The sequence below is a fragment of the Budorcas taxicolor genome, chromosome 22 (assembly GCF_023091745.1).
Source record: "Budorcas taxicolor isolate Tak-1 chromosome 22, Takin1.1, whole genome shotgun sequence".
NCBI lineage: Eukaryota > Metazoa > Chordata > Mammalia > Artiodactyla > Bovidae > Budorcas > Budorcas taxicolor.
The window spans coordinates 22,482,984-22,726,776 of record NC_068931.1 but is presented as its reverse complement, the minus strand read 5'-3'; the positions used below and the strand labels follow the sequence as shown (position 1 = coordinate 22,726,776).

The 243,793-nt window shown below is 43.2% G+C and overlaps 2 protein-coding genes across 4 annotated transcripts; both read left to right on the top strand.

Moving 5' to 3' along the window:
* Positions 1–234: 234 nt before the first annotated feature.
* MAPRE2 (microtubule associated protein RP/EB family member 2) lies at positions 235–187,917 on the top strand. Of its 3 annotated transcripts, none has more exons than XM_052660419.1 (8): positions 235–274; positions 32,514–32,575; positions 106,053–106,180; positions 140,520–140,665; positions 143,377–143,590; positions 168,672–168,811; positions 176,867–177,025; positions 184,908–187,917. In XM_052660419.1, exons 3-8 carry the CDS (start codon positions 106,060–106,062, stop codon positions 184,980–184,982), a joined length of 855 nt encoding a protein of 284 aa, XP_052516379.1. In that variant the 5' UTR covers positions 235–274; positions 32,514–32,575; positions 106,053–106,059; the 3' UTR covers positions 184,983–187,917. The 3 variants fall into 3 exon arrangements, with proteins under 3 accessions (XP_052516379.1, XP_052516378.1, XP_052516377.1); XM_052660418.1 differs by lacking the exon at positions 235–274 and adding an exon at positions 1,598–1,767; XM_052660417.1 differs by lacking the exons at positions 235–274; positions 32,514–32,575 and adding an exon at positions 71,649–71,897.
* A 35,467-nt stretch (positions 187,918–223,384) lies between these two features.
* LOC128067485 (poly [ADP-ribose] polymerase 2-like) lies at positions 223,385–225,134 on the top strand. The gene has a single exon (XM_052660519.1). The coding sequence runs from the start codon at positions 223,385–223,387 to the stop codon at positions 225,077–225,079; it is 1,695 nt and encodes a 564-aa protein (XP_052516479.1). The 3' UTR covers positions 225,080–225,134.
* Positions 225,135–243,793: the final 18,659 nt, after the last annotated feature.

Genomic DNA, 243,793 nt, shown 5'->3' with positions numbered 1-243,793 from the left:
AACTCACCCTGGCCCTAACCCGCGTGCCACCTTCCAACTGACAAACCGGCGGGTGGTCTCCGACCTGCCCGGGGCCTCTCGGGGACGGTGGTCCCCAACTGCACTCCGGGAAGGGGTGGCCCAGGCGGGGTGCCCCGGGTGGCCCCGCAGGCGGCCGCAGTGGCAGACGGCGAGTCACGTGTGGCGGTGGGGGCGGAGCGCGGCCGCCTGGGTGGGTGGAGAAAACAAAGCCCCCAGCTGTCAGTAGAGGAAGGAGGCGACAGCGCCGGAGCAGGTGAGTCAAGTGCATTTAAAGCGGTACCGCCCTGGCGCACCCCGACACCCCCAGTCCTGGCTCAGTCCTTTCCAGGCCGGGTGCTGGCCGCGCATCCTCCCGCCTCCGGGGGGCTGCAGTCCGCCTGTCGCGCAGCCTGCGGGACCCGGGGTCTCTGAGCCCGGCAAGAAGTTGTGCCGGGGTCGGCGTCGCGCCCCCTAAGTGTGCACCCGCCGCTCTCCCGCGGGCCACATCCCTGCTTCGGGGCCCCAGAGCCGCTCACCCCGGGAAAGGGGGGTGAATCAGGGCTGCCACGCTGGCAGAGGCAAAGTGGACCAGCTCGAGGCTGAGGGCCGGGCTGGCTAGGACAGGGACACTTGGCGCTGGTGAAGGAGGGTGTCTTGGGACTGCCCCCCCGGAGCGCGCAGACCTCCAGGAGCCAGAGCTGGGGAGCAGGGACCGAGAACTAGGGGCGCTGGCAGGGACTGCGCGCTACGGGGCAGACGTGGAAGTGGAGCGCGCGGAGTCCCGCCCGCTGGGACCAAACACTGGACCCCCGGCCCAGCTGCCGCCGCCACCCCCACCCCGGGGCTTCTCCCGCGGAGACCAGCCCCATCTCTCTCCACTCCCACTTCGGCTCCCGCTGGGGTTCCCGGGCCCCCAGGATGCGGGAACTGGATGGATGCGAAAGAGAGCGGGCTATTATGACCCCAAGAGGTTTTCTGCAAGGAGCACCCTGAGCGCAAGGCGGGGGCTGCTCAGCGACTTCTCGCTCTGTTTGCTTAAGAAATTCTTCAGTTCACTCATCTCACAAAGGGCGGGCAGGGTGGGATGGCACAGAAAGACCCTTCCCTCTGAAGCCGGAGCGCTCGGTCACGCAGACTTTCAGACACCGAAAGGGCCAGTGGACTCGGTCACCCCCTTGAGTCACTTTGCCAGTCCTGTGCCCAAGAGCGGCCCAGTGCCGAGAGAAGGCAGAGCTGTAACCTCGGAGGCAGGAGAGCTGCAGCCGTTTGATCAGGAGGAGTCTTTGTCTTAACCCCCGGTCCCCTTCTGCTAGTCCTTGCCGGGTCAGCAGCGCGTAGAGTAATTAATATTCCGAGCATTAGCCGTCCCTTCACCCGGGCGCCAGCCAACGCTGCTGTCCCCTCCCTGCGGGCTTTCTCCACCACTTGCGCGCGTCTTCTCCTTTTCCAAAAACATGGAACGTGGTCCAGACCCGCCAGGCAAGAGGCGGTCACTAAACGCACTATAGCGCAGTCACGTAAGACCAAGGGTTAAGTGTTCAAACCTGCCACCCGCCCGCCCGCGAGGAGACGGAAGAACTTTCTTGATTAGCATAGTATCTGCCCTGCGGCCTCACTGCAAGGCGGCCGGTCCCTGCGAGGTGAAGCGTGCAGTCGCGTCTCTATTGAGGTTTGACTCAGCAGTACCAGCTTCTAATCCGAAGGACCCGAGCCTTCCAGCTTTGCCGAACAAGACTCTGTGGAATGAAACAGAACAGAGATCAAAAGGTAACAGAAAGAACAACAGCGTTTGAGGTACTTCAGGGAAGCGCCAAATGTAGCTTAGGTTTTTAGCAAGGAAAGGAGCCGGGAAGGGGTCGTCTAGCCAGCGTCCCTTCTGAAAATGCTCCTTGGTTTGCCAGCCTTCTTTGCTGCCAAATTGAGATACCGGTTAGGGGCTGTTAGTAGATCACCAAGACAGGAAGTTGGGGAGCACAGCCGGTGGTTGTTAGGTAAGTCTAACTGACAGGTTTCACTGTCATAGGGAAGAGCAAGGCTCCCAAAATTTGCACTTGAGGAGCTCTGAAAAATCCTCATGTAAGTATCTCATCCTAACCCACTTGAATTAGGCAAGTTTGGAGATGACAGAAAGGCATCGGTTTGGGGTTTGTTGATGTGGAGGGTGTGTGTGTCCGTGTCCACGTGTGTTTATCTCCAAGTGATTCCATTTTGCAGCCAAACCTGAGAACCAGTGAGGCAAGGGCAGAGTTCAGTGACCGGCAGCTGGCAGCTGCCAGACAAGATACCAGTTTAACCACCTGGGTGGGTGGGAGAAACCAAGCTGAAACTAGGGGGCTACTGACAAGGAGGAGGGCAGTCTGTCATCTGGCAGCTTGGCTAGCGTTGGTACCTGCCACATCAGTTTTCACCCTTTAGCCCAGAGTCTGGTTCTTACTGGAAAGATTGAAGTTCACTGTCGGTGCCTGGTTTGTGCCCGGTTGTTAAGGATACGGTAGAAACTTCATTCCAGCGTGATTCACGTGTAGCAGGCAGTGGGAAAACCCAGCAGAAACCAACTCGGAGCAGCTTCGTGAGTCAGCAGGCTGTACTCCAAGGCGGAGCCCAGAGTAGGAAATAGTTACATCCAGTAGCTTATTGACACGCACTATTCCACTCCTTCGAAATCTTATTTGAATGTCTGATCAGGATCTGTCTGCTTGTACCAGGCTCTTGCTTTTCCACCACCTTATTCCACCTGCTTCCTATAATGCTGTCTTTTGTTAGAAGAGGAAACATATAGCCAACTAGATAGACATCTTGTAATTTCCTTGGTGGGAGGCATAAAAAAAAATTGGCAAAGTGGTTTGTGTTATTTCAATTATGAAAAACAGAGAGGATGAATTTGCAGTACATACATTTTGAATACAAAAAAAATCAAATAACTGATGACACATTCAGGGATAAATTAAAGGGTCTGTTTAAATAGAAACGATTACATCTAACATTTTATGTCATGTTAGATTATGTTAGATTTTATGTTACTATCCAAAAGTTTGTTTTAAAAAAATCATCCTCAAGGCATGATCCTGGTAAGATAGCCTATTTAAAGGTGTACACAGTTTATGAAATACTTATTTTTATTACTATTAACTTCAATTTTTATACCTCTCTTTTCCTCATTATTCTTTATATCATATCATCATAACTCTCTTGCCTAAATGCTTTCTTCCGCATTCTCAGTTTCTTTATGGGGGAACAACCATGTCTAGTATGTAGCAGGCATTCAATATCATCAGCTATTGAACTTTTTTTGACCCTTTGTACCCTGCTTGGTATTCTATTAACTGGAAGGGGCCTTTAATGTCTACAACTCCTATAGCACAGAACACAGACCTTTTGTAAATATTCATACTGAACATTATCAGAATCTGCAGAAGATATTTTTAAGCAAAGCATCCTGAGTACATTCATTTTTATTTTTCTAAGACATATTCTGGATATGTAGGAGCCAAAGTTCTGTTACAGTTCTTAAGAACCATAAGATGGTAGCGCTTTGTTCACTTACATCTTTACATAAAGCAACTTCACATCAGGACTTCCCTAGTGGTCCAGTGGTTAAGACTGTGCTTCCACTACAGGGGCGTGAGTTTGATCCCTGGTCAGGGAACTAAGCTCCCTCATGCCCCATGGTGTGGCCAGAAACTGAAAAAAAATTAGCGTCCTGAGTGTAACTAATTGTCCTGTTACTTAACTATACTCTCATGGATCAAAGATTCACTTCACAAAAATTTCACTCTCTACCACTTATTATCAGAAACACACACACACAGACACACACAGACACACACACATATTTAACCATGTGGATGCCAAAAGGAACTAATTAAGTTAGGAGAGTTATTTCAGAGTAGGATAAATGGTAGGTTAATAGTTAGCTTTAACAAACCCTTCTAGGCTTCCACCTACATTAAAAATAGCACGAAAACATCTATATAGCCAGAATATTTAAAAGTGGAAATTTGGGTGTATTCCTTGCTGGATGCCAGCAAAATAAATGTTAATAAGAATTTCCAAAGGTCAGATGACATAAATGCACCCATTCTCATTCCAGCGTAGTGGAGAAAAGTCACTGAGAATACACTTCTGTTATTCCCCCAGTTCCTTTGGGGGAAGCTGTACGATACTGAAAGGCCGAAATAAAATCTAGAAAAATGAAACTAATCCAGATTAATCAGAAACTGTTCATCAGAGGATGCTAAAAACCTAGCTCTGTGATAGTCACAATCAGGCCAAAGAGGATGAGGTGCAAAGAAAGGGTGTCACTTCAGCTTTAGAAGCTCTGAAGTTTTTGAGAACAGATGAGAACCACCCAGTCTTATTATCTTCAATATACACACCCCATTGATCTTATTAACCTAAACACATTCGGGTAGATAGTTTTCCCATGTGCCAAATAGCACAGGTTGTTAAATGATCTGGCAAAGTGGGGAGAAACCTGGAATCCTGACTTCTTTCCAAGGGTCTATTCTATCACCCTGCTGTTTCTTGACTAGGGATTTTTGTTTTGTTTTGCTTTAATATTTATTTATTTGGCTGCACCAGGTCTTAGTTGCAGCACACAAGATCTTTAGTTGTGGCTTGCAAACTCTTAATTGAGGCTTGTGGGATCTAGTTCCCTGACCAGGGATTGAACCTGGACACCCCGCATTGGAAGCACAGAGTCTTCCACTGTACCACCGGGAAGTCCCTTGACTAGGTTTTGATGTAATCTTGCCTGGAGGTTCTGGGTAGGCAAGCTCAATTCTAATTATCTCCTTCCTCCTAGAAAAAGGAGAGACTCTCACATATATCACGCTCTCATTTATTCTCAAATTATCCACCTTTGGCCTAGGCCAACCTGAAACAGTTGGAGCCATCGTTAGCTTCTTATCCAGATAAGCAAAGTAAGAATTTTTAACTAGTATGGTGATGGTTGGGCTTCCCTGGTGGCTCAGATGGTAAAGCGTCTGCCTGCAATGCAGGAGACCCAGGTTTGATTCCTGGGTCGGGAAGATTCCCCTGGAGAAGGAAATGGCACCCCACTCCAGCACTCTTGCCTGGAAAATCCCATGGACGGAGGAGCCTGGTAGGTTACGTCTGTGGGGTCGCAAAGAGTCGGACACGACTGAGCGACTTCACTTTCACTTTCATGGTGATGGTGGTGGTTTAGTTGCTAAATTGTGTCCAGCTCTTTGCCACCCCATGGACTGTAGCCATCCAGGCTCTTCTGTCCATGGGATTTTCCAGGCAAGAATATGAGTGGGTTGCCATTTCCTTCTCTATTTAACGTGTATAAGGGCCCTTAAATGTTAGTCACATCAAGTGTTAAATGCACTGGGACTTCCCTGGTGGTCCAGTGGCTCCAAAATCACTGGTGGATGGTGATAACAGCCAGGAAATTAAAAGACACTTGCTCCTTGGAAGGAAAGCTATGACAGACCTAGAGAGCATATTGAAAAGCAGAGACATCGCTTTGCTGACAAAGGTCCATGTAGTCAAAGCTATGGTTTTTCCAGTAGTCATGTACAGATGTGAGAGCGAGACCATAAAGAAGGCAGAGTGCCAAGGAACTGATGCTTTTGAATGGTGATGCTGGAGAAGACTCTTGAGAGTTTCTTGGGCTGCCAGGAGATCAAAGCAGTCAATCCTAAAGGAAATCAACCCTGAATATTCTTTGGAAGGACTGTTGCTGAAGCTGAAGCTCCAGCTCCAATACTTTAACCACCTGACTTGAAAGCCTTCTCATTGGAAAAGCCCCTGATGCTGGAAAAGATTGAAGGCAAAAGGAGAAGAGGTGAAAAGAGATGAGATGATCAGATGGAATCACCAACTCAATGGACGTGAATTTAAGCAAACTCTGGGAGATAATGGAGGACAGAGGAGGCTAGAAGACAGAGGATCCCATCCATGGGGTCACAAAGAGTCAGACATGACTTACTGACTGACCAATGAACAGTTCCCCTATTGAGAGTATTTTCAGAAGCAGGAAACATTTTTAAAAAGGAATTTTAGTGACGTGGTAAACCATAAAACTTCTGAACCTAAACCGTCCAAACAGTGAAATGCTTATACTGAGCTGTCACTGTTTCCGGAGGTCTAGAAAATGCAGACATACACCCTTGACAGCAAGTCCATGACCACACTTGCTTCAGCTCTCTTTAGCCGCAGAAACTTTGTTATGCCACCCTATGAGGGCATTTCCAGTCTTACTTGTTTTAGCATATGAATGCGTAATTTGAGGATCTATTCAGATTTTGACACTTTTCATTGGCTGTCACGTCACACGCTTAAAGCTTGATGCGGAAACTTGCTTCTTTGGGAAATTGCACCACTCTTCTAAAGTATACATTTAAGATATTGATAAATTGCTTGCTACTTACCAAGGCAATGGTCATTAGATAATAAGCCAATATACATATAATCAGGCTTCCCTGGTGGCTCAGACAGTAAAGAATCTGCCAGCAACGCAGAAGATGCAGGTTCGATCCCTGGGTCAGGAAGACCCCCTAGAGAAGAGAACGGCTACTCCCTCCAGTACTCTTGCCTGGAGAATACCAGGGACAGAGAAGCCTGGTGGGCTACAATCCATGAGGTTGCAAAGACTGAGGGACACTTCAGTTCCACTTCATACATATAATCACTTATATCACTTAAGACTGACAGTGTGCTGGGAACAATGTAGTTTGAAATTTCCAAATTGAAAAATAGGTCAGATTAGGATCCAGAAATTCAAATTATATGCCTTCTTCTCAAAGTTGAATAGATTACTCCTGAGTCCAGAAGAATTATTTGAAAGGACAGCTACGTTGATAGGAACTTACTGTAATTTTTTACTGGAAATGTTGCCTCTCATAAAATTTCCTTCAGTTAAGAGAACTTCCTCTTTCTAATGACTTGTTCTTCCCACAGACCATTTCCAAGTGAGTTTCACTTAGATTACTGGAACAACTTTAAAGGTTATGTATAATAACTCGTGTCCTCTTCATCTCTTCCAGAATCAGTACACCTGAAAGTTAGAAATAAAAAATCAAACACTGCACTATAATGTGTACTTTGAAGTATCTGAAATCAGCTAAATCTTTTCTAAAAACGAAAACAAATTGTAAATGTATTTAATCCCATCCTAGGACTGGGTAGTAATGGCTTGTTGATAACTAACTTCCAAGATAACTTAACCCACTAGTGTTCCTGATGGAATAATTGGGAAAGAGGAGGAGGGGACAATGGAAGATATTAATAGATTGTATAACTCCTATGCTGACTGGATGAAGAACTAGTTCAAGTGAAATTAGCTTTCCTACCTTATCATAATTTAGCTTTCACTAATTTTTTTTTACTAAATACATTTTGTTTGATAAGTGTCTGCCATATGTATATATATAAGGGCTTCCCAGGTGGCGCTAGCGGTGAAGAACCCACCTGCCAATGCAGGAGACATTGGAGATTCAGGTTCGATCCCTGGGTTGGGAAGATCCCCTGGAGGAGGGCACGGCAACCCACTCAAGTATTCTTGCCTGGAGAATCCCTTGGATAGAGGAGACTGGCAGGCTGCAGTCCATGGGGTCACACAGAGTTGACTACGACTGAAGCGACTTAGCATGCATACATTTATCACTAGTAGTTCTCTCCATAGTAATTCCTAAAATTAGGAATTAATTGGGTTTACTGTATTTTTACCAGAATAGGGAATTCATAATTGTCAAATGCTTAAGCTGGGACAAAACTGATACCTTGCCAGGGCCCTGTGGGGCTCCTGAGCCCAAGGCCTTTCTGTGTCCCCCATCTCTTTGATTATAGGAAGCAACTTTCATTCAGCTTCCATAACCTTCCCTGAGTTCAATGGGTGAATTCAAGTAATTGTTAATTAGGGAAGGGAGGGGATGTGAGACCAAGGAGAAATAGTCAAGGGCAGCCTTGGGGCAAGATCCTGTTTCCCCATCAATGGATACACACAATATGTTTGAGCTGTTTTGCAGAGACTGAAACCCCTCCAGGTGGAGAAGTTAACAATTAACGATGGTATGCTGCTCACAAGCTGTAGACCCCAGACCAGTTGGACCTGAAGTTTGCCAACTTACCTCACCACCAACCCATTAGAAGAATGTCTACAAGCTGATCACACCCTCTTTGAGCAATTACTATAAAACCTCCCACTATCTTACCCAAGTTGGGACACATAGTTTTGAAGACATTAGCTCTCCATGGCCCCCTTTGCCTGACAAAGCAATAGAGCTATTCTTCTCTACTTCACTGAAACCTGTCTCCAAGATTCAGTTTGTCACCAGTGTACAGAGAAGCTGAGCTTTCAGCATCAAAACACTCAAAAATATTCTGGTGATGGGCAGACCTTGGTTCTGACTTAGAGTTGATTATAAACATCATGACAGGGATGACTGTTGGTATTTGAAGTCAGTAGAAGGGAAAATAAGCAAGAAAAGGCAACTGGAAAATGAGGCAATTCCTGGATTTTTTGCTAAAATTTTTGAGACTTTTTATTGACTCGCATACATAAAAGTAAAATCAGAAGACTAAATTGCCCTCTTTAAAAGCTAGTCAAGTCAGCTTTCAGCAACCAATAAGCAAGAATGGCGAGAGTGCCTGCAACCACCTTACACCTCCTTCCTTCAAAGATAACCTTAAATCCAATCAACCTGCCAAAATGTGGTGTATTAAGAATCACCTCTCATGAGTCTAAGGAACCACTATTTTCACTTTCCCACTGAACATCTCCAGAAGAAGAAAAGACAGGGAACTAGAAGAAAAACCTTCCTGCTTTGTGCCACCTCGTTCTTCTCCAGAAAGGAAGCTCTCCTGTTAGCTTTACTTCCAACTTACCCTATATCATAATTTTTTTTAAAGGGTGGTCTTCGGGGCACAAATCTCCCAAAAGAAGTTTCCATAAATCAAGGCAGTAATAGCCAAGTGCTCCATCTGGTACTGGCAAGTCCAGAAAGCAATTTCCCTGTGCAGCTGGGATGTTTAAACAACACTGTCAGTGGGTCGGTTAATTCTCCACCCTAGCATCTGCTCTCCTAGCACTTACATGTTAAGTTAGAATCTAGGGTATGTTTTTAGCAATGGTTGCCAGAGAAAATACAGGAACCCCAGTTAGGTCTGACGTTCAGATGAACAAGGTTGTTTTTTGTTTTTAACCTAAGTATATATATTGCATGGGATATACTCATACTGAGAACATTAATCTTTTATGTAAAATTCAGATTTAACTTGGTATCCCATCTGTTTGATGGTGGTGGATTGAAGTTTTGTTTCTTTTCTTTTTTTTGCTAAATCTTACAATCCTACTTTTATCCCATAATCTCAATATGATTAGCTTTCCTGGTCTGTAAAATATGTGATCTGCAACTATATTTCTGAGGATAATAAAATATCTGAGTTGCCTTCACCTACTAAAGAGAAAAATCAAGCCACTATCAGAAGTTTTGTGCACATTTTGCTTACTGAAGAAGGGAAATAAAAAATAAAGCCAGATCTAGAAAAGTAGAAACTTTTTAACAAGTTTATTCATTATTTTAATTTTTGGCTGCGCTGGCTCTTCACTGCAGTGCCCGGGCTTCTCCTTGTGGCGGCTTCCCTTGCTGCAGTGCCCCAGCTCTCGGTGCTTGGGCTTTAGCGGTTGCAGCATCTGGGGTAGAACGCAGGTTCGGTAGTTGTGGCTCCTGGGCTTCGTTGCTCCTTGGCTTGTGGGATCTTCCCAGACCAGGAATCCAACCAGTGTCCCCAACGTTAGTAGGTGGACTCCTATTCACTTTGCCACCAGGAAAGTCAGCAACATTCTTATTTGTAAAATATCTTACAGTACGTTCTATTCTTTCACAAACCTCTTAATAGGTACTTTAATAGGTACATGGGGTAAGGTGGAAAAACCCATCAACCACGTCCACAGGACACTGCTGGTCAAAGTTCACCCTCAGGTGATTCCAATGACACCCTGCTAAAGTGAGGTCCCAGGTCCTACTTCATCAGCATCACCTGGGATATCCTGAAAGGCAGAGTTTTGGGCTCCACCCCAGACCTTCTCAATCAGAATCTTCACTTTAACAAGAGCCATAAGTGATTCATATACATATTAAAGTTTGAGAAGTCCTGAACTAAAGGATCCACTCTTTCACCATAAATTGGTCTTTATGTTTAATATCATGTTGCAGTAATCCTTAACAAGCTGTCTCTTTTAACACATTAGGAATAGTTTCCTTTGATCCAGTATCTTCAAGATAGGGAACTACTGTATTTCTATTTTATTCATATGAAAATCCTAAATGACCATTTCTAATATTGTTTTATAATGAGCATATGTAACAAAATAAGATAAATTTAAGGCAATGGCAACCCACTCCAGTACTCTTGCCTGGCAAATCCCATGGACGGAGGAGCCTGGTAGGCTGCAATCCATGGGGTCACTAGGAGTCAGACACGACTGAGCGATTTCACTTTCATGCATTGGAGAAGGAAATGGCAACCCACTCAAGTGTTCTTGCCTGGAGAATCCCAGGGACGGCAGAGCCTGGTGGGCTGCCGTCTATGGGGTTGCACAGAGTCGGACACAACTGAAGCGACTTAGCAGCAACAGCAAGTTTAAAAAGTCTCTCACTAAAACTAATTCAACAACCTATTATAACATTCTGGGTTGTCCTTAAGAACCTACACATCACCAGCAAATCTTTTTGTGCCTTTTTACTTCATATACTACAACTTACATAAGAATATTTCAGTTCAGTTTGGTGCTCTGTGATGAACTAGGGGGGTGAAATGGGGATAAGGCGGGAGGCAGGCTCGAGAGAGAGGGGATATATGTATACATATTGCTGATTCACTTTCACTTTAGTGAAACTAACAACAGTATAAAACATACTGCAATTAAAAAAAATTTTAAGAATATTTATATGCCAACAGCATACATTCATAGTATACCTTAGGTTCCTCTAAAACTGAACAAAGGACATGCAGTTTGGGCCTATGGCAAATTCCAACCTACTCTTATGAAAATCTAAGTTTTAAAAAGTAATTTAAAAGGTTTCATAGATCTTAATGCCTCTTGAGTTCAAAAACCTCCCTTTATAGTTGCCTGCTTGTTTTTTAGAAGTTACAGGGTTGTATGCTAGAAAGAATTCTGGAATTGGGGTGAGAACATCAGAAGGCCTGGTGTGTACAGTTCTGCAGCTGACCCACTAGGTGATTCGGGAGACTTCGTCACCATCCCTGAAATTGAGTTTTCTCAGCTGTCAGATAGAGTGGAGTCTGAAATTGTCTCACAAGATTCTTATAAGAATCTTGAAAGGTATCTTATTTGTAAGATATCTTAATATACTTTCTATTCTTTCACAAACCTTTCAATAAAATAGATGCTTTAACAGATAAATTGTTAGCTCAAGTATAGTAACGGGAGAAACCCATCATCCATGTCCACAGGACACTGATGGTTGAAATTCAATCTCAGGTGGTTCCAGTGATGCCTTGTTGGTCAAGTGAGGGCCAAGACCTGTAGCATTAGCGTCACCTGGGATGTGTGTTTACCCCAGATAATATGTGGGGGGAGGGTCTCTGTGATTGTGCTGTGTATGGTGATGTGGTCTTAAGATTTGTTTTGTGTCCTGCTTCAGCAAGGGCTGGCAGTAGACTGAAGATCACATGATGTGGTTTCCCACAACATGCCTGGTTTGGAATAAAGTGAAAGTTGCTCAGTCATGTCCGACTCTTTGCGACCCCATGGATTATGCACTATGTGGACTTTTCCAGGCCAGCATACTGGAGTGGGTAGCCGTTCTCTTCTCCAGGGGATCTTCCCAACCTAGGGATCAAACCCAGGTCTCCCGCATTGCAGGCAGATTTACCCGCTGAGCCACAAGGGAAGCCCATTTGACTTGGAACAAAGATGACGGTAATTTTAACAGTCCTGTCTATGGAGCCATTGCACACGCACCTCATAGACATGCACCCTGAGGCTCTGTGACCTCGACAACCATAACTCTGCCCTCTGCATCAGAAACTGAAAGCTTTCCTCCTGACTGGGGTCAGCAATGTGTCCTGGGGGCACCGAACAATGAATTCCTCATCAGGTTACCACTCAACAGCTCTGTGAAATCAAATGATCCGAGGCGTTTTCCTGCCTGAATTCTATACAATTCTCTTGCACTTTTTCCCAGGAAAAATTTATTAATGGGTTATAAAAGACATGCTTTAATATTTTTAGTTTTTTAAATAAAATATTATTCCTTCAAAAACATGTTTTTATGTCACTATTAGCACATCCATTCTATATGTGAAGAAGTGAAGTAGTGAAGTCACTCAGTCGTTTCCAGCTCTTTGCGACCCCATGGACTGTAGCCCTCCAGGCTCCTCCATCCATGGGATTCTCCAGGCAAGAGTACTGGAGTGGGTTGCCATTTCCTTCTCCAGGGGATCTTCCCGACCCAGGGATCGAACCCAGGTCTCCCTCATTGTAGGCAGACACTACCATCTGAGCCACCAGCGAAATCCTTAATTCTATATGTGGTTATCAGCTATTAAGTAGCTTTGTATCTGAAGCAATCACATAATCCCAGATAGAAGGAAGCTTCACGGTCATTTTATTAAGGCACCCCAGGGCAGAGTTCTCCCCTCTACCCAGCCCATGGAGGAGAAATTCAGTTGTTTTGCTGTTTTAATAAATTCATTGTTGAGAGTCTGAAAAAGATGAAGGAGGGGTGTGAGGGGAAACACTCCTCACCTAACCACCTTCATGCAACTGTCACAAATCTATTTGTATGTTTGTGTGGAGCTCTTATTGTCTGTATTTGCATTCAACAATATTTCACATAAAAATTTCCCTTTGCATATTGAATGCCACTTCCCACATTCAGCGGTGTTTCTAGCTTTAGTATCTTCGCACTGCCTTCTGACTAGGATGGCAGTTATTTATGCTTAGCCTTTGTCTTAGCTCAGCTGTTAATCCTTTTAGGGCCCCACCCCTGCGAGTGTGCTCCACAGACCAGTGAAACATCTTATAAGTGCCCAAGCTCAGGCTCCACCCCGGACGTTCTCCAGAATCTGTCCTTTAATGAGATCCACAGGTGTCGGTTGTTATGAGTGAGCATTGTTCAGGAAGGCCTTTCCTAATCTCCTAACCACCCCTTCCCACCACCTCCCACTGGCCCACCCATCCAGGATAAGATAGGATAGGTGGATCCTTGTGATTGCCTTTTCGTTCCCCCCACACCCCACCCCGTCTCTGGTTGGAGATGGTGGTGGACTTGTAGTCATCTCCAGTCCCTGGGTCCTCAAGCAGCTCTTGATACGTAGGAGCTTTCTATTTGGAATTTTCATCATTTTCCAGCTCCCCTACTTTCATAGATGAAGAAATGCAGAAGACAAGTTTTCTTCCTGCTGGGAAACGGGGTGCTCAGGTAGGACTCTCTCGTTCATTGGTTCAGGGGTTCCCATTCTGTTCAGTTTTTTGTTTGTTTCTGTTGCAAATTTTTATGACAGAAAATTCATGGGGCAGGTGATGCTTCTCTGCAAGTACTTTCTAAAAGTCTACTGCTGGAACTTCATTTCTTTTGCCTAAGATATTGATATCTTTTAAACACCAACATCTCTGAGAGGAATCGTGCTTTACACTCGGTGTGAAGGTGGAGCAGCGAGCAGGTTTGGGTCAGTGTTTACTGAGAGACAGGAATGGTGATTATCCGCTGGAAGGAGATACAAAACACGGGTAGGTGATGTGCTGTGTGTGTGTGTGAGCTAAGTCACTTCAGTCATGCTTGACTCTGTGTAACCCTGTGGACCATAGCCCACCAGGCTCCTCTGTCCATGGGATTTTCTAGCAAGAATACTAGAGTGAGTTGCCATTTCCTTCTCCAGGGGACCTTCCCAACCCTGGGATCGAACCCGTATCTCTTGTGTCTCCTGCATTGGCAAGCATGTTCTTTACCACTAGCGCCATCTGGGAAGCCTGCAGTAGGTGATAGAAAAGACAAATAGTGGAACGCTGCAAAGCTGCTTCTGGTTCTGACTGGTGTTACAATAGTTTTGTCTTGACTCATACCATGGGTCATTTTTCCATTTAGAAAACATTCACATTTTTTTGGGACCTGTAAGAATCTCAGGATGGGGCGTCCCTGGTGGCCCAGTGGTTAAGACTCTACGTTTCCACTGCAGGGGCGGGGGTTCTATCCCTGGTCAGGGAACTAGTTATGCATATTGCAAGGTGTGGCCAAAAAAAAAACTCAGGATGGACTTTTCTCCCCAGTCTTGCATCTCATCTGTGACAAATTTCATCCACCTGCTACTGACTTTTCTTTCAAATACGTGTTTTTAAATTGTAGACAAAGTGCAGGTACATCAATACTGATGTTTTTAAACTCACCTTAAAACTAAGCAACATCTGAACCACCGGGAACTTTCACTGTATTCATGAACTACCAAGTCTTTTCAGTGTGGAAGGAGTGTTTTGTGAATTTGGGGACAATCTGCTGGAGGGAGGCTGAGCCCTGGAGGCTGCTGTTTTGAAGTTGTGGGAGACTGATTCAGGCTTTGGAATCAGATTGTACCCAGAAACAAGAAACATCTGTCCTGCAGGGCTATTGTTCCTCATATCTGAAAAGAACAAGAGGCTCCTGGTACTGCTTACCAACAGCTCCTACAATTAGCTACACAGATCACAAGAGTATAATTATATTCAAGAGCGTGTGGCTCCCCAGCCCCGGGAGTCTACCACTATACTTCCCCGTCACCATGGACACCAACTCCAGAGGAATCCTAAGTCTAAGTCAGGTCTATCCCTTCGGGAAGCGTGTACAAGGCTGTCTGTCCTAAACTGCTTATCTGAGTGTCTGTGATACGATTCTTGGTAGTTTGCCCAGACTTTGGACCTTGGGTGGAGTTTGCAAGACATTTGACGCCTTCAGAGTGTACCCTGTTGAGCAACCTGACGCAGGTGAGCCGTGCAGGATGACAAGAACGATTGTGTGTTCTACATGCTGTGACATCAAGCTTAAGTCCATTTGAGTCATACTTTCCCTTGGGGTTGTGGCCCATCCCAGTGAAAGAGATTTTTAACAATATATTCTTGGGAGGCTTAGGGGTGTTCTAAGAGTTGCTCTTAGAATCTGAAAGCATTTTTCTGGTTTGTTTTTCACATTTGGGGTGTTTGTTTTTTTAAAAAAAAAACAAAACCTTGTTACTAGCCTTGGACATTTTTTTTTCTACCATATTAATAATTTTGTAGGAATTTGGTTGAGTTTTACGCCTTGATTTCTCCATCGGGAAGAACTACGCAGATGTTTGTTACTAATGCTCATGAGAAGAGGTTCTAGAGACGAAAACGTTAAAACCGTTAATTATTCCAGATGTGAAGAGTTGGAGAGATGATAAAGAGTCTGCAGCAACATCTCCCAAAACATTCAAAAGAAAAGTAAATGAGTTAAGACAAAAAAAAAAGTGAAAGTGTTAGTTGCTCAGTCATGTCCAACTCTTTGCGACCCCATGGACTGTACCCCACCAGGATCCTCTGTCCATGGGATTCTCCAGGCAAGAATACGGGAGTGGGTAACCATTCCTTTCTCTAGGGGACATTCCTGACTCAGGGATCAAAGCCGGGTCTTATGCATTGCAGGCAGATTCTTTACCATTACAGGCAAAAAAAATAATAATAATAAAAGGTTGTCTCTAATTAGCCTCCTATTCAAATAAGGATCTTCTCTTAAAACTTTACAAGTTAGGCATAACTTCATCCTTATTGTTTTTATTAATAAAAAGTCATTTTATTTACTTTTAAATTTTCATTTATCTACTTCTGGGCAAGCATTGGGTCTTCGTTGCTGCGTGCAGGCTCTCTAGTTTCAGTGAGCAGGAGTTGGAGTTACTCTCTAGTTGGGGCGCTCAGCCTTCTCTTGTTGTGGAGCACGGGCTCTGGGCACATGGGCTTGTTACTGTGGCTCCCGGGCTTAGTTGCCCTGTGGCATCCTCCCAAATCAGAAATTGAACCTGTGTCCCCTGCATTAGCAGGCAAACACCCAACTAATGGACCACCAGAGAAGTCCCAATGGTCAGTCATCTGAAATATTATCCAGGGAGCCGGTTCTCATCCCAGTTCTGCTCAAAGAGCGATTGAAATGGTTCCACTCACCTGTGGCCCCTATTCATCAATAAAGAAGGGATTTTTATTATTAACTTATCCTTTTCCCACAGGACATCCTAGTGTGCTGAAAAGTGGTTGTTAATCCAGCTTTCTCAGAATAAAGTACAATAGAAAATGCACTGAGAACTGTATTTCTCCTCCTCTGGAGAATTCACACATTCTTTAAAACATGAGGAAAATATATAGTTTTGATAACCCACTTGCGCATCAAATTAATTGAGTTAGATTGTAACAGACAGAAGCAGCGGTAAGATTCACACTTCCACTTAATACGTGGAGAATGCCATTGCAGCTAGTCAAAATGGGAAGGCAGAGGGATCTCTAGCAGAGCAGATGCGTTTTATAAAGGGTGCACTCAGAAACCCTTCTCTGCTCACTGTCCCCTGTGCCTGAGGTTGGCGCTGAGTCATCTCGCCACCAATCAGCTTGGGCTGAGATGCAGAGATGTCATATACTGCGTCCTGTTAGAAGTGAAGACACGGGAAAAGCAGAACCTCTGACCCAGTCCAGCAGTGAGCTGTACTGTGCTGCCGACACATACAGTTCAGGCAAGACAAGAAAGCCTGCATCCCATGGTGCAAAGGGCATTCCCTTTTACAAGACTAGCTGAGTGATAGAAAACGCGAAAAGGCCAAACATCAACACTTGTGACCAGGGCTAAGAATCACTGCAGTTTTTCTCATGAGGCCCTGGTACCATCATTAATGCCAGATGATGCTTCGGTAGGGGCTTATGATAAACAGAAGCTTCCCCTAACTGGGCCGTAGTGTCACTGCTTCTGAACTCTGGAGACACGCCCCTGGGATGCCTTCCCGCTCCTGGTGGGAGCAAACACAGTTCAGTTCAGTCGCTCAGTCGTGTCTGACTCTTTGCGACCCCATGAATCGCACCACGCCAGGCCTCCCTCTCCATCACCATCTCCCGGAGTTCACTCAGACTCACGTCCATCGAGGCCGTGATGCCATCCAGCCATCTCATCCTCAGTCGTCCCTTTTTCCTCCTGCCCTCAATCCCTCCCAGCATCAGAGTCTTTTCCAATGAGTCAACTCTTCTCATGAGGTGGCCAAAGTATTGGAGCTTCAGCTTTAGCATCATTCCTTCCAAAGAAATCCCAGGGTTGATCTCCTGCAGAATGGACTCGTTGGATCTCCTTGCAGTCCAAGGGACTCTCAAGAGTCTTCTCCAACACCACAGTTCAAAAGCATCAATTCTTCGGCACTCAGCCTTCTTCACAGTTCAACTCTCACATCCATACATGACCACTGGAAAAACCATAGCCTTGACTAGACGGACCTTAGTCGGCAAAGTAACGTCTCTGTTTTTGAATATGCTATCTAGGTTGGTTATAACTTTTCTTCCAAGGAGTAAGCGTCTTTTAATTTCATGACTGCAGTCACCATCTGCGGTGATTTTGGAGCCCCCAAAAATAAAGTCTGACACTGTTTCTACTGTTTCCCCATCTATTTCCCATGAAGTGATGGGACCAGATGCCATGATCTTCGTTTTCTGAATGTTGAGCTTTAAGCCAACTTTTTCGCTCTCCTCTTTCACTTTCATCAAGAGGCTTTTTAGCTCCTCTTCACATTCTGCCATAAGGGTGGTGTCATCTGCATATCTGAGGTGATTGATATTTCTCCTGGAAATCTTGATTCCAGCTTGTGTTTCTTCCAGTCCAGTGTTTCTCATAATGTACTCTGGATATAAGTTAAATAAGCAGGGTGACAGTATACAGCCTTGACTTACTCCTTTTCCTATTTGGAACCAGTCTGTTGTTCCATGCCCAGTTCTAACTGTTGCTTCCTGACCTGCATACAGATTTCTCAAGAGGCAGGTTAGGTGGTCTAGTATTCACATCTCTTTCAGAATTTTCCACAGTTTATTGTGATCCACACAGTCAAAGGCTTTGTCATAGTCAATGAAGCAGAAATAGATGTTTTTCTGGAACTCTCTTGCTTTTTCCATGATCCAGCGAATGTTGGCAATTTGATCTCTGGTTCCTCTGCCTTTTCTAAAACCAGCTTGAACATCAGGGAGTTCATGGTTCACATATTACTGAAGCCTGGCTTGGAGAATTTTGAGCATTACTTTACTAGCATGTGAGATGAGTGCAATTGTGTGGTAATTTGAGCATTCTTTGGCATTGCCTTTCTTTGGGATTGGAATGAAAACTGACCTTTTCCAGTCCTGTGGCCACTGCTGAGTTTTCCAAATTTGCTGGCATATTGAGTGCAGCACTTTCACAGCATCATCTTTCAGGATTTGAAACAGCTCCACTGGAATTCCATCACCTCCACTAGTTTTCTTCGTAGTGATGCTTTCTAAGGCCCACTTGACTTCACATTCCAAGATGTCTGGCTCTAGATTAGTGATCATATCATCATGATTATCTGGGTCATGAAGATCTTTTTTGTAGAGTTCTCCCGTGTATTCTTGCCACCTCTTCTTAATATCTTCTGCCTCTGTTAGGTCCAGACCATTTCTGTCCTTTATTGAGCCCATCTTTTCATGAAATGTTCCCTTGGTATCTCTAATTTTCTTGAAGAGATCTCTAGTTTTTCCCATTCTGTTGTTTTCCTCTATTTCTTTGCATTGATGGCTGAAGAAGGCTTTCTTATCTCTTCTTGCTATTCTTTGGAACTCTGCATTCAGATGCTTATATCTTTCATTTTCTCCTTTGCTTTTCACCTCTCTTCTTTTCACAGCTATTTGTAAGGCCTCCCCAGACAGCCATTTTGCTTTTTTGCATTTCTTTTCCATGGGGATGGTCTTGATCCCTGTCTCCTGTACAATGTCACTAACCTCATTCCATAGCTCATCAGGCACTCTATCTATCAGAACTAGGCCCTTAAATCTATTTCTCACTTCCACTGTATAATCATAAGGGATTTGATTTAGGTCATACCTGAATGGTCTAGTGGTTTTCCCTACTTTCTTCAATTTGAGTCTGAATTTGGTAATAAGGAGTTCATGATCTTAGCCACAGTCAGCTCCTGGTCTTGTTTTTGTTGACTGTATAGAGCTTCTCCATCTTTGGCTGCAAAGAATGTAATCAATCTGATTTCGGTGTTGACCATCTGGTGATGTCCATGTGTAGAGTCTTCTCTTGTGTTGTTGGAAGAGGATATTTGCTATGACCAGTGCATTTTCTTGGCAAAACTCTATTATTCTTTGCCCTGCTTCATTCTGCATTCCAAGGCCAAATTTGCCTGTTACTCCAGGTGTTTCTTGACTTCCTACTTTTGCATTCCAGTCCTCTATAATGAAAAGGACATCTTTTTTGGGTGTTAGTTCTAAAAGGTGTGTTCTACACATCTTTCAGTCTGGCGTCATCAGTGTGTTCTAGCAAAGATCGTCTCACAAAATCAGTGCCTGACTCACTGTATGGTTTTCTTTATGCCAAGCAGTATCATGGTGCCATTGATCCTCGATCAATGTAGGTTTGAACTATACGGGCCCACTTGCACATGCAGATTTTTGAATAGTAAATACTACAGTACTCTATGGACCCTGGTTGGTTGAATCCTTGAATGCAGAAGAACCTTGGATGTGGAGGGCCAACTGTAAATTATACTTGGATTAACCCCCACCTTGTTCAAGGGTCAACTGTGTTTTTAAAGCAGCATGTAGCCTTGGAGGTCATCTCATTGAATCCCATTTTTTCTAGATGAAAAACTGAGGCCTGGAATCTTTTCCTACTAAAAACTTAGTAATTTTAGAGTCCTAAAGTGTTTTTTTTTCAGCTCATTGTTTGCATTTGGCAGTGCTTGTTGGGTCATCTAAGCAGCCTGCTGGTTTTCAAGCACACGGTGCTCCTCCTGCGTGCTCAGCTGACAGCTCAACCTTGGCTGTCCCCTTGAGGAGCAGGAGGAAGGACTTTGTGGCATGGGGAAGAACAAGAAGGCAGAAAAGTAAGCGTCTCTAGGGCTCAAACAACTTGAAAGACTTCAGACTGTTAAACACTGCATTAAATGAAGTGATATCTACAAAGCCTGAAATCCCTCCAGCAGTCCTATGACATGTGAGGGTTCTACTGTAGCTAGCAGGAAAAGTTCTACTTGTGGTCAAAAGATTAAGATTATTTTTTGCTTTTTTTCCCCTTGGCTGCCAACTTTAGGTGGTGGTCAAAATGTGGGGTTTCTTGAGATTACAGACTACAGCCCGTCCCCTAAAAGGCAGTGAAATAGTTTCAGAAGGGCCACCAAGTGTCCTGCTCAAAGAATTCCTTTGCATCCCTTTCATGGAGACCACATCGACAAAATCCCTTTCATTCAGTCATGCTCCTCCATTCCATTTAAGCTATTGAGTTTCCCTAGAGTTGATTGTATTTTGATAATTCCTGGCTATCTAATTAATCCTCAGACCTAGCTGATGAGGGATATGTGTTCAAATTCAGTTATTTAATAATGATAATGATAAACATAAGTATTTTCCATTTACCTAGAAATTTACAGGAGGTAAAGAATTTTTACACATAGCAGCCACACTCCAAGTAGCTGCAGTTTACAGAAAACTGTAAAATTAGGGCCCAGAGTTTAAATGGCATGCCCAAAGCCACTCTACCGGGAAAACTTCAAGCTCAGAAGTGGAGAGACCGCCTGCCTTGCAACTCGAAGCATGGTCCCCGGATTGGCAGCTTCAGCATCGCCTAGTGTGTGTGTGTTTGTTTTGGCTGTGCTGGGTCTCCGTCGCTGCCCGTGGGATTGCTCTAGTTGCAGTGAGTGCGGGCTGTTCTTTGCTGCAGTGCATGGGCTTCTCGTTGCAAGTGGGTTCTCACTGTGGAGCACGGGCGCTAGGGTGCAGGCTTCAGTAGTCGCAGCATGCAGGCTCAGAAGATGCGGCACACGGGCTTCGTTGCTCCCCCGCCTGTGGACTCTTCCTGGACCTGGGATCGAATCCTGCATTGGCCGGAGGATTCGTATGCACTGAACCACCCGGGAAGACCATCTAGAAGTTTCAGAAAGATAGACTCTCAGACCTTACCCAAGATCTATCAAAGCATAGTCTGAATTTTAACAAGATTCCCAGGTGACTTTGAAAAACTCTTTCAAACTCTACATAGTATCCAAGAGGACAGCAGTCATAAGATTTTCCCTTTTGGATTCACAGCTCTATGATATAATTAATTTGCATGTCTGTAAGCAGGGGGCTGTACTGTGTTTTAGAGCCCCCCTGATGCCTGGGAATAAATAGATGTACAGTGGCACTCAAGAGGTCCAGCTTTGAAGTCTAAACATCTGAATTTGAACTCCAGCCCTGCCCAAACCTCAGTTCATGTACCTATAAGATAGGAATAAAAATAGCCCTCCTCATTGGGTTATTGGGAGTAAATGACCTGATACATGTAATAAACATGTCCCAGCACCTGATGCCTTAGCTGCATGTAAGTGGTAGATGTTAGGTGCTCAATAAATGTTGAGCAAATGAATGAATAGAAACTTTAAAAAAACCTTTTACAAGTGTCAAAACTTGGTGCCCTATTGCTCCAAATATATGAAAATGAATTTTAAAATAATATGCAGAGGAAGCCTGACATAAGAGGAGAAAAAGGTAGAATGGGTCATAATGGATCCGCAGGAAAGCATACAACTCAGAATCAGGAGACTAGAGTTTGGATACCAGCTCTGTCCTTTGCTACCTGTGCGTTAGCACAGGAGCCTATAACATACAAGCTCCTAAGCCTCAGTTTCTTCACCTGGAGAATGGGATCAATGATCCTTTTTTTTTTTCCTCAAGTTCTGAAAAAAAAAAAAAAAAGGTTTTGTAACTGACAGAGTATCCCTACCACTTAGCACAGCCCTGGCACCTAGGAGATACTCCATGATGGATGTTTCCTCAATTGAAGTAGAGTGTGCCATGTCAACAGGATGAAAACTGGATGTTAGAATGGTCTGTGGCCCTCCAATACACAACCGCAACAAAATCCTGTTCCTTAGTATTTCATTTGACATCATTTTGCTGATGAAGGTCCGTATAGTCAAAGCTATGGTTTTTCCAGTAGTCATGTACGGTTGTGAGAGCTGGACCGTAAAGAAGACTGGGCGCCAAGGAATTGACGCTTTCGAATTGTGGTGCTATAGAAGACTGTTGAGAGTCCCTTGGACTTCAAGGAGATCAAACCAGTCAATCCTAAAGGAAATCAACCCTGAATATTCATTGGAAGGACTGATGCTAAAGCTGAAGCTCCAATCCTTTGGCCACCTAATGAGAAGAGCTGATTCATTAGATAAGACCCTGATCCTGGGAAAGATTGAGGGCAGAAGGAGAAGAGGGTGACAGAGGATGAGATGATTGGATGGCATCATTGACTCAATGGACATGAGTTTGAGCAAACTCTGGGAGACAGTGAAGGACAGGGAAGCCTGGCGTGCTGCAGTCCATGGGGCTGCAAAGAGTCAGACACAACCTAGTGACTGAACAACAAGTATTTAGTTTCTTGGGGGTAGGAAACGTCTTTCAAAGCTGCCTGTGGGCAGGTGTTGAGGGAGGGAGGTGACCATGAAAAAACTGAATTAGAAGTTTGGCTCTGCAACTCAGCACCAGGTGGGAGTACCAGGGAAGGTATAAAGGAGAGAAAGGCAGCTAGCCAAAAGGCAAGCAGAGAGAACCTCTAGTTGTAACAGAACTATGATCTAGGTGTGATGTCATATGTGAAAGAACATTACAGAATTAAGAGCTGTAGACACATATAATTATGGAAAGAAAAAACTCTAAGGAACAGTCCTCTAGATCAAATTCATTCCACAGATCATTGGATCCGTGGATGCCGAACTCTACGATACAGAAGGCTGATTGTGCCATTTTATGAGGGACTTGAGCACCTGTGGATTTTTTGGTACCCATGGATGGTCCTGGAACTGTGTGGTAAATATTTTCAAGCTGGATATTTTACCTGGATTTATTTCCCATAATAGATTGATTAGGGGGAAAAAACAATTATGAAGAAAATTAGCTCCTTCTCTAGAATTTCGCTAGGTTATTTTCCAGGTGAGTGGAATTCAGCATGAATTTCTCCATCAAGGAATCTCTTTACTAATACAACCCCGAAACTTTTTGTAAGTAGACCCCTTGGTAAATCATACCCCACGAGCAGTGTTGGTTGGTGCCACATCACGTTCTAGGGTCCACATGACCCCAACAGAAAACTTACAGGCAGAGGCCATACAAACACACCTGCACTTTTTTTTTTTTTTCAGAAATCTAGTTTATTTTCCCCACCTCTTTCAGAAATATTCCTCTTACATCAAAAGCAGTGCAGTGATTTAAGAAGTACTCATGGGGTTTGGAGTCAAAGAGAACTACATTCAAATCCTACCTCCCTTGCTTATTAACCATGTGACTCAGAGTAACAGTGTTACTGAGTGTCTGTTTTCTCACTTGTAAAATGGGGGGGGGGGGGTGGGGATCTGATAACAAAACTGGATCGTTGTAAAACTGAAGATAATGCTTACAAGGTGCTTAATCTATTGGCTGGTTCAGTTCAGTTGCTCAGTCATGTCCGACTCTTTGCAACCCCATGGACTGCAGCACGCCAGACCTCCCTGCCCATACCCTCACATTTTAAAAAGTTCTGTCCACTTACCAACACTTCTCACAGAGTCTGCTGGAAATGTCAGAGTTTGACAAGATTTCCACACAGCGCAAGTTGGACAATGGTTATTCATCTTTTGAGAGAGATCATAGCAACCCTCTTGCTATTGCCAAAGTCTTAGATTTCACATCATCTTTCTTACACTGTTAATATGTTAGTGGGTTCCTTCTTTGGGTGGTCGAAGGAATGACAAGCTATAGATAGGATACATGTAAAGCAAGGTTCTAGTTTTCACTATGATCTGAGCCATAAATGTGAACCCTGGACTGTAAGTGAACCTGACGCTGTTCTCTGTGCTTTTCTGCTTTGCAAACATTCTGCTACAGTTCCTTATCAATCATACTTACGAGCAAAGAAGCTGTTCTATTCCAACCCCTCTATTTAAAGTGGATAAAAGGTTGAGTGAAGAATAATTATTAAGAATATTTCACAGAAATACAGTCAATGTGGTATTTCTCATACTTAGTTTGTCTCATCATTTTTACAGATTTCTTGTATACGCTAGTGGTTTAGTCGCTAAGTCATATCCAATTCTTGTGACCCCTTGGACTGTAGCCCACCAGGCTCCTCTGTCCATGGGATATTTTGGGCAAGAATACTGGAGTGGGTAGCTGATCCCTCCTCCAGGGAATCTTCCCAACCCAGGAATTAAACCCAAGTCTCCTGCATTATAGGCAGATTCTTTACAGACTGAGCTACAAGGGAAGCCCCTTTTATATATTGGCACATGAATATTCTACAATAAAAAGGTCAATCTGTCTACTTCTAGGGCTAGTAGCAGATGGATAAAGGAGGATTCTAGAAGAGGGGATCAGCCTCAGTTTGTATAAAAGAACTGAATTTTTTATTTAATTATAAAATGGTCTCTTCAGATTATCTTTTATTTTTACAGCAACCCAGATCACAAGACCATAAGAAGTTTATAGCATCATTACCACGCTTAATCCCTCCCACTCAAATCCCTTTATCAACCAGCTACAATTTTTCAAAAGCCTTCTAATATGCAATATGGGATATTTGCGGTCTGCTTTTCTTAAGGAGAAGAATGCATTGTACCATACTCAATACCAAAAATTCAGTGTAATTTGACTCTCTTGCCAGATAACCTCATTTGGGTTTGGTTTCCCTGGTGCGAGCTCAGCTCTCTGCTTCCCGGCAGTCATGCCTCTGGTCCCCTGAGAGAGCTGAATTGGGCAGTCTCTGGGCTTCTTTCTGGTGCCCTGGGAGGGCCCTGAGCCCAACCGGAGGCCACTAACTGAGGCAGTGGTCAGTGGAGGCACGGCGCTCAGGAAGGCTGACATCAAGGAGGCTCTGAGGATCTGTGACCTTTCGCTCATGCTTACAAACTGCATGATTCCTAGAAAGCCATGGGCCTCCCACACTAAAGAGTGTGATCTACAACCGCCGTATCTCCAAGCAGCTTCAGGGAATTTGGAATTCAGGATACAGCTCATTCTGAAGCTGCAGATAGCTGAGTCAAGTCCTGGGAAGAAAACCTAGGTTCAGGTCCCAGCAGTGTTCCCTTCTCGGAAAAGCTGGGAGCAGCTGGGGAGGCAGGAATAACTGCTTATTTGTAGGAGGAGGCTGCTTTAACTTTGCCTTGAGCAGAAGCCTCACCGGCTAGATATGTATTGTGTATGTAGTCACTTCAGTCATATCTGATTCTGCGACTCTGTGGACTGTAGCCCGCCAGACTCCTCTGTTCATGGGATTCTCCAGGCAAGAATACTGGAGTGGGTTGCCATGCCCTCCTCCAAGGAATCTTCCTGACCTAGGGTTTGAACCCAGTCACTTATGTCCCCTGCCTCACCCTAGGGGTTAGGTGGGCAGGTGGGTTCTTTACTGCTGAGCCACCAGGAAAGCCCCCACTGGTATGGGTAGCCGTTCCCTTCTCCCGGGATCTTCCCGACTCAGAGATTGGGCACATACCTCTGTGTCTCCTGCATTGGTAGGCAGGTTCTTTACCGCTAACACCACCTGAGAAGCCACAGGTATATTGGGTTAGCCAAAAAGTTCATTGGATTTTCCCATAACATCCTACGAAAAACTTGAAGTTTTTGGCCAACCCAATAGCACTGAAAAAAAAAACCTCTTCCTTTCAATATGGCACAATTGGCAATATTTTTACAACCCTTTTTTCATTCTGACATATCACTTATGTACCTGTGGTTTTATGGCTAAACAAGGAAGCAGTGTTTTGGACAGATTTGGAACAAGGATGGAAGTTGTGCTGTGCCCTACCCATGAGATGCCAGAATTCCTAGTTTGTTCAAAGAAAGATTTGAAATTTCCAGAGGTTGGGGGAAAACAAAATGTGCTTTGTTAAAAGACTTTGACCGTGTCATGACTCTCTTCCGAACAAAGACATTTGGTCTTTTCAAGTAAAACAAATCCAACAGTCAGACCAGGAGAAAGTAACTGGTTTACGGCCACTCGTTTCTGGGGTGGCGGACTAGTGCTCAAAATGAGAAGAGTCAACAGGGTCTCTCCTAAGGTGAAGAGAAAGCCCACCAGCTCCTCTCTGTGGGGTGATTACATGTGTGTGTGCTAAGTCACTTCAGTCATGTCCTACTGTTTGCGACCCTGTGGACTGTAGCCCTCCAGGCTCCTCTGCCCATGAGATTCTCCAGGCAATAATACTGGAGTGGGTTGCCATGCCCTCCTCCAAGGGATCTTCCCAACCCAGGGATCGAACCCGCATCTCTTATGTCTCCTGCTTTGGCAGGCATGCTCTTTACCACTAGTGCCATCTGGGAAGCCCAGGGTAATTACAGTTAGATCCTTATTTAGTGTGTGGTGCAGGTTAGAATATAGAACACCTGCCTTGTCATCAACAAACAAAGGATGAAATTCTATTCCTGTGCAAAGATGTGGGAAGTTTGGAACTTTATGGAAAGCATGAACTCGAAAGTATGAGAGATCATTTCTAAAATGCAGAGTGTATCACACTGCCATTTAGAAATCATTGGTTTTATACATCAACTTCCCATTAGCTATCTATTTTACATATAGTAATGTATGATGTTTCAATGCTACTCTCTCAACTCCTCCCAACACAGAGGGGTGGGCTGGGGTGGAGGGTGGGAGGGAGGTCAAGAGGGAGGGGACATATGTAAACTTATGGTTGACTCACGTAGTTGTATGGCAGAAATCAGTACATCATAAAGCAATTATCCTCCAATTAAAAATACATTTAAAAAAGTCATTTCTGGTTTGTGGTGTGTGTATTTGTGTCAGCATTTTGGCTGGGAAGGTAAATGTAAGAGAAAGAGGAGATAACAGCAGAGAAAATTCCAAGACAGGCAAGATTGGACAGCGAATGTTTGGCAGTGGGTTCTGAATGCTAAAACCGTGGGTGAAGATTATTTTTCTTGGATCTCTGCAACATGGAGCAAATTCCTGACCCCATCTGGCCCGCTGCCTCAGGGCTTTTGTTCTTCTCTGAAAAGGTGGGGGGGGGGGGGGGGGGAAGAGCTATCTTGCTCAATTCTAGTTGCTGTCCAAGCTCCTGATTTTTTTTTAAGTTAAACTTTATTTTGAGACAATTGTACATTAACATGTAGCTGTAACAATATAGAGAGATCTGCTCAGTTTCCCCATCAGTGGTAACATCTTGCAGCTCTGTGTACAAGGTTACAACCAGGTTATGGACATTGATACATGTTTAAGGTACATAATGTTTCTGTTCCCACAAAGGTACCTAGTTTTGCCCTTTTATAATCATACCCTCTTCCCTCCAGCCCTCACTTTCTCCTCAACCCCTGGCAACGGCTAACCTGTGCTCTCTTTTTGTAGTCTTCTAATTTTAAAAATGTTAGATAAATGCAATCATCCAGTATCTAACTTATGGATTGACTTCTTTCACTCGGCATAATTCTCTGTAGATCCAACCAGGTTTTGCAGTCTTTTTTTTTTTCTTGATGTGTAGGAGAAGGCAATGGCAACCCACTCCAGTACTCTTGCCTGGAAAATCCCATGGGCAGAGGAGCCTGGTAGGCTGCCGTCCATTGGGTCGCTAAGAGTCGGACATGACTGAGCGATTTCACTTTCACTTTTCACTTTCATGCATTGGAGAAGGAAATGGCACCCCACTCCAGTGTTCTTGCCTAGAGAATCCCAGGGATGGGGAAGCCTGGTGGGCTGCCGTCTATGGGGTCGCACAGAGTCGGACACGACTGAAGTGACTTAGCAGCAGCAGTATTCTATGGAATGAGTATATCAGTTTGTTTAACTGTTAACCTGTCAAAGGAATCTGGGTTGCCTTGATTTTGGCTACTATGAATAAATCCACTAATAAAAAGTTTTAACTTTCCTGGGAAAATGCCAGGAGTACCTTGGGTGGGTTGTGTGACAGCTGCATGTTTCATTTTTGGTTTGGTTTCGTTTCTTATGACAGTCAAATATTTTCTAGAGTAGCGAGCCATTTTACATTCTCACAGGCAATATATGAATGATCTAGTTTCTTCTCATCTTCATCAGAATTTCAGTCATTTCAGTCACTCATTCGTTTCTCTCTGTGACCCCATGGACTGTACCATGCCAGGTTTCTCTGCTGCTAAGTTGCTTCAGTCATGTCCAACTCTGTGTGACCCCAGAGACGGCAGCCCACCAGGCTCACCTGTCCCTGGGATTCTCCAGGCAAGAACACTGGAGTGGGTTGCCATTTCCTTCTCCAATGCATGAAAGTGAAAAGTGAAAGTGAAGTCGCTCAGTCGTATCCGACTCTTAGCGACCCCGTGGACTGCAGCCTACCAGGCTCCTCCGTCCATGGGATTTTCCAGCAAGAGTAGTGGAGTGGGTTGCCATTGCCTTCTCCGAAGGTTTCTGTATCTATCACCAATTCCTGCTCAAACTCATGTCCATCGAGTTGGAGATGCCATCCAACCATCTCATCTTCTGTCGTCCCCTTCTCTTCCTGCCTTCAATCTTTCCCAGCATCAGGGTCTTTTCCAGTGAGTCAGTTCTTCACGTCACGTGGCCAAAGTATTGGAGCTTCAGCATCAATTCTTTCTAATGAACTTTCAGGACTGATTTCCTTTAGGATTGACTGGTTTGATCTCCTTGAAGCCCAAGGCAAGTTCAGTTCAGCTCAAGTCACTCAGTCATGTCCGACTCTTTGTGACCCCATGGACTACAGCACACTAGGCTTCCCTGTCTATCACCAACTCCTGCTGCAGCTGCTAAGTCGCTTCAGTCGTGTCCAACTCTGTGCGACCCCAGAGACAGCAGCCCACCAGGCTTCCCCGTCCCTGGAATTCTCCAGGCAAGAGCACTGGAGTGGGTTGCCATTTCCTTCTCCAATGCATGAAAGTGAAAGTGAAGTCACTCAGTCTTCTCTGACTCCTAGTGACCCCATGGGCTGCAGCACACCAGGCTTCCCTGTCCATCACCAACTCCTGGAGCTTGCTAAAACTCATGTCTGTCAAATCAGTGGTGCCATCCAACCATCTCATCCTCTGTTGTCCCCTTCTCCTCCTGCTTTCAATCTTTCCCTGGGAAATATTGAAGTCAAAGGCAAACCACTTTAGTATTCTTGCCTTGAGAACCCCATGAACAGTATCAGAATTTCAGATTGTTACTATTGCTTATTCTGGTCATTCTGATAAGTGTCTAGTGATATCGAATTACAGTTTGTTTGTTTGTTTGTTTTCACTAACCTAGTGGCTAATATGGAGAAGGCAATGGCAACCCACTCCAGTACTCTTGCCTGGAAAATCCCATGGACAGAGGAGCCTGGTGGGCTGCAGTCCATGGAGTCGCTAAGAGTCGGACATGACTGAGTGACTTCACTTTCACTTTTCACTTTCATGCATTGGAGAAGGAAATGGCAACCCACTCCAGTATTCTTGCCTGGAGAATCCCAGGGACAGGTGAGCCTGGTGGGCTGCCATCTCTGGGGTCGCACAGAGTCGGACACGACTGAAGCGGCTTAGCAGCAGCAGCAGCAGCAGTGGCTAATAATGTTGACTGTCATTTCATGTGCTCATCTGTATATCCTCCTTAGTGAAATGTCTGTCAGTGTCTTTCGCCCTTTTTCTAATTGTTTTCTAACTGAGTTTTGAGAGTTCTTATTCTAGATACATGTCCTCTGTCAGATGTGGGGTCTGAAAATATTTTCTCCTGGTTTATACCTTATATTTTTATCTGCTTCACATGAGCAACAGTTCTTAATTTTGGTGAAGTCCAATTTGTCAGTTTTCCCCTTGTGTGGATCGTGTTTTCCGTTGTCAAAAACATAAAACTCTTTGTCAGGCCCTAGATCCCAAAGCTTTTTTCTTATTTTAGAATTTGTCTGAAAGTTTGATAGTTCTGCATTTCACATTTACACAGTGATCTATTTTGAGATCATCTTTTTTAAAATGTGAAATCTATAGGCAATAACTTGTCTACATGTGCCAGACAGCCCAGAGAAAAACGTTCACCTGACCAGCCACGCCCACTTAGATCTCCACCCTCACAAGGCCATACCTCACTGAGCATCTTCTATATCCCAGGAGTGTACCACACACTCTCCAGGAGTTTCAAATCAATGGCAAAGGCTGGCTTTTACAATGATGCCGTGTGGACTTAACAGCAGAGTCTGTCAGACTCAATTAGGACTTGCTTCTCTAGTTGCGTCATACTGAGAGACTGCTCCGCTGCTCCTAGCCTCAGTCTTTTCATTTTAATAAGATGGATTTCAGGTTTGAATTAGATAAAATATGTCAAATGACTTGTGCAGGGGTATTCAATAAATGGTCTCATTCTTCCCCAAACTGATCCATTGCAGCTGTTGAAAAATTCGCAATAGGCTGTTGTAGTCAAAACAGAAAAAGGCCAATTGTGTACAGCTGACCTTGACTTTTCTAAGGGCTAATTATCTGGTTTATAGAAAAACTAGGAATCTTACACTCTTGCTTCCTAGCTTCATAGCCAGCATTTTGCCTAGTAACATAGCCACTGGTACTAGCTAAATAAAGACAGCAACTGAAAATTTTTTTCTGATTCAGTTAAAATATCTCAAAGATGGGAGGACTTAGGAAAAGGAACTGATGTGGATAGGAACAGATTTTTTTTTAAACCAGACTTTTTTAGCTTTATTAACTCTTGTTAAATTATGGGAAAGATATGAAACACTCATAAAATTAAATTCTATGAAGTATGTAAGGAATTTCTATTAAGGGGGAAAAAATTAGCTTACCTGATGTCAGTTCTTGAAACCATTCACGTTAAATTTTCTGATTTTTATACAAGCCAAATTATATAAATGACTTTTGAACTCTCTTACTGAATGGTATAACACTGACAATTCAGCTGTTGCCATTGCTTGTCATCTCAGCACCTACCATTTTGTTGTTTGCTTTATTTTTTTCCTTTTCACCATCTACTCTTTCCCTTATTAAAAAAAAAATTGTAAACTGCCAAATGCCTCTCTTTAAAAAAATTTTTTTTGATTATTTATTTTTGGCTGTGCTGGGTCTCCATTGCTACAGATGGACTCTCTCTAGTTACAGTGAGTGTGGGCTACTCTCTAATTCCAGTATGCGGGCTTCTCAGGATGGTGGCTTCTCTTGCTGTAGAGCTCAGGTTCGAAGGTGCACAGGCTTCAGTAGTTGTGGCTCATGGGCTCAGTAGCTGTGGTGCCCAGGCTTAGTTGCTCTGCGGCATGTGGAATCTTCCTGGACGAGAGATCGAACCCATGTCCCTTGCTTCTGCAGGCACATGCCCAACCACTGGCCACCAGGGAAGTCCCTCTTTTCTCTTGCTTAAAATCTTTCTCCCAGGGACATCCGCAGAACTATGTCTGGGATTAATCACACTGTGTTGGATCTGTCATAAATATTTTATTTTTGTACAGTTGATTTTAAACTAAACAAGCACCAAAGGCTTTTCTGAAATGGCCACATACAGAAAACATAGACAAGCAATGTGCGGGGCAAAGGCTTAGGTGGCAGGTGGAGAGGGGTGATTTCTAATCGGGGGTGGTGGGAAGACCCCTGTGGCTCCCATGAATCTGCACCTCGGGTTCTTTTTAGTAGCATCTGCTTAAGCCACAAGCAGCCGCCCCAGGTCTCATTCACCCCCAAACTGGGACCCCCCAAAACCCAGAGCTCACAAGCATTTCTCAGCCTCTGGAATCGGATCTATCCTTCATTGATTTACTTTTTCATTTAGTCAAAGCATGATTTGAATATAAATAGCAAAATTCATATTAAAAAAAGTAATTCCTTGGTGGTGTGTATATACGTGTGTGTGTGTGTATACATATATATACATACATAGAAGTTTGATCCTGGCATTGTTTATAATGCTTATCCTGTTAAAATTAAACACATCTTTTAACTAGAAGAATAAGCCTATGGTGATACTAGATATAAAATCTGCAAATTAACCCAACTTTGGGAAAGTCAGTACTTTAATTGATGTTGGCATTTGATACCTCACTGGGGGCCCTGGTTCCCCAGATTATATACTAACACATAATTCCCATCACACCAGGCTATCAGGGTGGGGGAAGGTAAAAAAATTCCCTTTATAGGACTGTTATTATATAAATACTCTCAAACTATAATTGATCAACCCAAGGATTGATAGAATGTAGCTGAGAAACCTAGTGTTTGGCTGACTTTCTCTCATATGATACAGTCAGTTGAGTGTGGATAGTTTGTGCCTTTTTTGATTTTCTCTTCCACTGCTGGCCACACCCAATGAACTAAATTATAACTCTCTGCTCCTATGTTTTCATCACATTAAATGCTTTTTTTTTTCTTTTTTTCATTTGTTCTATGCCAGTATCCCGTTTCTCAGAGGAACATTTCATCTCGACAGCCAGGGAGAGAGCCTGGATGCTCAAGGTAAGGTTTAAACATAAATTATGTTGCACGACTCCCTGTTTACAGATTAAACTGGAGTGCGTATTATTGATGCCTTTGTAACAAATTTATTTTCAAAATTCCGTTATACAGTTAAAGCGAGTATTCCAGTAAACATGCTTCACTCAAACATTATTTTTCAAACAACATTCCATTTCCTATGTGTACCAAGAGCTGATTAGCTGTTATCAGCAATTCCTCTAAAAATGCTCAAGCCAGCTAAAGTTTAATTTTGGAGATTTTCCTGGTGAGAAGTGAAGTGAGGAAATACCAAGATACCTCAGGATATTTCTAATTATGAGGAAGGGATTATTTGTTAAAAATCCAGGCCACTGCGCCATTGACTTTAAAGTAGAGATGGGTGTCTTAAAGCAGATGAAAGCTCAGAAAGCGTCATTTTTTTTTTTCCCCCCAGTTTGGGATTTGTGTTTGAGACACAATCATTTGACCTTCTGTTATTTCCCACTAGTGCTCTATCTAATATTCCAGGAGCGCACTAGAACAAAGGAACAATTAACTGAAATTCCACCAGATGGCAATATTTGGAAAGCCATTCTGAGAGATTTCAAAGCTGTTCACACAGGGAATAGTCTCACCAAGTGTAACATCCTGGGTTTCATTCGAGGTGCTCTAAAGATCTTTGGTTTTATTTTTTTTGCCCATAGCATTGAAACTTTTACAGGGGTAGGGGACAGATGTGTGTGCTTGAGGGTGGGAGGGGTGGAATATGTGCTGTTTTATTTTGTATCATTCTGAAAGGACAAAATTAGTAACTTCATTCTTCAATAATTTTCCAAACAGTATTGGTGAGTATTAAAAGCTCAAATCAATGGGTAATATACCGTGTTTGTCTTGGGATCTCTTTGGGATAAAATGCTATGGTTGATGGTCATTTTAAAATAAATTATTTGATTAGAGAAACTGAAAATTCTTAAGAGTAGAATTTTAAGGAGTTGCCTAGATATTAAACCAAGTGATTACAGGTACAAAATTCTTACTTGCAATGATTTGAAATGATTAAGCTTTATTTAAATAGGATGAGTAAATTTGCCCCTTTTACTCTAATGAAAGTAGAGATGCTGTGTGTACCCTGAGTGGTGCCCAAACAGCTAGACTCTTCAAGAACCAGAGCTGAACCTAGGACAGAGCTCTGAGACACAGGGAAGGAAGTAGAAAGGCATCTGAGAGCAACTGAAATAGAAAAACCACTAAGAGGAGCCACCTGTGCTTTCTGTATGCACGTAAAAGCAGCCCCTAACACAACCCTTCTCTAGTGTTGGTGGGAATGTAAGTGGCTACACTATGGAAAACAGTAGGAAGGTTTCTCAGGAAACTAAAAATAGAATTACCATATGATCCAGCAATTCCATTTCTGGCATATATCCAGACAAAACTATAATTCAAAAAGATATATGCACCCCTGTGTTCGTAGCAGCACTGTTGACCATAGCCAAGACATGGAAGCCACCTAAGTGACCATCAGCAGAGAAATGGATAAAGATGATGGGGTAGTCAACGGAATAATACTCAGCCATGAAAAGAATGAAATAATGCCATTTGCAGTAACATGGATGCAACTAGAGATTACCAAACTAAGTGAAATAAGTCATAAAGAGAAAGACAAATACCATGTGATATCACTTCTGTGTGGAATCTGAAATATGGCACAAATGAACATATCTGTGAAACGGAAACAGGCTGGTGGATATAGAGAGCAGACCCATGGATGCCAAGGAGGAGGCGGGTGACGAGGACTGGAACGAGAGGCTGGGGTCAGCAGACGGAAGCTATTATACAGAGAATGGAGAAAAGTGCTGCTGGCTAGCACAAGGGACTACATCCAATACCCTATGACAAACCATAATCGAGAATAATACTTTTTAAAGAACATATAGATAGGTGGAAAGCTGAATCACTTTGCTGTACAGCATTATAAATCAACTATCAGTTCAATTCAGGCACTCAGTTGTGCCCAACTCTTTGTGACCCCATGGTCTGTAGCACGCCAGGCTTCCCTGTCCATCATCAACTCCCAGAGCTTGCTCAAACTCATGTCCATCGAATCGGTGATGCCAACCGTTTCATCCTCTGTCATCCCCTTCTGCACCTGCCTTCAATCTTTCCCAGCATCAGGGTCATTTCCAAAGAGTCAGTTCTTCCCATCAGGTGGCCAAAGTACTGGAGTTTCAGCTTTAGCATCAGTCCTTCCAGTGAATATTCAGGGCTGATTTCCTCTAGGATGGACTGGTTGGATCTCCTTGCAGTCCAAGGGACTCTCGAGTCTTCTCCAACTTTATAGTTCAAAAGCACTAGTTCTTCAGCACTCAGCTTTCTTTATGGTCCAGCTCTCACATCCATACATGACTACTGGAAAAACCATAGCTTTGACTAGATGGACTTCTGTTGGCAAAGTAAATGTCTCTGCTTTTTAATATGCTGTCTAGGTGGGTCATAGCTTTTCTTCCAAGGAGCAAGCGTCTTTTTAATTTCATGGGTGCAGTCACCACCTGCAGTGACTTTGGAGCCCCCCAAAATAAAGTCTGTCACTGTTGCCATTGTTTCCCCATCTATTTGCCATGAAGTGATGGGACCAGATGCCATGATCTTAGTTTTTTGAATGTTGAGTTTTAAGCCAGCTTTTTCACTCTGCTCTTTCACTTTCATCAAGAGGCTCTTCAGTTCCTCTTCACTTTCTGCCATAAGGGTGGTATCATCTGCATATCTGAGGTTATTGAGATTTCTCCCAGCAATCTTGATTCCAGCTTGTGCTTCATCCAGTCTGCATTTCGCATGATGTATTCCAAATATAAGTTAAGTAAGGGTGACAGTATACAGCCTTGATGTACTCCTTTCCCAGCTTGGAACCAGTCTGTTATTCCACATCCAGTTCTAACTGTTGTTTCTTGACCTACATACAGATTTCTAAGGAGGCAGGTAAGGTGGTCTGGCTATACTTCATTCAAAAAAAGAAAAGTAGTCTCTGGACAGGCATTGAATACCTTTTGAAACCTGCTCCTGGCTCAGTGGGTAAAGAATCCACCTGCAGTGCAGGAGGCATGGAGACTTGGGTTCAACCCCTGCATCAGGAAGATTCCCTGGAGGAAGAAAATGGCAACTCACTCCAGTAATTTGCTGGGAAAATCCCATGGACAGAGGAACCTGGCAGGCTATAGTCCAAAGTGTCACAAAAGAGTCAGATGACTAAGCACCTAAGCACACACATACACTTAGGCCCCGGGAGGGTGCCCATAGATCTGGTGTCCAGGACTGTCCTACGTAACTTCTGTTGTCCTGGAATAGTATCTACTTAGCACTCCCTTTCACCCTCAAAATTCTGCTTGGTAAATAAGGTGATTGTATAATTTATCTTCTATGCTGGCATGTTTGAAGAAAAAAATAATAGAAAATTGACCCTAAACTGGGCATCTGTGTATAAATCTCCTTATATAACAAATTATTTTTCTGTAAAGAGCTACATTGTAAATACTTTCCTGCTTTGTGGGTTGATCGTACAGTCTCTGTCACAAGTATCCAACTCGTCGTAGAATGAAAACATAATGAACATAAGTGAATGGACCTGGTTGCTGCTGCTGCTGCTGCTGCTGCTGCTGCTGCTGCTGCTGCTGCTGCTGCTAAATCGCTTCAGTCGTGTCCGACTCTTTGCAACCCCATGGACTGCAGCCCACCAGGCTCCTCCATCCATGGGAGTTTCCAGGCGAGGGTACTGGAGTGGGGTGCCATCGCCTTCTCCGGGACCTAGTTGGGTTCCAATAGAATTTTGTTGGCAAATACAGGCAGCCAGTGGCATTAGGCTGGCAGGTTTACAGCTTTAATGTGCGATAATACATGGTCAGGGGACAGGAGATGGTAGTGATTCAAGCAGACAGCCATCCTTCACTCCTCTGCCTTCTCTTCGTACCCCTGGCTGGGTGGCAGCCTCCTCATTTAACCCCATCAAAAACCAGTATGAATAGTTTCCTTCAGTGAGTGATCTCGTCCTCATTTGTGTGGTTGCTGAGATTCCCTTAATGGATCTAATTTCTTGCTTCTCATCCAAACTTGTTTCTGTATCTGCACACCATGCCTGTGCTTTGTATTCATGACACAGAATAGCACCCTTAGTCAGTACCACTTGAGTGCTCAAGTTAAATATGGGAGTGACAGCTATTAGCAGACATTTTAATTTACGCTTGATGATGTCTGCTCATTCGCTCGGTCACGCTCTAGTCTTTGAGACCCCACGGACTGTAGCCTGCCAGTCTCCACTGTGCATGGAATTCTCCCGGCAATAATACTGGAGTGCCTTGCCACTTTGACCCTCACTAAATAGCTGTCTATGGGAAATATAGCCACATTAGAGATGGGTTAATGTTGACTCTACCAAATTTTTTTTATTATAAAAACAATAAATTTAAGGGAAACTTTGAGGAAAAAATATAACTACCAACACCATTCTAAAATAATTATTTTTCTTTTTTGTGCATATTTGCTATTCCCATAAGTATTTCTGTTTTTCTAGAGTGGGTAGCAGTGGATGTGAACTCTGTGTTTTATTTAGCATTAGTCACAAGAATCTTTCATGAGTAATCAGAAAGATCATTGGGACAAAATAGTATTATATGGCTTCAATGTCCCATAATAGTTGCTAATTTTTCACTAAAAAATGCTGTACTAACTTTTTTTTTGTACATTTTGTTATTGTTTTGGTTGGTTTGGTTTGTTTTTTGTCTTAGGACAATATCCCAGAAGTAATATTATCCAAGGATGTGACCAGTTTTATGACTTTTAGTCTAGTTTACCATATCTTTTCTTAAGAAGTTTGGAGTATTCTACAAGTGTTTGCAATTTGAGGATATTAGCCTTACCACCACTTTATAAGAAATAGTACTTAATTTAATAGTAATTAATGTCTCCTATATTTAAAGAACTGGGACAGTTACTTTGTGTATGTGAATGTATGCTTGTATGTGTATAGATGACATTCTACTTCCACAAGTATTTATTGAGCGCCTACTATGAACTATCACTGGGAAAGACTGAAGGCAGCTGGATGGCATCACTGATACACTGGACATGAAATGAGGCAAACTCCAGGAGATGGTGAGGGACAGGGAGGCCTGGCATGTGGCAGTCCATGGGGTCGCTAAGAGTCAGACATAACTAGGCAACTGAAGAACAGCAAGTACGAACTATGTATAATAGGGTTTTAATGGTGAGCAGAGGATAGCGTCTGTGTGACTTTGCTCTTACTAGGGAGTTAAGATATGCACATAAATAACTGTAATAAAATTTAGATGAGACGCATCATGGAAGAAACACAGTAACAATATGATGGGCATTTGGGAGGGATGAGGGGAAATAGAGATGGTGTCTGAGCTGAACTTTGAACATAAGTTGCATTGGGATGCTTGGAGGTGGTAAGATTTGCCTTTCATTCCATAAGCATGTCTTGATTGCCAACTACATGCCAAGTCCCCTGCTACAAGCTAGGAATATAAAGGGGAAAAGACAGAGCTCTTAAAGTTTACTCTTTAGTGGGATAAACAGCCTTAAAAAAAAAAAAAGTTGTATGCTCAGGGGGCATGGAGGGGTGGGATGAATTAGGAGATGGAATTGACATATATACACTATTGATGCTGTGTATAAAATACATATATATGCGTGTATATATATAAAATAGATACCTAAGGAGAACCCACTGTGAGCACAGGGAACTCTACTCAGTGCTCTGTGGTGACCTAAATGAGAAGGAAATCCAAAAAAGAGGGCATGTATGAAAACATGTAGCCAACTTTGCTGTATAGCAGAAACTAACATAACATTGTAAAGCAAGAATACTTCAATAAAAATGAATAAAAATTACATAAAATTTTCTGTACCCCCCACCCCCAAAGGTATAAGTGTAATCAGTGGGATGGCTCAACTAGCAGAGGGTGCAAGTGGTAGGGATGAAACTAGGGCTTTTTTTGAGCAGGGACTTTTCCCTGGCTCCTCTTCTGGCACCGTCTTCATCTGCAGTCATCATGTTAGAATCTGTGGGAGACATGCTTCTGGAAGTCTGAAGTTGTTCTGCCTGTACTGACCAACATTCCAGTTGACACCGGCCTCCATTTACAGTTCATTGCCCCAGGGAGCACATTCACTGGTGCACAAAACCTGGGGCTGGGATCAGGAAGACCTCCATCCAACCCTTGCCAGCTGATGACTGAGGCAAAGCACTAAGAAGCACAGAGTTTCCTGTGTGTTTTGTTTTGTAACAGCTGGAAGGAACCTCAGTAATCATCCAGCTCGTTTGACAGGTGAACGTTGTTGGGTGCAGAGAGCTGGGTGACTAGCCTAGTGTCAGACATTTGGTGACAAAGCCAGGGCACCAGGTCCCTGGCTTCTGATCTCACGTGCTGCTCTTTCTGTATACACCGTTGTCACTTTCTCTGCCTCATCTATACCACGAAGGGGCGTGTATGTGTGTGCGCTCAGTCACAGCCAACTCTCTGCAACTGCATAAATGGTAGCCTGCCCGGCTCCTCTGTCCAGGGGATTTTCCAGGCAAGAATACTGGAGTAGCTTGCCATTTCCTCCTCCAGGGGATCTTCCTGACCCAGGAATCAAACCCGTGTCTCCTATGTCTCCTGTATGAGGGCAGATACTTTACCACTGAGCCACCTGGGAAGCCCACTATACCACAGGGCTAGAAAGAACTAAAAAGTTAGCCTAGGCATTCCTTGTGCCTGTAGAAGCAAGAATATGTGTTTTAGTCACCTTCAGTTCAGTTCAGTTCCATCACTCAGTCGTGTCCGACTCTTTGCGACCCCATGAATCACAGCATGCCAGGCCTCCCTGTCCATCACCAACTCCTGGAGTTCACTCAGAGTCACGTCCATCGAGTCAGTGATGCCATCCAGCCATCTCATCCTCTGTCGTCCCCTTCTCCTCCTGCCCCCAATCCCTCCCAGCATCAAAGTCTTTTCCAATCAATCACCTCTTCGCATGAGATGGCCAAAGTACTGGAGTTTCAGCTTTAGCATCAATCCTTCCAAAGAAATCCCAGGGTTGATCTCCTGCAGAATGGACTGGTTGGATCTCCTTGCAGTCCAAGGGACTCTCAAGAGTCTTCTCCAACACCCCAGTTCAAAAGCATCAATTCTTCAGCGCTCAGCCTTCTTCACAGTCCAACTCTCACATCCATACATGACCACTGGAAAAACCATAGCCTTGACTAGATGGACCTTAGTAGGCAAAGTAATGTCTCTGCTTTTCAATATGCTGTCTAGGTTGATCATAACTTTTCTTCCAAGGAGTAAGCGTCTTTTAATTTCATGGCTGCAGTCACCATCTGCAGTGACTTTGGAGCCCAAAAAAATAAAGTCTGACACTGTTTCCACCGTTTCCCCATCTATTTCCCATGAAATGATGGGACCGGATGCCATAATCTTCGTTTTCTCAATGTTGAGCTTTAAGCCAACTTTTTCGCTCTCCTCTTTCACTTTCATCAAGAGGCTTTTTAGTTCTTCACTTTCTGCCATAAGGGTGGTGTCATCTACATATCGGAGGTTATTGATATTTCTCCCGGCAATCTTGATTCCAGCTTGTGTTTCTTCCAGTCCAGCATTTCTCATGATGTACTCTGCATAGAAGTTAAATAAGCAGGGTGACAATATACAGCCTTGATGTACTCCTTTTCCTATTTGGAACCAGTCTGTTGTTCCATGTCCAGTTCTAACTGTTGCTTCCTCACCTGCATACAGATTTCTCAAGAGGCAGGTCAGGTGGTCTGGTATTCCCATCTCTCTCAGAATTTTCCACAGTTTATTGTGATCCACACAGTCAAAGACTTTGGCATAGTCAATGAAGCAGAAATAGATCTTTTTCTGGAACTCTCTTGCTTTTTAGTCATCTTGGACCACAGCAAAAAAAAATTTATTTTATATATTTTAAATTGTAATTTAAATAGTAATGAATAGTGGTGGAAAGAGAGGGAAACCTGGAACAAATTCCTACATCTGCCATTTTCCTCCCTTAGGTGCTGGGCCAATAACTTGACCTCACTGAGTTTTTACATCTTGAGTTTGTTGTGAGAGTAATTGGCAGTAACGTAAGTGTTGGATACATCATGGGCGCTCAGCAAATGTTTATTTTCTTTCTCCTTCCCTCCTAGAGCTACAGGTTCTTGACAAAGTTCCTTTTGTTTATTAATGAGTTGACCTTGTAAGGCTCATGAGAATTAAATGATGGAGTGAGACTACATTTATAAAAGTATCTGATGCACAGTTTAACATTCTCATTTCTGAATTACACTTAACTGCAGTTAGGTAGAGATTTAAAGGTTTCTATTCCAATTTCTTTATCCTTTTCTTCAGTAGTTTATTTTCTATGGTCTGTGGACATGTTGGTAATACTGATGAATTCATTCATTTTCTCTATGATTTACTTAAAAATGATTTGTCAAATAGAGTAAGATGATTAGATGAAGAAAATATGACTAAATGTTAACTACAGAATATAGCTTGTGAATACGGTGTATGTTATTGCTGTTACACAGTTTTTTTCTACTTTCCTGGATGTTTGAAATGTCCCAGGCTGAATTATTTTTGCAGGATTGCATGTTAAATATTAAACTTCTACCATGGCCCCATCTCTGTGCAAGGTGCAGAGGGTATGTTTGTAAGAAAGAGTCTCAGCCCTGATGGAGCTATGGCTCACCATAGGGGACACTAATAAAATGGGCAGCTGCTTCTTCGGGGTGCTGAGTACTATGGTAGGGGCCCCCATGGCCTGCTGTGATCCCCCTAGCAGTGACAGCAAAGCCACGACTGGGACAGGGAGGTTGGATGAGACTTCCAAGAGGTGGTGACATCTCATCTAAGACCTGAAGGAAAAGGAGGAGCTAGCAGCTGTTGATCAGAGGGGTACTGCAGAGAACGAGGGATTGTTTGGGCAGAAAGAGTAGCATCTTCAAAGACCTGGAAAGAAAATATGAGAAACATATGGTGTATTAGCGAAATTGAAAGAAGCTCAGTAATGAGCTGCAGCATCAGAGTGATAGTGAGAAGGAGGGCTGGATGGACAAGCAGATCAGGAAGGGCCTTGGGAGGCCAGTGATGAACTTTGGGTTGTATCTTCAAAGGGATGGTTGAGGTGTTTAAGTAGAGAAGTAAAACTTCTATCATTTTTATCTGAGGATGGTCACTCTGTATGGAAAGTGATCAGGAGAGGATGAGATTAGAAGCAGAGGCACAAAGTGAAAGATGTTGACGAGCATCTGGATTATGTGATGGAGACAGTGGGGGGGGGGGTTCCCAGGTGGCTCTAGCTGTAAAGAACCCACATGCCAATTCAGGAGACATAAGAGCCAAGGATTCAATCCCCAGGTCAGGAAGATGCCCTGGCAAGAGGGCATGGCAGTCCATTCCAGTATTCTTGCCTGGAGAATCCCCATGGAGAGAGGAGCCTGGGGGTTAGCGTCAGACACCACTGAAGCGACTTAGCATGCAGAGGGTAGAGAGAAGTTTGAGCACAGTTTAGAAAGCAAAATAGACAGGGTTGGGTAAGTGAGAGGTCAAGGTCTAATTCATTCATTCAGCACATCTATTGAGTGCTTTCCATGTGGTAACCCTATTTCAGTGTTGAGAAGAAAAAGGTAAGGGCTATAGGGAATACATCTTATATAAGGTGTATCAAGAGGGGATTAATGGAACAGCATCTTCTGCGGGAGCACAAATTGATCCTTGGGGACCCCTTCAGGGATGCCAAAGTAAAAAGCAGTCATCCAAGAGGATATATGTTCCTATATAGGGATCTGAATCCCAAAACAGAAAAACTGAACCACGGTATAGTTTTGGGAGTCACTAGCATGTAAACAATAAGCCATGAATATGGGTTAAACTGCCCAAGGAGGTTACAACCTTGAAGATCACCAATATTTAAGAGGTGGATTAAGGGGGAAAAAAAAGAGTACACTCATGTTTATAATAGCATTATTCACAATACCCAAAGGCAACCAAAGTGCCCATCAACAGGTGAATGGATAAACAAAATATGGTATATACATACAATGGAATGTTATTCAGCCTTATATAAGGAAGGTAATTCTATTACATGCTCCAGTATAGATGAACCTTGAGGATGGTAAGTGAAATATCTGTCACAGAAAAGCTCCATTTACATGAGAATACAATTCCACTCACATGAGATACCTAGAGCAGCCGAATTCATAAAGCAGAAGCAAGCATCGTGCTTGCCAAGGTCTGGGGAGGAGGAGAAACTGAGAGTTACTGTTTTTTTGGTTTTTGAATCTTTATTGGAGTTTAGTTGCTTTACAGTGTTGTGCTAGTTTCTGCTGTACCGCAAAGTGAATCAGGTATACGTATATATGGGCTTCCCTGGTAAAGACTCCACCTGCCAGTGCGGGAGATGTGAGATCAGTCCCTGGGTTGGGAAGGTCCCCTGGAGGAGGGCATGGCAACCCACTCCAGTGTTCTTGCCTGAGAATCCCATGGACAGAGGAGCCTGGCAGGCTATAGTTCGTGGGGTCGCAAAAGAGCTGAACGCAACTTAGCAACTAACAACAGCAACTCGTATACATATATCCCCTCTTTTTTAGATTTCCTTCCTATTTAGGTCACCACAGAGCATTAAGTAGAGTTCCCTGTGCTATCCAGTAGGTTCTCATTAGTTATCTATTTTATACATAGTAGTGTATAAATGGCACCCCACTCCAGTACTCTTGCCTGGAAAATCCCATGGATGGAGGAGCCTGGTAGGCTGTGGTCCATGGGGTCGCTAAGAATCAGACTCGACTGAGCAACTTCACTTTCACTTTTAACTTTCATCTATTGGAGAAGGAAATGGCAACCCACTCCAGTATTCTTGCCTGGAGAATCCCAGGGACAGCGGAGCCTGATGGGCTGACGTCTGTGGGGTCACACAGAGTTGGACACAACTGAAGTGACTTAGCAGCAGCAGTGTATATTTGTCAATCGCAATCTCCCAATTCATTCCACCCACTCTTTCCTCCTTGGTACCCATAAGTTTGTTCTCTACTTCTGTGTATCTATTTCTGCTTTGTAAATAAGTTCATCTGTATAATTTTTCTAGATTCTACATATAAGAAAGTAGAATGTTTGAAAGTTATTTGTTTTTTGAAAGTTTTTTGAAAGTTATTGTTTAATGGGCATAGCATTCTGGTTTTGTGAGATGAAAAGAGTTCTCGAGAAGGATGCTGATGATGGCTGCACAGCAGTGTGAATGTACTGCTGACTTAAATGGTTAAAATGGTACGTTCTCTGTGTGTTTCATTACAATGAGAGAGAGAGGTTGATAGTGATTAACAAGAAACATGGGAGAAAGACCAGCTGTGTATGCTCTCATGGAAGCCGGGGGAAAATAACATTTGAGACTGAGCAAGTCTACAGCCACCCCGCCATGAATGTGCGTGGTCTTGTCTGATCTCAGAAGCTAAGCAGGAGGCCTGGTTAGCCCTTGGATGGGAGACTAAGCAAAAAGCCAAGGATTGATAAACCCAAACGCCTCACAGAGGTTAAGGGAGATAATGCCTAAAAAGTGCCTACTGATTCAGCAGCAAAATGGTTGTTAGTAATCTTGATGATTTCAATCTCATGGTGGAAGTGGGATCCAGCATGGAAGTTGAGGAGAGAGGGGGACATGGAGAGGGCAGCTCTAGATAAGCCTTGAGATATTTGGCTCTAAGGATGAGGAGAGAAAGAGCGACCTATAGGGAAGAAGGGTTGATTGAGAGTGACTGCAAGAGACTTGACCACTTCAAATACCTCTGGGAAGGAGTCAGTAGAAAAGGCATGTGAGGAAGGGTCTGGTAGAAGGTTACAGAGCAGGAGGCAGCTAGCCAGGACATGCCTCTTCATTGCAACAAACAAGAAACAGGATAAGATGGCTGCCTTGCAGGTAAATGTGTAGGTTTGGGGGCAGGAAGTTAAATGCTGGTCTAGTGGCTTCAATTACCCTCTGAAGTCCCAGACAAGACCATCTGCTGAGGGAGGAAAGGTGGAAGGTCAGAGATCTAAAGAAACTGGCAAAGTATTGAGATGACTGGTTCACGAATAATGACAGACCCCCGACTAGGAAGCGGAGGGCACTCTGGAAGCACTAACATCCACTGGGGTTTGGAGGCCATCAACTTACAGTTGTCTCATCTTCTAGGCAGAGCACCTTCCCCCCCGCTCCCTGCACCCCCAAAAGGGTTCAGAAGTTCAAATGAGGCGTATGTACCTGGGTAGATGAAAACTTCATAAGGGCTCCTTTTGAGGGAAACATGAAATTGATCTCAAGGACAGTAGGGTTACGTTAAAGGGGGCAAATGCTGTATTCTTTTGAAAATGTTGCAGGCGCCTAGTGACTGGGTTAAGAGCTGCAGATACTGTTTGGTTTATGAGTTTGACATTTGTACAGTGATTATAATTAACTCACAAGGGCCCCCTGTTGACAGAATAGGTTATTGGGGACCACCCTTAATTAGCAATTGATTGATTCAGAATGAAACTTTGGACAGTGTACCAAGTCAGATGGTGTCTCATCTCCCATTCACAAACTTGTGTTGTCTGTCACAGGTACTTGTGGTGCTGGAGGCAAGTGTTGCCTTTGTGTGCCTTAAACAAATTGTATATCCCTATAGATTTCTGCCTTATGCATAGACTACCAGGATCTGGTTAAGAAGTGCTCATTTTTTTCTAGCACAAATGTCACTTAAATTACTGAAGTTGACATATCTTATCACAGTTTTTTTGCAAGTGGCTTGTGGTATGTGGAGAGAATGCTATTGATGTCTCTCATGGGCTGGTGCCTAGAATGTTTGTGTATACTGAGTCCCTCTAATCAAGAAAGGTGTTTTTCTTCTACCCTGCTTCACTATCTGAGTTTATCTTCTTGGGCTGAACGTCGTTAAAAAACAAGGTGAAAAAACAACCAATGGGAGAAGATAGTAGCAAATGAAACAACTGACAAAGGATTCATTTCCAAAATATACAAGCCTATGACATTTCTTATTCCCATTGATACCCCCAGAAACCAGAGTGGAGTTGCAATTGTTCCACAGTGATCAAAATGTTCTGTCTATACCAGATAATTTGGTAGCCACTAGCCATATATGCCCATTGATTATTTGAGGTGTGTGATGGAGGAACACTTTTATGCATTTTTAACTTTATTTCATTTTAATTCAGTGTAAGTAGCCACATGCAGCCAGTGGCTACTGTATTGGACAGCCAGTTCTAAAAGGCAGTTTAGGGACTTGCCTGGTTGCCCAGTGGTTAAGGCTGTGTGCTTCCAACACAGAGAACCCAACACAGAGGGTGTGGATTCTATCCCTGGCCAGGAAACTAAGATCCCACATACCTCGTGGCAAAACAAATAAATAAATAAAAGCCAGATTAGACAGGACCAAAGTTCTAAATACAGCTTACAAATAGAGCCAACCCAGGAAATTCACTCTGATCTTTAATGTCCAAACAAGTCTGGCCTGATCTCATCCTGCCATCAAGTCGGGATGCTAATGCATGGGAGGGGAAGCATGGGGGAGGGAGCAAGCTCTGCAAACAACCTACTGCTAAAGGGGAGTCACCTTCATTTCTGCCTGAATTTTGCCCCTGATACCTGAACACCAGAGTCCTGCGTACAAAGGAAAATAGGAGGGAGGGAACAAACTTAATGCCAAGTGGGTACAAATACTCTGCCAGCAGCTTCACACTCATTATCATCTTATTCATCTTTAGATGTCCGCTTCGAAACTTGCTTATGCTTTTTTAGAAAGAAGGAAACGGAGTTTCAAACTGGTGGCTCGCTTGTTCAAGGCACAGAGCTGGTCAGTGGTAGAGGCAAGATAAGAATCCTGACAGGTGTGAATCCAAAGTCACTTCCACAAGCAATACTCAGGGCTGGATGCCCATGCTTAGAACTACCCCAGCCGCAGAACACCTCAGGGTGGGATTGGAAGTAGAGTGGAGGCAATAGGAGGCAAATGACTTTAATTGTGTGTGTGCAATCCGATTATCTCAGAAGTTATACCTGTATTCCACCTCTCTTGCCCACCTTGCACCCTACCACTTCAGTTGTGTTGATTGTAGGTACCTCGCCATGGAAATACAACTATTAGTGTCATAGATGTGCGATCATTTGGATGAAAATGACAAGCAATAAAGACAGGTCCCAGCATCTTGGTCACCATCATTGCAAAGTCTCAAACTTACTGATACTTGCATAACTTAAGATGTATCTTGGGCTTTCCTGGTGGCTCAGATGGTAAAGAAGCCACCTGCAATGTAGGAGACCTGGGTTCAATCCCTGGTTTGGGAACATCCCCTGGAGAAGGGAATGGCAACCCACTCCAGTTTTCTGGCCTGAAGAATTCCATGGACAAGGAGCCTGGCAGGCTACAGTCCATGGTGTTGCAAAGAGTCAGACACAACTGAGCGACTTTCACTTTCTTTCATGATATGTTTTATGAGAGGTATGTTAGATCACTTACTATCATCTAATCAAACATTTCCTGGAGTTCAAATGCTGCCTGCCTGCTAACCTATTTGTATATTTTCTTCTATAGCATTTCTAAAATTTCCGCTATTGAAATAATAATAATAGTAGATATCATAAAAAGCAAACACCTGTAATCCTACCCATATCCTACAAATGCCCTCCTTCATGTAATCTGACGTAGTTGTAAGCATACCTTGTGCAGTACTTTTGTTTGTTTCTGTTTAGTCACTAAATCATGTCTGACTCTTTTGAGATCCATGGACTGTAGCCCGCCAGGCTCCTTTGTCCATGGAATCCTCCAGGCAAGAATACTGGAGTAGGTTGCCATTTCCTCCTCCAGGGAATCTTCTTGATCCAGGGACCGAACCTGCGTCTCCTGCACTGGTCAGGTGGATTCTTGACGGCTGAGCCTCCAGGGAGCCCCTATGCATACTTTGGGATGCTGCCTTTTATTTCACTTTGTCATGAGTGGTTTCCATGCTGCCACACATCCTCATGATTTCAGTATTAATATCTGTGCAAGTCTTTAGAGTCAGCTTACCATTATTATTCCAACCCTCTTGTTTGATGTGTGGAGTCTGTTTCAAAACTAACTTTAGAAGGTTTTACACTTGTAGATCATAACTGGTTGGTTGATACCCCTAACTGGAAGTCTCATTCTTCTGTGTTTCCACATCCCTTGTGAATACTAGTTATAATACTATGAAATTTCTGATTGGATAGTATCTTGGATTTTAAATAAATGTTTCATATATGGGCTTCCCTTGTGGCTCAGCTGGTAAAGAATCTGCCTACAGTGTGGGAGACCTGGGTTTGATCCCTGGTTTGGGAAGATCCCCTGGAGAAGGGCAAGGCTACCCACTCCAGTATTCTGGCCCGGAGAATTCCATGGACTGTATAGTCATTGGGGTCGCAGAGAGTCGGACATGACTGAGTGACTTTCACCTCACATATGTAATTTTTAACGTCCAAACATTATATTCTCAAGAGCAATAGACAATGCATTATATCTTAACTACCATCCCCTCCCCCAGACTTTGGGGGCTTCTCAGCTGGTGCAGTGGTAAAGAATCCACCTGCCAATGCAGGTTTGATCCCTGGGTTGGGAAGATCCCCTGGAGTAGGAAGTGGCAACTTGCTCCAGTATTCTTGCCTGGAAAATTCCATGGATAGAGGAGCCTGGTGGATTAGAGTCCACAAGGTCACAAAGAGTCAAGACATGACTGAGCAGACTCCTAGACATTAGGTACTTAATATACGCTTCTTGTGGAGAAGAGCACAGCAACCCACTCCAGTATTCTTGCCTGGAGAATCCCATGGACAGAGGAGCCTTGCGGGTTACAGTCCATAGGGTCACAAGGAGTTGGATATGACTGAAACGACTTAGCATGCATGCATATACTTCTTGAATTCTGTACAGACTATAAAACTGGCTTGGGATCAGGCTGCCCAGTGACTTGCAGATGACAGATTTTCAGCATCTCTTACTTCAAACATCATTCTGCTTAAAATGCATGCACTGACATGTTTGTCTCTGTTCTCAAGTTAGTCACGTTTGAGTCTTCAAGAAAGCCATTCAGATGAATCACAGATTATCAGGTTGATGTCAGCCATATTAGGGAACATGAACAGTCAAGGTAGTAATAAGCCTCAGAGTGCCTGCCTAAAGGACTTAACCCTAGGACATGAGGATATTTTATTTTCCAATACTTCATACAGCTGCTTTGGGATATGGTGTCAAGCCTTAACTGGACCATGATGTTTCCAAATACTGACGTGTCATTCTGTTATTTCTCAAGGCAATGACTAGGCTATAGAATATCTGCCTGATAGAGTTTCTCTCATGGGATCTGGTCACTAATTTTATTTTCGCTCTTAGGGAGAGAGATCTTTCAGATCTGTGTGAGGTAATGCTACTCACGAAACATTACTTTGGCTTCTAAGTTGGACTGAACCATAAGCACATCTTTTTCCAGTGTCTGGCTTAGAAATTTTGCTTGGTCTGTCAAAAAATATGAATTGAGTACTTGGAACATTGTGCAATGATACTGTTGCCTCCATCCAGGCATAACAATTCTACACAGCTTTCTTGAAATAAGAATGTCTAACCACTCTTGTGTCCTGATCAAGAAAACAATCTATAATGAAAATCGCCTAACTCAGGCAGACTATTTTTTTAAGCTGCATCTCATCAACACTTTTATATGTCTACTGTTTAGTGGGGCTTCCCAGGTGGCACTAGTGGTAAAGAATCTACCTCCCAGTGCAGGAGACTTAAGAGATTACTCTGGTATTGTTGCTTAGAGAATCCCGTGGACAGAGGAGCCTGACAGGCTATGGTCCATAGGGTTGCAGAGGAGGACACAACTGAAGCCGCTTAGCATGCATTGTTTAGTAAGATATCAAAACATGAAACATCTGCCTTTAAAAGTTTATCCCACTTGAAAGTAAACATGAAAGTGAAAGTCACTCATTCATGTCCAACTCTTTGCAACCCCATGGAATTCTCCAGGCCAGAATACTTGGTGGGTAGCCTTTCCTTTCTCCAGGGGATCTTCCAAACCCAGGTCTCCCACATTGTAGGCAGATTCTTTACCAGCTGAGCCACAAGGGAAGCCCAAGAATATTGGAGTGGGTAGCCTATCCTTTCTCCAGTGGATCTTCCTGACCCAGGAATTGAACTGGGATCTCCTGCTTTGCAGGTGGATTCACTTACGTAAAATTATTTTTGGTTTCAGAATAAATATGGTAGATAAAATTTTGGTTGAAAAAAACTGACATTGTCAGCTCAAAAAACAATCATTTATACAGAACTCAAATGTTTTTAAGTAATGCAGATTTTTGGCCATCTTAGGATGCTCATAAAGACTTCAGAAAGGTGACTTTGAGCCCAACCTACATTTGTAAAATGTGAGTAGGTAAAAAAGAAGAAAAAGGACATTACAGGCATGAGTCAGAAGATGCAGGAAAACAGAGCATAACCCTGCTCAGTGGGATAGGGGGATGACTGATTCTTGAATATGATAAATGGAGGATTAAGAAGAAAGACAAACTGAGATCTAACTGCATCCAGTCCCAAATACCAGACTAAGTTATGTAAGCTTGACATTTTAGATAGTAGGAAATATTGAAGACAATGAAAATACTCTGTAGGAAAGTGAGTTTTTAAGTTGTTTCTCCTCTCTCCACATCTTCAACTGAAATATTAAGTAGGCAAAAAAAGTTTGTTTGGGTTTTTCCATACCATCTTACAGAAAAACCCAAACAAATTTTTGGCAAACTGAATAAAATTTTAAAAGAATAAAGGTATGGCCATTCTGGAAACATGAATGAGGACCAGAAATTGATAAACATCTACAAGATGGAAAGAAATATGATTATATTGCTTACTAACTTTTTTAATCTAAATAAAAGTGAAAAAAGAATAGGTGAAATGATTCACAGAATTATTGTAATCCAAATAAAATAATTCTGAGAATAGAAGAAGACAATGAAAAAATCTAATTACTCTTAGACAGTATGAAAAGTATTGCATCCATTAAACTTCACTACCCTCTTTTCAGAAGAAGAGCAGCTATGGACACAAAGCAGTTAGAAAACATGAGTTCCTACAAACTGAAAGTCAAGAGAAAGACTTCCTGAATGTAGCTAAAGACTATTCCAGAGTATAGAGCCCAACATGAGAAAATAGAAAAGGTAAGAAAAAGTATTGGTGATATGGAAAGATGATCCTAAAGTTCCACCATTATTTAGAAAGAGTCCCTAAAGGAAAAATAAAGACATTGGAGAGGAAAAAAGACATAACAATTCAGATTAGGAGAGGCCACTGACGGTTGAGTAAAATAAAATTCCCAAACCCACACTGGTGAAATTTCAGGATAAAAGAGACGTAAAGCATCTGAGTCTAGGCACTGAAAATGCCAGACCTTGAGAGGGTCACCCGCAGAAGAGTCGTCGCCATATGGCATGAACTTTGGTACCTGATGCTACAGGTTGGGAGACAGTGGACCCATGCATCCAGCGTTCAGAGGGGATTGCGTTGGGAACTGTGGTTCTGTGCTCAGCCCAACTACGAATACAGTATGAAAACAAATAGACATTTTCTTACTTTAAAACTTCTCTTAGCCTCTCAACAAAACAACTTGAAGATGTAGTCTAGGAAAATAAAAGAGAATAAAATAAAGGATACATTAACAGCCAAAAAACTGTGGAAGTAATATTGGAAGAGTCCAGTTACAAGAAATATCAAGATACCAGCAGTAATATCAAAGCAATTGGTGCAAATTAGATAGTGGATTCCATGATGAATGTCTTGCAGGAAAAAAAGGTCATTCTATTACATGTATTTAGGCTTAGAATCTGAGTATTTTTTTATCATAAGATGATATATGTTTCTTCTGCCCCGCCAAAATAGTTAAAATCTCTAGGAAAAAAACTGTATAGGTATAGAAATATAGAGATATAGAGAACATATCTACATATTTAACTTATCTGTTAAAAATTCAATTTCACTCTTAAAATGAGGTGTATTTTGGAATAATAGCCTGTAGAAAAAAAAAAGATTCATTTGATCTTGATATTATATTATTATTATGATTACAAGATATACTGACATATTTATTTCTGTATGAAAGGTAATACCACTTGAGTTTGGAGAGAATAAGAAATTGCATAATCATAAATGTCATTTCCTAGATTTCAAATTAAAAGCAATCTATAGTCAAAACAAGGAAGCCTTAACTACAGTCACAGAACATAATGCAAATATAAAGGAGGATAATGGTAAGATAAAGAAGGATAAAGGAGACATAATGGTAAAGCTATGCAAATTAAAAGAGGAAAGTTGAGAAGAAACATAAAATGAAGAGTTAATAGGTGACATTCCTTAGAGAGAGTCAAGAAATTTTAAGACTAGGGCTTGAAGTTATAAAGGTAACCACTGGAATAACTAAATATTAACAGTAATTGAGAGGAGAAAATTAATGGAAGTATGCTGAATTTCTTTTATAGTAGAAAATAAATACTATGTTGATATAATTGTGACCTTACAGGAATTAAGCATAGTTTTAAAAAAATTAACTGCATATTTAATATTATATATTCTGTAGTCCTCAGATTCTAAACATGTATATACTACTTTTATAAACTACAATTACCTACATATATATATATATAAAGAGAGAGAGAGAATGGATTGGAAAGAAAGTGCTTAGCCAGGAAGACTCCCAGAAGCTATTGCTTTTCTCTACCTCTCAGGTGATATGAATTTGGTGGAAACAAAAAAAAAAATCCCAAACAAACAAACAAAAAGTTGAGAAAATCTGAGAAGAATTGATAGGATTTGATGGTTGGGTAGTTATTTGAACAGGACAGGTTTTTAAAAAGGAGTGAAGCAAAGATATATAATATTTTCACACTTCACAAGGTAATATATACTGAAGCTACTGATAAAATGGTACCCAGGATAATATACTTATTTTAAACTTACTGTTACCTTGCTGTTTCTTACCCAGTTGTATGTCTCCAGGCTAGTTGAAAAGTGAAAATGTAGCATTTTATTTGGTGATATTTATAATATGGTGAAATATTTATCATAAGAATATAACTTAAATATTTTTATTTAATCATAAATGTCAAATATACTAAAGAGCCAATATAGGCTGCAGTAATGAATAAATAATAGCATCACTTTTTGGTCAAAACTTTTCTATGGACAACCATGAATTGATGCGTCAGGTGAACTGTGTGTACTGGCTCTATCACATTTCTTTCAGTGATTTGATTTGTGGCAGAAAGAAAGTGCTCACATTTTGTTACATTAGAAGCTCTCAAAGTCCCAGGACTCAGAATATTTGTTCAGTTTTCAACAAGTTTCTAATCCTGCTCTGCTATCATGAACTGGGATTTTAGCATCTGCCTGGGCTTGGTCCTATTTACTAAAGGTTTTTAAATCCTTACTTAACATGAAGCTGGGAAGGACAGAGATCTTTTCAAACCACCTTGTAAATTATGAACTCTCCAGGTCTCTCTCTCTTCATTCACATTCTGACCTCACCCCTCACTTGTGGAGTATCCACTGCAATTATTTACTGAAAGCTTTTGACTATAATTGCCACTTTTTTCAGACTGCAGTGGAACAAAGCATTTTATACAAATAGACATACTTCAGTTCTACTGATAACCATGTAACTTGCTTTTCTTTAGCAAATGGAAGCAAAAATCTCGAGACTAATGAAATTTACTAAGTTAAGATCTGTGAGGCAGGATCCAAAAGTTCACTTAACCTCCATTTCCCAATTTGGAGAGAAAGACTCTGATGCTGGGAGGGATTGGGGGCAGGAGGAGAAGGGAATGACAGAGGATGAGATGGCTGGATGGCATCACTGACTCGATGGACGTGAGTCTGAGTGAACTCCAGGAGTTGGTGATGGACAGGGAGGCCTGGTGTGCTGCGATTCATGGGGTCGCAAGGAGTCGGACACGACTGAGCGACTGAACTGAACTGATAATCATGTGCAAAGTCATGCAGAAAATCTGGCTCTTACATGTGCCTGATTGACACTCGAAAGGAATCAGGAAAAGGTCTCTTCAGTAAATTTCGTATATTTATATTGTTGTTAGTCGCTAAGTCATATCTGACTCTTTTGCAACCCCATGGACTATAGCCTGTCAGGCTCCTCTGTCCATGGGTTTTCTCAGGCAAGAATACTGGAGTGGGTTGCCATTTCCTTCTCCAGGGAATCTTCCCAACCCAGGGATCCAACCTGCATCTCTTGCATTGCAGGCAGACTCTTTACCACTGAGTCACCTGGGAAGGCCAAGGTGGTATATTGCTGTATACCACAGGCAATATTATGGACAACAGCATCACTTATCACTATCAGGTATTGTATTTTTCCAGATAAAATCAGTGTGAAGAAGATCTGAGAGTTTGGACAGCTTCTTTTTGTTTGGGGTTGCAGCTGGGTTTTTTCCCTCCATCTTGTAAATGGCTAAGGTGATGAATTTAAAGGATGGAAGGAAATGATTCTTTGGCTTGGAGGAGGGGAAATGGAGAAAATAAAAGTAATCCAGATTAATAATACATTTTAGAACCATATAATTAGGAGACATTGGAGGTTATTCTTAAAAGCCTTCTGAGTTGAAATCAAGCATCTCGCTTTAACACTAGCAAAGCCATATTTCTTCTCTTGATCTGAGTGTCCTTAATGTAGTATTTGTACAACGCATGACATAAGCATGGATTTGCAGCTGTTTCATAACCACTGTGAAGTTTACTGGCTCTACTCCACAACTCTGTGTCCAAACTTCAGGAACTCTCCCCAAGTATTGCAAATGTGGGAGGAGGCCATTTGTGGAAGGATTTACTTCGCCCCGAGTTGAGTGTTTTGCGTGCAGAATATGAGACTGCTATTCAACAGGTTGTGTCCAAATGTAAGTGACCAGCCAGAAAGACTTTTTTTGGACCTGTCATCTAGCCTCAGAATTTATCCTCCAAGGAACTGAAACTGTTCTCACCAGCGGTAGGAAACAGCAATGCTACGATTCTTTATTTCTTCTCAGCAATAATGGCCTCATGAATTTTTGAAGCCGATATTTTGATTTGCTGAAAGCCATGATTTGGATGTTAGTGATGTAATCTGAATAGTCAGAGCAGTTGTGAGGGTGAGATGGCGGTAGCTGAATGTTCCTGGCTCTCTCTCCTTGTCTTGGATGGATAGGGACTCTGCAAGGACAGCTCAGATATGGTTACACTGACATCATAATTCATCTGACCAAGCTTCTCTCCTCTTCTGAGCTCCGTGATGAAGCAAGCTGAATTGTTTTAAAGTGGTAGCTTAAAGGTCTCGCAGTCGCACTGAACCTAGTCCAATACGATAATCAGATGGAAAAATCTGTTTCTATAGGAACATTTGTAAAGGATTCACCATCAGAACATTTACATGCTTCTCTGCTAATTTCATGCAGAGGAAGTCTTATTTCTGCTGATACCAGAAGGCAGAACTAGCATTTCCAGTTAAAGTTAACCAGGTTAAATTCCACTCTCACCGTATGTGGTGGTGGACATATTTCCAAGGGTAACAGTCGGAGCCTTTATTACTTATAAAAGTGAAACGTGGAATTTTCATCCCAAAAGTGATAAGGAGCCACTGAAGGTTTTTGAAAAAGAAGGGCGGAAAGATAGATCTCATGGCAATTTGTCAGAAGCACTGAGAGGAGCATCAGGGAGGAAGACGACGCCTACAGAGTCTCTCGAGCCAGGCGTGATGTCTGCAGTAGGGTGTCAGGAGTGGGAGAGGAGAGGGAGGGGCACAGGCAATATGTTGTGAAATGAACAGGTAAATGACTCCATCAGAGAGACGGGGCAAGAAGGTGGGCAGATGCTGAGGACTCAGAACTCAGTGTTAGATTTGGGTCCAGTTCCAGCAGAAGATGTGGAAAGAGAGGGAGCACAGTAGGGGAGAATCTTCCTGGTTAAACGCACTGTAAATTGTCCAAACCAATGGCACCAATCTAATTTCTGCTTCTGCCCTCTGGAGTAAGTGAGAGAATGCGGCGAGGACTGTAGACACCACACCACAGTTTTACGAGGTACTTCTGGAAACCTGAGGGGAGATTTGATGTTTTTTTGAGTTGCTCTCATGGCAGCTGTCCTCAGGAAAACTGGCTGGTCAGTACACAGGCCTGTTCTTTTCTGCTGATCTTTCTGTCCCTACCTGCATGGGGTCAGATATGTTCTCCCTCCTTCCCCAAAAATATTTGGCAGCCTTGCAGAAATATTGGTGCCACCCCAAACCCTTCAGCAGCATCTGTCCCCTCTTGTCCCTGTGTTGCAGTGAGTCAGGAACCTCTGTGTGGCTTTGTCATCCCTCAAGCCTCCAGGTGTGAAAAAGGACAGTTTGGGAACTTCCCTGGTGGTACAGTGGTTATAACGCCTCATGTCTGATGCAAGAGGCATGTGTCCAATCCCTGATCAGGGAACTAAGATACCACATGCCTTGTTCAGTTCACTTCAGTTCAGTTGCTCAGTCATGTCTGACTCTTTCTCACCCCATGCACCGCAGCATACCAGGCCTCCCTATCCATCACCAACTGCCAGAGTCTACCCAAACCCATGTCCATTGAGTTGGTGATGCCATCCAACCATCTCATCCTCTGTTGTCCCCTTCTCCTCCTGCCTTCAATCTTTCCCAGCATCAGGGTCTTTTCAAATGAGTCAGCTCTTCGTATCAGGTAGCCAAAGTATTGGAGTTTCAGCTTTACCATCACTCCTTCTAATGAACACCCAGGACTGGTCTCCTTTAGGAGGGACTGGTTGGATCTCCTTGCTGTCCAAGGGACTCTCAAGAGTCTTCTCCAACACCACAGTTCAAAAGCATCAATTCTTCGGTGCTCAGCTTTCTTTATAGTCCAACTTTCACATCCATACATGACCACTGGAAAAACCATAGCCTTGACTAGATGGACCTTAGTCGGCAAAGTAATGTCTCTGCTTTTTAATATGCTGTCTAGGTTGGTCATAATTTTCCTTCCAAGGAGTAAGTGTCTTTTAATTTCATGGCTGCAGTCACCCTCTGAAGTGATTTTTGAGCCCCAAAAAATAAAGTCAGCCACTGTTTCCACTGTTTCCTCATCTATTTGCCATGAAGTGATGGGACCAGATGCCATGATCTTTGTTTTCTGAATGTTGAGCTTTAAGCCAATTTTTTCACTCTCCTCTTTCACTTTCATCAAGATGCTCTTTAGTGCTTCTTGACTTTCTACCATAAGGTTGGTGTCATCTGCATATCTGAGGTTATTGATATTTCTCCCGGCAATCTTGATTCCAGCTTGTGCTTCTTCCAGCCCAGTGTTTCTCATGATGTACTCTGCATATAAATTAAATAAGCAGGGTGACAATATACAGCCTTGACGTACTCTTTTCCTATTTGGAACCAGTCTGTTGTTCCATGTCCAGTTCTAACTGTTGCTTCCTGACCTGCATACAGGTTTCTCAAGAGGCAGATGAGGTGGTCTGGTATTCCCATCTCTTTCAGAATTTTCCACAGTTTATTGTGATCCACACAGTCAAAGGCTTTGGCATAGTCAATAAAGCAGAAATAGATGTTTATCCGAAACTCTCATGCCTTGTGGTGTAGCCAAAAAAAAAATTTTTTTTTTAAGGAAAAGGACAATTTCTCTCTATTTGTAAATTCCCAACCTGGCTCGGGGTATGGCTAGGGAAAGGAGAGAGGACTGGATTTCTCTTAGGGATGCTCACCAGCCTCCACCTCAGATGTTTCCAACTAGTCACAGGGTCTGATGGCTGATGGCATGAACTTTAGGCTCTGAGTTATTCAAGGGTCTTGAAATTTTGATTGTTGAAAATCAGACTTTTGAGGTTCATGAACTTCTTCAGTTTGTGTTATCCTGTCTGCCATAGGATTAGAAGTCTATTTTGAAAGTGAATACTTGAGCCCTGATTCTTTTCTTCCATAGAATTTCTGCTGTAACAACCCCATGCTGAAGAAACAGGGGGTAAGAAAACGAAGCAGGGTCTGTGTGGCCAAATGCCTTTCCCAAAGCTGGCTGCCACACTATAGCCACGTGTTTCCCTACATTTCTCCTGTTGAGTATATCAGTGAAGTCAACATCCCTTCCTCTTGAATCTTGATTGATTTAACTGGTTGCCTTGACCAGAGAAGTATGACCAAGTTATGATCTGTGACAAGACTAAAAGCTGCCATCACCTTCTGTCTTTCCACCGTGTTGTGAGGGAGCCCAGCCTACATGAAGAGTCTGTGTGGGTATTCAGCCAGAGCTCCAAAAGAAAGCTCCAGGTGAGGTCCCAACTGAAACATCAGCTTCCAATTTTGAGACCGAGAAAGTACTAAGATGACTTCAGTAGTCAGCCACTTCTAATTACAGCTGTATGAGAGAGACTGAAAACCACCTAGCTGAGCCCAGTCCACCTCCAGAATAACAGGAGATAATAAAATGACTGCTGTTGTTTTAACCCACCGAGTTTTGGGGTGACTGCTTATGCAGAAATAGAGAATCAACAGGATGGTGTTTTCTGTTACTTTGTAACAGACTACCCACAAACTTCATTAACTTAACCATTCTTGTTACAGCTCATGGTTTTATGAATCAGGAATTAATGAAGGTCTTGGGTGGGCAGCTTATCTCTGGTCCGCATAGTGGATCACGCTGAGCTGTGGTGGCTGGATCTGAAGGAGGCATGGGACTCTGCAGATTCTCTGTCACTCCCCTCCCTCTTCCCTCCTCCTCCCCACGGTCTCCTCCTCTGGGGCCTCTCCACAGGGCTTGTCCTTCCCACAGCATGGTAGTCCCAGGGTGGCCAAACTTCCTGTCTGGCTTCCAAGAGACCAAGACAGCAGCTGCCTGTCATTATAAAGTCTAGACTATGAACTGGTTGGCATAATTTTTACCAAAATCTACTGCTCAAAGCCACCACAGGGTCTGTCCAGATTCAAGGGGAAAAGAAATAGAACCAAACTCTGGAGGGGAAGAGTGTCAAAACTTATGGTCCCAGTGGACAAAGTGGGAACCTTCAGAGCTTTTTATCTCAAAATATTGTTTTGCAAATCTTCGTACCCCAATTTATAGATGAAGAAACTGAGGCTGGGAAAAGTGATTGTCCAAGGCTACTAAACTTGTAACTGGATCAACCTGATCTGATTTCAAATCCAAGTCTATATTAATCCAAACCAAGACCACTTTTCACTTCTGTGCAAAATCTAGTAAATGTACAATTTATGCTACACTTTATTTTAAAATTGATATAGTTGACATAACATACTAGTTTCAAGTGTACAACATAGCAGTTCAATATTTGTACATATTATGACATGATTTAGTTAGCATTCATCACCACACAGTTGCAAATTTTTTTGTGTGATGAGAACTTTTAAGATCTACTCTCTTAGCAACTTTCAAATATACAATGCAGTATTATTACCTATGTGCATCATTATTACACATAAAATAAGTCCTATATTACATCCCCAGCACTTATTTATTTTGCAACTGAAAGTTTGTGCCTTTTGACACCCTACACCCATTTTACAGACCCCCCTTACCCCCCACCTCTGGAAACCACTAATCTGTTCTTTGTGTCTATGAGTTTGGATTTGTGGTTATTACTTTTTGATTCCATAGATAATTGAGATTAAATGGCATTTGTCTTTCTTTGTCTGACTTATGTCACTTAGCATAATGCCCACAAGGTCTATCGATGTTGTAGATGGCAAAGTTTCCTCCTCCTTTGTGGCTGATGTGTGTGTGTGTGTGTACCAGTTTTCTTTATCCATTCATCTGTTGATGAATACTTAGGTTACTTCCATATTTTGGCAACTGTAAATAATGCTGCAGTAAACATGGAGATGCACATATCTTTTTGGGTTAGTTTTTTTGTTTCCTTCAGATAAATACCCAGGGTGTAATTGCTAGATCACATGGTGGTTCTGGGGCTTTCCCAGTGGTTCAGCAGTAATGAATCTGTCTGCGAGGCAGGAGCAGAAAGAGATGTGGGTTCTATCCCCGCTTCAGGAAGATCCCCTGGAGGAGGGCATGGCAAACCACTCCAGTATTCTTACCTGGAGAACCCCATGGACAGAGGATTTCAGTGGGCTATGGTTGAAGGGGTCACAAAGAGGAGGACACAACTGAAGCAACTTAGCATGCACGAATCGTGGTGGTTCTATTTTGAGTTTTTTGAGGAAACTCCATACTGTCTGTAATAGTGGCTGCACCAATTCTACTTTTCCCACAATAGTGCACATGGGTTCCCGTTTCTCCAAATTCTCACCAACACTTTCTTATTTTTATGATAGCCATTCTAGCAAGAGTGAGGTGATATCTTATTGTGGTTTTGATTTGCACTCCCTAATGATTTGTGATGTTAAGCATTGTGTCGTGAACCTCTTGGTCATCTGTATGTCTTCTTTGGAAAAGTCTTTTCAGATTCTCTGCCCATGTTTTAAACCCATATTGCTTGTTTTTTTCCCTGTTGAGTTGTGTGAGTTCTGTATACGTTTTGGATATTGATCTATAAGTATTTTCTCCCATTCGGTAGGTTGCCTTTCCATTTTGTTGATGGTTTTGTCTCCTGTGCAGAAGTCTTTTAGGTTGATGCAGTCTCGCTTACTTGTACTTTTGTTGCCATTGTTTTTGGAGTCAAATTCAAAAAATCACCACCGAGAATAATGTCACGGAGCTTACTGCCTACGTTTTCTTCTAAGAGTTTTATAGTTTCAGGCCTTAGGTTCAAGTCTTTAATCCATTTTCATGGATTAATTTTAATATAATTTAAATTAAATTTTAATTTAATATAATTTTAATTTATAGCATAAGATAATGATGTAGTTCCATTCTGTTGCATGTAGCTACTCAGTTTCCCCAAGACTGTTCATTGAAGAGAGTCTGTCTTTCCCTTTTGTGTATTTTTGGCTCCTTTGTGTAAGTTAACTGACTGTATATGTATGTGTTTATTTCTGGGCTGTATGTTCTCTTCCACTGATCTGTGAATCTATTTTTATGCCAATAACTGTACTGTCTTGATTACTATTTGTGCTTGGTGTTCAGTCTCTAAGTCATGTCTGACTCTTGCAACCGCATGGACTGTAGCATGCCATGATTGCTATAGCTTTGGGATATTATTTGAAATTGGGAAGCATGCCTCCAGCTTTGTTCTTCTTTCTCAAGATTGCTTTGGTTATTTTGGATCTTTTGTGGTTTCATACAAATTTTAGGATTGTTTCTTTCTGTGAAAAATGTCACTGGAATTTTGACAGAAATTGCATTGCATCTGCAGATTGCTTTGGGTAGTATGGACATTTTAATAATATTCTTCCAATCCATGCGCCTGGAATATCTTTACATTTACTTGTGTATTCTTTAATTTTTTCCATTTCTTTTATCATACTTTTCGATGTACATATCTTTCACTTCCTTGACTAAATGTATTCCTTTATTATTTTTGATGCAATCATAGTAGGCTTGTATTTTTAACCATTTGTTATTAATGTATAGAAATGCAACAGGCTTTTGTATATTGATTTTGCATCCTGCAACTTTACTGAATTTATTAGTTCTAACAGTCTTTTGGTGGAGTCAAGTATCATGCTATCATGCAGATAACAATATCATGCTATCTGCAAACAGTGACAATTTTACTTCTTCCCTTCTGATTTGGATGCCTGTTATTTTTATTGCCTAACAATATACTGTATTAATTCTCAAGTGCTCTCTTCAGTAAGAAAGATACCATCTCTTAACTCCTCCTCAAACACATACACATTGCAGCTCTAATTTTTTTTAAATCCTAGAGTTCTATTCAGTGACCTGGCTTGGGTCACAGACCTAACTCTGAACCAATCTTTAGGTCCAGGAGGATGGAATATTATAATTGGCAAGCTCTACTAGAATCACAAGGTTTGAAGGAGTAGTTCCCAGAAGAAGGAGGGGAAGACAGAAATAGTAAAAATGCACTAGACGTGCTTTTTGCACGGCATACCGTTATGTCTCATTCACATTGATTCCATTGCCGCCTCTTTGAAGGCTGATACTATCCTCACTGAAGAGACTGGAGATGCAGCTTTGGGGGAGTGTGTGAAAAGTAGGCTATGTGAGCAATTAATCGCAAGAATCGATCTACTCTCTCAGCTGACTGTTAACTCATTGTGGCTCCCAGCATGTTAAGAGTAGGACCCATTTGGATTTGCTAAGCGTCTGGGTCCTTCACATAGAAATTAAATAGACTCTACTTGAAGGTGATCCTTTATGCTTTCATGTACTATCTTCTGTCGCTGGACCCCTCATGCTCACATCCAATAGTGAGCGTGAATTGAGGATATGAAGATACTTGGCATTATGAGCTCTGGAGTAAACAGAACATAAGTGCTAATTAAAACATTTCTGATGGAAACGTAAATCTTTTTTTCATGATTTCCAGTTGCATTCTCTCTCTCTCTTTTAATGAAGCAAGCTTCTTTAATTTTCTTTTTAAAAATTTTACTTGGATGAGGTCAGAAATGGAATTTCTCTTCCATTACTCACACTGCTTCCCAGCTGTTGGCCTCATGTTCCCTTGACACACTGTTTTGGAGCCACCCGTAAGCCATGGTTCCGCCCCCATGTGCACCCGCCTTGACGGAGAAGCCCCAGACTCAGGAAGACCCTCCCTCCCCATGCCCCTGTCATTGGTGGCCTGGGTCCCGAGTGGCTGTGAAACTCTGGAGGCCAAGGGTTTGAACTCCTGTCTTCCCATCCTTCCAGCTTGGCTTTGTATTTATATTAAGGAGTCTCTTTATTCTGTTGCTGCTTGTTAATATCAAAGTCAGAAATAAAGCCCTGTGGGTCCATTGACTTTTGAGAGCCCTAAGCAAATCATCTCTTGAAAGCTCGCGAGCCTTCTGGAAGATAATTTACTTGCTAAATGATACTTGGCATCTCTGCCTTTCCTTTGCCACTCAACTGAGCCCGAGAAGATTTTTATCCTTTTTCAGTTGTGCTACCCAGTCAGTTCAACAAGATGTGTTTTGTTCAAACGTGGAAATAAAATAGGGGAAGGAAATAAAGGAATTGCATGAACTTGAGCATGGACACATTTCAGTGAGAACATTCAAAGAGGCTTGTCTAGAGCTGGACCGTTGAATTATCACAGTCTTAGCCTAGTGAAAATGAAAACAGATTTTAGCTTTGGAAACAAAAGGAAAAAATGCCTATGGTCTCCTCTCCCATCCAAAGACATGAGAGAAGTGTATATTGATAGCTGAGGCTTATTCAGATAAAAGTTAGTTGCTATAAAAAAGGGGAAGAAAATTCATTTCCCCTATTAATCACACACACTGTTAACCCCTAATCTTCGGGTCTCTCTCCCTCCCCTTCCCTCTTCCTTTTCCTTAACCATAATTTACAACTGCTGTCCTTCCACGTGTCTCATCCCATGAATACTGCTCTCCAGTCCTGTCTCTCATCCTGCCCCCACCGCCCGCGCTGATTTTTCTGCCTCTGCACTTTTCCACCATTACCTCCTTGCTCCCTAGACTGAACTGCCTTCAGCGCAGCTATCTACCTTCTCTTGCTTCTACATCCTTCTGCTGCCTCATCCCTAGATTCTGCATTTTTGCACCCAGATTTTATCAAACCCTAGTGGAAGGCAGCCTGAGTTCGTGAATAAGAATGCTGGCTTGGACACCTGGCAGGTGGGTCCGCGTCCAGCTTTGCCACTTCCTAGCTGATGATCTGGATAAGTTATTTAACTGGCTGCCTCCTCTGACAAACGAGATGTTAAACTACCCCTTCTTCATAAGTTTCTGTGAGGATTAAAACACCCACCCAATTAAAACATAGCACTTGGTCCTTAAAAAGTACCCGATAAACATTAGATATTGCTGTTTTTGTTGTGATTGTTGTTGGAGAGAATTCCAGATCTGTGTCAATAGACATTGTGAACCTTACTACTAAATAATGGCTTCCAACTTTGGTTTTTAAGCCAAAGTCTTCACAATGGCTGTTCAAAGCTCTGTACATTCTGGTCCCTCTGTGATCTTTCTGACCTCATCTCCTACAGCTACCCTCCCACCCCACAAAATGCACTCAAGTATAAGATTCACGAGGGCAGAGAATTTTGCTAACTTTTGTTAATTTCTGTCTCTCAAGCACCTGTCGTTCCTAGCGCATAGTAGGTTCTCAGTAAATGTGTTAACTGACTGTTTGAGCCCCAATACCAATATCACTACCTTGGTGAAGCTTGCCCTGTCTCTTTAGGCAAGGTTGCTTTCTTTTCTATATTCTGGTGATACTTAATACATTCTTCAATTATAACATTTCTCACATTGTATTTTTATAGAAAACATATTTAAAGCTCGTAAATTTAACCAGATGGTATAATTCAAAAGCACATTTTTATTTAATAGACTGAAACCTCACATTGCACAGATTGATTGATTACAGAAATCATAATGTTCTGCAAGTTTGTAAATTGAGTTCCCATCATGTTCTATGAGTTATTCCATAAAAATTAAGTCCAACCTTGAGAAAACCCAAGGAAAAGCAAATTAGAAAGCAATTCCAACACATAGAGAAATCTTCTCTTAAGCAGCAGCACCTTCTGTGTTTTGACATTACAGAAACCTCACTATTTTACTAGCAAAGAGGAAAGAGACTTGTAAAATTCTGCCTTGTGAGCATATCAGCATAGCTATCAGTGTGGCTGATAAATAATCTGCAAAGACACGTAACTTCCAAAGTCAGTCCTGGAGGAGCCCACCTGTTCAGGTTTGTTTTGAAGGAGGACTTTCTTCATCTGGGGGAAAAACAGTTACCAAATTTTCTTAAATAAAATGCTATGACTAAAAGTCAGAAGGCATAGGCATATTATAGAATTCTCATCAGATTTAAAGGAAGAATGAATAAAATCTTCCATGCTTCAAGGTTAAAGTAACAAGCAAGAACCACTCTCAAGTACACCTCTATGCCACCAGTGTAATTTCAGAGCCAGCACCTCTGGCTAGCCAATCATGTATTTACTCACTGCTGTCATTTGGGTGTGGAATATATTTTAAGTTACCGATTGATAACCTGTCCTTACCATTCCCTACTGGAAAATCCCAAGACATACACATAGGAGAAATTACTTGTCCCAGGGCAGCAGTGGTGACTGCTAAGTGGAATCTTCTGTCTGTATTCAGGGGTGATAACAATCTAAGGAAGCCCCCCCATCGAAGGTGGTGTGACAGCTGTGAATGCCTTTGACAGCAGTGATTATCAGCTTCAGTGAACACATTTTAACTTAGAAAAGGCATTTGTGATGAGTAGGTACTGTGGGGATGGAATTGGGATTCCTGGTTAATGATTTCATATCTTCTCTCCTGTTGGATTTCTCAAAACCAAGGCAATGCAAAGTCCCTGTTTTAGATGAATCTCACATGTTGGAGAAGTAGAGAGACAATGATTTCTGCCAAGATGCAATTATCGGGGCTTGCTGGCCTAACTCTCAAGAGAAATGGGGCTGTGCTATAACCCAGGAGCTCGGAAAATTAAAATCTGGGTCAGTGCCCAGCTCCATCTTCCTTGATTGGGCCTGTGGACTGGGACAGCGGCTGGTTTCCTTTTTTGCTCATTGCTCTGTGTCTGCTGGGTCTGCCTTAGTAATCCTGCTCTCCAAACATGCATCTGAAATATTTGTTTGCCTTTTGGAGGGGAGGGTGGGTCGAGGCAGGATCGGTTCATCTGGTGCCTAACAAGTGCTCATTAAGGAACACATCGGCCCCTCTAATATTGATGAGAGCTTTTTAGTGCAAATACTTGCTGATGCTAGTTAGTTGCTGATATTATGATCCTTAATGTAACATCACCTCATTATCGATCTTGCTAACAATGAAGGTTTCTCTACTCGTTGAAGATTTATTTTCTTCACTCATCTTTGATGGGTCTGATTTGAAATTCAACCTCTTAAAAAAATTACCTTTGAGAACACCTTATCAGATGCAGTCAACACTTCTCTGCCCTTATCTGATTCAAACTTCCTGTGATGTTCGGCCCTAGAGTCACCTCCTTCCTCTCTGATACCCACTTCTCCCCTGGGCTCAGTGAAACCACTCCCTCTTAGGATTGGCTCCATCAGGCCAAACCCTTTCCCATCTCTTTGCAGGCTGCTTCTTCACCACTCAGCTTTTACAAAGTGCCATCCGAGGCCTTGTCTCTCTCCCTGAGTGAAGGGCATCCACATCTTCAGCTTCAGTGATCACCGATAAGATCATTTCCTACAGATCATCTGTATCTCCAAGTCGAACATATACATCAAAGGCCCACATGTTCCCTTATTCAAGAATATGTAGTGTACCCTGAGGAAACCAGGGTTGAAAAAGACACATGTATCCCATTGTTCATTGTAGCACTATTTACAATAGCTAGAACATGGAAGCAACCTAGATACCCATCGACAGATGAATCGATAAAGAAGCTGTGGTACATATACACAATGGAATATTACTCAGCCATAAAAAGGAACACATTTGAGTCAGTTCTGATAGGTGGATGAACCTAGAACCTATTATACAGAGTGAAGTGAGTCAGAAAGAGGAAGATAAATATTGTATTATAATGCACATATATGGAATCTAGAAAAATGGTTCTGAAGAAATTATTTACAGGGCAGCAATGGAGAAACAGACATAGAGAATAGACTTATGGACATGGGGAAAGGGGAAGAGAGGGTAAGATGTATGGAAAGAGTAACATGGAAACTTCCATTACCATATGTAAAATAGATAGCCAATGGGCATTTGCTGTATGGCTAAGGAAACTCAAACAGGGGCTCTGTATCAGCCTACAGGGGTGGGATGGGGAGGGAGATGAGAAGGAGGTTCAAAAGGGAGGGGATATATGTATACCTATGGCTGATTCATGTTGAGGTGTGACAGAAAACAACAAAATTCTGTAATGCAATTATCCTTCAATAAGAAAATAAATTAAAAAAAGAATACATAGTGAACACCTGCTGTGTGTGAAGCCAGGTGACTCCTCATTGTCACTACTCAGATGTCCTGCTGGCACTTCTCTAGGTCCAAAACACACTAGGAGACTCTTTCTTCCAGAGGACAGTTCAATCTGTTATTTCCCATCTTGGTGAATGGTAACCATTATCCACTTGGTCACCTAAGCCATAAGCTTAGGATTCACTTGAAAAATCTTTCTCCTTCACAGCCCACTCTTGATCCTCATCAACATCCATGCCCACAATCAGTTAGTCCGGCAAATCATGGCAGTTATTCCCTCTGAATATCTCAAATCTGGGCTTGCTTCTGCAGCCCCTTGGCTCCTAAGTTTAGGCCTTGGTCACTGTTTGATGCATTTTAATCTCCAATGTGTCTTCTGTACTACTGTAACATCAGACTTTCTTGATATGCAAATGTCACCATGAAGTTCCTTCCTCAAGCACTTCATGGTTCCAAAACATCTTCAAAGTGAAGGTCAAGCTTCTTAGCTTGGCCACAGCCCCTCCTGCATCCTACCCCAGCCCCTGCCACTGTGTACTCTGTTCTGCATTCCCACTAAACAACTTGCTGTCTCCCTGGGACATCACACCCTTTCCTACCTGTGAATCTAAGCATATCTGCTTGAGGAGCCCTTCATCCCCCCGTCTACACTGCCAGTCCTTTTTTAATTTTTAAAAATTAAAAAAGAAGGGTTTTTTGGCTGTGCTGGGTCTTCATTGCAGTGCATGGGCTATTCTTGTGGCTCATGGGTTTAGTTGCCCCTAGGCATGTGGGATCTTAGTTCCTTGACCAGGGATTGAACCTGCATCCCCCGCATTGGAAGGTGGATTCTTAACCACTGGACCACCAGGGAAATCCTGCCATTCCTGTTTTAAATGACAGTACAGCCTAGTGGAGAAGCATGTCAACTTTGGGGCCAAGATATCCTGGATAAGTTGCATTTGCTATTTGAGCCTCAACTTCATCTCTAGGGTTACTGTGAGAATCAAATCAGATGTTTGCTGAATAAATGAATTATGTATTCATGTAGTGGCTACTGCATGCTAGGCCTTATTCTAAGCATTGAAGAAATAGTAGTGAACAAAACAGTTGAAGAACCCTCCCTAAGGGATCTTATATTCTGTTTTGGAGAAAGAAATGGCAACCCACTCCAGTATTCTTGCATGGGAAATCCCATGGACAGAGGAGTCTGGCGGGCTACAGTCCTTGGGGTTGCAAAGAGTTGGACACAACTGAGTACATATACATATTCTGTCTAGCACAGAGAAAGTGAACAAAAAAGGTCATAATTATTACTCATCCAAGGCTTAGGTAATAGCTCCTTGGGGAAACTTTTCAGGCCTATTTCAGTTTCCATTCTGAATGGAATGGAATTCCATTCCCTCATCTTCTGTGGCCCTTTATCAGCCTGTCGGATACCATTATCAGGGCATCATGTTGTATCATAATTGCAAATATTTTTATCTTGCTCACCCACAACTCTGAGTTCCCTGAGTACAGAGCCTAGGACTTTTCTTTTTGTTTTACCAGCTTCCAGTATGCAAGAAATCCAGTTATAAGTGTTAAATGAATGAACATTTTAGAGTATGCTTAACTTATTGTTTAAAAATAGCATCTACCCCTAAAAAGCGTTTGTTACAGGCCCAACACTGTGTCAGTTGCTTCAGATATAATGTATTATGTAATTTAACCTTCACAGCAACACTGTGAAACCAGTATTATTACACCTACTTCACAGATGAGGAAACTAAATCTTAGAGATGCAAAGTAACTTGCTAGTGTCAAATAACCAGGCTGGGGACCCAGGTCTGTCAGAGCCCCAACTTCAATCCACAGGGCTTGGTAAGAGGAGCCATTTCTCCATGGGGTAGCTGGAGATTTAGGTCAGCACATACTTTATTTTTGGTATACCTGTGTACCTAAGATAAAACCTCAACCACAGTCAGATGTACACAGACATTTTAGTTTACTTTTTTCTATAATCTGTATGACTCTTTTTTCCCTGCTAAGGGAGACGGGAGACGAAAGGTTTTACTTAAAATTGCCAGTTCACTTTCCTGCATTGGAGAAGGAAATGGCAACCCACTCCAGTGTTCTTGCTTAGAGAATCCCAGGGACGGGGGAGCCTGGTGGGCTGCCGTCTGTGGGGTCACACAGAGTCGGACACGACCGAAGTGACTTAGCAGCAGCAGCCAGTTCACAGTATAGCCTCTTCCGATTCAGGCCATCTTTGGAGCACTCCATCTCTTGGGTGGATATTCAGTCTTTTAGACGTCCTCCTCTTTCCTAGGTCCTACCTCACCAAACCAAACCACTGATTTTTCTAGTGTGATGAGGCTGCAGCTTGATTGGGAAGGAAGGTGTTGGGGAGACACTCTTTAAAAGCCATCTCTTCCCAGAGTCCCAAATGGGACATTTGTCTCTTTAGGCGCAAGAAAGTCCCTTAGGCTGAGAACAAACCCGAAAGCACTCCAACGGCTACCTTCAGGGAGCTGAAAATGGGAGATGCTGCTTTTTCTCACTTTCACCTGCTTCTTTTCAGCCTTGGGGTGGGGGTACTCTCCCCTCTCTCTTCCTGCCGAGTCTGTGCTTCCCCTGTATCCTAGCATTCTCCCTCCCAAAGTGGAATGTGCCCTCCCCTTCTTCCTGGGGCTAAACAAGAGAATGGCTGCCAGGTAACCTGATTTATGGGGAGGGGAATGAAAACACATCTGTTCAATATTTTCAAATTATTACCCCTGTTACCCCTGCGTCTTGGAGGGTAATCACAAATCTCTGGGGCCGCTCTGGGGCCCTTTATAGTGCTGTGGTTCAGAGCTGCCCCGTGGAAGATTTACAAGGGTTCTTAGGTACCTCCTCCACCTGCCTCACTACTCCTCCCCGTTCAGCCCACCCCCCCAAATTCCTGGTCATAGTCCTCTCCTTCAAAAACAGCCTCAGAACAGTGGGAGAGTTCTCTCCATGAAATTACCTGGTGGAATGAGTTATAATACATTCAAATTCTGACAAACATAGTCCCTATGATCATACCAGTTATGTGACCTGTTAAACATGGGATCATAGAAAAGTAAGCTATCCTCTAGAGCCCCAAGTGAGAGGGCTGAAAACATTAAATATTTGATTTGTAGACTCTGCCTTTTAACTTCAGACTGTCCCCAAAGAAAGGGGAAGCTTTTGCAAGGGGGAATTAATTAGTAGGGAAATTGACAGCTGTGGGTCAAGTAACAGAAATAGTAGGAGGAAGTGTTTGTCTTTGTAGCAGTAACTACACTCTCATGCCCTTTTAGTTCATTGTGCAATGTGAGGCTTGCTGTGTATCTCTTGTACTTAGATATTTATCTGATGTACTTTGTGAAGACTTAGGTCAGAACTGGATCCTTATTATATATTAAAAAAATACTCATGTAAGCTGAGATATGGATGAAGGAATCGGCTTGTACACTGTGAATTCACTGGAAAAATTAGAAAATAAAATTATTAAAATATAGTTCAAAAGGAGACTATAAAATAGGAAAAAATGCCCCCCTTATTTGAGATTATCCTTACCATCTGTGTTGTAAACCATTTGATTCTAATTCTAGAAGCTTGATGCCAGAAATAACTTATTACCAGGGAAATATGCTAGAGAATTGTCCAGAATGACAGTGTTTTTACTTGTTTTAATATCTGTATCACAAAATAATAAAGCTGGTAAGCTGTACAATGATGTGAAGGCATGAGCCTGCTACTTTCTGCTACATATATTTATTTTGACTTTTACTCACCCCAGGAAATGTCAGAGACCACTTCTGATAAGCAGAGAACCACTTCTGATAAGAGTTGAAGGCAAACTCTTCTTTCTCTCTGAAGGAAAGCAGTGGACACATCTGGAATCTATTCAGAATTTATAATCTAATCCATAGGCTTTGCACCGTACTAGCAATTCTATTCACAGTTGTCCTTTCACTGTTGAGAGAGTATATAAGGTACTTGATTCTTACCTTGATCTATAACATTTATGAGTTCACATTAAACACACATCACCACTGTCCAATCACATTGAGAAAAAGCGTGTCATCTTGAAGTTCCAGCTCACTGCTTCCTGACTGTGTGACCTTGAGCACCGCACCAGTTACCTCATCCCACTAGTATACTCATCTCTAAATTAGGGATGGTAATAACAATAGGACCTGTCTCATAGTCAATGTATTTGAAAGATGCATAGCAATAATGCAGAGCAGCTTGATGTTGAGAGTTTCCATCCAAATACTAAATTGGATGTTCACTTGTTTAATTCAAAGAAAATACATGACAAGGATTTAATTATCTGTATCAGGAGGCAGTGTAAGAATTTGAATTGAGAGGTCTTGGGTAACCATGATGTTCTAAAATGGTGGGTCTTTAAAAAAAAAAAAAACTCCCTTTGGGGATTCTTTTGTGCAGAAAATCTTCATTTGCAATTCTTGATTTTCTCATTATTAATGTAGAGGTATATTGATTAGAAGGAAATGGAGCTTCCTATTCGTTTTTCAAGTTTGGGGTTGCTTTGGGGGAGGTGGTTGCTGCTGTTTGGAGAATGGGGGAGGAACCTGGAAATTTTAACCCCTTAGTGTGATAAATTTTCTTGACGCAGGCTACCAGGTCGTCTTATGTATTTCTGAAACCAGACCGAGTTTAATTTTCATGGAACAAGAACTTGGTATGGAAGGAGTTAAAGGGTCTCCCACACCCCTCTGCCTGAATCGTTCTTTTGTGTACACAGCTGCAGTGAGAGCTCGGGCTGGAAAGGAAATGGTTAGAGGAAGAGCTGGTTTTCAGACCCAGGCGAGTCAGTGAGGGGGGCCAGGGGTGGCCTGGGGTTTTACATGCCAGATGTAGGCCGGCCCGGGTGCCTGCCTGGAGCCGCCGGCGTGGTCGCGCAGCGGCCCAGCGCGATTCCAGGCGAGGTGATGAGTTAGCGGGTTGCTATGGGGACAGGCCGGGCCACGTGACCAGGGGGCTGCTGCCGGCGCTTTGACGTCAGCAGCCGGGAGGGCGGGCCGCGAGAGGGCGGGGCGGGAGCCGAGCACGGAGCAGCGAGCGGCGAGCAGGCGGCAGGCGCGGTCTGCGCGAGGAGCGGGCGAGCGGGAAGGCGAGACACAGCCACCTTCCTACCCAGGCAGCCCACAGCGGTTTGTTCCCATCCTCGGGAGTGCGCCAATGCCCGGGCCGACCCAAACCCTGTCCCCAAATGGCGAGAATAACAACGACATCATCCAGGATAACGGGACCATCATTCCTTTCCGGAAGCACACAGTGCGCGGCGAACGTTCCTACAGGTAATGGGGCTGGTCGGGGAGCGGCGGCGGACGGGCGGGCGCGCGGAAACCCGCCCGTTATATAATGGAGCAGACGCTGCCCCCGGCCCCGGCTGCAGACGGCCGTTTGTAAAGGCGGTTGTGGTTATTTGCTGTCTGTTTCCATGTGTCATGTTGGGTGTGCACGGAGGCTGCCCGATTGCAGATGGAAAGCATTTTGTGAATAGGTTTGCTGCCTGCAAGGGGTCTCCCTCCATCTCTTTGCTTCCACGTTGATTTCAAAATGCAAGCAAAATTTCCCCTCCCCTGCAAAGGGAGACAAGCCGGAGCACTTCCTTTTCTCCTTCCTTTTTAGATTTTAAAGGAACCATGAGGTAGGCTATGCCTAAAGACCAGGAGGAGGGCGAGGAAAAGGTTTGCGCTTGCCCTGGTGTGTGTGTGTGTGCGTGTGTGTGTGTGCAGGAAAGATGGAATCCTCTAGATTAAGCTGCAGTCTGTGATGTTGAACCGCCAGATTGATGGAGCTTTGTAAGAATTCTGCTCGCTGATTGGTGCAAGGATTGACAGCAGAGGTCATGGTGTCAGACATTCACCAAAATTTTCTCCATAGAACCCAAGGTTTATTAGAAAGAGACTGGACTGCAATGGACCTGAAAGGAACTAGGTGTCCTTATGCATTTTCTTAGGAGTTTATGGCCTCCGCATGGGTGGGGGAGCCCGCCCTTCTTATTTACAGTAGGAAGGTAATTCCTGGTATTTTGCTGAGGTCTGATGTGGGGATGAGACTGATCTTGGTCATTGTATTGTGAGCTTTTTGATTAATGAGTCGGCCTGTACGGTTGGCATCCTTTTTATATTAGCATGTCTGGCAATATGTTCTAGGAGATAAGCTCATTAAAATTGTTTGCATTGTTTGATAAGGATAACAATGTAATGGAGAATGCAGCTCGAGTCTTAGGCAGCTCATGGGCAGACTTGAAGGGAGACTGATAGCTTCGCTCATATTTTCTCTGAAGTTCTTTTGTACTGGAGTAGTTATTTTTAAATGCTACCTTGATAACTGCTAACAATGCTTTTGCTCAGAGGCAGAGCACACATACCCCTAAAACGCATCCTTTCAGCTAGGGAGCAACAGGAAATAACTCTTTTTTTTTTTTTTTTTTTAATGCCTTCATCTAAACATTCAGATGGTGTTATGGGCAGAATAGTCTATGTATATAAATGTTGCATGTTTAAAAAACAGAGCCGAAAGTACCCCCACTTCCTCTCTCTTTGACCAAAGAAACACTATTAGCTGGCTCAAAAAAAAAAACTATAAGTGCTCTTTGCCCTGTCATCCCTGGCAGTTACATAAATACTGGGAGTTAATTTTGGCTGTGCCCATGAGGTCACTAAAATCTCATGCCTATGCTTCCAAGTAATATGTTGACATGACATCCTCAGAGATTCCAAGCGCTTGTTGTTCTCTTAATATAAACCAAAATTGGTCCACAACCTCTGGGACTCTGTTTTTGGAGACCCATGTGATTGGAACATTGGGTCTCTTCTCTCCCTTCCTCCTTCACCTTTCTCTGTGAACATTCCAAAGCTGAAAATAGAATTTAAAAACAAAAACCCGGACATGTCGCTTTGAAATCTTCACTATTTAAACTGCTCTTATAGGTAATACATTTGAAGCCCTTAGTTATTTTTTTCAGTGATTTCATCTCTGTGACGTAGGTAGCAGTTGCTTTTAAGCAGAGTTCGAATTTTACCACATGGGCTGAAGGCAGTTGCCTGGTTAGGTTTTATTAGTCATGTGAACTAACTTGCAATGGCAATGGAAAGATCACTTGGGGGGAAAGGTTAAATGCTACCTTTTGTTGATGAATTATTGTTTTACAGTAAAAATTTATTCACCTTTTAAATTCAGTCCAGGTTGTTTTTTCCATTTCCTGAACTATTTGCAGTTTGCTGTCTGAGTCGCGGTATGGTACCCGAAATGATGTAAGAAACAAAATTGAATTTGAATAAAGATCTGATGGAGCAAAATCTTAAGTCACTAAGAGCATCCTGGCCTTTGTATTTTATATAATAGGATTCTTGGTCCCTATAGTGAGAGATGCCATAGGTTAAATGAGGAAAGAAGACTCCAAAATTGCTTTTGAATTGTGTTATACAAAAGATGCACAAGGAGACAGACACACTTGTTTTCCTTGGTCTGCTTTTGTCTCAAAGTGGATGACCAGTGTAGTATAACTGCCACTTATTTTGGGGGGGGGGAAAGGAAAGGAAGGAAAGGAAAAATGTGACACATTTTTCTATCCAGTAAGTGTTCCATAATTATTTTGGCATCCTGAGGCTGGAATAATATTGCCATTTAATTGCTGAGGAAACTTGGAAGGCAGTTTGAAAGCCGGAGTAGAGATTCAACCACATGAGTTTTACTTTGGCTGCAGGTTAAGTCTGGTCCCCATGAATGAGGTGTGTCAGAGAGTTCTGTTGGAGTGCCATGGAGGGGCCTGGGTAAGCCCAGAGCCCTGGGGTGATCTCTTTCTGGGGATTTCCAAGGGAATTCTCTTTCTGGTTCCTTTACTGACTTCTAGGTAGTCCCAGGAGGTCCTTCTGCTTTGGCTTTATTTTCTGCATTTGCCCATTGCATATAGACTCTTTCGTTGCTTTCTTATAAAAAATCTTTGTAAGGCTAACTGAAATATTTAAAACAAAAAGCATCTTCAAAGACGTGTATAAATATAAGAAGAATGCTATTGTGTACTGAAAGGGGCCTCTTCAGGCACTCCAGGATAAGAACACCCCTCACCTGGCTGGGAGCACAGGTGAGAAGAAAAGAACCTAGAGAACAAGGCCGTTCTTTCTAGCACCGTCAGGGGGCAAGTGGTCACTCTTCCCAGCAGGAGACATTACTGTCATAACATTTGCACCAGATTGTTTATAAATAAGGATCAAATATGGTTCACGATCCAGATATCTTGATCCAGGTATCTCTTGGTATAAACAGAACCTGTTTTTACAGCCTAGACCAGAAGGAGTGGTAAATCATTATTGAAACAGAGTGCCCTTTGATTAGAAGAGCAAGTTTCCTTTAGAAAATTACCCTTCCATTAGCAGTTTCAGTTGAAAAGAGCAAGTGCAAAGATGGCTCAGCAGAGCCGTGTGGATGTGTTTCTGTGGCTCATGTCCACCACTCCTGTGTGATTGCCTTCTCAGCCCCAGCTTCCTCATTGCATTTATGAACACTAGAAATCCATATATTTTAACAGCGGCCTAAAAAATAAATGTGGTGTGGGCCATCTGAGGTGACACTGTTTAATTCACAGAGCGAATAGTCGTGCTCTGCCCTCCCTGGAGAGGCGACTCCCTATAGCGCTGTTTCATGCAGATGCTCATAGATGAGATTTATTAACTGGCCCTCTGCCCACCGCATCGTGTCTTTGTTTGCATACTCCAGGCTTTTAAGAATGAATGTATAAGTCCAGAGGACTAGTTCCACATGGGTATTTGAACATGCAACTACAGTAGCATATGTTTCTGAATTCTTAAAAAAGAAAAATTACTCGGTGCGAGGCAATGGACTGTAAAGAAAAACAGCGAAAACTTAAGCCTAAGACCTTGACTCTGACATCCAACTTTGCTAGTTTTGAAAAATGAGCTCGTGGCAGGGCACACAAAAAGAAATATATGTGTATGTGCCCACAAACATGTGTGCAAAAGATAGTTGCGAAAGCATGTTCTGTTTAATAGAAGCTATTGTAACATGCCTCACTTTAACCAGAATGTAGATTTCAGATCACATTCCCCAAACAGCGACTGCAGAAGTCTCCTTCGTGTATCTCCATTAGGTATTTGTTAGCACCATCTGGGTTTACTTCTGTCTTAGGAGGTTTTTGAAAATACTGATTTTTGTCCTTAACGTTTTTCTTAGTATTTTTAAAGGGTTACTAGATACCTTGACTGTAGCCCACCAGGCTCCTCTGTCCATTGAATTTCCTAGGCAGGAATACTGGAGTGGTTTGCCATTTCCTTCTCCAGGGATCTTCCCAACCCAAGGACTGAACTCAGGTCTCTTGCTTTGCAGGCAGATTTTTTACTGACTGAGCCCCCAGGGAAACTGCCTTAATTGTTAGGTGCCCAGTGTACTTATTTTCTGTTTGGCTGTGTCGAGTCTTCGTTGCTGTGCACGTGCTTTCTCTAGTTGCAGCGAGCGAGGGGCTGTGGGGGGCCTACTCTTCTAGTGTAGCACCTGGGCTCTCTTTGAGGTGCCTTGTCTTGTTGCGGAGCACGGGCTGTAGGGAACGAACACAGGCTTCAGTGGTTGTGGCATGCACAGACTCAGTTGCTTCGAGGCGTATAGGATCTTCCCGGACCAGGAATCGAACTAGTGTCCCTTGCATTTCAAGGGGGATTCTTAACCCCTGGGCCACCAGGGAAGCCCTAGGCACCCAATTTTTGAACTTCTTTTCAGGGTCCTTTGTTGGAGAGTCTGTTAAAGGAGATGGTCCTCCAGGTGCCCTGGTCAGAGGCTCACCCCTGCTCAGCAGTGGTTGCCCGTCTTAGTTGGGAGCATCGTCTTAGCAGAACAATGGTTTGAGATGATCCTCTGAATTTAGGCGGTTGATTTCCATATTCAGTATCTTTCCTGTATATACAGAGACCTCTTGAAGCTGCAGTGAATAATCCCTCAGATTAGTGGAGGGGGAAATAGTGGGACTAATCTAAATATTCTGTGTGGTTTGGAGGATTAGTTTGATAAATGCTTGAGAATCTCACTCTGGCCACACTCTCTGCCAGATGCCCCTCGAAGGACCTTGAATTGTAGCAAAGTCAGATGTTTGAGCCGCTCATTCTGTAACAGGTTTACTTTGTTGTGAATATTTGGCTTGGTCTGATAGCAGAAGTGGTTCGCGCTTTCTGAGCCCACAGTGACTCAAAGTAGAAAAAGATACCCACAAGGCCAGTATGTTGTAGGAAGCTAAAAGACCCTATTGGAGACCAGCTATTCGGGTGAAAGGAGTGGAGGCTGTAGAATCAGAATTTTCATTGGATAGAATTTTCCCGTGGGATAGGAGCATTGGAAGGCAGGCAGGGTGACCGGAACTTGAAAATTGAAAGCATGTTGATTGAAAGACAGCATAATAACGGAAGTGCATGCTGCAATCCAGCTCCTGTTTTGCAGTGAGAGTTGAAGGGAAAATGGAATCCTCCAGTGCCCCACCCTACAGTGTCCAGAATTCTTAGGGAACACTTCATTTTCTCTAACAGAGAGACCTCTCCGGCTCTGTTGTAGGGCTCAGGACAAGGGAGGTAGATGTTCCTGGCTCAAGGCATTTTCCCTCAGTAGAAGCACTCAGTGCAACTTCTTCCCATAACAGCGTTGGTACTTAGGTCAGATGGTGGCTTCTTGATATACAGATGCCAGCTTCACAGTTACCAGGCCAAAAGGGTAGCTGCTGTATAGAATCTACACTCTTTCAATCCTCCCAAACTCAGAAGCAGAGTGTCTGGTATTTCACTGTGAAGGATCCTCAGGAGTCATTTAATGCCAGCTGATGACACTGCTCAGAATGCCCCTCAGGGCTCCGGTGCCATTTTTCTTACAGCTGGAAAGTGATCCCTTCGATGGCAGCTTCTGCTGTGGACTGAGAGTTTAACCCAGATAGTGTGGATTGCTTTACTTTCAAACTTTGTCAGTTTCACTTTAAAGGAATTGATTTACTCCTCTTCTGTGAACAGTGTCTTTTCCACAATGAAATTTGTTAGGATATGTATGTTAGAATAATTCCATTCTTCTTGACTTCGGGCTGTCTTTCAGATACCATGTGTCATACTCATCTAGTGTCCTTTTTTATTGAAGTGTATTTGCTGTACAATATTATATATGTTACAGGTAGATAACATAGTGATTCACAATTTTTTAAGGTTATACTCCATTTATAGTTATTATAAAACGTTGGCTGTATTTCCTGTGTTGTACAATCTATCCTTGAGCATATTTTGTACCTAACAGATTGTGCCTCTCAGCCCCCTACCCCTATATTGCCCCTCTTCCTCCCCTCTCCCCAGGGGTAACTACTGGTTTGTTTTTGGTATCTATTAATTTGCTTCTTTTTTATATTCACCGGCTTGTTTTTTTAGAGTGCACAGATAAGTGATACCATACAGTATTTTGCACTTAGCATAATACTCTCCAAGGCCATCCATGTTGGTGCAGATGGCAAAATGTCATTCCTTTTCATGACGGAGTAGTGTTCCATTGTATGTGTATACTTCATCTTCTCTATCCATTCCTCTGTCAGTGGACAAGCTGTTTCCAAGTCTTGGCAGTTGTGCATAATGCTGCTATGAAACTAGGATGCCTGTACCTTTTTGAATTAGTGTTCGTTTTTTCCTGATGTGTACCCAGGAGTGTTTATGTCTCTCATCTAGTGTCTTAAGCACTCTTCCAGCAACTTTTTGTCTTGGAACACTCCACACACCCCCCATTGGTATCACAGGAACCTCATTTCATAGCTCACTTTAAAATTCTGATTGTTCATCTCCTAGTGTTTGACCTTTGGAATTTATATTATGTTGAGAGAATGCAGACTGGAAGCCTATAGTTCACATAGGCAAAAACTGAATTTATGTGCTTTCGCCTTATAGCATGTATCAGAGACATGGCTCCTAAACATGTTTTTGTTACATGCATCCCCAAAGATAACTTATTTTAATGGAAATAACTCATTAGTGAGGTAAAGATGAAACAGGGTTTTATAGGCCACCAAGAAATAATTTCTTAGTAGGTTACTGAGAAGAAAAAAATATGCTTGTACATTTTCAGTGTCATATCTCCGCAGCCTAATTAGGCTCTTACTCATTTGAACCAGGACGCACTTATTTAAAGCATTATTTTTTTTTTCTAAAGGATCCAAAGGTGGTAATAGGTGCATAGGATGGTCAACCTGATGACTGCTTTTCGTGATAGATGCTTTTGTGTAATTATCTCATAAAGGAAATGTAATGAGAGCTCAGTCTTTCTGAGACCTCATTTGCTTTGAGCAGGTAAATGTGCCAAAGAGCCAGGTTTGTGCCATGACTTGAAAGAGAAGAGGAATAGGGTGAGAGGCTTGCAAATGAAGAGAACGCGTTGTAAATATTTAGTGTACATTGGCAGAAGTCTGTGAAATGTAGGATCTCGCGCACAGAGTTGGTCCTGAGGTTTATGGCCAGTGCTTGGTGTTAAGTCATTCTTAAAATGACAATGCTCTTCCTATGAGGCACACCTTAGGTTTCTGTGATCCGTTTTGTTTTTTCCTAGAAGTAGTGTTTGATTTTCTTTTTTAACATTAATTTTTCATTCTTAAGAGTTAGCCTGCCCTGGCAAAGCCCTGAGATAATTTGTCTAAAATCACAGTGGCAATGACATTTCAGGGAGGCATTCTTAGTGTCACAGTTCTACTCTGATTACAAACAGCAGTATCCCCTCATCCAGGAGCCCTCCTACGTGGTTCCCTGCAAGGTTCAAATTTGGTAGCTCTGCCGGTAAAGAATCTCCCTGCAATGCAAGAGACCCAGGGTCAGGAAGATCCTCTGGAGAAGGGAATGGCAACTCACTCCAGTATTCTTGCCTGGAGAAACCCACGGACACAGGAGCCTGGTGGGCTACAGTCCATGGGGTCGCAGAGAGTCACACACAACAGGACTTAGCGACTAACACTTTCACTTTCAAATCAGGAGAAAGTGCAGCCACTCACATGGACTCCTCTCCCCCTCCCCAGGCTACTTCCTTTTTGTCAGTTTAGAAAGCCAGAGCATGTTTTCAGGTTGCTGATAATAAAATCTTTTAAATTTCCACTCTGTAAATATACAGTTGGAACTTCATTAAAATTTAAGCCAGAATTCCAGTCATCTAAGAATCTGTTCTTTCAGCAGACTCACCAGCTTCCTTCTATATGTCATACTCTGAGCTGAGCACTTGAATTCAAAAACAAGTCACACAGGGAACTTACCTGGTGGTCCAGTAGTCAAGACTCTGTGCTTCCAGTGAAGGGGCTGCAGGTTCAATTCCTGGTCAGGGAACTAAGATCCCACGTGGCACGGCCAAAAAAATATATATAAATAATGCATAGCCCTTTCTTGAAAAAACCTCTATATCTTGGGACAGCAGGCAGGAAGGCAGTGTTTGACTGGAGGAATCTGAGGTGGAGCGGTACTGCCGACCCCAGGAAAGTAATTCTATGACTCTTGTGCTGATAGCAAGGGCAAAATTACCCTTGTAGCTCATTTGGTTAAGAATCTGCCTGTAGTACAGGAGACCTGGGTTTGATTTCTGGGTCAGGAAGATCCTCTGGAGAAGGAAATGGCAACCCACTCCAGTATCCTTGCCTGGAGAATCCCATGGACAGAGGAGCCTGGCAGGCCTACAGCCCATGGGGTCCCAAAGAGTCAGACATGACTTAGCAACTAAACCACCACCACAGCTTTCAGGAGCTTTCAGTAATGGCACCTGTAGATAAAAACCATGTTTGAGTGTGTGTGTTCCCTACTATGACTTCTGTGTATAAGTTTTAATACAGCCCCATGGCATAGGTTTGAGCATTGTTGAATGACATACATTGTGGTAGTGGGGAGGTTACTTCTCTCTTACAGAAAGTCATTTGAGGAAAAATAAAATGCTTATCTCTTTTGATCCTCCAAATTTTATGGTATTTTTATTGAGCATCACTATGTTAAAATTAGTGCAGTAGAAAGAAAAGAAAGAAAATGTATATATTCATATTTCCTTAGTGGGCATGGAGAAACTGGAAGAATGTTAACACATGTGGAACTGGACACGTGTCACAACGGGACTGGACAGATGATGGGTCCCTGGGTGCCTTACTATGTTTGAAAAAAAAAAATCGGAAAACTATGTAAAATGCACTCCCTAATCAAACAGTGGTGTTTCACTTAACCCCTTAGTGGCAGTTTGAAACTTAAGTGAGTTTTGATTTTTCACAGTGAGTTTTACGTGCGGAAAGGTGTTGGGAAGCATCTCAAAATATCCTTGCTGAGATCACATGGATGATGTTAAAGATTTGCCTGACCCAAGTACCGTTCTTACACGCGGCCACGGCATCCGCCTCTTGAGGTTTCACACGGAGCGAATGCATAGTCCATATTTTGTTTCGTTTTCTCCAGAGTCCATCAGAGCTGCAGTCGGTGTTGTTTTTTGTGATGCGGCCAGCCTGCTTAGTATGCTCCATGAATCTTGCTTTGACTGCAAAGTAATCCTCTGTGAAGATCGTTGTCAGTATCCTCTTTGGATGTTTTCCTCATTTATTGAGCACCTGGTGTGTCTCAGGTATTGTGCAGGGGCCCTAGAGTGTGCAATTGCAGGTTTTGGCCATTTTTTAAGGCATTCTGCTGCTGTCCTCTGCACACTGCCCCCACCCTGCCCCCACTTCTGAGTCTGACTCCCCACCTTATGAAAGTTATTGAGTGATATCTGGCCTTGACGTCCGCCCCCCTCTCCAACCCGCGATGGTGCGTGATGGTGCTAGACGCCAGCCAGGAAGCAGGCCATCTGCATTCACAAGCCCTCCCTGCCCCCTGCCCCTCCCCCTCCCGTCTGGGTGAAGGCTGAGTGGATGCCAGGGAGACTGACCAATTAAGAATAAAACAAAAGGAGAGCTTTGAATACATTATCCCAGCTATCGGGACCTGCTGCTCACCGGCAGTAACCGTGAAATAGAAAGCTTGTGGAGCCTGTGCTTTGCTAGAGAAGGAGGAAGCGGAAGAGGGCGCGATTGGTGGGTGCTGGGTGGGTGGAGGAGGGGAGCGCAGGATGAGGGCTTCTTGGAGGGGAACGTGTCGGCCCCTCCCCCGCCCCCGGCTCTTTCTGTTTCTGGGGACCTAGGACATCTGTCCCTCGATCACGTCTTCTCCAGGGAGAAGGAAAGAGATGAGCATCATCAGCCACCCAGGCAAGGAGGCTGAGGACAGGAGCAGTCAGCCTTTCCAACATCCCTCAGCGGGGCTGGCAACACAACAATAAATGCAAAAGCAGGTTTGGTGTTTGGAAAGCCGGTATCCCTCTCCCTGGAATTTCTCACAGGCAGATAGCATTGTCGATCACCGACTGTAAGAGGTCAGCGTGAGCAACAGTTGAACACACTTGCAGCCTGTGTGATGAGGGTCGTGGCCTCCTCACCTCCCGTTCAGAACGTGGTCTACCTCCCATTAGGACCCACTGAGGCACTCAGAGTCCCAGACTGCTGCTCAGAGAAGCAGGAAGGGGTAGCTTGGGCTCTGGCCTCAGACTTACTCTCTATCCCAGCTCCACCCTTTTCAAACTGTGTCATCCAGGGCAAATTTTTTAGCCTCCCTAAGCCTCATTTTCCTAATGCGCAAATGGAAATAATAATAGCATCAACTTCACAGTTTTTAATGAGGACTTAAATGAGATGCAGAATACAAAGTATACCAAGCAGTTGAATGGTGCAAGTAAAACGCCTTTCAGAATATTAGCTAGTATTGTCGCTTGTCATTTCAGTGTACTCTCTTACCCTGTCTTTATAATAAACTATGATCTTTGTGTCCTTACTACCTCTTACAATACCTGACACATAGCAGTTGTTCATTAAAAGTCCAATTTCAGTCTGGAAAAAAGTCAAACAAATTATACTGTCGCTCTCCCCACCTTACCAACTTGATTAAGAATTAATTTTACATACAGTGAACTACATCTGTTTAAGGTATAATGACTCACTGAGTATTGGTGGTATGTATGCCCTTGAATCCATCACTCCCAAAAGATTCCTGGTATCCTTTGCAGTTCATAGCTCCTCTGTCCACAGCACAGGTAACCACTGCTCTGCTTTCTGTCACGCTAAATTAGATTAACTTTTGTATAAATGGAATCATACGGATTGTACTCTTTAGTGTCCGACTTCTTTTACTTGGCATAATGATTTTGAGGTTGACCCAGCATGGATGACTACAACTCGGCCACAAAGCTCATTGCTCTTTGTGGCCGAGTGGTATTCTGTTGGATGGCTTTGTTGTTGTTCAGTTGCTCAGGCATGTCTGACTGTTTGCGACCCCATGGACTGCCTCACACCAGGCTTCCCTCTTTTACACTGTCTCCTGGAGTTTGCTCAAACTCTTGTCCATTGAGTCAGTGATACCATGCAACCGTCTCATCTTCTGTCGTCCGTTTCTCCTCCTGACTTCAATGTTTCCCGGCATCAGGGTCTTTTCCAACGAATTGGCTCTTTGCATCAGGTGGCCAGAGTATTGGAGCTTCAGCATCAGTCCTTCCAGTGAATATTCAGGGTTGATATCCTTTAGGATTGACTGGTTTGATCTTGCTGTCCAAGAAACTTTCAAGAGTCTTCTCTAACACCACAGTTCGAAAGCATCAATTCTTCAGCGCTCAGCCTCTTTTATTGTCCAACTCTCATATCTGTACATGACTACTGGGGAAAAACCATAGCTTTGACTATACAGACCTTTGTAGGCAAAGTAATATGGCTATAATCATATTTTATCAATTACCAGCTTGTGAACATTTGGGTTAGTTTCAGTTCTTAGCAATTATGGATACAACTTCTATGAATATTCATGTATAAATCTTTGTGGAACAAATGTTTTCATTTTTCTGAAATAAAAATCTAGGAGTGGAATGGTTGGGCAGTATAATTGCTGTTTAAGAGACTTAAGGAATAGTTGTCCAAAGTGGTTGTACCATTTCACATTCCTACCAGAAGTGTAGGAGAGTGCCAGTTGCTTCGCATCCTTGTCAACACTTGGTATTGTTAGTCTTTTAAACTTGGCCATCTGTACAGATGTGAGCAAGTATCCTGCTGAGATTTGAATTTATACTTTGATTATTAATGATATTCAGTGTCTCTTATGTGTTTATTGGTCATTTGTGTACATTCTTTAGTGGAGTATGTGTTCAGATCTTTTGCCTATTTTAATAAAAAAGATTAGGTGGTTTATTTTACTATAATATGGTCTTAACTTAGATTTCAATGAGTTTGAGTTCTGTGTTCTTAACCTGAATCTAAACCTCTTAAGAAAAGGTGAGTCAGTGTTTCTACCTGTTCTTTATCCACAACGCTTTTTCTGGAAATTAGGTCCAGTTTTCAGTAAGTACATACTAAATGATTATATTAAAATAAACTTCAAAATAATAACTGGATCATTATGTTTAACTCAGGGGAAAAGCTACTAAAGCCACTTTAAAAGTGTATATGAAAGAGTTAAATTTTGGAGCTATATTTTCTTTGAGATCTTGAGTATATATGAGATACTCTTTTAGTTCTGTGAACACTATAGTTCTGTCGATAGTCTTTTCTTTGTACTTAACACCGTATCAGATTTTACACCATTGAATTTAAAAGGAATATGTGGGTAGAAATGTCTTCCTCTTTAAAGGTGTCAAGGAACCATTTCCATATTTCAGAAATTTTGCCTAGGATAATCAAAGTGTTACATGCCGTTCCCTGCCCCCTCTTTTAAATTCTTAGGCTAACATTCCCCCAACTCTTGTTCACTCCTCATTCTATCTCATTTGACATTTTTTGTTCTTGTTGCCCAGACTGGCTCCTGACTTTCTTAAAACCCTTAAAGAGAAGTTGCCTCAAGTACCAATAGAATTTAGAAACTAGGAAGTTCAAGCTTAGTAAAGTCACTCAGTCATGTCTGATTCTTTTCGACCCTATAGACTATAGCCCACCAGGTTTCTCTGTCCATGGAATTCTCCAGGTAAGAATACTTGAGTGGATAATCATTCCCTTCTCCAGGGGATCTTCCCAGCTCAGGGATTGAACCAGGGTCTTTTTCATTGCAGGTGGGTTCTTTACCATCTGAGTCACCAGGTAAGCCCCATAAGCTCAGTAAGGTCCTAGATTTACCTGAAAGGATCAGCTGAGGACCCTTGTGATTTTTTAAAAGGGAATGCTTGGCTTCCCGAATCTTTGCAGCCAAAAACCAAATTTCTTAACCGCATATGTTTCAAAATCCAAATATACTATGAAATACAGGTCACTTTATTATTTCACAAATGCCCTAGGTCTTCTAGTAAATTTTGAGTGCAACATCTTTCATCTATCACTTACTCATTTTATTGCAAAACCATGAGGGCAGATTTCACATGAGTTACAGCTTCCATAATGGCAGTAATCTCTTGGTCATAGATGACTGTTTTCTGTGTTCTGTTTAGGACTGAGCAAGTTACAAGCCACTGGAGTATCAGTTGAGAGTTTGAGAGTTTTCCTTTTTGCTTTCATTGAGGTTGTTCCATGAAAGGAAGCCAAATACCATTCGACAGGACATCCTGTGATTCCCTTAGTTTACGATGGCCAAGGACATGCCTTTTTTTTTTTTTGGAAAGAGATGATTGCTTGCTTCCTTTCCTGTTAACAAGGGAACCCAGAACTGATGCTATCCATTTGGCTTTAAGAACAATAACTAGCAAATAGCTAAAGCTCACTCCAGAATCACCCAAAGAATTTTAGGACGTGGAAGAACTTCCAGGTCTTTTTACATGAGCCAACAATGATTTGATCATGGTTAGCATTTAACTGACCATCAGTTCTGTTGTCTTGAAATAATAATTAATTGAAGGAGAGAGGAAACGACGAAACTAGAAGTTCAATAAATTAAATATATTAACAGAAAATCTGAACTCAGGTATATTATGAGATATCTGAACAATGACATCTAAGTGCAGATGCTACACACAGAGAAGACATGGAAAATGCTCACAACGTGTTAAGAGAAACAAGCTGATGAGTACAAAAGTGTGTAAGTATTGTGTAGATGTCCTAGGGCTGCCCTAACAAATGGCCACACACTGGTGGCTTGAAATGCATTCCCTCACAGTTGTGGAGGCTGGAAGTCAGAAATGAAGGTGCTGGCCAAGCTGTGCTCCCTTCCAAAGGCCCTTAGGGGGGATCATTCTTTGCCTCTTCCTGCCGGGTTGCTTCCTGCCTTGTAGCCGCGTGGCTTCAGTTATCACACGACCTCCTTCCCTGTGTGTCTGTGTCTTTCTGTGTCTCCACACAATCTTCTCATAAGAATACAAGTCGTTGCATGCCTTTGAAGGGAGTTCAGGGTCGAGAATGACACACTTTGTACTCCAGGGAAACTGGTGGAACAGGTCTTCAGAAAGTCAGATATTTTCAGGAATTGGTTTCATGTTCCCAATCCTTGCATCTCCTCATATCTAGAAAAGGACTCATTCCCTTCATGGTGACATCAGCTCCTCTTGACTGGCAGAAAATCTTTTGTAAGATAAGTGATTGATTGCACTGAAGTCCCCCTTCACCAAAGTCACATATATTAACTTTCCTCCCCTACCTCTTTGGAGCAGTTTTTCAGAGCTATCTGAGGTGCTGTCTCCCAGGCTGAAGTCTTCATTTTGCCCCAGATAAAACTTAATTCGCAAAAAAAAAAAAAAAGCAAGTCATTGAATTTAAGACTCTAATGTTATCTCAGCTAATTAAATCTGCAAACTGTATTTCCTAATAAGATCATGTTCTGAGGTTTCGAGTGGGCATGATTTCTAGGGGAGTGGGTGATGTTATTCACTCCACTGTATATATGTGCGCTCAGCCACTCAGTCGTGTCTGACTCTTCGCAAGTCTGTGGACTGTAGCCTGCCAGGCTCCTCTGTCCATGGGATTTTCCAGGCAAAAATACTCGAGTGGATTACCATTTCCTCTTCCAGGGGACCTTCCCGACCCAGGGATCAAACCTGAGTCTCATGCATTACAGGTGAATTCTTTACTGCTGAGCATACACACCACACACGTGTGCCTGTGTAATCATTTTTATAAATGTACATGTATAAAATACACACTCACTTTTCTCATATAAAAGATCTTTAATTTTTATCTTAATTTTCTACTTTCTCTCTACTAAAAACGTGCTGATTTTCAATATAAAAATATTTTTTAAAATAACACTTTGACATCTACTTTTTAAAAAATAGGTTTTTAAAAAATAAATAAATAAAAATAAAAACTAAAAATAGGTTTTTTTAAATAAGCATTCTACCTTGAATTTGTTTTCTTTGTTTCATCAAACTATTATGATTTTTTTAAACCTTAATTTAAAATAGGGATTATTCCTTTGTAGTATATATACACACAGAAATATATGGAGTCAATATTTTTATGATATTATGTTTATTGTGCTTGTTACGTTATAACAATGGCTGAGACTGAAGTAATGTAAAGTAAACCGGTCTTTGAGACATAGGGTCAACCAGGTCTTTGGTTTAAGTCTGCCCTCTGCCGTGCTCAGGTATGTCTGACTCTTTGGGACCCCATGGACTGTAGCCCACCAGGCTCTTCTGTCCATGGAATTTTCCAGGAAAGAATACTGGAGTGCGTTGCCATTTCCTCCTCCAGGGGATCTTCCTGACCCTGTGTCTCCTGCATAGGCAGGTGATTTCTTTACCATTGAGTTGCCTGGGGAACCCCCCGCCCCCTTCAGAAGTGATAATTATACTCAATTGCTGATTCAGATTAATTTTTAAAATATGTTTCAAAGTTTCTAAGTTAAATTAATCTTAGGAACCTAGAAACTAGGGATTGGGACAAAATGGGGAGGCACTTTGCAAATCTCACATTGACTCATATACTGGGTAACTTTTAACACACATTCACTCTAGCACTCATGTCATCGACTTACCTAATGCCTTTAGACTTTGCTGTCTCCAGTAACATCTCTGGTTATTTCGTCAAGTAGTTTATATGGTCGGTAAGTAATTTCCTTTTCCTTAATTATTTCTGAATGCTCATTTATCAGCTGTTACTTTTCCATTTTTATCCCAGGTTTAACAAAACATTCCAAATTCAGCAGAGATCGTAATCCCACACATTTATTAAACTACAACAGTATGTTAAATTTTGTCCTTTGCTCCCATGAGTCCTCATAGCGTAGTACTGCAGAGTCAAAAAAAGAAGCTCCAGTTCAAGAAACTGCTATGCATCCTCTGTTCCCAGACCCAGAGGTCTGACCATGGCTGTCCCTCTGGTATCTCTGTACCTGATTCAGTTTGGACATGGCACACTTCTTAGCCACTTTTTACCCACATGCTCAGTGTTTTGTACTTCCTTTTGAGAATTACAGTGTTTCTGCACTGATACTGGAAATGTTTTCACCTTTGACCTGGGTCGAGACAGCAGACAGGAAAGCGGAGAGGTGTTGCAAATGAAGTGTGTGTGTGTGAACTGATTTTTGTCAGGGGCTTCTGGGTCTTTTGATGCAAGTCTATCAACCCTTTCTTCATTCCCATAAATAAATGGTAAATGATTTTATTGCCTTAAAAAAAAAACAAACCCTCTTTTACTGCAGTACAAGGCAGATGGGATTGGTGTCTTGTTGCCCAGACAAGAGTAAGCAGGAAACTGGGGCAGGAGGGGAAGAAGGATGAACTCTGACTCTGGGGTGGAATTGTGGACAGATAAGAGGGAAATCTATTCTCTGGTTTAAATGAATCATTTCACCTGGGAAGGGAAGTTTCGGGAATGATGGCTTGGGGAACTGGTGATGAAATAGTGTTCCTAGTTTTGATGGTATTTCCCCACCGCTACACCAGTTTGGCTGAACTTTATTAATCTTGGACCAAAATTTCCATTTCCTGTGCTCATGACCTGCAGCCGTCTTGGACGTAATTCACAGGGTGTCCTCTGGGGTTGTGGAGTGGGTTTGAGGTAGAAGCCGATCATACCTTGTCAACCAAAGGTCATGTTTAAGAAACTTACGGAAAGAATTAAGAGTGGGTGGCATGAAGAAACCTGGGGGTATGTGAGTGTCCATCACCCATTTCAGAATTAAATTCACCAGGACATATTGGAACAGTGGCCTGTACTTACCTCCTTCTTTTAGGCTTTATGTTATTGGTACTTCACTTCCCATGTCAGAATGTTCTCATGAGTTTAAAAACAAATTTTGCCACAATGTAAGTACAGACCTTTGGATAGGCACCAATCTCTAGGAGTGAGATACCAAGAGCTTTGTCGTTTTTGTTAGTTTTTAAGAGATTTTTCTAAACACGTAGTCAGGACATCCATCTGAAGTCTTTTATTAGTTGAAAAAAGTTATAAGCAGCAATCATGTATGTGGCTTCTATCCATTTTATCTAAGCTACCACAGAAAGCAAATTGAGAGACCTGAGTCCAAGATGATGGTGATTCCTCAAGTATTAAAATGCCTTCTATGTTACAGCTGGTAGGCTTTTGAGCCAAAAACCATTCCCAGCATTAAACTGAGTAAAGCTGGTCACCAAATCTCTCCATTTCAAGCTCTTCTTTGGGGAAACCTATGTTAAGAAATCATCTTTGTTAAAGGGAAAATGTGGGCCTTGGTAACACTAAAAAAGGAAAAAAATGGTTTTATTCAAGGCCACAGTTGTATCTGGAAAAAAGGTACTGATGAACCTATTCGTAGGGCAGGAATAGAGATGCAGACATAGAGAATGGACTTGTAGACACAGCGCAGGGAGGAAAGGGTGGGATGGCCCGAGAGAGGAGCACTGACTCTGTACGCTGCCTGCCTTGTGTAAAATCGGCAGCTGCGGGGAAGCTGCTGCACAGTGCAGGGAGCTCAGCTCGGTGCCCTGTGATGACCCAGAGGGTTGGGATGGGGGAGTGGTGAGAGAGAGGCTCCAGAGGGAGGGGATACGTGTCTACTTACAGCTGATTAACGTTGTTGTAAGCAGAAACCAGCACAACATTGTAAAGCAGTTAACCTCCAATTAAAAATATACATAAAATCAGGAATGGCGGCGGGGAAAGCCCACAATTATGTTCTCATTTGGAGGTCTCGTTTGGAGTTGGGTCTCACCTAACTCCCGTGACATAATGAAACCCGAGAGCAGAAAGGGACTTGGTTGAGGGCAGGAATCCTGGAATCAGCCCTCGGCCCGGATCCCAGCTGGTGCGTTTGATAATTGTGACCAGCGGAGTGACTAACGCTCCCCCCGCCCCGGTCTGTGTACCTTGTCAGCATGGCATCATGGTGTAAGCTCTGTGCCTGTCACACAGCGCTGTTGTGAAGAGTAAATGAGAAGGTGAGTGTTAGCTGTGTGCTCCTGGGAAGGAAAGGTGAACCAAAGAAGTGAGGCACCTGTGCCCAAGTTCACCTAACTGGTCGGTGGTAGCTCTGGGGTTGGCAGCCGGTGCCCCTGATCAGGGCTCTCATGAAGCTGAAGTATACACACCCAGTGAGTGTGCAGTTCATACTGGAGATGTGACGAATGGCACGTTTCTCTGTTGCCTTCTTTTAGACATCAGACACCAGAGTCCTTTAATCCACTCAACCCTGATTTCTCCTCTCCTGACCGTGTCACACAGCACTAGAGACATGTATGAACAGTGGGTTTACCTGGTACGATATCAGGAACCCTGAAACTTTCTCCTCCCTCCCCACGAAATCCTCCTCACGTGCATCCACTCAGGTTTTACTTCCTGTGTACCCACTATGTGCTTGGCACGCCTCGAGACGTAGGAGACTATGGCTCAGATGGTGAAGAATCTGCCCACAGTGCAGGAGACGCGGGTTCAATCCCTGGGTCGGGAAGATCCCCTGGAGAAGGAAATGGCAACCCACTTCAGTATTCTTGCCTGGAGAATCCCATGGACAGAGGAGCCTGGTGGGCTATGGTGCATGGGGTCACAAAGAGTTGGATACAACTGAGTGACAAATGCTTTCACACTTCTCACTGTGTGCTGGGCACTCCTCTAGGCATAGAAGGCACGCAGTAACAAAACAGATTCTGTAAAGAACCTGCCTTCAGAGAGGTAACCTTATGGGGGGACGAGGTAGTGGAGAGACAGTAAGCCAACAAAAGAATCAACAGATTGTGTTAGTATCATGGAGGGAAGAGCAGTGTGGCGGAAGGGTCCCTGGAGGAGGCCACTTCAGAGGAGGTCAGGGAAGGCTCACTGAGGAGGGGACCTTTGAGCTGAACCTGAAGCGTGAGATGCAGCCCAGTGTGCCAAGTGCTGGGAATGGCCTCTTCTTTCAAGATCTTGAGCGCAGTTATCCCAGAGGATAAGGAACAATGTGAAGCTGTCGTCCTTCATTTGTTTTTTTTTGTTTTTTTTTTTTTTTTTCATATGAGAAGGCTTAGGGAAGTCAGGCACCAGAGAGTGATAAGTACCCAAGGAGGAGCCAGTACCACCAAGAGCACAAAATAGTTCAGAAACCAGGAGGTGGGGGTCAGTTCTAACTAAATTTTCCCCACACCTGACTTTGCTTGGCATTGATGGCGTGTTCATGTGGTCACTGCACATTTTTCTGCTACGTCTTTTTAAAAAATTTTATTTATTTTAATTGGAGACTAATGACAATATTGTAGCAGTGTTTGCCATACATTGACATGAATCAGCCATGGGTGTACATGTGTCCCCCATCCTGAACCCCCCTCCCACCTCCCTCCCCATCCCATCCCTCAGGGTCATCCCAGTGCACCAGCCCTGAGTGCCCTGCCTCATGCATCGAACCTGGGCTGACGATCTGTTTCACGTATGATAATATACATGTTTCAGTGCTATTTTCTCAAATCATCCCACCCTCGCCATTTCCCACAGAGTCCAAAAGTCTGTTCTTTACATCTGTGTCTCTTTGCTGTCTTGCATATAGGGTCATCGTTACCATCTTTCTAAATTTCATATATATGCGTTAATATACTGTATTGGTGGTTTTTTTCGGACTTACTTCACTCTGCTTCTAGGCCTTATGCACCCGGTTTTATGTGGGGGTGGGGGGGAGTGTTAACAGATGAACGTGACCGCCCTCTCTCCCCTGTGGTGGCAGCAACTCTGAATGGTGGACCCAGGGTTGTGCTGGGTGGGCAGGCTGGGACCTGAGTGGAAATGGTTGGGATCATGGGAGAGAGCTAAGGTCAGGGGGAGAGGGAACAGGGCCAAGCAGGGCTGGGAAAGTAAACAGAAGGCATATGGTCAAGACCGAGTGGATGTACCAAGAGCCAAGCTGAGGGGGAGGCGGGGGCACTGGGCAAAAGTTGGTGCCCTGCAGAGGCCAGCCAAGCCTGTGGCATGGGAATGAGCTGCAGGTCACGGAAGTTATTTTCAGAGCAGGGACCAAGCCACCCACTGTTTGAAACAGATGGACATTTAGGCAAATGTAATCCCTTATAATCAGTTGCATTTCTGACCATATGAAGAAATATATGCCGCGTGTGTGTGTGTGTTTAAGGCCTTAGTCTGTTGCAGTTACGTTTCATTCATGGCCACGAATATTATGAATGCCACGAAGAACTTTTTTAAGAATTCCCGAATTTCTTCATTCTTTGGGTAAGAGCCAAGTTTCCAAGTCATTTCAAGGCCATAGCTATTGACTGTTAATTAGGAATTTAAAAACCCAAAACATGTATGTGCTTTTTAAAAAAAAAAAAAATCAAAATTTTAGTTAGCGTGCAGTTTTCACACATTGAAGAAATGAACACGAATGCGTTCTGTCTTTCATCGTTCAGCCTGACCTCAAAGTCTCCATCAAGCTAAACAATCACTCTCTGGACTTCAGGGGCTGGAGCCAAGGAGGAGTGGGTTTGGGGTTTTTGTTTTAATTATTGAAGTATGGTTGATTTACAGTGATGTGTTAGTTTCAGATACACAGCACAGTGCTTCAGTTATGCAGATATGTATATGCTATTTTGAAAGTTGCATTTCTGTTTCGTTTTTTTACAGTTATTGGGGGTAGCCAAGCTAAGGACCCACTTACTGAATAGTACCTGACGGGGTTCACCCAGGTAAAGACAAGGCTGTTAAAATGGAGGTTGATTTTCAAGGCTAGTAGAAAATCTCATTTTGCAGACGATTAGAGAAATCTGTGTGTTTCAATCATATCCTAGTTTTTAAAAATTGACCTTGGAATACTTAGTGATATGGCAGGAAGGAGCTTAAATCTCTGTTTTAAAAAGGAACAGTTAGCGGTAAATGGGATGGACACCCTGAAAAAAGAGTAGCATTCTCTGTTCCGTTGTTGCTGAGAGAGATGGCAGTTATTAGCTGGAGTAGGACTTCCAATTGTGTGATGACATGGAGCTTTGTGCCCACGTGAAAAGCATCATCAAGCAGTGAATGATAATGAAGGGCACGTTAATAATCACAGTGGTAGGGCGTCTAACAGCCTGACATAAAGAGCAGGCTCTTGGGCCTTCCGATAAAACTCATGTTTTTGCCAATGTTTCTCTAAGCAGCTTAGTATTAAATTCTTATACACTGGTTTTCTTCACTAGCCCTAAATTGTACTGAAATATACCGATTTTTCCTCAAAATCAGGCTATTCACAATTAAAAAAAAAGCTCTAAATTGTGAATAGCCTGATTTTGAGGAAAAATCAGTATATTTCAGTATCTGTGTTTTAATCCAATCTATGCATCATATAATTGTGGGCATACCTTGATGTTTCTCAGCCATCCTTGTCTGAAGTCAGAATTGCCCTCAGGCTTCTCCCCAGCTCGGAGCTTCCCAGGAGGAGGCTTGGTGCCAGAGGAGTTAGTTTTGCATTCTTTGTCTTATCCTGTAGACAGTCCTGTAAAAATAAAACATTTGCATCCGGCCATGGTGGCTTCAGTGTGTTATTATTACCTGAAGACAATAAAATAAGAAGACAATACACGACCTCTTAAATTCCCCTCCCAGCCCTGGAATCCACGCAGCCATCAATTATTCCACAAATTAAATGGAAGCCTTAATACCCAATCTTCAATGAAACCCAGTACAGTTTCCAGAATGCCTCTTACCTTGTCAAGGCTTGTCTTTCAGAGACCCTCTGTGACTCCAGCGTCCCTCCGTCCTGCTCTCCCTCCCCAGCCAAATACTGCCCCCCTACCCCCACCCCCCGCGATGTTCTGGGTCACAAATAAAAAGCAAGAGATGAATCGAGAATTATCTGGAGATAGTCTTTCCTTGGTGAAATGTTTAAATCCCGCCCCCCCTCCCGCCCCGATGGTATTGAATCTGGAGAATGAATTATGTGCAGCTCAAAGGCTGGGAAGTTTCTGGTTCAGGGGACACATTTACAAGTCACCCCTGATGGACACCCAGTTCATTGTCTGGGGCAGCCCGGGGTGGGGTGGGGTGGGGTGGGGTGGGGGATTCCACATCAGCCTTTTGTGAGGAGGGAGCCAGAAAGCAGGCACTCAGGCAGAGTCTAGGTCTGTTATTGCAAGGCTTTTCCGAGGAAAACACATACATTTAAGTGAACGTCTGCTGCGGGCGCCAAGCTCTTCAGCCCCCCTGAAGTTGATGAACAGCTTTTGGAGTGTCTTCCTTTGTCTCGGTATTTGATCAGTGGATATAAATGTGCATTTCTTCTCTTCAGTGTATGTTTTCCATTTACAGTATGTCCCCTACACATGAAGGAATTCTGAGAGCGCATTTATAAGTCCAGTTTATTTGGAAGTCCAACAGAGTTAGCCCAGGTACCATGATGCAAAGAGCTGACTCATTGGAAAAGACCCTCGAGGCTGGGAAAGATTGAGGGCAAGAGAAGGAAGCGGGCGACAGAGGATGAGATGGTTGGATGGCTTCACCAAATCAGTTGGCATGAGTTTGAGCAAGCTCCGGGAGATGGTGAAGGACAGGGAAGCCTGGTGTGCTGCACCCCATGGGGTGGCAAAGAGTCGGACACGACTGAACAAAATAACAAGTACGACAAAGTTAGCTTAGGTACCCAACTAACACAACTGTCTGTACAGTACTGTACTGTAATAGGTTTATAATACTTCTCACACAAATAATAGCATAAAAAGCAAACCAACACAAAAAGCATTTTTAATCTTACAGTACTTTGAAAATTACAGTCGTACCAGCTATATCACTGCTGCTTTTACGCTTGCTTCTGGACATCCTGGGCTTGCAATAAAGACACTGTACCACCCTACTGTACACTGCACTGTACTGTAAAGTACACAAAAGCACAACCGATTGTAGAGGATGCCCGCACATGACAGTGTAAGCCAGACACGAGAACTGCCTTACGTGATTGGGCATGCGAATGCGTGTTCGCATCTTTGAAAGTTCACAACTTGAAGGTGTGTATGTCGGGAACTTACTGTATTTTAGAAACATGGCACTCGTAGGAGAAGGAAATACTCACTTTCATATCAGCAATTGTCTCGATCTGCTTGTGGGTACGTAGAAGTGTTTGCAAAATGGCTGTTTCTGTTAGGATGACGCCAAGAAGATTCTTAGAAAAAAGGCATGATTGATAAGTGTGTTTGAAATAATGCACCTCCGTTTACCTGGTATGTCGGAATAGGCCAACCTTGACCATCCTAAAGCTGTGAACTAGAGAACACCTTGTGGAATGGAAATTCAGGGTGAGATCTGGACCTTGACCAGGGTCTTAAGTCCAGTGATTAGTAAAGGAAATGTTCTTGTGACTCAAAGACACTTCTCCCACCTTGACGTATATGGAGACTTCAGAGCCGTTTTTGGTCAGCGTGACGTGGCTTCCTATGAAGCATTGGTACCTTATGACTTAAGAAACCACTTGGGTTGCAGATTACTATATGGACTTCAGAAGTCCTTATGTTCCCAAGATCGAAGAAATATTTCCCAGGTGAAAGGAAAATACTATTAATCTTAATTCATCTTTTCCAGTCTGTTCTTTGTCTTGTCAGGCTTCCCTGGTAGCTCAGACTGTAAAGAGTCTGCCTGCAATGCAGGAGACCCAGGTTTGATCTGTGGGTCAGGAAGATCCCCTAGAGAAGGAAATGGCAACCCGCTCTAGTATTCTTGCCTGGGAAATCCCATGGACAGAGAAGCCTGGTTGGCTACAGTTCATAGCATTGCAAAGAATCAGGCACAACTGAGCGATTAGCACGTTCACTTCCTTTGTTTTGTCGTGGGTGCGTGAAGGGTGGATTGCATGTGTTGGTCTTAGGCTGGTGGAGGTGGATTACTTCCCCCAGTGACAGAGAAGCATGTTGAAAATACAGATTGTTAGGAGAGAGTGAAGAAAGACGGTCACGAATATGAGTATAGTTTTCAGTGCAAAATTGTGTGAACAGAGTATATTGCCATGGCAATAGGGAGCTTAGTTTACAGAACATGTTATGTTGAACACGAAGTTTCCAGTTGGGTATAGACTCCCTCAGGGAATGAAATAAATAAAATAACTGAAGTCAGGGTGGGAGAGGTGGGTGGCTTTTAAAGGTTCAGCTTCAGAATGCATTTGGGGTAAATCTCGGGGCTTCCCTGATGGTTCAGTTCGTAAAGAAATTGCCTGCAATGCTGGAGACCGCAGTTCAATTCCTGGGTCAGGAAGATCTGCTGGTGAAGGGATAGGCTACCCACTCCAGTATTCTTGGGCTTCCCTTGTGGCTCAGCTGGTAAAGAATCTGCCTGCAATGTGGGAGACCTGGGTGTGATCCTTGGGTTGGGAAGATCCGCTGGAGAAGGAAAAGGATACCCACTCCAGTACTCTGGGCTGGAGAATTCCATGGACTGTATAGTCCATGGGGTCACAAAGAGTTGGATATGACTGAGCGACTTTCACTTTCAAAGCCGCACTGGGCCTTCTTACAGAGCAGCAGACAGAAGTCAACCACTTAAGGAAGGCAGTTCTTCTGCAGATGGTCGTGTCTAAACTTGGGAAGCCTGGCATACTCAGATGGTAGATGTGAAAAAAAAAATCAAAATAGGTTCCACATGCCTCAATCCCAAAATTAATTTCTCAAGCCCCTCTCCCTACAGCCACACACCCACAGCAGCGCTAGAGCCAGAATCTTGAGACACCTGGTCTACTGTGAGCCTTGCTGGAAAAACACCATGTTTTCCTCCAACTGTACACCAGTGGTCTGTTTTGTAAGTGCAGGGTGCAGAGACAGAATGAATTATGTAAGAAATTATTCCAGTTTTTGTTAGCTGTGACATTTTTTATGTTTGTCATATTTTGAAGAGGCCCTCCTCTGCAGTAATTCACAAACCTTGCCCAGTTTGTTCTTGGACAAAATTGTGAACTACTTTGTCATTGGTTTGGGAGCCGATGACTGGTGAAGGGGTAGAATCCATGTTTTGGTTTCCATAGTTCAGGGCTTGCCAAATCTTTATCCAGGCTTTGTTCAGTAGGCAAACTCAAGTCCCACTTAGTCACATAAAATTCCTTTTGTTTCAGTAAGCAGACATGCAGTCTCTGATTTGTATGGTTGAATGACTGCTGCAGAGCATAAAGTTGGCGCACTTTGTCCCACCACCACCCCCAAATGCTGCATACACAGTGCATGCATGCTAAATCGCTTCAGTTGTGACCCACTCTTTGTAACCCTATGGACTATAGCCCGCCAGGCTCCTCTGTCCATTGGATTCTCCATCAAGAATACTGGAGTGGGTTGCCATTTCAGTCTCCAGGGGATCTTCTGACCCAGGGATCGAACCCCCATCTCATTATGTGTCCTGCATTGGCAGGCGGGTTCTTTACCACTAGTGCCCCCTGGCAAGCCCATGCATACAGGGTGAAGTGGGGCAAAATCAACATACTGGCCCTCAGGCTAAGGCTGGCCTTTTCCCAAAGTCACATGTGTCAGTGATCACTATCCACAGACAAGCCAGAAATGTGACTTCACCTGCTGGAAGGGATTTTCATTTTTCTGTGTGTTTTTCTTTCTCTTACTTGCAAAAAAAAAAAAAAATATATATATATATATGTATATATATGTGTGTGTGTATATACATATATAATATGTATATAATATAGTGTGTACACAATATATATATATAATATAACAGCTATAATATAATACATAACATTATAGATTATATATATACACATGTATATATAGTGCCAGTTTCCCAGAAAGGCGTTTGGACATTCCCAGAAACAGTATCTAAACTATACACTGTGCATAAACTATGTGGTGATTATTGGTTTGTTTTCAAGAAGGAGCAGTGGATGCAGATTCATTTTTTAAAAGTTTATTTTATTGAGATATTGTTGGTTTACAATGTCGTGTTAATTTCTGCTGTGCAAGTTCATTCTAAAATGAAATGTTAATGCCATATCAAAATGTGTGGCCCAGAGACCGACATGCTAGGAGATCGTCTCTTGCTTACAACTTCAGTGCTGTTGTACTTACCAGGTTTTAAACACACAGTGATCTAGTTAAACTACCTACTGAAAGCCGCAAATTAGAGGACAGGACTTGGACTTCCTTTTTTACGAGGGTGACACAGAGAGAAATGCTTGTCCTAGAGACCAGATGTCAGGTCATCGAAGAATAAACAGTAATTTCTGTGGAACAGGCATGCTGAAGAGCCAAACAGAGTAAACCCTGCACAGTATGATGGTTCTTTATTCTGTAGCACTCAGTGTTATCTTACCTTTCTTAGCCATTTACTTTGCTTGCCTGAGTCTTTGGAAATTACTCAGTAAGATTTTTAAAAATTAATATTTTGAATTGTCCTTCAAAAAGACTAGGAATCCACATTTGTCAGCCAAGAATACAATTCCTGCCCTTCTTCCCTCATAGGATTTATTTTTTCAAGAGTCAAAATGGGAGCAGGGAACCACTTTAACTATAAAATGATAGAAAAATTCCTTTGTGATCTATACATCATATCTGATGAAAAAGTAGAGACCAGTACTTTCATCTTTATATTGTAATATGGATTGGCATCTAAGAAATTACAATGAAATCTTCAGATTTTAGTGGATGTTTACCTAAGAGCTAAGACTGTTAAACTCCACCAACCTTGAGTTTAACATTTGGAGAAATATAAATTCTCATTTGTGAATTGTTGCGTCAGATGAATAATTTCAGCTTGAGTGTATTGAAGTTGCACCTGTAGAAAGTTGTCTTTTTCTGAAGGAATTAGGGGGAGAAAAGAGTGACTGGCAGAGCAGAAATAGAATTCTTTTTGTACTTCAGCTGCCTTGCCTGCACAGAGGAAATCTGGACCTCAGGCTCTCCCTTGCAAAATCTGAAGGTGTCACACATTTGGATGGGGGACTAATAGAGGAGGTGAAAGATAACCACAAACTGAAATGAATTTAGAAGTATCCCTGTAAAATATGGAGGAAGATAGATTATAAGAATATTCTCATCAGCACGGATGGTAAATAGAAATGAACTATGTTGATTCCATTGGTACTAATTTGAAGTAGGTATATTGTTGTTCAGTTGTTAAAGTCGAGTCTGACTCTTTGCAACCCCATGGACTGCAACCCCTATGTCAGGCTTTCCTGTCCTTCACTATCTCCCTGAGTTTGCCCAAACTCATGTCCATTGAGTTAGTAATGCTATCTAAACATCTCATCCTCTGTTGCCCCTGCCTCCTCCTGCCCTCAGTCTTTCCCAGCATCAGGATCTTTTCCAGTGAGTCAGCTCTTTGCATCAGGTGACCAAAGTATTGGAGCCTCAGCTTCAGCATCAGTCCTTTCAGTGAATGTTCAGGATTGGTTGCCTTTAGGATTGACTGGTTTGATCTCCTTGCTGTCCAAGTGACTCTCAAGAGTTTTCTCCAGCACCACAGTTTGAAAGCATCCATTCTTCGGTACTCAGCCTTCTTAATGGTCTAGCTCTCACATCCGTACAAGACCACTGGAAAAACCATAGCTTTGACTATACGGACCTTTGTCGGCAAAGCGATGCATTGTTATTGTTTTATTTTAGAAAATGTCAGAAAACATTCCTAACCTTGACTGCTCCACCCTTGCTCTGTCCTCTATCTTTGTTTGCCCACAGGCCCCTCAACACATGTATGTTCTTACTTTAGGGTTTCTGGGGACTGCGGTTGTGTCCGGTGGAGAAGCGGATGTGGTTGAGGTTAGAGTGTGAGTCTAGTAAATAACTAACTGAAGTTTTACTAAAGCAAAAATCAGCTGCTATTCTGTTGTTTACCTGGTCATCTTAATGAGCTCGTTGAAGGCAGATAATGCTTTACTTGCTCTTGTGCACCGACTGTCTCAGTATAAAAGAATTGTTGTCCTTTGGTGAACATTGTCAATAAAGACACAGAAAAGAGTGTGATTCATTGACACAACCTGCAGCAAATGACTTGCTTCTCTGTTCTTATGGATTTTTTAAAAGCTATCATAACTCTTCAACCTGTCCTTCTGTTCTGCATTTCTTTCTATTATGTAAGCACAGACCATCGTTACTCACTTGTGGATAATCTTTCTAAAACACAGATCTGATTGTGTCTCCCCTGCTTTGCATTTAATTTTGTGTTTTAATCATCTAGAGCAAAAATTTCATCCGTTTTTGCCCTCTGGCACAATTCTAGGCCTTAGTACCTCACCCTCCAGTAGTACATTGCCTCTTTTTTTTTTTTTAATTTTTTTTTTTACTTTATTTTACTTTACAATACTGTATTGGTTTTGCATTGCCTCTTAAAGCAAAAGCTTCTCCCTACTGCCTGCAGGCAAAGCCATTAGAAAAGTGCATGGACTGCCAAAAATTATGCTGGTGAATGAAAATTATACCAGACACTCCAAAACATTTTAAATTTTGAATTATTTTTACTGAAGTTTTATATAATTTACATAGTTGATTTTTAAAATTAGTAATTAAAAGCAAATGGTTTGTATGCTAAATAATAAAACAATGGAAGTTATTAAGCAAAAAATTAAAAGCATTTTTAATAATGTTGTGGAAAGGCAGTAACTGTAGTCACATTTGTGGGGTTGCCAGTGTCTTAAGATTTTCCACATCTTCAGGGGAAGAAAATTTAGAGATGTGGGTGCTTCTGAGGATGGATATATGTTTATTTTTATACTTAACTATAAATAAATAAAATTGTCACTTAGCACTTTAAGTAGAAAGCTGATTTTTGTTGCTTTAGAATTAATAAGAATTTCAAATAGAACTGTTTAATAATATGTATATTTTTGTGTAAAATCTGTATGTCTATATTTTTCTATTGTATATAGTTGTGCTTAAAAATATTATCTCTAGTATTTGTGACCAAAGGAACTCTTGGAGAAATGACTGGTTTTAAGTCTAAGGCAGCAAATATACAAGTTAAGCCTGAAGCTTTTTCTCATACCAGAAAGCAGGGAAGTTAGCAAAGACTACTAGAACCTTGTCAGAAGAAACTCAAGCCAGTGATTTAAACTGTGTATCAAATGTGTTTAAATCTGTAAGTTCATAATTACACTTCAAAAATAAAAACCTCATTGGTCATGTTTGGAGACTATTAGGAAACTTACCTCTTTGTTGTGAAAATCTGAAGATATAGGGAAAGAATCAGGCATCTATCTTGCCTTTCTTATATGATCAATATCTCAGAAAGGAAATTTCTCTTTGTAGAATTATTCAGCTAATAAATCAAGAATAAATAGAAGAAAAGGGAGAGAACTCAAATAAACAAAATAAGAAGTGAAAGGGAGAAATAACAACCAATACCACAGAAATATAAAAAGCCACAATAGAATACTATGAACAGTTATATGCCAACAAATTGGACAAGCTAAAGGAAATGAACGAGTTTCTAGAAACATGCAGCTCACCAAAACTGAATCAAGAAGAAATAGATAATTTGAATGGATAGAATTCACTAGAAGTGAAATAGAATCTGTAATTACAAAACAAACAAACCTCCCTGCAAACACAAGTTCAGGACTAGGTGTCTTCACTGGGGAATTCTACCAAGCATACAAAGAAGAACTTACACCAGTCCTTGACAAACTCTTCCAAGAGATTGAAGAGGAGGGAACATTCCTAAAGTCATTCTGTGAAGCCACCATCTCCCTGATACCAAAACCAAACAAAGATAGTACCAGAAAGGAAAATTACAGGCCAGTATCGTGGATGAATACAGATGCAAAAGTCCTCAACAAAGGGTCATACACTATGGTCAAGTTGGATTTACCCCAGGGCCATAATAATGGTAAACATATGCAAAACAATCAATATGATATATCACATCAACAAAAGAAAACACAGAAACCAAATAATCATTTCAGTAGATGCAGAAAAAGTATTTGGTAAAATTCAGCATCCATTCATGATAAATTCTTTCACTGAAATGAGTATAAAGAGAACAGATCTCAGCATAATAAAAACTGTCAGAAACCCACATACTCAACAGTGAAAAGCTGAAACCTTTCCTGCTGAATTTTAGAACACAACAAGGATGTCCACTCTCACTTCTATTCAACATAGTATGGGAAGCCCTAGCCACAGCAATTGGGTGAGAAAAAGAAATAAAAGATATCCAGGTTAGAAGGGAAGCACTAAAATTGTCATTATGTGCAGATGATGTGATACTGTCTATAGAAAACCCTAATGACGCCACACAAAAACTATTAGAACCAATAAACAAATTCAGCAAGGTACAAGATTAACATACAGAAATCTGTTGCATTTTTTATACTAGCAATAAAATATCAGAAGGGGAAAGTTAAAAAAAAAAAAAAAAAAAAACCTTTTAAAATCACATCAAAGAAAAAACTAAGAAATACACCTGACCAAGGAGGTGAACGAGTTACATGCTAAGAGCTATAAAACACTGATAAAGGAAATGGAAGGTGATTCAAATAAATGGAAAGATATCTCAGGCTCTTGGATTAGAAATATTGATGTCATTAAAATGACCATTACAGGTTTAATGCTATCTCTGTCAAATTACCTATGAAATTTTTCACAGAACTGGAATAAATAATCCTAAAACTTATGTGGAACCAGAGAAGACCTAGAATTGCCAAAGCAATCCTGGAAGGGAAAGAGCAAAGCTGGAGACATAACCCTCTCAGACTTCAGACGATACTCCAAAGCTACAGTAATCAAAACAGCATGGCATTGGCACAAACCCAGACATATGGATCAGTTGAACAGAATAGAGAGTCCAGAAATAAACCACACACCTGTGGCTAACTAGTCTTCAACAGAGGCAGGAGTACACAATGGGGGAAAGACAGTCTCTTCAGCAAGTGGTGTTGGGAAACCTGAACAGCCACCTGTGAATCAATGAAGTTAGAACACTCTTTACACCGTACACGAAAATAAATTCCAAATGGCTTAAAGACTTAAATATAAGACATGACACTTTAAAATTCCTAGAAGAGGGCATAGGCAAAACATTCTCTGAAATAATATTGTAGCAATACTTAGGTTAGTCTCCCATGGTAGTAGAAATACAAGCAAAAATAAACAGGACCTTCTCAAGCTTACAAGCTTTTGTATAGCAAAGGAAACCGTAAACAGTACGACCTACAGAATGGAAGAAGAGATTTGCACACGATGCAACCAACAAGAGCTTAATTTCCTAAATATACAAACAGCTCATATAGCTCAATATCAAAAAATAAACAGCCCAAGCAAAAAATAGGCAGAAAATCTAAATAGACATTTCTCCAGAGAAAATGTATAGCTGACCAGTAGACATATGAAAAGATACTCCACATCATTAATTATTAGAGAAATACAAGTAAAAACTGTGATGAGTTATCACTTCACACCAGTCAGAATGGCCATCATCAAAAAATCTACAAATAATAAATGCTGGAGAGGCTGTGGAGAAAAGGGAACTAACTCTCCTATACTGTTGGTGGGAATGTAAATTGGTGTAGACACTATGGAGAACAGTATGAAGGTTCCTTAAAAAAATAAAATAAAATAAGGACTTCTTGGTGGACCTGTAGTTAGGACCTGCTTCCATTGCAGGGGGCACAGATTTGGATCCCTGGTTGGGGGACTAAGGTCCCACAAGCCACACGACCCAAAAAACCCCCACTAAACTGAGACTAGCGTTACCATGTGATCCAGCAGTACCACTCCGGGGCATATATCCAGGAAAGATGAAAACTCTAATTTGATTCAAAAAGGTAACATGCACCTCATTGTTCATAGCAGCATTACTTGCAATAGCCAAGACATGGAAGCAACCTAAGTGTCCATTGACAGATGAATGGGTAAAGAAGATATGGTAGATACATTATCAGCCATAAAAAAAAGAAAAAGAAATATTGCCATTTACAGCAAGGTGGAAGAACCTAAAGATTGTCACACTAGGTGAAGTAAGTCAAACAGATAAAGACAAATATTACATAGCATCAGTTACATGTGGAATCTTAAAAAAAAAAAATACAAATGAACTTATTTACAAAACAGAAACAGACTCACAGACATAGAAAACAACTTTATGGTTACCAAAGGAGAAAGTTGAGGGAGGGATAAATCAGAAGTCTGGGATTAATATATACACACTAAAGTATATATAATAAATAAAGACAAGGACCTATTGTATAGCACAGGAAGCTATATTCTGTCCCTTGCAATAACCTATAATGGAAAACAGTCTGAAAAAGAATATACATATCTCTGAATCACTTTATACAACATTGTAAATCAACTATACTTGAATTTAAAAAAAGAATAATAGAATATCACTTTGAAGTTTCTAAAGAGTTGGGATTTGTTGTTGTTTACTGACTAAATCATGCTTGACTCTTTTGTGACCCCCATAGACTACATAGCCCACCAGACTACTCTGTCCATGGGTCCCAGGCAAGAATACTGGAGTGGGTTGCCATTTCCTTCCCCAGTATTCACCTATTAGAATGGCCAAAATCCAAAATACTGACACCACCAAGTGCTGGTGGGGACATGGAGCAATAGGAAGCTTTATTCATTGCTGTTGGGGATGCAGGATGGTACAGCCCTGTTGTGAGACAGTTTGGCAGTTTCTTATAGAATTGAACACACTCTTACCATATGACCCAGATCAGTCGTGCTCTCTGGTATTTATCCTAATGAGTCAAAACTTACAAAAACCTGCACGTGAATATTGATAGTAGCTTTACTCATATTTGCCAGAACTTGGAGGCCACCAAGATGTCTTTCAGTAGGTGAGTGATACATTCAGACGGTGCAGTATTATTCAGTGCAAAAAAAGAGTGAGCTCACAAGTCATGCAAAGACATGGAAGAACCTTCACTGTGCATTAGTGAAAGAAGCCAGTCTGAAAAGGCTATGTACCGTATGGTTCCAACTGTATGACCTTCTGGGAAAGGTAGAACTCTGGAGACAGTAAGAGGAATCAGTGGTTGCCAGAAATGGTGGGAGGGAAGGACGAATCGACAGAGCAGAGAGGATTTCTTTTCTTTTTTTTTTTTTTAGGATTCTGTGTGATACTGCAGTGACGGATATATGTCATTGTATATTTGTCACAACCGAGAGAATATTCAACACCAAGAGGGAACCTAATGTAGACTATAGAATTTGGGTGATGAGAGTGCATCAGTGTAGGTTCACTGATCGTTACAAATGTACCAGCTGGTAGGAAGATTATCGGACGAGGGGGTATATGGGAAAACTCTGTACTTTCCACTCGGTTTTGCTGTGAACCTAAAACTGCTCTAAAAACATTCTTTATTAATTAAAAAGAGGAAACCAATCTTACCAAACTATAGCTGCTGCTGCTAAGTTGCTTCAGTCGTGTCCGACTCTGTGTGACCCCATAGACGGCAGCCCACCAGGCTCCCCCGTCCCTGGGATTCTCCAGGCAAGAACACTGGAGTGGGTTGCCATTTCCTCCTCCAATGCATGAAAGTGAAAAGTGAAAGGGAAGTCGCTCAGTCGTGTCCGACTCTTAGCGACCCCATGGACTGCAGCCCTCCAGGCTCCTCCATCCATACGATTTTCCAGGCAAGAGTACTGGAGTGGGGTGCCATTGCCTTCTCCACCGAACTATAGCTATCCAAGCATTTTAAGCAAAACAAACCTTTTCTGTGGCCACTGTGTGCCCCTTCAGAAAAAAGTTAGGGGAAGTAGTAGGTGTCATGAATGGTCAGAAGAATATTAACAGTCAGAAATGAAGGGAGGACTCATGCAGTCAGTTCCAAGTACTTTCTGTATAATTTTTTTTTTTTTGCTTTATCCAAAGTTTGTAGGGATAAAGACTATCTGGTGAAGATTTTTTTTTTTCTAATGAAACGTGTATGTATCCTGTTTCTGAAGGGAATTTCCTTTTCTCTAAAGCTGATTAAAAAAAAAGTTGTTCCTAACTCATCTTCTAAGTGAGACACTGAATTACATGAGACAGTAGGAATCTCAGAGCCGGAGCACCATTTAAATCAACTTGAAGGAGATATAAAATGGTGATGCACGAACCATATATGAATTTTAACTGTATTAGAGTTCTGCCAGGGTTGGATGGATGTCTGTCATCTTTCTGAGTTCATTTTTTTCTTGTAGGTAAATAAATGTTGTTTGTTTGTTTTTTCTAGTTGGGGAATGGCGGTCAACGTGTATTCTACCTCGATAACCCAAGAGACTATGAGCAGACATGACATCATCGCTTGGGTTAATGACATAGTATCTTTAAACTACACGAAGGTGGAACAGCTTTGTTCAGGTAAGAGAATTCTTTTAAGTATTTACCTAAACGTTCACTCATGTGGAATGTGATTTTTATAAACCACAGATGATATATTTGGAATAGGAATATGTATATATATATACAGCTTCAATAGATAATTTAAGGAGAAAACCTCAGGTATAATTAAAGAACATATAGGGGAAATGATGATGTTCACCAAAGAGCATCGAGCCACCCCAAAACGTGTTATGAGTGATCTCGCTGAAGCTCTGTACCTGATCTCCCAGCCTTTTCTCTGTCACCCCCCAGGAAGCCACCACACATCTCTTCCTAAAAATGCAGATTGGATCCTGCAAAACCCTTTCTTATAAACATTCCAGGTGCCACGTTGTCCTTCCTACAGGATAAAATTCGTTGTTTTACGTGACAGATAAGGTCCTTTCCCTCTGGCTGCTGTGCACCTCCTCGGTTTCACGGCCCACACCTCCCTGCCCTGCGCCTCTGCCCCACAATACTCTTTCTTCCCTAAAGACTCCTTCCCTTTTGCATCACATGGATTTTTTTCATGCTCCCGTTGCCAAGAAGGTCTTTCCCCTTCTCTTCATTTGCAGTAAAATCTCATTCACACTTTAAAATCCAGCTCCATTGTCATCTCCTCTGAAGGGTTCCCCAGACCTCCCAGGCTTCATGGTGTTCCTGGAGCACCGTGCCCACCACCCTTCCAGAATAATGCTTACCACGCTGTGTTAGAAGGTCCAGCTCTTATTCCCCTGAAGGTACCCAGAGCCCTTGAGGATAGGGCTGTGTCTCATTCTTTGTCAAGTGTCTGAGGCAGCACCCTGCCTACTATGAAGTAGGTGTGTAAGGTGCATATAGAGCTAAATTTTTTAAAAAAATTTGATTTCAGTGATTAAGTGGGGGCTTGTTAAAGAACATGTCACTAGTGAAGTAATTCACTCTTAGGTTAGAGTATTTAGCAGAGACATAGTCTTCCTTTTGGAACAGGAAGTATTTTCTTCTCATGAACCAATAGATGAGAGATTTCCTCTCTGCCTCTGACCCAAAATGGTATTAGGGACTAGAAAATATTCCTGAGATGGATTCGTGTGAAAACCCATGAGACACGATCGATATAGAAGCGTCTTCAGGTGTAGCCGGTGTGGCGATGCTGGGGCCACAGCAGGACATCCTGTGAGTTGTGTGTAGACAGATTTCATGCAGGGCCGTCAGCCCCCACCAGTCCAGGCCCACCAGAGAGGACACTCTCGCTTCTCCGCATCTAGGCTGGATCAGAACGAACTAGAGGACAAACTTCCCTTCTACTGACACCTCTTCTCCCATCGTCATTTTCTCATGAACAAGACAGTAGGGTATCCAGAAGCTAGGCCTTGCCTGACCCACCCGCTCTCTGTCCAGGCTTCACAGTCCTCTGATTTGGGAGGTCAGTAGTGGATGCAAACCGAGGAGTTCGTTACCCTTTAGTACGATCTAGAGAAAAGCCGACTTAGACCGTGATGACACCCAGGAATACTGTGTTGTTCGCCTATTGAAATGACTCTAGCAATGACTGTCGGAAATGGCCCCTGTTGCACCCTGCTCAGCTGCAGATCCCCACTCAGGTTTTCTGGTGCCGCTCTTGCTCTGCGTTCTGGAGTGCCCTGCTATTCTATTTTATTTCTGAAAGAAAGTATGTATGTATGTATTTGGTGCGCTGGGTCTTTGCTGCTGTGCGTGGGCTTTCTCTGGTTGCAGGGAGCGGGGGTCTACTCTTCATCATGGTGCGTGGGCTTCTCATTGCAGTGGCTTCTCTCGTTGTAGAGCACGGGGTCTAAGTACTTGGACTCAGTAGTTGTGGCGTGGGGCTTAGTTGCCCGGCTACCTGTGGACTCTTCCCAGACCAGAAATCGAACCTGTGTCCCCTGCATTGGCAAGCAGATTCCTATCCACTGTACCACCAGGGAAGTCTTAATATTTTATTTTTAATTTGCTGGAGAAAAAAAAAAAAAAACCAGAGTGTTTTCTGTTATCAGCCATCCCTTTTCTATTAATAACACATACCACTTTACATTGTAATTGTGGGTCCGTTTCTCCATGGGGCCTGACACACATTCTTCCCTCAGAAGTGCTCGTATTAGGATGAATGCAGATCAGTTTGAAACTGCTGTGGGGCAAAGACAAAACTGTGTATCTTTCCCATAAAGTGGCTGTGTGTACTTGTGGATAAGGGCCATGGGTTGGTTATCCAGAAAAAAAGAGACACAGAGAAGGAAGGAGATAAGAAAAAATAGTCATAGAGAAAATTGCCAGTCATGGGTCTAAAGTGTTGAAGGGGCCCATGAGGAGCTTCTTGTTTAACATATTTGTGGGAGTTTTTGCAGACAAATGAAATGAGAAGCAAATTAGAATTTTTAGAGATAGTAGTAGTAAATGCTGGAGTGTCTGTGTGTGTATCTGTTCTTTGTATATGTATATATAATTTCTTTGCATGTCTTTTTAATTTCTCATAAGGCAAATTCAGTAAAATTTTAGCAGCATTTGTGAAGGGTTCTTGAATAGTTACCTTAAAGAAAGCATTGGTGTGCATTTTCCAATCATATGGACCTACGTTGCCATCCAGTGTGGCGTGATGAAACCTGTGGAAACCATTTTGATCATGAGAACAGATAATTTTCATTAGGGTAACTCACTGGCTACCAAATATATTGTATTTTTCCCCTCAAAAAGCGAACAAACATGTTAATCCCCATAGTAAAGAAATGGGTGATTTATTTTAGGCAGTTATTTCATCAAAGTGTAAACTGGGGACTAAGTGCATTTCTAATGTTCTGAGAAGCTGCTTAAGAACGCCAGTTTTGGGGATCCTTGACTTTCTAAATCAGCATCTCTGGATGTGCGAAGACTCAAGTGTGCCAGCCAGCAAGCACCCCAAGTACTTCTGGGCTGCAGCCAAGAGCTTGCTGTGCATTTTAGAGAAACCCCAATCCACCAACAGTAAAAATATCTAGAATTTACCTGGCACAGTTCCCTTATTCATAATTTAGTCTTTGACTTTTGTCTTCTACAGTGGCATTTGGCAAGAAATTCTATCATTTCATTTATTTATGAACTTATTTATTTATACCCTTCTTTGTTCTAGAAGACTTTGCAGGCAGCGAGGACAGTGCCATTAGGATAAGAACAAAACCAGATATTGGTGACCTTAGTGATTTGTCCTCAGCACATTTAGAATGAGTTGTCCAGTTTCTTGGATAATATCTTTTTCTTTTACTTTCATTTTAATTCCTTTAGTTTACTGTGTATAATTTTATTTTAGTCGTAAGCTGTGGGAAAACATACAAAATACCTTCACATATTTGTGATGTTGTTTCTTGTTCAGTAAAATTGTTCCTTACTCTTTTTCCTAAAGACTTATGTTCCAATACTGTCAGTACCCCTTTGGCATTTTTTCCCCATTTGCATTATTTGTTCCTATTTGTTATTTTATTTCCAGCTAAGAGCTCTCCCTCCAGCTATCATTAAAACTAACATCAGCTTTTCTTTAGCTCGTGAATAGCTGAATACTGCTTCACATGTGTGGGTCTTTTTCTGCAGAATTTTCTACCTTTATATCATCTCATTTGTTTCCATCTAAGCATTTTTAAAGCTTTATAAAGGAGAGATGGTGTGAGGTTTAACATTTTGAAACACAGTTGTAGTAAGTTGCAAAAAGATGACAGTGACTTGTTCTTTTCCTGTTATTTTAACCCAGGGATGTAACCTTATGAAATTGACTTTGAACATGAAATCTGGGTTATGCAGTCATATGCATCTTTAGTTTGGGTCCATGTCTTGTGAGCAACAACCTTTCTGTTTCAAGTGAAAAGCTGGACTACATTAATGAAGGCCAGACTGTCAATGGGTGTGAATATTGCCTAGTAATATGACAGTATATGGCTCATCTATGTTTGATTTGAAAACAGCTATTTGTGGATTTCCCATGTTGGGATGGGGGATTGAACCACGTGAAATACCAGATTCGTTTGGCCTAAAACTATTTTTTGTTTTAGTTCAACTGCTTTATAAAATTTCTAGGGCTTTTTGCAGAGTGACACGTTTTGGTTTTACTTTAGTACCAGCTCAAACCAGTTTGATAGAATTTTATAAGGGATTTAAGAGAGAGAATGGGCATATATTTAAGACAGAAAATAAATTTTTTTCTTTCATTTAAAAAAGAGAAAGATGGACAGTATGGTGCTTAAGAAGCCATGAAATTCACTTTAGTGACTAGAAATACCATGTTGGAGAGGATGGAGGTAGTGAACTGTCTGGAGCAGAAAAGCAAAGAGAGATGAGGCAGGGAGGTGGTTGGGAGTGAAAAGAATGTACCTTTCCTTTTCCTCTTCACCCTCCCCATCCTCTGCTCTGATACATGAATTTCCTTTGAGGCTTTTTTCTGACAGCCATCTCTCTGCGCCCCAGTCCTGTCCCCTCAACTGGGATGCAGGCAACCAAGCCGTTGGGTCCACGACTGAGTCACTGGCAGAGCCTGGCCAGCCAGCAGCTGACCAGCGACACCTCCTCGCCCCAGAGGCTGTTGCAGACGGCCCTCTCTCCCCCATCTCCTGTCTCCTCCCCACTCCCTCCACAGGAGGAGCAAACTGCTGATGCGCAGATGCCACGCCTGTCCCCAGGCTGGTTATAACAGCTCAGTTATTTTCCTGAGCATTTTAGTATTTGAATATAGTTTGAATTAAATCATTTTTTAGAATGAAAAAAATTTTAGGTCTTCTCTTGACTAGCAGTTTTTTTTAAAAAGAGACAGAAAAAATGATCAGGATTTGATTCAGTTTCATTTTGTGCTCTCGCTCTAGATGGTTTCAAGCTTTGTCTTGGATCAAGTGTTTGGTGTTTACTTCTTCCAGGAAAGCTCCCGAGTCCAGCTGGTTGTGTCGTAGTCATACTGACCATTCCGAGCCCTTGATGGCTCCCGGAAAGGACTAGGCTGTACAGCAAGCAGCCCTGCAGGATTTAGAGGGGTGGTTGTCAGCCGTGCCCAGGACCTGTGCGCTTTGTGACCGTTTTTGGCTGCAGTCTGTGCCTCTGAAATAAGTCGATCCCACCCCAGTGTTTCTCCCTCCTGTCCGCAGAGACCTCTGTCAGGAGGACAGGTTGCTGATGAAATCAGCTCAGAGTCTAAATTTAGTAGACCTCCTCTCGTTGAACTGAAACCAAGTAAGGATATTTTGTCGGTGTCTGGTAGCTCCAGAGCTTACTTAGCTTTATAAAATATCATTGCTTGTTACTTGCTTTCAGAAAGTTAAGTCATCTTGGACTGTGTTACTGTTGTTGCAGATGTCATTGTACTACAGTGGAATATTACCATATTTGTGATGTAATTACATAGAAGTGGGGTTTTAGGGATTTTGCCCATAGTCTTTCTCTGATTTTATTTGGCTGAAGATGGTTTTTAAAATCTATTTACTTGGTCTCAGCAAACTAATTGGAGAGCAGGGGGACAAAAAGTGAGTTGAAAAATCAGGGGAAGGAGATTCAGAGTAGGGTTTAGCTGCTGCAGTGGGTAATACACTCCCGTGTCTCCACTAATGTGCCACTTGAAAGGAGTTTATTTTTTGAGTAGAGTATGGAAAATAGTATTTTTTCCTTCTAAATGTGTTTGTTTATATATATATTTGATCCTTGGTTACCAAAAATAAACATAAATTGCTGTTTTTGTTGGGCTTTTCTATTCACTGCATTTTGTAATGCTAAACACCATGGTGGGAAAAAGTGTGTATGCACTCACCTTCGTTTATCCAGCAGCCCCATACGTAGATGGAGGATATATTTGTGTTTATGTGTGTACATACATACGTATTGATATTGAAAGCAATCAGCCATCTCTTTGTCTCATTACTGTATTCAGTTCTGACAATCAATTTTTTTTCCAACATCTTTTTCTTACAGTTGCTTTACAATGTGTGAGTTTCTGTTCTACAGCAGAATGAATCAGCCATGCATATACATGTATCTCCTCCCTTTTGGACTTCTTTCCCCTCAGGTCACCACAGTGCCTTAAGCAGAGTTCCCTGGGCTATTTGGTGTGATCTCATGGTGTGTGTGCGCGTGCATGCGGTTGCTCAGTCGTGTCCGACTCTTTGTGACCCCACTCCATGGACTGTAGCCTTCCAGGCTCCTCTATCCATGGAACGCTCCAAGCAAGAATACTGGAGTGGGTCACCATTTCCTACTCCAGGGGATCTTCCCGACCCAGGGATCGAACTCGCATCTCTTGTTTCTTCTGCATTGGCAGATGGATTCTTTACCACTGCACCACCTGAGAAGTCCTCATTAGGTATCTATTTTATATATAGTATTGGGCTTCCCTGATAGCTCAGCTGGTAAAGAATCCACCTGTAATGCAGGAGAGCCCGGTTCGATTCCTGGGTTGGGAAGATCCACTGGAGAAGGGATAGGCTACCCACTCCAATATTCTTGGGCTTCCCTTGTGGCTCAGCTGGTAAAGAATCCGCCTGCAATGCGGGAGACCTAGGTTCAATCCCTGGGTTGAGAAGACCGCCCCCTGGAGAAGGGAAAGGCTACCCCACTCTAGTATTCTGGCCTGGAGAATTTCATGACCTGTATAGTCCATGGGGTCACAAAGAGTAGGACACGACTGAGCGACTTTCACTTTCACTTTTATATATAGTATCAGTAGTGTATGCGTGTTAATCCCAGTCTCCCAGTTCCTTCCACTCCCCTCTCCCCCTTGGTATCCTTACATTTGTTCTTTACATCTGTCTCCATTTCTGCAAGTAAGATCACCACTACCATTTTTCTAGATTCCATATATGTGTTAATACACGGTATTTGTTTTTCTGTCTCTGAATTACTTCTCTCTGTATGACAGTCTCTAGGTCCACTCACATCTCCACACATGACCCAGTTTCTTTTATTTGACACACACGTTGTGAGCCCTTCTTTGGTCTAGGCCCCGGGGACCTGGATTAATAAGACTGAGTTGTGGTCCGCTAAGAGCTCAGTACAGCAGGGCACAGTCCTGAAAAAACCTAGAGGGCACACACAGTCGTCGTGTTCTGGAAGCACTTTGAGCCTGCCGAGGAAAGGTGGGCCACAGTGAGTCTGTAGAGATGCGCCTTCCTTCAGGTTCTTTGGGAGGAAGTGGGTGCTGCCTGGATGCCTTAGAATGGCCAGACACCTCAGAAATCCTTCTTCTTGAGTCACGTGGAGTGACCAGGACGTATAATGTGTGTTTTATTAGGTCCAGCCCTTAAATACATGAAGGGTGTTGTTTCCCTAAGAGGAATGTAGAGTTTTTCCTGATGATGTCATATGAGTATGTGAAAGTTGTTTTTACTCTATTTCTTTGAAGAAACTGCGTACATCTGGGATTTTCTCAGGAAACCGTGGAATTGCTCATTTCTTTGGGAGAAATGCAACAAATATTTTCAGTTCCAGGAAGCCAGTGATAACTGCTCGGATCTTTAACTAGAGAGGTGTCAGGCAGCTCCATTAGTATTTTCCAGAGGGTCATAGGTACACATGTGTCCTCTTGGTTCTTATCCCTTTCTACTGGAGTCCCTCCTAGGTAGAGATGAACACTATAAACTAGGGAAGGTAAAACAGGGCAGACAGGTCACCTGGGATGAAGGCTGGCAGTTTATATACTAACCAGAAAAATCAAGGAACATGTAATCACTATAAACTTAATATAGTGCCTTAACCGGAGCAAAGCAAAGTGGTGACATGTTATTAGAAATTTTAGCTAATGATTGCCTTTGAGAATTCTCAATCGCATCACAAAATTTAATAACTGTAGGAATTTGTATAAAGCAGTACCCTTAATTAAACCCTAGACTTTCATCTCTTAACTGTTTTCCCTTATCTGAGAAAATTCCCAGATGTCAATAGATGAATACAGTCTTCTGGGTTCTTAGTAAGTGTATTGCTAATTCGCAAACTCTTTATCATGCATTCTCCCCTTGGGTTCATATCTTTTTCTTTAATCTACTGTAGTTAAAATTCTGCTAGGTTTCACCTGCTCAGAAACCATGAATGGGTTCATAGGTGTGAGTCTAGAGATGAGAATTGTTGTACTGTGGGCAGGTAATCAAAAGAGGTATAGGATGGGTCAGGTGATGAAGGTGGTACCGATGAGAGGAGAGTGCTTTGGCTGAGGAATGAACCTCCAAATCCCCAGCACTGACTTCATTAGCTTTAAGCCTGGAGCCCTCAGTATTGAGGCCCCAGAAATCTTGGTGAAGGCTGTGGGACTCAGAGCCCAAGGAGACAGTAAGTTTTTTGATTCATAACTGTGATTTCAGAAACCTTCCAGAGCCCCTTCTCTGATTTTTGTCTTTGCATTACGATAAGATGCTCAGCGTAATGATATGTTTATTTTGAAATCATTCACCAAGATCTGTAAAACAAGTATCTTAAGGAAAAATGTGTATGTTCTAACATATTATAAGTTATGTTGATTTTTCCTAAAGATGGTAGTTACTTATATGATAGATGTAGTCTTTATGAAACATTATTTTATATTTATATTGCTTTTTTTTTCTTTCCCTTTTCTCTTCAGTTTAAATCATCTAAAGACTTAAACAGGAAGAGTAGAAAATTGGGGGAAAATAGTCATTTCCTTTTATAAATGAATTTGTGATTACTTAAGCACCTCATATGTTTATCTGGGGAAAGACTTAAGGACTGGAGAAGCCCTTGAATGTTTTTCAGTAGATAAACTTGAGGATCTTAGGAATGTGTTCATCTCCTTACTTTGCTAGGAGGAAGCCAAGGACCTCATTTTGTTCTTTGGTTCTTTGCCCTTTGAGTCTAAAACATGCATTTTGGAGATTCATATTTCATAGCTGAAACAACTCCATTCCATCCCATTCATTTTTATAGCTCCGATTATTTATAACCAGCCACATAATGCATGGTTTCATACGTTAGGGGCAAAATGATGTCATAAGGCCTCAACTTTTATGTATCATTCTTCAGCATTTTCATTGTGCTTTTATAGGTATTATCTGTTTTAATTCTTGTAACAACTGTGTGTAGAAGAACAATGGGGCTTTTTTATTCTTGTTTTATATAAGAGGATAAAAGCCCAAAGAAGCCAAGTGTTTACGGCGGATGCTAGTTGGAACCTCCCTAGCTCACCGGCTTCCTCTCTTCTTGTTCAGGTGTGCGGCCGCTGTAAACGTGAGAGAGGGGCTGTGTGTGTGTCTTATTTTTTTTTACATATCAGCCGCTGTAGACGTGGGAGAGGGTGTGTGTGTGTGTGTGTGTGTGTGTCTTATTTATTTTTTACATATCCATTCATCAGATGCCCACTGAACGGCTCTAGGAACAAAGTAGCTAGAAGTCTGTATCCCCACCCTTGCAGTTACTGATTGAGGAAGTGAGACACAGCTGGTATTCTGTGGGTATTACACCGTGGCCTGGCATCATTATCAAGAACTTTCTTAGCAAAGGTAGTGAGATGCTAGTAGAAACATAAGCTTTTGCTCTTGATCTTAGAATTTTTAAAAAATGGATTGGTTTTTTTTGTTGTTGTTGTTGTTAATATTTATTTATTTAGCTGCACCTGAGCTTAGTTGTGGCATATGGGATCTAGTGCCCTGCCAGGGATTGAACCCGGGTCCCCTGCATTGGGAGTGCGGAGTCTTAGCCACTGGACCACCAGGGAAGTCCCTCAAATTCCTTTTACTCTGCCTGCTGAGAGTGGGTGGGGGAGGACCGTGCCCCTTTCCCCTACCTGGTCTCCTTTCTTCTCTCCTTCTCTAAACTCTCTTGCCCTCTAAGCAAGGCTAAAGGGATCTGACATGTTGCCACCTGCTCTGATTCAGGTCTCTCAGGATAATCCCTGGTCAGTGGAGCGGTAACCAGAGTCTTGGCTCCTTAGAGACACACACATGCACATTTGAAGCCCAGGCATGTAGCCCTTTCCTTATGTTGGACCCAGGCTTGTTTTAATAAACTTGGAGCTGCAAGGACACTTACTAATAACTTCCTCAGTGAGAAAAAGAACATCTTCTAGAATAATGTTGTTATATATATAATGGGTCCCCCAAAGGATGTGTGTGACTCAAGGAATCACTGTTTCCCATGCATTTCATTCTGTTCACTGAGCCTGTATTGCTGTAGCTGTGCTGGGTGCCTCTTTCAGTTCTTCTCCAGCTCCTTTCTTATAAAAAGCTGATGTCTGCTTAGCCCTGTACAAAACGGACATGCTGGTGCAACATTTAGGAATAGTTGCCTGAAATTGTGCCATTTGCCGAGATGTAGATAGACCTAGAGACTGTCATCCAGAGTGAAATAAGTCAGAGGAAAGCAAATATATTAATGCATATATGCGGAACCTAGGGAAATAGACCATCCTGTTCACAAAGCAGAAATAGAGACACAGATGTTGAGAGCAAACATACGGATACCAGGGCGGGTGGGAGGGAGCAGTGAGATGAATTGGAAGATTGGGATTGACACATACACACTAATATGTATAAAAGAAATAGCTGATGAGAACCTGCACAGGGAGCTCTAGTCTGTGCTCTGTGGTGACCTAATTGAGAAGGAAATCCCTAAAAGGGGGGATATATAAAAACATACAGCTGATTCACTTCGGTGTACAGCGGAAACTTATACAACTCTGTAAAGCAACTATACTCCAATAAAAATTAAGAAAAAAAAAAAAGACTAGTCATCTGTCTCCAGCCAATTCTAGCCTTCTTTCTTATCTGTTTCCCAGTTCCAGCCGGGTTGCAGCCCCTAAACCTCTTCTATAAAGGAAATTCTAGAGCTGCCAGCAGTTTACAGTCACAGCGGACCCTGTGGCAGCACAGTAGAAAGATGAATTGGACCCCAGCCCCCATTTTAAAGAGCTGGTAAAGAGTTACCCAGCAGTTGGCTGAGAGAGATGGCTAATTAAAATGCAAGTCCAACTTACAACTTGGCTTTTGTAGCCATTGTAGTGAAACAGCTAATTCCGTACTGGGAACAGAAAAGCTCCGTAGAGAAGACGATGCTTGGGCTAAACTTAATGAAAGAGGGATTTCTGCTCAAAGGTAAAAGGTGGCAAAAGGATATTTTAGGCAGAAAATGTCTGACACGCCTATCTCCTGCCCTCAGTCTTTCCCAGCATTAGGGTCTTTTCTAGTGAGTCGGCTCTTCGCATCAGGTGGTCAAAGTATTGGAGCCCCAGCATCAGCATCCGTCCTTTCAGTGAATATTCAGGGTATGTCAGCCTAGAAGAGCTTCTTGAGTCTTTGGCCAAACAGCCATGTGGATGTAGTGGGTGATTAATATTTCTGAAATGGAGTTTAATTGAAACGCTCTCTAAACTAGGTTCAGGTTGAAAAGAGAAATTTGGGGGTTTTGAGTAAACGTATTATTGCTAATGCCGAAACTGAAGCTCCAATACTTTGACCACCGGATGTGAAGAGTCAACTCGTTGGAAAAGACCCTGATGCTGGGAAAGATTGAGGGCAGGAGGAGAAGGGGATGACAGAGGATGAGATGGTTGGATGGCGTCACCGACTTAATGGACAGGCATTTGCGCAAACTCTGGAAGATGGTGAAGGACAGGGAAGTGTGACATGCTGCAGTCCATGGGGGTCACAAAGGGTCGGACATGACTTAGCGACTGAACAACGATGACTATTTAGCTATTTTTTGATGTTCTAACATATCGCTTTAGGTATTCCTAAAGTCAGCGGATATTTAGTAAGCGCCTATAGTGTGTCAGAAGGCAGGCTAGAATCTGGGGATACAGCCAGATACAAAAAGCAGTAGAGGGGCTTACTGTCCTAGTGGTCCAGTGGTTGAGAATCTGCCTTGTAATGCTGGGGATGGGAGGTGGGTTCGATCTCTGGTCTGAGAACTAAGGTCCCATATGCTAAGGAGCACTTAGGCCCATGCGCTACAACTTCTGAACGCGTGTGCCGCAGCTAGAGAGTCTGTGCGTCACAACGAAAGATCCCACGTGATACAGCTAAGACTCAGTGCAACCGAAAAAGAAAAAAGGCAATACAGATGATACCTAGTAAGGACCCGTTCCTTTACTACCAAAGTTCTGCTTGACACATTTGTATCCAGAGCATTTAAGTTCCTTTTTTCTCAGCTTTTCCTGAGTACAAAGCAAAGGTTAAGCGAGGTCCCTGGGCAGAAGTGGTGGCCTTCCGGCCCTTGTCACCGTTGGACGGCCTTGCAACATGAATGGGCAGTGTGTGCTCTGAATGTCTGAAGCAGGGGTAGACCATCCAGTTTCTCCACAGCTGCGATGATCAAGTTACACATCTGCAAGTTCTACTGTTCTTCAAAGGAAAATATTTTTTCTAACCTAGTTTTTCCCTGAATTGTTTTTAAATTTACAGTTTATCAGCCACATAGACACTATTCAAAGAAAAAAAAAAGGAGTGTCAGAAGTCATCATCAAATGTTTGCGCATGTTGGGCATGTTAGAATGGTATACCTGAAAACAGAAGAATTGCTTGGCAGTTCTTAAAATAACCATCACTCCACAGATTGAGTCAGGAGTTCCTTCTTATCCAAGTAAAACCATCACTGACTGCACACATAGGGTCAGGAGTTTGTTCTTATCCAAGAGTTTGGTCTTATCCTAGACCAAATTATTTAACAATAAGAAGCATATAAATGCAAAACTCGTGATGGTAAAATTTCCTACAGTTTCTCCTAGCATTCTCCAAAGGAAGACCACTTCTTCACTTTGATTTCTTTTAGATTATGTATTTGTTTGACAATTCATAGTGTATGTCAACTTTAAAATGACACTTAATTACAGTTAAGTGTAGCATTTAAAAATTGAATGTTTTAAAGAAAACTTTTCTTGCCTTTTTTGCTTTCTTTTTAAAATTAAATTTTATTCTTTCAGTTTCTTCTAGGATTGAATATCAGAAGTAAATACTTGTACATTCCTCATACTAATTTGGGATCCTCGTAATACTACAATTGTGCTTAGTAAAGGGTTCAGTTCAGTCACTCAATAGTGTCCGACTCTTTCCAGCCCCATGGACTGTAGCACACCAGGCTTCCTGTCCATCACCAACTCCCAGAGCTTGCTCAAACTCATGTTCATCGAGTCGATGATGCCATCCAACCATCTCATCCTCTGTCATCCCTTTCTGCTGCCTTCAATCTTTCATAGCATCAGGGTCTTTTCCAGTGAGTCAGTTCTTTGCATCATGTAGCCAAAGTATTGGAGTTTCTGCATCAGTCCTTCCAATGAACATTCAGGACTGATTTCCTTTAGGATGGACTTGTTGGATCACCTTGCAGTTAAGGGACTCTCAAGAGTCTTCTCCAACACCCCAGTTCAAAAGCATCAATTCTTTGGTGCTCAGCTTTCTTTATAGTCCAACTCTCACATCCATACTGGAAAAACTATAGCTTTGACTATGTGGACCTTCGTCAGCAAAGTAATGTTTCTGCTTTTCAATATGCTGTCTAGCTGTCTAGGTTGGTCATAGCTTTTCTTCCAGGGAGCAAGCATCTTTTAATTTCATGGCTGCAGTCACCATCAGCAGTGATTTTGGAGCTCAAGAAAATAAAATCTGTCACTGTTTCCATTGTTTCCCCATCTATTTGCTGTGAAGTGATGGGACAGGATGCCATGATCTTAGTTTTCTGAATGTTCAGTTTTAAGCCAACTTTGTCACTCTCCTCTTTCACTTTCATCAAGAGGCTCTTTAGTTTTTCTTTGCTTTCTGCCATAAGGGTGATGTCATCTCTATATCTGAGGTTATTGATATTTCTCCCAGCAGTCTTGATTCTAGCTTATGCTTCATCCAGCCCGGCATTTTTACTCTGCATATAAGTTAAATAAGCAGGGTGACAATATACAGCCTTGACATACTCCTTTCCCTGTTTGGAACCAGTCTTTTGTTCCATGTCGGTTCTACCTGTTGCTTCTTGACCTGCATACAGATTTCTCAGGAGGCAGGTCAAGTGGTCTGGTATTCCCATCTCTTGAAGAATTTTCCACAGTTTGTTGTGATCCACACAGTCATAGGCTTTGGCACAGTCAATAAAGCAGAAATAGATGTTTTTCTGGAACTCTCTTGCATTTTCTGTGATCCAGCAGATGTTGGCAGTTTGATCTCTGGTTCCTCTGCCTAGAAAAGGATTAACCTGGGAAATATGCAGAAAGCAGTGTATTATAGAAAAATACTGTCTTGTGTATTACAGTCTGCATGAATGTGACATGGTAGTTCCTCTGCAATTGCTGGATGCTTCCTTTGGTACCACCTTGGCCTTTTGGGTTCTCTCTGGCTTCCAGGCCTCTTCTCAGGGAGCTATGGGGAAGAATGTCATCTCTGGAAAGGAGGGGGTGGTATTGATGTTAATGATGGTATTGGTGTTGGTGAGAGCTTGTGGACTGGATGAGGGGCGGGGGGAGCAGTAGGGAAGGAATCCTCAGCTGCACACCTTGGAGAGGAGGTAAAATGGCTTTGATCTGGGAAGAACCTTGCAGGTCCCAGTCCCAGGGACAGTGGCTTTAGCTGTTAAAAGGCAGCCTTTCTAACATTGATCCAGAGTGCGTGGTCCCTAGGGTAGATATGGACTGTGGGTTTGTGCTGGTCTGTTCACACCTACTAAAAAGCCTCTTCATCGATGAGCTGTGACACCTGGAGGTCACACAATGTCCTACATATAGTACTGTTGATAGAACAATATGAGGAATAGTCTAATAGAAATTTCCTGAGAAATTGGGATGGTTTATAACCTTTAGGGATTAAAAAAAATTTTATTGAAGCATAGTTGGTTTACAGTATTGTGTTGATTTCTGCAGTACAGCAGAGTGATTCAGCGTATATATATATATATATTATTTTTCGTATTCTTTTCCATTATGGCTTACCTCAGGATATTGGATATCGTTCTCTGTGCTGTACAGTAGGCCCCACACTCCCTTCCCCTTGGCAACTACAAATCTGTTCTCTGTGAGTCTGTTTCTGTTTCATAAATAAGTTCATTTCTGTTGTATTTTAGATTCCACAATAAGCGATATCCTATTTATCTTTTTGTCACTTAGTATGATAATTTGATTCTTTTTCATGGCTGCATAATATTCCATTGTATGGGTATTGTGTATACCACATTTTCTTTATCCATTCATCTGTCGATGGACAGCTTTAGGTCATTTATCCTTAATCTCATTTGCCTCTAAAATAGATACATCCTTAAAATTGAAGCTTAAAAATGGCACAGTTTAAGGGACTCTTCTCTAAAGAAACTTGTGCCTAGAAATATTGGTTCCCTCACTACCTACCAAATTAACTTAAGCTGCTTCTTTTAAAGCCTTGAATAGTCTGTCTGCAATCCATCTTCCCAGCATCTTTCACCTTTACTTCCCTCCCTGTAGCCTGCATTTGCCCAAACTCAGCTTTCACCAGCTGTTGTAATTCCCTATTTTTGCTTGAAATGCCTCTTTGAGGACCATCCCCAATGCTACCTTCCAGCCTATTCATTCAGCAAAATGTGTGTGTTCCCTCTTAAAGTCTTAAGGTCATTGAGAACCATTAACCTCAATATTGGGGCATCCCTGGTGGCTCAGAGGCTAAACCATCTGTCTGCAGTGCAGGAGACCTGGGTTCGATCCCTGAGTCGGGAAGATCCCCTGGAGAAGGAAATGGCAACCCACTCCAGTATTCTTGCCTGGAGAATTCCAACCTCAATATTGGAAGTCAAGGTCCTTGAGGTCTAGAAATGACTGTGCAAGTTTGACTTGACTTTATCTGTTTGATAATATTGATTACTCTTTGGGAGAGTTTATTGAGCAGTTTATTTTCTTGGGCTCCAAAATCACTGTAGACGGTGACTGCAGCCATGAAATTAGAAGACGCTCCTTTGAAGAAAAGCTATGACCAACCTAGACAGCAGAGACATTATTACTTTGCCTACAAAGGTCTATATAATCAAAGCTATGTTTTTTCCACTGGTCATGTATGGATGTGAGAGTTGTACCATAAAGAAGGCTGAGTGCTGAAGAATTCACGCTTTTGAACTGTGGTGTTGGAGAAGGCTCTTGAGAGTCCCTTGGACTGCAAGGTGATCCAGCCAGTCCATCCTAAAGGAGATCAGTCCTGAATATTCATTGGAGGGACTGATGCTGAGGGTAAAGCTCCAGTACTTTGGCCACCTGATGCGAAGAACTGACTTGCTGGAAAAAACCCTGATGCTGGGAAGAATTGAAGGCAGGAGGAGAAGGGGATGACAGAGGACAAGATGGTTGGATGGGATCACCTACTCAATGGACATGAGTTTGAGTCAGCTCTGGAGATGGTGAAGGACAGGGACGCCTGGCGTGCTGCAGTCCATAGGCTTGCAAAGAGTCGAACACGAGTGACTGAACAACATCAATTGGGCAAAAGTTTTGAACTAACTCCTTTAATCCTTGTGTCTCTGTCATATAGTTTAACTCTTAGAGTTGTTTTGTACTTTTGCTAGAATTTCCATGTATGTTTCTCTGGTCTCTCAAAACTAAATTTCTTGGTCCTTTACGAGTAAAATCATTTTCCTCAATAAGTATTTGTTGGTTTATTGATTTTTTTTCATTGATTAATAAATCAAGCGACATCCGTCTATACCACCTTCCAGATGGGCATTTCTTTATAACCACAAAAACTAGATAAGAAATCCAGCTTTTTAGATTCTTACCTCCTAAAGCTTTTCTTAATTTAAATCTTGCCTTTTGGACTTCCCTGGTGGGTAAGAATCCACCTGCCAGCGCACATGGACAGGTTTAATCCCTAGTCCAGGAAGATTCCATATGCTGTGGAGCACCCAAGCCCATGCATGACTGCTCCTGAGCCCGTGTTCCAGAGCCCACGCACTACAGCTATTGCTGCAGCTGCTGATGTCCCTGCTTCTGGAGCATGTGCTCTGCCACACGAGAAGCCACCGCCGTGAGAAGCCTGTGCACCACAACCAGAGAGTAGCCCCCCACTCTCCGCAACTGGAGAAAGACCCAGCACAACCCCCAAGATAAATTAATTAAAATATTCTATTAAAAAAAAAATCTTGCCCTTTTACATAGTCACTCATGTAATTTCAGTACTTAAAAAAAAATTTTTTTTTCCATTAGAGGAGGTAATACAAACAAGTGTGTGAAAATACATGAGTGCACAGTCATAGAGAAACTGTATCTTCTGATATTACAGCTTTACCAAGCTTTCTATTTTGATTACCCTGGTAAGAAAAGTGACCCCTTCAGAATGGGTTTCCCATGTATCTTTCTACCTTGTTTTTCATTTGTAATAAAAGCTTTTCCTGCTGCCTCTCCTCCTCTGTCTGGAAAGCCAGATTCTAACTTCAGCTCTATTCTCGGACTTCGGCCTTGGGGACGTCTCGCTGCCAGTTTCAGTATCTGGGAGCCAGTGACATTTTGTCCTGCCACCATTCCTGCCTGCGCTCCGAGGGCCTCTCCCATTCCTGCATTCCTGATTCCCATGTAGAGGCCAGAGCTTATGGTATGAAGCTGCTTATGTCAGACAGCTTGTTTTGATAAAATTCAATGAGTGCATTACCCTAAAGGAAGTCACTGGTGTTAGAAACGAGAAGTGAAACCAAGCACCCAGCTCCGGTCCGGATCGTTGTAAAAAGAAACCTTTCATACCACCACGATGATTCTTGACCTGCCATTTCTTTCTTGTGTCAGTCGACTGAATCTTTGCATCAGTAGGCAGATTTGCAGTTTTGTGTTTTTCCCTAAGGCATTCAAATGCAAGATGGTAAGTTGCAGGGTAATTATGATTTCATTGAACAAAACAACTGGAAATGGTCCAGTTAGACTTTAGCATTCTTTGCATCCAGTTTTCAACTCAGAGTTAATGTCTATGAAAATTATTTTCATGATTTTATTTTACCACTCTTAAAATACCAGCTCTGTTCTGAGTATTACATGTTTCTATCTATCTGTCATAATCTAGTAATTTCTCTAAAATATACTTTTAAATACAAATATTGGCACCTAAAGCTTAATCAAAGGCTATTTGGTGTGTAGATTTTTGTGCTGTGGTCAGTGATTCATTCATGCTGACTCCTTGGGACCCCATGGACTGTAGCCCGCCAGGCTTCTCTGTCCATGGGATTTTCCAGGCAAGAATACTGGAGTGGGTAGCCATTTCCTACTCTGGGGGATCTTCCCAACCCAGGGATTGAACTCCAGTCTCCTAAATTGGCAGGTGGATTCTTTACCACTAGTGCCACCTGGGAAGCCCAATGTAGATTTTTACTGTATTGAAATTTCCTACTGTAAGAAGAAAATAGTCTTCATTCTCCATGATTTTTTGATGAAGAACCACTTTTAAATCAACTCATTGCATTGATCTTGGGGGGCTTCCCTGGTGGCTCAGATGGTCAGTCTGCCTGCAACACAGGAGACCCAGGTTTGATCCCTGGGTTGGGAAAATCCCCTGGAGAAGGGAACAGCTATCCACTCCAATATCCTTGCCCGGAGAATTCCATGGACAGAACAGCCTGATGGGCTACAGTCCATGGGGTGGCGAAGAGTTGAACAAGACTGAGCAGCTAAATACGCACACACACATTGATCTAATATCTGATCGATTATCTCTATGAGAGTGTCGCTTTTAACATTGTTCTGTAAGTTTCTTAATAAAAGTCTGATTTAAAGGCAGCTTCACTTTTAAAGGGGCTCAAATGGTAAAGAATTCGCCTGCAATGCAGGAGACCCAGGTTTGATCCCTGGGTCAGCTACCCACTCCAGCATTCTTGACTGGAGAATCCCATGGTCAGAGGAACCTGGCAGGCTACCATCCATGTGGTCACAAAGACTTGGACACGACTGAGCGACTAATACAACACTTACTTTGTAAAAAGTACTCCTGGTTTTTGAAGGCAGGTTGTGAACAGAGAGCTTTGGTATCTTTAACTGCAATTTGCTGCCGCTTATAAGATTCTTAAAAAGGTTTTATATCATAGGAATCAGTAAAACTTCAGGACATGTATCAGATGAAAGCCCAATGACATGGTTTGACAAGGATTTTTAATATATCTGATGATACTCTTAAAAATCCATCTGTTGGCATAATGATTGCTGGCTTATTTCTTTTTCTGTAAAAGGAAGATGAAAATATCCTTTGACAGCTTCCTGAGTGGGAGAAGGGCATGGATGGAGAGCTTTTAGCATCCAGTATAAGTCACAGAAGCCTTCTCCATCTATGTCTGCAAGAGTTGAAGTTTTCCTGCTGGTTCCAACTCCTTTTCCTCTTCAAGGAGTCAGTTTGAAAGCTATCTGTCTTTGAGACTTCGTTTAAAATATGAATTAAAAGTTTCAGACATAACTCCAAGCAAAAGGAAGAAGCAGGAAGCTCACTTGAGGACCCTGAGAATTCCAGGGAGCAAACTCAGTTGAAACCAAGTTTCTCAATTCCAGATCTCTGTTTGTGAATCTGTGACTCAGGGCAGGTGAAGTAGACAGTGTCCTAAGTTCACTTGCACAGAGTTAAATAAGACCGTGTAACTGAAGCTATGAAGCTGCTGCTCATGCCAGGAATGCGAAAGATGCCTATGAAAACAGCACGGGGCTACTACCAATTTCAGCACATTTTTGTTGGATTAGAAAAATGCAGTTGAAATTGGGAGCTTTAAATTCCTTTAAAATGTTCACGTTTCAAAGCTTTGTGTCATAGTTGCCATTAAAGTCTTCAAGCCTTGTGTTTATGTCGGTAGCGTGGTTTCTGCTGATGTGATGGAAATCTGTAACCCTGTGTTTTGAAGCCTCACTTTGCTCATTAGGAAGCCCCGATTTCCCAAAGGGAATACTGCCTCCAGCATGAGGTTTGGGCTTTGGTAACCGATGCAGTTCTGCGGTGAGATCAGTTCAAGGAAAGATGGGCTGAATGCAAAAACAGAGCGGGAATGATTTCGTGATTATTGTGTAAAAACAGTATTCTAATGGGAAAGATACTTAATAGTCAGCTGCAGAAGATGACAGAAAATACGATTATGTTGCTGAGTGTATCGATATCAAGAGCTCAGGGAAGGGTACCTGGATGGGAAGGACATGAGTGGGTGCTCCTGGGAGCATCCTGCAGATGCAGCTACATAATCCTGTCTCCTATAGCAACCGAGCAAAAGATGGCGATGGCTACAAGCAGGCACGCTGGCAAAAGTCTTAGTCATATGATGAAACACACTGTTGTCTCCTAATTAGCAGAAATAGCAAGTGTCCCTTAAAAGACACATTGGTGATGGACTGCGAATTAGAGAATCATCTGATTTTAGGGCTTAGAGATTTGTCCAGACCAGACATTTTACAGCTAGGAATACTGTTGACTTCAAAGGGTGTGATGACATGTCACAGTCCATTCAAGATGATCGAGGCCAGTAGTCTGGATTTCTATCCTTCCCACCCCCTCCTCTGTCTTCACTGATAGTAATTTGAGAAAATAAGCTTTTTTAAAATGTTGTATGATTTCTGTAATTAAAGGTGTATTTGCACAGATGTGTCCATTAAATAGGTGTCATTTTTTTTGCTTCTGACCCTTCATCAGTACCAAGTAAGATTGTGGAAAGTGATAATTGAATACCTCAATGACATAGACTTTTCTATAGAAGGGTTCCCTGGCCTGGGATAAAATCATATGGGCAATTTGAGTAGCTGTTCATGGCCAAACCAAATATAGCTTGATGTCTTCTCCACAGATTGTGTCCCATTTCTGGGAAAGTACTGTGAAATCTTGACAGCAGTAATGTATTATTTTTTTTCAAAGACTATAGAAATTTATTTATTTTAATTTTTGTTGGAGAATAGTTGACTTACAATGTTGTGTTACAGGTGTGCAGAAAAGTGAACAGTAATATATTATTGGGAGAGGATATGCTTTACATATATATACACACATATATGTACACGCTATATATGTAAAATAAAGTTATTAGGAGTATGTATACTAAAATATAAAATCACGACTTCGGGGCAGATTAATGAGCTCTCTGTCCAGCCCAATCCTCCAAGATTATGAGGAGCAAACAGCTGACACCCCTCCTATCAGACTGAAAGGTTCATATGTTCTCTTTCCTTTGTGACTCCTTATAAAATTATAATCTAGCAAGTTTTCTAAGCTCTCTTTGAACCTTTAAATTTTATGAATCTTAGAAGCAGCATAGAGAAGGAGGAAAAAAAAACCACACTTTTTAATTCCTCTTGTGTTACTTTTGTTAGCAGAATGACTTTCTGAGCCTGTTCCCAAATCTATAAAATAGGGTGATGATAATTTAAAATACCTCCATGGGATTCAGAAGGTTTCGAATGGATAGGAAAGCTTTATAGATTTTACACAAATGTAGGTGTTTTCCTTTCGTCTATTTCTTGGCATAATACAATCCATAAACTTAGTGAGTAATATTTCCTTTCTCTTTTGTTATCTGAAATTTTCCTTTTAAAAAAAAGTCAGTTTATTCTGATATTCTGCTGGGGTCCTGGGATGGGATCTGGTAAAAATGAGATCATTTGTCTTCTCATGCTCTTCATGATTTCATAGACTTAAATCATACATCCTCAAGTCTTTTGAGGCTGAATATTCATTGTTGAGTTCTGCCTTCATACCGTGCCCCAGCTCTTCATTTTGAATTCCTGTCCTCCAATTTTTCAGCTCCATTATGTCACTTTTGATATATTGCAACTGAAATTATCCTCAGGGCTATAGGCGCAGGCATAGCATGGCACTGTACAAAGGCAGAATATTTTCCTTTTTTCTGCTTATTTCCTGATTATTTCCAGAGTCTCATTGACCTTCATAAAACTGCAGTAGCACCTTGAGCCAATGGGCTTAGAGCATAGCCCATCATAATTAATGTCTTGGTAAGCACAACATCCTACAATTTGTATTGCTTTTACCTTGGTGTGATAGCCAGTATTTAGCCTTTTAAAGCTTATTTTTCACTTTTCTGAAGACTGATTTCCAGAGTAGCTCTTGTTTTGGTTAGGTTTTTTATTGTCTTTAATGTATTTACCCTATCAATTCTTAAAAAAACAGATAGCAACTCTTTCAGTAATGCCTCTTACCTGGGACTTTGGTGACATTAGAATTTTATTGTTTACCAGCCCTTGTTGTGGTTTAGCTGCCACAACCCATAAAGCTTCATTCATTAACCAGGTGTTTATTGACGCTCACACTGTGCAAGTTACCGTATTAAAGGCTTGGATACAGAGGGGACCCAGCCAGATTAATGTGCAGACTCTCTTGAAACCTGCATCCCACAAGCCAACGTATGAGTTAACCATAAAATACCAGACCTAAAACTGAATGAGGTAGTCGAGTAACTCAGGGGTCACTTCAGATGGTGTGGTCAGGGACGGCCTCTGAGGAGGTGACCTCTAAGCCTTGCTGTGAGTAGAAGGAATGTGGCGTACCAAGGAAGCCAGTGTGAAAGGAGCTTCCGGGGAGTGGTAGACAGAGGCCTGGGCACCGGGCACTGTGGGTCAGGGAAGGAGTTTGGATTTTGTAATGGTTTCACAGGAACCACTGGTATATCCTTAACAAAGGGCGGTACATGAGTCAGGTAACCTTGGCATAATTTGATAAAAGTGGGATCTGTGTAAAATGTAGGCCACATTATTGTGGGATGAATGAAATGACCTCCAAATCTCTACACCTGTCAGTGAAGTGAGCAATATCCTAAATTGTGGCTGGCTAGACTTCTTGCCTGGAGAATCCCAGGGATGGGGGAGCCTGGTGGGCTGCCGTCTGTGGGGTCACACAGAGTTGGACATGACTGAAGCGACTTAACAGCAACAGCAGCAGCCTTTTAGGACAATGGGAGTGATTTTCAAGTTAGTTGAATTTTCAAGTTAGTTGGTACCTGTTTTGTCTAATTAAGGAACAAAATACACACTTTTAAGATGGAGGTACTGGTCACCAGAGCCCACTACTAGTCAGAGGTTGAGCTGGATGAAGAAAAAAAGGTGACTGTTAGACTCAGTAACAGAGACGCTATTGATAACCTTGGTAACCTCTATAGTAAGATTGGAAGACAATTGAATTGGTTTGAGTGGTAGAGTAAACATTGAAAATAAAGACAATTTTGTCAAGTTTTGCTGTGTATAGGAGGAAATAAATGGCAGAGTAGCAAGATTGGGGCTTCCCTCATGGCTCAGTGGTAAAGAATCTGCCTACAATGCAGGAGACACGGGTTTGATCCCTGGGTGGGGAAGATCCCATGGAGGTGGAAATGGCAATACACTTCAGTATTCTTGCCTGGGAAATACCATGGACAGAGGGGCTTGGCAAGCTGCAGTTCATGGGATCGCAAAAGAGGTGGATGCAGCTTAGGGACTAAACAACAAACTAACAGATTATGTGGAGTTAAGGAGGCTTTTAAAATCTTATTTTGTCAAAATCATATGACACCAGAGCATGTTTGCACACGTTAAGAATAGTTAGGGGACTTTGCTGGCGCTCTGGTGGTTAGGACTTCACCTTCCAGTGAAGGAGATGTGAATTCAATCCCTGCTTGGAGAGCTAAGAGCCCAGGTGCCTCCCAGCCAAAAAATCAGCACATACAATGGAAGCAATATTGTAACAAATTCAATAAAGACAGAGCTCAGTTGGTAAAGAATCTGCCTGCAATGCAGGAGACCCGGGTTCGACTCCTGGGTCAGGAAGATGCACTGGAGAAGGGAATGGCAACCTACTCTAGTATTCTTGCCTGGAGAATCCCATGGAGGGAGGAGCCTGGTAGGCTATACAGTCCATGGGGTCAGAAGAGTTGGACATGACTTTAAAATGGTCCACATTAAAAAAAAAACCAAGGCTGTATGGAGAGAAATTGACATTGCAGGAGAGTGAGGAAAGTTGCAGTAGTGACATCCGTGAGAAGGTGAGGGGAGATGGGATCCAGAGTACGGATGGAGGGGTGACCTTTGATGGGAATCAGAACATGACAGCCTTGTTTAAGCTATGCCTGAGTGTGGTTCCCTGCCCCACAAAAACCACTGCTGATCTTCTTAGTAGCAACAGTTACTGTCAAAGCATCCTTTTCATGATGTCTCTTTTAAGCACTAGAGATTTGAGGAATGGAAGTTGAAAATATCCAAATGGACATACCCAGAGGCAGTAGCAACAGTTCTTTAGGAACATTTTCAAAGTCAGTAAGATATTTTTTAAAAAATTTCAGGGCCTCCTTTGACTCTAGAAAATGACATACAATGTTATACCTAAATGATCATAGAACATTACTTGAACTTACTGCAAATGCTAATGTAATCCACCCTTTAATTCATTGTTTATTGAAGAAATTAGTCAGCTTCTTTGCTGTTCACATGAAATGAGTAGGGAAGGTGTGAAAAGCCCAGGACGTAGCTGTAGCTGATGTGCAGTAAGGATTCGAACCAGATCTTTTTTCTTTTTTTTAACTTTAGTGCTCAAGCTTTTAGACCCTCAGAAATGTGGACAGTTTCCCATAGTTTAAGTTATTTCTTTAAACTTAAAAGAACCATAAGAAAAGAAGACAAAACCACACAAAAAATGTTGCACACAATCTCTTTTAAGAGTTTGTGAATCTAAGCCAGCAATGTAATGAAAACTTTGTGAACACCACCAAGTAGGACTTAGTTCAGGGAATGCAAAGATGATTCAACATTAGGAAATCAATGATGATGATTGAAGAAATTTAATGTTAATCAAAAGAGGAAAACATTTTTGTTATCTCCATGGTAGTTGAAAAGGTAGTTGGTATATATTCTTTGTATACTTTATGTATATATATACATATACATGGCACAACAAATGCATTATTTTATGCATTGATTTCTCCCGATAAAACCACAGAGAACTAACTGAAAATTTATTAGAACTCATGAACAATAACTATAGCAATAAAAGTAAATGTTTAAAATCAGTAATTTTCAATCTAGATAAAATGGACAAATAACCTAAAAAGACATAAACTGCTAAAACTTAAAAAATAGAAATGGTGAATAGCCCTGTGTAACACGAGATTGCATTTGCAATTTAAAAAAAACAGTTTCCACAAATAAAAACCCAGACCCAAATAACTTAACATTGAATTCTACCAACATTTAAAGGAAATCTAACACCAATCCTCTAAAAACTCTTCCAAAAAATAAAAGAGAGGGAATACTTTACAATTTGTTCTCTGAGATCAGTATCGCCCTGATACCAAAACCAAAAAAAAAGATATCACACAAAAACTATAGATCAGTATCTCTTATAAATATAGACACAAAAATCCTCAACAAATACTAACAGAATAAATCCAGCAACGTACAAAAAGTATTATATACTAGGATCAAATGGGGTTAATGCAAAGTTGTCTTAACATATGAAAAGCAATGTTGTACCAGTATTAATAAAGGACAAAAGCCACATGATAGTCTCAGTGAATATTAAAAAAGGAATTTGACGAAATTTAATACCCTTTAAAACCACTAAAACTAGGAATAGAAAGGAACTTTTCAATCTGATAATACCATCTTTGAAAAACCCATGGTTATTATCATATTTGGGCTTCCCAGGTGGTGCTCGTGGTTAAGAACCTGCCTGCCAATGCAGGAGACACAAGAGATGCGAGTTCAGTCCCTGGGTCGGGAAGATTCCCTGGAGGGGGACATGGCAACCCACTCCAGTATTCTTGCCTGGAATATCCCATAGGCAGAGGAGCCTGGCAGGCTGCAGCCCCTACGGTTGCGAAGATTATCACACTTAGAATGAGTAACTAGATGCTTCCCCCCCACACACGAAGACCAAGAATAAGACAGGAGGTCCACTCTTAGCACTTTTATCCAACGTTTTTCTAGAGCTTCCAGCCCGGCCAGTTGGGAAAGAAAAAGAAATGAGGTATGCAGTTTGGAAAGAAAGAAGTAGAACTAGAGTGATGATCTTGTACGCAGAAAATCCTAAGGAACCAACAAAAAACTATTAAAACTAATAAACAGGATTGAAGGATACAAGATCAGTATCCCCAAATCAACCTTATTAGTGTTATCTGAAAATAAAATTAAGAGTACAGTTCCATGTAAAATAGCATTAAAGAGAATATAATAGGAAGAAATTTAATGAAGAATTCTAATACACACACTAAAAACTTTGAAGCATCATTGGAGGAACTTAAGTGGAAAGACATCTCCCGTTTGTGGATTGGAAAACCTAATGTTGTTAAGATGGCATTGCTCCCTAAATTAATCTTTAGATTCAGTTAAGTCCCTGTCAAAATCTCAACTACCTTTTTTACAGGAATTGAGCTGATTCTAAGATTAATAGGCAAACTCATGGAACCCAGAATAGCTGAAGGAATCTTGAAAAGGAAAAACAAAGTTTGAAGACTTCTACTTTTGATTTGAAAACTGATTATAAACCTGTAGTAATCAGGACAGCGTCACTGGCCCAAGGATAGGTATATAGATGGAATAGAATCGAAAGCTCAGGAATAAACCATATATATATCATTAATTGATTTCAACAAAAGTGCCAAGATAATTAAATGGTGCTGGGACAGCTGAATGGTCATGTGCAAAATAATGATGTTTGAATCCAAACTGTACAGCATATAGAAGAAATAATTGAAAATGCATCATTGACCTAAATGTATGAACTAAAACTAAACAACTTTTAGAAGAAAAGTAAGTGAAATCATTAGCATTTGGATTAAGCGATGGTTTCTTAGATATGACAGAAACCAAGTCATTACCAAAAGAAACAGTGGATGAATTGTGCTTCATCAAAGTTAAAAAGATTCTGTGCTTCAAAGGATATCATCAAGAAAAAGACTTATCACGGACTTCCCTTGACGGTTCAGTGACTAAGACTTTGCACTCCCAATGCAGGGGCCCCAGGTTCGATCCCTGATCAGGGATCTAGATCCCACATGCCGCAACTAAAGACTCTCCATACCACAACTAAAGATCCTGCATGTTACAACGAGGATGGAAGATCCCACTGGATCCTGTGTGCCACAACTAAGACCTGGTGCGGCCTAAATAAATAAATATTTTTAAAAGAAGAAAAAGACAATCCACAGGAAAAAATATTTGCAAAGCAAATATCTGATAAAAGACTTGTTTCTGAAATGTAGAAAAAAACTCTTAAATTCACCAATAAGAAGACATTTAACCTCATTTAAAAATGAGCGAGGGATTGGCGTTGGAGAAGGAAATGGCAACCTACTCCAGTATTCTTACATGGAAAATTCCATGGACAGAGGAGTCCAGTGGGCTACAGTCTCAAAGAGACCCATGGGGTCTCAAAGAGTTGGACATGACTGAGCACCTAACCCCACCCCCTGCAAAGGATTTGCATAAACATTTCTCCAAAGAAGATATACAGATAGTCAAAAAGCATTTGGAAGAGATGTTTAATGTCATTTGTCTTTAGGGAAATCAAAAATTTACATGCATTAGAATGGCTGGAATCAAAAAGACAGTAAATGTTGGTGAAGATCTGGAGAACCTGGAACCCTCATACACTGCTGGTGGATTGTAAAATGGAGCACCTGCTTTGGAAAACAGTCTGGCTGTCCCTCAAAATGTTAAACACAAAGGTGCCATTTTCCTCTCCTAGGTATATCTCAGGAGAATTGAAAACTTATGTTCATGCAAAATCTTGTACATGAGTGTTTGTAGCAGCCTTCCTCATAATAACGCCAAAGTGAAAGCAACTCAAATGTTGATCAGCTGATGATTGAATCAATAAAATATGTTGTATTCCTACAGTGGAGTATTATTCAGCCATAAAGAAAGAACATGACATTCCGACACATGCCACAACCTGGATGAACCTGGGAGATTTTGCTGAGTGAGTGAAACCAGATGCAGAGGCCACATACTTGGTGATTCCATTCATATGAAATGTCTGGAGTAAGCAAGTCTATAGCAACCGATAACTGATTTAGTGCCTAATTACCATGGCCTTGGGGGAGGAGAGAGTCAGGAGTCTCAGGTAACATGACTGGGGTTTTTTTGGCGGGTGAAAATCTTGAAAATCTTCTGGAATTAGAAAGTGGTGATAGAGGCATGATTCTGTAACTATATTAAAAACCTCTGGATTATAAACTTTAGAAGATTGAACTTCATGGTATATGAATTACATTTCAGTAAAGCTCTGCCATTACATAGTAAATGACTGCGTTTAAAAGAAAGTCTATTTTCTTCATGCTGTGAATGACAAATTCAAAATTATTATAGAAAGAATAAATGCACAACAGAATTTAAGAAGTTTTTGAGGAAAGGGAGAGGAGAAATTATGCTGCATGTCGTGATACATGCGATTGTTGTTGCTTAGTCACCGTCATGTCTGATTCTCTTGTGACCCCACGGACTGTAACCCCCAGCTCTGTCCATGGGATTTCCCAGACAAGAATCCTGAGAATTTCCTTCTCCGGGGGATCTTCCTGACCCAAGGATCAAACTCAGGTCTCCTGCATTGGCAGGCAGATTGGCAGGACTCTTTACCACTGAGCCACCAGGAAGAGTGTGCAACTATCACAGGGACAGGACCCCCCCCCCCCCCCCCCCGCCCCGCAAAAAAAAAAAAACTAAGAAGAGACATTAAGAGCATGTATTAGAAAAGTCATAGAGAGTAAAAACAGTTATTCCTTGGTGGGAAGAGTATAGATTATTTATGAAATGATGGTGTTCAGCACCTCCCTAGCTTTATCAATCAGCATTTGGGGTTGGAACATAGCAGAAAATAATTGTGGCAAGTTGAAGCAGAGACAGATTTACAGAAACGATACTGGGCAGCTCAAGAGTCATTGCAGAAGCACGCTCAGAAGATGACAGCCAGCAAAAGATGCTAAGAAACTAGAAAGAGAGCCTCGTTCAAGCCACTGGCTTGGGACGGTCAGGATGATGCTGAGCTGCTCCAGCTTCTGCTAGATCCCACCGCGGCCATCATGACCAAATTCTAATGGTCCCTGCATGTTTACACTCACTCCCTCAAGATTTGGAAACCCAGGCAAGAGCATCCAAAGACAGAGCCTAAGTCACAGGCTGGGTGTGGGGAAAGGACTGTCCGCCCACCTTCGGTGCTGTGGTGGGAGGCAGGGCCCTGTTGCATCAAGTCAGATGGGAAGGTGTCCAATTGCTGGGGAGCCAAAAATGCCATTTTCACTAACATTTGGAATAACTAAAATTAGAACCATCCTTTACATCATAGACCGAAATAAATTCCACATGGATTCAGAATGTAAATGTAAAAGTTGAGACCATAAAAGTACTTAAAGAAAATACACATGCTTATTTATGTAATATTGGCTTGGGAAAGTTGCTAAGCATGATATAAAAATCAGAAGGCCATTAAAAATGTCAGTAGAGAATATTTAATGATCCAGATAGGGAATCACAGTCTGTTAAATTAAAAAAAAAAAAAATAGAATGGCTTGTGCCAGAATATTAACAGTGGTTTTCTCTGGATGATGAGATGGAGATGATTTTTCGTTCCTTGCTTCACACACTGTATGCAAGGTTTTCTTTTTTTCCTCAAACGTTGCTATTACTTTTCAAATTTGGAAAATGAGTGATTTGCTTGGTAGGTTTGTAAGAATGCATAGATACTGGTGTCTCCATAAGTAAACTTTATGCTAAACACTACAGAAGTGAATATAACTCTTTAAATGGCAGGTAATGAGACACTTGTGTTTAGACATCCCCTTTTCTATAAAAATTATATGTTGAGTGGCTATTGGTATTGGCTCCATCTGGCGGCACGTCAAAAGGAAGACCCGGATAATGGATGACAGCTGTAAGAACACCCCCCAGGGTCCTGATGCTTATTTCCTCCAGTGTATTTTGTTTTGGTTTGTTTTATGTTGTCTTGTTTTTAAGAGAATCCATCTGCTTGACTACAAAATCCCAGTTTTGTACTCAGGGTATTGGCATCTAAAGGAGGCATCGCAGATATAAAGATTCTGGAGGTGATAACTTATTGTGGCCTTTATTTGATCACCTTATCAATTCAGCTCAGTCGCTCAGTCATGTCCGACTCTTCGCGACCCCATGAACTAGGCCTCCCTGTCCATCACCAACTCCCGGATTTTATCCAAACTCACGTCCATTGAATCGGTGATGCCATCCAACCATCTCATCCTCTGTCATCCCCTTCTCCTCCTGCCCTCAATCTTTCCCAGCATCAGGGTCTTTTCAAATGAATCAGCTCTTCACATGAGGTGGCCAAAGTATTGGAGTTTCAGCTTCAATATCAGTCCTTCCAATGAATATTCAGGACTGATCTCCCTCAGGATGGACTGATTGGATCTCCTTGTAGCCCAAGGGACTCTTAAGAGTCTTCTCCAACAACCACAGTTCAAGAGCATCAATTCTTCAGTGCTCAGCCTTCTTTATAGTCCAACTCTCACATCCATACATGACCACTGGAAAAACCATAGCCTTGACTAGACGGACCTTTGTTGGCAAAGTAATGTCTCTGCTTTTTAATATGCTGTCTAGGTTGGTCATAACTTTCCTTACCAAGGAGTAAGCATCTTTTAATTTCATGGCTGAAGTCACCATCTGCAGTGATTTTGGAGCCCCCAAAAATAAAGTCAGCCACTGTTTCCACCGTTTCCCCATCTATTTGCCATGAAGTGATGGGACTGGATGCCATGATCTTAGTTTTCTGAATGTTGGGCTTTAAGTCAACTTTTTCACTCTCCTTTTTCACTTTCATCAAGAGGCTTTTTAGTTCCTCTTTACTTTCTGCGATAAGAGTGGTATCATCTGCCTATCTGAGTTAATTGGTTTTTCTCCTGGCAATCTTGATTCCAGCTTGTGCTTCATCCAGCCCAGCATTTCTACTCTACGTATAAGTTAAATAAGCAGAATGACAATATACAGCCTTGACGTACTCCTTTTCCTATTTGGAACTAGTCTGTTCCATGTCCAGTTCTAACTGTTGCTTCCTGACCTGTATACAGGTTTCTCAAGAGGCAGGTCAGGTGGTCTGGTATTCACATCTCTTTCAGAATTTTCCACAGTTTATTGTGATCCACACAGTCAAAGGCTTTGGCATAGTCAATAAAGCAGAAGTAGATGTTTTTCTGGAATTCTCTTGCTTTTTCCATGATCTAGCAGATGTTGGCAATTTGATCTGCCTTTTCTAAAACCATCTTGAACATCTGGAAGTTCATGGTTCATGTATTGCTGAAGCCTGGCTTGCAGAATTCTGAGCATTACTTTACTAGCGAGTGTGATGAGTGCAATTGTGTAGTAGTTTGAGCATTCTTTGGCGTTGCCTTTCTTTGGGATTGGAATGAAAACTGACCTTTTCCGGTCCTGTGGCCACTGCTGAGTTTTCCAAATTTGCTGACATATTGAGTGCAGCACTTTCACAGCATCATCTTTTAGGGTTTGAAATAGCTCAACTGGAATGCCATCACCTCCGCTAGCTTTGTTCCTAGATGCTTCCTAAGGCCCATTTGACTTCACATTCCAGGATGTCTGGCTCTAGGTGAGTGATCACACCATTGTGATTATCTTGGTCGAGAAGATCTTTTTTGTACAGTTCTTCCGTGTATTCTTGCCACCTCTTCTTAATATCTTCTGCTTCTGTTAGGTCATACCATTTCTGTCCTTTTTCGAGCCCATCTTTGCATGAACTGTTCCCTTGGTATCTCTGATTTTCTTGAGGAGATCTCTAGTCTTTCCCATTCTGTTGTTTTCCTCTGTTTCTTTGCATTGATCGCTGAGGAAGGCTTTCTTATCTGTCCTTGGTATTCTTTGGAACTCTTCATTCAGATGCTTATATCTTTCCTTTTCTCCTTTGTTTTTCACTTCTCTTCTTTTCACAGCTGTTTGTAAGGCCTCCTCAGACAGCCATTTTCTTTTTTGCATTTCTTTTTCTTGGGGATGGTCTTGCTCCCTGTCTCCTGTATAATGTCATGAGCCTCCATCCATAGTTCATCAGGCACTCTATCTATCAGATCTAGGCCCTTAAATCTATTTCTCAGGTCCACTGTATAATCATAAGGGATTTGATTTAGGTCATACCTGAATGGTCTAGTGGTTTTCCCCACTTTCTTCAATTTAAGTCTGATTTTGGCAATAAGGAGTTTATGATCTGAGCCACAGTCAGCTCCCGGTCTTGTTTTTGCTGACTGTAGAGAGCTTCTCCATCTTTGACTGCAAAGAATATAATCAATCTGATTTTGGTGTTGATCATCTGCTGATGTCCATGTGTAGAGTCTTCTCTTGTGTTGTTGGAAGAGGGTGTTTGCTGGGACCAGTACATTCTGGCAAAACTCTATTAGCCTTTACCCTGCCTCATTCTGTACTCCAAGGCCAAATTTGCCTGTTACTCCAGGTGTTTCTTGACTTCCTACTTTTGCATTCCAGTTCCCTATAATGAAAAGGATATCTTTTTTGGGTGTTAGTTCTAAAAGGTCTTGTAGGTTTTCATAGAACCATTCTACGTTCTTCAGCATTACTGGTCAGGGCATAGACTTGGATTACTGTGATATTGAATGGTTTGCCTTGGAAACGAACAGAGATCATTCTGTCGTTTTTGAGATTGCATCCAAGTACTGCATTTTGGACTCTCTTGTTGACTATGATGGCTACTCTGTAAGGCTACCTACACTCTAAGGGGCTTCCCTGGTGGCTCAGAGGTTAAAGTGTCTGCCTCCAATGAGGGAGACCTGGGTTCAATCCCTGGGTCAGGAAGATCCCCTGGAGAAGGAGATGGTAACCCACTCCAGTATTCTTGCTTGGAGAATCCCATGGATGGAGAAGCCTGGTAGGCTACAGTCCACGGGGTCGCAAAGAGTTGGACACGACTGAGCAACTTCACTTTCACTATTCTCTAAGGGATTAGTGCCCACAAGAGTAGATATAATGGTCATCTTAGTTCACTGATTCCTAGAATGTCGATGTTCACTCTTGCCATCTGTTTGACCACTTCCAATTTGCCTTGATTCACTTTATAGTCTTGCCTACAAATAATGGGCTGCCTCACCGTTTTGTATTTAGCAGCCCCTACTTCCTTGATAGGGCTTCCCTGGTGGCTCAGACAGTAAAGAATCTGCCTGCAATGCAGGAGACCCAGGTTCGATCCCTGGATTGGGAAGATCCCCGGGAGAAGAGAGTGGCAACCCATTCCAGTATCTAGCCTGGAAAATCCCATGGACAGAGGAGCTTGGTGGGCTAGTCCCACCAAGGAGGAGCACAAAGACCTGGACACAGCTAAGCGGCTAGCATTTTCTGCTTCCCTCTTTTCTTAGATTCCTGTCTCAGTAAAGGATGCTCAGCCTCCATTTGACGTAAGAGACCACGTAGTCTCTTCCTAGGTAAGGGAGAGTTTCTCAAACAGAATGAAAGGCTTCTTACAAAACTGTGATACCAGTGGATGGAGGGGAGCCCTTTATGTTCAAAAAGGCATATTACTGGCATATTATAGAAACAGATGGAGAGATCTGGAGAAGTGCAGAAGCAAAGAGAACTCATAAATGGCCATTTATTCCCATTCTCACCACTCACTTTCTTTTCCTTTTTGTAAAAGAAAGATAATCTTTGTGACTTGGAAATGCCTTTAGCCTTTACTGTTAAGAAGATATGAATTAGTATGTGTGATCTTTCTGCAATTTTCTAGTTGAAATTGTCATGATCTGAGAGTTCTTCATGAAAATGTACATACAGATGTATATGAAAGACTTCCTAATGAACCTATTTTCTGTGACTATTTCCTCAAGGGACTTATCGGACATGTCTGTTATTTTCATTTCTCAGTCATAAACAGCATGACTCTGAATTTCTGCAAGTTTCAGAGTCCCCATGTCTCCATCCTTCACGTTAATATAAGAATCCCATTGCTCTGGACTGGAATTAAATCGGTACACAACTATTTTTGGTATTAGATCGCTTAGTTAAACAGTTTCACCTCAGCCATTTTGCAGGGTGGATATAAAACAGCTTGGGCGTCGTATACATATTCTTTTTCTGAGCTCCATATTTCCTGTAGTTTGCTCATGTAGACATTTTTGGCTGTTTTTCTCTTATATATGTTAATGATTTGGAGCTGGTAGCAGCTCGATGGAAGGAAAAATATGCTCCTTTTTTTCATGAGAGAAGTGAAGAAGAGTCGTTCTCACCCTGATTTCCTTACATGTTAAAGAATGAAGGTCTGTTCATTGTTCATGGAATCCGGTGATGCCGTCATGAAGAGCGTCTGTACCACAGTGGTTAGGGGTGAGGAGGTGGAGGAGCTGCATCCAGACTCACCCCTGCCCTCCAGCACCCAGCCCTGGTGGACCAGGAGGTGTGGGTGCAGGGAGGAGAGGAGTACACAGCAGGAGGGCCGAGGACGTGGGGCTCCCTCCTGCCCAGCACCGCTCAGTCACACGTGGTACCTTCAGACTCAACCTGTCTGTCCTTGTCTCTTTTCAGGAGCAGCCTACTGCCAGTTCATGGACATGCTCTTCCCAGGCTGCATTAGTTTGAAGAAAGTAAAATTTCAGGCGAAGTTGGAGCATGAATACATTCACAATTTTAAGCTTCTGCAAGCATCATTCAAGCGAATGAATGTTGATAAGGTAGGAGACAGATTTGTACCTACATAAAAGGCATCGTCTTTGCTTAACCTTCTTTTTGTGCAAAAATCCAAAAACATTTCAAGGGGCTATATCTTGATATCAGTAGGCTGAGTTCTGTACATACAGAATAAAGCACAACCCTCACTTCTCATACCTGGTTGAGGTTTTTATCTAAGGAGATTCCTAAACTTGTAGCCATTCAACTAAAAACTCTAACAGAAATCGTGAATGCTAAAATGTTGTTATTCTGTATTAGCAATGCAGGTGAGAAATTTTCCTGTTTGCCAGGTGCCACTGTGGCTGTTCGTATGTTTTGTTTCTTTGAAGAAATCACGAAATCCCATAGAAATGGCATGGCTTTTAATCTTGACTTGAGCAAGTTATTTAAATTCTTTGAGTATACCCATCTGTAAAATGGGATTGGAACCCCGGTCCCTGTGGTTATGAAGTTAAAGTGAGGGACTGCCCGTCCCAAGTGTCCCGTGTATGTACTCAGATTCTCACTCATTGTCCGTAAAATGTTCTTTTACCCCCTTTGAACTTCAAAGTTTTGTCCTGGTGTGATACAAATGAAGTTAGGCTGGAGTCCTTTTTCCTCCCATAAGGACTATTGCTGAAGCCCATTCAGTTCATATACGTATTAAATTCATAGTCTTTATTTAGGATATAGCTCTTGGAGGGAATAAGTTAGAAATGAATTTTAAATAAGGAAAAAAAGCAAGGGAGAAATAGAAAACTTTTCTTTGCATAGTAATAAATAGGCTATGAAAATTAAAAAATTAAATATTGGGTTATAAGAAAGGTTAAAAGAAAACAGAAAAGTTTGCTAGACTGTATATATTTTTAATTTAATGCAGTTAGTGTCTTCAAAGTATATAATTAAAGCATTCTTATCAAAATATTAAGAAAATTTTGGCTTCTCATTATTTGTATTGCAAAACATATATTGTCTTACACATTTCAACCTCTTGAATCGTTTTCAAGTTTATGACCTTGCTGAGGTTAATTTGCAACTTGGCTCCTTGTGTATTTATTCAAAACTAAAGCGTAGAGTGCACCTAGAACTATCACAACCTTGTTAATCAAGTATAATCCAATATAAAATAGCAAGTTAAATAAAGAGTTGTGCAGGGTCTCCTTCCTCATTAGCATCATTTCTCTGTACATTTCTGTACTATTTCTGTGTACGTGTTTCTAGATTGAAAAGAAAAGAGATACCCATTCGTGGGTTTATTGACGGAACTTGTATGTAACAAAATTGCGGCTTCATATCCGTAGAAGTGTTCACACAGAGAGCGGGTTAGCCATTGGTAAGAATGTTGAAGATTAAAAAGAAAAGAATGTTGAAGATAAAATTCTGGTACTGTCACTGGAGGGACAGTAACCTTGATGACCTTTAAGCCTCTCCAGCTTAATATGTTGCGAGTCTACCCAAAGGTCCTGGTGTAGAGACTGTCCCTGTCCGTGTTGGTTCTAGCTTGTGGCAGCACAGGAGAAGTACCTGTACTGATATTTGCTCGTCACCTCTGATTTTGAACTTATGACCTCGGGACTTTCATTTTGATAGGAAATGCAAAATTAAGTCAACAGAACTAAGTGCCTGCTTTGACTGGCTAATGCAGCAACAGCATCTAAAATTGTTGATATGTGTTCATGTTTGGCAGAAAGCAAAATACTGTAGCATGTTAATGAAAGGCCCTTATGCTCCAAGAAGGCTTTTTCTAAAATAATCACAGTATTAGCATAAACAAAAGTTACAAATGTTTATAAATAGTACAACATTTATTTTTAATAGTACAATATTATTTTTAATAGGAAATATTTATAAATAGTACCATGAAAAGACCTTTGAAGGTAATACTGATTGGCTTTTTAGGTTACCAGTAGGAAAGTACTCCATGAAAAGCTAGCTTCGTCTCAGAAATTGACATAAATGCTGAGTGTCTCCTCCTCCAGGAGGCCTTCTGTGACTCCCCTCACCCGAATCGTTTCTCTTTTCCTCCACACCCCCATCCACCCGTGGCACATTAACTGTGTTCCTGTGTAGCCCATGAGTTACTGTGCCCTGTGTTGTGATTAGTTGCTTTTATTTTATGCTTGTGTCTCTACATTGTAAATAAGTTCCACCAAAGCTCATTTTGTTTCAGAGGAACCATTAGATTAGTGTGTGTTTTCACTGACTTGAGTTCCTATTCATTGGTACTCTCTAATAGTTACAGTTGGTTTAAGAGCTTATTCCAACACAACGGGACCAAGTGTTACAAAGAAATAAGGAAAATCCATCGAGCTGTTTCTGTTGGAACAGCACAACATCCCAGACCCAGATGTTTTTCGGGGGAGATGCTCTGGCAATAAACATTCTATGAAGAGGCTCCGCCCTTCTTGACAGCTCGGGGTATTCCTTATTTTGGAAGGTTTGTTCAGATGTGTTAAATATTCCAGGCAAATTAGCTGCAACCTTTTAATGTTCCTTATGGTTTGTTCAGAGGTATTAAACATCCCAGGAGAATCAGCTACACCATTTTAATTTTTCTTTAGCATAATGAAGAATTCTATGGATTTGGGGATACCACTGGCTAAGACACTAGGGGAGAGGCCAGGAGGTGTGAATTGCAGACACAGGGAAATAGTTCTGTTTTGGGAGCTCTTCAGTTGTGTTAAATACAAACCAGCCTGGGGGTTATGACTCACCCGGTGCTTTTATGTTGCAGGTAATTCCCGTGGAGAAGCTAGTGAAAGGGCGTTTCCAGGACAACCTGGATTTTATCCAGTGGTTTAAGAAGTTCTACGATGCTAACTACGATGGGAAGGAGTATGACCCGGTAGAGGCACGACAAGGGCAAGACGCAATCCCTCCTCCCGACCCGGGTGAACAGATCTTCAACCTGCCCAAGAAGTCCCACCATGCCAACTCTCCCACAGCAGGTACTGGAACAGCGTCATTCTGGAGTCACTTTTGTGTTGGAAGATGCCTCCGGCCCTCCTGTGCTGTCCTGTATTTGCTTGGTTCTTCCCAGCAGTCAGTATTTTCACACCTCTGGATGATTTTTATTGTTGTCTGTTTGACCACATTTATCTTCCTAGTAGTAAGTCTAACAATCAGGATTTAAACTATTAAAAAGGCAGAACTTGATGTCACTGAAGCTGTACAACCAGGGATAGATTGCAGTTTCCTTTTTTTGAGAAATTTCAAGTAATGTGATTAGATTTTGACTTATTTTTATTGTTTAATTGCTGCCAGTAGAGTCTAGAATATGAACTTGTTAACACTTTTAAATATGGATCGTATTCTATAATCCTTCAGAGGAAATTCATGAAAAATCCATTCTGTCTCCTGTGTGGGCAGTGCCAGTTTTTATGGGACCACGTTCAGCAAGACCTCACTTAGCCAACTTTGTCCAAAAGTGAAGTCACTAATGATAAATACCTGGAACCTTAAAAAATGTTTTAATTTTTCTAGAGAAAAATCTTTGTAAGATATGTTACAAATATTCTTTCCTAAAAAAAAAAAAAAAAACAGACTTTTTACCAAGCAGAATGTGTTACTGTTAAATGAGGGTCATTATTACAAACACCAGCTGTGGTACTGGACAGTTAAACAATGAAATCCTCAGAAACCATGTGTTTCCATTTGAAAACCAGCATTTACACTTGTTAATTCTGTAACCTTCAGTTTATCAGAATACAAATTCCTTATTTATGCCCAATCTCTAATCAGAATGATTAAAAATGGTTATAAGAAGACTTCCCAGATGGCCCAGTGGTAAAGAATCCGCCTGCCAATTCAGGAGACAGAGGAGACACAGGTTCAACCCCTGGGTCGGGAAGATCTCTTAGAGAAGAAAATAGCAACCCACTCCAATATTCTTGCCTGGAAAAATCCCATGGACAGAGGAACCTGGCGGGCTGTAGTCCATGACATCACAAAGAGGTTGACACAACTTACAACTGGGCATGCGTGCATGCGGTAGTAAACAATGAGTACAGGTATCTGGAACTCAAGGAAGTGTCAGCTAGAGATAAACATTTGGTGAGTCTCCCACATCCAGGTAATTGAGGCTGGAAGTTAGTCCTGAGTGAGAAAGGGGGAGTCCCTGAGGAACTTGAACATTTAATGTTTGGGTAGGAAAGGAGGGACTCACCTGGGAGCAGGGAAGATGCCAGAAAGATGGAAAGAAATGAGGGGATAACGTGTCAGGGCGAGCAGAACAGTTATCAGTGTCTCAGCCTGCTGAGGAGTCCAGTACACTGAGGACGGGGAGGGTCCGTTGGATGTTCCAACTTGGTGGTCTCTTAGTAGAGTGATGGGTTCAGGAATGGGTTAAAGGAATTGGAGGAAGGAAACTGAGACAGCATAAAAATCCCAACTTTGAAGCCATAGAATTAAAAAGCTTAAAAAAAACACAAGAGACTTCCCTGGTGGTCCAGTGGTTAAGAATCCACCTGCCAGGGCAGGAGACATGCATTCAATCCCTAGTCCAGGAAGACCCCACATGCCTCCAAGCACCTAAGCCTGAGTGAGCTCCACAGCTGCAGAGCCCATAGGCCTGGAGCCCATGGGCTCTGCAGCAAGAGAAAAGTGAAAGTGAAGTCGCTTGGTCGTGTCCGACTCTTTTCGGCCTCATGGACTGTAGCCTACCATGCTCCTCCATCCATGGGATTTTCCAGGCAAGAATACTGGAGTGGGTTGCCATTTCCTTCTCCAGAGGATCTTCCTGACCCAGGGATCAAAGCCGGGTCTCCCGCATTGTAGGCAGACGCTTTACTTCCTGAGCCCGCAGTGGGAAACCTGAGCACCGCAACGAAGAGTAACCCTTGCTCACCACACCAACGAAGACCCAATGCAGCCGTAAATAAATAAACTAAGCACAGATCTTTGGGAACACATACACTTAAGGGCAAGAAGAAAACCCTTGCTAAACTGAGAAAAGGAGGAACATCAGGGGGAAAAACAGCTCAATAGCAGAGAGGACATTTCTAGCAAGAGGGCCCACCAATAGCAGCACCAACTATTAATTGTGAAGAGCTCAAATAGGATGAAGCCTGAAAATAGGCTGAGGATATCTGGCTCCTGGGAGGTGATTAATTGTCCTTGAGCAAAATGGGTCTGTTGAAATGCTGAATCCATCCACCTCGATGGCAGCAGCTTAACAAGGGTGTTATACACAGCTGTGAAAGTGGTGTGGGGAGAGGAGATTCTGCCTTCACCAAAAAGTCAGGAAAAAGGTGGAGGAAAATAACATGTTGATGGTATGTTTTCCCATTTTGATGGGGAAGAGCTGACAGATGCTTTAGAAAGTTAGCATCTGGGGGACAATAGTATTGTCCTGGATTTGATTTTGTTTGCTTTTCGGACAAGGCACAAGGAGCCGGTTTGTAAGATGGGAGAAAGATTCTGTGAGGACTATAGCAGGACTCAAGAGGGGAAACTGGTGGAGCGTGACCCTGAGGCTGGAGGGAAAAAACCGGGTCAGGGCCATCAAAAGAGGTTTGGAGAGGAAAGGGAATGTGTTTACCTTTTGGGGGGACAGAGGTGCTGGAAGAGGTTGTGTAAAAATGAAGCCACAGGGAAACTGGGGAACCAAAATGTACGGCGGTTTAAATTGGCCTTCAGCTTTGATCAGGGGTTGTCATTCTTTTCGGACCAGAATCGAGAAGGGGAGTGCTGTGCCTCCTCCGGAGCTGAGGGGATACACACACGCACGCACGCACGCACGCACGCACGCACACACACACACACACACACACGAACTGTCCTTGTACCCCTTTGGCCTTGCTTTCCAGGAACTCCCTCATATGTCTTTCACAAAAGCCACAAAGAACCTTGTGCCATTTTGACAGAAAGAATGTCCGTGAACCTGGAAGAGAAATAATATTATTTCCAGAGCTTAACTTCTCAGGTGACAAAGCTCGGGAAACAGATGATACATTTGGTTTCTTGCGTTGGGGAAGGCAGTATTTCTCAGGCTTGTGTTCCTGATGCCTTGACTGCGTTCACCTCACTGGTCCTAATCAAGGAGAAAGGATATTTCCAGGAGTCAGACCAGCCGTCCCCTTTTCTATGAACCATGTCCTGACTCTTGGACATGGTGGGGTAGTAAAACTACACTGAAAAAATGATAACCCAGGTATGCACCACATGTATACATCACCAAACAGGTAGAACATTGTTTCAAAAGCTATCATAGGAGAAAGACTCCTATAAATATAGTGAGAACACACTTTTTCCCCTAGGGGTCGTGTATCCAACTCTTGGGAAAGCAGCCAAGAAAATGTAAGCCAGAATATTCCAAAAGTCAGAATAGGTATAGAATCTGTGCTATCAAATTCATATAAGGGAGAGTTCCTAGAATACTTATCCAGAGCCTATTTGGTCTTTCTTTTACATTTATTTATTTGATTTTTGTGTTTTTTTTTAAATTGACATACAACACTATATTAGTTTCAGGCGTATAATATAGAAACTTGTCATTTGTATACATTGCAAGTGATCACCACAGTGATTTTAATTGCCATCTGAACCGTACAAAGTTAATATTCATGACTATATTCCTTGTGCTGTGTTTTATAACCTCATGCCTTATTTACTTTATAACTGGAAATGTGTGTTTCTTGATCCACTTTATTTGCTCTTTCTTAATTTGGATAGAATTATAACAAACATGGGGGTATGGTTTCTCAGCATGTACCTTATTAGGGCAAGGGGTACAGTGATAGCAATAGAAAGTATGAGTATCGGTAAAAGAAAAGACAAAAAACCCAAAATGTTATCAGTGGTCCAGCAGCCTGAGGTATTTATTGCTGGATCACAGAGTGCCATGTGTCTCAGTCGTCCTCAGGATCCGCACAATACCAGCATGTACTGGTTGATACACTCAGAGTTCCCTTCTAATTCTTAAGATTTTAATTTTCTCCTGATAATCATCTTTCCCATAAACTGTTTTACAGTCTCTAAACTGGCCTCTCCACCTCTTGCCTAAAACCATTCAAAGCCATCCTTGTACACAAGTCTGATTTTGTCCATCCAAAATGTAAGACAAGGAGTTCCCCGGTGGCCTAGTGGCTGGGATTCTGGGCTTTCACTACCATGGCCCATGTTCAGTCCCTGGTCAGAGAGCTGAGATCCCGCAAGCTGTGCTGCATGGCCAGAAGGAAAAAAAAAAAAATTAAGACAAATTAAACTGCTTGGTGAGGTCAGGGCCCCCAGCTGTCTGGGAGGTTCACCTGCCTACGTCAGTTATTTCACAGCGATGCCAGGTTAGTAACACTCGGAAGTAATTTGTTTCCACCTCTGCTACTACTACTACTACTACTATTACTACTGCTACTGCTAAGTCGCTTTAGTCATGTCCAACTCTGTGCGACCCCATAGACGGCAGCCCACCAGGCTCCCCCGTCCCTGGGATTCTCCAGGCAAGAACACTGGAGTGGGTTGCCATTTCCTTCTCCAATGCATAAAAGTGAAAGTGAAGTCGCTCAGTCGTGTCTGACTCTTAGCGACCCCATGGACTGCAGCCCACCAGGCTCCTCCATCCATGGGATTTCCCAGGCAAGAGTACTGATTCCACCTCTAAGCCTTGGTCATTTCTTAATTATCTGCATTAGTGAAAACAAGCAACGTCTGGTACAATTGAAAATAGGAGATGGTCTTTTTTTTTTTTTTCCACTTTGGCTTTGAAATATTTGGTCCATTTTGCAGTGGCTTTCTCTCTCTCTAAATACTTCTGTAAGCTAATACTAAAGCTAACATGCAGGTCCTGGCTGTCATACCTGAAGAGCACTATGCAGGAGCCACAGTGTGCCTTGTGGCAAAGAGGCCATGTTAGAATTGGGAAAAGAGATCATGGGATGGATTATCCACATTGATAATTAAGAAAGGACTGTCTACATGGGAAGAAAAAAATTGTGTTTTTACATCATGCAGAGTACTTATACAGCCATGCACCATAGGTTATTTGCTTGTGTACAAAATAGATGCACTGCAGATGCTCAGTGGGTTCTGTCTCTGTGAGAATGTGCCAGATTTTTTTGCCATTTCAGTACAGACAACAGGATATTCTGTGGATTCAGAGAAGCAATAGAGCTTGTTGGTGTCTGTGTGTATTTGGGTGACTTAGCTAGGCTATAGAAAGCTTCAGCATGGCACAGGCTTTTGCTAAGGATGAATGGCTGCCTGGCAAAGTCTTATTCTATCTCCATCCTGAGAAATTGCATCTAGAATTGCTTTTGATCTACCAACTAGAAACATGTATTAAAATGCACATTTTCATAATGATATCTATTAAGTGCATATATCATAGTGAGTCATGTTTATAAATTTATTGCTGCCAGCCATATCTGCAACTTGAGATATCTGTCAGAGGGATCAGTTTTTATGTGTGAGCATTTACTAAACTTAAAAGGAAATTTGAAGTTGTGGTTCCTATAGCAACCACAGCTTAGACATGTTGCAAATCCACATATATTAATGTACTTAAATCAAACTCCCATATACAAATATAGTGTGGTGGATTTAGAGTTGCTATGGAAATTGATTCTGAGCTTTCTCTTTTCCTTAGGGACTTTAGCATTCCAGCCTCAAAATAAGATTAAACAGAAATACTAGAAAAATGACTTCAAAAAGGAAGCAACCTAAGACGTAGAATAGAATAAAGCATTTGAATGATCATAATTAAATTCCTAAATGGAGATTTAAATAAATCCGAACAACATTTTTCAGAAACTGTATTGAGTATATGAATACTCTTACTCGCAATTATTTTTAATTTGGGGTTCTTGAAGGCTGTTGATACAACCTTAACAAAGTGATTGTCCTTATTTACCAGTGTTTGCATATTTTTTGAGTACCTACAACCTAAGTAAGCATCACCGATCACCACTGGGAAAGAAGAGTTGCTTTTACTTTCCCACAAAGTTTAATTTGTTTTATGTCTTTTAGGAGGAGCAGTGAAATGTAGCAGTTTACAGTGGTTTTTAAAATCCTTGTTCTGATCTTGATTTTCTGGCCCAGAATGTGGTCTGTCTTGGTCATTGTCCCTTGAAAAGAATATGCCTTCTGCAGTTGTTGGTTGTATGGTGTTTTAGAAATATCAATATCAAGGTAGTAGATAGTGTTATTCAGATCATCTGTGTTTTTACTGCTTTTTTCTTTTTAGTAGTTACCAAGTTCTAACAGTCGCTGCAGAGAGCATTAACATTAATTATGGAATTATCGATGTGTCCTTTTAATTCTGGGCTTCCCAGGTGGCTCAGTGGTAAAGAATTCAGCTACCAATGCAGGAGACGCAGGTTCAATCCCTGGATTGGAAGATCCCCTGAAAGAGGAAACGGAAAGCCACTCCAGTGTTCTTGCCTGGGAAATCCCATGGACAGAGGAGCCTGGAGGGCTACAGTCCATGGGTTCACAGTTAGACACAACTTAGCTACTAAACAGCAGCAGCTCTTTAATTCTAGCAATTTTTGTTTCCTGTGTTTAGGGCTCTGTGGTTAGGTTCATAGAAAATTTCTGATTGTTGAGTCATCCTGATGAATTGACCTTTCTATTTTAAGAGGTGCCCCTCTTTATCTTTGGTAAAAGATATCTCTGTCTTAAAGTCTATTTTATCTGATATTAATGTAGCCACTCCAGCTTTCTTATGCTTACTGTTTGCGTGGTGTATCTTACTCCATATAGGTAAATTTCCACCTATCTTTGTCTTGCTATTTAAAGTATGTTTCTTATAAACAGCATGTATTTGGGTCTTGCATTTTCTATTCATTCTCGTAGTCTGTGGACACTGGAGTGTCAGTTCATTATTAATTTACTTACTGATTTGGCTGGAGTTAGAGCTACCATATTATCATTTGTTTTCTGCTTGTCCCCTCTGGTTTTTAATATTTCTCTTTTCCTGTTGTCTTCTGAATTAGAAAAAATTTTTTAGTATTTCATCTTATTTTATCTGTTGCCTTTTTCACAGTATCTCTTTGCATTAATTTTTTTTCAGTAGTTGCTTTAAGGATTACCGTATATATTATATTCTTGCCTTTTCACAGTGTACTTTATACCATTTCATATAAAATGTGGAACCCTGACAACCCTTCCCTCCAGTGTTCTTTGTTTTGCCTATCATACGTATTATACTATAAACATACATACATTATAAATGCCACAAGACAATGTTATAACTTCTGTTTTAAATCAGTGCTGTATTATACAGTGGCTTTTGAGCACTTGCAGTGTGCTTATTCCACATTGAAATGTGCTGTATGTATAAAATGCATGCTGAATTTAGAAGACTTGGTATGGGAAAAATATAAAACTAGCTTGATAATTTTTATATTGATTACATGTAGAAATGATAATTTGCATATATTGTGTATATTTGACATGTATTAAAAATTAATTTCAAGATTTTTTTAATGTGGCTACTAGAAGCAGTTTATTTACATGGCTCTTATTCTATTCCTATTAGGCAGTGCTGCTTTAAATAGTCACATGAATTTTAAAGACATTAAGAGAAAATTTTATTTTTCGTATTTTTCCTATTTCCAGTGTTCTTCATTCATTCCTGAACATCTGAGTTCCCTACTAATTTCATTGCTTTTCAGACCCAATAACTTTAACAGAGAAAAAGAAGTTATCTCTTGTAAAGCAGGTGCAATGACAGCAGATTCTTTTCGTTTCATTTTTCTGTGAATGGCTTTATTTCACCCTCATTCTTGAAGGATATTTGCTAGATAAAGAATTCAAACGGATCTTGTATTCTTCCCTCCCTCCCGTTAGGGCTTCCCCGGTGCCTCAGTAGTAGTCTGCCTGCAATGCAGGAGATGTGGGTTCAGTCCCTGGGTGGGGAAGACCCCCTGGAGCAGGAAACTGCCACCCACTCCAGTAGTCTTGCCTGGAGAATCCCATGGACAGAGAAGCCTAGAGGGCTTTGGTTTATTGGGTCGCGAAGAGTCGGACACAACTGTAGTGACTGCACAAGCCCTCCCATTAAAGATGTCTTTCCACTTTCTGTGGCCAGAAATGTGTGCTCAGGCTAATCACCTTCCCCCGTAGTCATAGGCTGCTTTCTCTGGATGCAGTCAAGATTTCTTCCTCTGTGGGTTTCAGTAGTGTGACTGTGATGTGCCTAATCAAAGTTCTCTTTAAATTTATCTTATTTTGGAGTTCATTAAACTTCTTAAGTCTCTAAGCAAGTGTCTTTTACCATATTGGGGAGATTTTCAGCATTTTTGAGTATTTTTTCAGCTTCATTCTCTGTAACCTATATTTCTGGAACTTCATTTTTCCATATATCAGAGCTTTAGATATTATCTCTCAGGTCCCTGAGCCTCTGTTCATTTTTTGCCAGTATTCTCTCTATTCTTTAGATGGTTTCTATTAATGTATCTTCAGGTTGACTGTCTTCTTTCTCTGTCATCTCTACTGCTGAGCGTTTTTTATATTTCAACTATTTCTTTCAGTTTTTTTTTTATTTCCCTGTTGAGAGTGCCTATCTTTCATTTATTATAAGCGTACTTTACTTGACGGGAATGCTCATGATGGCTGCTGTAAAGTTCTTGTCTGCTCTATCCACCGTTTCTTGACTCTTCATATGCTGAGTAATTTTGGATTTTATTTTAGACATTGTGATGTTATGTCATGGAGACTCTGGATTTTGTTTCATTGCTCTGTTGAGTGTTGATGTTTCTTATTTAACAGGCTTTAATTCAAGAGTCCAAGTGAAAAGTACTCAAGAAGCTAAATTCCACTCAGGAGTTCTAACCTTGACCTCAGGGCTATACAAGACCTTTGTCTTTATTATTGTCACGATGTAAGGCTTCATTTAGCTTTTGAGAAACTCCACTCTTTAAATACAAATGTTGGTCTCAACCCCAAAGTCATCATTTACTCCAAGAAATGCATATTTTTCATATCTTCTCTTTAGACTAAAACAGCCCATAATGACATTTACTCCCGAGAACCCCATTAGGATGAGCACAGACAGCGTCACCTTTCTTGTCCCTTCATAGTCTCTCCGTCAAAAGGAGTCATGCCTGTTTGTTCTCACAACTTCCCTGCGTGCATCTGCCTGGCACTGCTGTCCCACAGTCCCCAGTCACTAACCACATACTCTGTTATCCACATACCTACTTCAAGGATCAAATGTTGATTTTAAAAAATCATGCACTGTCAACTCATAACAAGGAAGAAATGCATTTTTCTTGCCAGTCCCATAACTAGCAAGACTCCTTTCTAAATGGGTGTTAGCACTTCTCCTTATTATACGAACAATGTATCTTTCACTCCATCCCTGCCCTCCGTCAGTGTGGCTCGCCCTCGGCCTGTTTGTATTGAGGAATCATCCCCTAAGATGCACACCAGTGGCTGCTCCTTTAGCTACATTTAGGCCTGGAGAAAATGGGGGCGGGGGTGGATTATAGTGGTCCAATTACTTAGGTTCTTAAAGGAGATTCCCTACTCCTTGGAAGGAGAGTGGGGGTAATGGTGGCTTTGCTCCTCCAGTTACACATCTATCATATGTGAAATATATAAGCTAGATGTCAGGATACTTTTCTTCTCGAAGTATAGTTAAAACTGTGTTCCTCTATCTATAACAATAAAACCACAGCATAAAATACGAGCAGCACTCTGCCTTGCAGGATACTGAATATCTGTGAGTCTGGAATATTGGGCACAGAGGGAAACAGAGAGTTGTGAAGAATTGGGGAGCCTCAGAGAGGACTCTTCTTCTGGCAGTGTCTGTGGAAGAAGCCGGGGCTTTTTCCTAGGAAGAGATGTGTATCTTCCATTTCTATCCTGATGTGTTTGTTTCAGGAGACAGCACCTTTGACAGATGACCTACTAATTCAGTTTGTAAGTTTTAATTATTTTGACTTCTTGGAATCAAAGTGTATCACAGGTTGGGGTTTTTGAAATCTATGAATTTTTCATGGAAGTTAGGGAAAGGGAAAACATGTAAAATTCTGTTGTTGTTAGGTCACCAAGTCTGACTCTTTGTGACCCCATGGACTGCAGCGTACCAGGCTCCCCTGTCCTTCTCTATCTCTCGGAGTTTGCTCAAATTGAGGTCCACTGAGTCAGTCACAATATCTAACCATCTCACCCTCTGCCTCCCCCTCCCGCTCTTGCCTTCACTCTTTCCCCGCATCAGAGTGTTTTCCAATGAATTGGCTCTTCGCATCAGATACAGAGGGAGTAAGTATTGAATACATACTGAATGCCCGCTGTTCTAAACACAACCTGTTTGAGCTCAGTTGAGCTTCACAGCAGTCCTAAATGGTGGACAGTCCCCATCCCACCCCTATTTTAGAGTTGCAGAAATGGAGGCACAGAGATGTTCAATAACTTGTCAGCGTCACACACTGGAAACTGGGAGCCCTGTGGTTCCAGAGTCTAGTGCTCTTTAACTACTGTGTTGATATTGTCTCTCAAATATCCTGCTCTGATGGCTCAGATGGTAAAGAATCTGCCTGCAGTGTAGGAGACGCGTTCAGTCCTTGGGTTGGGAAGAGCCCCTGGAGAAGGGAATGGCTACCCACTCCAATATTCTTAGTGGCTTCCCAGTTGGCGCTAGTGGTAAAGAACCCGCCTGACAATGTAGGAGACATAAGAGATGCGAGTTCGATCCCTGGGTCAGGAAGATCCCCTGGAGAAGGGCATGGCAACCCAATCCAGTATTCTTGCCTGGAGAATCCCATGGACAGAGGAGCCTGGCGGGCTACAGTCCATAAGGTCGCAGAGTTGGACACAACTTAGCAACTTAGCGTGTATACACTCACCTTGGAAGAGCTTGGCAGCCTGTGGTCCATGGGATCACAAAGAGTTGGACATGACTGAAGTGACTTAGCACATGCACACTCAAATATCACAGAGACGGTCTTGTCTTAAGTTCTTCTCTTCTTCCCACATGAACTGAACTGCAGTAAAATTTCACAAACCAAATTGAAATTGCATAGTTAGTGAAGGAAATAAAAGGCCCTCCAGTGTTGTAACAGCTTGAAACAGAGCACATGCTGTTCTATTTGAATGGCGTTTATGTTTTTAAACAGCATTCACGTTTATCCTTGGAATAGGCTCTGGGGTGAGAGTCACTATATTTTATATATGTTTGTAAATGCAGGAAACAAACATTCAGCTACTTGTTCCTCCTATCAACTCCAAAGCAGAAATGTGTATAAAGTCCAGAAAACCAAGCCCTAGGTTCGTGGAATTACTAATCTCTGATTTTTTAATCCCTCAATTGAGATCATTCTCTGAGTAGATGATCTGGGTGATTTCAAAGTGAAGAGTAAGCCCCTTGGACAAAACTGGCACGGATTTCAGCATGCCACATGCTGTGCCCTTACATGGGACTTGGCAGGAGGAGGTGAGGGCCTCCATTGTCGCCCTGTCTTCATCTGGGAAGCAGATCACCCTGTCTTTTTTCTGTTTTTGGCTGTGCAACAAGGCATGTCGGATCTTAGTTCTCCGACCAGGAATCAAACCCACGCCCCCTGCAGTGGAGGCGCAGAGTCTTAACCACTGGACCACCAGGGAGGTCTGTCCTGGCCCCATTTTAAACAGTACTGGGTCTTTTCATCACCAGCATTGGGTCATTCTTACACAGCTGCTCCCTGTATGTGTTGAAATATTCATCAGTTCTGGAACTCAGACCCATACGTTTCCGTGATGGATCGTCCCTTTTCTCTCCTCAGGTATAATAACTTGGCGCTTGGCCTCTTAGCCTCACAGGAAAGCTTTTAAACCTCAAAAAGCAGTGACTTAGCATTTATTTGTTTCCATGAGCAGACTGTCGCGAGTCACCAGTGAGCCTATTTTTCTTCATCACCGGTGCCTCTCTTTGTCCTTTGGTACGTTGGGCAGGAACTGAAGACAGTTTTGACCTGAAGAATTCTCTCGATCCCCCTGGAATTGAGTGAACCAAACTGTCAACCAGTTCTGTCTTGTTCAATCATTGTTTCCACGTTGCTTGACACATAGAGGGTTCTCACATAGTATTTGTTGAATTGATTTAAACTGTATCACTGCAGTGTCCCTGTGGATCAAGGAGAATGCAGCATTTACGCCAGCACGTGGCTGTTTGGATGTTTTCACCAATCATCTCCATCACTTGAGGAGCCCCTGACGCCGTAGCTCAGAAAATGGCATAGTGTACTGCACAGGAGCTCAGAAAATAGTTCTTAAACAACAGTTTCTTTTTGTTGGCTTCCTTGCCCTTTTGTGAAAGCTTTACTTGAGTTCTCGTTCAGTCTTTCAACAGCTATTTAAGGCACTGTGAGAGGTTCTGGAAATAGACAGGGAATCAGGAAGTTACAGCCTATGAGGAAGTCTGGCACTAAATAGACAACAGCATTAAAGTGAGGTAAGTGCAGTGAGGTTGTGTAGGAAGAAGACCATGTGAGCTGACCTAGCGTACTCTAGGAAAGCTTCTTGGACGACATGAGGTTTGACTAAGACTTAGCGAAGGAGTAGGAGTTAGCCAGGTGAAGGGTTTAGAAAAGAGCCTTGCAAACAGAGTAGAATGTTGCAATCAAAAGAGAGCATGCTCAAACTTCCCTGTTGGCTCAGTGGTTAAGAATCCGTCTGCTAGTGCAGGGAACGTGGGTTCGGTCCCTGATCCAGGAAGATCCCACAGGCTGCAGGGCAGCTAAAGACCCTGTGCCACGACTACTGAGCTAGTGCTCCAGAACCCAGGAGCCACAGCTACTGAGCCTGTGCAGCCTAGAGCTTCCCACCACGAGAAGCCACTGCAGGGAGAAGCTGGAGCACTGCACCTAGAGAAAGCCCACGGGCAGCCAGTACCAAAGACACAGCACAGCCAAAAATAAATAATAATTTTTTTTTTTTTAAGAAAGAACATGCAGTACTCAGTGAAGTGCATGTCGTTCCATATGGACATTGAGGTGTGAGGCTGGCTGCAGAGGTGAGCCAGGGCCCTTGTATCATGTGTAAAGAGGCAGTATTCATGTCCTGTTGCTGCAGAACTACTAGAGACTTAGCAGCCTAAAACAACACTTGTGTGTTGTGTCACAGCCTCTAAAGTCCAGGCACAGCTTCATTTTGTTCTCTGCCTTCGGTTCTCACCAGGCTGCAATCCAGGCATCTGCTGGGGGTGTGGTCTAATCATTGGCTCGACTGGGGAAAACTCCCTTGTGTTGTTGGCAGCTTCTTTGAGGCTGCAGGACTGAGGCTTCAGTTCCTTGCTGGCAGCTACTCCTAGTTCCCATAGGCCACCTGTGATTCCTTACCCCAGGGGCTTCTCCAACATGGGTGCTTGCGGTGGAGGTCGACTTCTTCGAGGCCAGGAGGGTGAGTCTCTAGTGTGCCTGCCAGCAAACAGAGTCAGAGAGAGAATCCTACAGGATTCCATGTGATGGGAGTGACATTCCATCACCTTTCCCATATGCTGTTGGTTGGAAGCAAGCCACAGGTCCCACCCATGCTCTCGGGGAAAGTGGGTACGCCAGGGGGTAAAGAGCACAGAGGGGCAGTCGCCTGAAGTTCTGTAGTCACAAATGTTTACAATTTGTCATGAGGATTTTGGGGGAGTCATTGAAAGGTTTTAAGTGCAACAGCCTAGCAGCTGGTGCAGCCTACCATGTAGGAGAGGAGGGTGGCCTGAACAGAAGTCACAGCCATGTGGGTTATAGAGACTTTAAGGGGGTTTTATCAACAAAACTTGATGGTGATACGATATGAGATATAAAGGACAGGGGAAGCCAAGGATAAATGATGCACAGGTTTCTGGCTTGGTCATTGGGTGGTGGAAGCAGAAACCTGGTTGTTGTCATTGTTCATTCACGTCCAACTCTTTTCGACCCCATGGACTGCAGCCCACCAGGCTTCCCTGTCCTTCACTGTCTCTTGGAGTTTGCTCAAACTCATGTCCATCGAGTCAGGGATGTCATCCAACCATCTAATCCTCTGTCACCCCCTTCTCCTCTTGCCCTCAATCTTTCCCAGCATCAGGGTCTTTTCCAATGAGTTGGCTCTTCACATCAGGTGGCCAAAGTGTTGGAGCTTCAGCTTCAGCATCAGCCCTTCCAGTGAAAATTCAGGCTTGATTTCCTTTAGGATTAACCTGGAGCACGGGAGTCAACTGGAATGGAGGAGAGCAGGTGATTAGAGTGGGGCTCAGCTCTGGTTCTCACCTCCCAGGGCTCCTGCAGCTCTGTGGCTTCAGCCTGTTTCTGTCTTTGCAAGGGAGTCCCAGTAAGATAGTGTTAATGGAGCACAGTGAACTTAACCACCATCATCAAGACAACCTGAAACGCTTGGTCTTGTCAGTGGAGCCAGGAGGTCTCTGACTGGACATCATAAAGGATGAACATAAGTGTTCCCCAGAATGGCCATCTTAGTCTGTAAGCCTCTGGCTTAAATGATGACTGTATGCCAGGAGTGCACATGACACTGATGTTGTCATGGTGATGCCCGTGTCTTTACTCTCAGTGGGCTGACTCGGGTTGCTGGGCTCGTTCAGCTACCGGCGTTCCTTATTGCTGCAGTAAACAAGCAAGGGAGTGTTCCCCTCAATTATTATCGGAATGCTGGTGCATGTTATTTTCACAGGGGTAAGGGAGCTTCTCTACTTCTAGAGAGAAATTGCTCTGAGAACAATTTCAAAACAAGAATTTGAACTTGTTAGAATAAGATAGTAATTGGTTGACACCTTATGCGTTGGCAAAGCACACTTAATTCTCTACCAGGATGTGAGGGATGTGAAAAGTCAGCTTATCAAAAGAAATACATACCATGCTCAGATAACCACGTAAAGTCAGAATCTTTACTATTGAAGCTGTTTCAAGAAGAGGCGTTCCTGCATTTTTTTCCCCCCGGCTCTGAAAATTTCTCCGAAACCGGAGTGACTCAAGCAGAGCCTGGAAAACACTGGAGAGTCACATGATGGCTAAAAATAAGCACATCCTCTCCAGCAGGGACAGTAACCAGGGCAGAAGTAACTCGGTTTGTGAATGCTCACACTGGCTGGACATGCCCAGCCGAGTCAGGCCACTCACCCCTCTTGGTGACCACTGGATGGAGAGGCCTCGGGCATGGGGGCTCAGGCCCGGGCTGTTGGCGTTGTCCCCTGGCACGTTCCCCCAGGGCAGAGGCGGTTAGCACACTGTGGCATGGCTCCAAGCAGCGGGCCGGGAGGGACCCCGGCTGACTCATGGCTCTTGTCACCGCCGCCTCGTCCTTCTACCCTCCCCGTGAAACCCATAGCAGATGCTGTTGATCCCAGAAGACCTTTTAGTTGTTGTTAACGATGAAGGCGGGAGGAGAAGGGGACGACAGAGGATGGGGTGGTTGGATGGCATGACCGACTCAATGGGCGTGCGTTTGAGTAAACTCCAGGAGTTGGTGATGGACAGGGAGGCCTGGCATGCTGCAGTCCATGGGGTCACAAAGAGTCGGACACGACTGAGCGACTGAACTGAATGACGCAAAACCCAAGTTGTGATCAATGGTCGGATGTTTGGTGCTTTGGGATGTATCATAGGGTTTTCTAAACTGTCGCATTGTGAATGCTTTCCCAAACCCACACTCATCTTGGGCACTCACCGCTCACACCAGGGGTGGCCGCAGTAGCCGCCCAGCTGGCCTCTGCACCCTCAGCGCCGCTAGTCTTGTCCACACGGCAGGCGGAGAGAGCCGCCTGCAACCCACGTCAGGCCCAGGACCCTGCCATGGCTGCCCTTCTCCCTCAGAACAAAAGCCGGACTCCTGCCGGTAACCTCCGAGGTCCGTGGCGGCCACCCTCCAGTCCCTCTCGAGCTCCCTCCTCCCACGGCACCCCCAACTCCCTCCATTCCAGGTGAGGCTGGGTCTTTCCTCCGCCTGGAATGTTCTGTTCCTGGCTGTCCGGAAGGCCAACTTCGCCTGTCTCGGGTCTTTGCTCAGCTTGCACTTTCCCAATGGGGCTTTGAAGAAGTCAGGATGACTCCTGCAAGTGGCATGTCCCTTCCAGGGATCCTGGAAGCTGGAACCAAGGGGCTGTTCCAGACACGTCAGCTTCGGTGAGGAGGGAGGCTTTGAGGCCAGGTGAGCCCCATGCATGCCCAGGGTGGATCCCACCTCGTGGCGTCCCTACTGGGCTGCCACCCAGGGGGCTGGAGTTGTGACCCCTGTCCTTCTGGAGGGACTCGGGGAGGTCCTCTGGGTCTGAGCAAGGACTTGAGACTGGAGGGGACTACACGATGGATAGTCCTGAACTTCAGGCCTTCTCAGAAGTTTCTGTTCAGAACTGCCGCACTCCCAGCCCCACCCGGCACTCCCTCCTCTTGCCTGGCCCTGCCTCTGCCGTGGCGTTTACTTTCTGGTTTATCATGTCACTTACTAATTTATTAACATTATCCTCTGTTATCAAATTCCCCCCGTTAGAACGTGAATTCCACATGGACCGGCATCTTTGTGTTTCATTCCCTGTTTTATCCCAAGTGCCTGTAGCTTGCCAGATACGCAGTCAGGGTTCAGTAAATATTTGTGACAGGAATGCATGAATCGGGGTGATTTCAGAAGGAGCACAGAAACTTGGGCTCTGGTCTACTGATTCTCAAGACAGAGTACCGAATGTGGGAACCTAGGCCTGGGAGCCCATCAGTGGGTTATGGGTTAAACCTGTTTTCATAAAGATTTCCTTTAGATAGAATGAGTCTCATTTCCTTATCGTGTCAGCAGTTTAGTTTTTATCTTGCTGGCATCTAGAAGTGGGAAGCCTGTGTGCTTTCTTGTCATTAGTTGAATCAGGCCTCAATTGCTGAGTGATAATAATAACAGGGTGTGCTGATTCACTGTGTGCCAGGCTCCTGGGTAGGAACTTTCCACGGCTTAACCCAGGTACTCTTCCCAGCTCTGGGAATGAGGACTGTGTGGGACAGAAAGAAGTCCAGGTGGCAGCGAAAGTCCTGCCCGTGAGCTGGCAGCAGGGCCAGGGCTGTTCCGAAGGCTGCAGGGCCCCCGGCCCCGCTCCTCACCACCGCCTCCCTGGGCAAGAGGAAGGACACAGTGTTCCTAGCAGGTCTTCCTTCTGCAGGACTGACGTGGTTCAGGCTCAGCTCTGTGGAGCCCCGCCCCGAGCTGCTTAGAGGTGGAGCCACCCAACTTTCAGAAGCTGACACCAAAGTGGCAAAAAGGAAAAGCCCAGTTTTGCCACTGGCTGCCCTGGTGGGACAGAAGCCAGTAAGGCCTCTGAACTCCTCGTTGGAGAGTAACAGAACCAACCTGTCAATGATCTCGTGAATCAGGGCACCCCAGAACCCCTGTTAAGGTTCCATTTGGACAAAACGTTGGCCACTGAGGTGCCTTTTTTGTTTTTCCACCCTCAGGGCTGAGCAGATTACAGAACATGCAAAGTGGAGGTGTAGAGGCATTGTCGAAGGAAAGTCTTAGATCGTGTGTGTGCGGTGGTCAGGGTTGCATGGGAGCTTGCTGTCGTTCCGCAGTGTGACAGCTCTGGTGTCAGTCACTTGGGAGATCCTCTTCCTGTGGGAATTCTTTCTTTTCAGTCAGTCCCACCCCATGCCATCTCCCCCAGCAGTGGCCCAATTATTTATTTTAACCAGGTTCATTATCTCAGTTAAACAATAACACCTGTTTGCCAAAGTTAACAGGGATAAGGAAGTGATGTCAGGTTGATCCACAAACAATCAGCATAGGTACGAGATAGCTTCAGTCATATTTGAGTTGTTCTGTGGGGTTTGGGCTTGTTTTTATTGTGGTATATTTGACATATAACATTTTATTAGTTTCACATGTCCATGTGAATGTACATGGACATGTGAATGACTCAGTGTTTGTGTATATTGTGAGATGGTCATCACAGTAGGCCTAGCTAACAACCATCACTGCACAGAGTTACAAGTTGTTTCTCTCTTGTGATGAGAACTTTTAAGTTCAATTCCCTTCTCATCTTTCAAATATGCAATACAGTACTATTAACTGTAGTATTAATAACTGTAGTTAATGCTGTACATCACATCCCGGGGACTTATTTAAATTATAACTGGAAGCTTGTACTTTTTGACTCCCTGCACCCATTGCATCCCCACCCCTCCTCTGTGGGCTTTTTAATTAAGTGAGAAGGAAGCAGGTGTGTGTGTGTGTTGGTGGGTGCTCACCAAGTAGGGAAGAAGTTGGGGACAACCAGGAGAGAGGTTGCTTCCTGAGTGACTGTGTGTTTCTTTACTGCCTCTGCAGTTCTTGTCAACAGTATTAATGTCATATTTTTAGCTCCTCTGTTTAATTTTGGCAGAAAGAATATGGCAGATTATGTGAGAAGAATTTCTAAATTCCGCCAGAGCCCCGGCCGCAGAGGATAAAGCCAAGTATAAAGAAGGATAAAGTGCTTTTATTTGCTTCTTAGTTATGAATTCATTGGGCCTCACAGGCCTAAAATGGGGGCGCATTTTTCTGTAAACGTTAAGCAAGCTACTAATTACTGACATTTAGACACAGCAATGCTCTGGCTTCACTAAGACAGTGAATCAGGCCACTCTTTGTTTTTTACAACGATGGTTTAAAATGTCTTAGAATCATATTTATACCCCCAACTCCTGAAGGCATTAATTAAGACACAACTGCTCAAAGGCTAGCATTGTAAATCATGTCCCTATCCAGTGGGTCAAATCAGAGAATTATAGGGACTTGTACAGAATTTATGTCTAGTTTCCTCCACTCTGAAACTCCTTTTTATTTTGAAGGGGGAAGTTAGGGAGGGAGAGGAAAACTTAGGGAAAAATGATTCTTGTAAGACGGGGCTACTGCTCATTATATTTTCAGGACATCATCAAGTGCAGCCTCACAAAAAAATTGAAATGTCTGATAGCTGCAAGAAAAAAAAAAATCTGTATCTGTGTTCTTGCCAAAGTAGCTGTACTCTCTTTAAAAGCTATTATGTAAATGTTTTCCGTATAAGCATCACTGAGCAGAGAGGGATGGGAAGGTACAGAAGTGAAGTCAGCCGTGGACTTGGGGGCATTTGAGGAAGCATGAAGGCAGCGTTTGAGAACCCCTGTGTCTAAAGCCATGATTGGATGCTATCAAGGACACTTCACAAAAATGGAATACGAATGTTAGCTTACATAAAAGTATTGTATCAGTGTTAAATTTAGTATCAATGATAGCAGTACAGTTTTCTGTTAGCATCCTGATTGCAGCCCAGGAAAAGAATATCTGTCACCCCCCAAGCTGGGTACACCCCAGAAGACGATAGAAGGTAACAAGACTTTAAAACAAACAAAAACCTAGTTCTTAACTGTCTAATGAGTACGATATAACACCGGATATTGTCTACTATTATTCTAAAAAGTTAAACCATGAAAGCATTAAACACAGGAAACACAAGGTTTGGTTTTCATCTTTATAAACTTGAGCATTTCAGCCTTTAGTGTCTCTTGATGTGTGTGGATCACACGGTAGCCATGAGGGGTCAGTTACGTCCATATCAGATTGCAGCCTGCGAGGATTTAAAGAGCTCAGTTTACATTCTTTTGAAAATGAGCTTTAATTGTGTGGTTTTTTAAGAAAACTTTTAACCTCTGCAGATACTAAAATCTTCCCGATGTCCTTCCCGTTCTTTCATGTCTTTGCCTTTACTGACTGGAAGGTAGAAATGTACAGTCAACTGGTGCCGACCTCGTGGATGTGTCCTCATCCGTCAGACGTTTATTTCTATTAAGTTTCTTTCCAAACAACTTAAATCAGAATTCAAAACCTCTCTAATTTTAAATTTCAGGTATTAATTACTTAATTGAGCTTTTTACATTTTTCGAATTTGTTTTCCCTTCTTTGCTTTGTCCTACCCGTGGAGGCAGAAGTGTTGCTCCCATCCCCCGTGTAGCGCGTATAGTGAGTGGGGCGTGGACCGAGCCCCCTCTTCACCACTGTCCCCTCCCCACCCAGCAGCAGGGGGATGCCAAGTCTGACTCTCACTGCCTTCATCTTTCTCATCTCCGAGACCTCCAGGCTGCATGCATGGTGCCAGTTTATAGGGTCTGTGAATCACAGCTGGCACTTGAGTGCCAAGACCTGTGAACCACAGTCTAGCTGGACTCTGTCAGCAGCAAGGGATGTGTTTCCTCAGGAAAAAGCTGGAACTGGGACAGCGCCAGTGACGGCAGCCGCTCTGGCCTCTGCCGTGAGCCGCCCGCATCTCCCATGACCCCATTTCCCTCCCAGCCTGCTCCCGCTGCTTATTTTTAGATTTTCTTCCCTGATAACTTGTTCTTCCACGGAGCTCTGGCTTACCCTGACGTCTTCTACTTTAACTTCTTATCAGACACTTCAGGGTTTTTTTTTTTGCAAGCTGCATTTGATGATGTCCCGAAAATATATTCTTGCTGGGAAATCCCATGAACAGAGGAGCCTGGCCGGCTACAGTCCAACAGGGTTGCAAAGAGTCAGACACGACTGAGCAACTAAGCACGCAAGCACACACAACCTTGTTTTACAAGCAACCGACTTCTTTTCCTTTCAGGCTTTTCTTTTAAAATTTACATGAGACTGGGTAAGGTGGAGTAGAAGAACATGTGTCCAGTGGATCTCACTCAGCTCCTGCAACCAGCCCCATCCCAGCTGCTGACCTGCTGAGGGACACCTGCCTGGCAGGAAGAGGGTGGGGGGTGGTCAGTCGCCCTCTAGGGAAACCCCTTCCGAAGGGCTGTTCCCTTCAGGAGAGGCATGGACGAGAACAAGGCAGACTTGGACAGCCCAGCACAAACCACCTTGCTCCCCGCTACTCAGAGTTAACTGTTTACCGACTGAGTTTACCCAGGTGAACTGCTGTCCTGATTCCATCTCTAAAGGGCCTAAGTGATGGTGGAAGGTGACCTTGAAACCCAGTCAGAGATTCTCTCTCTGGGAGGCTGGTGGGTTTTGTTTGGTTTCCTTCAGATAGTGCTGGCTCTTGCTGTCAGTGATTTTGAAGTTGCCATCAGCTCCTCGAGCTTCCCCTGGGACCTGTCCCCTGGATACCTGCCTCTCCCAGGAGTTCTGTCATGAGTCACAAAAGCGTAACTATCAAGTGTCTCCTCCGGATCAGGCATTGTGGTTGGCCCTGAGAACACAAACCAGATACAACGCCTGCCTTGTTGGAGTTTAAGTCTAATGGGAGTGCTCAGTTGCTTAGAGTCGTATCCGACTCTTTGCAGCCCCATGGACTGTAGCCCACTGGGCTACTCTGTCCATGAAATTTTCCAGGCAAGAATACCAGAGTGGGGTACCACTTCCTGTTCCTGGGGAATCTTCCCATCCCAGGGATCTCCTGCATAGGCAGGCATATTCTTTACCACTAGCGCCACCTGGGAAGCCCTCTAATGGGAGAAAGAAAGAAGGTGAAGTCGCTCAGTCGTGTCCGACTCTTTGTGACCCTGTGGGCTGTAGCCCACCAGGCTCCTCCGTCCATGGGATTCTCCGGGCAAGAATACTGGAGTGGGTTGCCATTTCCTTCTCCAGGGGATCTTCCTGACCCAGGGATCGAACCCAGGTCTCCCGCATTGCAGGCAGACACTTTACCCGCTGAGCCACCAGGGAAGCCCTGGTCTAATGGGAGAAGCAGTCATTAAATAAATCACTCTATACCGCTCCAGTTGATGGGTGCTGTGTGGAGGGTGTTTGGGTCCTGTCGCCTCCCTGCATGGGCACATTTAAGCTGAGATCTGAAGGATGTTAGACTCGGTCACTCAAAGGAGAAGGGGGAGGAGTTTCAGCAGAGGGAGTGCAGCCCAGTCACGCTCTGTGGTCACATCTAGAACACTGCCTTGTTCCTGAGAATGTTGAGAGTGGCCCTGCCTGGGCAGATTTTTGGTTTTTTTTAATACATTTATACAGTCACTTGCTTTACTTTTTAGATTCCACGTGTCAGTGATGACATAGACTATTTGTCTTTCTGCCTGTGAGCATTCTTAAATGATCACTCCCATGCGATCATGAGCTCCTCTAAAGCAGAGACCTCCAATACAGGGCTTATCACCCTCGTGTTCCGTCGCCTAGTTGTGTCTGACTCTTTGTGACCCCATGGACTGTAGCCCGCCAGGCTCCTCTGTTCATGGGATTCTCCAGGCAGCAACACTGGAATGGGTTGCCATTTCCTCCTCCAGGGATCTTCCCGACCCAGGGATCGAACCCGGGTCTCCTGTGTCTTCTGAATTGCAGGTGAATTCTCCACCCACTGAGATTCTGAGGACACACAGGGCTCATGGTAGGCACTTAGTAAGTCTGCATCTAGTAATAAAAAAGGTTGGTCATGGACAGTCTTTGAGCTACGTTCTGTTAGACCTTCTTTATATTAAAATATGACACACAGCTCATGGAACTATCTGCAGTGACTTGATTAGTCGACAGCAGCTTCCCCAGCGAGGCTGGCTGCTGGCCGCCCTTGGAGAAGGCTCTTTGCCAGGCCCACACATCCTCGCCCTGCCTTCCCTGCTGTTCTCTGCGCTGTGCTCCTTACCCTGTTGGCTTGGCCTGGAGTTAGAGAACCTGGTCAGTGGGACATGGAAGCCGTGTCCAGGAGTGTTTTCTCTGGGCTTCTACAAAGATGAAGGCTCCTCGCAGCTTTGGTGAATCACAAAACAGGCCATCCACTGTCTATACTTGGGAGGGTCTTGTGCATAAGTGAGGTGTCCAGGTAACTAAAGGTGTGCATACTCACACTTCTTCAGTCATACCTAATTTAAGCATTCTGATTTTAGGCATATTAGGCATTTCCCTGTATTTCTAGAAGAAAATTCTTTTTTTTCTCCTTTATAATAGGCATGTATATTAAAGGGTATGTTGCCATTAATGCTTCTTGAGGGTGTGTATGACTTGGCACCTCTCGCTGATGACTTCCGGCACCTGAAGACAGACAGATAGAAATTTTATAGTCTTCCCTGTTTGCTACTTTGTAATTAGGAGATTGGTTGAAACTTGTTGCTGTTAGCTTGCCTGTATAACCCCTTGCCTTTTTCTCACCTCTTGGTCCCAATAAACTGTAAAGTTGGAAATAAAATGTAAAGTTGGGAACCACATAACCAGGTTTTATTTACATGTTCCTGTATTTATTTAAACAGTTCTTCCTTCACCCAATATATGTTCTGCCAAGTATTGTGCTAAGCGCAAAGCTTACAGAGCAGAGAGTGATGAGTTCTTAACCCCCAAGAGCCAGGGGGTGGGGGGACTGCGGTGGAGAATGGGGCCAGTGGCAGCACCTGCACCAGACTGAGCTGTTCAGAGGAAGAGGGTGTGGCTGGGCCTCAGCAGTGGCTCTGAATTTCTAAACCCGCGACGTGTGTAAACTTCATTGCTTACACCTTGTGCCTTCTGTTTTGGCTGCAGAAGCCCTTTTCTATGTCTGTCAAGTTCTAGATAGGGAGAGCCTGTTTTAAGCTGGGCTTCAGGTAGAGGAGGTCTTGCCGGACATCTGTGGGCTTTCAGTTTGGCCGGTTTCTGTCGATATTAGCGATGCTGCTGAATAACTTGGTTCCTGTCTTAATCCCCAGGCTTCCCTGTTGTAAAGGCATATCTTCTCCCGTTATAAGCAACTTACAGGATAACGACTTGACATGTGCCTCTATCTGCTTCTCCAAAAACCTCTCAATGTCTTAGAGTCAGATGATGAAACTTCCCTGGATCAGTTGAGTGTACGGCAAAATGGTGATTTTTTTCTATAGCATTTCTTTAGCAATTTCCTAGCTGTCAGTGTTCTGTAAAGATCTTTAGATCCTTTCTCTCTATTCCCCTCATCCTGGACTAGATTTTTGTTTATTCAGTACATTGTAATACAATTACAGCCATTATTCTTTTTGGTTTGCAAAATGGTCCCAAGTGTGGCTAGTTGGAAGCCCCTTCAGTCTGACCCCTGTCTCCTTGACCTTAATTCTTGAGCACATCCTTGCTCTTTGACATTAGATGTTCCAGGCCCACCCCTGGAGTCAGCCATATCTCAAGAAGCCCTTTTATTGCAGAATAACATTTAGAAGCCAGGACTTGGGAACCAGGAGTGCCCATTGCTACAGAGATATCATGGCTGCGGCTGCTGCTGCTAAGTTGCTTCAGTCGTGTCCGACTCTGTGCAACCCCATAGACGGCAGCCCATCAGGCTCCACCGTCCCTGGAATTCTCCAGGCAAGAACACTGGAGTGGGTTGCCATTTCCTTCTCCAATGAATGAAAGTGAAAAGTGAAAGTGAAGTTGCTCAGTCTTGTCTGACTCTTAGCAACCCCATGGACTGCAGCCTACCAGGCTCCTCCATCCATGGGATTTTCCAGGCAAGAGTACTGGAGTGGGGTGCCATTGCCTTCTCCGGTAATGGCTACTAGAGTCTTTTAATGGCTGAAACTAGGGTATACATTAAAAGAAAAAACAGACATTTGCATCGATATTTCTCCTAAAGTATTACTTTGTTATAGGATCGGTATTAGAAATTCAATTATGGTGATGCTTGGAGCTTATCAGAGAACCTTTTGTTCTTAAAAAAAAAAAGAAAGAAACAAGTTAAAATCCCTTTGTGTCTGCTATTCTCATCTCTGGAGGGAGAAAGGACAACTGCATTAATCTCCTGTCACTTGAGGGAATAACTGCTCAAAGGGTTAAGTTGCCCAGGATTAAGGATTAAGGGTTAAGTTGCTCGCATTTCATCGCGTGCACTCTTCCTCAGCGTGTTTGTGCTACTTCTGTGCTGGGAGGGATGTCCCAGGCGGCACGAGTGGTGAAGAACCCACCTGCCAATGCAGAAGATGTTAGAGTCGAGGGTTCAATCCCTGGGTCAGGAAGATCCCCTGGAGGAGGAAGTGGCAACCCACGCCAGTATTCTTGCCTGGAAAATCCCACGGACAGAGGAGCCTGGGGAGCTACTGTCCATGGGGTCGCACAGAGTCAGACACGACCAGTGCAGCTGACTCCACACACGGTGCTGGGAAAGGGTAGCTGGCAGTTACCTCTTACATGTTTTAGTAAATTCCTTTTGTTATCATAGTTTTGCTGTCAACCGAAAAAGCATTTCTCATGTTGCCAGTGCTCGTAATTTATTCTGGTTACTTTCAGGTGCGGCTAAATCAAGTCCAGCATCTAAACCAGGATCCACACCTTCTCGTCCCTCATCAGCCAAAAGGGCTTCGTCCAGCGGCTCAGCATCCAAATCTGATAAAGACTTAGAAACGCAGGTCATACAGCTTAATGAACAGGTAACTCAGCCTCCCCTGCCCAGTCTGTGGCAGCAGTGACGGGTGTGAGGGCAAAATGAGCAGACCCGTCTGGGCCTGGGAGAGGGGAGGGGAGGGAACCAGTGGCTTCAGTCAAGTCAGAATGAAAGGAACCAGTGGGGCGGATAAAATCAGTGGCCCGTTGTCAATAAAGGATGTTAAGTCACCCATCTCACAGCTGCCTGTTGAGAGAACGGCTTCCCAGGTGGCTCAGTGGTAAAGAATCCACCTGCTAAGCCGGGGATGTGGATTCAATCCTTGGGTCAGGAAGATTCCCTGAAGAAGGAAATGGCAACCCCCTCCAGTATTCTTGCTTGGGAATTCCTATGCACAGAGGATCCTGGCGGGCTACAATTCTATAGGGTCTCAGAGTCAGACACAACTGAGCGACTGCCAACACCAGAAATACATTGAGACAGGAGGACAGATGAGGCGCCCTCAGGTAAATGCAAGCGGGCAGGCTAGCCACCCCCTCATCTGCACCCCACAAACACACACCTCGGTGCTCTTAGGAGCCCCAGGCTAGACCATGGCCACTTTGAGCCAGTCTAGATTGTGTTACAGGCATCAAGGGTTAGTCTCCCTTCCTTCCTCCTTTCTTTCAGCAACTGTCGGTTAAGCCTGTTGGATGTGACCGACACTGTATTTGATGCTGATCGTATAGTGGCAGCAAGACAGAGAACTTCCCTTCCCTCGCTGAACCTACAGACAGACAGACACACACCACCAGCTGGTGCACCAGCAAAAGCCAAACACCGAGCCCTTCCCCAAACAGTGAAAGTACACAGGAGCACTGAAGCCAGGAGTGGGGGCATCAGAAAGGCCACCGGGAATTAGGACTTTTCTTTTTTATCTAATATCCCTGGGATTGCAATAATCTATCTCTGCTGTCTTTGAAATAGTCAGTGTGAAAGCTTACATATGCTTCCTAACCAACAATGGCTAACTTTGCCTAAGTGTATACATAGCTTAAGGGGCTTTCCAGATGGCGCTAGTGGTAAAGAACCCGCCTGCCAACGCAAGAGAGACACTGGTTCAATCCCTCGGTCAGGAAGATCCCATGGAGGAGGGCATGGCAACCCACTCCAGTATTCTTGCCCGGACAATCCCACAGACAGAGGAGCCTGGCAGGCTTCAGTCCGTAGGGTCACAAGTAGTTGGACATGACTGAAGCGACTTAGCACAGCACAGCATACATAGTTTAAAAGTTATGACGTACATCAAACTCTCACTGAGGGCACCCAAAGCCAGTGCTCTCTAATCGTCTGGAGATGTGGGATTGGGAGGGACGTGGTGGGGGGAGGGTGGGGACACATGGATGCCTGTGGCTGATTCATGTTGATGTAGGACAAAAATCATCACAGTACTGTAAAGTATATCCTCCAATTTAAAGAAAGAAAGAAAAAAAAAAAATAACTTACTCCAATCGCAAACTTCAAAACAAAAAAGTAATATGACAACTGGGAGCTCAGGACCCCGTGTAGAAAACACCCATCCTCGCCCTGAGTTGGGAGGAGAGTCTTTTATCCCGGCTACCCCGACCCCTGGGCTTCCCTGGTTGTTCAGCTGGTAAAGAATCTGCCTGCAATGCTGGAGACCCTGGTTTGATTCCTGGGTGGGGAAGAGCCCCTGGAGAAGGGATAGGCTACCCACTCCAGTATTCTAGCCTGGAGAAGCGCCATGGACAGAGAAGCCTGGTGGGCTACAGTTCATGGGATCGCAAAAGTTGGACACGACTGAGCGACTAAGCATGTAAGCACACCCCCACCGCTGGGACTGGAACCTTTATTCCAGGTCCTCAGGCTGTTCCCAGCCACTCACTGGGCCAATCCTGGTGATTAATCTGATTCTTGATGAGCCAGCAAGAGTCTGGAAACAGTTTTTGAGATAATTGTATATTTGCAAACAAGGATCTGGTTAAACAGCCAGCAGTTGCCTAACAAGGGTGTTTCTTTACAATTCTGAACACTTTAATGAAAAAGGTAAAACCTTAAGTCATCCGGTGGGTAGGACTTTGGTTTCAAAAGTGTGGAAAGTTCTAATTACCTGCTGATTCTCAGTTTGAGCCCTTACACAATGTCTCTAATGAGTTCTTCCAGGATAGGAGGTGGTTAGGCCAGCACTAATTAGCCTGGGGCCACGTGCCTGAGGCTCTACCGAAGAGGGTCAGGCATGGGTCTGTAATACCTTGGGTTTATACCCCTTTCTCCTTCAGTTCAGTTCAGTCACTCAGTTGTGTCCGACTTTCTGCGACCCCATGAATCGCAGCACGCCAGGCCTCCCTGTCCATCACCGACTCCCGGAGTTCAGTCAAATTCATGTCCATCGAATTGGTGATGCCATCCAGCCATCTCATCCTGGGTCGTCCCCTTCTCCTCCTGCCCCCAATCCCTCCCAGCATCAGAGTCTTTTCCAATGAGTCAACTCTTTGCATGAGGTGGCCAAAGTACTGGAGTTTCAGCTTTAGCGTCATTCCTTCCAAAGAACACCCAGGACTGATCTCCAGAATGGACTGGTTGGATCTCCTTGCAGTCCAAGGGACCCTCAAGAGTCTTCTCCAACACCACAGTTCAAAAGCATCAATTCTTCAGCGCTCAGCTTTCTTCACAGTCCAACTCTCACATCCATCCATGACCACTGGAAAAACCATAGCCTTGACTAGATGGACCTTTGTTGGCAAAGTAATGTCTCTGCTTTTGAATATGCTGTCTAGGTTGGTCATAACTTTCCTTCCAAGGAGTAAGCGTCTTTTAATTTCATGGCTGCAATCACCATCTGCAGTGATTTTGGAGCCCCAAAATATAAAGTCAGCCACTGTTTCCCCATCTATTTCCCATGAAGTGATGGGACCAGATGCCATGATCTTCGTTTTCTGAATGTTGAGCTTTAAGCCAACTTTTTTCACTCTCCTCTTTCACTTTCATCAAGAGGCTTTTTAGTTTCTCTTCACTTTCTGCCATAAGGGTGTTGTCATCTGCATATCTGAGGTGATTGATATTTCTCCCGGCAATCTTGATTCCAGCTTGTGCTTCTTCCAAGCCAGCATTTCACATGATGTACTCTGCATAGAAGTTAAATAAGCAGGGTGACAATATACAGCTTTGATTAACTCCTTTTCCTATTTGGAACCACTCTGTTGTTCCATGTCCAGTTCTAACTCTTGCTTCCTGACCTGCATATAGGTTTCTTAAGATGTAGGTCAGGTGGTCCGGTATTCCCATCTCTTTCAGAATTTTCCACAGTTTATTGTGGTCCACACAGTCAAAGGCTTTGGCATAGTCAATAAAGCAGAAATAGATGTTTTTCTGGAACTCCCTTGCTTTTTCCATGATCCAGCAGATGTTGGCAATTTGATTTCTGGTTCCTCTGCCTTTTTTAAAACCAGCTTGAACATCAGGGAGTTCATGGTTCACGTATTGCTGAAGCCTGGCTTGCAGAATTTTGAGCATTACTTTACTAGCATGTGAGATGAGTGCAGTTGTGTGGTAGTTTGAGCATTCTTTGGCGTTGCCTTTCTTTGGGATTGGAATGAAAACCGACCTTGTCCAATCCTGTGGCCACTGCTGAGTTTTCCAAATTTGCTGGCATATTGAGTGCAGCACTTTCACAGCATCATCTTTCAGGATTTGAAATAGCTCAACTGGAATTCCATTGCCTCCACTAGCTTTGTTCGCAGTGATGCTTCCTAAGGCCCACTTGACTTCACATTCCAGGATGTCTGGCTCTAGGTGAGTGATCATACCATCGCGATTATCTGGGTCGTGAAGATCTTTATTGTACAGTTCTTCTGTGTATTCTTGCCACCTCTTCTTAATATCTTCTGCTTCTGTTAGGTCATACCATTTCTGTCCTTTATTGAGCCCATCTTTGCATGAACTGTTCCCTTGGTATCTCTAATTTTCTTGAAGAGATCTCTAGTCTTTCCCATTCTGTTGTTTTCCTCTATTTCTTTGCATTGATCACTGAGGTAGGCTTTCTGATCTCTCCTTGCTATTCTTTGGAACTCTGCATTCAGACGCTTATATCTTTCCTTTTCTCCTTTGCTTTTTGCTTCTCTTCTTTTCACAGCTATTTGTAAGGCCTCCCCAGACAGCCATTTTGCTTTTTTGCATTTCTTTTCCATGGGGATGGTCTTGATTCCTATCTCCTGTACAATGTCACGAACCTCTGTTCATAGTTCATCAGGCACTCTGTCAGATCTAGTCCCTTAAATCTATTTCTCAGGTCCACTGTATAATCATAAGGGATTTGATTTAGGTCATACCTGAATGGTCTAGTGGTTTTTCCCACTTTCTTCAATTTAAGTCTGAATTTGGCAATAAGGAGTTCATGATCTGAGCCACAGTCAGCTCCCGGTCTTGTTTTTGCTGACTGTATAGAGCTTCTCCATCTTTGACTGCAAAGAATATAATCAGTCTGATTTTGATGTTGACCATCTGGTGATGTCCATGTGTAGAGTCTTATCTTGTGTTGTTGGAAGATGGTGTTTGCTATGACCAGTGCGTTCTCTTGGCAAAACTCTAGTAGCCTTTACCCTGCTTCATTCCGTATTCCAAGGCCAAATTTGCCTGTTACCCCAGGTGTTTCTTGACTTCCTACTTTTGCATTCCAGTCCCCTATAATGAAAAGGACATCTTTTTTGGGTGTTAGTTCTAAAAGGTCTTGTAGGTCTTCATAGAACCGTTCAACCTTTCTCCTTAGAAACTCAGATTCTCTTAATAGCTTTGTTATCTCATGGTTCTTCATCATCATCTACCTCTACCACACCTAGGTTCCCAACCCTCTAACCCAAAGTAGAACCGCCTGGAAACCTTGGATCCTACCTGCCCCTCTGGCTGTACAGCCCGCGTCTACCAGCCCCACTTCCTCTCCTGGGGCTGGTTCTAGGCTCCCAAGAGCTCACCCAGAGCCCCAGAGCCCTGAGGGCCCATGCTCTCTGCAGTGCTTCAGCTAAACCATGCATGCTCAGTCACTAAGTTGTGTCTAGCTCTTTTGCAACTCCGTAGACTACAGGCCACCAGCCTCCTCTGTCCATGGGATTTCCCAAGCAAGAATACTGGAGTGGGTAGCCATTTCCTACTCTGGGGGATCTTCCTGACCCAGAGATCAAACCCACATCTCCTGCATTGGCAGGTGGATTCTTCACCACTGAGCCACCAGGGAAACTAAACTGTCCTATTCATAAGACCACTCTCAAGAAGACGGAACAGAGAGAAGTACGTTTCAGTGGTCTTCCTCCCCCTGGTTGTAATTCCTCCATTCAAAGGCCTCACCCCCGGGCTGCCCCCAGTGCCCACACGTGGAGGAGCATTGTGCCCGTACCTCCATCTGTCCCTGTACCTCCGTCTGTCCCCCGGTGGGAAGGTTGGATACCTCCTACCTTGTGAGCCTTCATTCACCAACTGCTTACTGAGCACCTCCTCCAGCTGTACTTCCAAGGCTGTGTTAGTGCTCCCTCCATTTTCTGTCCCCAAAGCCTACAAGGTGCCCCCGTGAAGCTGGTGGGGAGCCTCACACAGGCATCACTGTGTTGGAACTGAGGACAGGAAGACAAGGAAGGGCCCAGTGACAGTGCCCAAGCCAAAGAGTGAATAGCAGTGGTAATAGACAAGGTGACAAGTGCCTTGGACTTTAAGAATTCTCACATTTTTGGTCTCGTGCCTTGATGCAGGCAGTCTCCCATGACATGCTCTGCAGGCACCACTGTGCCAGACAGTGTCAGTGGTAGAAATGAATCAGAGCAGGAAAAGACACGACTGAAATAATCAGGGGCTGTGGGGTGGGGTCCCTACCATGCTTGGGGACCGCGGGGCGAGGAGAATGGGCCTGGTTAGCCCTCGCAGACCCTGTCTGTGGCTCAGACAGGAAGGCTGGGCAGATCTGCAGTGTGTGGACACCAGGGTGGTGGAGAATCAGGAGAAGAGAACTTGACTCTCCTCCAGGCTGCACCCCTAGCGTTTGCCCCTGTACCGTTCAGGCTCCTGCTCTGACACATGGGAGTGGGACTGTGAAAATGGGGTCCCCTTCTCCAATTGATCTTTCACCGGGTAATTTAGCTCCTGTTGTTTTTACCAAGAAATGTTTATAGCTGCACATATTACCTGATACACCTGGAATAGCCGCACAGGCCAACCTGGGCTGGGTTTTCTACTGAGCCTCAGCTCTTGGTTCACTGCACAGACCACACCAGGGAAGAGGCAGACGAGCCTGTGGTTTCCATGGGATACAGGCTTCCAGAGACCTTTCTTGCCTGGTCCAGGGAAGGGGACCTGGCAGTCAGCAGATTCCTGAACTCCACAGACCCGTCCACTGACACCAGTGCAGGCTTGAGATGGACCTGTGGTCACGTCTGGGGAGGAGGATGCCAAAGTCAAGAGGGTTTTCTTTTTTTCCCTGGAATTTAGGCAACTGGGTTACCTTCAGTTTTTACGAATGTCCATGGACAGAGGAGCCTGGCGGGCTACAGTCCATGGGCTCATAAAGAATCGGACGCAACTGAGCACAAGCCACAATGCCATAGTATTATCAGAAAGAAGAGTTATGGTCAGAAGCTGGTGATCCTCCATTGCCTTTTTGTTTTTCGTTATTTATTTATTTGGCTGCACTGGGTGTTCGTTGCCGCATGCAGGATCTTTAGTTGCAGCATTTAAACTCTTAGTTGCAGCATTTAAACTCTTAGTTGCAGCCTGTGCAATCTAGTTCCCTGACCAGGGATTGAACTCTGACCCCCTGCATTGGGAGCATGGAGTGTTAGCCACTGGACCCACCAGGGAAGTCCCTCCTCCTCTGCTTTGTGAGCAGCTGCATGAGGGCATCAGTGGGGTTAACTCTGAGGAAGACCCCTACCCTTGAGTCTTGCTGGATGGATTCAGGTTTGCCAAGTGCGTGAGGAGAGGGCCACTGCATGTGCTGAATATCTGTTTGAATGAATCAGTAACTCCAGACAGCTAAATAGCACATGCAAAGGCCTGGCGTTACTAGAAACAGAGAGAGTTTCCACTCCAAGTATTATCTTTGGAAACCTGTTAAGGGTGATTTTTCATATACTGAGAGAGAGGTTACACCTGAGGAGGACCGTGAAAGACCTAGTTTACTTCTACAGATGTTCTTTGCACAAATGTATAACTGCTCAAAGGGTTTTAAAAAAATTGAGGGATTCTCCAAGAATAGGAAGGGGTGATGGTTTGGGCCTGTGTGCGGTTGCTGGCCCTGCAGCCTGGAATTTGAGACCAGGTCTGTCTACACGCCCTTCCAGGTTTCTTCAGCCCAGGTGATGGCTCTGTCGGACTCAGCCTTATAACTTGCCCCCTTCCCTTTACCACTGTGAGAAGCTGGGAGGCCCCTGAACCAGCACCAAGGGAGGAAAAAGGAAATGGGGACTGTTCTGCTGAGGGAATGGGGCTTCCTCACTGTCACCTTTCCTGTGATGAGCTCGAAGCGAGACCTAGAGGGACCGAGGCAGCTCCCCTCAGCCTGCTCTCTCACCCAGCTTCCCTGTGCAGCCAAGCCCCTGGCTCCCCGTAGAAGCGTTTGTCCAGTTTGGGTAAGGAACTGGGGCTCCAAAGCTGAGGGCAGCTCTCCATGCAAGTGACGTGAAGAAAGAAAGGGGGGTCCACAGCCACCCTCTGCTGCTGCCCCCTTCCCGTGCCCTCTCATCCCCCTTCCCTGTAAAGGACCAATGAGTTGGGGGGGACAGTGTGCCCCAGCCCATGTCAGTGGGAAAGGAAAGCTGACTCGGAGCCCAGGTGGAACTGTCTCCTGTCGAAGGATCCCCAGGCCTGAGGTTATTATAAATGCTTAGCTGACAGGAGCGACAGACGTGCTGCCGCAGTTGGGTTCCCGGCCCCAGGCTCGGGCTCCGAAAGCAGCCTCGTCTCCCTCCCCGGACTTGCCCACCCGTTATTGTGGCACATCTGTCATTTCTGCACGTCTGTCTGTTCACGTCTCGCATCCTTATACGCAGGCAGGCGTGGTCACATATTTCTTAATGCTGTATTTTTTGAGGGTTTTCTTTTCCACCTTCCCCACCCTCGCCAGGTACATTCGTTAAAACTTGCCCTCGAAGGCGTGGAAAAAGAAAGGGATTTCTACTTCGGAAAGTTGAGAGAGATTGAGCTCCTGTGCCAGGAACACGGGCAGGAAAACGACGATCTCGTGCAGCGACTAATGGAAGTCCTCTACGCTTCGGACGAACACGTGAGTGTGAGCAGAGCGCGGATGCTCGTGGTCTAGAGTGAGGCTCTTGGTCACGGTGCAGTGATGGCTGTACCTTCAGAGACTGCCCCGGGGGCTCAGTGAGCTCGGCCAGGGCCCACGATGTTCCCAGAGGGTTCAGCACGACCCTCACCCGCTGACCCTGCCGAGGGGACTTGCATGCCTAAATCCCAGAAGAGAGGAGTGGACATCACCAGTCGCGGGGGGCAGAGCCGAGGGGCCCTGGGCTGAGAGAAACAGGCTTGTGCAGCCTCAAGTGGTTTTCAGCTCCCTGAGCAAATGAGCAGTAAGAGTGTGTGTGGAGATTCTTCCTTCTTCATGATGGAGCAGGGCGTGGTGAAAGGAAACAGTAATGTCGATGCTCTTCCCATCCCCATCAGCCCCACGGCCGTCTGGTTTTGCCTTCCTGGCTGGTTGTCTTGGTTACTCATCACCAGCACAGAGTAGCATCGTGGGACGGCCTTCTGTGGGCAGATACTCCTGGATGGCCTCCTTCGCGGGGAGGCCCAGGGTTGTTCCCCATGAGTGAATGTGAGGGGGACCCGCGCAGTGGCTCCATCTGGAGGGATGGGAAGCAGGCGTGCGAAGCACCAGAGGAGCGGGAGTCTTGGAAACAAGGCAGGGAAGGGGCAGGATGAACGACAGAGCCCAGGGCTGGTCACCCCACGCCCTCCTCCACAGGGTGAGAGAAGCCCCCCAGCAGCGGGACTGGGAGCCCAGTGGGGCTTCGCCTTCTGGAGGGTGGTGCCGTGGACGGGAGGGGAGCCAGGCCCTCCGGGGCGGTGTGGACGGCAGGGGAGCTGGGCCCCCTGGGTGCCGTGGACGACAGGGGAGCCAGGCGGGTGGTAGGGGTCCTTCTGCCAGTGTCTCTGCACCACCCAGAGCAGCGTTTCCGTGACGTTCTGTGTGTACAGACTGCTTTGTCATCTGTCAGGCACTAGATGAATTGTGGTTATTGTCTTCACAAGCTTGTCTGAGGCAGAACCTGATGAGGTCTGTGTGGTTCCGTGAGCCAGAGTGAACCGTGCTGCTGCCATCCAGGGTGGTGCCCGCTCACGGGAGCAGGGCATCTTGCAGGATGGAACCTCCTACCACGCTGCCAGCAGGAGGGAAAGCCTTCTGCTCCTAACCTCCAGCCAGATCTTGTCCCAGGAAGGAGTCCTTGTGTAAGAGCACCAACAAGCAAACTCCAAACAAAGGGTTGGTCGGGCCTCCCGACTTCCTGGCTAATGACGTGAGGGCTGGCCGTGGGCAAGCGCTCTTGGCTCGGGGGAGAGAGTTCAGGGGTGTCTTCCTCCATGACTACACACTCAGCTTCTGTTTGACCGTTTCTACCACCACCACCCCCCCAGCACACACACCAGCACCAGCTTGCTGAGGTCTGGCTTCAGCGAGCCATTCTGCAGAGTATAGGCAATGAACACACACCCTGCCTCCCCACAAAGAAGTAATATTTCAGCACATCATCAGTCACTGGGACTAACGGGTTTATTAGCAGGGCCTTTCCACAGACTCTTGGGATGGGATATGAGGGGGAGGAGCCTACATGTGTCAGCTCCTTTAATTCTCCAGAGAATTAAGTAGATGCGGGTGTTATCCCATTTTACGGATGAGAGAAAGTAAGGCGGCAGAGAAATTAAAGAACATGCCCAAGTGAATAAGCACCATCATTTGCTTTTGAACTCAAGCGCTGGGTTCATGCCCTCCCTTCTGCAAGCCTGAGCCACCTTTTAAACGGGGAATATTTTAGATAGGAACGCCTTTTAAATAGGAACAGTTGTGATAGCTGACACTGCACATTTAGCACGTGCTACATACTACATTGGTGTTCTAAATACACTTCTCACCACGTCCTTTTTCGTCGTGTGAGTACTATTACTTACCTCTGCATCGCAGATATAAAATTACTTGTCCAGCGATCCACCCTTAATATGCTCCATCACTACCCAGGTTTCTCTAACTCAAAGCCCCAAAATCTTAAGGATTGTGTTCCCACTTCTCAGTATATTGGGTGCCATGGGCAAGGGCAAAAGTAAAGGCAGCACCACGTAGGAAAACTACAGGAGAGACTTTGTCTAATTGACAGTATTGAGTTGCCCGTGTTCTGTATGTGAAGCAGGAATTAGTTGAAGTCCTCCCTGGGTTTTCTCAGACAACTCCCATCATCTCATTTTGTTGTTTGGCACCTTCAAAAGTATCATTCTGGCCGCTGGGCTTCCTGTTAATTCAGCATCCATCGAGAACGTCCGTTTTCTTCCGGCTGGCAGCATCGCCAGACCCACCTTTGTTGTTCTGGCTGAGACGATGGCTGATGTCGTCAGAGAGAAAGAAACATGGTCGGGAGGAGAGAGAGACGGTGGCCTTGCTGCCGGGTGTGTGCTGGGGAGCATCTGAAGTCCAGGAAGAGATTTAGAAGCAGTAACCAGGCCGCTGGAATCTAGAAGATAGACAACACAAACTGAGTGTGTGGGTGACCGGAGCAAAACCTTCAAACCCAGTTGCTGCCTTCATGTTTCGCATTCCAGGATAACTTCTCATGCAACTCGGGGTCTGGACAGCTCCAAAAGAAACACTTCGGGCTATGCTGAGTTTTCCATAGAGGATCAGCAGCAATATGCCAGGTGTCCTTGTTTAAAATGTAACAGGATCCATTTTTTTAAAAAACTTGGTTTCTATATAGAAAGATGGGGGTGACTGCTGTGTGCCCGGACACTGCAGGGTATCTTCCTTACTGCACACACGTGTACACATGACACTTCCTAGTAGCCGACGGTGAGGGGCTCAGGAGTGGTCATCCTGCTCTGCTCCCTGCTTGTCTTCCTAGAGGTTCACAGAACCATCCTAGACACCCGAGACCCACCAAGGTTTGCCTCCCTCCCTGAGCATAACGGATCCTGTTTCTGTGGCCGCCTCCCAGCTTATCCAGGCTCTACCATTAAGGGAGTGGGCCTTTAAAAAGCATCCACTTGGGCTTCCCTGGTTGCTCACTGGTAAAGAAATCCACCTGTCAATGCAGTTGACGTGGGTTCGACCCCTGATCTGGGAAGACCCCGCATGTCTCAGAGCAACTAAGCCTGTGCATCGCAACTGTTGAGCCTATGCTCTAGAGCTCCTGCTCCACAGCGAGAGAAGTCGCCGCTACGAGCAGCCGGTGCACCTCACCTAGGGAGCCTGCGCATAGCAGCCAAGTCCCAGTGCAGCCAGAAACAAAATTGAAAAAAAAAAAAAAGCTTCCACCCTTGCCCAGGAAAGGTGTCAGTTGGGGAACAATGTGCTCAGCAACTTCAGACGCAGTTGCTGCCTTAATATTTCTCATTCCAGGATAACTTCTCATGCAACTCTGGGTCTGGACAGCTCCAAAAGAAGCATTTCAGGCTATGCTGAGTGTTCTATAGAGCATCCACTGGAATGTGCCAGGTGTCCTTGCTTAGAACGTGACAGTATGCTGCACCCGCCCCGAAAGCTCTAGAAGCCTCCTTCTCCCCACTCTGTGCTTCACCCTGACAGTGCGTCCTGTTTTCAGGCCATTCGCACACTTCAGTCCTGGCTGGACATGCAGCCATGATGCATATGGTGTTCGGGAAAAAATGCCAGCACTTCATTCCTGTCGCCGCTGGCCTGACTCGTGTGCACCTCCGAGAGGCGGAGGTTTCTGGTTGCCTCCCTCCTGGAAGTGGGAGAGGTGCTGAGGAATCTGAGGCCGCGCTGAGGGTCTGCTCGGCAGCTAACCACAGACGGACCCTGCGTCGGCACTGCAGACGGAGAGGTCTCCTCCCTCAGTCTTTATTTCCCCTTGGCTGGCCTTTGACTCATATTCAGCCGATCCTAGAATAGCATGTTTGGAAGATTTAGACATGCAGATGAGTTTGGAGTGTAGAAGTCAACAGAGTTCACTTTGTAGTCGTAGAAACCTCAGGGAAGTTTCCAGAGCAGATGGCCAGCTCGCTGTCCAGTTCCTGTCTTGATTCTCATCGTCTTTAATACTTGGCTTGGGGCCACAGGTGTCGGCTTAGGCCTTGGGTAGCTGCTGCCCTGCGCTTCCGTCAGCAGGGTCACCTGCTCATACAGAGGCGCGTGTTTCCTGCGGTCCTGTCCCGGAAGCCACTTTGGGTGGAACGGCTTAAGTTACCTCCCCAGCTCCACCCACGTCTTTTGGATTCAGCCTGCATTTCTGTCACTGGACGCAGCATTGGGTATATAGAAGGCAGACACCACCCCTGCCTTCGCAGAGCTTGCCGCCCTGGCGAGAGCAAGAGAACACGGACACCACCGACTGGAATATGTCAGGCTGTGATAAATGCGGTAATGGAGACATAAATAAACTTGTGTGGGGCGCACATAAAGACAGCCTGGAGGGACAGGCTGGGACTTCACAGAGAAGATGACATTTGTGTTGGATGTTGAAAGATGACAAGGAATGTGACCGGTTGCAGAGCTCAGGACGGGGGAGTGTTTTTTTCTGCAGAAGAAACAGCACTAACAAAGCAGAGGAAAGAACAGCCGGATGTGAACAGCCGGATGTGCCGGTGTAGCAGTGGCGGATGAGCCTCTATCTAGGAAGGTGGGCGGCGCCCCCGCTCTCCCGCCCGCAGTAGCCCAGAGCCCCCTCCAGGGCTGACTTGTGGCTTGCTTCTCCTTCTGCTGATCATTGAAAGAATAAGGAACTCCAAAGCAGCCACTGACAGCTAATCATTTAGGAAGCAGTGATGGACTGACATGCAAATATTAGGCTTAATTAAGCAGGTGGCACCCCAGTGCTTGAGTCATGTATTTGACCTTGGTTTCGCCTGGCCGCCTCCTCGCCTGTGCATTTGAGTTCCTCCCTCTTGCGTGGGGCAGAAGAGAAAAATCATCTCTGAGTGTGAGCGCCTCCATGGCACAGCGGGCTGGGAGCTCCCCATGGTGACGTGTGACGGGTGTGTCCTGCCAGGCCTTCAGGGCACCTTCATTTGCACCCCAGGCATTAGCAATGCTTTGGTAGCGCAGGACGTTTGCTCTTTACACCCGCATTACCCAGTAAGAAGAGTGCTCTGGGGTCCGAGGCTCCTGCCGATGAGATGTGTGACCTCACAGGGGCACCCCGTGAGTGAGGGGCTGCCCTCGGCCAGCTGGAGACCCGAGGCCTAGGCTGGGACACCTACCCTTGCTCAGCAAGTGTGGAAAGCAGGCCTGGGGAGGGGCCTAACCCAGTGGGTGGGTTTCTGGGCCCACCACTGGTGTGACAGGCCCACAGTTCCTTGAATCCACCTCTTCTGACTTCCAGTCCGGGATTAAATCCTTCATCCCACAGTTGAGGGATTAAATCTGTCATCCCACACTTGACTCCCAGTCCTGGTGTGAGCAGACAGAATTTTCTGTAAATTGTCAAATAGAGCCTCATTTCTGTGATCTTCCCACCAACTGCCTAACACTCACAAAAACTGTGTAAGAAAGGCACACTTGAAACCAGCTGAAGTCCGGGTGATGTGATGTGGAAGCAGCTAACTCTTTAAAGTTAGGGTGATGAATCAAACAAGGTCTCTAACCCCTGGGGGACTCAGAGGCTCAGAGTCCAGCTGGAGACGTCGGGTAGAGTCAGCTTGAGTCTGCAAGTCAGCCTTGTAGCCAGACAGTGGAGCACAGAGATACACACACAGAGACACCCAGAGAGCTCCAGTGTGCGCCCTGATGGAAGCATGAGTCATGGATGTGAAGCTCAGAGGAGTGACCCATTCTGGGGTGGAGGCAGTAGGAGAGGCGTGGGGAGGAATGTGCGGCAGAGCAGACATGGGGCCCCCTGGTGCACCACCCCCGGTCAGCTCCCGGGAGCAGGGCTTCCCTTCTTTGCTCCCAGACTGGAGGCAGCCAGTGGCTCCTCCTCCCTGTCTGATCCCAGCAGGGGTGCTCTTCTGCTCCCGGGAGGGTGGGAGGGCGCCTCTATCTGTGAGGCCCTAACTCTGTGCAGAGCAGGGGAGTACAGAGGCATAAGGAGGATGCTTCGGGGCCAGCCTGGGGAGGAACTGGCAGAGCCTGGAGTAAAGGAGGGCTCGGGGCTCTGAGGTCAAAGGACACGATGGTTAAGGGATTAAGGAGTGAGGGGTCCCGAAGGACAGCAGATGTGGGCAGAGAGGAGGATTGAGGTCTTCATGCTTCAGAGGTGGAGCCGTGTTGGGTGTGATGGTAGGTGTGGTGTAGGGAGACCAAATATTTCATGTGCATCTTGATCCCAGTCCAGCCAGGGGTGGTGCTAGATTTGAATCTATGTCTTCAGTATGGCATCATTTTCTCCTCCTGTTGTAGAAAAGATTACTTTTTAAAAAATCTTTTTTACTTCTAAAATATATTCCAATGAGTTTTCTCCTTCCAAGAAAAAAATAATCACAGCTCACACTTCTGTGCTAAACACTGTTCTAGGCATTTTACCTATGTTCACTCAGAGCCCTCTGTCGAATTCAGTGACTCCATTGATTTACTGATCAATGACACCCATTGAAAACTCTGTTAAATGGGCACTTTGGGTCTGTTGCCCATTTTACAGAGGAGAAAACCAAGGCACCCAGCCGTTAAGTCACCTGAAGTCACTCAGCTTGTAAATAATGGATCTGGGATATGAACTCCAGGTCCACGCTTATAACCTTGATGTTAATGCTGCCTCTCAGAAAATAAGTGGCACGTGACCTTGGCTGATAGTCTGGGTCATCTGTTGTGGCACCTTATCTGATGTCCTCCTCCTGACACATGTGCGGTCTGACAGATGGATGAGGCCTTGTCCCACCTTCTGAAGCCTCAGGATCCACAAGGCTCAAGATAAGCAAGATTCCAAATCAAAGTTTTACAACCAAGGCATAAGCAAAATGTTGCAGGAAGAAGGAAGGAGAATCCTGGCTCTGGGGTCTGGGGACGTGACCCTGCTGTATTCGAGTTGGATCTTGAGAGAGATGTCCTGGGCTAAAGGGAATAGGGCTAGACAGGAAAGAAGTGTGCAAAGTGTGAGAACACGAGTGTGTCTGTGTCCCAGTGGGTGCTCCTGACTGCATTGCAAGGGGTTGTGCATTCTGGAGGCAGCAGTTGGTCCTGTTTATCAGTAACAAAGAGCTGACTATTATTTGAGAGGTGAAAAAATTAAAAGATTTACAGGTATGATTGACCAAGGTTGCTATTCCCCCGAGTTGGTGTTCACAATGTATTTCCCTGGGTTAAAGGCAAGTAGTAAATAGGTCCTTTGGAACCAAGTAGAGGAACACTTCAGCCATCAAAAGTAAGCAAAAAACGCCTCACGTACCCAAAATAGATAGCCAGAAGGAGCTCAACTCCTGCGCTCCCTTCATGGAGAGACCGCCTGGCTGGGGGCATCCTGGAACCGTGCCTGTCACCCTTTTCTTTACCTAACCACTCTTGACAACCTGCTTCTCCACATCAGAGGAGTAACAGGTGATAACAAAGGGTCTGCTTCAAGCAGACACGCTACCAGGTGAGGAGATAGGAAGCCCTCGGTCACCCTCGGGGTCCTGGGGCTCAGTGCCCTGACACAGCAGGCTCACCCCTGGTTATCATAACACTCCCGGGTCCTTTGGTTTACTGTCTTACGGAGGGTGGGAAAGTATGTCATACACTGTGAGGCTGTGCTTCCAAAGTGGATAGAAGGAAAATGTGCCACACAAAGCCTGCTGGCTGTGTTCTAGAAGGATCCGATCTTTGAAGGGGCGGGGGATGGGAAGGCGTCCCTCTGTGTGCCTCGGCTCCCAGGAGCAGGGAGGCTCTGCGTGGCTCGCGCCATGGAGACGCCCTGCCGCGCAGTCACTGCGGGGCCGGGGACACGGCGGGGCCGGCCGTGAGCTCCATCGGTTGAAACCTACCCCTGGCCCCTCTCCCCCGCCTCCCACAGGAGGGCCACCCAGAGGAGCCGGAAGCAGAGGAGCAAGTCCACGAACAGCAGCCCCAGCAGCAGGAAGAGTACTGAACCGTCCCGGCAGCTCTCCACACTTCCGTTTTGGTGGGAACTTCTCTTCCAGAGAATTGGAACACGTGTGGCCTCAAGCTCATCAGAAACCAGTTGTTCCCAGTCTGCTGTTACATCATCGCGCCAGCGCCCACGCCAGCACCGCCCTCGGTTCCCATTTCCTTTGCCAAGACACACTAGCAGCGGCCATGGGTGGCCTCCCCAAGACATCCCGGGGGCCACACACCTTCAACTTCCCCACTTGGCTGCTTGAGATTGGTTCTGCTCTTTGCATTTCTTTCCAGAACAACTTCTCCCCAACCCTACCACCACCACCACCATTCCCTTTTTATCCTGGTGTGAAACAATGGTAATTTGATATATGGTATTTATATTGGCATTTCTCAACCCAGTGTCACTAGATGTCACACACATTTGTGGTGCTTTGATGTTTGCAAGTCTAACCTCTGTGAACATAAATTTGGTCAAATAATAAATTGGAACAAAGGGAAAGAGAGAACTTGATATGAAAGCCATATGACAGTGACTTGTTTCATGGGGAAAAACACAGTCAGTTTCTCCCTCCACTCACAAACAAAAGGGAAGAAAAAAGGAATCAAAACTAGGACTTCAGGGCCTAGCAGTGTTCATCCATCCGCATGTTAGACAACCACACAGTATGTTGTTAGTTTTGAAAGACATTCACTCAAGGAGAACACCATCTCAACTTGGCCCTCCAACCGCTTGCCCCTCCCCCCTGCCCCCACCCAGGTTCTCATGCTGTTTTCTTTCTCAGGGTCCTCTTTGGTGGGCAGCCACTCTCCCCAAAAGCTGTCATCGGGTGTCTGCAGTCAGAGGGGTCTGCACAGGCACAGGTCCTTCCTGCCTCTTCGTGTGGGTTTTAGCCCCAACCCTGTCATCCACGCTAGGGGGTTCCTCCTAAAGAATGACTTCAGGGTGTGCAGCCCTGGGCATGCCACACACTTGCTGGAAGGCCTGGAGTGACGACCTTATGATAGGAGTGCAAGCCCAAGGGAGAACCCTGCTTCTGAAGTCTGGTGTTGACACTGGAAAGACAGCACAGAAAAATCTGACTCCCAATGCCTTCTGGAATAAGGAATTCCCCCTCTTCAGTACAATGGCCCTCCTCGTCATTGACCTTCACTAAACCATGGCAATTCATAAATAGAGGAAACCTGAATGAATTAAAAGCATTCCTTATTTTTTTTAAACTAATATTTGCACATTTTCTTAGTATCTTTCCAAATCTTTGCCTCCCCCCACCCCCCCCGAACCACCCCTTTGAAAGATGGTTGGATCATTCATTTCACTTTGTTTCTAACTTTAGATTTTCTTTCACGTGTTATTTGACTTAGCAGGTGCAACGAAAAACAAACAAGTATGCCCCCCCCACTTTCCTCTTAACTGAAAAAGCTTCAAATAAATTTCTGAATTATGTCTCATAAAGCTTTGACATTTCTTTATTAACTGATGAAATATGAATTCTAAATTCTAGCCTTGAAGCTTTCCACCAAAAGGAGTCTTCTCAGATCTTTGGTGGCAGAGTGGTATTTATCGAGTTACACGTGAAAAGGATTGCTTGTATTTTTGAGGTTGTTACAGGACACTGCAGAAGTGGACAGCTGTTCCGTGGGGCTTGGTTTCCGTTTCTTCTCTCTCCTGCTTGCTCTGCGCCTCGGCGACAGCTCGTTTCTCCCAGGCTGGAATCCGGCCTGGCTCTCTGCGGTGACGTCCTCCCACACCTGGTCGCAGGGCGTGGTCGTGCTATACTCAGCATCTTGCTTCACGGCATGTCCCCTCCCAAGCCTGTCGCACTCGCTGAGTTTCCTTCTTTTTAAACAGCTCTGGTGAAGAGGCACAATAAGTAGTTCCGTGCAGGTGACACTTCAGTGGTTCCCGGCCAGTTCTTTGCTTGCCCTGGACACGTCGGTACACCCAGTGCCAGGCAAGGCAGGACCCACGCTCCCATCATGAGGGTGTGACTACTGGGTAGTGTGCTTAAGCCTCACCAGTGACCCTCAGCCACTCTGTTCCTCCCTAGACCCCCGACTTTCTTGGCTGTTAACATACTGGCCAGATACCTGGCAAAGATAACTTTCGCCAGTCATCCTATTCCCGCTTCCTTCCTGGTGTCTTGGGGCAGACTCTTGGTTTATTTAGAGAGGAGCTATATACTTCCCTTTCTGTCTCCATCTGGGGCGTCTTCCACCGCACGGGACATCACTGGTGCCTCGGGGAATCTTTGACAGCTAAGTTTCTCCGTCCTCTTTGGCTGTACCCCAGCCTCTAGTGCAGCTCACCTCTCATTTCCCAGGACTGCTCCTTTCTCCCTGATGACTGTACCCTATCATTCATCTCAGCAGCTAGCGTGGGCTTTCCTCCATGTCCCCCACCCTCGTCATACATCCTCATGCTGGGCTGAGAAGCATCCGCTGGACGTGGGTCTTAGTGTCCCTTTCACACCCGCCACAGCTGATTATAGTATGTCCGCCGCTCATATCAGGTAGGAAGTGATTGAAGCAGGGGGTAAAGAGAAAACAGCAGAAAAGCAGAAAAAAGACAAAAGACACACCCCGAGAGAAGTAAACTCCAGAAGGGAACCAGGAACTCCTCCCTTCCCTGGTGAGTATTTCCATTATTCCGTTAAGGTTTAATATGCATTCAGATTACTTTTACTAAATAGTACACCATAAAGCTTTTGTTATATATTAAATGTAAACTGAAAGGAATGTAAACAAATGTATTGTTAATTATAAATATAGATAAGTAATGACATAATAGATGAAAAGGTCTTATTCAGATGTATCACATTCATTTTACATTACCCATCTATTGTCGCATGGTAGAATAGTTTTTTGTCTCTGAATATGTGAATAACTTGACTTGCGTTTATCTTTTTACATATTTAATAAAAAAAAAGTATATGTTAAAATCAGCCTGGTTCCATAGAGTCTTAAATTTTTATGCCATAGGTTTCCTTTTGAGTGAGCATGTTTATACTAAAAGGTTCTTTATGTAAATTTCACACAAAGTCCACGTGGTTTACATGGGGAGGGGGTGGCTTGTTTTTATTGATGGCAAATGTTTTAGCAGGAATTACAGGTTAATATTTAAATCAAATGTAGCAGCTATACCACCGTTTTAAAATTCTACAATTAAAAAAAAAAACAGGCTTTTCTGGTGGCTTAGATGGTAAAGAATCTGCCTGCAATGTGGGAGACCTGGGTTCAATCCCTGGGTTGGGAAGATCCCCTGGAGGAGAGCATGGCAACCCACTCCAGTTTGCTTGCTTGGAGAATCCCCATGGACAGAGGAGCCTGGCAGGCTACAGTCCATGGGGTCTCAAAGAGTTGGGACACGACTGAGCGACTTTCACTAAGAATTTAGGAAACGTTCCACTTGCAAGCCAACGAAGTCTTCGCTCCCATCTCAACAACACAGGGGCTGAGCAAAAGCAGGTAGATGTTTTGAAGTAAAGCTTTGTGGTAAAATGACCTGCAGTTGGCAAAAGCTATTTGATTGAGTGTATTTCCTCCAGTTTGCTGACTCTCACAGTGATAATTGACAGACATAAATGGAATACACACCTTGCAGGAATAACTGAAGAAATGTGTTTATTCAAACTGGCCAGGTGCCCCCCTGGACACCCTGTAGAACAGCTGACTGTCTGTAGAAGACTTTGCCCAGGAGCCTGCAGATTACTGGAGTTCATCCCAAAGCATGCCAGCCTTCCTGAACCTGCTTTCAAGCACCACCTAGAGGCCAGTTTTGTGTCTGTACTGCCCTTGGCAACTCTTTCCCATTCATTTGCCTTCAGGTCCTTGAAGCAGGAAAATCACCGAGCCATCACCACTGCTCTCCACTCACACATTACTCCACAGGGTACTTCCGTGATGGAAGTCTGAGCCATAGTTACCTGGGTTGGGAAATGGGTTTTGTCTGTGTTCAGTCACTCAGTTGTGTCTAATGCTATGGACAAGTAACCTGCCAGGCTCCTCTGTCCGTGGGATTTTTCAGGAAAGAATACTGTAGTGGGTTGCCATTTCCTCCTCCAAGGGATCTTCCTGACCCCAGGAATTGAACCCATGTCTCCTGCCTTGCAGGCGGCTTTACCCACAGAGTCAAGCACATGCTTAGAGCACGTGTGAAAAGTGAAAGTGAAAGTCGCTCAGTCATGTCCAGCTCTGCGACCTCATGGACTATACAGTCCATGGAATTCTCCAGGCCAGGATACTGGAGTGGGTAGCCTTTCCCTTCTCCAGGGGATCTTCCCAACCCAGGGATCCAACCCAGGTCTCCCTCATTGCAGGCAGGATTCTTTACCAGCTGAGCCACCAGGGAATATTTGCTCCATTTTATTAAATCTGAGATCATGGATAAAAATTTGAGGTGTTCCTACTTGGTATGATGGGTAAGCCAGTGAGTCCAGAGGGAAGGGAAAAGAGTTAATGCACTCCACTAAGTTCGAGTTACAAGATGCTGGTTCTCTAAAATTAAACACACCTTCACGTCTGGCCTTTCATTCTTCCTCTGAATGGCTAGAACAGAGCCACCATGACTGTTGACGCTGCTATTACAAATAAATATTCACTGAGCCAACTTCTCAGCACTGACAGTATCACCAAACAGTACCAAGTGTAAGAACACCTTCTCCCTGGATGTCTAACAGCTCCTGTCTGGCTAAACTAGGAACTCATGAGAGACTATTCTCCATTCACTGGAAGAGCTCTGGCTTCACTGCCTAACATGGCAAAGTGTAAAGTCCACTGAACCCCTGGGGACCCTCAGATGACGCCCAGGCTTCCGGTCATGAGACTGCTCAAGGGCAGACCCCTCCCCCAAGCTGTGACCTGGACCCCACAGTGATCAGTGGAGTTCACACGGAAGGTGCTTTTGCTAAGGCCTTGTCTTCTGTGTTGGGCTTATGGTTGGAACAAAAATGGAAGGCCCAGCTGGAGCAAATTTGTTGAATGCCGTTTTCTCTCCACTGACAGAAAAAGTTCAACACATTTTTAATTTCTTAAACAGGTTTCTCTTTGTATTTTGTAACTGTTTTATCAAGACGGGCTGTAAATTGACCTTAAAGGGCAATAGCATGTTAATATGTGCTTCCCAGGTGGCACAGCAGTAAAAACTCCGTGTGCCAATGCCGGGTTCAATCCCTGGGTCAGGAAGATCTCCTGGAGGAGGAAATGGCAACCCAGTCCAGCACTCTTGCCTGGAAAATCCCATGGACAGAGGAGCCTGCCAGGCTGTAGTCCTTGGGGTCGCAAAGAGTTGGACACGACAGAGCACGCACGTGTACACACAGCATTATTAACGTACCTTTGAATTTATGCTATTCATTAGAAACTAGCTAAATGTATTCTTTTTCAGAAAATAAAAAGGTAGGCGTTTCTTTCCATGTAGCAAGAATCCTTCATGTTTTACACTACAGTATTCCTTTCAGTCTTAAAGGCTACCTGTATGTTATAACTTTTTAAAAATTTTTGTAAGATTATGTTTATGTTATTCACTAAATGTTTTGGTCAGATCTGATCATTTAAATGAACCTTTAGAAATTACAGAAGTAATGGAAAGTTTCCATACCATGTATTCAAAATTTTAACCTAACCCAAGTTCACCGCTTACTATTAGAACACTCTCTTCCAATCTGATACATATATGGATGAAATGTGACCTCCTACCAATGGAACAGTTTTTTTACCAGCATGAAAGTTATGTCAGAGAAAAACCACAGAAACTGAGTTTCAGTTTTGTCTCTTACAGGCTAAGCTCTCTCAAAGACAGTTCAGGGACCTTCCTGTCCTGTAGACACAGACACCATCAGAAAGCCTTTGGTCATTTGAAGACCTTTGGTCATTTGACCTTCTAATGTTGGTCCTCTGGAGAAACCATGCCCTGGAAACCAGAGAAGGAAGTGACTGCTGCTGCACAGAAAGGTTGTTTATTCCTGGTCCCATTTTTTAAATGGAAAGATGTATATGTTCAAAGACTCACTCAGCTGTCTCCTCAGGGGAAGAAAAGTTTACCAAACACATCCTCTCTCTAAATGTAAAACATAAATCCAACAAAGCTGCAAATTCTACCTCAGAATTACCCAAAAGAAAATTTTAAGCCAAAAGAAGGCAGTGGGGAGGGAAGAGTTTTTCGTTTTCGCCTCCAATTTAATTGTTCGAAAAAACAGCACTAACCATGGGCAAAATGCAGCAGCCAGTAGTGACCTTTTACTACTACAACATCGGGCCACTGTCCCTCAGTTACTCTAAAGAGGCATTCTGAATCCACACCTGCCTCAGTCCTAAACAATAAACTGAATCCATTTACATGTTTTTCAAAGCAGTATATTACGCCCAAGGAAGACATCATGGGGAAGGAGAGAACGATGAAGCCAGAAGGATGTCAGTAGCCTCACACATGCCCCAAGGTCTCCTGGACTTTACTAGGGCCAAGGGGGTAAAATACCTCCGATCTTCCTTCTTGCCAACACAGAGAAGAAGTAATCATTACTCAGAAGTATCCATGTCACTGCGGGGAAAGGAGCGGGTGGGATGAACCGAGAGAGGAGCATTGACATGCATACACTACCATGCGGAAAACTCACAGTGGAAAGCTACTGTGTAGCTCAGGGAGCTCAGCTCGGTGCTGACGACCTAGCAGGGCGGGATGGGGGAGGCTCCAGAGGGAGGGGATATATGTGTACATATGGCTCATCCAGGTTGGAAACTAATCCAACATGGTAAAGCAATTACCATCCAATTTAAAAAAAAGTGTCCATAAGCTGAAAACAAATCAGTTGCTTAGGAGGACAGCTATGTAGCCCTGAGAGAAATTTCTCCATAGCTCCTCCTAAGAAATTAACGATGCAGGTAACCTGATCTTCACAGCATCTCCCAGCCAGTACAGTAATGGTCTTACTGGTCTGTCCCTGTTGGTCATCAGGACTATCCCTAATGACATAAAGCTGAGACTCGGTTCAGTAAAAACTAGTTTACCAAGGACCAAAAACTAGTTTACTGTCTGTGTGTGGAAATAGCTCCCGAAGTTTTGGGCTTCAACCCAGGATGCAGAATATCCAGAGGAACAGGTTGCAGGCGGAGGGTGGAAGGCTACAGGTTCAACTCTTTGCCACGGAGGTTGAGGCAGACACTGCAGGGCAGAGATCATGACCTCGTGTGACTGACCAGCACTAGACAGGTGGACACTATCAGGACCCAGTCCCCTTCCTAACAGGACACTTGGGTGTCACGGTTCCCCCCAGAAGCACTGTGAGATCTGACACGTGAGTTTCTGTTTTTCCGATTATCCTTGACAAATTACTGGCAAGGCAGTTTTCAGTGTAGACTGCAAATATGAAACGGTTGGCTGTCCCACACTCACATAACCCTCAGAATGATCCTGGAGACAGGAAACATACCATCTGTCTGTGGACTAAGTCCAAACATAAGTCTGCAGGGAAAAGGGGGATAACACTTTAATAAAAATCTTCACTGGATCTATAAAACCTTTCACAGGTTGCAAAATATTTTCACAAATAACCATGTAGAGGAGAAAGAGAACAAGTTTTGAAAATGCTGTGACCTGGAGTCATGTATAAAGTACCTTACACATAGCAGAGAGTTAATCGATAGTGTTACTGATTTTGGCTTTGATAGTCCTGTAACACAGACCCTGTAGCTGCACTGCCCTGGTTCTAGACATTTCACTACTGCTCGCTGCTCCCACCACCCATGCAGAGGCAACCCCAGCAGCTGTATGTTAGACCACAGAATCCCGCCCCCTCCCAACCTCAGCTGAGGGTTCCCAGAAGACAGCTAACCCAGGGGCAGTCAGCCTATGGTTGCCAGTGACCACATGGCCTGACTATGAGCTAGACCAATCTGGTTCTTAAAAATTCTGATTCCCGGGACTTCCCAGTGGCTCAGACTCTGCACTCCCAATCCAGGGGGCCTGGGTTCAATCCCTGGTCAAGGAACTAGATCCCATGTGCCATAACTAAGAGTTCACATGCCACAATTAAAGATCCTACATGATGCAACTAAGACCAGGCAAAGCCAAATAAATCAGATAATGAATATTTTTAAAAATTCTGATTCCCCCAAAATAAGCAAAAATCCATGTCCCTGAAGGGATAGTTCCTGGAGCTAGGTGTATCTTTACTACCTTGGAGGCAAGTGGGAAAAAGTCAAATGTGAAATAAAACTCTATTTTTAGAGGCTGCTACCCTCGACTGCTAGTTAGTGTCCAAAATATGTTGCTGGCATTGAAATGTCACTTTCATGCATATTCAGACTTAATTTGCTTTTTTCTCACTTGCTTATTTGCTCTGAAGTCACTTCCTAAGCAACGACATAAGGAAGAATAAAGAGTCAATGCTTTAATAGAGCATATTAAAAAGCAGAGACATCACTTTGCTGACAAAGGTCCATATAGTCAAAGCTATGGTTTTTCCAGTGGTCATGGATGGATGTGAGAGTTGGACTATGAAGAAAGCTGAGTGCTGAAGAATTGATGCTTTTGAACTGTGGTGTTGGAGAAGACTGTTGAGAGTGCCTTCAACTGCAAGGAGATCAAACCAGTCAATCCTAAAGGAAATTAGTCCTAAATATTCATTGGAAGGACTGATACTGAAGCTGAAACTCCAATACTTTGGCCACCTGATGCAAAGAACTGACTCATTAGAAAAGACCCTGATGCTGGGAAAGATTGCAGGCAGGTGGAGAAGGAAGCAATAGAGAATGAGATGGTGGGATGGCATCACCGACTCAATGGACATGAGTTTGAGCAAGCTCTGGGAGATGGTGAAGGACAGGGAAGCCTGCCGTGCTGCAGTCCATGGGGTTGCAGGGAACTGGACATGACTTAGCGACTGAACAACAACAAATTGCATACAGATTCAAAGTGAATTTTCAACACAAGCTAAACAATGATCTCTGTTTCCCTCCTGCACTCTCCTTTATTAGTTTTCCAGCCAATGGGCTTGTCTACCCACCCTGCCACCACTTAGGGTCTCCCTCCGAGGGCAATTGAGCAAGTAGAGGCCATATAACACCCAACTTTCATAAAAACCCCCTCTCAACAATAATGGCATGGCCTCACCACCTCCACCTCACTACTGGCATCTCTTTTCACTCCTAAGAAGAAAATGTTCAAATACTCACCCCACCTTTTGCAGTGGACACATTCATCACTTTTTGTTTGTTTAATAGGTATTCATTTCTTTGGCTGCGCCTGGTCTTAGTTGAGGCACTCATGATCTTTGATCTTAGTTGTGGCATGAGGAATCTTTAGTTGTAGCATGCAAACCCTTAGTTGTGGCATGCAGGATCCAGTTCCCTGACTAGGGATCAAACCCAGGCCTCCTGCTTTGGGAGTGCAGAGTCTTAGCCCTGGACCCTCAAGGAAGTCCCAGGACAGTTTCTGACATCGTGAACAGGACAAGGGTCAAATCCTATGGGCTTTCCGGAAGCCCTGTAATGCACAGAGGACCATGGGGTCAGGAGAAAGAGAGCCAGAGGAAGGCGCACTATCACAGTGACATGATGGTCACTCTCCACTGTTGAAATTAACAAATGAGCACGTGTCCAGGTAAGCAGGCAGGCAGCGGTTAAAAGTTACCATTATCTCTAAAAGTTTCCTATTCTTCTTGCGCTGCTCTCTCCCCCAAACTTCCTTTTCCTGAAATTGCCTTCCTTACACTGAGAAAACCTGGGCTATTTCCAAAGGAAGGTTTATGGGAAATGCTTCAGATACAGTTTTAAAAATAGCTCAGAGATAATTTTAAAAACATATCTCACTGGACTCACTTTTGCCTTTCAACATAGAAATCATACTATCTACCTTTCTCCGTGTTCCGAACTTCTGTATGTCCTAGCCTTGCCACGTTCCTCAGGATCTTAGCTTCCAACTGCCTGGTGAGACCCACCAGCACATTCTGCCTTAGCCCCTGTGATGACACCATGGCAAAGATGGGGAGCCCGCTGGTGGTCCATTCCCTGACACCCCTACATGTGCTCAGTGCCTCAGCTACCAGTGCAGTGTGCAAGAACCCATCTTTGAAGTCTGGTAAGTTCTCCAGCTATTAATATTTACTGAAACGTACTCAGTTTGCTCAGGGTCTTTTCCAATGAGTCATTGGAAAAGACCCTGATGCTGAGAAAGATTGAAGGCAGGAGGAGAAGGGAACAACAGAGGATGAGATGGTTGGATGGCATCACCAACTTGATGGACATGAGTTTGAGCAAGCTCCAAGAGTTAGTGATGGACAGGGAAGCCTGGCATACTGCAGTCCATGGGTTCGCAAAGAGTTGGACACGGCTGAGTGACTGAACTGTCTCGGTTTGCTCATCTAGAACAGGGATAATGATGGTAGCCCTGTTGTATGCCCACAGCCTAGCACACCATAGCTGCTCAATAAATAATAGTTACATATGTAAGCATTCAGCACAGTGTATAACCACCTCTGTATATCTATCAGTGAAATTATTTGGCTAATTTCTAACCTGTCACTACTAAACTCCATGTACCATGACCGTATAGACTTACATCTGTATGACTCAACATTTCAGCCCTAACATCTAGCCCCCTGAACTATACATAGAAGGTATATAGTACACTTATTGGTGAGGGAAAATTGCCTCTACAGAGGGTTGTTATAAAGATTTAATAAAATAATGCATGACGATGAGGTACCACCTCACACCAGCCAGAATGGCCATCATTAAAAAGTCTACAGATAATAAATACTGGAGAGGGTACAAAGAAAAGGGAACTCACCTACACTATTGGTGGGAATGTAAGTTGGTGTAGCCACTGTGGAAAATAGCATTGAGGTTCCTCAAAAAACTAAAAATATGATCCAGCAATCCCATTCCTCAGCATATACAAAAATGTAATTAAGAAAAATACACGTACCTCTGTGTTCATAGCAGCACTACTCACAAGTACCAAGTCATGGAAAAAACCTAACTGTCCATTGATTGAATGGATAAAGCAGATATACACAATGATATATACATATATATGTAAACATATAGACAATGGAACATTACTCAACTGTGAAAAAGAATGAGATAATTCCATTTAGAGCAACATAGATCGATCTAGAGATTATCATACAAAGTGAAGTTGGAGAAAGACAAAAACTGGATGATATCACTTATATGTGGGATCTAAAACATGACACAAAAGAACCTATTTACAAAACAGAAACAGACTCACAGGCTCACAGTCTGATCTATATCAGACTTGCGGTTGCAAAGGGGGGAAAGGTGTAGGGGAGGGATGGATTGGGAGTTAGGGATTAGCAGATACAGACTGTCATACATAGAACGGGTAAATGACAAGGTCCTACTGCATAGCACAGGAAACTATATTCAGCATTCTATGATAAATCATAATGGGAAAAATAACAAAGAATAATGCATACACATAACTGAATCACTTTGCTGTAGAGCAGAAATTAATACAACATTGTATATAAACTATACTTCAACCAATCACTAAAATAATGCATGCAAATAGCCTAGCATTGTGCCTGCCACATAATCAGTACAGGCATACCTTATTTTATTGTGCTTGAAGTTATTGCACTTCACAGAGAATTGAGTTTTTAACAAATTGAAGGTTTGTGGCAACCTTGTCAGATGATGGTAAGCATTTTTTAGCAATAAAATATTTTTAATTAAAGCATGTACATTACTTAAGACATACTTCTATTGCACACTTGATAGACTACAGTGTTAGTATAAACTTAACTTTTACATACATTGAGAAGCCAAAAAATGTGTGTGATTCACCTTATTGCTGTAGCTACTTTATTGTGATGGTCTGGAAGCAAACCCAAAATACGTATAAGGTATGCCCATACTCCATACATTGTTGACTGCTGCAATCTGTAGTAGTAGTAACAGCCATTGGAGAAGGCAATGGCACCCCACTCCAGTACTCTTGCCTGGAAAATCCCATGGACGGAGGAGCCTGGTGGGCTGTAGTCCATGGGATCGCCAAGAGTTGGACACGACTGGGTGACTTGACTTTCACTTTTCACTTTCATGCATTGGAGAAGGAAATGGCAACCCACTCCAGTGTTCTTGCCTGGAGAATCCTAGGGACGGGGGAGCCTGGTGGGCTGCCGTCTATGGGGTCGCACAGAGTCGGACATGACTGAAGGGACTTAGCAGCAGCAGCAGCAGTAACAGCCATGGTTGGCCGGGGGGGCGGGTACTTCTCAATCCATGCCTGAATTGTGGTGTGAAAAGGAGATACTCTCTGTTCTCCCGAGAAGGAGGCAGTCTTCAAGAGACAGTACCTACACTACTGTTTTTTTCCAGATCCCCTTCATCACCATTTTTGCTTCTACATCTAAATTCCTTCCTCTTCTGTCCACAGTCCACCCACAAGTATATACTGTTCTGGCTTATGTTTAGCCTCCAGAAGAGTAGACGTTTCCACAGTCAGCTGATAGCTGATAAGCTTTCTGCTCAACACCAAACACTGGAAACCTTTGGATCTATGTGTTCCAAATGGTCTCTTTTGACAGAAAAGGGACTGGAGATCATTGCTTACCTAGCAATGATGAGCAATGCTCACCTCTCTTAAAAGAAAGACCTTGCTCTGTGTCCCCACAGGTTTCTCTTGAAGGAGTTAGGTCTTTTCTTTTAATACATTACACTGTGATCACTGGTGTTTAAGCTTGTGTTCATATCATATGTATTCAGGGATGGGACCTTTGTGTCTATAAATCTAATATCCCAGCATCTAACAGTCTGAGCACAGAGCAAAATTCAAGTCATGGTTGGTTACCAAATAAAGAAGGAAAGGTGCAGTAGTACAGTTTAGAGTAATTTCCTATATACCCATTTTGATCTCTGTTAACACAAATAACAAAAATTTAGCTTTATATTAAAATTACAATCCAGGTGGTCGTAAGGACTAGAGAGATGAGAACACAGAATTGGAGAAGGCAATGAAATGTGACCTCTTGGTCACGAGCATGGAAATTTAACGTCATGAGTTTTAAAAATCTACCACTTTATAATATAATGTGTTTTCAAGCTTTCAGAGATTGACTTTCTCAATATATATTAGATGCTAGTTATGTGATTTTGTTTGACTTTGAATTTTTTTATATAAACCTCAAAACCAAAATGGAAATGTCATGAAAAGAACAAGAGAATGTTGAGTCAGAAAAAGACTTAACAACCCTCTAGGCCAGTGATTCTCAAAATGTGGTCGTGAGACACTTGGAGATCCCCAAGACCATTTCAGGGAGTCCTTGAGATCAAAATCATTTCCATCATGAGATTAAGACATTATCTGCCTTTCTCACCCCCATCCTTTCACCAGTCAGTGTACAGTGAGCAGGGTATTACAGAATGTATGATGTCATAGAAGAAGCAGGTTTAACAGTCCAATTGTCTTCTACTAAGTCAGACCTTAAGAAGATTTGGGGAAAAAAATGTAAAATACCACTTTTCTCACTGTTTTTGTTCTGAAAAAAAATAGGTGTTTTTTTTTTTTAAAGAAAATATTCCACATTCATATGTAATGCTTATTATTGCTTTTTTAAAAGAATTGGGATTTTTAACTTCCCATTTTTAAGTTTCTAATATGATAATTATCGATCACTATGAAATTAAAAGACGCTTACTCCTTGGAAGAAAAGTTATGACCAACCTAGACAGCATATTCAAAAGCAGAGACATTACTTTGCCAACAAAGGTCCGTCTAGTCAAGGCTATGGTTTTTCCAGTGGTCATGTATGGATGTGAGAGTTGGACTGTGAAGAAGGCTGAGCACCAAAGAATTGATGCTTTTGAACTGTGGTGTTGGAGAAGAGTCTTGAGAGTCCCTTGGACTGCAAGGAGATCCAACCAGTCCATTCTGAAGGAGATCAACCCGGGGATTTCTTTGGAAGGAATGATGCTAAAGCTGAAACTCCAGTACTTTGGCCACCTCATGCGAAGAGTTGATTCATTGGAAAAGACTCTGATGGTGGGAGGGATTGGGGGCAGGAGGAGAAGGGGACAACAGAGGATGAGATGGCTGGATGGCATCACCGACTCGATGGATGTGAGTCTGAGTGAACTCCAGGAGTCGGTGATGGACAGGGAGGCCTGGCGTGCTGCAATTCATGGGGTCGCAAAGAGTCGGACACGACTGAGCGACTGAACTGAACTGATAACCCATATAAATAAAAGTGTTTTGGAGTCTTCAATATTTTTGAGTCTAGTGAGGGTCTGAAACCATTAAGTGTGAGGACCACTGTTCTAGACCCTTGGTTTTCAACCAGGGATTTGTATTTGAATCAGAAAGTCAGGTCTCAGCTTTTCTATGTGGTCACTGATGAAGAGGGAAAGTACTCTAAGCTCCATGGCCTCACCTATAATATTAGAAGGTGACAGTAAAAATAGAACCTGGGATCAGAAACATATTGTTAAGTAGTTAGCAGTGGTAATTCATATGAAACTGAACATAGGAAATGAAAAAGACTAAAGATTTAAAGGCTTTAGGCTTGGCAACTGGCAGGAGAGTAGTGCCTCTGGTAGTTGAAAATAGCCATGTTGGAACTGGGGGAGAAGGTATGAACCCTGAGATGGCAGGTCCTGAAAGTGGAGAAGTCTTACACTGTCTCCGTTGCTCTTTGGAAACAGAGAACTGCAGTGGAGGTGAGCAGTCCAAACCAGCGATATGGATTTGAGGGTTAGCGCTCTCTAGTAACAGGTGGCATCCAGAGGGTTAATAAGCCCACCCAGGAAGTGAGTGTGACACCTGGAGCTGTTCACCCAGGAAGTGAATGTGGAACCTGGAGCTGTTCACCCAGGAAGTGAATGTGGCATCCAGAACTGTTCACCCAGGAGGTGAGTATGGAACTTGGAGCTGTTCAAGGCAGACCCTGGGATGAGGGGCTCCTTTTGGAGCAGGAGCTAAAGAAGAGCTTAGGAGATGTTGGGAAAGGCCCAACCAGATATCAGAACAATGCACGACCCTGCATGATATCTAGGCATGACATAGGTATTGGATGCATAGGAAAATGGAAGGACAAGAAAGAGAAAGGAAAAAAAAGGAAAGAAAGAAAACAGCGGACAGCTTCAAGGAGGAATGACTGGTCAACATTATCAAAGCAACAGAAAAGATACATCTAGTAAATTCGGAGAAGCTAATGGATTAGATAAGAATCGGGTCATTGCCTGTTTCAAACAAGATTTTCTAATAGAAAAAATTTAGTGGAATCAAAACAATGAAAACTGAATGGAAAAAAATCTGAAAGCATAAGGAAGGAAATAAAAACAATGGGAGAAAGAAAAGGGAACAAAATCCAGCAAATATTTTTGGTATTTAACCAGGACCACCTGTGTACAGCCATGGTCAGAATACCCAATGGCTTCAGAGCCACTGAAGATGCTAAAAGCAAAGGGAAGAATGGTGGGTCCCACGACTCACAGCCTTTCATAGTCTTCAAAGCACCCTATCCATGGGACTATTTTTTGCTCCATCAGAAGAGAATCCTAAGGAATTCTATAATTCAGAGGTCAAAAGACATTAAGGATAATGATGTGAAGGTTAAAAGATCTATTCTGATTATTTAAAAGAAAATATTTAGATTACACTGCTGCAGATCTTGACTTGCTATGAGGTACAAATAATAAAAATCATAATGTCAGTTTCGTATAGAAAAAAGGAATTGCTATGACAACCACAAATTGGCCTTCACAGAAAATATAAATAGGAATCAGAATGAAAAAAAGTATAGAGAATTATGACTTTTTCTGATTAGGAAGCCATTTGAACTAGTGGTATTTTTTAATGTTTTGGTCATTTGGCTCTGATATGAGAACATGAAAACATTCCTCTGCTTCAATAGCTCCTTTGTATTACAAATTAAAATGAGCAGACCATCATTTAATGAAATGAGACTGGAAACCAAGACCACCCAGTGACTTATTCCACTAAAATGCCCCTGTCCTCTTCACTGTTAACTTCTAATATTTAGAGGCCCTCACCAAAATTCAAGAGTAGACATGCATTAAATGCATTATATTGCAGGCCAAATAGTAAAAGCAGGTAACAGGGAATGTAGATTCAATGCTTCTTTAGCTGCCAGATTGTAAAGCTTCAAACCAGTTGTAAAGGACCAAAGTTTCCTATATCTTTTCCAGCATTTTCCATTAACCATGACAATCCTTGAGACCTGCTATGAGGTATGCTATTTATTTGGGTGGTGAAGGAAGGTAGAGTCGAGAAAGGTCAGATTTTCCCAGCTTCTTTGGGGCTAAGCCAGGGCAACCCACTCCAGTGTTCTTGCCTGGAGAATCCCAGGGACAGGGGAGCCTGGTGGGCTGCCATCTATGGGGTCGCACAGTGTCGGACACAACTGAAGCGACTTAGCAGCAGCAGCAGCTCTTATCACTTTTCAGGGCTCATTCTCCCCAAATCAGAATAGTCAGATCTGGAGCCCAGGGACCCCAAGGATTCGAGGTTAGGGTATCCAGCAATTCGACCTTCTGCACAGCACATTTGCCTTGTTGTTGTTCAGTTGCTAAGTTGTGTCCAACTCCCCACGACCCCATGGACTGCAGCACGCCAGGCTTCCCTGTCCTTCACTGTCTCCCGGAGTTTGCTCAAGCTCATGTCCATTGGGTCAGTGGTACCATCCAAACATCTCATCCTCTGTGCCCCCTCCTCCTCTTGCCCTCAATCCTTCCCAGCATTAGGGTCTTTTCCAGTGAGTTGGCTCTTCATATCAGGTGTCCAAAGAAGTGGAGCTTCAGCTTCAGCATCAGTCCTTCCAATGAATATTCAGGGTTGATTTCTTTTAGGATTGACTGGTTTGATCTCCTTGCAGGCCAAGGGATTCTCAAGAGTCTTCTCCATCACAATTCAAAAGCATCAATTCTCTGGCATTTGCCTTAAGACATGTTCATTGTCAAGAGTGTAAGCTGGCTACACACAGCTGTCCAATTAGCTCAGTTGTCAGACCCCGACCAGGGTCCTTGTGATCCGTGCTCTGCCTCCTGCCTGCCTTGTATCCCCACTTTTGGGTTCAGTGGCCTCAGGTAGATACCTTGCTGTAGCCGCATGCCCAGCTTTCCTCTCTCTCCTCCGGTTTTTTCCTTCACCTAGTCTGGCACCCCACCTGAACTCTGGTCTAGATGCTGCCCTTCAACCTCCTAAGGCTCTGCGCACTTCAGCCCAAGGGCCAGGCCGGCCCTGCCCTTCCTCTGAATCCACCTCCAGCCCCAGGATCCTTTGGGAGTCTTTGCAACCCCAAGCCACTTGCCCATCAAGTGGAATGGTTTGAATACAGAGCAGTTTTAACCACAGGCCTTCTCTAACAGCACTGAGCTTCCCACTGTGTCACCAAAGAATTCACTAGCTCAGTGTGTCTGACAAAAAACAAGCACATACAAAAGGGTCCTTCTGATGCTGCCAGTAAATTATATGACTTATGGGCTTCCTTGGTGGCTCAGATGGTAAAGAATCTGCCTGCATTGTAGATGACCTGAGTTCAATCCCTGGGTTGGGAAGATCCCCTGGAGGAGGGCATGGCAACCCACTCCAGTATTCTTGCCTGAAGAATCTCCATGGACAGAGAAGCCTGGCCGGCTATAGTCTGTGGGGTCGCAAAGAGTCAGACACAACTGAGCAACTAACACTTTCACTTTCATATTATACCATGATAAACTAATGATAAATTAGAACAGCAACATCACATGATTCAGAGTATATTTTTCTAGGTCCTCCATAAGTAAACGTACACAACAATTTGTGATCATTAGTAGGGATGAATGTCAAAACATACAAGCCACATGATTTAAAATCAAGCTCCTTGCATCCAGGAGCTTTTGAGAATTTTCTATATACAAATCCATAGCAACTCCAAGTCTTAACACAGTATTATCAAATATGGGAAGGGCATCCTGAAAAAACTTTGGCCATTCCCAGCACCTGAAGCCTGAAGTTATTTTTTCGAAAGATGGGCAGTTACTAAATGTGCAGTATACGTATAACTGACTTGGTCAGAGCAAGCTTGGTTCAAGAACTCATACCTCCACCTTGGAAGAGCTCTTGCAGGGAAACACACTAGTGAGGCCTTGAGATGCTACAGACACAATGGAGAAGGCAACACCAGATGTGAATGTAAGGAGTCTGGGCTGCCTGGTCAAAATGTCACATGGAGTAAGGCTGCCCTTGGAGTAAGGAAGAAAATGAGGCAGGAGACACCCAAAGGAGCAAAGCTTCAAAAAAAAAAAAAAAAAAAAAAACTCCTTTCTTAGGGGTTTTCTGGAGATATAAAGAAAAACAAACAAATATCTATGAGAAAACTTCCTGGTCATCAGAAAAATTCTCAGAATTCTAATATGCTTTCATCTTTGCCACACAGAAGTATTTGAGCTAAATACTATTTTTAAAGAATGTCAGGATCTGTGTTGTTGAGCACACCCTGGTTTCTCTTCCACCTTTGATCTCTTACCAAACACTGAACAAGGGACAGGACAATAACACAGATGCCAAAGGATGTGTAGCCTCTCAAAGACTCTGTTGAGCCTTGTTCTCGCTAATGACCCCCAGGCCCAGCTGGGAACATCAGTCCCTCTTATGAAAGATGTCTCTCTGGACGTACATCAAGCAAAATCTCACAAAGCCCAGAGTCTTTTCCTAAATAATCTAAGATGACACTGGAAACTATGTACATAGCTGATGAGTGTCACAGCAGAGTTTCAGACTCAGAACAGTCTGAGTCAACAGTCCTGGACTCTTTTCTCTAGTGCCTTCTAGGTCCCCTTTTAAGGCTTAAATTTACATATAAATGTTATGCAAAGTCTATGAAACACAAGGAACACATGGCAGGATCAGGAGGAGGCAAAAAATAAAGATGTAATTCCACAATGATAAGGTGTGCCAGAGTGACAATAATAAAAATATTGTACTGTCTTATTAGAAGATAATGTAGTTCTTGACCAGATACACCAAACTGCATTCTGCCACGGTAGTGGTACTGCTGACATGACCATTGGTTTTATTATTGTAGTCATATATTGGGTGGGCCCAAAAGTCCACTCGGGTTGGTTTGTTTCCATAACATCTTATGGAAAACCCCAAATGGGGACCTCCCTGGTGGCCCAGTGGTTAAGACTCGGAACTCCAATGCAGAGGGCCCAGGTTGGATCCCTAGTCAGGGAATTAGATCCCACCTGCAGCAACTAAGACCCGGTGCAGTCAAATACATACTTTTTAAAAGAAAGAAAACCCCGAATGAACTTTTTGGCTAACCCAATATTTATAAACTTCTATTACTTTAGAAGTGCCAGCTAACACAGGTTGTTTCGGGACTTTTTCTAAACCAGATGCCCAGCATTTCTAATGAGTGCATGAAAGAAAATTTAAATCTCCAAGAAAATGTCCGTGCCAAACCAAAAAGTGATTTTAAATATTCCTCCCACAGAAGACTGATTCTGCACACCAAGTGCACACACGTAACTATTAGCGGGTTCACTGGCTCCTAAAGGGCCAGATATAAACATGACCCCAAACTGTTCATTTAATAACCAGATATTGTCAATCCTGAAAGGACTAAATCAAATACACTGATCAAAGCACCCGAGAGTGAGAGGGAACATAGAAGCCGTCTAGACCAACTGTTCCTTTAGTCATGAGTCTCTTTCTAAGACCTCTGCCGTGAGGTCACCAGGCTGCATGCCAAAGTCACATCTGTCACCTGGCTACACCAACCGAGAGCTCACTATATCCTAGGAAAGACCACCATTCTGTCTTTGGATAGCTCTGTTTCATGATTCATTGTAACTGTCAGAGTAATAAACCAGCAATTGGTCTGAGGATGTTGGCTACATGCTTATTTTCCTCCGTAACACAAGTCAACAAGAAAGCCTGTAATTGAGTACATCCAAATTGAGTACAAGCATAATTGTGACACGTGTTTAGACTAGATGAAGCAGCTCAGGTCACTGGGCCATTGAAGAAATCATTCCTAAACCATATAAATGAGCTCACATTACACATCCACACTACGCTGTTTTATTTATTTTTTTCTTCTTAAATACATTTGCCACCCAGAACCCACTTGCCAATGAGGGAGATGCAGGTTTGATCCCTGGGTCAGGAAGACCCCTCTGGAGAAGGAAATGGTAACCCACTCCAGTATTCTTGCCTGGGAAATCTCACAGACAGAGGAGCCTGATGGGCTACAACCCATGGCATCACAAACGAGTTGGACAGGACTTTGCAACTAAACAATGAAGTGATTTTTCCCTCTTAAATACCTTTGCCACCAACCTGAAAAAAAATTCAGCTTGTTGGATCAGTACTATAGACAAGTGTAGTACTATGGCCAAAGGAACAGGGTTTCATGTCCATATTACAGTCACTGGATATGTTTGGCTCTTCTCTGCCCAGCTGACTTACAGAGGGTATATGCTGCAGAGAGCTGAGGTGGCGACCTCAAAGTTGCTGAAATATTCGGACAGTCTACAATTTTCTGGAAGAGCACAATTTGGGAGAGCTAACTTTGTAGATAGAAAATACAGGCATTGTTACCCTAGAATGTAGAGTGTTCAAAAAGGCATTTCATCACATGACAGGCTGTCCAGGTACTGAACGTACACTCATTCAAGCCAAAGGAGAGTATTTTGGAGGGCCACTCTTTCAGTTCTTAAATGAATACTTTTTCAGCCTTTAACATTTTTCTTTGTTTCTCAGGTCTTTTTCTTGGATGGGAGATTTTTTCCTCAAATAGTGAGGCAGCTTAAGGCTTTATAATCTAAGTAAATAACCTAAATGTATCTTCTCTCCATATACATTCTCAAGATTACAACTTGGATTCTCTGAGTTTAATGAGGGCTGGAGTTAGACTGTTTCCCATTAGAAAGAGAAAGGAGTAAGGCAGAAATTCAATAAGTGTTCACGTAAAATGCAGCCATCCTCACATCTGTATTATATTAGAGGAGACACAAGACAAAACATTGCCTCTTGAGGTTAAATCTAAATTTCCTGCTTCAGTTCTGAAAGAGTTTGAGAGTTTAGATCAAAAAAGCAACAGAGAAATAGGACCAAAAAATATCTAAAAACAAGTTGCAAAGGCTATTAAATGCCAGCACTTAGTTACTTCTTTGATGCACCAATGTAGTCAGCAATTACCCAAGTGAAGTGTTAGTCGCTCAGTCATGTCTGAGTCTTTTCAACCCCATGGACTGGGGCTCGCCAGGCTCATCCGTGCATGGGATTCTACAGGCAGGAATTCTCGTGTCGGTTGCCATTTCCTTCTGCAAATTATCCAAGAGCCACAAACAAAAACCAGTGAAAGTTCTACTCTAGGCTCAGGTCTTTTTCCAAGTTCAGGATAACCCACCTGAGATCTGTGTGCCAAAGGAGGTGCCAAACCACCACCTCTGAGTCTTCATCTCTCTTGAGGTACTTTGTTGAATTTCCATGTCTTCCTCACACTTGAATTTCCAAAGATATTTCAGTCTCCTTGGGAATCCTCTGGCCTTTAATTTCGTACTGCAAAATGAAAACCCAATGTCCTGAGTCAAAGGTCAACAAACAACACAAAGTATCTCAACAAAGAACAAAAAGCATGAGATTAGGAACAGTATTCAGGGAATTCTTTCCTTAAGTCTGGCTTTCAAGTCTGCAGCCATTCCTTTATCAAGCTGATGAGTAAAACTATGTTTGAAGAAAGTGATACTGACCTGTTATCTTTGGTGGCTCTGCGGAAGTTTTTCTAAAATGCCATTGATCAGAAACACACACACACAGAACAGATGAAGAATCTGTTATTCTGAACTACTCAGGATGGAATCTCTCCTACCAGATTCCATGGTAGAGTGAGACGCATCTCTCTAAACCTTGCACATTATGAAATTTTTCTCAACCATGAAGATTCTGATTGAATCAAGGGACTGGGATTAGCAGGAGATATTTACCATGAAGTCATTTTAGACAAATCTTTTATCAAACTATGCCTCAGTTTCAGTATCTAAAAAAAATCCAGGTTCTGGGCTTGGTCTTCAACACCTTTTATCACTTTATCCATTGTTCTGTCTCCACAGATTATTTATTAACCCTCAGATAGTCAAACAAATCCTATTGCTGTTCCTCCTACCTCACTGGTTGCTCATCCTCATGTTGGGAGCCGCGTTAGGCGTTACTGACACAGCCTCTTTTTCTACTTTCTCCCTTTAACTTTGGAAGGTCCCAGGACTGAGTCCTTGGATGTGTTTTTCATCATTGTCCATATCCTTGGAGAGCTCATCCAATCTATATATTCCAGTGACTCTCGAATTTATTATTTGCAGCTCTGCCTTCTCTGCTGAATTCCAGACTTCTATACACCACTGTCCATTTGATATCTCCATTTGGATGCCTATAGACATCTCAGGCTTCTGTGTCCCAGATGGAAGCCCCAGTTTCTCCCAACCTCACCTCCACAAACATCCTGCCCTTACAAGGCTTCCTGTTCTCAGCTAATGACAACTCCATCCTTCCAGTTGCTCAACACAAGTCTCAGTGTCACTCTTGTCTCTCACTCACCACATTCAATCTGTCAGAAAATCCTACTGGCTGTGAGAAAGCCATCAAGAAACAGCATATCCAGAAACCAGTCTGCTTCCTCATCACTTTAGAGCTACTAATCCAGGCTCCATTGTTTCTTACCTGGGTTACCTCAAAGTGAAAGTGAAGTCGCTCAGTTGTGTCCGACTCTTTGCGACTCCGTGGACTGTAGCCCACCAGGCTCCTCCGTCCATGGGGTTCTCCAGGCAAGAATACTGGAGTGGGTTGCCATTTCCTTCTCCAGGGGATCTTCCCGACCCAGGGATCGAACCCAGGTCTTCCACATTGCGGGCAGACGCTTTAACCTCTGAGCCACCAGGGAAGCCCTATGGCCTCCTAAATCCTCTCTCTGCTTCTAACCTTGCCTCCTGGAGGGCCAAGGGGGTCCTCCATAAATATCAGTCATATCATTTCATTCCTCCACTTTAACTCTGGAAGGACTACCCAGACTTCCCACATCAATCAGATAAAAACAGAAGCCCTCACAATGGGCTGGTTTCCTTCTTCTCCCCCTTTGCACAACCTGCTGCAATCACTGTGGCCACCTGGCTGTTCCTTAAACATCTCAGGCACATTCCTCCCCGAGGTCCTTTGCACTGGTACTTCTCTCTTTCAAGAATGTTCCTCCCTCAGAGAGCTACAGGGTTCCCTCATCTGGTTCAAGTCTTTGCTCAACAGTTCCCTTCTTAGTGAGGCCTGAATGCCTGCTTAAAATTGCAACCACCTGCTCCCCAAACTCCCAGTCCACTTTCCCCTTTCATGCATTTTTTTCTTTCTCTAAAGTACTTATCACCTTCTAATATTTACTCATTTGTCTACTTTGTGTCCTCCCACAACACACACATGCACGCACAAACACACACCCAAGAATATAAACTCCATGAGGGCAGTGATTTCCGTATTTTAGTCACTGAGATATTCTAAGTGCCTAGATTATAGACACACCGGGCAAATATTTACTAACTAGAATCCACTACATGGTTCCCTTTTTTAGACTGATTTTCCCCAGTCTCTCTAACAATGTAGATACCTCTTTTCCTCACGTCAAGCTCCAATTTAAATCCTCCTCCTCTTAAATCTTTTCTACATTAGCTCTGCTCTATTGACCACGGATTTTTATGAACTTAGTCAACAAAAAAATTTGCATTAGCATCTTCACATTTGCCAGCTTCATGAATTTTAAGTCATGCATCACTTTAGTTGTGTGACTCTTTGCAACCCCATGGATTGGAGCCCGCCAGTCTCTGCCCCAGAGAAGGCAACAGCAACCCACTCCAGTACTCTTGCCTGGAAAATCCCATGGGCGGAGGAGCCTGGTAGGCTGCAGCCCATGGGGTCACGAAGAGTCAGACATGACTGAGTGACTTCACTTTCACTTTTCACTTTCAAGCATTGGAGAAGGAAATGGCAACCCACTCCAGTGTTCTTGCCTCAAGAATCCCAGGGACGGGGAAGCCTGGTGGGCTGCTGTCTATGGGGTCGCACAGAGTCGGACATGACTGAAGCAACTTAGCAGCAGTCTCTGTCCATGGGATTCTCCAGGCAAGAATACTGGAGTGGGTTGCCATGCTCTCCCTCTAGGGCATCTTCTCAACCCAGGGATCGAACCCACAGTTCCTGCGTTGGCAGGCAGATTCTTTATTGGTGAGCCATCAGGGAAGCCCAAATTTTAAGTCATATATGCATGCATACAACTAAACTTTCTGTTATCTTACAAAAAATTCTGCAAGAACCCATAGCCTGTGGAATCTGTGAGTGTTTCATGCCTTCAAAAGATGCATCTGATGAAGAGGGAGAGATTATTAGAGAGCCTCTTAGTCACAGGATAAACAGCGAAAAGTTCATGAGCTTTCTTTGGTAAGAAACCTAAGCCCATTGTTAAGCGTTGAATCACGTCTGCCAAAAAATAGATGTCAAAGTCTTTACCCCCGGTATCTCAGAATGTGGCTTTTTTTTTTTTTTTTTTCCCAAAAAATGGGGTCTTTCCCAGGGCTAATCAAATTAAAATAAAGGCATTAGGGTGGGCCCTAATCCAACATGAATGGCGCTGTTATATAAAGGGGAAATTTGGACACAGAAACAGATGTACACAGAGGGGAATGTGAAGACACACAGGGTAAACACCACAAGAGGACAGAGGACTGGAGTGATGATCCGGGAGCCAACGGACGCCCGAGGCTGCAAGAAGGGAAGAGACAGGCCTTGAACAACCCCTTCCCCAGGGCCATCAGACAGAACAGGATCCCACCAACACTGTAATTTGTGTCCTCCTGAACTGTGAGGCAGTAAGTCTCTGTTTTTGAATTGAGGCTTTTGAACTGTGGTGCTAGAGAAGACTGTTGAGAGTCTCTTGGACTGCAAGGAGATCAACCAGTCAATCCTAAAGGAAATCAGTCCTGAATATTCATTGGAAAGACTGATGCTGAAGCTGAAGCTCCAATACTTTGGCCACCTGATGGGAAGAACAGACTCACTGGAAAAGACCCTGATGCTGGGAAAGATTGAAGGCAGGAGGAGAAGGGGATGACAGAGGAAGAGATGGTTGGATGGTATCACCAACTTGGTGGAGATGAGTTTGAGCAAGCTGCAGGAGTTGGTGATGGACAGGGAAGCTAGGCATCCTGCAGTCCACGGGGTTGCAAAGAGCTGGACACGACTGAGCAACTGAACTGAAGCCTCGAGGTTATTTTAAGCCACCTGGTTTATGGTATGTTGTGACAGCAATCCTAAGAAACGAATGACCCATTACTTGGGTGCAGTAAATTGAGCTGAGGTTTTGTTAAATATTCACATGTTCAAATAATTTAGGTTGCAAGGATGTGTCCTGAAACTTAGAGTTTTTAACTGATTGTCTTGATTCCAGAGGAACTTTGTAATTATCACTTTACAATCATTTCACTGATAAGATAGTCAGTTGGGGACAACAGAACTGTCTTTCTACTCAGGTATCAGAAAGATCCTCCTTTATGAGTACAAGGGAGGGTCACACGGTGGTCTTATATTGAAAAATTTCCACAGGCAAACTGGCCTACGAAGCTGAAAGTCAGAAAACATTCTGCACTATTAACTGGCAATTATATGTTTGAATTGGATCTCCACAGGGAGAAAAACAGTTTGGAAAACCATTAAAATTATATGACTAAATTCAATCTTATTGGCTCAGATTTCAGACAAATGTCTGGTTTGAGTTACCTGGACCAACTGTCTAGCTTTCTGGCTCAATACACAATTAATCTTTTCTTTAAGCCACGCCACATAGCTTTTGGGATCTTAGTTCCCAACCAGGGATCAAACCCAAGCCCTCGGCAGTGAAAGTGCAGAGTCCTAACCACTGGACCACCAGGGAATTCCCCCAAACCATATTCTAAAAGGGAACAAATAAGAGCCACTCTTTTAAAGCTTATACTTCAGATATCCATCCTTACTCACTTCAGTTGTATCTGACTCTTTGCGACCCTATGAACCATAGCCTGCCAGGCTCCTCTGTCCATGGGATTTCCCAGAAAAGAATACTGGAGTAGGCTGCCATTTCCTTTTCTAGAAGATCTTCCTGATCAAGAGATCAAACCTCATCTCTTAGGTCTCCTGCACTGGCAGGCGGGTTCTTTACCACTAATGCCACCTGGGAAGCCCCACACTTCAAATATAAACTCAGCTTAATTCCCCCTAGGTTATTGGACCTTTCTTAGATGTGAGGGTGAGGACAGAGCCCACTGTCACATGAGCCTGAAAACCTTTGAGCTGTTCCCCCACCGACTGCACCCCCAGATCAGAGGCCATCTCCTGGCCTCTTGAGCTAAATGTCAAGAACTCGCTTTTTCCATTGCTGCAGTGCTCACAGGTCCAGAAAGAGAAGAGTTAAAAGTTTAGACTTTCTTGTCAGTTACTGGATATTTTCCAGCAAAAGAAGAATCCCAATTAGCAAACCAGACCCCAGTGATTTCCTTATACTGCATATAACAGTAATAATCCTAGCATCTACTGAGCAATTTTACCAAAGTGCCAGGCATTTTCTATACATTATCTCTAATCTTCACAAAAACTATGCTGGGAAGATGTTATCTCCATTTCTCTAAGAGGAAAATATAGTTCAAATGGGCCAAGTGGCAGAATTAAAGTTTAAACCCAGGTTCTTCAGGCTGTAAACTCAGCCACTGAACTAGTAGCATTACATAGCCAGTTCCCACCACTTCCCAGAACTTTAATTTCATTATCTGTAATTTTCAGAATAACCCTGGTAGAAGGAATTGCTGGGATCCCCTTGTCACATCTGAATGGACTGGTACTCAGGAAGGTTAAACGACTTGCCCACTAGCCCACAGCTGGATTCAAATTCCAAAGCCTTTCCTCTTAATAATAATGATAAAATAACATTCCTATACTGAGTACTGTCCTAAGCTATTCGTACCCATTATGAACCACCCTAAAAAGCAAAAGGGTATTATCCTCACTTCCCATGTGAGGAAGCTGAGGTTCAGAGAGGTCACCTGACTTTTCATGTCACAAAGCTATCAAGGGGCAGAGCCAGGATTCAAAGCCAGGTCTGATGACTCCAAACCCGTGCTCCTGCCACTGTGCCAGTGTCAACTACAAATTGGCATTTGCCATTGGCACTTGCCATCTACTTCTATAAGGATTAAATCATGTGCTATTTCAGCTGCTGACCTTCAACATCCTCTAAAAGGAGTTCAGGGTGGAGAGCAGAAATGAGGCCCTCTGTGCTCAGGGGAAAACTAGCAGAGGAAGTCTTCAGCTAGTTAGATATTCTCATGAGCTGATTTTATGAGCCCAATTCTTGTTTCTCTTCATATCTAGAAAAACACTAAAATTTTTCATGCTGACAACTATTGCTCATGACTAGCAGAAAGCTTCGCTAGACTAGCAGAAAATTTCTGGAAAAGTATGTGCTTGATCGCATGTATTCTCCCTTCACCAAAATCGTATTCATACTGACCTTTCCCTCCTGCCTCTTTGGAGCAGTTTCTCAGAGCTATCTGAGGTGCTGTCTCCTGGTCTGCAGTCCTCATTTTGCCCCAAATAAAACTTAACTCGCAGCTCTCACATTGTGCATTTTTTTCTATAAGTCAACACCAGGTCACCTTTCCCAGGTCCTTTTAGTAATTAAGTCAAATTGGGCTTCCTAGGTAGTGCTAATGGTAAAGAACCTGCCTGCCAAAGCAGGAGACATAAGAGATGCCAGCTTCACCCCTGGGTCAAGAAGATTCCCTGGAGGGGGGCATGGCAACCCACTCCAGTATTCTAGTCTGGAGCATTCCATGGATGGAGAAGCCTGGCAGGCTAGACTCTATAGGGTTGCAAAGAGTCGGACACGACTGAAGTGACCTAGCATGCACAGTGTCAATGAAACTCTAAGCTACCTTTCCAAGAGCTTATTATAACAAGCCCTTAGAACAAAATACTTTGACAACATAATACAGGAAGAAAAAACTATGATCTGGGCATACAATAGCCAAATTTGCCCACTCAGTGCACAGAGCAACAAGCATTCTCTATTTTCCAAACAAGGACACTCTTAATTTGATTTATATAAATGGAAATTTAGGAAATCAGTCCTGAATATTCATTGGAAGGACTGATGCTGAAGCTGAAACTCCAACACTTTGGCCACCTGATGCGAAGAACTGACTCATTGGAAAAGACCCTGATGCTGGGAAAGATTGAAGGTGGGAGGAGAAGGAGATGACAGAGGATGAGATGATTGGATGGAATCACCGACTTGATAGACATGAGTTTGAGTAAACTCCGGAAGTTGGTGATGGACAGGGAGGCCTGGCATGCTGCAGTCCCTGGGGTCGCAAAGAGTTGGACATGACTGAGCGACTGAGCTGAACTGAAATGAAAATTTAAAAATTTACGTAAATGAAATCCCTAGCAGGTGGAGGGAAGTAGGTATACTCTGCAAGGAATGAGCTAGGTCTTAACTGAGAAAGGGGAAAATAGGGTATTTCTGTGTGCTTTATTCATTTCACTTTGTTTTTAAAGGCCCCTCCCTGCCTATTGTCTCCCCACTGCTTCCAGTGATAGTATTCCCTTGCCTCTAACCAAAAAGCTGCTTTGGTGGGATGAGGAGGAGTCTCCTATGGAATGCAGGCTATTACCCTGTGATTAACTCTTTTCCCTTGGATCAAAACCCCAGGTTCTCTTTGCCAAAAAGACAAAGAGAAGACACTTCTGTGACATATTAAGAGTGTTACAAAATGCTTCCACATAAATTCCCTCATTTGATCTTCATACCAGTCCTGGGAGATAGACAAAGTCTACATCATAATCCTCATTTTACTGACAATAAAAATAAATCTGATTAAGTGACTTGTTCAAGACCGTACAACTAGTAAAACTCGGGCTGGAAGCCAGGTATTCTGTTACTGAGCCTCAGGCTCTTTCCACAGCAGTATCATGTTCTAAATTATTTGAGAAATAATCTGTTTTACCATACAACGCTGACTATCTCTATAGCTGCTATTGCAGTTACGACTTCATCATATTTTTCTTTTTACTTTTTTATAGACTTTAGTTTTTTAAGAGCAGTTTTAGGTTCACAGCAAAATTGAGCAGAAAGTCTAGAGATTGCCCTTACACCCTCTCTCCCCACAGACGCATAGCCATCGCCATAACCAAAATCCCCCACCGGAGCAATATATTTGTTACAATTCATCATCATTTTTTAACCTATAAGAATCTTCAAATGATCATTCTATTAGCATGTTCTTATCCAGCCCACTCACCTAGAGCTGATGCTCTGCAACAAGAGAAACCACTGCAATGAGAAGAGAGAGTAGCCTCTGCTTGCTGCAACTATAGAAAGCCCAGGCGCAGCAATGAAGACCTAGCACAGTAAAAAAAAAAAAAAAAAAAAAAAAAAACTTTAATAAATAAAAATTTTCTTAAAAAAGGAACTATACAGATAATATAGCTCCTTTTTACAGGGCATATGCTATGCAGTGGCGAGTATACTAGGTGTTTGCACATTTTTGGACAATTAACCCTCACAACTCTAAGGAAGCTGGTTTGTTTGGTTTTTTAATTATTTATTTATTTCGTCTCTTTAGGTCTTAGTTGCAGATCTTCAATGTGGCAGGCGGGTTCTTTAGTTGTGGCATGTGGGATCTAATTCCCTGACCAGGGATCAAACCTGGGGCCCCAGCATTGGTAGCCACTGGACCAGCAGGGAAGTCCCTGTTGTTCTTTTCATCTTTGTGTCTCATGAAACTGAGGCTCAGAGAGGTGAAACGACTTGCCCACACTCAACAAATGAGGAGACAGGATTCAAAATACTTCAAAGTCTATGACATTTCCAAGGCACTGGTTATCAGAGGAAAGACTTCAAAAACCATCTTACCCTCAATCAAGGCAAGATGACTCCTAGAATAGCAAATCTACCGGTTTCCTTAGGAACCTACCTTAACCTAGCAACCCCTACATCGGTCAGTTGTTCATCACCTAAACCCAGGAAAGAAAAGTAAAACAAAGTTCTACAGAATCAATAAATGACTGAAATGTAACTGGAAAGCTGTGTTAGCATCAACACGCTGAACCAGTTTGTCTCCCCTTCCCCAGGACAGGCTCTAATGAATGCTCTCTTTACTCAGCGGATCAAAAACCCTCTGTTCAAGGCTTCTACCTCCCATGTATGAACCTCAACCTCTAGCCCATGGTTGAAGCAACTTCCTTTGTCTATGAGATGACAGTCACAAGACTGAGTCAATGAAGGAGAAGGGGAAAGAGAAGGAGGAAGAGGAGGAGGAAAAAGACAGTTTCCAGCATTGGTGGAACCAATGCCACCTAGGGCTCGACTCACCCCTACTTCTTGCACTTGTCACCAGCCTCTCTGTTTCATCCCCCAGTGAACGTATGAAAGACCTCAAAGAATGGGCCTCCCAGCCCCCTTGTTTCTATTTAAACCATCCCTAAAACATCATCTACAGTTTTAATTGGACCTGAGGGATCAGGGAAATTGAGTAATGTTTCTAACAGGCCTTGACTTTTACAGTCTTGAAATAATTACTATCACTATCCTACTGCAACATTATCCTACTAATAATATTGATGCAATAAATATCAATGGTGTTAATAATTGGGGGCTTCCCTGGTGGCTCAGATGGTAAAGAATCTGCCTGCACTGCAAGAGACCCAGGATCCAATCCTGGGTTGGGAAGATCCCCTGGATAAGGAAATGGCAACCCACTCAATATTCTTGCCTAGGAGAATCCCACGGACAAAGGAGCCTGGCAGGCTACAGTTCATAGGGTCTCAGAGTTGGACACAAATTGAGTTCCTATTTCAGGTGCTTTATATACTTAATCCTCACCCAAATTTTAAGATGAAAGGTCCACAATTCTAAAATTATAAAGATCTGAAAACCCAAATGCATTTTCCTAAGTTTACAGGGAACTCTTTTGGTGGCAAAACTTAATCTGAACCAAAACTGGGTTTTTGGTTTTTTTCTTTTTTTTTTACAATCTATTTGTCCACTTGGTGTGAGCATTCATACATTCTGCTGCAAAATAAGTTAATGTGTTTGATTTGAGGGCACTACCCCAGGCTCCACTGGGATGTAAAATACTATGTGTTATAAAAGATATATGCAACTTTTTCTTTCTAAAATCTAAAAATAACTGAATTCTAAAATATACCTGGACACCAGAATCTCAGATATCTCGTTTTCTGATAAGAAACCGAGAGTCACAAAGAACACAATTTTATTGCATACTTCCTTTAGGTCACCAGAGCTCCTTTACTAATTTAATAGTCCATTTGTTAAATTCAAAAAAGGATAGCTATTACATCTGTGTGTAATCTAATAGTGTGTTTACCTGGATCATTCCAGTGCACACCTGATGTACTGGCTTGTGGTTGACCTGAGACAGCTGAGCTTGCATTTATCATTTCCTGTTACCTGTCCAATTTCTAGTGGGAACTATTCCATAACATCTCTAAGAACAATGACTGACTATATTCCATGCGCTGTTCTGAATGCCATACATAACACAATTAATCCTCTGAACAACACATGGAGCTAGGCACTATTTTCCCCATTTTATATGGATGTGAAGTAGAAAAAGGCTAAGTATACTGTCCAGCTAGAAAAAGTGGCAAAGCAAGAATCTGACTCTCAGTAGAAACCAGACAAAACTCCTTTCCAGCATTTGTTGGGAGGGGGAAGAACAGAAACAAATAAAACAAATACAAATTATATAGTCTATCAGACGGTGGCTATGTCCCGTAAAAAGAAATAAAATCTGAGCTCTTAGCTACAACACTCCACTATCTTAGTGAAAGCAATGTCAGGTCTGGTGTCTGAAGGGGGAAAGAGAAGATAAATTTTAGGATAAGTAAACTGAATACTGAACTCCACAATCAAAGGCCTGTCAATGAATTTTTTATAATTTTATTTTTGGTTGTTTTTGGTTGTGCTGGGTCTTCGTTGCTGGGCAGGCTTTCTCTAGCTGAGCGATGGAGGCTGCTCTCCCGCTCTCTAGCTGCGGCGCCTGGCTTCTCACTGCGGTGGCTTCCTTCGTTGTGGGGTGCAGGCTCCAGGGCACAGTCTCAGTAGTTGTGGGTCATGGGCTTAGCTGCTCTACGGCATGTGGGAATCTTCCTGGATCAGGGACTGATCTCCTGCATGGGCAGGTGGATTCTTTACCACTGAGCCAGAAGGGAAGCCCTGAAAATGATTTTTTTACATATGAGGACATCCATATCAAGTCTTCATGGAGTAACAGGGATTGGATTTACCCTTCCACCTGAAAGGTTCAAAAATAAAAGCAAAAAACAGAATACATGAGAAAATGGTTTTCAAGATACTGGATATCAGACAGTTGGAGGACAGTGATTCCTGACAAACAGGAAACGAATGAGGTGAGCCCTGTTATTCACCTCACTTACTGATTTGGAAATCCTAGGCCATGGCACGGGGCTGGGGAACTGAAGGAGAAGCCATCTATGGGATATCCCAGGGAATTCTGGTCAGGTTAATACAGCAAGAAGAGAAATAAAAGGCATCTGGCTTAATAAGGAAAAAGTAAAAGTGTCTTCGTTTGCATATGACAGAATTTTCCATGTACAAAATCCCAGAAATTTTTTTAAGCTACTAGAATTAATAAGTGAATTTAACAATATGAAGGATATAAGTGATTATAAAATCAGCTGTATTATTATGTGCCTACAGACTAGTGATGAATCACTGAAAGTCAAAATATAATTTACAGAGCATCGAAAATATGAAAAAATCTAGAAAAAGATGGGCAAGATACGTACACTGAAACTATAAAACATTGCTGGAAAAATTTAAAGACTGCCTAAATGACTGGTGGTCTGCTCATTGTTTACAGGTCACAATAGTCAATTATTCAGAAGGCAGTTCTCCCCACGTTGATCTAAAGATTCAGCACAATTCCTATCTAAACCCCAGCTGGATTTCTACAGATAAGGACAGGATGATTCTAAAATTCATATGGAACTGAAAAAGATCCAGAATAACTACAGAAAAAGTGTTTTTACACAGCAAAGTTAGAGGACTAACACTACTTGATTTTAAGAGTTCTAAATTTACAGCAAAAAAGATTGTGCGGGGAATTCTCTGGTGGTCCAGTGGTTAGGACTCCACACTTTCACTGTCAAGGTCCAGGGTTCAAGCCCTGGTCAGGGAACTAAGATCCCACGAGCCTCGTGGCATAGCTAAAAAAAAAAAAAAAAAAAAAAGATGGTATACAAATGTTCATAGCAGTTCTATTGTGTAATAAACAAAAACTAGAAACGACACAGATGCCCACTCACAGGTGAATGGTCAAACAAATTGTGACATATCCATACAATGGAATATTCCTGAGCGATAAAAAAGAATGAAGCAATGATACACATAACAAAAGGGAGAATCTTAATTATGTTAAATGAAAAGAGACAAATATATACGTGATTCCATTTATATGAAATGCTAGAAGATGCAAACTAAACTACAGGGACAGAAAGCAGATCAATATGGCTGCCTCGTCCCTCAGGAGGGAGAGACTACAAAATGTAACGAGGAAACTTCTGGGAGGTGATGAATATGTTCATTATCTTGATTGTAATGATGATGTCACTGGTGTGGACATATATCAAAATCTATCAATACTACCTGCACATGCAGTACTTTAAACATGTACAGTTTATTGAATGTCAATTATACCTCAAAAAGCTATTAAAAAATAACATGTAAGAATCTAGAGACTCCTTATGGTCAAACCTACTGAAATTATGTCACTTTTACAGAGAGGTATGACTAACTGCAAACAGACAAGTCAGTTCTATACAAAAGTTGAGAGGGCTTGGTTCTTCAAAAGAATGTTATACAAACTGAGAGAGTAGTATTGAAACATACACATTATTGCATATAAAATGGATTGCTGGGGGAAGCTGCTCTATAATACAAGGAGCTCAACCTGGTGCTCCATGGCACCTAGAGGGGTGGGTGGGGTTGGGAGCAAGGTTCAAGAGGGAGGGGACACAAGTATACTCATGGCTGATTGACACTGCTGTATGCAGAGGCCAACGCAACACTGTAAAGCAATTTTCCTCCAACTAAAAATAAATTTTTAAAGAAAGCAAAAAATGGTAACTAAATAATAATAAAATAAATAAAATTTTAAATAATAAAAACAAACCAAGGATTGTTACAAATGTGTGCCATTCATAGATGATCAACCAATTCTAGTCCAAGAAGCAACAGTTTTGCTTTCTTCGCCTTCTTTATGCAAAATGAGTTTCAGATATCTTACAAATAACAAGGTCTGTAATTTTGTTTATTACGAGTTTTGATAATCTACTTTTTAGTAGTTTATTTTTATTTATTTTTAACAGTGCTGGTTCTTTGTCGCTGCATGCATGCTCTTCACTGCCGAGTGTGGGCTTTCTCTAATTGCGGCAAGTTGGGACTATTCTGGGTACCAGAGTGTGTGGCACAGGAGCTCAGTAGATGCAGCTCATGGACTTAGTTGCCCCTCAGCATGTGGGATCTAAGCTCCTGGACCACGGATCAAACCTGTGTTCCCTGCATTGGCAGGTGGATTGTTAACCACTGGGCCTCCAGGGAAGTCCCCTGATGATCTAGTGCTACACCAAAAACCACTCCAAAAGCTAGTGTCTTAAATACAATTTGATCAGGACTCAACAGCAACAGCTCATTTCTGCTTCACTCAGAGCCATCTCAGATGGCACAAAGGCTGAGAGATGCAAGCATTTGAAGGCTCATTGATCTCAAGTCCAGTGGCTGGAGTTAGTTGTCCCTGTGTGGCCTGGGCTTCCTCACAACATGGCATCTGGATCCTACACACCAACATCCTAAGAAAGAGCCAGTGATAGGCTATGTCACCTCTTCTAACCTAGCCTTTTAAGTCACACTGCCACTCTATCACATTCTGTTCTCTAAACTCAAATGAGAAATGGCAGGGGATTAGATTCCATCTTTTGATGGGATGAATGTCAAAGAATTTGCAGATTTTTTTTTTAAATCACCATACTGTGTTTATTAAAAATGCAGGTTCCTCATCATCCTTTCAAATATGTGGCCAGATGCTTTCATGGAAGGAGCTCTTATGCAGGGACTCCAGGACACTGGATGCAAATCCTGACAGAGATCTGAGACTCTGTTGCTGTTCTTGTTCAGTCACCCAGTCACGTCCGACTCTGTGGCCCCGTGGACTGCAGCATGCCAGGCCTCCCTGCCCCTCATTATTGCTCAAAGTTTTCCCAAGTTGATGTCCATTGCATCGGTGATACCATCCAGCCGTCTCATCCTCTGTTGCCCTCTTCTCCTTCTGCCCTCAATCTTCCCGAGCATCAGGGACTTTTCCAGTGAGTCAGCTTCTTGCATCAGGTGACCAAACTATTGGAGCTTCAGCTTCAGCATCAGTCCTTCCAACAAGTATTCAGGGTTGATTTCCCTTACAATTGACTGGTTTGATCTCCTTGCTGTCCAAGGGACTTTCAGGAGTCTTCTCCAGCACCACAGTTTGAAGGCATCAAATCTTTGGTGTTCTGCCTTCTTTATGGTCCAGCTCTCACAACCATATGTGACCACTGGGAAGACCATAGCCTTGACTCTTACATGGGCTAACTTTCCATGTTAAGAATGGGGACTAGGAAGTAGTGTACAGATGAGGTCAGAGTGAGATGAGAGGGCACAGAGGGAAGGGATGCAGGCTGCACAGTTTAAATCCTCAGCAGAGAAAGGCAGTGGAGGCACTAGACAAAACACAGCAGCCAGACCCCCAAAAGAATACTTAGGGCCACCGATGGGTCAGTCCTGTAAAAGCAGAGTGAGCAATAGTGGTGGGCAGGCCAGCAGCTCAAGGGAGAAATCTTGCAGCAGGTACAGGTGGTTTTGAGTCCAGAAATGGGTTTTGGTACTCTTGTTCATGGCCTCTAGTCCCATCACTTCATAGCAAATAGATGGGGAAACAGTGGCTGACTATTTTTTTCAGCTCCAAAATCACTGCAGATGGTGATTGTAGCCATGAAATTAAAAGATGCTTTACTCCTTGGAAGGAAAGTTATGACCAGCCTGCTGTTGCTACTGCTGCTGCTGCTAAGTCACTTCAGTCGTGTCCAACTCTGTGTGACCCCAGAGATGGCAGCCCACCAGGCTCCCCCGTCCCTGGGATTCTCCAGGCAAGAATACTGGAGTGGGTTGCCATTTCCTTCTCCAATGCATGAAAGTGAAAAGTGAAAGTGAAGTCTCTCAGTAGTGTCTGACTCCTAGCGACCCCATGGACTGCAGCCCACCAGGCTCCTCCGTCCATGGGATTTTCCAGGCAAGAGTACTGGAGTAGGTTGCTATTGCCTTCTCCATGACCAGCCTAGACAGCATATTAAAATGCAGAGACATTACTTTGCCAACAAAAGTCCAGCTAGTCAAGGCTATGGTTTTTCCAGTAGTCATGTATGAATGTGAGAGTGGGACTATAAAGAAAGCTGAGTGCAGAAGAATCGATGCTTTTGAACTGTGGTGTTGGAGAAGACTCTTGAGAGTCCCTTGGACTGAAAGGAGATCCAACCAGTTCATCCTAAAGGAGATCAGTCTTGAGTGTTCATTGGAAGGACTGATGCTGAAGCTGAAACTCCAATACTTTGACTACCTGATGGGAAGAGCAGACTCATTTGAAAAGACCCTGATGCTGGAAAAGATTGAAGGCAGGAGGAGAAGGGGACAACGGAGGATGAGATGGTTGATTGCATCACCGACTCAATGGACATGAGTTTGGGTCAACCGCGGGAGTTGGTGATGGACAGGGAGGCCTGGAGTGCTGCAGTCCATGGGGTTGCAAAGAGTTGAACATGACTGAGTGATTGAACTGAACCCCTGTTTCTGGGCAGAACCCTGCTTCTTCTGGACAGCAAACAGTCTGCTATTACTGTACCAAATCATACAGAATCCTCATTTCAGGTTCATATGACCCACTGTCCTACCAGACTAAATGCTCCATCAGGGCAGGCAACATGTTTAATTGTTGGGGGGGTGGGGGGTGGGGGGTGGGATGCCACACCATGCGGCAGGCATGTGGGATCTTAATTTCCCCACCAGGGATTGAACCCATACCCTTTGCATTAGAAGTTCTGAGTCATAACCACTGGACTGCCAGGGAAGTTTCTTTTTTCTTTTTTGTTTGTTTTGTTTTTTTTGCTGTTGTCTGCTGAATTCATTTTTGAATCTCAGCACCTTGCATGGTTCCTTTGGCGCCCGATACTTAGCAAGTGCTCAGGAATAAATGGAACTGAGCTATCAAGGTCAAAGGAGGGAGACTATCTTAAGGGAGTAGGAGTCTAAGGCTGGATATCAGGACAGGATTTAGAATCCAGGAAAATCAAGGTTCAGTTATTAAACTGTATAGTGGTTGAGGTCCTAGGCAGATGATCTGTGCTGAGGTTCTGAGTATAACTGGCTACGAGGCTGAACTGCCTGAGCTCTTAAACAAAGGTTCCTTCATTTCCCCCCAAAGATTAATCCTAAAGCATGAGTGTAGGATCACAGAATGGGAACAAGTGGCAGGAACAGAAAAATATGTGGCCCACATAAAGAATGTACCAGGAAGCCTGTGAGACTCCTTTCTGCTTCTAAGTCAACCTGCACAGAAAGGAGTTGTGCCTATGAGAGGATGTGTTTTGAACATGCCAGGAATCCCCCACTGCACCATGTGGCTTCTCCAAGCCAGACTACTCTGCTGTGAGCTTATCTATCCGACTGCCCCAGATTCCCACAGGCATCAAACAAAGCTCATCACCAGGCCCAGACCTCAATGTTCTTCCTTCATTCCCTGACTCCACAGGACAGAACCACCACCACCCAGCTGGCCACACTGGAATGGGGCCTTGTCCTGGTCACCTCGCCTCAGTCATCCCCAACTTGCAATTATGTCCTATCAATTCCAACTCTTTATTATCACTCAATCCTGACTCCTCAAAATACAGATCAAAACTATAGCGAGATACCACCCCACACCAGTCAGAATGGCCATCACCAAAAGTCTACAAATTAATAAATGCTGAAGAGGATGTGGAGAAGAGGGAACCCTCCTGTTGGTGGGAATGTAAATTGGTATAACCTCTATGGAGAACAGTATGGAGGTTCCTTCAAAAATTAACAATAGAATTATTATATGATACAGCAATCCAAATCCTAGGCATATATCCCTAAAGGGCAAAAATTCTAATTCAAAAAGATACATGCGCCTCAATGTTCAGAGCAGTACGATTTTCAATAATCAAGGCATGGAAACAGCCTAAATGTTCTTCAACAGATGACTGAATAAAGAAGATGTGGTGGTTTGGGCTCCATGGCAGCTCGGCGGCGGGGGACTGCCGGCGACAGAATGCGAGCTGAAAGAGTTAATAATGGCAAAACAGTTGCAGAAGACCCTCCTCCTGCAAAGAAAATTCGAAAATGTCACAGGGTGAAAAAGGAGTCTGTGGCTGAAGGAAAGGCAGATAATGACAGGACGGAAGACAAGCAAGAGTCTGTGAAGACCTTGCTGTTAAAGGGCAAAGCTCCAGTGGACCCAGAGTGCACAGCCAAGGTGGGGAAGGCCCATGTGTACTGTGAAGGAAATGATGTCTATGATGTCATGCTAAATCAGACCAATCTCCAGTTCAACAACAACAAGTATTACCTGATTCAGCTGTTAGAAGATGATGCCCAGAGAAACTTCAGTGTTTGGATGAGATGGGGCCGAGTTGGGAAGACAGGGCAGCACAGCTTGGTGGCTTGTTCCGGGGACCTCAACAAGGCCAAGGACATCTTTCAAAAGAAATTCCTTGACAAAACAAAAAATAATTGGGAGGATCGTGAGAAGTTTGAGAAGATACCTGGAAAATATGATATGCTACAGATGGACTATGCCAGCAACACACAGCTACAGAATGAAGAGGAAACAAAGAAAGAGGAATCTCTTAAATCCCCCTTGAAACTAGAGTCACAGCTAGATCTTCGTGTACAGGCGCTGATAAAGTTGATCTGTAATGTCCAGGCCATGGAAGAGATGATGGTAGAAATGAAATATGATACCAAGAAAGCTCCACTTGGGAAGCTGACAGTGGCACAAATCAAGGCAGGTTACCAGTCTCTTAAGAAGATTGAGGACTGTATTCAGGCTGGCCAGCATGGACGAGCTCTCATTGAAGCATGCAATGAATTCTACACCCGAATCCCACATAACTTTGGACTCCGCACCCCTCCATTAATCCGGACAGAGAAAGAACTGTCAGATAAAGTACAACTACTAGAGGCTTTGGGAGACATTGAAATTGCAATTAAGCTGGTGAAGACAGAACTGCAAAGCCCAGAACACCCATTGGACCAACACTATAGAAAACTAAAGTGTGCCTTGCACCCTTTAGACCATGAGAGTTATGAGTTCAAAGTGATTTCCCAGTACCTACAGTCTACCCATGCTCCCACATACAGTGACTATACCATGACCTTGCTGGATGTCTTTGAAGTTGAGAAGGAGGGTGAAAAAGAAGCCTTCAGAGAGGACCTTCATAACAGGATGCTACTCTGGCATGGCTCCAGGCTGAGTAACTGGGTAGGAATCCTAAGCCATGGGTTTCGAATCGCCCCACCTGAGGCTCCCATCACAGGTTACATGTTCGGAAAAGGAATCTACTTTGCTGACATGTCTTCCAAGAGTGCCAATTACTGCTTTGCCACTCGCCTAAAGGATACTGGGCTGCTGCTCTTATCAGAGGTAGCTCTGGGTCAGTGTAATGAGCTACTCGGGGCCAATCCAGAGGCAGAAGGATTACTGCAAGGCAAACACAGCACCAAGGGGCTGGGCAAGATGGCTCCCAGTCCTGCGTGCGCCATCACCTTGAATGGGAGTACAGTGCCATTAGGACCAGCAAGTGACACAGGAATTCTGAATCCAGAGGGTTACACGCTCAACTACAATGAATTTATCGTCTATAACCCCAACCAGGTCCGTATGCGATACCTTCTAAAGGTTCAGTTTAATTTCCTGCAGCTGTGGTGACTGTTGATATTAAGATATGACAAACCAGAGAAGATGTGACCTTCAAGCAAGAAACAGGCAATGTTGTACTTTTGATTTTTCTCATATTTTCTGTAATAAAGATAGTACAAATCTAAAAAAAAAAAGAAGAAGATGTGGCACGTGTGTGTGTGTGTGTATCTGTGTGTGTGTGTGTGTGTGTGTGTCTGTGCGTGTGTGTGTAGGGCACGGCAACCCACTTCAGTACCCTTGCCTGGAGAATCCCATGGACAGAGAAGCCTGGTGTGCTACAGTCCATAGGGTCGCAAAGAGTGGGACGCGACTGAAGCAACTAAGCATGCATGTATATATATATAATGATATATTACTCAGCCATTAAAAAAAATGAAATCATGCCATTTGCAACAATATGGATAGAACTATAAATTATCGTACTCAATGAGGTGAAAGTGAAAGTCACTCAGTCATGTCCGACTCTTTGCAACCCCACGGAATTCTCCAGACCAGAATACTGGAGTTGGTAGCCTTTCCCTTCTCCAGGTCATCTTCCCAACCCAGGGATCAAACCCAGGTTTCCTGCATTGCAGGCAGATTCTTTACTAGCTGAGCCACAAGGGAAGCCCAAGAATACTGGAGAGGGTAGCCTATCCCTTCTTCAGTGGATCTTCCCGACCCAGGAATCAAACTGGAGTCTCCTGCATTGCAGGCAGATTCTTTACCAACTGAGCTATCAGGGAAGCCCACTCAGTGAAGTTAGACAAAGACAAATATTATATCACTTATATGTGAAATCTAAAAAAATGATAAAAATGAATTTATATATAAAATGGAAATAGATGCACAGACATAGAAAACAAACTTATGGTTACCAAAAGGGAAAGAAGAAAGGGATATATTGGGAATTTTGGATTAATAGATACGTGCTACTATACATAAACTAGATAACCAACAAGGATCTACTGTATAGCACAGGGATCTGTATTTAATACTTTATAATAACTTATAATGGAAAAGAATCTAAAAATGAATATATATATATAACTAAATCACTTTGCTATACACCTGAATCACTGTAAATCAACTATACTTCAATTTAAAAAAAAAAAAAGAAAAAAAAAAAACACAACAAAACTGTCTCCTCTCCAAGAAATCCCCTCAACCCTAAAAAGTTGAAATGCCTTAAGTAACTTCAGATCCTGAACTACAGGATCAGTACTTACACTGATCAGCAGCTACACTACTCCGATGGCCCAGATGACTTGGCTGTTCAACAGATGTTTATTGAATAAATGGACAAACAAATAAAGCCGTAGCCATTGTAAACCGTGCCCCCCACCTAGCACTTCCTAACCTCTTCCCTCCTTTCTTTTTCCCCTCCATAACACCTATTGCCTCCTATTGCTATGCCTGTTGCTATACATTTACTTGTTTCTTTTACTCATGATCTCTTCATCTCCACACACCCTTTGGGTGTAACCACCACGACAAAGGAATTTTTGACTTAGTTCACCCCTGCACCCCAAGTTCATAGATGAGCACCTGGCATTCAGTAGGCACTTAATGAACACAAATGGATGACAGGCTTCCACTGCTTAGCTGGGTCCACACAGCCTGGGCATTCTCTCAGCAGGGATCCTCCAGGGTCCCTGGCAATCATGCCTCACTGATGTGCCATCCTCTCCTGCCCTGGGGCATTCTTTCCTCATCTGCCTGCCCTCATTGTAGGGCAGCAGCTGCTGCAGAACAACCAGGAAACACTTCTCATCCCCACACCTGGAGAACTCACTGAGAAAGTCTTTCAACATTCATGTGCCAGGAAAAATCACTTTGTCACTCTTTACAAAGTAGCCAAGTGACCACAAAGTATTAGTTTTAAAAATGCATTTAATGAGGAACTAGTTGGTATTTTAAATTTTAAGTATTTGTGAAATTTTAACATTAAAAAAAAACTTAGACTCAGGAAATACTAAATAAGGGATTATTTTTCTAAACCAGTGACAGAGAAAATCAGCTTTATTTTTATAGTAACAAAATCAAGGTTAGGGACTATCTGTTACTGTTGTTGTTTAGTCACTAAGTCTGACTCTTTTGCAACCCCCCTGGACTGTAGCCCACCAGGCTCCTCTGTCTATGGGATTTTCCTGGCAAGAATACTAGAGTAGGTTGCCATTTCCTTCTCTAGGGTATCTTCCCAACCCAGGGATCGAACCAAAGTCTCCTGTATTGGGCAGGCGAATTCTTTACCACTGAGCAACAAGTAAAGCTCTAGGGACTGCATAGAGTTAGCAAAATTATGTTGTCTTAAAAAAAAATTCATATTAAGTTTCTAAAAAGACACTAAAGTGATTCATTTATGATTGTCAACATAAGAACGCTAATGTTTTTAAGTGCATAAAATATGGCAGACACTTTAGGTATGTCATGCTGTTTAATTCTCACAACTCTGTGACAGAAATAATTAGACTCATTTCAGAGTAAAAGAAACCCCAAATCAGAGCAACTACGTAATTGCTATAACATTTTATTTCCTAACAAAAAGGAAGGGAAATTAATACCGTATGGCACAATGATACAATCTGACAAAGTTACAATGGTGGCCAAACATGTTATTGTATACACAGCTTTCTGAACTTCAAATACTTCATAATTTAAAAAAAATAATGCTGGTAATAATTTGCCCATGTTACAGTGCTAATTAAGGACAGAACCAAAATTTAAATTCACATCTCTGAAGTCCATGCTTTTCCCATAATATTGTGCTGCCTTGCCTCTCCAAAACAGAAACTATGACATTTGCTTGAACTAGTATATACCCAAGTTGGAAGATTGAAAGTAGGTGTAACTCATCATTACACAGTTGTTATTAGCAGAAATTATAATACAAGTGTGGCAAATATGTTGGATGCATACCCCCTTTTTTCTGCTGTCTTTGAGATGGTTTAGTAATCCTAGACCAAGAGATTGTGAAAACTATCCCCTATTCTCAAATGGCCTCTTAGGATAGAGCCCACAAGCTAGAACCAGCTTCTCTTTCTTAGAGTACAAGGCATAATTAAAAATAAGGAGCACTCTTATGGACAAAGAAAGGCAAAGCAGTAAACCAAAGACAGTAGGTGAGCAGGGCTAACTGTGAGTGAGTTCTGGAGAAGGAATGGGAAAGAATCCTGAGGTTTAAAGAATAAGAAGAGGAGAGAGGCATATAAAGGAGGCATAAAGAGAACTCGGAGATGAGGTGAAGTCTGAAGACAGAGAAAGGTAAGAGTTAGAGAAAGTAAAAGGAATATAGAACAGGAAAAAATTAAAAATTGGAGGAAAACAGTGGGACAGAGAAGCAGGGGGTATAAAATGAATGACGTTAAGGAGAAGGCGGAGGCAGCCCTCCATCAGTTCATAAATTAGTTCCACGTCCTGCCATGTGGGTTTTCCCCTCCCTTTCCTGACATTAACAGGATCAGCAACTTTGAGCGCTACATTTTGCAAGAGGAGGGTGATAAATTGAAAGCATCAGTGAGCAAACAGACCCTCACAATGAAAATTAAGCACTGAGGAATGCAGATTAAATTCCGACATGACATAATACTTAGAAATGCACTGAAACACGATGTTGTTCTGGAACCATTTCCAGGTCTGCAGCAAGCCTCCAGACCACAGGCTGCTGTTACAGATTTTATTTCTCCCCCCCCCAACCCAGTCCACCACTGTAGACTCGAATCTGACGCCATCTTTACTACTGAACAAGCAGGACGAAGCTTCACAAACATCCCCCCAAACACACCCACACCTGCCAACACCTTTATTTATCCAGCAGGCTGAAGGGTGAGTGGCAAGCAGCCAAAACACACACCAGGGGAAACACACTCTCTTTCGAATGCTTTTTTTTCTCTCTCTCCCCCTTTCAAGGAACTTTAAAAATTACATCCAGAATGTCCAAAAATGTCAGAGTTTTTAAAAACCTGTAGCTGCAATCAATTTTCTTCCAGGTTCATCAGGGTTTTTTTAATAGGTAAATATTTCTTTCTAAAAAGGTAGAGGCTAAAAATCCATAAAGCTGCAGAGGGGGACTTAGTAAACGTGTTATTTCATATTGCCCAAATGAGCACTTGTTCTTTAAGGGAGATTAGTTTTAGGTGGTTTTATTTTTTTATTTTTTTAAAGCACTTTGTAGCCATTTCATCTGTTTAAAAACAAGTTTTACGTTAATTCCAGTTAGGTTAATTCAATAAGGATTTACATTAAATCCTTACCAAGTGCCTACCGATATCAAGGTCCTATACCCTAATCCACACAACCTGAAAAAATCAAACTGTCAGCTGGATGATATATTAAAGGTCGGGCTTGCCCAGGTGGCACTCGTGGTAAAGAACCCGCCTGCCAATGCAGGAGATGTAAGAGGCGTGGGTTCAATCCCTGGATCAGGACGATCCCCTGGAGGAGGGCATGGCAACCCAATCCAGTGTTCTGACCTGGAGAATCCCCATGGACAGAGAAGCCTGGTGGGCTACAGTGCATAGGGTCACAAAGAGGCAGACACGACTGAAGCAACCTAGCATGCACGCACACACATTAATGGTCATCTTTACATACAGGCAGTTCCTAAGGGGAAGCAAGCAGACCAGCAAGCACAACTCAGCCACTCATTTCAACCTCCAGCTGCCAAGGACTACCTATGTTCCACCATGGCACTGGGAACCACCCTGAGCTACACAACTACCACATGTGGTCACGTGTAGATGTGAGGGCTGGACCATAAGGAGAGCTGAGCGCCGAAGAATTGATGCTTTTGAACTGTGGTGTTGGAGAAGACTCTTGAGAGTCCCTTGGACTGCAAGGAAATCGAACCAGTCTATCCTAAAAGAGATCAGTCGAACATTCATTGGAAAAACTGATGCTGAAGCTGAAACTCCAACACTTTGGCCACCTGATGCAAAGAACTGACTCATTGAAAAGACCCTGATGCTGAGAAAGATTGAGGGCAGGCGGAGAAGGAGACGACAGAGGATGAGATGGTTGAATAGCATCACCGACTTGATAGACATGAGTTTGAGCAAGCTCCGAGAGTGGTGATGGACAGGGAAGCCTGGCGTGCTGCAGTTCATGGGGTTTCAAAGAGTTAGACACAACTGAGCAACTGAACTGAACTGATAAAACCACGAGAGTCCTTGGTCTCCCCTCCCATTCCCTTTCCTCCTCTCTGCTGCCGTATCAACCCTGCAGCCTCCCCTGGCAGGTGCCCCTCAGCTCCAGGACGTTTCCTGCTCAGGACAACTTTTGGACAAGCAAACCCTGGGCCAAACTCCTGCCACAACATCAATGGAGGAGCAGACACTGGCCTCAGACTCAGAAAACTGAGTGCCAAGTCCTCCACTTGCTAATTGTGTGTCAAAAGACAATTTATTTCACCTCTTTGAAGCTTCCATGTCTTTACCCTTAAAATGGGAAGATGATCTGCTCTACCATCTTCACAGGATTGTGGTGAAGATTTTGTGAGTCTACTGTGAAGGAGAGCACTTTCTAAGTGCTCTAGTGATATATATTTATTCAGAAGTAACCTGTTTAGAGCTATACAGAGGTAAGTAGTGGCCTAATTTTATAAATTATAGGATACTGGAAGGTCACAGCTTGGAAGTCACATGTGGATCCAGTCCTGACTGTTGGATAAACCCCAACAAGCCACCTTCCTCCTCCCACCCTTTGTATGATTTCATGTTTTCATTCAACTTGACAATCTCTGAAGACCCTTCAGGAGCTGATAATCTGGAAGTCTAGAGCTGCACTGTTTAACTGCACACGTGTTGCATAAGCTTTCAGGAATCAGCCCGGGAAAGGAACTAACAGGATAATATTGCTTATATGCAAAAATGAGTTCTGAGCCATGACGGCTGCCTTTCAAGTGGACTTTTGGAATAAAAGCAATTTGCAATTTGGAGACTGTATTAATCACTACTATAGATTTCCATTACAAAAAAAAAAAAAAACCCCTTTGGTGAAGTTAGAAACTATCTCCCATGCTCTCCTGGAGTTGATTTTCCACAGCATTTCAGTTTTGCTGCTGTATGTACTTGAGAACTGAGACATACTTGGGTTTCTAGTTACCCAAACCACCACCATTTCTAAGGACAATCACTGGTCTTCCTTTCGGCACATGAGCTGTATGTACGTATGTATGTATGTATGTATATGTGTGTGTGTGTGTGTGTGTGTGTGTGTGTGTGTGTGGAGTGAGGGAAGGGGACTAATCTGGATTTCACTTTAAACCTGATATTATATGAAATTATTACACATTATGAAAAGCATTTTGAATTCTTAGAAGAAGAAATATGCAATATTAACATACACTTTCATTTTTCACCTTTACTTTCTTCCTTATATCACTCTGCCATTAACTGTCTAAAGTGAAAAAGGAAAGGGTATCCCTCAGCAGTTCTAACAAAGGCAGTGGGATAACTGGTACTCTCTCAAATTAAAAAATGAAATGAAAAGACTTTCTTCTCAATTGACCTTCCTAAAGCAGGGAAGTCTTGGACACATATTACCCCCAGGTTCCCAGGTGCACCATGTTATAGTAAACTCCTGATGCTGTGAGGGAACAGGGAGAGATGTAGGGAACAAGGTATAAAGAAGGTTGAGAAGTGCTTGCAAACGAGACTCTCAACCAGGGCTGAACATTCTTGCAAACGAGATGTTCTGCCCAGTGTAGGGAACTAGGTTTAAGGAAGGTTGAGAAGTGCTTGCAAATGAGACTCTCAACCAGGGCTGAACATTCTTGCAAACGAGATGTTCAGCTAAGAATCCTGTTTGTTCCCGTGGGAAAAGAACATTTCTTGCACACAAGGATGTTTCTCTGATTCCTCAAAAGGAACAGACCCTGGGACAAAACGGATTCTAAGTTGATAAGGAAGTTCCCCAAAACACAGTCTTAGCTGCAGTAAACGAGTCAAGGTAAAGGTTATCTCGCCCTGCGCCTGCGCACTGTATAGTCTCTGAATCATAGTGCTTGGCAGCTTGCCCTGTAGCTTGTTGTGCTAGGGATATAAAATAATGTAGCTGTAAGAAGCAAGGGTTAAAATATAAAGATTTAAACCACTCTGCAGTGTTGGTGTTTCATTCCGTCTCCAGCAGAGAGATCATGGGATGCTGCTATTATAGAAGCTTGGGGTTATGTAACAAGAACTTGAGTTGCCAACCTCTGAATGGAGGACAGCTCAGTTGGAGGCTCAGAAACCTGATTTTTCACTGGCTCATCTCACATGGTCCAAGACCAAGGTTTCAATATATGGCTGTTATGATAAAAGTAACCACAATCCAAGAAATCGTAATTATGAAAACACATTGTTCTAAAAAATTCTCACATACCTTCCTTCTGTGATGACTTAAGCTCTACTCACTGTCAAGAAGGTAACGTTTTCCCATTACATGAAATGTACATGTTCTTCTCACTTCACGCTTTATTGTGAGATGCACAGACATCTTTTCTAAAGACGAGTTTAAAAATCACACTTTTAAACAAAAATAAAGTGACTTGCGCAACAGGCTCCACAAAAAAAGTTCACACACAGTTTTTCAGAAACTATTCCAAGAACTGTGGTAGTTAATGTGTTAAAGTGATCATCCTTTTCTCAACTATGGGGACATTTTGCATCTGATGGACTTGTCAAATTTATTACCAGACAGTAGACATTATCACACTCTGAAACATTATGTGTCTGTGTAAGAAAAATTAAAAAACAAAAAGAGGAGTTAAGGGGGAGTCAAGAGATATAAACTTCCAGTTATAAAATAAACAAGTCTCAGGGGTGACTTGTAATGTACAGCACGACAACTATAGTTAACACCACATTGTATATTTGAAAATTGCTAAGAGAATAGATCTTACAGGTTCTTGTCACAAGAAAAAAATTAGCTTTTTATATCTAAAACATCAGATTATTTTGACAATAAATCTGTTGCCCTAGCTTGAGAGGAAATAAAAATCTTTTGTGAAAGGCTTTTATGTACTCTGCTGAGAGTCTTAGAAATCCTGCTGCTAAGCTGCTAAGTTGCTTCAGTCGTGTCCGACTCTGTGCGACCCCATAGACAGAAGCCCACCAGGCTCCCTCGTCCCTGGGATTCTCCAGGCAAGAACACTGGAGTGGGTTGCCATTTCCTTCTCCAACGCATGAAAGTGAAAAGTGAAAGTGAAGTCGCTCAGTCATGTCCGACTCCTAGCAACCCCATGGACTGCAGCCCACCAGGCTCCTCTGTCCACGGGATTTGCCAAGCAAGAATGCTTGTTCTCCTCCAATTATTAAAAAAAATATGAGCAGTATCATTTTGTGATAGGATCATTGTGATAGATTCCTGATAGGAATCAAATTGGAGTTCCCAAATCTCGCTGACTGGGACAATGCGAGGCCATATGACAGCACAAGATGCGGCTTTTCCTCTGCAACAGATCGGAGCAGCTCCTAAGGGATCCCTGTGTCAGTCGATAGATCCTTGAAATCAAACCCGGCGTGGTCGTGCATCACGCTCTTTGGAGAAGGATGACAATGATGATATGGTGATGACAATGAAATAGCTGGCATTTATTGTCCGTTTCTACAAGTCAAGCATCACACGAAGAGCATTATGCAAATTAGCTCATTTAAACCTGACAACAACTCCGGGATAGCTTATTTACACATGCTGCTGCTGCCGCTGCTAAGTCACATCAGTCGTGTCCGACTCTGTGCGACCCCATAGATGGCGGCCCACCAGGCTCCCGTCCCTGGGATTCTCCAGGTAAGAATACTGGAGTGGGTTGTTTATGTTGACTGAATAACTTACCCAAAGGTACACAGCTCAGAAACAGCAAGGCCTCCATCCAAACTCAGATGGGTCTGTGTGCTGAACCACTTCATCTGCCCCTCCAGGTTGTCTTTCCACCCTAATCTCTGCATCAATGTTATAAACTGTGCCAATTTTACACCCAGGTGGTTGACCTCTATGAGCTGCATCAGTGGGCTTCCCTGCCTTCTGGATGGTAGTTGTTTTGGCCCATGGAACCAAGGCAGGAGGTCAGCGGGAGGAAAGAGGCGAAGGCTAAGCTGCTTATTCCCTGGGCTTCCTCCCTGTGGAGTCACCTCAAGCTGGGGCTTATTTCTGAAGCCCTATTCCTAGAGTACCATTTCCCAGTCAATACTGTGGAATGCTCTGACACATGTAATGATGGTCTTGGGGTTTCATGAGACCCAGGAGCCAATTTTTGACTAGGCATATTAGTGTGCAGGTAATTATATTCTCCTAAACTAAGAGAGAATTGAAAAGAGCCTGTGCATGTGTCCTTGTGTGTGTGTTTACAAACACAAGCAGTCCTAAGAGAGGCCGTGGTCCCTGTGTCAATGCAAGAAGTACAGTCACTACCCTCAAGGGACTGCATCGTGCCTCTAACACTGCATCTTGGAACGCAATTCTCCTCGAAAATAATCCTAAAGAACCACAATGTTACAGCTACTAGAGACCCTAGAGATAAAAAAGGAAGAGTTCCAACCCCTTCATTTTTCAGATGAGTCAGTGCATCAGAGCAAGAAGTGACCTCTGTAGATTTCCAGTTCAAAAGCCTGATTCCATTCATCAAACTCTCAGAGTGCTGGGGGCTTTCTCTTGTTCCTCCACGAACTGCCTCCTCTGTCCACTTAGTTCGCAAAACCAAGATACTGACAATGACACAATATCTCAAAGTGTTTACCTATTAAGCCTGCTATATTGTAAGGAGTTTTGTGTATGTGTTAGTTGCTAAGTCGTGCTCAACTTTTTGCAACCCCATGGACTGTAGCTGGCCAGACCCCTATGTCCATGGAATTCTCTGTGCAAGAATACTGGAGTGCATTGCCATTCCCCTCTCCAGGGGATCTTTCCAACTCAGGGATCCAACGTGGGTCTCCTGCATTGCAGGCAGATTCTTTACCGTCTGAGCCACCAGGGAAGCCCAATATACTATAAGCAATTTTACATATTATTAAGGAGGGCTTCCCTGATAGCTCATGGAATACTGAATACTGGGCTCCAGTATTCTTGGGCTTCCCTGGTGGCTCAGATGGTGAATAATCTGCCTGCAGTGCGGGAGACCTGGGTTCGATTCCTGGGTTGGAAAGATCCCCTGGAGAAGGGAAAGGCTACCCACTCCAGTATTCTGGCCTGGAGAATTCCATGGACTGTATAGTCCATGGGGTAGCAAAGAGTTGGACACAACTGAGCAACTTCTACTTTCAAGTATTTTACAAGACTTTTAAAGACTGCATAGCCTTTTGGCTTTGGGGTGTGGTGTCCTTTGTTTCATCAGTCCTCCGTGTTTTATTCGCCTCCTCTTCGCTCCACTGATGAGGGAAGGATTCCTGCCTTAGGTGACAGGGATGGCGGGATACGTGATGCTGGACACGGACAGATGAGATGGACAGCAATTTTACAGCCCCATACACTCACAGCCTCAGGGAACACGGTGCACACCACGCAGAACTGGCTGGGGGCTACCCCCAGAAACAGAGGGAATAAGCAGGGTCTGTGGGACGCAAGCTCCATAGAAACAAGAGGGTGAGGTGACCCCTGGCTTCTGCAGGGGGGTGTCGCTGACTTGTCTGAATAATTCTGCACACTGGCAAGGAACTGAAGAAGCCCACTATTTAGGGATAAGCAGCACTGTGCCTGGCCCTGTGATAAGGAAGGGCTTGGGCCAGATAATATTCATATTCTAGGCAGAATGCTGTTTTGCTTTTAACTAGATGCTTTATTCTTATAAAACCTATAAGCTCTTTTAAAAATATTCAAACAGTTGAAAATGGTATATAATGAAAGCTAAAAGCCTCTCTCACCAAGCCCCACTAGGAGGCCTTTCCCCCAAAACAACTACAAAAAGCTTATGGATATACAAGCATATAATGTGTGTGTGTGTGTTAGTCACTCAGTCATGTCTGACTCTTTGCAGCCATGTGGATTGTAGCTGCCCAGGCTCCTCTGTCCATGGAATTCTCAGAGAATCCTGGAGTGGGTTGCCATTCCCTTCTCCAGACAAGCATACCATAGTGTATCTTTTCTTAAAAAAAGTTTGAATCCAATAAATGGAAGGGTAATATGCTTTATGTTGAAACTGCATAGTAGAGTACTTCATTAGATGGATGCTGCATTCATTTGCACAGAGAAGGCAATGGCACCCCACTCCAGTACTCTTGCCTGGAAAATCCCATGGACGGAGGAGCCTGGTGGGCTACAGTCCATGGGGTTGCTAAGAGTCAGACACGACTGAGCGGCTTCACTTTCACTTTTGACTTTAATGCACTGGAGAAGGAAATGGCAACCCACTCCAGTGTTCTTGCCTGGAGAATCCCAGGGATGGGGGAGCCTGCTTGGCTGCCGTCTATGGGGTCGCACAGAGTCGGACACGACTGAAGCGACTTAGCAGCAGCAGCAGCATTCATTTGCAAGGATTGCCATTAAAAAATAACACTGACTGGGTGGCTTAAAACAACAGAAATTTATTTCCTCACAGTTCTAGAGGCTAGAAGTCCAAGATCAAGGTGCCAGCAAGTCTGGTTTCTCCTGAGGCTTCTCTCCTTACCTTGCAGACAGCTGCCTTCTCACACGGCCCTTCCTCTCTGTGCATGCCCCTGGTTCTTTCTCGCCTTCCAAGGACATCAGTCATGAATTAGGGCTCCCCCACCCGTATGATCTGTTAAGGGACTGCATTCAATATGTCAGCAAAATTGGAAAACTGAGTAGTGGCCACAGGACTGGAAAAGGTCAGTTTTCTTTCCAATCCCAAAGAAGGACGATGTCAAAGAATATTCAAACCACTGTACAGTTGCGTTCATTTCACATACCAGTAAGGTTAAGCTCAAAATCCTTCAAGCTAGGCTTCAGCAGTACTTGAACTTCTAAATGTACAAGCTGGATTTAGAAAAGGCAGAGGAACCAGAGACCAAATTGCCAACATTCATTGGATCATAGAGAAAGCAAGGGAATTCCAGAAATACACCTACTTCTGCTTCATTGACTATGCTAAAGCCACTGACTGTGTGGATCACAATAAACTGTGAAAAATTCTTAAAGAGATGGGAATACCAGACCACCTTACTTGTCTCCTGAGAAACCTATATGTGGGTCATAAAGCAATGGTTAGAACCGGACATGGAACAACAGACTGGTTCCAAATTGGGAAAGTACAACAAGTCTATATATTGTCACCCTGCTTATTTAACTTATTAACTTATTACTATAAAAATAATATATGCAGAGTACATCATGTGAAATGATGGATGAATCACAAGCTGGGATCAAGATTGCTGGGGAAAATATCAACAAACTCAGATATGCAGCTGATATACCACTCCAATGGCAGAAAGTAAAGAGGAACTAAAGAGCCTCCTGATGAAGATGAAAGAGGAAAGTGAAAAAGCTGTCTTGAAACTCAATATTAAAAAAAACTAAGATCATGGCATCTGATTCCATCAGTTCAGTTCAGTTCAGTTGCTCAGTCATGTCTGACTCTTTGCGACCCCATGAATCGCAGCACGCCAGGCCTCCCTGTCCATCACCGACTCCCGGAGTTCACTCAGATTTATGTCCATCGAGACTGTGATGCCATCCAGCCATCTCATCCTGGGTCGTCCCCTTCTTCTCCTGCCCACAATCTCTCCCAGCATTAGAGTCTTTTCCAATGAGTCAACTCTTCGCATGAGGTGGCCAAAGTACTGGAGCTTCAGCTTTAGCATCATTCCTTCCAAAGAAATCCCAGGGTTGATCTCCTCCAGAATGGACTGACTGGATCTCCTTTCAGTCCAAGGGACTCTCAAAAGTCTTCTCCAACACCAGAGTTCAAACGCATCAATTCTTTGGCGCTCAGCCTTCTTCACAGTCCAACTCTCACATCCATACATGACCACAGGAAAAACCATAGCCTTGACTAGACGGACCTTAGTCGGCAAAGTAATGTCTCTGCTTTTGAATATGCTATCTAGTTTGGTCATAACTTTTCTTCCAAGGAGTAAGCGTCTTTTAATTTCATGGCTGCAATCACCATCTGCAGTGATTTTGGAGCCCAAAAAAATAAAGTCTGACACTGTTTCCACTGTTTCCCCATCTATTTCCCATGAAGTGATGGGACCAGTTGCCATGATCTTCGTTTTCTGAATGTTGAGCTTTAAGCCAACTTTTTCACTCTCCTCTTTCACTTTCATCAAGAGGCTTTTTAGCTCCTCTTCACTTTCTGCCATAAGGGTGGTGTCATCTGCATATCTGAGGTTATTAATATTTCTCCCGGCAATCTTGATTCCAGCTTGTGTTTCTTCCAGTCCAGCATTTCTCATGATGTACTCTGCATAGAAGTTAAATAAGCAGGGTGACAATATACAGCCTTGACGTACTCCTTTTCCTATTTGGAACCACTCTGTTGTTCCATGTCCAGTTCTAACTGTTGCTTTCTGACCTGCATACAGAGCAAATAGATGGGGAAAAAGAGGAAACTGTGACAGATTTTACTTCCTTGGGCTCCAAAATTACTGTGGATGGTGACTGCAGCCACAAAATTAAAAGGCACTTGCTCCTTGGAAGGAAAGTTATGACAAACATAGACCAACTATTAAAAAGCAAAGACATCACTTTGCTGACAAAGGTCCATCTACTCAAAGCTATGGTTCTTCCAATAGTCACGTACATATGTGAAAGTTAAACCATAAAGAAGGCTGCGTGTCGAAGAACTTATGCTTTCAAACTGGTGCTGGAGAAGATTCTTGAGAGTTTTTTGGACTGCAAGGAGATCAAACCAGTCAATCCTAAAGAAAATCAACCCTGAATATTCATTGGAAGGCCTGATGCTGCTGCTGAAGGTCCAATACTCTGGCCACTAGATGTGAAGAGCCAACTCACTGGAAAAAGACCCTGAAGCTGGGAAAGACTGAAGGCAAAATGAGAAGGGGGTGGCAGAAGGTGAAATGGTTAGATAGCATCAACGACTCAGTGGACACGAATTTGAACAAACTCCAGGAGATAGCGGAGGACAGGGAAGCCTGGCATGCTGTAGTTCATGGGGTCACAAAGAGTCAGACATGACTTAGCAACTGAATAACAACAACTTATAATCTCATTTCAACTTAATCCGTTCTTTAAAGGCCCTTTTTCCAAATAGAGTCACATTCTAAGATACTGGGGGTTAGAACTTCAACACAGGAATTTGGAGGGATCATAATTCAGTCCAGAAGCTGGAGTGAATATCATTGTCCATATTTTTGAACATGTAGGTATATCTGTAGAAAAAACTCCTAGAATCGGAACTGCTGAGTCAAAGGAATAAATTTTTGTACCTGTTGCCAAACTGCCCTCCATAAAGGTCTGTCAAATTTAAACTCCCACCAACAGTGTGTGTGAGTAGTCATTTCCCCTCACACCCAACACATGGGATATGATCAGACTTTTTTCATCTTTGCCAAACTGTCAGTAAAAAAAAAAAATAATAATAAAAGATATCTTATTTTGGTCTGGTTCTTTTAATTATCAGTGAGGTTTTATACAGTATGCATTTTTCATAAGACGACTTATTATCCTTTTTTCATATATGCTATTACATTTACAGTGATTAAGTGCTTTTATATATATGTATACATAACTTTAAAATCAAAGCTGTTAAAATGTCTTTATTCAAACCCATAGTCAGGTAATTGAAACACTGGTTCCAATATAACAGATTTAAACAAGTATGGGACTTCTGTGGTGATCCAGTGGTTAAGAGTACCCCTTCCAATGTGGAGAACGTGGGTTCAATCCATAGTCTGGGACAATTCCACATGCCACAGGACAACCAGGCCCACACACTGTAGCTACTGAGTCTGTGAGCTCTGGAACCCATGCCACAACTAGAGAGAAGCCCCTTGCCACAAGGAAGCATCCATCATGCCACAACTAAGACCCACTGCTGCCAAAAATAAATAAATAAATAATGAAATATCTTTAAAAAGAAGTATGGCCACACAAGCTTTGCATAGAATCTGTTCTAAACAAGCACTTGCTGAATGAAACTGATCACTGGTAGAATTTGCTGTATATCAACAAAGGTAATAAACCCAGCCCCTTTAAAAAAAAAAAAATGAACCTAGCTCCTAATCACCAGTGCATTGCTGAGTGACTGTACATCTCTAAATAACTTCGAATTAATTCAAACACATTTTCCTCTACCAGTTCTTCTCCCGTTGACAAATAGGCATGACTCAGCCTGGTGTTTTCAAATTGGATTGAAAGGAAAAATAGGTTGTTTTTAATTTGAAAGTTACCTGAAAATCTTGGTAAATAAACCAAATCTAATTTTTAACCCAGTACCAGTACAAACTTAAATTTTCTTGTATATTGCTGTGCTTCAGGAGCCTCTGGAAGACACAGCACCAGGGCAGCCTCAAGTTCAGGACTTCCCTGGTGATCCAGTGGTTGGGAATCCACCTGCCACTCCAGGGGACACAGGTTCAATCCCTGGTCCAGGACGATTCCACGTGCCCTGGTGCAACTAAACCCGTGAGCGGCAACTACTATGTCCATACACAGCAACGACTAAAGCCTGCTCCCTAGAGCCCATGCTCCACAAGAGAAGCCACTCCAACGAGAAGCCCATGCACCACAACCAAGAGGAGTCCCCGCTGCCCACACTACAGAAAAGCCAGCGCACAGCAACAAAGACCTAGTGCAACCAAAAATTAATTAATTAATAACAACAACAACAAAAAGAAGACAGGATTTCCTATCAGAATGAGCAGACAGTATAAGTAAGATCAGGTACAAATGAATAGGCAAGATGCTGAGAAAAGACAAGTATACTTGCTATGGAACATAAAAATTTTAAACAGAAAAATTGCCTGCAGGGTTTTGGTATGAGTGTATTTATGGGGAGGGGGCCCCCCAGGGAGGGGGGAAATCATGTTCATATTGACTAGAACTATCCAGGTTTCCCAAGTGCCTCCCAATAGCAGCAGGAATATTTATGAACAGATACACTACTCAATTCTGTTTGCCACATGTAAATCTAAAAGTGCACATTAAGTTTGCCATGTTTCAGGATTTCATCATGTTTTTGGCAAGAGTACGTACACATAAGGAGACCTTTTGTTAAACCACATAACTCTGATCTTGTTTATGAGCTCTAAAATTAAATTATCTCACATAAATACTCAGAAGGTAATTGTCATATTAGTCTCAATGGTCCACAGTACCACCACAAAAGAGCCAGTCACAATTCATTCTGTGACATGGGCGGCCTGGTGGCTTGGTATAATGTGCTGCTTCGTGGGAGTTTCATGACCTACAGACTCTCACGCATTTGGAGAGGGAAAGAGTGGCTGGAAGCACTTTTGCTGGATCTGTGGCTAAAGCATTTACTATGAATAAGGGAAATGCACTAATGTGAAAGAATGAAGACTGCAGTTTAGAGCCCGCACACTTTCTCTGTGAAGGGACAAATAGTAAATATTTTAGCTTTTGCAGGGCCATTAAGTCTCTGTCACAACTACTAGGCTCTGCTGTTGTATCCTGAAAACCGCCATAGACAACACATAAACAAACAGCTATAGCAGTGTTCCAAAAAAACTTTATTGACCAAAAAAGGTAGACAGGCCAGATTTGGCCTATGGGTCATAATTTACCACCTCTTGCTCTAGACTACATTGATCTTCCCCTTCTCTGGTATTTTCTTTTCTAAACATGCACCATTACTATGTCCCAGGTCCTATTCGACTTTCTAAAAATTATTTTATTTAATCCTGGAAACAACTCTGCTTTTATCACCTTCCCATTCTATAGGTAGGCTTGCCAGGTGGCACAGTGATAAGGAATCTGCCTGCCAATGCAGAAGACACAAGAGATGCGGGTTCAATTCCTGGGTCAGGAAGATCCCCTGGAGGAGGAAATGGCAACCCACTCTAGTATTCTTGGCCCAGAAACTTCCATGGACAGAGCAGCCTGGAGGGTTACAGTCCGTGGGGTCACAAAGAGTCAGACACAACTGGGCACACATACACACACATTTTATAGATGAGGAAACAAGGCCCAGAGATGCTGAGCGACTTTCCCAGAGTTGTGCAACCAGAGAGCTGGAACTTGAACCCAGGCAGTCTGACCACAGAGACCACAGCTTGCCACCCACTCCTGTGAGGTTTCAACTGTACTAAGAACTCTTAAAAAAAGAATCCATCCACCCTTCCAGGGACTCCCGAAGCTCCACAAGTCTGCCTGGTACCCAGAGCAGATTATTTTTGCTAGTCTTCATCCAAGTGGATCTTAGGTTCATTCTAGTCCTATGTGAGACTTCTAACAAGGGAAACACAGGGAGACGCTGAGGGTCCCAACTCCATGCTAGCGTTGGATGTTCTCAGACACCTTATGAAGTTTTCTGGATATTTATCCAGCATCTTTTCCCAATTTGCTATAAGCCTAGAAGTTACTGTGTCCCCTAAGGGATAATTTGTGACAATACTGTGCTACCAAAATTTGCTGTTTAAAAAAAAACAAGAGAAAACACTAGAAAATTATCATATTTCATATAAAATTAATGACTACAGAAGTAAAAATTTACCCCAAAGTTCTCTTAGGACACAAAATTACAGGTTCACTGGATGAAAAGTGATGATGTTTGTCACTATAAGTAACAGGATACTACTATGAGGTTTGGAATTTACCTCTTTAAATCTGAATGAAGTAAACACATCCTGGCTGTTGGGGTTCTGATACCACCAAAGACGGGAGGGCAAGTTTAACTTGCTGCTTGCCAAAAAGTCCTTAGGATTTGCTTCTCCCTCACCCTCCCATCATATTTTCTAGATTTCCTTTCAATCAAAACTTACCTCTTTTGATAGGGTTAAAACCACATAATTAAAGAAGAAAGTAAACTGAACATTCCCTTTCAGAACATGGAAACTTCCTGTGGTTGCCAAAAAGAACTTGAAATGCTTTAAGACTGAGATTATACATTCAGTCAAATCAGCAAATATAAATTAATTGCTTTGTGTAAGGATTTAGAACGTTTAAGTATTGTAGAATGAGAAAAGAGGTTTTCTCTGAAACGGCCTCTGGGAAAGGGAAGAGGGTATTTTCACATCCCATTCATAAAAGCCAAGGACAAGTCCATAAACTTTTCTATGGCCTTTACTGCAGAGGAAAAAAAATCCTATTTCTATTTGTTAAAAGATTTCATACCCCGGGAGAACAAAGAATGTTTAGTTCTGACGAGGACACACAAATCTTAGGCAGAATATATTCGTGAGTTTAAAAAAAAGATATTTTATCACATAAAACACCACTGGTATTGTGACTCGGGTCCTTAACAGCTTTGAAGTTTTCATTGAACAAGAAAGATATGAAAAGGCAGAGGAGAAGAAAAACATATGAAGCCTACTATATACCAAGCTCCATGCTGGGAAGTGTAATATAAATTACTATATCAAGGAAATAACTCATTTAAAATATTAATTGCTGCTTAGTTGCTAAGTCGTATCTGACTCTTTTGCAACCCCATGGACTGCAGCCCACCAGGTTCCTCTGTCCAAGGGATTCTCCAGGCGAGAATTCTGGAGTGAGTTGCCATTTCCTTCTCCAGGGGATCTTCCCCACCCAGAGATCGAACCCACGGCTCCTGCCGCTCTCCTGCTTTGCACGCAGGTTCTTTATCGCGGAGTCACGGGGGAAGCAAAATCTTAATTACATCTTCAAGTTTTGCAGATTCCTAATTGTCGTTAAAAATATTTTCTCTTATTT

What these genes read in the sequence shown, in the direction of transcription:
- MAPRE2 (XM_052660417.1), top strand. Translation starts at nt 71,779, where the DNA reads ATGCCCGGGCCGACCCAAACCCTGTCCCCAAATGGCGAGAATAACAAC. An exon ending in CGCGGCGAACGTTCCTACAG is followed by an intron (nt 71,898 to 106,052) that starts GTAATGGGGCTG and finishes TGTTTTTTCTAG; the next exon opens with TTGGGGAATGGCGGTCAACG. An exon ending in TGCCAACTCTCCCACAGCAG is followed by an intron (nt 143,591 to 168,671) that starts GTACTGGAACAG and finishes GGTTACTTTCAG; the next exon opens with GTGCGGCTAAATCAAGTCCA.
- LOC128067485 (XM_052660519.1), top strand. Translation starts at nt 223,385, where the DNA reads ATGGCAGCTCGGCGGCGGGGGACTGCCGGCGACAGAATGCGAGCTGAA.